The sequence below is a fragment of the Phallusia mammillata genome, chromosome 8, assembly GCF_965637545.1.
Source record: "Phallusia mammillata chromosome 8, kaPhaMamm4.hap1.1, whole genome shotgun sequence".
Taxonomy (NCBI): domain Eukaryota; kingdom Metazoa; phylum Chordata; class Ascidiacea; order Phlebobranchia; family Ascidiidae; genus Phallusia; species Phallusia mammillata.
In genome coordinates this window covers 10,458,628-10,746,125 of record NC_137259.1, presented here as the reverse complement: position 1 = coordinate 10,746,125, position 287,498 = coordinate 10,458,628, and the positions used below count along the sequence as shown (strand labels likewise).

At 36.7% G+C, this 287,498-nt stretch overlaps 18 protein-coding genes, 4 long non-coding RNA genes, 1 other non-coding gene and 3 pseudogenes across 36 annotated transcripts in view; 12 read left to right on the top strand and 14 right to left on the bottom strand.

The window, feature by feature from the left end:
* The window catches only part of LOC145205013 (outer dynein arm-docking complex subunit 3-like), a 6,213-nt gene extending 1,968 nt beyond the window's left edge, over nt 1-4,245 (bottom strand). The window contains exons 1-11 of the mRNA XM_080077635.1: nt 3,989-4,245; nt 3,716-3,837; nt 2,883-2,987; nt 1,729-1,881; nt 1,455-1,559; nt 1,228-1,385; nt 1,071-1,158; nt 608-754; nt 351-511; nt 121-277; nt 1-41 (exon numbers count right to left, since the gene is read on the bottom strand). The exon at nt 1-41 is cut by the window's left edge and continues 115 nt beyond it. Coding sequence (XP_079933761.1) covers nt 1-41; nt 121-277; nt 351-511; nt 608-754; nt 1,071-1,158; nt 1,228-1,385; nt 1,455-1,559; nt 1,729-1,881; nt 2,883-2,987; nt 3,716-3,837; nt 3,989-4,067 — 1,316 coding nt within the window. The 5' untranslated portion in view covers nt 4,068-4,245. The remainder of the gene's footprint in view (nt 42-120; nt 278-350; nt 512-607; nt 755-1,070; nt 1,159-1,227; nt 1,386-1,454; nt 1,560-1,728; nt 1,882-2,882; nt 2,988-3,715; nt 3,838-3,988) is intronic.
* A 4,950-nt stretch (nt 4,246-9,195) lies between these two features.
* On the bottom strand, nt 9,196-10,498 carry LOC145204778 (uncharacterized). Its single transcript, XM_080077371.1, has 2 exons — nt 9,758-10,498; nt 9,196-9,385 (listed from the first exon to the last, which is right to left on the bottom strand). The coding sequence occupies exons 1-2, from the start codon at nt 9,965-9,967 to the stop codon at nt 9,218-9,220; spliced, it is 378 nt and encodes a 125-aa protein (XP_079933497.1). The 5' UTR covers nt 9,968-10,498; the 3' UTR covers nt 9,196-9,217.
* Nucleotides 10,499-11,287: 789 nt separating this feature from the next.
* Nucleotides 11,288-19,888, top strand: LOC145204491 (nmrA-like family domain-containing protein 1). Of its 3 annotated transcripts, XM_080077062.1 has the most exons (7): nt 11,288-13,147; nt 13,659-17,165; nt 17,228-17,385; nt 17,439-17,700; nt 17,840-17,976; nt 18,125-18,181; nt 18,255-19,888. In XM_080077062.1, the coding sequence occupies exons 2-7, from the start codon at nt 16,994-16,996 to the stop codon at nt 18,447-18,449; spliced, it is 981 nt and encodes a 326-aa protein (XP_079933188.1). In that variant the 5' UTR covers nt 11,288-13,147; nt 13,659-16,993; the 3' UTR covers nt 18,450-19,888. The 3 variants fall into 3 exon arrangements, with proteins under 3 accessions (XP_079933188.1, XP_079933189.1, XP_079933191.1); XM_080077063.1 differs by lacking the exon at nt 18,125-18,181; XM_080077065.1 differs by lacking the exon at nt 13,659-17,165 and having other exon boundaries at nt 11,290-13,147.
* A 749-nt stretch (nt 19,889-20,637) lies between these two features.
* LOC145204487 (endoplasmic reticulum chaperone BiP-like) lies at nt 20,638-23,845 on the top strand. Its single transcript, XM_080077056.1, has 10 exons — nt 20,638-20,911; nt 20,989-21,151; nt 21,256-21,544; nt 21,716-21,906; nt 21,969-22,123; nt 22,197-22,432; nt 22,499-22,736; nt 22,796-22,963; nt 23,043-23,302; nt 23,375-23,845. The coding sequence occupies exons 2-10, from the start codon at nt 21,039-21,041 to the stop codon at nt 23,684-23,686; spliced, it is 1,962 nt and encodes a 653-aa protein (XP_079933182.1). The 5' UTR covers nt 20,638-20,911; nt 20,989-21,038; the 3' UTR covers nt 23,687-23,845.
* Nucleotides 23,846-24,443: 598 nt separating this feature from the next.
* On the bottom strand, nt 24,444-30,864 carry LOC145204488 (UDP-N-acetylhexosamine pyrophosphorylase-like). 3 transcript variants are annotated; one of them, XM_080077057.1, is made up of 12 exons: nt 30,158-30,864; nt 29,715-29,849; nt 28,998-29,202; nt 28,764-28,939; nt 27,639-27,811; nt 27,311-27,376; nt 27,122-27,249; nt 26,916-27,053; nt 25,989-26,108; nt 25,865-25,930; nt 25,585-25,651; nt 24,444-25,519 (listed from the first exon to the last, which is right to left on the bottom strand). In XM_080077057.1, exons 1-12 carry the CDS (start codon nt 30,297-30,299, stop codon nt 25,418-25,420), a joined length of 1,518 nt encoding a protein of 505 aa, XP_079933183.1. In that variant the 5' UTR covers nt 30,300-30,864; the 3' UTR covers nt 24,444-25,417. The 3 variants fall into 3 exon arrangements, with proteins under 3 accessions (XP_079933183.1, XP_079933185.1, XP_079933184.1); XM_080077058.1 differs by lacking the exon at nt 24,444-25,519 and having other exon boundaries at nt 25,586-25,651; nt 25,842-25,930; XM_080077059.1 differs by lacking the exons at nt 28,764-28,939; nt 28,998-29,202.
* Nucleotides 30,865-36,410: 5,546 nt separating this feature from the next.
* Nucleotides 36,411-43,121, bottom strand: LOC145204490 (palmitoyltransferase ZDHHC12-B-like). 2 transcript variants are annotated; one of them, XM_080077060.1, is made up of 6 exons: nt 42,317-43,121; nt 41,785-41,927; nt 41,432-41,641; nt 37,554-37,720; nt 36,996-37,163; nt 36,411-36,937 (listed from the first exon to the last, which is right to left on the bottom strand). In XM_080077060.1, the coding sequence occupies exons 1-6, from the start codon at nt 42,417-42,419 to the stop codon at nt 36,736-36,738; spliced, it is 993 nt and encodes a 330-aa protein (XP_079933186.1). In that variant the 5' UTR covers nt 42,420-43,121; the 3' UTR covers nt 36,411-36,735. The 2 variants fall into 2 exon arrangements, with proteins under 2 accessions (XP_079933186.1, XP_079933187.1); XM_080077061.1 differs by lacking the exon at nt 41,785-41,927.
* Nucleotides 43,122-43,282: 161 nt separating this feature from the next.
* Nucleotides 43,283-60,814, bottom strand: LOC145204486 (kinesin-like protein KIF14). Its single transcript, XM_080077055.1, has 32 exons — nt 60,641-60,814; nt 59,772-60,254; nt 59,427-59,505; nt 58,296-58,362; nt 56,964-57,091; nt 56,765-56,888; nt 56,609-56,696; nt 56,335-56,445; nt 56,093-56,145; nt 55,082-55,220; nt 54,909-55,025; nt 54,714-54,844; nt 54,303-54,475; nt 53,901-54,109; nt 53,719-53,831; nt 53,498-53,666; nt 51,961-52,109; nt 51,751-51,898; nt 51,563-51,691; nt 51,391-51,502; nt 51,054-51,201; nt 49,932-50,123; nt 48,314-48,475; nt 48,092-48,219; nt 47,843-48,039; nt 47,633-47,779; nt 47,255-47,359; nt 45,931-46,005; nt 45,523-45,664; nt 45,256-45,445; nt 44,839-44,925; nt 43,283-43,948 (listed from the first exon to the last, which is right to left on the bottom strand). Exons 2-32 carry the CDS (start codon nt 60,234-60,236, stop codon nt 43,741-43,743), a joined length of 4,485 nt encoding a protein of 1,494 aa, XP_079933181.1. The 5' UTR covers nt 60,237-60,254; nt 60,641-60,814; the 3' UTR covers nt 43,283-43,740.
* A 6,992-nt stretch (nt 60,815-67,806) lies between these two features.
* LOC145204863 (paired box protein Pax-6-like) lies at nt 67,807-72,983 on the top strand. 2 transcript variants are annotated; one of them, XM_080077472.1, is made up of 11 exons: nt 67,807-67,894; nt 69,025-69,154; nt 69,732-69,897; nt 69,978-70,158; nt 70,220-70,403; nt 71,622-71,729; nt 71,789-71,871; nt 71,979-72,129; nt 72,201-72,293; nt 72,416-72,622; nt 72,702-72,983. In XM_080077472.1, the coding sequence occupies exons 1-11, from the start codon at nt 67,850-67,852 to the stop codon at nt 72,815-72,817; spliced, it is 1,464 nt and encodes a 487-aa protein (XP_079933598.1). In that variant the 5' UTR covers nt 67,807-67,849; the 3' UTR covers nt 72,818-72,983. The 2 variants fall into 2 exon arrangements, with proteins under 2 accessions (XP_079933598.1, XP_079933599.1); XM_080077473.1 differs by lacking the exon at nt 67,807-67,894 and adding an exon at nt 68,416-68,682.
* A 2,814-nt stretch (nt 72,984-75,797) lies between these two features.
* LOC145204777 (uncharacterized) lies at nt 75,798-78,235 on the bottom strand (annotated as a pseudogene).
* A 2,840-nt stretch (nt 78,236-81,075) lies between these two features.
* LOC145204996 (cytosolic phospholipase A2-like) lies at nt 81,076-92,678 on the bottom strand. Its single transcript, XM_080077619.1, has 20 exons — nt 92,149-92,678; nt 91,702-91,745; nt 91,551-91,632; nt 91,323-91,477; nt 91,153-91,266; nt 91,058-91,095; nt 90,867-90,996; nt 89,804-89,940; nt 89,468-89,599; nt 89,052-89,145; nt 88,878-88,995; nt 88,680-88,816; nt 88,465-88,582; nt 87,671-87,782; nt 86,486-86,645; nt 86,309-86,420; nt 86,020-86,201; nt 85,030-85,216; nt 81,889-82,040; nt 81,076-81,687 (listed from the first exon to the last, which is right to left on the bottom strand). Exons 1-20 carry the CDS (start codon nt 92,345-92,347, stop codon nt 81,523-81,525), a joined length of 2,568 nt encoding a protein of 855 aa, XP_079933745.1. The 5' UTR covers nt 92,348-92,678; the 3' UTR covers nt 81,076-81,522.
* Nucleotides 92,679-108,844: 16,166 nt separating this feature from the next.
* On the bottom strand, nt 108,845-113,297 carry LOC145204069 (uncharacterized). The gene is made up of 2 exons (XR_013853447.1): nt 109,684-113,297; nt 108,845-109,298 (listed from the first exon to the last, which is right to left on the bottom strand). It is a non-coding gene; the product is annotated as an uncharacterized LOC145204069 (long non-coding RNA).
* A 696-nt stretch (nt 113,298-113,993) lies between these two features.
* Nucleotides 113,994-119,161, top strand: LOC145204068 (SREBP regulating gene protein-like). Its single transcript, XM_080076490.1, has 5 exons — nt 113,994-114,354; nt 115,201-115,332; nt 118,307-118,404; nt 118,481-118,613; nt 118,774-119,161. The coding sequence occupies exons 1-5, from the start codon at nt 114,229-114,231 to the stop codon at nt 118,921-118,923; spliced, it is 639 nt and encodes a 212-aa protein (XP_079932616.1). The 5' UTR covers nt 113,994-114,228; the 3' UTR covers nt 118,924-119,161.
* An 837-nt stretch (nt 119,162-119,998) lies between these two features.
* On the bottom strand, nt 119,999-169,174 carry LOC145203802 (dnaJ homolog subfamily C member 13-like). The gene is made up of 53 exons (XM_080076111.1): nt 169,025-169,174; nt 166,921-166,996; nt 166,290-166,439; nt 160,733-160,831; nt 160,309-160,398; nt 159,953-160,003; nt 159,691-159,894; nt 156,669-156,764; nt 156,362-156,520; nt 155,940-156,091; nt 155,776-155,870; nt 155,511-155,616; nt 155,314-155,413; nt 155,145-155,252; nt 154,014-154,169; nt 150,355-150,462; nt 149,951-150,097; nt 148,241-148,333; nt 148,055-148,108; nt 147,798-147,958; nt 147,652-147,697; nt 144,304-144,411; nt 141,056-141,156; nt 140,748-140,907; nt 140,508-140,570; nt 140,227-140,436; nt 135,465-135,667; nt 135,317-135,401; nt 134,271-134,370; nt 134,095-134,195; nt 132,536-132,687; nt 131,102-131,419; nt 130,836-130,914; nt 130,637-130,772; nt 130,323-130,507; nt 130,025-130,216; nt 129,714-129,893; nt 129,279-129,437; nt 129,080-129,190; nt 128,866-128,982; nt 128,742-128,795; nt 127,836-127,989; nt 124,044-124,135; nt 123,344-123,518; nt 123,169-123,281; nt 122,935-123,104; nt 122,581-122,677; nt 122,353-122,475; nt 121,272-121,451; nt 120,862-121,005; nt 120,583-120,726; nt 120,418-120,517; nt 119,999-120,279 (listed from the first exon to the last, which is right to left on the bottom strand). Exons 1-53 carry the CDS (start codon nt 169,090-169,092, stop codon nt 120,206-120,208), a joined length of 6,699 nt encoding a protein of 2,232 aa, XP_079932237.1. The 5' UTR covers nt 169,093-169,174; the 3' UTR covers nt 119,999-120,205.
* On the top strand, nt 128,490-128,563 carry Trnas-gga (transfer RNA serine (anticodon GGA)). The gene has a single exon. It is a non-coding gene; the product is annotated as a tRNA-Ser (tRNA).
* A 573-nt stretch (nt 169,175-169,747) lies between the features above and the next one.
* LOC145204472 (uncharacterized) lies at nt 169,748-175,165 on the bottom strand (annotated as a pseudogene).
* A 13,983-nt stretch (nt 175,166-189,148) lies between these two features.
* LOC145204385 (TBC1 domain family member 13-like) lies at nt 189,149-199,576 on the top strand. Of its 3 annotated transcripts, XM_080076900.1 has the most exons (12): nt 189,149-189,451; nt 190,032-190,128; nt 191,213-191,286; nt 191,685-191,751; nt 191,829-191,952; nt 192,870-192,983; nt 193,053-193,181; nt 196,148-196,349; nt 196,447-196,545; nt 196,639-196,741; nt 196,817-196,939; nt 198,862-199,576. In XM_080076900.1, the coding sequence occupies exons 2-12, from the start codon at nt 190,058-190,060 to the stop codon at nt 198,998-199,000; spliced, it is 1,245 nt and encodes a 414-aa protein (XP_079933026.1). In that variant the 5' UTR covers nt 189,149-189,451; nt 190,032-190,057; the 3' UTR covers nt 199,001-199,576. The 3 variants fall into 3 exon arrangements, with proteins under 3 accessions (XP_079933026.1, XP_079933027.1, XP_079933028.1); XM_080076901.1 differs by lacking the exon at nt 190,032-190,128 and having other exon boundaries at nt 189,154-189,451; XM_080076902.1 differs by lacking the exons at nt 189,149-189,451; nt 190,032-190,128 and having other exon boundaries at nt 191,219-191,286; nt 191,685-191,762.
* A 1,449-nt stretch (nt 199,577-201,025) lies between these two features.
* LOC145204774 (uncharacterized) lies at nt 201,026-202,803 on the top strand (annotated as a pseudogene). The gene is made up of 8 exons (XR_013853527.1): nt 201,026-201,144; nt 201,225-201,678; nt 201,745-201,827; nt 201,914-202,102; nt 202,175-202,291; nt 202,367-202,402; nt 202,461-202,583; nt 202,666-202,803. The product of XR_013853527.1 is annotated as an uncharacterized LOC145204774 (transcript).
* A 3,207-nt stretch (nt 202,804-206,010) lies between these two features.
* On the top strand, nt 206,011-213,586 carry LOC145203808 (uncharacterized). Its single transcript, XM_080076120.1, has 13 exons — nt 206,011-206,262; nt 206,552-206,725; nt 208,170-208,291; nt 208,464-208,608; nt 208,677-208,820; nt 209,693-209,854; nt 209,918-210,079; nt 210,147-210,236; nt 210,317-210,396; nt 210,654-210,750; nt 210,835-211,040; nt 211,651-211,801; nt 213,191-213,586. The coding sequence occupies exons 1-13, from the start codon at nt 206,248-206,250 to the stop codon at nt 213,293-213,295; spliced, it is 1,653 nt and encodes a 550-aa protein (XP_079932246.1). The 5' UTR covers nt 206,011-206,247; the 3' UTR covers nt 213,296-213,586.
* Nucleotides 213,587-216,199: 2,613 nt separating this feature from the next.
* Nucleotides 216,200-218,282, top strand: LOC145203809 (uncharacterized). Its single transcript, XM_080076121.1, has one exon. The coding sequence runs from the start codon at nt 216,806-216,808 to the stop codon at nt 218,243-218,245; it is 1,440 nt and encodes a 479-aa protein (XP_079932247.1). The 5' UTR covers nt 216,200-216,805; the 3' UTR covers nt 218,246-218,282.
* A 4,020-nt stretch (nt 218,283-222,302) lies between these two features.
* On the top strand, nt 222,303-224,169 carry LOC145203812 (uncharacterized). Its single transcript, XR_013853402.1, has 2 exons — nt 222,303-223,698; nt 224,092-224,169. It is a non-coding gene; the product is annotated as an uncharacterized LOC145203812 (long non-coding RNA).
* Nucleotides 224,004-232,861, bottom strand: LOC145203811 (peptidyl-prolyl cis-trans isomerase NIMA-interacting 1-like). Of its 2 annotated transcripts, XR_013853401.1 has the most exons (8): nt 232,460-232,861; nt 231,674-231,768; nt 228,509-228,594; nt 228,331-228,442; nt 228,146-228,256; nt 227,729-227,781; nt 224,620-227,424; nt 224,004-224,557 (listed from the first exon to the last, which is right to left on the bottom strand). XR_013853401.1 is itself a non-coding variant. In XM_080076123.1 (6 exons), the coding sequence occupies exons 2-6, from the start codon at nt 231,738-231,740 to the stop codon at nt 227,672-227,674; spliced, it is 486 nt and encodes a 161-aa protein (XP_079932249.1). In that variant the 5' UTR covers nt 231,741-231,768; nt 232,460-232,856; the 3' UTR covers nt 227,468-227,671. The 2 variants fall into 2 exon arrangements, 1 of the variants encoding a protein (XP_079932249.1); XM_080076123.1 differs by lacking the exons at nt 224,004-224,557; nt 224,620-227,424 and having other exon boundaries at nt 227,468-227,781; nt 232,460-232,856.
* Nucleotides 225,787-227,543, top strand: LOC145203810 (SH3 domain-binding protein 5-like). The gene is made up of 6 exons (XM_080076122.1): nt 225,787-225,882; nt 225,940-226,068; nt 226,146-226,307; nt 226,688-226,861; nt 226,924-227,122; nt 227,184-227,543. The coding sequence occupies exons 1-6, from the start codon at nt 225,787-225,789 to the stop codon at nt 227,384-227,386; spliced, it is 963 nt and encodes a 320-aa protein (XP_079932248.1). The 3' UTR covers nt 227,387-227,543.
* A 6,702-nt stretch (nt 232,862-239,563) lies between the features above and the next one.
* On the bottom strand, nt 239,564-241,311 carry LOC145205274 (uncharacterized). The gene is made up of 2 exons (XR_013853624.1): nt 240,972-241,311; nt 239,564-240,889 (listed from the first exon to the last, which is right to left on the bottom strand). It is a non-coding gene; the product is annotated as an uncharacterized LOC145205274 (long non-coding RNA).
* A 7,373-nt stretch (nt 241,312-248,684) lies between these two features.
* On the bottom strand, nt 248,685-249,814 carry LOC145204939 (uncharacterized). The gene is made up of 3 exons (XR_013853558.1): nt 249,103-249,814; nt 248,962-249,012; nt 248,685-248,894 (listed from the first exon to the last, which is right to left on the bottom strand). It is a non-coding gene; the product is annotated as an uncharacterized LOC145204939 (long non-coding RNA).
* Nucleotides 249,815-252,921: 3,107 nt separating this feature from the next.
* On the top strand, nt 252,922-254,513 carry LOC145205681 (uncharacterized). Its single transcript, XM_080078418.1, has one exon. The coding sequence runs from the start codon at nt 253,797-253,799 to the stop codon at nt 254,511-254,513; it is 717 nt and encodes a 238-aa protein (XP_079934544.1). The 5' UTR covers nt 252,922-253,796.
* A 4,770-nt stretch (nt 254,514-259,283) lies between these two features.
* LOC145205680 (uncharacterized) lies at nt 259,284-283,164 on the bottom strand. 4 transcript variants are annotated; one of them, XM_080078416.1, is made up of 23 exons: nt 282,993-283,164; nt 281,958-282,082; nt 281,697-281,778; nt 276,739-276,821; nt 273,473-273,567; nt 271,305-271,479; nt 271,121-271,219; nt 270,727-270,869; nt 270,215-270,385; nt 269,390-269,636; nt 269,181-269,322; nt 268,964-269,111; nt 268,573-268,809; nt 268,130-268,331; nt 267,897-268,069; nt 267,652-267,841; nt 266,966-267,173; nt 266,170-266,871; nt 265,809-265,948; nt 265,514-265,741; nt 265,057-265,173; nt 264,905-264,987; nt 259,284-260,434 (listed from the first exon to the last, which is right to left on the bottom strand). In XM_080078416.1, the coding sequence occupies exons 1-23, from the start codon at nt 283,021-283,023 to the stop codon at nt 260,083-260,085; spliced, it is 4,173 nt and encodes a 1,390-aa protein (XP_079934542.1). In that variant the 5' UTR covers nt 283,024-283,164; the 3' UTR covers nt 259,284-260,082. The 4 variants fall into 4 exon arrangements, with proteins under 4 accessions (XP_079934542.1, XP_079934541.1, XP_079934543.1 ...); XM_080078415.1 differs by lacking the exons at nt 281,697-281,778; nt 281,958-282,082; nt 282,993-283,164 and adding an exon at nt 277,052-277,958; XM_080078417.1 differs by lacking the exons at nt 276,739-276,821; nt 281,697-281,778; nt 281,958-282,082; nt 282,993-283,164 and adding exons at nt 275,437-275,600; nt 275,679-275,897.
* Between the last annotated feature and the right edge of the window lie 4,334 nt (nt 283,165-287,498).

Sequence of the window (287,498 nt, the reverse complement as noted above, 5' to 3'; positions counted from 1 at the left end):
GAGGATGGTGACAAATGGGCTGTCGGAACATGGCTTTTAGTCTAAAAGAATTGTTTAAAATAAATAATTGATAAATTATTACTTTCATGTAAATTGGCCGTTTCAGTAAAAAAAACTTACAACTTTAAGATGCTGAAGTTTATCAGCAAGATGTTCCACTCCCGCTTTTACACTGACAAGAACATGACTTGCCCGTTCCAATTTTTCAGAAGCTTCATCTCTTCTCACTTCTTGTTCTTTTAAGTGCTGCTCAAACTCTTCAAGCATTTTTTGACCACTGTGTAGTAAATCCACAATGATACAACAGAAAGAAGCTATGACATGAAGAGAAATAGTCTGTCAGACAATACCTGGATAGCTTTGCCTCCCCAGAATATTTCATTTCCTCATATTCCTGTTGCAACTTAAATTTGTCTTCCTGCAATCTTTCAAGTTGCTTATTGTTTTCTTTCTTTAAATCATCAAGATGGTGTTGGGTATCACCTTGTGATTTAAACCTAGCAACAACTTCCTGAAAATAATATTTCGTTTTAAATGCATGTTTCAGTAATGTTAAATGAAGATTTTACTTTACACCCATTTTGTGGTGATTTTTATTTTTACTTACCTGTGTCCCTGAAACACCGGTAGCTTCTTTGATGCGAAGGAAGGCCTCTTCATAGCTAGTAATTTTTCTTTCCTGCTCTTCCTCTGTCAGCATTGGCCTACTTCCATCCTGACCCAAGTCTTGATCTTGCAAAGCAGCTCGTTGCAGCTGCCATATTGCCATGTTATTAATTTGAGCATTTTTCTTGTTTACTTTTTAAACTGAGTCATATTATAGTGTCAATTTGTTTTATCTCGGAGAACTTTTGAAGGTAGCATTAATTTAATGTCACCATTTCCAAATGGAATTAATCTAAGTTATGCTTCGGGCCATAGTTTCAAACATACCCCTGCTTCATTTCAAGGAAATGGCAAGATTACATGCATATCTTAGGATTTGACACCCCAAGTGAAATGAACATTAGGGTCATGTTGGATCCACTGCTATGTATGACATGTAATAGTGAAGCACAGAGCAAAGTTACCCTTCTTTCCACCCTCTCAGCATGAGCTTTCTTTTCTTCTGCCTGAGTTTTTAGTTCCGCAAGTGCCAATTCCCGTTCCTTTCTTTCTCTAAATTTATTAGCAATGTACAAAAACTACACCAATCATTTTGTTAAAACAATCATGACAATTTGTTACCTATACACAATGTCTTCATGTCTTGCCAATTCTTCCTTTGCATCATCTCTGGCCACTTGTGCATCAGCATACATTGATTTTACCTCAACTAATTCTTGTCTGGTTTTAAGTATCTCCACTTCTTGTAGATCAAGTTGATTGTGAAAAGTGAGGCTCTCCTAGTAGAAGTAAAAGGCAAATCAAACATATTTTAACCTTAATTTATATAATCTATAAGTTTTATGTACTTGTTGCAAATGTGATTTGATTTTTTCATACACTTTGCTGATGTGTTCTGCTTCTTGACACTTCAACCTAGCCTTATCCAGTCTGTTTTCCAGCTGGCGTAAGTGCTTGAAAAATAACAATTTAAAAAGTAATTTTATGATGTTCAGAAAGCACTTGAATAACAAGTAACCAGCAGTTAATAATAATTGATAAATTTATTTTTTTGCTTTGTTAAACATGAGTTGGAGTCCTTTTTTAATAAATTTACTTTTAATATGAAACAAAACAACAAACTTGTGCTGAATCACTCTCTCCCTTATCCATCTCCACAGCAGCTGAGGCATCTTTTAGCATTTGATCATGTTGAGTTTGAAGTTCATGGAGCTTCTTTCGTTTAGCTTCTGTTGTAGACTTCAGTGCATTTAAACGCTTCTTGTTATCACAAACCTTAACAAAAATGGAATTTCAAAGATAAAGTAACAAAAAATATTATAAATACTAAAAGGGTGGCTTAGCACATTTAGTCATTGCACATACACTATGACCTATTTTGAAACGCTAATATATTCCCCACACTTGTTTTATATTGGGTCCCACATTTTCCACTGTTTTTTATAACCTTACTTTATTTCTGCAAGCAGAAACTCATGGGTCCCCACACATGCAAATTTGTAAATAACGCATTTAAAGTGGTAACCAAAACATTTGGTGCTGTAAGTCAAAGACAGTGATTGGCACTATGCTCAATTAACCATACTATGTAAATTTTTGTAGGTACAAGGTGAAACACAACAATTGCCCCCTATGATTGGCAAACTCTAGAAGCTGTCCGAATTCCATTGCTAAAAAATTCACCCATCTAGGTGGCTAGTGGGGTAACGGATGGAGGGTTCTACACCCAAACTAATAAAATACCAAACCACAATGACCAAACTGCCATTCCTGAAAAACTTTTTCACAATTTGCCAATATTTAAATTTATGACTACTAGCGGTGTTTTGAGCGGCAACCGTTAATTCTTTGGAAGTCATAAGGATGTTAACATCCCATCTGTACAAACAGCAACCATGTTATCGAAGTAGATCACAAACAGAAGTAACATAATCATGTTCAGTTTCCTTTTTTAGACTATTACACAACAGGATCTTTTCGTTGTGGTACCCAGCACCAAATAAAATGTATGAAAAAGGTGTAGCTTTTGGGGGTTGGTGGGGTGAATACTAGTGTTATCAAGCCAAACATAATATACAGCAAATCTACATGACTATATCTACCACCTGTAAAAGTTTCACCCCAACTCATCAAACATATCATGGCAAAAGAGTGTGGACAAAAGGAAGGGAAGAAAAAAAAGTAAAAAAAACAAACAAAAGAAGTAAACTCAAAATGTGTTCCCTTCAGGATAGGATACCCATAATTAGCTTTAGAAAACAGTGTTATTATTGTACCTTTTGGTCTACAATAGACAAGGCCATTTTCCCAGTTTTGTTTCGAAGAGCAGCTCTCTCCACATGACGTCCTTGAAAGGCTTGATCAATAACTTTATCATCTCCCTAACAGAAATAACAGGTTGAGTTTGAGAAGAAAGATATGTTGTATTCTCTATACAGGTACAGGTAATATATATGTAAAAATATCTTTCCAAACAGATACATACAAATATCGAGAGCATCATATGTCATAAAACATAAAAAAAACACAATGTACCAACAAATCAGGTTAATCAGGAATCCTGTTCTTCTAGAACAGAACTGTAAATTCCAAACCAGGGGTCGGCAACCTTTCAGTCGACGCATGCCAATTTACTTGTTGTTTCCGTGTGTTAATGACCTCAAATGCCAACGTTTGGCAGGCGTGCCAGGGGTTGCTGACCCCTGTTCCAAACCTTGTCCATTATTTGTTTGAAAAAAATCTAGTTACTTGCAATCCACCTAATCAGAAATTTTGGACAAACGAAATGAGTTTAAACAAATATTTTGAAGTACCAAACTTTTATGGAAAAGTTTTTTTTTTCTGGACTACCAAAGAGAACTATGCATATTTCCACAGAATAATGTCATAGCAATATTGCATCAGCTAAGGAAGTGTAAATTTGCAACTATGTCAAAAATGTGTACTGTCAATACAGTATCTAAATGATTAACAGTTTCAGCTAATGAGAGCAAAAGTAATTTACAGGATTTGTCTTTTTCAAAACTGAAGTCTGCTTTACAAAAACTATAACAGTTTGCACATATGTTTAGCTTCATAACTTGTTGAAGTACTTTTATTTTGCACTTACAGCTAAAACATCAGCCAAACTCTTGTGCAAACTTTTGTTTTCCTGCCTCATTTGAGAAATGATGTCACGGTTCTTTTTGATTGACCATTGTGAACTCTCATAATATGCTTTGCGATCACCCTCTGTAGAATTTTTGATTTATATTTTAAAGTTTTTTATAAAAAGCAGCTTAGACATTATCGACATAATAATAACCTCAAAATACTACGTCCTTAGTTACACATTAGTTTAAAATTTATTGATCAAAATATTCAATCAATATAAACCACTCACCTAAAAGCTGTATCTTTTTAGCTATTTCTGATATCTGCTCTTGAATAGGAGGTTTATGCATTTCACTTAATACAGGCATTTTGCCACGTTAGCTTCCCTAAAAAAATGCTCTTTATGTAGTTTTACTTGCTGTATCCGAGAAAATAGCAGCGGCAAAAGAGTAAACAAAATCTTTTACAAATAAACAAAACGACTTGGCCCGGTTGTTCTCCAGGAATCAACCAGTTTTTTGTCAACAGTCAACACTACGAACACGACTAGACTGTTGCTAGGCAACACAGCGCGAGCAAAGATACGACCCATAGACATCATAGACATTTTTTATTTTCGGTGTCAATGCAACAAACGGTTATTGTCGGTCAAACTGAACATTTTTGATAGTCGGCCATATTGAAGAATGAATTAGTACATTCAAATGCGACTATTCAGTGAGATTCGATATAAAGTGTGTGTGAAGCGCCTTAATTAGCTCTTATAATAAGCGGTTCGTATGTGTCGTATAATTTCACAACAATCGGTCCGCTTGAACTTTCAAAATCGACCTCTATACAAATATTCCGAGTTTACACATCTTTACGGCTTATAATAAAAATATATGTTTTCACATTACGTTCTTATTCTAAGGCAGGGGTGGGGAACCTGCGGCCCGCTTGCCTTTTGAAAGTGGCCCGCGTCACAATTTTGTGAAAGTACAGCATAAAACGTAGCATAAAAAAACAATAATAAAATGTTTATGTACAAATATTTACTTGAAAAGACTTCGACGTTTCTTCATTTGACGCCAAACTTATTAAAATTGCCACACGTTCAACCACTTGCTGTATTTGTGACGTAACAGTCACTCGATTGTCTTTTCTTCCAGTAACCATTTGCCACGTGGTGTTAGTTTTAAATGGAGCTAGGGTGTTCCAGAAAGAATAGACAAATTTTAGTCGAATTAGGTGATAAAGCCTTGTTTGTTGCAAACAAGTAACAGCAAAGAAAAAATCAAATCTGGAGCGATGAAATTTTAAATCACTTGTGTGCTTAGGGTATTATTACACGGAATTTGAACATTACACGGAATTTGAACATAAAAAATTATTGGCCCGCCCGAAAATGTTGTGCAATTCATGCGGCCCGCAGTACTAAGTAGGTTCCCCACCCCTGTTCTAAGGCATAGGTGGGCAACCTTTTTGCATGCGCGGGCCAAAAAGTAGCGATATATTGCGGCGGCGGGCCGCAACGATGATCATGCAACAACATAGTAGTGCTAGGCAAAGTCAAACACACAATGATTTGGTCTTTGTACGTAACAATTCCTATTCTTAGTAATAAACTAATAACTATGAACGTGTAATGTAACAACACTTTGGCATAAAAATGGGCTTTGACACATACATTCCGTCCTGCCGATCAAAATAAAATACGTGTCGCGGGCCGCTCCAAAGTTGCTCGCGGGCCGTAGGTTGCCCACCCCTGTTCTAAGGGATTCATCTATGTCTTATTTTTAATGGGCTACAGCAGTGGTCGGCAACCGCCGGTCAGCGGCCCGGTACCGGTCCGCGAGATGTTTCTTGTACCGGGCCGTATACGTTTTTAGACCAGATACTTTAAAACATTTTGCCCATGTACTCCGGGGATGATGAACTAATTTAGTCGTTTTCATTGCTGAATATTTGTAGTTTTTTGAAGGCCAGTCCGCGATAAAATTTCAGTTTCAAAACGGTCCGCAGTGCAAAAAGGGTTACCGACCCCTGGGCTACAGTATTCTTATTTTAAAGTTCCTTAGGGTGCGTCAAAGGTTAAATAATACGTTTCTGTCTATTTTTCAGCGCCTGATACAGTCTGTAATTTCAACATCCTAAAAATGTATTTTGACATACAAAGCCGCACAAGTTACAAGTCAAATATTTACGTTTTAAATCTATAAACACTGACACCTTGCGGATATTTGTCACTTAGCTCCAGGGGCGGCTCGTGCTAGGGTGCTGCGGAGCTGCAGCACCCCCTAGATATTTTCACCTAATATTCCTACCACAATAATACAGATAACTTTCATGATACTTATTTTTTTATTCCTAAGTATAATTTTTATAAGTATAATTTCCGCCTTGATCGGCATTTTTTTCATTTAAAAAAAAAATTTGTGGCATTAATATGTTATCTATGGTGGAACTGCAGCTCCAGTTTCATGACGAATCGTGACGTTTCATGACGTTTTGCACTTGTGCGCATGCGCACTTGGAAAAGCTACATGCCGGGCGAAATAGGCGACTGGGTGCTGCGGTTCGTGCAGCTCCACCAATCACGCAGCGTGTGAACCGGCCGCTGTAGTTGTGTTGTCTGTTCCGGGTCTATATTGTGCTCCAAAACCAAACCCGTTTGCTATATTCTAAGTTCGACAGTGAGTACAGTGAAACGATTTTTTTGACATGTTTTAATTTATTTGTTTGAAGGTTAGTCGTGAATTTTTAAGATGACTGTAAGTGGGCTTCGGTTTTTGCAGTTATCATTGAATTAGAAAGTGTATCTACCACCTTGAAAAAGAAAAAGGTCATCTAACACTTGCAGGAATAAGCAACCACAAGAACTACTCACACTGTGAAGTTAAATGCCTCACTGAAATTCAGGTAATATTAAATGCAGAACAAACAACTGCACAAGCAACAGGAATTTTGAAATACCTTAGTGATGACAACACAAGCAACAGGAATTTTGAAATACCTTAGTGATGACAATTTCAAGTTTTGGTTTCTTAACACACCATGTGGACAGTATTTGTAACCAAGTGCAATCTTGTGTATTGATATAATGGAAATGTTATGTTTCTTTAAACAGTAGCTCCTAAATTGCTTCACAGGAAATGTTTCTTAAGAATGAACATTCTACAGGGGAGATAGTAGTGACCACCAAACATATCTTGTTGTTAGAAAAGTTACTGAAAAAAGGAAAAGCCAGTTAGCCAGCAATTTCCATGAGTCTCTCAAAGGCAAAACGGTTCTTGAAAAGGATGTCAACACTGAAAAGGATGCAAACTTTTCTAAGGAACACCATTATTTCCAAAAAGACTTGCAGTGATAGCACTAAATAGAAGAAAAAAAACAGTTTCTTGGTTGTCATTTGGAAATCAAGGAAGAAGCTATCTATTATTTTGCTTAAACTATACCTTTATGATTCATTTTGGTTGTAAAATAGAAGTACAAGGTTTAATAATATGTTTTAAATTTAAGTGAGAGTGTTGTAATTTTCAGAGCTTGCAGAGTTTTGTACTTCAAAAAAGGAATTATAAGCTATTTGCCACCAAATAATGCAGCAAGTTTAGCAGTTAAGAAACTTACAAACAATTACTAGTTGTACACAAAAATTAAGAAAAGATGTTGAATAAACAAGTTCTGACACAAATGTAATGTGGTTGTTGAATTTGTCAGTTATGATACAAATTAAAAGCTTTATGGCTATTTTTTTGTGTGGCAATTATAATCTGTGACGTGTAATAGAATATGTTGAAAATGCTGATTGTGGGTATAAGGTACTTAAATGATACATGACCATATTAATGACTGAATAGCAAGTGTGTTAGTTAGTAGTCATTGTTATAACCAGTTTTACTTAAATATTGTCCACTTGAAATACTTCGACCTTTTTCGACTCATTTATTAATAATTTTTTTCTTTATACTGTTGTTGTGTTTTACCGTATTTACAACCGCTTTGTTTCGAGTCTGTGTCACGTGTGTTTTTGTGCCACATTATTACTGCATGTTATTGAGTTTGGCCCGTCGCTGTGCAAGTAAACAAAATTCCCCAATGATACCGTCTGCTGTTTACACCCGTGTACATTATTGCGTAACAACCATTACGTCACAATGGAGTTGCTAATTAAGATTTGTATTACTTGTTTTTCTACACAAAACAATGACTAGAAAACTAGAAATGTGGCTTTTCTATATTTTGTCAACTTATATTTGTTCGATAAAGGCTAAAAATTGGAGCAGCGCCCCCAGAAATTTTAGGCACGAGCCGCCACTGCTTAGCTCAAAAGTCATGTGACGTCACCTCGTACCAACATTGTTTGGAACTTTGGAGCGTGTTTGTAGTCGGTGGTTGTATAACATTTTGCGACGCCAATTACGTTAGTCAGTTTAGGTTAGGGTTGCCATACGTCAGGATTTTTCCTGACATGTCAGGGAATTTAGTGTTTAAATCTGCGTCAGGGAGAAATGTTAAAATGTACTTAAAAGTCAGAACTTTAAGAGAACAAAATATATGCTATAAAATTAATGTACCAACCGAAAAAGTTTCTAGTAGTTAGCTGCAATCGCGTCTATACCATGAAGCGTAAAAGAGGTAAACTGGCGGCGCGCATGTTAACGCACAAGCTAACTGTTTCGTTTTGCAGTGTTTGTGCGCGCGTAACAATACCTGTTTGTTACTAGTTGTCTAACTATACGCGTTAAATACACAAATAAAAATTCACGGCTCAAGAAAACAAAGCATTCGATGATACGTGTGAACGTGTGAAGTTTCATTTGCTTTAACTGTGTATCTAATATGCAAGGAACTAACTAACAACATAAAGTCGAATGCCGTAGGACAGAAAAGCGTTTTCACAGTGGCATTTTATTCCAAATTTAAAAAGGTGACTCCCAGTGTTTTGTTTTTTTCTATGTGAAATTGGCCCGAACGGTTTTTAGAGTGGTAAAGGTTTGCGACTCCTAATACATGTGCTTATTGTTTTAAGGATAGTAAGAGTACTGAGCTTAGCCTAATAAACTTAACAAAACAGAAGCCTCAAAGAAAGTTAATTGGCAAGGATCAGAGTATCGTATCTAACGTTTTCTCGTGTCGCCGTCCGTGTGACTTTCGAATATTCAAAATTTATTCCGTAATAGAAGTGTTTGGATCGCAAAATTATTAACGCATCGGTTCTCAAACTAGGGTCCGGGGTCCTTTGAGGCAGCGGTCGGCAACCGCCGGTCCGCGGTCCGGTACCGGTCCGCGAGGAGTTCGTTACCGGGCCGTATACTTTTTCAGTTTAAATGCTATAAAACATTTTCCATGTATGCTGGGGATGATAAACTAATTTTGGCGTTTTTGTTGCTAAATATTTGTAGTTTTTTGAAGACCGGTCCGCGATAAAATTTCACTTTCAAAACCGGTCCGCAGTGCAAAAAAGGTTGCCGACCCCTGCTTATATTTAAACATGTACATCAAATAACATCAAATATTTTAAACATGTTTTGAAATGCTACCTTCTTGGCTGAACAAAAGGAGAAATAAACTCCAAAATATTAAATATTGGCCAAACTGCTGTATGTGATGCTGCTGCACCACTTTTAAAACTTTCTTCCAACTTCCTTTTCTCTCTCACATATTTGTCTCTAATCGATTTCCATCTAGACCAGTGGTGGCCAACCTATGGCGCATGCGCCAAACGTGGCGCATTGCATGATTAGAAAGGGCGCATTGCCTTCTTTTGATAATCATGAAAATCAAATTAATAAACTAATAAATAAATAAAGTAAGCCAGCCCTATTAATTATATATATATATAGTTTATCAGAGTTATTTTTTTACTTAATAGTTCTTATTACTATCCTTCTCATGCAAAAGTTGTTTCTTTCTCTTTCTCTTTCTCTCTATATACAAGAAGTAGTCATAGAAGGTGGGGTTACGAGACATTTATGGCGCATCCAACACAGTATGTTAAAAAGTTGGCGAATGGTATGTAGAAGGTTAGCCACCCCTGATCTAGACATACATTGCTTTACTCTGTCAGAGTCTAGAAAATAAATTTTATCTGTATTTTTCCAAAAGTTTGCGGCTCAGTGAACCTACAAATGAGTTTTATCATACCCTGAATATTAAAAGCCTTTGCAATCTCCTCCCAACTTTTCTCCCGTTTTTTTCTATCACGATATGAATGAAGTGTAATATTATATAAATTTGGGTATTTTTCAACTTCCAAAATAAACTGTTCGTCTTGAACTAAATCCATATTACCTGTATATCAAAAGATGATCAGTAGTTACATTAAAGACACTTGACACAAACCAATCGACAGTACACAAAGCTGGCAGTCATCAGGCGCACAAGGCGACAGGCGCAAATTTTTGGGCTACTCTAAAATACGCAATCTACGCAATCTACGCAATCTACGCAAACTATACGCAATCTACTAAAAAAATTTAACTAAGATGTTGACGGTTAGGGCTATTAGGGTCAGGGTGAGGGTTTGTGATACAAATAACTTTATAATTTAATTTCAGATGCCTTTCAGGTCTAATTTTCTCACAAGTGTTAACATGCGGTACCATACAGTGTTTAGTACCACTCTCAACACATATTAAGCCCAAACTGGACATCTAAAACTAAATTATAGTGTTATTTTTATTATAAACCCTCACCCAGACCCTAAAAGCCCTAACCGTCAACATTTTTAAAAGTTGCATACGTTTTATAAGTAGATTGCGTACAGATTGCGTAGATTGCGTAGATTGCGTAGATTGCGTATTTTAGAGGAGCCCCAAATTTTTCGCTCATCACGCGTAGGAAGATTACGACGCGACACGCTTTTCAGGCGTTAGTCGCGTATCGCGCAGTATAATAAAAGAAACACCTAATTTGCGAGTAACGCGTGTCGTGTAAACCGGCCTTTAGGGGTCCGTGAGGCAATTTTGCGGGGACCGCGAAAAGGTGGAGGTAATACTATATTCTTATTTGGCGTCAGTTTGTCCAACTGAATAAGTTTAAATCAAAATGAAAGTGAGAATCGACCGTCTCCATTGCTAAACAATAGGCTTTATTGCATGACAACTAACAAAAATGCAATTGTTCGCGCACAATTGTAATGTTTTTTGTCTTGTCTGTGATGTCAGATTTGGATCACTGTTATGCGCAATTTTGCATAACTAGCTAAAAACCTGCAATCAAAAAAAAATAATGAAAAAGTTTGGGAACCACTGGGTTAACGCAACTGAGATAAATTTTGTCAGGGATTGTGTATCATCAAATATGGCAACCCTAGTTTAGGTATTTTGGTGTTCAATTGTTTTCCATTTTAGACTCAAGTGTGCAAAAATGCCTGCAGTGTGTTCTGTGTATGGTTGCAATTCCAGAGGAAATCAAAAGGCCAGCAATATGACACATTTTCGCTTTCCAAGTACAAAGCGATTGCGGTCAGCTTGGATTAAAACGTGTTAACGTGAAGAGAAAATGGAAGGGACCAACGAAATGCAGTGTTCTTTGTAGCCTATATTTCACAGATGAATGTTTCACAAATAAATTGCAGTATGACAGGGGTATGGCAAAAGCTCTGGTGTTAAAGCCAAATGACATACTGTGGGATTATGATCTGTACAAACGTGTTTGTCAAGTAAAGCAATCAACACCTCAAGCATTTAATTCCACACAGCTGTATACCATATGTTGTCACCTTTTGTTGACTGTTTGTCGTTGACAATTGTACGTATATATACATGTTGTTTCGAACGATGCTATATCACTTTAATATCATCATCACTGTAACTCAACTTAACTTTCGTACCAATACAAAGTCATTACGGATATAATTGTGCACAAAAAGGACTTCAATTAAGGATTAGATCTAGCAAGTGATCAGTCGCTACATAATTGGTGATACCCCGACGTGATCAGAACCCGCAACACCTTCTGATACTTTAACCAACCAAGCAGCGACGTGACCTGAAGTAGCAAAAATCGTCATGGAAGTGGAAAACAAGCACAAAGAAGCGGACAACGCAGAATGGACCACAATGTCGATGACGATGTTGTTCGTTAAAAACGATCGAAGTTAAGTTTGCATTTTGATGAATTTTGTATTACCAAACTACGCCTAACTTTGTGTTATGTTGCATTTATTTACACTTTTAAGATTTAACGCCTAGCCCAAACTTGGGATATGTCAAAGTTTAATATATTGCGTAATTGTCTCAAGTTTTGATAACTTTTTAGTGTATGGTAGTTGTAAGATGTCAACTAAACTATAACTTCTACGAAGAAATATGTAACGTATGTGTTTGATACGGTGGAATAACAATCTACTTAATGTGCTGTTTATGAGCAAAACGCACACACCGAGCGATCAATGAAACTCGCCGGCATGTCATCTTTAGAAACCCTCGACTCACTGAGGTTGCGATTATGTGGGAAATCGTATTGAGCAGGTCGCAAGGCTGCCTTATTGTATTGCATTCATTCATTTTTACTGTCTGATCCCACGGTCTGTAAATCCTTGCATTAGGGAACGTCATCTCCTCGCTAAGCAAATCCGTGATGTCTCAAAGCTAGCGAGTTGAGCTTAGTATTAGGGTGTAGAGAACTTTGCAAACCGTTATCAACGTACACACGCATAATTTCTTGTTTGGCCCGATAACTATTTTTTTGACATACCTCTTCACCTACACTCAATAGTTATCACAATACGTTTGCCGCAATTTTGCTGTTTATATTTTATTTTTTGAAGTTTTTCATCCGGACAAGACCGAGTAACATTCACCAATACACAAGCAAGCACCGCTGAAAAAATGACCGCGCTGAAAAAAACAAACCATCAAGTCGACCTCTGTACACAATGAAGACACTGATCAAGCATGTACAAGTCGTGGAACAATTTGAAAGACTATGCTGTCCGAATAACGAATAGCGCGCAATGGTCATTGGAAAAAACTGTTTGGTGGCGGTCGCTTATGTGTTTGGTGATGTGAAAAGTCGAACTTTTAACAAATTTACCCAAATCGTAATTTGTACCATTATACAGAAAACACTTGTCAGGGTGGATACCTATGTGGGATTATGATCTGTACAAACGTGTTTGTCAAGTAAAGCAATCAACACCTCAAGCATTTAATTCCACACAGCTGTATACCATATGTTGTCACCTTTTGTTGACTGTTTGTCGTTGACAATTGTACGTATATATACATGTTGTTTCGAACGATGCTATATCACTTTAATATCATCATCACTGTAACTCAACTTAACTTTCGTACCAATACAAAGTCATTACGGATATAATTGTGCACAAAAAGGACTTCAATTAAGGATTAGATCTAGCAAGTGATCAGTCGCTACAATACCATGTATTCATGAGAACAGTCTTCTTCAGCAAGAAATGCCAATGAGAGCAGCTGCAAGAAAAGTAGCCACACAGCGTATGGTATGCTTTAGTTAATTGTTTTCTGACATAATCTCATTTAACATTATAGTCTTTAATATTACCATTATGTCATACTAGTTTAGTTTATTGTCATAACATTTACTTGGTGATAACCAAAAAAATGAAAAAAAGTGTGATAATATCAATGCATTTTCATGTAGGGAACCAGCACCCAATCTAAGCTATGAACAAAAATACATTGTGTGTAAAAGAAAACTTCTTTACCTCTTTAAAATTTGCCCAAAATGTCAAGGTGCCACAGTGCCCACCATAAAAAAAATGGTTCACTTGTGACTGTGGCTTAAGATTGTACTGCTCTCTGCTGCAAATATAAAAGAAAGTGGAAAAGGCAGGAATTCGTAAATGATGTACCATAAGTAAATTAACTGCAGATTTCTCTGGACACTCAGCTAAATTTGGTACATACACAATGATGGATCTTTGCAACAATAAAATTGTTGCTATTAACCTTGTTTAAGTATTCAGATGGCAATTTCACAATATTTTCTAGAGCAATGTAGTGGCAAACAGCAATGCTATGGAAAAAGAAGGATTCTTGGGATGCATTGAAAACATCACAAGCAAAGGATTGTTTATTAAAGCCTTTGTGACTGACAGGCATCCACAAATCATTAAATACATCAGAAACAGAAAACAAAACATTATTTTAATGTTTGGCATGTAGCTACAAGTATATTAGAAATAAAAGATGAGTGTTACATCGCCATTGTACATATTATTATGTTTTCTATGTTTCCCGCCAGTAGCCTTAACTAACTCAAAGTATACTTTGAACTCACTTGTATGGCTCAATGTTGTGCAACCTGGTGACATTGTCTATCACACAATCGGTGCTTATGATGTCACAACCTTAGCATTGTTTTACTGAAGTCACGACTTGTAAGCGTGGCTGCCTCGTGTTTATTAGCGGTTATGTTTGTTTTTTCGGTAACGGATGGGAAATTTGTGCTAACTGAACTTTTCTTGGTCGTCCAATGAACATATTTGCAGAAACAGCTTTTGCCTTTGTGCTCGTCTGGCTGCTGAACCCTCGAGCGCCACCTCTGTCCTTATTGCCTTAATAAAAGAATTCGTTATTTTGGCTCTTGGTGCCTTGGAGTTGTTGAGCGCGAGGAAAGGTTCAATACTGTGAAGATTCTGTTGCTGACAAGCTCGAAATCTACAGCAAGGATACAGTCTCTGGTTATTCAAAGGCGCGTTCCCGACTGTATTATGATTACGGTCAACCACATATTGTTGCCAATGCTTGCGAACGTCGGTTGAAGCTTTTTCCGCTTGGTGGACAGGGTCGACCAAATGAACTAAAGGAGTTTTCCGATCTGCTTGAAAAATGACGTAGCTCTCTGGAAGACATCCAAGAGTACGCGAGTTTGAATTCACTGGATACGTTGAAGCAATTGATCGGGAAACTTTCATTTGATCTTCAAAAGGAATGGGTGGAACGATATTTTCAAGTGCTTGAGGAGACCGGGAGACAAGCTGGATACCTTGCGTTTACAAGTTTCGTTGTGCTGTGCGCTCGTGTGGCCAATTCGTTGTTTGGAAGAGAAGTGGTCTACGAGGCTGTGCACGATAAACCGCGAATTGAACAAAGGAAAGGTTCAAGGGCCGCGGCGTACAGCATCTCATTGTCAAAGTTCGACAGGGCACGTTCTAAGAATTCGTCAATTTCCGTTTCGTGTGTCTGTTGCAAACGGTCACATGAATTGTCCGCGTGCCCGGAATTCGACAAAATGACACTGCTCAAGCGTCGTGAGTTTGTGCGCTCAAATAGCCTTTGTTTCAAATGTCTTTGGGACCTTTTGTTAACAACAAAACATCTACCTTTTCAAGCAAACAGTTGTTATTTGTTGCTTAAGTGTCTACGTTAATTTTATCAGTTGTAAACAGTAAAAAAATGTACCCATCAAAGGTTAAACAAGCAACAAAAACAGCAGCTGACCAACGCCATTGTTAGAAGTTGGTACGAGGTGACGTAACAAGGTAGAGCTACTAACACCATAACGCAAATGACAACCAAAGTCGATTAGGGGGCGTAAAGAGCTGGATTTTTTATTTAGCGGCTATAAATGGGTTGGGTTGGGAAATAAGTTTTTAAAATGTTTACATTAGTAACTAATTTTTTGGGTTAGTTTTATTGAATTCTAAGTGCTAATACCTTACTCCGACCCTAATAGCCCTATCCGTGAGCATTTTTGGAGATTTAACCAAATCGACTTTGGTTGTCATTTGCGTTATGGTGTTAGTAGCTCTACCACGTAACAATCGCTGCTACATATCAAACCAAGGTGTCGCTCGAGAGCTCATTGTTTGATTGAATATCTCGAAAACGACAAATCATAGGACAAAAAAAATTAGTGATTCAGAATCGCTGAAGTATGGCAATTCTAAATGGCTAAAATGTAGAAAAAGTCACATCGCCGCTGCCGGGGCCCTTTAAAAGACGTTTCTGCAAAACGGTAGGGCTGTTGACTCGGGGTCATGGATTGTAATAAAAAAACTAAATTGGAAAAAAGTTTCATCAAAATCAGGAAATTTACCCCTTCATAAATCATTTTCTACGGTGGCCATAAGGGCAACATGCGTAAAAATTTAAATTACAAATAATAATAATTTGAAATCGACATACTCCGATCGGGACTTCAATATTCACCAATCAGGTTTTCAAAATTCACCGATCTGGATTTTAATATTTGCCGATCGGAATTTCAATATTTGGTCGTTAGGCAAATGTATGTCCAATTTTTGATCGGGCTAATGCTTATTTGTGAATTATGCTTACTTGTGGTTTTGCAATATGCTTTCGTGGCACGCAAGTTACGTGCATTGTTATTTAGATACCTCTTATTGAATCGGAAAACTTTTTCTTTTGAGTACGGGATCGCCAGTCTTTCTGGGATATTCTTGAATTCCATATTGTTTCTGTGATCATCATGTACCGTAATCAAAGGTGCAATTTACACGAATCTTCTTAATCGACATACCAAACAATGCTCGTGTTTGTTTTATAAAAAAAACAATATGAAGCGATTGTTCGCACACAATCTTTTTACCTTTGGTATGTTATGCAACAAACTGCCATGTACCGAATCGCCTTAATTTGGGTTCGGCCGAAAACGAATCATTTATGACGTCACGCAAAGTCGTAAGCTGCGCGTTTGACATGAAAACATCAGTGTTTCTACCAGGCAAACAGTGGTGCTACACAACAGAATAGCTGTGTTTCATTATCGTTGGTCTTGTGAGGTTTAAGCTGGTCTCGGTCATAGTTGCCAGCCTGTCAATAAATTACTGACTTTTTGCCCAGAGAAGGAAAAGCAATAATGTTTCAAAAATCATAATCATTGTTTCGATTTTAGTTATGGCATAGCTTGAAAGATTGTGTCATATCTTATGAAGCAAAAAACACACGTTGACGCTTTGAATTTGTGTTCGCAAAAGATTTAGTTTCGGCCGAATCGCAACCAATTAATCGACCGAAACCGAATCTTTTCAAAAATGGCCGATTCTGCCGAATAAATTCGACAAACCGAACATTCGGTACATATATAATGAGAATCACAGGCAAAACATACATTCAGGGGTTATAGAAAAGAAAAGACGGCATAATATGTTTATTTCATCACAATGCTAATCATAACTTCCAAAACACCGCCCCCTTGCCGCTGAGGTAAACCATATCTGTTTACCGACGTACGCAAAGACAAAACAACGAGCAATAAACAGGACAATGGGCAACAAGGAATAGGAAGGTCGTGTATTGTTTACGTTGTGACAACTGGCAGTCAAAGAATTGTGTCACTTGTTAAGTGTAGAATAGGTTGTATGTACATAAAACTTCAGTTGTGGAGAAATATGACGAGAATCTGCGTTATTGCGTCGATTTATGAATGCGATGGTTTTTGGAATAAAGCAGCTATTGATCAATGCCTAAGTGCCACATCATCGTTGCATAAAGCAAACTTCCGTGTTAAGGTGGTAACTTCATCAAAACCAGGTTCAAAAGAGAAATTATTTTTGTATAGATCATTGTTTTTTGCATTTTTTATTTATTTGCAGGGTCACAATTTATTCAAATCTTAAGACGGATGGAGGTCGAAACTGTAGAACCTTCTTTTTCCTTGGGTGATACCACCGCTGTTACTTCTGTCCTTGCAGGCTGCAATGGGGTCTTGCTAATTACTGATACAAACTACAACTCTGAAAATCCTACAAAGGTTAAATATGACTTTTTGTGACTCTTGTAAACCTTACCATGATATTTTGACAGGATGAAGTACAAATTGGTCGTGCTATTGGGGATGCATGCAAAAATTCAGGTATTGAACAAATTGTATTCTGCAGTAAAATGCATGTTTTTGCAAGATTTGGCTTGAGATGCGACGGGTGCGATGGAAAAGCATTTATTGCCGACTATTTGAATGAACTCGAGCTGCCTTTAACTTTACTCGTGGTTCCATTTTTGTATGAAGACTTTTTGGAAGGTATATTTCGACCTCAAAAAGGCAGCAAAAACAATGTGTACGAGACAGGTATGTTTTCAACAATTGATTTGACATAAAATTTGTGTCAACAGTTTACTAAAAACATCGTAACAAACACTTTAAAAACATTTACTTGACACTTTTGTGCAATAACAATGGGGAATAATCGTCTGCTCGTTGTTTTTAGTCGCACCCACTGGAGACATTCCAATCGACCTAATTGGCCAAAAAGATTTCGGCGATTGCGTAAAAAATATTTTTGAGAAATTTTACTTGTGGAAAGGGAAAACAATTAACTTGTCTGGAACAAAATTGTCCATTGCCGTAAGTAAAAACGTATTTTTTCCACATCATCATTGTCAAAATTCTCGGTTTACTGCTACCAATGTGTTTAGGCAATAAATATTCCTTTATTAATTGTGACGAAACATTTTTTGAAAAATAATGTTAAGTGCATTTATTATAATTGTAGGAATATGCACATATTTTGACGGATATACTCTATCCTCTGCAGGTTCGAGTTCGTCACGTGAGTAATTTTGATTCGCGCAAGATATTAAAGTTTTACATTAACATGTTCTTGGTCATTTTTGCTTTGGTAGGTCACCCCAGACGAGTATATTTCCCATATACAAAGTAAGGACTCGGAGGATTTGGCAAACTACTTTGATTTTCTTACGCATGAAGTTCACCGTAACAATATTTGCACGACAGAAAAAATGTGCCCGGGATTAGAATCTTTCTTCTGTTGGGCACACAAGAACGATGAAAATATTAAAAATCACTTTGATATTTAATGGCGAAAACAATTGGAGTTTTCTAAAATTCATTTTAACAACTTAAATTGTATATACCCAGAAGCTACATTAATAGCCTTATATGAGTGTGCAAGTTATGTGTTCTTCCATATCCCGGCCATATAAATAATAACTTATTCAATTTTTTATCTGGATTGTTTGAATCTCAGTTAAAAATATAACTATGTCTATTATATGGCCAACAGTCATGCAATACTATGTTTTTTATTGCGTGTGGCGATGCTTGAAACATATTACCTTTATTCAACCTTAAAAGGTTTTAGTAGTTCGAAACTGTAATGATCACCTAAAATCAATATGTTAAATTTTATCATGATCGCCGAATTTGCGTGAGAGACGCGTTAATATAGCGTGATGACTTTTTCCGACACAATAAGGAATCAACACACAAATTTGAGCTTTTACATTCCTATTTTCTCCTAAATTTATCTTTTTCGGTCTTTGATTTTATTGTAGGCCTACTGAATAATCTTACAATTGAAAGACGAATCCATAAGGTTTAATGAAAAGTTGCATGACGTAATCGAAATTACTCCATGATGAAACCAAATGGGGTTTTGCAGAATATTTAAAACTGTGTCGAAAAAAATATATGGATAAAAGCTCGACACCAAAAGACATCTGGGGCAAACAACAGACGAGATAAGGATTAAGAATTGATGTTGCAATCTAGTTTTTCCGGGACAGCTGTAAAAAAGCTTAATGCTGCAACTGTAGCAATCAACATATAAAAACATAAAATTAATAGTCAGTCGCAAATTATAACTTGTGTCTAAGATTGTGTGTGTTTGCCTTGTAACGTTAGCGTCTGTGTTTTAGATTTATTTGTTGCGCGTTTGTTTGTGTGTTGAGGATTAGCTAGTCGCTGTTTCCTTTCGTAACTTGTGTGCAGACATTTGTGTATCCTGCTGTGCGCCTGTTTGTGTTATTTAGTGTCTCGTCATTTTTTCTCGTAAGAATTTCATACCACGTGTTTGTGTGCTTTATAAGTCCTTGTATGTTTCGCTTCTGTCTCTTACTCTTAATATCTCTCTTACGTTTAATATCTCTCACTCTCTTACGCTGACTCGTAGTACGTCATACCGTGAATAACGTCAGATCGACGATTTTACAAGTTCTGCACGAGTCTAAGGAAACAGTTAGCGACGACAGGCAGTTATCCGTACCAGCAATCGAAGTAACGAGCTGCCACCTCCGTTGGATTACGTGACGTCAGAAAGTCGCAGCAACCACAACTATTAGCCCCCCCCCCCCAAACACAGCAATAATTCTTTGATTGTATTGTATTGTATTGCTTTACGTACATGTGGTTGAATTATTTATCAACACGTCGATGTGTCCTAAAACAGGTAACATCAAAAACAACTGTTGCAGAAATAGAAGTAACAACATGCATTTACACTTGGGGAACGAAAAAGTATACGCATTTTAAAGCATTGCTTATCGTTGCTCTGGTTAAAATAAAACGAATGATCCTTTGCAATAAATAGCAAATGTCGGTTAAGATTCCGCTTGATAAAATTGTCACACTAAATTTACACACTAGGCTAAATGTTTGTTTTGGCCTTGTTTGGAATTGGATCGTGCTATAAAAATTGTTACAGGTTTCAAAACAACACAAACATTTTAAGTAGCCTGTCTAAAACTACAAGGCTGGTTTTTAATGTAATTTAGGCGACATTTGAATGAATAGCTTCTAAATGGATTTGTTACACAAAGGTGTAAAAAACGCACAAAATTGTATGCGGTTAAATAATCCACAGGTTCTGTTGAAAAACATTCATTAACCTAAACATTTATTTTGAAACAAGCAATGTAACACAGATGATTTGAAACGGTGATTTAAAAGAACGGATGTAAGTGAACGTATTTTTTTATGTTGAAAGGCAATTATACGGAGTCTAACTGAACTAGAATAGTGGCTTTTCTATATGTGCATACTATACTATGACCTACGACGGATGTGGTATGATTTGTTCTAATTTTTTTGAAAATCTTTGTTTGATCTAACACAGTTCTCCTTGCTTTTCGCGACACAAAGATCACACTTAATTACGGCTTATTGGGTGATTTGGAAATAGACATTTTATTTTTTGAAACGTTGTTAAGAAATTACACCAGTTTAGGAGATAACTAGCTTAACGAAATGATATGCAATTGTAGGTAATAATCAGCTGATGTGTCCTAATGATGTAACAGCTTGATAACTGTACCGGTGTGCTGAGTCAGCAATCGCTTTTGTGACGAGTCATACTACGATTTCGCACAACCAATAGCGTTTCACCAACGTGGCTTCTTCAGCCAATCACGCTTTTCCACACCAAGTTACGCGTTTTCCTGATGAGCTACAAAAGGGCGACCAAGAGGATACGTTACATGGCGTGTCCTAAAATCGAGTTGTTTAGTTGCCGTTAGCTTCGTACGGATTTTTATTAGGTTCGGTAAGTCAAACTGTTTGGTTACATTATAAGGATTTCGTTTAACGAGGTACATTGGTAAATGCCGTTTCTGTATGCAGGTTGAAATTGTAGACCATACATATTGTAGTTCAAATTTTTACTCTTCAACATGAAATATACTTTATCGTTGTTACTACTAATAACTGTGGCAGTATTTGCCGAAGAGGATTCTAAAGATGTTGGTACAGTGATTGGAATTGATTTGGGAACTACATATTCTTGGTAAGACTTTTGTTATCATCCAAAAAATGGCTATTTTAGCTATTTTTTATGTCTTTGTTGATTTTGTGTGTCATTTAATTGTGTATATGTTACCTATATTGCAGTGTTGGTGTGTTTAAAAACGGACGGGTGGAAATTATTGCCAATGACCAGGGAAATAGAATCACACCTTCCTATGTTGCATTTACTGAAGATGGAGACAGACTTATTGGTGATGCAGCAAAAAATCAGCTGACTTCAAATCCAGAGAACACTGTATTTGATGCAAAGAGATTAATTGGGAGAACTTGGAATGATCCAGGTGTCCAAAGTGATATCAAATATTTTCCATTTGGTGTTATTGAAAAAAATAGCAAGCCCTATGTTCAAGTAACTGTGAAAGGAAACAGGAAGGTAAGTTAAAGTCACTAACATGAATGTTCTGGTATCAACTGAATGTCTAAACTTTACACGAAACAGTTAATTTTTGTGGGATAGTGTAAAATCAATAACAGATTGTAACCAAAATAGCAGATTTTGATTGAAATTTTCATACACATGCTTTAACACACAAATTACTTCTAGACCTTTGCTGCGGAAGAGATTAGTGCAATGGTTCTTAATAAAATGAGAGAAATTGCTGAAGAGTATTTGGGTAAAACTGTTACTCATGCTGTTGTTACTGTGCCTGCATATTTCAATGATGCACAGCGTCAAGCTACAAAAGATGCTGGAATTATCGCTGGTTTAAATGTTATGAGAATTATCAACGAACCGTAAGTTTGTTGCAGTTATTTATTCGAAAATGAAATGAATTACACATGTTTGTTTACAACAGTACTGCTGCTGCCATTGCCTATGGCCTTGACAAAAAGGAAGGTGAAAAAAATATCCTAGTGTTTGATTTGGGTGGTGGTACTTTTGATGTATCTATGCTGACCATTGATAATGGTGTCTTTGAAGTTATTGCAACAAATGGTGATACCCATTTGGGTAAGTTTTGAGTTCATTTTACTAAACACCTATTGAAGTAATTTATTACATACAACATATTTTATGGTTATAGGTGGTGAAGATTTCGATCAAAATGTCATGGATTATTTCATGAAAGTGTACAAAAAAAAGACTGGAAAGGATGTGCGCAGAGATAATAGAGCTGTGCAAAAACTTCGCAGAGAAGTTGAAAAAGCTAAACGAGCTCTTTCTTCTCAACAAACAACTAGGGTTGAAATTGAAAGTTTTTTTGAGGGAAATGATTTCTCGGAAACTTTGACTAGAGCCAAGTTTGAAGAACTAAACCTGGTTTGTAATGACATCATTTGAACTGTTTATCTACTTGGCATTTGTCTTATTTTTACTTTTTGTCAGAAATTGTTTCGATCTACTCTTAAACCTGTAAAGAAAGTGTTGGAAGATTCTGATTTGACAATTAAAGATGTTGATGAGGTTGTGTTGGTTGGAGGTTCCACAAGAATCCCTAAAATCCAACAGCTTGTGAAAGACCACTTCAACAAAAAAGAACCCAATCGAGGAATTAACCCAGATGAAGCTGTTGCATTTGGTGCAGCTGTGCAAGCTGGTGTTCTTGGTGGAGAATCAGATACAGGTTTGTTTAAACAAATACATATTTTTTGCAACTGTTTTTCATTGTACCTTTTACACTAGGAGATCTTGTGCTGTTGGATGTGTGTCCTCTCACACTTGGTATTGAAACTGTTGGAGGTGTCATGACTAAACTGATTGCTAGAAACACTGTGGTCCCTACAAAGAAGTCTCAGATTTTCTCCACAGCCAGTGACAACCAACCCACTGTTACAATTAATGTATTAGAAGGTATATAAATATATCTGATCTAACTTTAATTTGCTGGTTGTGGTTGTATTGTAAAGGTTCTCAAACATTCTTTTTCTAGGTGAAAGAGCCATGGTGAAAGATAATCACCACTTGGGCAAATTTGATTTGACCGGTATCCCACCTGCTCCACGTGGTGTGCCACAAATTGAGGTAACATTTGAAATTGATGTCAACGGCATTCTTCGTGTGTCTGCTGAAGATAAGGGTACTGGAAAGAAAGAAAAAATTACTATTAAAAATGATGACAACCGTTTGTCGAAAGATGACATTGAGCGCATGGTGCAAGATGCAGAAAAGTTTGCAGCTGATGATCAAAAGGTATGCTTGTGTGAAAGTTATTTAGCTTGTGATCTATCTCTACATTTGCTTTATTTCTACATTAATTTGTAGATGAAAGAACGTGTTGATGCAAAGAATGAACTTGAAAGTTATGCTTACTCCCTTAAAAACCAAGTGAATGACAAGGAAAAACTTGGTGGAAAACTTTCTGATGAAGACAAGGAAACTATTACCAAAGCTGTAGAGGAAACTATTTCATGGCTGGACGAACATCAGGAGGGCACAGAAAAAGATGAGTATGAAGCGCAAAAGAAAAAGATGGAAGAAGTTGTTCAGCCGATCGTATCAAAAATATATCAAGGAAGTGAAGGTGGTGCTGGTGCAGGAGAATCTGAAGGCACTGAAGACAAGGACGAATTATAATATTTGTTGTTTCATAATTTTTCAAATTTTATTCTTGCATTGCGTGAGCAGCCTGTAGTTCCGTGCCCCGGGAATGGTTCTGTATTGGTCGCAGCAGTATCTTCGTAACATGTTTAGATGAATTTGTCAAATTGTGCTAAATTAAAACTTTGACTTCAATGTGTCTCTAAGTTTGGGTACCCTGATCACAGAATATAAACAGGTTTAAACAAAGCAATAGTTTTATGTTGGTAGCCCTTGTTGAACATTTACAAGTCAGAACGATAAAGAAATAATGGTCCTTTTTATTTTTCAACCAGTTTTTTTGGGGGTAAATCTGTTCCGAATATTGAACATTTATCCAACAATTCTTATTTTTCCCTTAATTTCGGAAATAAATAATTTATGGTAATATTTTTAGTATTGAGTGAGTCTTGCTGGGAAAGATAAATGTCTAGACAAGATATCAGCTGATGCAAAATAGGGAAAAAGAAAGTTGATTTCACATAAGCATTTTGATCGTGGAGCTTATCTGTATATATATATATTTTAAAACAAAAAATCTTTCCTGCTTTTTCCTAGAAAGGGTAGATTTAGATGAGTTTCAGGTGCCAAACAACCAGCAAAAAACATTTCTTCACTTTGCAGAAAATATACTTTTTTTGATAACAAACATTTAATTTTATTGGCAACTTATGTTTTGCCTCAAAAAAGCCCCAATATGAACCCAAGCTTGATAAGCTGTTTTTTATAAATTTCATGCATTTAATTGGCACACTTGATTGTCAGTTTTTATTTCAGCAGAATAAGTAACAGCTATGGTTTATAAGCAAAGCGAAAAAGAACCATGCTATCCACCTGCACTGGTAAATGCCACTTGATCTATTAAAATTAAAAAAGCTGAAGACATGCAGTTGCAAACACATCACAAGTTATACATTTAATAAACACCAAAATAAGTCATTAGTGCAGCTAAGAAATGTCTGTGTGATACAAAAAAGATATTATTGTTTAGACTTGTTGTTCTATGGTGATCATAGACATCATATTTTTATTGTGAAACCTTTAACATTAAACCAAAGATTTCCAAACTTATTTTACTCTAGGGCAACATGTTGGTATGTCATGATTTATATTTAAAATGAGGATTTTTTGGCATGTTTGACATAAGAGGTTAACGGGCCAGACAAAAACATCATGTGTTAAGTCATATAAAAGAATCACACCACAGTAAGCACATGCACAACTATGCCGGATAAACTTTTTTATTTTGACAGTGTTTTTCACAAATCATTTTTACCTGTGGCCAATGACAAATTTGCTTTAAGATGGCAATGATAGCTACGGTGTAAAGACATACAATTGTCTGCTACATGGAATCTTATGAAGAATAAGCAATACTACTAATTGCACAAATATTTACTAGTGAATTACAAAATACTAGCCTTCGTCAAGGAAAAAAATAAACATATAAAAAGTAGAAATAATATAACTTGGAAGGCACCTAAAAATAAAAGTTTGCACATTTTTACAGCACATATGCTGTTGTGCATAAATTAACTATAAAATATTTGCGACATAAAATCTAAGCCTACACAAAAAGCAAGACATGACAAGCAAAATTAATTCAACAGGAATAAAACTAGCTTCACTAACAAAGCAAACATGACAATGAATCAAACACAGAAGTTTACTCTGTCTTAATTTTGCAAATTATTTGCACTTTGTATCAAAGAACAAATATAGCCAAGTTTAGTTGGTAATTGTTGTACTGCCATTGACAGGTGTATGACTCGATTCATCTAAGTACACTGGTGACTTCAGAATTTTTCCCTCCACAAGAGCAGCTAACCCCTGAAAACAGAAAATGAGACTTTGAATTAGTAACTTTTTTTACCTCTAAATGTTTTTTTTCTCACCTCTCCATCATATGATAGCAGTGGTGAAATTTCACATGATATTGGATACTCTTTTGATTTGTCAGCACTGTCAAACGAAAGTTGGTTTTATTTTTTATTTTTAAGCACTATGATAGACAATATTACAAACATTTTTTTAGTGTCCACCATTAACATGAAAAGGTTAAAGAATTGGGTTTGCATTATTTGGTCTGATTGTAACAGCGCAAACTATGATGTACATAACAACGTTAATAACGAACTAAATCTAAAATTACCCAATCAAAACAAAAGGATTTACCAATCCTGGGGATCCACTATACATCCACTGGAATCTTCAACTCTCCCACCTGCAGCAACTATTCGTCTAAAGCATAAAATCAATTGTGAACATTTAAAAATGCTCGTTAGTCTTTTGAGATTACCTATGATGAAGTGATGTCAAGGCCCATCTAGCCTGGGTTGGACTTGAGGATGCTGCACCTTCGGCATTTTTTAAAGGTGAAAATTCATCCTCACGCGGAACATCAAACACAACAAATTTTCTACAAGCAGTATTAATTTTTAGTTACCATTGTCAGTACTATAGCCAATTTTGACATACAAATATATACTTTTTAGTAAAGTTTAATGAAATGTACAATTACAGTTGCCATATACTCAGTCAACCACTATGATCCCCAATGAAACTATAGAACAGAAATTTGCAAACTTCGTGCTACCAAATAGTTGTGCATCATAAAGCACAACAGTTTATTGATATTTCTTGGAAACATAAAATTAACCAAGCTTGATACATACCAAATAAGTAAATAACAAACTTTAAACCACTTGCCCATGTCATTATAACATAAAGTGATACATTACATTGTAAAAAGAACAGAAAACAAATACTCTATATTAGTTACTACTTTTCCCCAAAAAAATTTCGTGATTACAAAAAATTGACAAATTAACAAGATATGTTGGAGCAAAGGTACAACAAATCGCCATATAGGTCGAAACTTGATGCTTATTATTAAGTTTGTTTCATAATATGTACATTTGACGTGAAGCAACCTCTCAAGCTAATTGACTGTTTAATGATCATTTGATAACGTTTTTAATAACACATAGTTTGACCACTTTGTACAATTAAACAAACCTAAGAGTCATTTGACAAGTTTGTTTCATGACAAATATAGGTAGCCTTGCATCATACTAAAAATGGACAAGCTAACTTTCTAAAATCTACTCATCGTAAAAACTGACCAATAACACTTCCATTTATAAAGCAGAGATATTTTTACTACCTGCTCTGAGCTACCATTATCATTAACCAGTGATTCACTTCCATGCTACTTCTAACTTACTTGGAATATTTGAAAACATCAAAAACAAATTTTTCCATTTTTATTCCGTTGACTTTGTCAGGCTTTATGATTGCTCCATTTTCATTGACATGGGGAATTTTTTTCTTGGCAACATGATGAGGGAGATCTTCAGCAGATCTACAACATATAAATATTTGTGTTGTGTTCTGAAACAAACTATGTTTACAACTTTGCATGTTACCTACCCACAAACTTTTTTCAAAAAATCTGTGGTAAAGTAATGGTTGCATATATTGCCAGCATTGAAAACCAGTCGGCCTGATTTGTCTTTTTTGCAAGCAGTATCCTCAGAAACCTCGCTGTACTCAACCACCTGGCCAAAATACAGAAATGATTAATAAATTTGTTGATTGAAAAAACTATATTTGACAAACCTGATAAACACCATCCACTTTGCAGACTACACCCACAGCTTCATGGGGAGCTGATTTCTCAACAACCTTTTATTTTCAAAATATACTTCATTAATAAATGTCACATTTTTAGAACTGAGAAAGAAGTGATTTCTGTATTCCTAGTTTTGTTAATATACTATGCCCTGGATATAAGCGTTAGCACAGCACTCAAATTATTATTTAAAGATGTTCTTTTTAGTTTTATCTCAAACCACACTTTTCTCAGCAAAAAGTTAAATTCAGATCGGCACTTTGAAAACAGTCTAAAGGACACTTTTTTATCATAGTGTAACCAAAATAAGCTTACCTTGGCTCCACAATCTGCTTGCATTTTTCTGCAAAATCCAATAAAGCGTGGATCTGCTATGCGAATCAAAATATTATCAACACAGTGAACATGTGTACATTCAATGCCACGCCTTTCCATGTCATCCAGAATTTTCCAGTGGGTCAAGGCTTTGTATAAACCTCCATTGCCATCTACAACGGAAAAACACAAGATTTAAACTACAAAATGTAAATATTTGGAAGAGCTTTATGAATTAATGATGTCCCAAATATACCCTTTTGGAGTTCAGTTTCAGCCAAAACTAAATTTCAACAAAACAAACTTTTTTATCACCTAAAAAACAAGATTTCCATGACTGATCAATTAACACAGTCGCCATGAAACAAGCCACCATAATGCGAATTGTTTTGAGTTTTGTGCAATTGGTACACCCAAAAGAGGTTTACATTGACAACAGTTATTTTCAAAAGAATGTCAATTGAGTGGTAACAAGGACTTTTGCCGCTTTGTGACAATATGAACGGGTTGATTTTTTTAATCATATTTGAGTGTCAAAACATAAAGTCGATTAGAACAGCAAATTCAGTTCTTCAATACAAAAGAGTTTCTCCTTTTGTGGCCCACCAAGTACTTTCTAAATTCAATGTGACCCTTGATCCTCCAAGTCTTTGACCACCCTGAATCTTAGTATTGTAAGAATTCAGACCCCTTTTAAAAGAGTGGTTCTCAACCGGGACCTCTAGGGGGGCGCAAAACATTTTTCAAACCAAAATACATTGTGACATTTTAATCCCATTGTGATGCAACGAATGTAAATTGTCAGTGCCAAACAACGTCACATCACAATGCAATTGGTCTGCCTTGTTGACTATGTCCCAACCCAAACAAAGGGATTGAAATTTTGATCCTGAACGTGGTCGGTATTTTATGTGCCAAGTATTGGTTGCTTGTCAATAAAAAAGTACAAAAATACCTAAACCTTCGAAGGGGTCCACAATTAGCTTACAGGATTGAAAAGGGTAAAAACAAAGGCAAAAAAGTTGAGAACCACTATTCTAAAACCTGCAACTCCCTACAACCCTGGTTTGGCGAATTAGTAACAACCTCCAAGCACAATCTTGTCAATGAGATATTTTAGATTACCTGGAGCAACAGCTAGTTTATGCGGATTTGCAAGAAGCACCTTTCCTTGAAAATCCAGACAAGGTAATGTGAATTGTTCAAAAAATTTAACTTGGTTCTCCTTCAGCCCAAAATATTCATGTTTTTCAAAAAAATCTTGAGTTTGCTTCCTTGTTGCATCACTTGTCATAATATACCTTGGAATGGTAGATTTATTTAAACAATGCAAAAGAAGTTTTACAACGAGGATTATACCATGGAATTATCCCATGTTTTCCGAATCTTTCGAATGCCAATTCTTGGAGTTTCCTTATTCGTTCGGCTTTGATTTGATACAAGGTTTTGGAAGATGGCAAGCCAATATTATACATCCCCTTTGGATAATTAACGCCCAGCCTTGTTCCTTGCCCACCAGCCAAAAGAAGCACAGCTACCTTACCATCTGCAATGCTTCTTAAACCTATGTGCAATGAAACTGATTACTGTGTGCAGCAAATGCACAAAATCAAATAAATGCGTAACAAAAAAGAAATGCATGATAACTTTGTACCCAACATAAAAATAACTTATTTTTCAAAAGACACATAATAAATTGACTCTTCTTTTAAATTAGGTACAAAGAGCACCAAGCATTACATTTTGATTAAGTTGACCATTTAAACTTATCTTTAACTAAAGTTCTACCAAAAAAATAAGATTCATGTAGTGAAAATCATACAACACGCTTTGTTGAAACTTTAGTTTCCAAAGATCAAGTTTGATTATATTTTGGTTAGTGGCCACACCTACATTTATATTTTCCTTAAAAACTTTCACATTTTACAGCCAGTAATATTTACACAATGTTTTGTTAGTATAGTGGAGGTCACAAATCACAATAGTTTTCAGCTAACCTGCAGCAATATTAGGAATATTATGGTATCAAATGAAATATGCATTAATCTACAATTATTTTCTAATCAATGTAATAACCTTCGGCCTCCCACATGGCTTTGTCATCGGCATTGGATTTGGAAACACTTCCAAACAATTCAATAGGTACTGGCTCCATTAGTGCATCAATGTTTCCATTTTGATTCGATTGATGTAGAGACTGGTTATGCAACTCTAAAGTGTAAAAATAATCTCAGTTTCCGGTAAACTTTTAACAGTTTCGTTATTTATGTGGCATGCAAATAACAAACCTTCAAGCTACTTACTTTCTGTAATGGTAAAAATAACGGCCAAAATATAGATGAAAAGCGACATGCTTTATTTTTAAAACGTTTCGGCAACGTTGATATTACTTCTGATGGCACAACCATTTGCCGAAACATTTAAAAATTAAAGCATGTCAGATTTCATGTCTATTTGAGCTGTTATTTTCAACATGAAACTGATGAACAGATGCGTATGTACTGTTCCTAAATACTTACTTTCTATTTGGCCAAAATCAAAAGAATTTATTTCTGTCAGCAGTTGGTTTTGATCAAACTCACTCAAGTTGGAAAAATGTGCTAGTAAATGTTCTTGATTAAAACATTTCAACTTTTCAAAGGTTTCATTAAAAGTAGCCATCGTGTTTGATAATTATAACTCCTACAACTGAACAGAAATAATAAGGAGCTGTACACAAAATATTTACACTTGTCAAAGGAAAGCATGAACGAAATTATTCAGACCCTGACAGACAGTAAATCAACAAATTAAAAAAAGTTTCATGTGCTGAATAGTTCTGGTTCTTCACTAATGGGTTTACCTGGAACTAGGGGCACCTTGCATGGCAAAAATTAGTAAATATGTAACATTAAATACACAAACTAAATAACACATTACCACATACAAAACTTTTACACAACAATACATTAATGAGTTTATATGTCCCTTTGAGGTAGTAAATTTACCAATGGAGCTTATATTGGCATGCATAAACAAGCATTTCTGTTTTTACCTGAACACTTGGATTGGTTAACTACATTTTGTATTCCAAATAAATGTTTTGTGTAAACAGGAAATTGGTCTTAAAGCAATTGCATAATTTTTACTTGTAAATTTGCATTACATTTCATTAAACAAATCTTGCAAATAATCACATCTACTATAATCTACAGGTTACAGAATTCAGAACACTTTTATAGTCTAAGCGTTGTTAACAAGTGTATGCATACCAACAGTATGAAAGCATACAAAATGTGAAATTAAATTCTTCAAGTGGTTACTCCCCTTCGTTACATAAAATAGTTTGCGTTGGTCGTTGACGAGTCCAACTCGAGTGTTTGCTCTCATCAAACAAATACATTTGTTTAGTCCTTATCACTTGAAAGAAACATTCCTGGGGCCGTGAAAAGGTCACAAAAAACGTCGAATAAACCGGTTTATCAAAATTTAGTGATCAAATACAACACCCAATACGCGGCACAAAACACTCCCAAGAATAAACTTATTACTTGTCAGTTGTCACTGGCAAAAGCAAACGACTGCAAGTTTACGTTCATGTCACGCTCTAGTGAAATAGCCGTCATGCGGAATATTGCGGTGAAAAGCGCCGACAGGTTTCTGTGATACGTGGCAAAGGAATCCGTCTTGTCATGATACTGCACTTTATGTACCTGGTAAGAGTCTTGGTTGGTTAAATATATTTTTTTTGTAGGTATTTTTTTGTACAATAGCGTTTTTGGTTCAACTTTAAAAAAATAAATAAAGATCTACACGTGCGCCAAGCCGGCAATAGATGCGATTCGTTGAAAAGCAGTAGGCTAGGCCTAGCCTACACTCGCTTGACTAATTTGTTTATAGTTATCTGTTAATTGCAAACGTCTAATCTAGCTTTTATATTTTATTTAGCCTATACTTGCGAGTTCCTTACCAAGGTCCAAAGATGTGACGAGGAATTATTAGTTTTCGTTGACGACAATCAGCAACTGCTTAGCTTAAAATTCATAACCACGTGTGGTTCCAGCTGATCCTTTTTTGTTGCAACGCATTTATTTGTTCTGTTCATTGTGAAAAAATTGTAACGTTTATTCTGTGCGTTGAAAACAAAATAAATTGAAATTGAATTGAATTGAATTGAATTGCTTAGGGCAGGGGTGCTTCATAGGCTACGTCGATCGCGATCTGCCAGTCGATCGGTAAGGTAAGATTGGTGGATCTCATGACATTAGAAGTGAATGCTGGTCAAAGACGAGGAGACGACGGAAAGGACTCCAAGGAGAAGGAGTCTACTAAAAGGCATTGCGTTTCTACGATTTAAATGCAAAAATACAACGATAAATTGTGCTGGCTGTGTCCAACACCTAAAAATGTTAGGGAGACCTGGGTTTTGTCCTAATTATTTTCTCTGATTTTTGCCTGTTGTATATTTTTTGCTTTGTTTTTTTTAAGGTCGCAACATTTTCATCACGGTTTTTGCATGCCATTCGCTGACAATTAAAACTTTGTTTATGACCAAGTACGGTTCATAAATGGTCCACCACATTTTCTTACAAATTGCCATCAAACATCATGTACTTGCAATTAATACGTAAGTTTAAAATTATGCATTTTTCACAGTGTTAATAATTATAGTGTTGTTACACTTTTCCTGCCAAAGGTTATTATCAACATAATGCAATGCAACAAAGGCGCTAATTCGAACCGATTTCTTTGGTAGTCCAGAATAAAGTAAGGCTATCGTTTGCAGGAAGCGAAAAATGACAAGAAGGCTGTGTTGTTAACACGGAGGAGAATGAGTGAAAGAAGCAAATTAATATTGTTGTTGTTACATTCACCTGTGACACTATACCATTAAAGTATTAGTTAACAACGCCTATAATAACGGTGTAGCTGCAGCGCGTTTCTCATATCTCCACCAACTGTGCCCTCTACTTTGTCGCGCTTTTTAACGTCTCAACGTTGCGCAGCTATCTCCGGCAAGGTGAATATTTTAGTGCAATTGTGTTACTACGATTTTTTCACCGAGCGAAATAAACTCAACTCAACTCAACAACGTCTATACTTACTTTATGTTTCGAATTGCTCGACTTTCAGACGAAATCAACAGTCCAGTATCAAATTAATCGCTTTAATTTATTTCGTCCGAAACCCTACCAATTAACCAGTTTTGCATTTAACCGAAACGTTTTTCAAGAAATGATAGCTAGTCAAACGGTTTGGAATTTGCCCGATTTAACGGTTTCGTCTTAAATTGTGCAATGATATCAGGGGCGGCTCGTGCTAGGGTGCTGCGGAGCTGCAGCACCCCCTAGATATTTTTACTTAATACACCTACCATAATATTACAAATAACTTTCATTATTTTTATTTTTTTATTCCTTAGCAATATATAATAAGCATAATTTCCGCCCTAATCACCTTTTTTTTTCATTAAAAAAATTTTTTTTTGGAAACACTAATGTATATCTATGCTGGAACTGCAGCTCCAGTTTTCTGACGTTTCATGACGTTTTGCGGTTCTGCGCATGCGCACTTTGAAAAGCTACATGCTGGGCGAAATAGGAGCCAGCAAAATCCATAGAAGTGTTTGATAGATAGACTTTGGGAGCCAGGGAGCTGCGGCTCGCGCAGCTCCACCAATCACGTAGCGTGTGACCTGGGCACCCGGAAGTAGTTGTCTGTTCCGCGTTTATTGTGTGCCAAAGCAAATCACGTGTACCATCCATCAGGTTCGACAATGAGTACAGTACGACAGTTATTCTTTTTTAATCATTTTTACAGTTTTTGATTGAAAGGTTAATCATGGCTTTTCAAGATTCTAAGTCGGTGACTGTAAGTGAGCTTCAGCAACTTAAGATTTCGCAGTTATCAAGTGCTGAAAAGGTAAGTATAAAGAAAAAAGGGCGTCCAACGCCTGATATTCAACTTTGTCAGCCAGGAATGAGCCACAACAAGAAATATATACGCAGTTTTAATTCTGAATGGTATCAAAAGAAAAAATGGCTTTGTGGTTGTGAAGTTAAAAATGCACTGTTCTGTTTTCCATGTTTGCTGTTTGGAGGTGATGAAAAATGCTGGACAAAAGATGGTTTTACAAATGTAGCCAAAATAGGTGAGAAAGCAGAAAAACATGAGAAGTCAAAGAAGCATGTGGACAATGATGTTTCACTTTCACTTTTGGGAACTGTAAATGTTAAGGAAAAACTTAGTGAGGCGTATATAGACTTTCAATTATTGAACACAACAAAAAAGTGGAAAAAAATCGTGAAATTTTGTCCAAAATAATAGACTGCATTTTGTTCTGTGCAAACTTTGAAACTCCCTTACGTGGACATGATGAAAAAGATGAGTATTGATATAATGGACATGTACTGTTTGTCTAAACAGTAGCTGCTAAATTGCTTCACAGGAACTGTTTCTTAAGAATGAACATTCTACAGACAAGATAGTAGTGACCACCAAGCACATCCTATTGTTGACAAAGAAATACTAGTTACTGAAATGAAAATGTTTCTGTAGATCTGATGTTCATGATTACTTTGAAAATAATCTAGATGATGTTTTGACAAGTGAAATTACTAGGATGAAAAATCCTTTTTGCTGTTTCCATGAGTCCTTCAAAGGCAAAACAGTTTGGATGCAAACCTTTGTTAGGAACACCATTATTTCCAAAAGACTTGCACTTGCAGTGCTTGTACTACTAAATAGAAAAACAGTTTCTCAGTTGTCATTTGGAATCAAGGAAGAAGCTATCAATTATCATGCCCAAACTACAACTTTATGATTCATTTTGGTTGTAAAAAGGAAGCACAAGGTTTAATAATATGGTTTAAATTTAAGTGAGAGTGTTGTAAATTTTAAAGCTTGAAGGAGTTTTGCACTTAAAAAGCAATTATAAGCTATTTGCCAGCAAATAAAGCAGTTAAAAATCTGAAAGACAAATAATAGTCTGTACACAAAAATTCAAAAAAAGATGTTAAAATAAACAAGTTCTGACACAAATGTAAAGTGGTTGTTAAATTTGTCAGTTATGATACCAATAAACAGCTGTATGGCTAGTTTTTTGTGTGACAATTATAATCTGTGAAGTGTCATATAATATGTTGAAAACGCTGACTGTGACCATAAGGTTACTTAAATGAAACATGACCATTTTTTTAAATGTTGTCGAACTGAAATACTTCGAACTTTTTCGAATCATTACTTTTTTTTCTATATTCTTGTTGTGTTTTACCGTATTTACAACCGCTTAGTCTGTGTCACGTGTGTTTTTGTTCCACATTATTACTGCATGTTATGGTGTTTAGGCTAAACAGTTTAGCCGTCGCTGTGCAAGTAAACAAAATACACAAATGATATCGTCTGCTATTTACACTCGTGTACATTATTGCGTAACAAAAATTACGTCACAATGGAGTTTCTAATTAAGATTTGTATTACTTGTTTTTCTACACAAAACAATGGCTAGAAAACTATAAATGTAGGTTTTCTATATATTGCCAACTTATATATGTTCAATAAAGGCTAAAATTTTGAGCAGCACCCCCACAAATTTTAGGCACGAGCCGCCACTGAATGATATTGACAACCTTTTTACAGATTTAAGGAACGTGGTTGTGAAAATGCTATTGATAAAGCATCTTAGCCAAAACTAAAACATATTTTCACCAATAGCTATGTACAGACCCTTGACTTTGACACACTATCTCGTACCCCCCGTTGGATTAAAAAACGCCACCAAAGTTTCAACAATAAAAAGAAGATTCGTTGCACCACACAACCGTAATGCCCTTTTGGGATTGTGATCCTAACAAACGCATTTGACAAGTAAATCAATCAACACCTCAAGCATGTAATTCCACACAGCTGTATACCATATGTTGTCACCTTTTGTTGACTGTTTGTCGTTGACAGTCGAACGTATATATTAGGCCTACCATATTTCCATTCCAGAAAAGGAGGACACATTGTTAAAAAGAATATATACTTCAAGCGGCTCCCCAAAAATGAAAGCGTCAGAAACTAGACGGTATACCATAGTTTGGATAAAGTTTAACGTTTATCACATCACAACACTAAAATAAGCATGTATTTTCAAAAAATGTAAACCACACCTGTATTCTTTAAAAAATAAGCTGAAGATGTATATTCGGCAGTTTTCAAAGGCGAAATTGTCACATATGTATTTGGTAAATCAGAAATTCTTTATAAAGGAGGACATTTGGGCACTTTTTCTTGTCCTCGGAGGACAATTTAGTTTTTGTTAAAAAGGAGGACATGTCCTCCAAAAAGAGGACGTATGGTAGGCCTAGTATATATACATGTTGTTTCGAACGATGCTATATCACTTTAATATCATCAATATCACTCAACTTAACTTTTGTACCAACACAAAGTCTCAACGGATACAACAGTACACCGACGGACCTCAATGAAGAATTAGACCTAGGAAGCGTCGGGGTCGCTACACCCTGACCACGTGGTTTCCTCTTCCTTGTTTAATTTAGCCCAGCTGTTAACACACCATGGTCATACTCACTTCTCACTTTTTCGTGAGCTGCCGTCATTTTTGCTGCACCGTCTTTAGCCAACATCCCACAAATATGCCCACCACTTTAGGTTGAGTTTATTTTGCTTGATGAAACCCAAACGAAAATAGCTGCATAACCTTAAAATGTCATACTTTTTTGCGCTTCATAACGTTTTAACTGGGCGCAGCTATGACCGGCATAGCGATTGTTGTAACCACCTGTGTCACAATGTTATCCTTTTATTAATTTTTTCAACCAAAATACGGCAAAAACGGAAAAATCTTAAGAACACAACATGCAACCCATTTTCAGGGGAGAGGTCCTGATGATATTGTTTTTTAACTAAGAAATTAGTAAGACTGCCTCTCAAGTGTGGAAGCTGCTTATAAAACACACTTTTTAATGAAAAAGAAAACATTCAATGAATAAAAATCAAGTCAAAGTCACAGTCTTAAAATCTCTGGAACACTAAATGTTGCATTGAATGCATGTGAATGTGTCTCAAAATTTGACATCACAGTTATTTTTAAAAGAAAGAAAAAACAATTTTATGTTTCACTGGTGTAATGAATTTCTGATAAGGATTCACTAATTTGAAGCTGGACATTTGTATCTGACGAATCGTTTGACTTTTTATACACCACATTCCAATCATAGGGTTTAAAGTAACAAAAAAATGTTGCAATATTGTGACAAATTCCCAAATCAAATGGATTCCTAGAGGAGTCAATTCCTTTAAGGTATGAAATTCTGCAAAACAGTTAAGGAAATAAGTGTTTTAACTGTAATGTCTCATATAAACCCTTACCTGTGCCTGCTAATTGTCTCCCAAGTTGTATGATTGTTTACAAGCATATATGTATGAATACAGAATAGGGAAACCACTACCAGTAGTAAAATTCCCATCACAATATCAGCAAGTACCAAGAAGATATTTTGAGACACCCAGTCTGTTTTACTGGATTCATAACCAGTTCTGAAATATGATTTTTTTTATATAACAGTATATGTCCCTTTCAGGAAAGGGAACCGATAACTAGCAGGGTTGCTTGAATCATATATCCTTTTACTCCAAATACATGTATTCCTAAAAATTGCCATTTACAAATTTATTTGTTGATAATAAGCATACGGTTTACCATGAATACAATAAATACATATGTATCTGTCATTACACTTTCATTGGATTTGTACATAATTTTAGTCCTACTACAACTAAACACCAAACCTCTCAGTCTCACATTAATTTGCAACCCTGTTAAAAGTCTATAGGCCATTTTTCCAAGTTATGGTAGTATAACAACATGCAAAAAACATACAGCAAGCTATTTTCTCTACGAAATATAAAAAATTCTTTTACACATACATGGATATGTAAATGCTCCAAGATATTAACATTGTTTCATAGAACAAAAACGTCCAAAACCATCGATGATTCCTCTCCCCTACACAGTTGGTTATCCATGGACAGTGGTGATCAAATTTGCGAACACAATGATTGCAATCCCTACAATGTCGAGCTCTTATTGGTCTCTGTTTAATATTAAAAGATGCTTTTAACAAAAAAAAATATGCTAAAAAGTTACAACTGCAAAGAATTAATGTACTTTACTTATACAACTACTGATTTTAAAAAACCGGCTTTGTTGAAAAAAATTAACCACCGGCGACATTTGGAGTGACAAGTGTTAATGATTCTGATGTCATCAAGCTGTTACCGCTCTCCTAACTGCAATCTACAAAGTTAGCCACCTATTGGAGTAAGTCAACAACGACCAAAAGTGACAAATGTTTTGCTGCACAAAAAACTTACACAGACATGTTTTGTTTATGCTGACTTACAGCATGCAAAACATATTAACAACGTTTTACACTTGGGGCTAATGGGTAAACACTTGGGCTATGGACTCATACAAAACAGATGCCACTTCTACACAACAATATCTATCACATGTAAATATTTAAATCCTACAAAGGTTTCATGCCAAATGTGCATGGCCAAACTACACTGGAGACAAAAGATAAAAACAGACTAGAAGGGTGGCTTAGCACATTTTGCTATTGCATATATATACACTATAACCTATTTTGAAACATTAATATATTCCCTACACTTATTTTATATGGGTCCAATATTATCCATCGTCTTTTAAAATCTTAGTTGTTTCTGCAGGCAGAAACTCATGGGCCCCCACACATGCAATGTTAAAAACAACAGGTCAAGAGACAATCATCAGTAATTTCGGTGTTGTAAAAAACACAGTGATCAGTACTGGGCTTAAATAATCATGTTATTATGGGTCCCCTTCCCTGAAGGGGACACATATTGTTTTTGTCCGTATTTTTTTTTCTTTTTTCTTTTTTTCTTTTTTCTGTCTAACGCTGGTTTGTGAGACGCGTTTGGTCAAGAAAGAGTGCTTTAAATTTATTCAAATTTACAGAGATGTTAGTTAATAATCCAAATTTGATCCTCCTGAAGTTTGACCCCGATTGACCCAGCGGTTCACACACAGGCCCCCAAAACGTATTTTTTTAAAAACGGCTATACTTATTAAAGTACAGCATCTCTGAGTGATATGCTTTGTTGTTTAGTGCAAAATAAGGTATTTCAAAGAATTTTGTAGCTTTTTTTTTCGATTCACCCATTTTCACCCCTCAAACCCCCAAATATTCATTTCTGTCTAACGCTGGTTTGTTAAATGCATTTGGTCAAGAAAGAGTGCTTTAAATTTATTCAAATTGGGACAGATGTTAGTTATTAATCCAAATTTGATCCTCCTGAAGTTTGACCCCAAACAACCCAGCGGTTCACCCACAGGCCCCCAAAACGAAAAAAAAATTTTTTTTTTAAATTACAATGGCCGTACTGACTGAAGTACATAATCTGAGAGTTTCATGCTTTTTTGGTTGGTGCAATGTAAGGTATTCTAAAGAATTTTGTAACCTTTTATTGGATTCACCCATTTTACCCCTTAAACCCCAAAATAATAAGATTTAGGCCAAAAATACAAGCCCTAATGTGCTGAAATCGTTTGCAGTAGGTTATTCGTTCAGTATTTAAAATTTTGCCTTAATCGGTCAAATAGTTATTTTTACAGCCCATAATATGTGTACACTGTCAGTCAGATAGAAGTCTGAACTCTCAAGGGAGTAATTCACTTGTTTACGATTAAGGCGGGTGAATGCAGCGGGAGTGCTCAGCTTGACATCCGGACGGACGTCTTACGAGACAGTCATGTCGGTGATTAGAAATCAGCTGTTTTTGCGCAGCTATGCTATGTCGTTTTATTAAGTTGTCAAGCACATTTTCAGTTGTGGAAAATTGTGTTTAAAAACTGACCTTAAACGACAATATCAAGGTCAAAGCATGAGATTAAATTAAAAGTATTTTTTCCGTTCTTTTTTACTGTTTTTGTAATTATATGACAATAATGATGCAAAAAAATACGGACAAAACTTTTAAAGTTGGGTTATTGCTAAAGTTGGTTAAGTTTTTTCTTAAGAATCTTAAAATAACCAGGACGTTTGTTTACCGTAAAACTGAACAAACGCGTGTGTGGGGACCCATTAGTTTTTGCTTGCAAAAACAATCATATGTGTAGATAAAATGATGTGTATAGTAAATTTGTAAATATCATATAGAATATACAAAATGGAAGTATATCAGAAAGCCACCTTTCTAGTTAAAATTACAAACTATGCAAATCTGATTCAATTTAAACATTGTTTGAAGTTTGTCCTATTCAATGTTTATTTTTATAGGAAAAAGGGGGTAAATAGTGGAAAAATAAAGTAAACACAGCAATCGACAAATTCTATAAATAGCAAATTCCACAAGCTGTTCAAATTTCATTCAATTCCAACACTGATTAAAAATTCACCCATTATAGGGGGCTAGTGGGGTAAATGTTGGAATTATAGGGTGAAACTTAAAAATCAACACCTAAAAATGGCATAATCTAACTGTCCAAATTTCATTCCAATTTCTACATTGTTTACAATTTTCGTCCATTTTAGGGTTTATGTTAATGGGTTAAATAGTGGGGCTACAGGGTAAAACACAACAATCAACAACAATAAATGGCTCATTCTACAAGCTATACAAGTTTAAGCCAATTCTGACAGTTGTTTAACAAAAACTCACCCATTTTAGGGGGCCAGAGGGGTAAATACTGAAGCTACAGGGTTAAACACAACAAACAGCTCTTTTAAATGGGCTCCTCTAAAATACGCAATCTACGCAATCTACGCAATCTACTTATAAAACATGTGCAACTTTTTTAAATGTTGACGGTTAGGGCTTTTAGGGTCTGGGTGAAGGTTTATAATAAAATTAACAGTATAATTTAGTTTTAGATGTCCAGTTTGGTCGTAATATTCTCATATATGTTGAGAGTGGTACTAAACACTGTATGGTACCGCATGTTAACACTTGTAGAGAAAATTAGACCTGAAAGGCATCTAAAATTAACTTATAAAGTTATTACTTATTAGTATCACAAACCCTCACCCTGACCCTAATAGCCCTAACCGTCAACATCTTAGTTAGTTTTTGTTAGTAGATTGCGTATTTTAGAGTAGCCCCTTTTAAATGACAAATTGTACAAGCTGTCCAAATTTCATTTTATTCCGATACTGTTTAAAAAACTAACCCATTTAAGGGGTTAGTGGGGTAACTGATAGGGTTCTACACCCAAAAGTAAAAAATATGAAATCACAATGACCCCACCAACAGTCATGTAAAATTTTATCCAAATCGGCCAATGTATAAAATTTTGACCACTAGAGGTGTTTTAAACAGCATCCGTTACACTTCTGATGTGCCAAGGCTCTTAACATTCCCTTAACTTCCACCAAGCAATGCACAAACACAAGTATCATATGTTCTGTTACCTTTTATTACACTATTAAACTACAGAAATCTTTCGTTAGTGGTGCGCAGCAACATATAAAAACGTTTTACTTTTGGGGGGCTAACAGGGTAAATACTGGGGTTATTAAGTCAAACGAAGTATATGGCACATCTGCACAACTATATCTACCATCTGTGAAAGTTACATCCTAATTCACCAAACATTTCATGCCAAAAGTGCATGGACAAACTTCACCGGAGAAAAAAGAAAATCACATCCAGAAACCAATCACATCATCCCTACTTTTTACCCTTTGTCAGGTAACTGAAGGGAATTAAGTACATCCATAAAAATAAAATCACATGACATTTTTGTAAAAATTAACACAAACCTGCAAGCCACAGAGTCCACATCTCTGATGAGGTTCCAAATTAAAACACCTTGTAGGCACATTTTTAGAATTCAACATTTTAGTTTTTTCACCAACAGTTTCCTCAACATTGTTTTGCAATTCAACATCATATCCATTTGTCAATGAGTGCCTGCTATCATATAGAGAGATATCATCACTTTCATCATCTTCATCAACAATTAGCTTAATCTAAAAAATATGAGAATAACTTGTCTTTTACATTGAGTGTAGGTTGCAGTAAACAAAGGTAGGTTGCAGTAAACAAAAAAAGGAGATTTTATTTTTTTAAACAATCACCACTGCACAACATTATGGAATAAACCCATATATACCTCTATAACATCAGTATCTCCCTTTTTCACAAAACCAGGATCCATGCAAGCAACAAAAAAGTACAACACAATGGACGAAACTGTTACCAAAATGTAAGTAATTGGAAGAATGACCAACCCCATGTTTAGTTGTTGTCTCAATACTGCAAACAAGTATTGAAGTTTTAATAATTTTTTTCATGTTTTTGTGTATTTGTTATGTATCACTTGGTACAGCCTTATATTGCTTGGTGCACCTTTATGCCACTTGGCACACCTTTTTATTGCTTGGTTCACATTTATATCACTTAGTGCATCATAATGTAGCTGGTGCACAATTATATCACTTGGTAGATTGCATATTTCTTTTGCCATTTAAATTTTAAAGTATAAGTCTAATACTCAACCTTTGTTAATCCAGGACATGCATTGCATGATCATACATAAGGGAGCATATCATATATTTTGTCTGTAAATGGTTGCCATTGTTTGTTACTTATCATACTGTTTAACTGTAAATGTATTGTATTATTAGTTTCAAAATTTTACAAACCTGTGTTGTTAATAAGAAGCACGAGGCAGATTCCAATTGTAATTGAAACATGTACAAGACGGGTGCACCAAACAGACAGATTAATAGATCGCATTGATGCCATTTGTTATTCTTTGTTTCCAAAGGTACAAACCTGTCTCGTTGTCCTTGCAACGAAGTCTCAGGAAAAAAAGCTAAACAGACCCACTATGTTCAACAACAAGCAATCTTCACAGTTTTTATGCGTACTTTGCACACACAAAAAAAACACCATCATTTCGCCGAAATGGTAAGTGCGAAAATAGTTAATAAGCGTTACGCACCACTGCGTACAGTTTCCAAAAAAAAAATATTTTAGTTTTTTTTAAACCGTAAAGAGTGGTCAAGGTACGTACAAATCGACATTTTGAGGTATGGGAGAAAATGTTTCAGCTTGTAAAGTCACATTTCAGGTTTCAAACAGTATTTGCCAACGAAATGACTTTAACCGATACTTGTTTACGTAGGTCGCCCATATACAAATGCATACACAGCATATAGTCCAATGTTACGAAACAAATAAAAAGACATTCCGAGCCTAATATTTTTCTATAAATTGTGAGACTCGAAGCTCATTGAATTGAAACTCGAAACCTTTTGGGGCGTTCTGCTGGCCTAAACTGGCGCCAATTATTGTAGATGCATTTAACTACAAATGAAACTGATACAACATAACCATAATTAGCAATTAAAAATTGAACTAACTTCGACGAATTTCTGATTTCGATTATACATTGCAGAAGTCAATAATCAAATAAAAGCGACTGCTTTATGGTGTAACGTTGTTGCTTATATAACTATTTGATTGCCGAAGTCTAATTTGGTTTAACTGCATAACGACAAAACAACGTGGAATTTATGCCAACGAGATTTATCAAGTATAATCTGCATGCCCACAGACAGACGTTGTCAAACTAATGGCACAAATGTAAAGAAAACACTCAAACATGTTTTGCTTTAAATATATTTTTTAATGAGATGCAGGAACACAACTGTTATAGGTGATTTGTGTGGTAGTTAGGAGCCAGTAGTTTATTTCAGCCACAATCCAAAATGTGATGTGCCATATTTTCTGTAGCCTACATTATACAATGCCCTGCTTTCAGCTCAGCAGCATAAATAAAGGTTTTACATTCTAGGTTATGGCGAAAAGCAGATTTGTTATTATAGCCTACCATTGTCACGACGAGACTTATTTATCTGTCAGTGTCTCTAATATTATTTCGGCTTCCTGGACGAATTTTTAAGTGTTTCAAATAGGGTTTGGTCAAGAAAACGGCTCATGCTTAAGATCGATTTTTGGAAAATGAGGATGATTGGACATATGATACCCTTTTAACATCTTGTAGCAGCCAAAACAAGAAACTTCAATAGTGCACTTAAAATATAAAAAAATGTCTTACATGTTACACATACACTGAATCATTACTAATTGATTGATTTGATTCGGTTCTTGTATAATCTGCCAGTATAAGCCATTTGGCCACAGTGTGTTTTATGGCAAAGGATGATGAAAAACTCTTGTTTTCCAGCAAGTCAGGACTAGTAGGCAAGACACGTGCTTCGTGAGGAGAACGTTTCACCTTATTGCAGTTTTCATCCTCCTTCTCTCCTCTATAAAACAAGAGTAAAACTTCGGTTTGCCTAATTTATTTGACCGAAACGCAGATAACGTATATAGCAGGGTTGCCTCTTTTGGCGATTTCCGGGAATAAACCTAATTTTTTTAAGTTCTTGGCCGAAAAAAAATCTGGTTTGGCTGATTGACCCAAAATGTTGGAATTTGTTGGTTTTTGACATAGAGCGAAAATCAATGCAAACAAGCTAGTGAGCGGGTTTTGCGCCTAAAGGGTAGCAACTTCCAAGTACTCTTCGCCGACGAGACAGTATAATTTCTACGATAGTGGAGCAACGTATGGCGTTTCTCGAAAATAACTACATGGCTAGTGAAGAGTACTGAGTCTGCCATCATCATTATTGTGAGTAAAATCATAATAAAACGTAAAGCAAACATAATAAGGTAGGAGGTACACTACATATTAGCGAAACGTTCCGTTATGAGCATTGCATAGACTCTTCAGGACTGATCCTAGTTTATGTAGTTATGTTAATCTTAACTGATACTAATCAATCTGGTGATCCCCTACTTGGTAGGGCCTACTACAAAGCTGACATGGGCAGCATACGATGCAGGCAACGGTGCTTGTGGTAGAGCGCGAGCCCCGGAAATACTCCTGTCGTGGGCTCGAAATCCCACCGCAGGCTAGATTTTTCTACCATACACCTGGCCATATGGTGGTGAATGCTTGGGGTACGGCTGATTCGGTGTGGCGCCTGTTATGATTTTTACAGCTGGTGAAAAGCCACGTTTTGCAAACCACTTTGCGAAATTTCGTAATTTTATCCAGAAACCCTGGAGTACGAGTTCTCTTGGATCAGAAGTGATATTCGTCCGAATTACTCGGTAATCCTGAAAAAACCTATGAAACTGTTTATTGACTTACTCGTGTTGTGGAGCATTTGTAAACACAATAATGCTCCGTACAGCTTCATGTGCTTGTCTGGCCCCCAAATTTATTTCACACACCAATCTGAAAAAAAAAAACAGTTTTTTGTCAACATTTCATCAAGTTTCAAAACATTATCACCAATACACTGCTAAAAACAGCAAAATTTTGCAAAAAAATAAAATACAAGAAGGTATCTTTCCCCATATTACCATTTCATAAACACTACTTTTCCTTTGCAAGCTGAGCAAAAGTTTTGCTTGGTAGTTCCATAAAATCTGCTAAACATTTTATAACCAAGACCAAAAATGTGTGATTTGTAAAGACATGGTATTTTGGGAAATTGAATGCTTTCTTAGCCAGGTGTATATTAAACTGTTTCAAGTCCTTCATAATCACAAGCAAAATAAGTACCTGTTAGCTGTTTCACAATCTGAAATGTTTGCTTCAGAATTGTTATTGTTGGAGTTGTAACTATACTCTACATTGCCTCTGACATTGGCTTTAAAATGTTTCTCAAAAATGTCTGCTATTCGTGAAATAGGTCGCCAAAGCATCTCAGCACGGTATCGAAGATCTAATTGATCAGAAGACTCATGGAAGTCTAAATGTTTTATCGAGAGAAACAAATGAAACGTTGTGGGTTATAATAAAATTGCAATCAAAAGATTCTTTAATTACCTCCAGTATCAAGTAGTGAAACACCACTAACCAATGTTCCAACTTCTTCAATCACAGTTCTTATTTGTCGCAAATACTCACTGTAATATGGTGGAGGCACATCTTGCTCTTGTAAAACCAGAGAAGATTCATAAATCTCATTCTGTGAGACAAACACAGTTTAGAAATCATGTAACGAACTAGTTTGTAATAAACCTCACCCTTTCCACAGTCATTGCCTGATTTAAAACTTCCTGAATCAATCTTACTCTCATCTCATCCTTACAAAGCAAAAAAAACATGATTCACCTTTGCACTAAAACATGTTTTCGACTCCGGTTCTTTTCAAACACTGTTCTCGTAAACCTCACTGGTTCCACTATCATAGGTACTTTACTGTCAAACACTAATGCGGTACATTTTACTTACTTGAAGTTTAGCACACTTTTGTAGCAAATTTATGACCGTCATTCTCAGTTTCTGCAACAAAGTGGGCATGGATCCCTGATAAAAACACAGTTTTAAGAGGGGGAAGAGTGCAACATTTTAAGATTACAATTATAATTAATGATATGTGCACATTAAAATTCCATCTTCTCGTTAAGGTAGTGTATACTTCAAGTGTATACCACAACAAACTTTCAAATTGGGATTCAGTTTAGATTATAGTAGAAGGGTGGAATAGCACATGTCACCATTACAAGATGGTTATTATAGATAGATTTTACTGAGTAATCTAAAAGTTAGGTGCATTGAGGTCAATCTAGGGCAAGTATAAATTGCATAAAAAATCAAGCTGAGATAAAAATATATTCATTACTAAATGATGAAGCTGACATGAGCAGTAAATGAGGCAGCCAACAGTGTTTGTGACTTTTGGTGGGCTTATCACTAAGCCAGCGCAGCTCATTTGATAGAGCACCAGCCCTGTAAAGCACCAGTCAGGAATTTGAATCCAACCACGGGCTACATTTTCCAGCTTGATTTGGTAAAATTCCTATAATAGGCCTGACATACTATGATTTATCTAATATAGTGCTGTGAGGGTCTGTATACAACTTCAGGGCTGATGCAGTAACAAACATAATGTTCTTGTAGTAGAGATAGTATGATTTTGACCAATTCTAGGGGATAAGAGTAACCAGTTGTGCTTCAGTGTAAACACTGGTGGGGGACCTTTTTGATTTATAAAGCCCCCCACCCCCAACATATCATAAACACGCACAGAGACCACATCGACTATTTTTCAGGTCTAGAGCAGTGGTTTTCAAACATTTTGTTTTATGTAATAATTGTTTTGTATTATTTCCGAATAGCACAGTCTAAGCTGAATTCAATGTTAAACCTAATACATTTCCACTACAACAATCAGGATGCAATTTGCCTACAGATTCTGTTATTCACACATACCAATGATACAAGGGGAGTTTTTTAATCACAGTCAAATCTAAAATATTACATTAAGCGCAAACAATTGCTAAATTTGTCACACACACAAGATTGTTAAGCCATGAGCTCTTGGCAGTTGAACAAAATAAAAACTAGTGTGGAAACAGCTGATCTGGAACCAATTAAATGTTAATCTAATAAGAATAGAGGTGAATAAAAATTGAAAAAAAGGCCATTTGCACATATTTTTCTCCGATTGATGCAGCGTGCGAAGACAAGGCCTTTAAACATATTTTGACATCCAAGGATAGTTTCACAATGTTACCATATCTGTACAAAAAACCTTGTGGAAGAAGATACTCACTTTTTCAATGTTGTTCTGGTGTAGTTTATCAACAGCACCACTAACAATTTTTTTCATAAAAGTGTCACCACCTTGAAGAAAAGCATGCTTTATCCTGTGTCCGAGCTGCATGTAAAAATATACATTCATAAATACACAGTTACTTTTTACATTTTTGAAACATTAATGACATCAAAATTGAACTTGTTCTTGGAAAGGCAACACTTGTTTCTTGGTAAGAAACATGTTAACTTCATATTAGCAAGACATGCAGCTACTTCAGGTAAGGTAAGGAAGAAAACAGCATGCTTTTTTCTTTTGTGCCATTTACTGGTACATGACAGGTTTTATTGTGAAATGTTACTTGAGTTTTTTATTCAATTACAGACTTATACCAACCTTGTGTTGATTCTCTTCATTAAATATTGACACCCTCATATCAGTAGCAATAGCCAAAGCTCCCAGATATTTTGATATATTCGGAGTAAGATTATTTATTTTTGAGGCAGAATCATGCACTAATGATTCCACATCTGATTGGCAACCCTGCAAATCACAACCCCAAAGTAAGGCAACCAACTATCACATAATTAAAATACAAAAACTCACATGTAACATCTTGGTAATATAAACAGAAAGTTTTTTCATTGCTTTGTCTAACTGCCGCAAAAGTCTCGCAACAGAGGATGAAGTACTGTCCATTGCCAAGCAGTGATGTTTAAGACACCCAACACAAAACACAATCATTTCCATTTGAATAGCAAGTGTGATTGTATTTTCATGGAACAAAGGCTTGCGGAAAAAATCTATAACACCCATGTTAGCACACAATATAAGTTTTTTTGGTATAATACCCACCATCATTTTCATCAAAGTTTGTTTCAATCATTTGAGCATGATTACGAAGTACCTCTAGTGCCAAAAGTAACTTGTCAACTTCCGATTCAAAGCTTGACTCAAGAGACTTTGTACTTGCCTCTATTCGCCTGATAAAAGATTTTTTTCACTTGACCAGTAATACTTTATTGTCAAGAAAAATAATTCATAGAAATTTTATCAACAATAAAAAAAATTTCCAACCTTTTACAAATGCTGGTGATGAAAGAGCTATCAATAGTTCCTTGTTTTTGACCCAAGCTAGAACTTTCTTCGTTTAAGCGTGTAAGGGATTTCTGCAGAGCAGGTGAAGCCCGAGCAAGCACAAGAGAAGAAAGTCGTCTTGTAAGTCTCCGTGAAGTGGAGCTAAATAAAAACTAGAAGGGTGGCTCAGCACATATTTCAATTGCACATACACTATAACCTGTTTTGAAACGTTAATATATTCCCTACACTTTTTTATATTGGGTCCCATACCACCCACTGTCTTTTATAACCTTAGTTGTTTCTGCAGGCAGAAACTCATGGGTCCCCCACACATGCAAAGTTAAAAACTATGCATTTCAAAAGACAACCATCAGAAAGTTTGGTATTTTAAGGAAAACTGTGGTCAGATCTTCGCTTAAATAATCATGCTATTAAAAGTACTAACAATGCAAATCTGATTCAATTCACACATTGTTTGAAGTTTGTCCTATTTAGTGCTCTATTTATAGAAAAGAAGGGATAAATAGTGGCAAAATAAAGTGAAACACAAAAATCGACACTTATAAATAGCAAATTCTACAAGCTGTCCAAATTTCATTCAATTCCGACACAGTTTTAAAAAATCGTCCATTTTAGGGGGCTGGTTAGGTAGATGTTGAAGCTATAGGGTGAAACATAACAATTGACACCTAAAAATGACATAATCTACTAACCATCCAAATGTCATTCATTTCAGACATTGTTAAAAACATGGACCCATTTTGGGGGGCTGGTGGGGTGAATGTTGGGAAGACAGGGTTGAACACAACAATCAACAATTATAAATGGCACACTCTATAAGCTGTCCAAATTTCATCCAATTCAGACATTGTTTAAAAAATTCACCCATTTTAGGGGGCAAGAGGGGTAAATATTGGAACTTCAGGGTTAAACACAACAATCGACACCTATAAATGACAAACTCTGCAAACTGTCCAAATTTCATTTAATTCCAACACTGTTAAAAATTTCAACCTTTTTAGGGGGTTAGTGGGGTAACTGATGGGGTTTTACACCCAAAAGTATAAAATATGAAACCACAATGACCCAAGCAACAGTCCTGTAAAATTTTATCCAAATCGGTCAATGTTTAAAATTTTGACCACTAGAGGCGTCATTATCAACATTCGTTAACACGTCATAAGGCTGTTCACACCCCCTCTGACTGACATCTGCAAAACCGTCCACCAATATTGCACAAACACAAGTACCATATGTTCTGTTGCCTATATTATACTATTACACCAAAGAAATTTTCTGTTTGTGGTGCGCAGCAACCTACAAAAACGTTTTACATTTCGGGGTCTAGCGGGGTAAATACTGGGGTTATCAAGTCAAACGAAGTAGATGGCACATCTGCATAACCATATCTATCATCTCTGAAAGTTTCATCGAAATCCATCAAACATTTCATGGCAAAGTGGGGTGGACAAACTTCAGGGAAGAAAAACAAACAAAGAAAAACAAACAAACAAATCGAGTAAAATCAACATGTGTCCCCTTCAGGGAAGGGGACCCATAAAAATACTGTCTGTGTGATGCTTCACATATACACAAGCAATGCGATTTAAAGTACCTTGAAGTTGGTGTTTCATGTGGTGATAAACAGAACGTTTCCTGCCAGTCACTGTTGGGATCATGGAAAACCCCAGCTATATCATCATCATCAACGTTACCTCTGTTGTACATGTCACGCATACTCTCAAGCTTCTCCTCAAACTTGTTTAATGACCATAAAGTCCAAATATTAAGTTTTGTGTTTTGCACTCTATAACACAAATATAGGCTAAACTATCCAACCTCTACAGCAGGGGTCTCAAACTCAAATTGCTTTGAGGGTCAAAAACAAACTTTTAAGTAAGTCGAGGGCCGCACTATCGAAACATTGGTTACAGTGTAACATGACAACAAAAATTTGGATGATTGAAAAGGGAAATGTTTATTAGTGCCATTTAGCTTTATTAAAAAAACAATATTGTAATAAATAACAAACAAAAAGCAAAGTGAAAGAGCCAACTTTGCTTTATTGCTTTGTGTGGAAACAATGACATACAACAATTGCAATTGCTGAAATACAATTGCAAATTGCTGAAAAGCAAACAATTGCAAATTGCTGAAAAGCTGATTTTAAAGATGAGCTATTTCGATTATGCAACATTGCATACCGTATTTACTCGTTTATAAGCCGCATGTTGAGGTGTTAAAAAAAATAATGTAAGTCGTCCTAGATTGTAAGCCGCACACTAGAATTTTAGATACTATTATTTCATAATACACTTTTCTGTTGTTACATAATGTAACTATGAGCCCATATCTGTTAGTCACTTTGATAATTGTACCCAATAGAACGTATATCGACATATAATCTGTACATGCACACAAGTTTTGAAACCCAAATAAATTAAAATGATGGAGTGTAGAAATGATATCGGTATAAAATTATAATATAAGCCGCCCCCGATTATAAGTGGCACCAATGGCAGATAAAAACAATGTAAGCCACGGTTTACAATCGAGTGAATACGGTATACCACTACTCGAAAATGATTGTATTGTGTGAACTCACTAGTTTGACAGGGTATTCCGCCTGAGTAAAACACATAACTTTCAAAAGTTACTTCGCGGGCTGCACAAAAACCCTTGAAGGGCCGCATCTTTGAGACCCCTGCTCTAGAGCAAATGAAATAAGGCAACAAACCTAATATGTGTGCCTGTGTGCACATTTCCAACATCATGATGTGAGAAAACAGTGTTTTGATTAAGAGTTGTACTAATATTATTTGCCTCTTTTAGCAAAAGTGACAGTCTTAGTGGACTTTCTTCAGTTTTTAAGCTTCTTTTTGCTCCTTTGGAAACAAAATTTAAGTTTTTTATAGCCACTATTTGTATGAGTTTCATTTTATTAGTTAAAATAAAAAAGGTATCATAAACAATATAATACCTACTTAAAGCTGTAAAATAGACACATGACAAATTTATGGGCTTTCTACCAACACAAAAAAGTCTTTAAAAGCAACCAAAATAAAAATTTCTACCCAAAGTTTTAGATTTCTGTTGCATTCGTTCCACCTCTTTTGACAACTTTTGACGTTCTGCCTCTAAATCTGCCAGCACTTGTGTCTTTAATTGCTCCGATTTTAAGTTGTTCTAAAGAAACGTTACATTTTATCCTATCATGTTAGTATGTGTAACATGCAAACTAAACACCTTGTCATGATTTGCAAAAATTTTAGCCTCTTTTTCACGATTTTTTCTTGTTACAATCACTTCTTTTTCCAAAACTTGTTTTTCCTCTCTGATTACTTCAAGTTCTTTTTTTGCTTTTTCATCCAACACCTTTAAAATGGTGTTTGTAATGAAAACAACATAAATACTTTTTCAATAAAAGGTCATACTAGTTGAGTTTGTAAATGGTTAAGTTGAGCTTCATACTGATTTTTTTGTGACAAAATTTGTTGCTCAGCTTCTCTTTTGGCAGCTTCAATTTCATTGAGCATTTCTTGTTTGACCCGAAGTTGAGCTGCTTCAATTTCTTGTGCCATTCTGAAAACAATACAAACCATCACAAATAGTAGTTATGTTAAATTACATTGCACACAAAATACCTTTCATTTTGTCTTTCTATAAATTCATGTTTCGCGAATTCAAAATCTTTTGGACCGTCAGCAGAAATTCGTTTACTGCCATGTGATTTAAGCTCAATAGGATTGTTAAATCGAAAGAAGTGATCTCCTCCAATAATAACTCTATCACCCTACATTTTTTGCAACAGCACTTTCTTTTACTTTGTAAGCAACTACATTATTTTTTATATTAGGTTGTATTTTTTAAACTAATGAAGGTAAACACACTGCTTTATACAACCAAACAAACAATTTTAATTTTTTATAAACATTATTGGATAGTTATACAGTGAAAACTTTCATGAAAGACAAAATATATGTGTTGTAACACAAACTAGAAGGGTTGGCTTAGCAGATATTGCCCTTGCATATACACTATAACCTATTTTAAAACATTAAAATATTACCTATGCTTATTTTATATTGGGTCTCATATTGGCCACCGGCTTTTTTAACCTTAGTTGTTTCTGCAAGCAGAAACTCATGGGTCCCCACACATGCAAAGTTGTAAATAATGCATTTTAAGAGATAACTATGAGAAAGTTTGGTATTATAACGTCAAACCCAGTGATCGGGACTGTGCATCAATAAATATGCTATATAGAGTACAAACTATTCAAATTCATTCCATTCATACATTTTTGAAAGTTTTTCTATTATATGGTCTATCTGAGAAAAAACATAACAATTGACACCTATAAATGGCAAATTGTACAAGATCCAAATTCCAGTCAATTCTGACACTTTTCATAAATTCACCCATTTTAGGGGACTAGCGGGGTAAATGCTGGGGCAACAGGGTTAAAAATAACAATCAACAATTATAAAAAGAACACTCTATAAACTGTCGAAATTTAATCCAATTCGGACATTGTTTAAAAAATTCACCCTTTTTAGGGAGCTAGAGGGGTAAATATTGGGGACTACAGGGTTAAACACACCAATTGACACCTATAAATGACAAAATCTACAAGTTGACCAAAATTCATTTAATTTTAACACCGTTAAAAAAACTCACCCATTCAACACCCAAAAGTATAAAATATAAAACCACATGGACCCAATAAACAGTCATGTTAAATTTTATCCAAATCGGACAATGTTTAAAATTTAGACCCCTAGAGGTGTTATTAGCAACATTTGTTAACCCTTCTGACGTCATAAGGCTGTTAATACACCTCTGACTGACATGTGCAAAAACGTCCTCAAGTAATGCAACAACACAACTACCAAGTAGTCTGTTGCCTTTATTATACTATTCCACCAAAGAAATCTTTTGTTGTGGTGTGCAGCAACTTACAAAAACGTTTTACAGTTTGGGGGCTAGCGGGGTAAATACTGGGGTTATCAAGTCAAACGAAGCAGATGGCACATCTACATAACTATATTCACCATCTGTGAAAATTTCATTTCATGCCAAAAGTGCATGGACAAACTTTGGCAGAAAAAAGAAAAAAAAAGAGTGAAATCAAGATGCGTCCCCTTCAGGGAAGGGCACCCATAATAATCATTTTCTTACATGATGAAGAATAACAGTTGAATCGATCAATTCCCCATTTACATAAACTGTAGCATCAACATTAGGACTGACTGAAACAACTTCATTTTTGTTTAAAATAGTGCAGTGGAAATCAGCAACCAAAGCTCCGTTTAGTTGTATGTCACATTTCGAACCTTTTTTACCAACCCTGTAAAAGAGGTGTAAGCACACAATCTAAAAAATTCAAAATCGAGACACACCTGGTTGACCCATGTTTTATCATGTAAAGCAAAAGTTCAGAGAGTTGGGGATCCTCATTTAAGTTAACCAAGTTCGGTAGCTGATTGTCAACCTTGAATGACACACCTGCACGCTGTTAAAAAAACTAATGCTTCATGCTGTGACTACATGAAATAAACTGTTTGTAGCAAATATCATTTACTTTCAGTTCATTGATTTCTTCAGTTTTATGTTTTTCACTAAGTTCCAGTTTTTTCTTCCACTGTTTCTGCACTTCTTCTTTTTCTTCTTCTGCAGTAGAAAGTTGTTGTCTTAAGAATGCCACTTCTTGTAATGATGCTTTTAACTTCTCAGGATTAATTTCATGCTGCTTGCTGGCTTCCTTTAACTTTGCAACTTCAGCTTTCAGCTCTGTGCAAAATGGTAGTTCATTCAAATTTTTATTCATAAACACTTATGGCTATATAGATTACAAACGTAGCATGAACTAGTATAGATGTTGATACTAGCATTATTTTAAACCCATTGGCATTTAATTATTCAATAGCACAAAACAAATACCAGACAACTTGTTGTTACTTATTATCAATATTTAAATACCAACCTCTAATCAACCTTGCATTGGGGTCTTCATTAATTTTCACAAGGTTTACAATATTTCCTGCTTGTTTTGCATATCTTAATGTACTTAAAGTTTCCTCAAGGTGACAGTCTGCTGGACTGACCGTGGCAATCATGGCTGTACGAGAATTTCCACCCAAACTTTCTTTTAATATCCTAAACATGAATACAAAAAAAGGATATAAGCTCATATGTTCTGTTTAAAGGGCATCAAACAACAGGTAAACATATTTTGTGGACTTGCTAAACAAAACATTTTCAAACTTGGCACACAACTATGTTCAAATTTACAAACAAAATAATTCATAACAAACTAAAGTCAGAAATATTCTTTAAATAAATTGATGGATTTGTGAAGAAAGGTTTAATTATGTTCAAACAAATATAATTATACCAAGTTAATGTGGAGTCCCGATATGGAACAAAAGCTCGTTTTCTTCGTCGTGTAACCATCTCAGATCTTTCTGATAGTGCAGATATTACTTTACCCAGGGTCAGCAAAGATTTGTTTATGCTGGCTCCTTCCTGCAATTTTTTTTATTTTGCATTACTGAAATCGTACATTTCACGGCCTTTAACAACAATTTACCTTAAGTCGTTGGCCACTAGTTGCAGCTGTTGATGATCTTTCAGACCCAGCAAGGTCAACCAGATTAATTTTACTGGATGTACTGCTTTCATGAATTTCACCTTCCAATTCTTCAGTCTAAAACATTTTTCATAAACTTTCCAAATGAGTTAATATTATGTAACAATTATTACCATAGTTTGAACCAGCGTTAATGTAAACACAGAATGAGATCTGCTGCTTTTATCATTCATTCCAGTAGCTGCTGTTGCTCTTTGGCGATTTCCAACTTCTAACCAAGCCAAAACATCTTTATAAGACTTGACTGAAAATCTGCAAACATTATTGACAAATATTATAGTAAAGAAAAAAGAGGATTTTGTGCTATCTTTTAACAATATGTGACTCTTTATTTATAGTTTTTTATATACACTCTTTGTCTACAAGATTTTCAGTCAAGTCTTATAAAGACTCTTTGTCTACAAGTTTTGTTTGAAAAAACCACTTTGCTAAGTTTGCAGATTTAGTGTAATATTCGCAAAGGAAAAATCTTGATTAATTTTGTAGAAACCTTTAGATCATGTTGTAATGAAGAAAAATGGACTACCGTATTTGCTCGATTGTAAGCCGCGGCTTATATTGTTTTTTAGCTGCCGTTTGTGCCGCTTATAATCGAGGGAGGCTTACAATTGAGGGCGGCTTATATTTTAATTTTATACCGAAATCATTTCTACATTCCAACTATTTAAATTATTTGGGGTTCAAAACATGTATGCGTGTACAGATTATACGTCGATATACGTTCTGTCGGGTACAGTTATCAACGTAACTAACATATATGGGCAAATAGTCATACCATATAACTACAGAAAGATGTATTAGGAAACAATCGTATCTAAAATTCCAGCGTGCGGCTTACAATCGAGGGCGGCTTACATTATTTTTTTAACTCCTCAACATGCGGATTACAATCGAGGGCGGCTTATAAACGAGGGCGGCTTACAATCGAGCAAATACGGTATTAATTATCTTTATGTTTAATTTTTTTATAATTTGTTCACCCAAAATTTAATTTTTCTTTCATACGTTCAGCCCCAGCAAACCAAACTGTATGTTCTATGACTGTTTCAAGGACAAAAGTAAAGTGGAAACTGAGAACATTAGGCTAAAAAGTAATGTCACAATTGTTTTCTTTTAGCCATTACCGTGACAGTCCTTCCACATATGGTCCAGCTTCTGGATGTTCCCGTACTTTCAACTAAAAAACAAATACTTTAAGAACATGCAGAACATACATTTTTTGAAATTATCTATAAAATTTGTACATAATACATCATAACATATAAAACGCTGTGAAATTAGGCCAAAACACATAATAGTTCACCAAAACATCTTTTTGCTCTGTGTAAACTCATTTATACGTTTTTATCCAATCACTGAGACTTACAACTTGTTTTTTAACATCCTCCCCAGCATCACAATTTGCACCAGACACCAACAGATCGTGGATTTTTTCGTTGTATATTTCAAAGTAACTTACTTGAATGTGAAAATTGACCTGCAACAAAATTTTGTAATTATTTAGTCTTTGGCAATATCTCTGACCTTTTTAAACACCACAGCAATTTTGATAAATACCTATGCATCTAGATTATTGCAATTGCAGATAAAACACCAAGCGTGTGGTGTAACCAGACTACTTCTTTGTGCTCACAACATACCTTTAATGCACTTTTGTCTTCGAGTTTATGAAACAAATCATCACAAAACCTTGGTATAATTCCTGTATCTTCATGCAAGCCCATTATTCTGGTTGCAAAAGATTAAAATATTACTTTAAAGCTAAAATGAGTAGAAACTGTATGTATAAATCCCACGTGTATGATTTTCCAGATCCTGTTTGGCCATAGGCAAATAAACAAGTATTGTAACCATCAACACTTGCATTAAGCAAAGGCAGTGCTAGTTTGGTGTAGACATCTTTTTGGGAGGCAAAATTGCCTGAAAAATAAAAGATTTGCATCAATCATGCATTGCAATTGGACATGTACTACTTCTTTCCATGTCAGAAATTACCATGAATATTATCCACAGACCAAAACGAATAGTTGTACAGAAATGTGTGTCCAATTCCTGCACTGTCTTTTACTAGAACTTGGTTTCCATTCACTGTTAAGGCCAGTTTTGCATCCAAATCTTTTTCCCTTACATGAAAAACAGAGACTTATTGTTAAAAAACATATCAATTACTGTTTATTTAGTAAATTTGGATGTTAAAATGTATATTTTTAAATCAGCATTTGAGAGGAAAACAGTTTTTTTTACCTAAAACAGGGGTGCACAACCTTTTCACTATGATGGTCGCATCGCAGATACTTATTTCATCAACGGTCGCTACGCACTTGCTCATTTTTATACTATAATATCAATACTTGTTCCAGCACCACAAAATCTTTTTAGGGCTGCTTCGAAATTTAATTAATTGGCAAAACAGTTTTATTTGTGTCACAACCGCCAGTACATGTACTTTTAATATATATACATGTTAAACTCGTCGACCGCATAAACTCGTCTCTGCAGCCGCAGGTTTTGCACCCCTGACCTAAACAATGAATGTTAATTTTAATGACAGTGGTAGATGTATGCATTGTGTTTTTAAGTGGCACCCAAAATTACAGGTTGATTAATTGTTCATAAAAGTCATGTTACAAATAAACTTCGTTTTTAAGAAAATTAGAATGTTGCAGCAATAGGTAACCACAAAGCAAAAATTTAACAAAATATGTTATAAACTGGAATGTTAATCAAACAGTCCACTACACTTTCATAGATTTGTGACATTGTCATTGCACATAGATTGAGTGAAAAAAGAAGGTAAACAATATAGTTTTATTCTTGTATTTGTACAGAAATCACAGTTTCTTTGAACACTTTTAGTGACATGAAGCAGATGATTTCAGAAGCTTATCACAAAAATATATTTAGGGATTGCTATTCCAATTTAAATCAATATCATGAAATTTAGCAATACAATATTGTTTGTTTAAATTAGGGTTTGGAATTCAGGAGTAAAATAAGAAAATCTTGAATTTCAATCACCGAATCCTGGGATTAAGATACTCAGCTTAGAAGTATGATAAAATTGTTTTGTGTATGTGCTTGCGGTCATAATTGTGCACTATGTGTTGTATTAAACTATTGTGTTAAGGTTGTTACATGGCGTTAAGGTTGTTACATGTTTGATAATGAATGAATTGTTTTTTACCTCACCAAAACAATGAAAGAGTTTATCGACGTTGGCATAAATCAATTGTTGATGAAATGATAAAGTTTCATCAACATTTTAATTCAATGTCAGTATGAAAATTGTTGAAAACTTGAATCTAGGTTTTGTAATATTTCACAAACCTTTGATTAAAAGGCCGTATTCTTACTGCTACAGAAACAGTAAAATCTTCAGGTGAGGAGCTTTGAACTGTAAAAATACATTAGACTTTACAAAACACATTTTTTATGTAAAAATATAATTATACCGTGCTATTTTTAGTCTTAAGTCAGGTTGGGACTGATTTATAGGTAACTTGAAAAGCAAAAGGTAGGTAATCAAATACCTAGGATAGGGTTGAAAAGTCAGGCAACAAGAAAAAAACATGTTTTTTTAACATTTGAGGAAGAATTTTGTCTACTATTTATCCAACAAGTGGCAAAGGTACACAATTCACAATTTTAAAAGTTCTGACTATAAACAGACAAGCCAATATATATATTTGTTAAAATATGCTGTTTTGGCAATCATTTCAAACAGAGTGTAAAACCATCAAAATGGCGAGAGAAAAGCATGAATAACATGCGAGTATGCACCAACAAAGCGTCAAGTTTTTATCCACATTTAGGTTGGGATTTTGTACATCTATACCAGTGGTTCTCAACCTTATTGTCGTAGCCAAAAGCTAGCTTTTCAAATGTGTAAGGAGCCGCAAAAACAAGGAGTTAAAAAAGAATGCAGGATAACAGCTAACAACAAGAATCTAAACAACTACTTTCTGTTAATAACTACACTTCTCTGCAGATATAGCTCACTGATTCTGACTTATGAGACACAATACAATAACAATTATATACTTTGCACGTAATTAGTTAATAGATTGATTGGGTCAAGAGTATAGATATAGTATTAATAGTCTATTGGGTGGATTGCGTAGAATAATGATATTGTGCGAATATGCGGCATTGTAAACTTTTTCAAACAGTAAATTTCGAAACATCGTTTTTTGCTATTGTAGCAAATAATTGGTGCTAATAATCTTTAGTGATTTTCTGAGGTGTGGTGAGGGCCGCAAAACAAGTAGTTGGGAGTAGCATGTGGCCCTGACAGCTGCAGTTAAGAATCACTGATGTATACGTTTGGTTGTGCACATTTATTCTCATTGTTCATTTAAATTTTAAAGGATTGTTAAAACGTCAACATTTATTGGCTTGTCTGTTTTCTTGTCAAGTTGTAAAATTTATAAGTTCTTGCTCTAGCATAACATTACACACCATGTTTCAGAGGAACAGGAACACCAGGCACGTTTTTGACATTCTTAGTTGTTCCCACAGCTTTACCTGTTTCTATTACCTTGGATTGAAAAACAAAAATGTTTATAAGACTGTTTCACATACATAACTGCAATGTGGTAAGTCAACTAAAACCAAAACACGCCTGCTTCAAACAGGGACACAACACCAAATGCTTCACACAGAAATACTTATTTTCATGTTATTTTTTAACTAGTTACAATTTTGACTAATATCCCAATCTTGACTAAAATTCCAAAAGCAAACTGGGGATTAATGCATGACTTAAATTAACAGTTATTTGTTATGATTTTAGCAGTGACTTACCTGCAATTTATTCACCATATGTTGGACAGTGTTACTGGGTATACTGGACAAACTTGGACTACTTATAATTTGTTTTGTTGCTGAAACACTGAATAATTTTTTGCATGGAATGTTGCTCCCACATTTCTGTCGCCCTTTTGGACTATCAGCTGTTCTTTGAGATGTTCGTTTTGCTGGACTGAACTTCGCACTGTTTTGAAGTGATTGGGAGTGGTTTTCAAATGGACCCAACTTTTTTGGTGAAGAACCTATGCCATCAGCAGATTTTCCCAAAAATGTTGCTGCAGTCGAACTTCTTGCAACCTTTTTAGGAATGGTGGTATTTCTGACATTTGACTTCACAGCAACATTAGAAGCTGAGTTATTTAAAGTTGTTTTTAACTTATTTGAATCCTCTTTTGCAATTTGGTGATTTTCTTTACCAACTGGCTTACGTTTAGCAATGCCCAGTTTTTGCTTCTGCATTTTTTGTCACAATATTGACTGCAAACATAACAACAACACTATAAATCTAACATGTTTTTAAAGTTTAGAGCCAAAGCAAGAATAACTCAACAAAAAATCAAAGACATTTGCGATTTGGACCTTACAGTTTTTTTCGCAGTCTAAATGTTTATCTACAGACCTTTGATTTCACTTTTTTATGGAACATAAAAAGTCTTTTTTGTTCGCTACTACATTTTTACTAATATTAGAAGTATTAATCACTGGGCTTTTCGCTTTTCACAAATGCAATCACTAGTTTACTTATAAATTTTGTTAGTTTTTTACAAACACATACCATTACAATCTTTTAGATGCCAGACTAAGCAATTTTTTTTCTTTTAGTCACTGTACAACTATCATAAAAGTCAAAAAGTTTACTCAACCTTTTGTATTCGTATAGTAGCGTTGTCGTTGTTTAAATGTTTACCAATCAAATAAATTTAGGTTATATGGTCTGCTCTGCTGTACTGTAGTACTGTGCCACCATCCATAGCACTAAACATAATTCAGAACTAACATTTTCTCTTTCTGTTGTAAAAATACAAATGTAGACTAAGAGGATCTACTCTTTTGATAAAAGTCAGGCATCCAAAATTTTAAACGTTGTTGTTTTCCGCGCGTCCCCTGAGTTTCGGTGTTTTCGGATGGTTGGCAATATTTACGCTTCAGTAAGCAGAATATTTTGAACGACGGCGACATTTTAAACCAGGGGTGTACAATCTGGGGTCCGCGGGCCAAATGCTGCCCATTGAATGAAGGATGAGCGGCCTGCAGAGACGCTAGGATTTCAAATGCTTGGAAACGAGTTTTTCGATCAGATTAATGCGCCCTGTGCCATTTTTCTGCTTCCTGACAATATGCGGCTGGAATCAAATGGGAATTTTACTTGCAGTTGTTAACTCAAAAGAGACATATTTGCTACGCAACAAAGTAATTCACCTAGTGTTTTATAAAGGTGCGGCCCGCGATCTAATCATGGTAATTGTATTTGGCTCCACAGTGACAAAGGTTGCACACCCCCTTTTTAAACAAATTTTAGAGAGAAAATACAATATTAAATGTTTATTATTATTGCTTTACTGTAACATTTATTTCCACTGTATTAAGCTGTAACGTAAAATCTGTTGACATTTTGTTGACACTGTTTGTTAGTTAAAAGAAAATGATATTCACAAATGGTAGTAATATGCATAAAGGGTTGCCTGAAAGTTGACTGACAAGTAGGGCTGTTTTTTGATCGGACAGGATTTGGTATTATAGCTTTCTTGCTCGAGAGTACATCAGTAGGCCTACATATCAACAAAATTTACTTTACAAAAAAATGCTATTTATTTCTACTAATGTGCGCACATTTATTCACACGTTGTCAAACAAACGTCACCACCCTTGTTGATAATAGGCTAATATATGCATTCCAACCGGCATCCATCGAACAGAGCGAAAACGATACAAACACAGACAAAATTTGGATTCTTGTATTAAGTCTTTTGTCTGATGCTCCGCCATATGTATTTGGGATCTTCATCTGTATTGGATGAAATGGGGTTTGATTTTAAAACGTAGCATATTAGTCCAAATTTTTAGGTTTAAGGTCAAACGAGTGTCTTTAAAATGCCGGACAGGTAACTTAAGAGAACGGGTTGGGGTAAGCTCGGGAAAAGTCTCTGTAAAGCCCCCAACCTTTATTAGGCCTACATTAAAATGAAATGTGAAAACATTTAATTATTGGTAACAGCAAGCTGTGCGTTAGACCTTAAAGCACCAACAAATTTGTGGTTTCCGTCGTAAAAACTGCCCCAGGTTTGAGTACGTGAAGATCATATGCAATTAATCTCCCATTTGTTGCTTGTGTAAGCATATGACAGAAATAGCTTTAAAAGATGAAAAGACTATCAAGAGAAAGCTGCATACGCAATATAGGCATTCTCAGGTATATCTAAAATGTATACCTTTTAGTAGTTTAGCGGTTTTCAGTAGGAAAAACACCAACTTGACAGTAAAGCTATACGTAAGCTAATTTTCGATTTATGGCGCAAAGAGCTGAATTATTAATTTTGCAGCCAAAGTGGGGTAGAATTGGGAAGTAAGTTTTTGAAAATTGTAAGATACATTGGGATCTACGTTTCAAAGTAATTTTTTGAAATAATGGTACCAGGGGCGGCTCGTGCTAGGGTGCTGCGGAGCTGCAGCACCCCTAGATATTTTTACCTAATATTCCTACCACAACAATACAGATAACTTTCATGATACTTATTTTTTTTTTTTTTTTTTTTTAAGTATAATTTTTATAAGTATAATTTCCGCCTTGATCGGCATTTTTGTTATTAACAAAAAAAATTGTGGCATTAATATGTTATCTATGGTGGAACTGCAGCTCCAGTTTCATGACGAATCGTGACGTTTCATGACGTTTTGCACTTGTGCGCATGCGCACTTGGAAAAGCTACATGCCGGGCGAAATAGGCGACTGGGTGCTGCGGCTCGCGCAGCTCCACCAATCATGCAGCGTGTGAACCGGCCGCTGTAGTTGTGTTGTCTGTTCCGGGTCTATATTGTGCTCCAAAACCAAACCCGTTTGCTATATTCTAAGTTCGACAGTGAGTACAGTGAAACGATTTTTTTGCCATGTTTTAATTTATTTGTTTGAAAGTTAGTCGTGAATGTTTAAGATGAGTGTAAGTGGGCTTCGGGTTTTGCAGTTATCATTAAATTAGAAAGTGTATCTACCACCTTGAAAAAGGTCATCTAACACTTTGAAAAGTCACGATTAACCTTTATAATAAAAACCTGAATAAAAAGTTAAGAAAACTGGGATAAAACATCTTCTATTCCAAATATGTCATGCAGGAATAAGCAACCACAAGAACTACTCACACTGTGAAGTTAAATGCCTCACTGAAATTCAGGCAATATTAAATGCAGAACAAACAATTGCACAAGCAACAGGAATTTTGAAATACTTTAGTGATGACAACACAAGCAACAGGAATTTTGAAATACCTTAGTGGTGACAATTTCAAGTTTTGGTTTCTTAACACACCATGTGGACAGTATTTGCAACCAAGTGCAATCTTGTGTATTGATATAATGGACATGTTATGTTTCTTTAAACAGTAGCTGCTAAATTGCTTCACAGGAAATGTTTCTTAAGAATGAACATTCTACAGGGGAGATAGTAGTGACCACCAAACATATCTTGTTGTTAGAAAAGTTGCTGAAACTTTTAAAGGAAAAGCCAGTTAGCCAGCAATTTCCATGAGTCTCTCAAAGGCAAAACGGTTCTTGAAAAGGATGTCAACACTGAAAAGGATGCAAAGTTTTCTAAGGAACACCAATATGTCCAAAAAGACTTGCACTTGCAGTGATAGCACTAAATAGAAAAAAACAGTTTCTTGGTTGTCATTTGGAAATCAAGGAAGAAGCTATCAATTATTTTGCTTAAACTATAGCTTTATGATTCATTTTGGTTGTAAAATAGAAGCACAAGGTTTAATAATGTGTTTTAAATTTAAGTGAGAGTGTTGTAATTTTTAAAGCTTGCAGAGTTTTGTCTTTCAAAAAAGGAATTATAAGCTATTTGCCACCAAATAATGCAGCAAGTTTAGCAGTTAAGAAACTTACAAACAATTAATAGTTGTACACAAAAATTAAGAAAAGATGTTGAATAAACAAGTTCTGACACAAATGTAATGTGGTTGTTGAATTTGTCAGTTATGATACAAATAAAAAGCTTTATGGCTATTTTTTTGTGTGGCAATTATAATCTGTGACGTGTAATGGAATATGTTGAAAATGCTGACTGTGGCTATAAGGTACTTAAATGATACATGACCATATTAATGACTGAATAGCAAGTGTGTTAGTTAGTAGTCATTGTTATAACCAGTTTTACTTAAATGTTGTCCAATTGAAATACTTCGACCTTTTTCGACTCATTTATTAACAATTTTTTTCTATATACTGTTGTTGTGTTTTACCGTATTTACAACCGCTTCGTTTCGAGTCTGTGTCACGTGTGTTTTTGTGCTACATTATTACTGCATGTTATTGAGTTTGGCCTGTCGCTGTGCAAGTAAACAAAATTCCCTAATGATACCGTCTGCTGTTTACACCCGTGTGCATTATTGCGTAACAACCATTACGTCACAATGGAGTAGCTAATTAAGATTTGTATTACTTGTTTTTCTACAATCTACACAAAACAATGACTAGAAAACCAGAAATGTGGCTTTTCTATATATTGCCAACTTATATTTACCCAATAAAGGCTAAAAATTAGAGCAGCGCCCCCAGAAATTTTAGGCACGAGCCGCCACTGAATGGTACCTAACTCCAACGCTAATAGTCCTAAACATTAGCGTTTTTGGATACATACCGTTTTAGGTATCAGGTTTGGTGCTCTTTGCGCCACTTATCGGAAATTAGGCAAATATGCTGCTGGCGTGGTTAGATTAGATGCCAACTTGACTGGTTCCACCAACGTTTCCCCCCAGCCTCGACGTCCTAATGCGCCAACCTCGCCCTCCGATGTGAGTCCCCGTCACATAACGCTTATAATAACGATGTAGCTGCAGTGCTTATAACCAGACATGGGGCAATTCGTCATTCGTATTCGAATACAGGTTTTGCCACCTTCGTGCTGTATTCGAATGATTTTGGCTTTCGTTCGATAGTGCATGAATACAATTCGAATAGTTGATGTTATCTTTTGAACCAACAATTCATGAATACAAAAACTTAAGTAAATTTATTCGAATACAATTCGAATTGTTCTAGGTTTTTGCCAACCTAAGAATTTGCAAATTCGAATACACTAAATTTTTACGAATATAATTCGAATTGTTGTCGGCCTTTGGCAACGTAACAATTCGTAAAATCGAATACATGACTACATTTGTTCGAATTGTCGATTACCTCCAGACTAGGACTAGTCGAGAATATTTTGTTATATATTGTTACCAAATAGATTCGAATACAATTCAAATTGGCAGTGAATGTGACCTGATTTGACAAGTTTTTGATTATGTTACGAAACAATGACACATAGAAGTTTAATTGTGACGTTACATAAATGGAATTGTGTTACAAAGCTTGCAACATTGGATTGTTCTCAGCACATGACAGGTGTAGCGTGTTCATGAAGCAAACATCTCATGTAAATTTGGTGAAATTTATATAACGGAGACTTAAATCAGTCAAGCTGAGGTGGCAAACAAAGCTCGTTGGTTTACATTTTTACCAATAAGTTTGCAATTCATAAACTCATGTTACTTTTTGATCGAATACCTTTTAAGTTTCGGGGCGCTTTTATTTCTTTTATTTTCCGCGACTGCAAATATCCGAATCGGTGCATTCGAATGCTATTCGAATTGTTTGCTTCTTACTACAACTGAACAATTCGTGAATACAAATAACTAGAACTATTAATTCGAATACAATTCGAATTGCTACTTCTTAAAAAGTACGAAGTATTTATAAATACGAATACACGCTTGGGGTTATTCGAATAGTATTCGAATTACACGTTGTTGATTTTTGGTCAACTATTCATGAATACTAATACTTGACACGTTTTATTCGAATACAATTCGAATTGCTGCCACCTTAACATTACGAAACAATTCGTGAATACGAATACTTGACTCGCATTATTCGAATACAATTCGAATTGTCGAACTTTAAAAAGTGCGTAGAATTCATGAATACGAATACATGTCTTGGTTTATTCGAACAGTATTCGAATTACTTGTCGTTGTAGTTTGGTCAACAATTCATGAATACAAATACTTGACTCGTTTTATTCGAATACCATTCGAATTGCTGTCACTCAAAAATTACCAAATTATTCATGAATTCGAATACAGTCATGCAGGTATTCGTAAAGTATTCGAATACAGGACGCATGTATTAGACCCCATATCTGCTTATAACGTCTCAAGTCAACGTTGCGCAGCTATCCCCGGTAAGGTGAATATTTTAGTGCAATTGTGTTACTACAATCTTTTTCACCGAGCGAAATAAACCCACCTCAACTCAACTCAAGACGTGAGTGATGTGGATTTACTCAAGGACAGTTTTAAGGTGGTTGGTTGATGTTGATTACAAACTGCAAGTATGAAAACTCATGGCATTTTTTAAGAGAAAGTAATCAACAAACATACAACCTAAATTTTGAATTTAAATTACTTTAATGATTTAAATGGCAAGCAACCACCAACGTTTGAACACGCTGCCGTTTTATAACAACAACAAAATGTAGCTCGAAACTAGTCTCCATGGAAAGTGTCACAAAATAGAAAGTAACAAATGTTAATTGTGACGTCACTACGTGTGGCTTGTGTCGCAATAAACAGTATTACAAGAGACAACTTTCTTACAGATGCCTATGAACCAACGTTGTTACAGCGAGTAAATAGAACGGTGATAATTCTCTGTGCAACTAAGTTATGTGTTTTTAAATAATCAATCGTTAACACTTTGTTATAACATTTGGGTGATTTAATATTTTTTCTGAAAGGTTGCTACAACAAAACAGAGAAAATCAACGGTTACCATCATCGTGCTTAAAAACCTTAAAACGCTATAACCTGTCCCGCTGAACTCGGCGCATATGTCACCCAACGTTTGGGGAAGAAACTGATGTTTCACATGAGTAGCCTATATACTATAACTATGGTAACGCACCATACCGATTAATAAAAACCTGCCCACAGTTTCAAGCGCTGAAAGGGGAAAAAAACTTTTTTATTTAACATTGACAGTGCATTTTTTGAACTACTAGGCAATTATCGGCATTTTTACAATTGTCAAGAGCACTTAATGCTTTGAAAAACATTTCCTGAGGATAAGGTTTTGTGTGGGCTTAGTTGATGAATAATAATTTGATGTTTAACCATCTATGATGACTTTACGTTTAGGTGATCGTGCTCTAAGTATCGTTATTGTGTGGTTTATTTGCATGGCTTAATTCATAGCCTGATAAGTTATAACAAATGGAGGTCTAAACAGCCAATGTTATTAAAAAGCCAGAATAATAATTTACAAACCCAAGTATTACACAGTTGCGCTTTTTTGGAAAATACAGTTCATTGTGAATGTAACTGTTGTGGAACTAAAACATTTTACAGGCCATTTAAAAGTAACGTCATGCTTCAATAGGTTATCCTCGACGTAGACAATTTTTGAACTTTTCGCTAAAGCTGCATTTTAACATATTTTGAAAGTTACGACAAAAAAACGGCACTATAAAATTCAGCATTATGGCTGATTTAGTGGGAATGATGTTTGATTTTTATAACGTCACTTGCATGACAACAAAATCCTCACACAGTACGCCGCTGAGGCTTTGTTTTTTCATTCCAATCCACGGCCATACTAATTGTCTCTAATAGGCATTGTTTCTCAGCGCCGTCATTAACGTTGCCTTCGTTTGAAAGGCACACTCGGGCGCTTGATCCAGTACATCGTCTCTCGACGTTTTTCAACCTCTTTCCCACGCGCCCTGGCGTTCTTTTATTATGGCCGATTTAAAGAGTCGAGAAGAGAAGAACGAAAATATCGAACAGTGAAAGTAAGATCGAACGACACTTTTTATGATCATATCGTCAGAGGTGTTGGCATTGCAGCACACAGAAAAGGTTGTAGTATTATTTGTTGTTATAGTGCAAGTACATGAATGTCAAAGTGTTGCCCTAAAAACAATAATTGTGTAACAAGCATTGCGTAGAAAAATGGCTACAGACATCGTCAAAATACTTTTTGTTGTTGTTAACAAAAACAAACGATTCGGACGCCGAACATTTATTTTGAAGATTTTAGGTTAAAATGCGCCATTCGCGCACAAAATAACGGTCTTTGCGCATAGACGTTCATATTTCCAAGCCAGTCAAAATGGCGGCAAGTTTGTTCTGCATAGACTCTCTGCAACAGCAGTTCATTCAAATCAGTTTGTTGCTACAGTGTTGTAAAAATCAAACTATTTTTTGGGAATAATTACCTAATCTTTGGTGAATTTTTATTATACATCTTGGGATTGTATAAAAAGAATTGTGCCACACTCTGTCTTGAGTAGCGAGATTCGACGACCACGGTCCAAAACCGTTCAAAATCAGCTCCTGTTGCGTTAATCTTTAGGATTTAGTTATAAATCGGAAAGCGCTTTCGTTTGGGCATTGTTGAAAAACGAATCAAGACATGCGGATTAGGGTACACACAAGCCGGGCATGTTGTTCGAATTTTTAACTCGGTTGTGTTTCGAATCGGACAGCATTTGGTAGATTTTGAAGAGGGTTGTATACCAAAGATAAGTAATCAGTTGCAGGCTGCACACTGTAACGTAAAAATGTAAAATGGGTTTTACGAGTCAATTTTGCGTAAAATATTGGATAAAAACGATGGCCTTCAATCTGTTCGTCTGAAGTGTTAGGTAAACAAATCCATGGCATGGAGGTGTTGATGACGGTGTTTTCTGTCTTATCTGGATTGTATTTGATTTTCTGTCCGCGATAGGTTCTGTTTATGCGATATGTGGGTGTCAAAATATTGACTATTTTAAACCGACGTGTGTAGCTTGTAAATAAAGGTTCGAAAGCCATACGACATAATTTCCATGTCTGGGTCATTTGTTATGATAAGACAAAGAGCGTTTGGCAGGCGAGGTCTGTTGCATTTTAACAACCAATTTTTTTTTTTTTTTGGAACTCTAAAATAAGAAACATGTCGAATTAAATCGCATTTTTAATATTACGTTTCTGTTTTTAAACTACAGCACGGTTCTCGTAATAATTTTGACATGGAAACTCAAGAAAAACGTATTTCAAACCACATTGGACCTGCTGTTAACTATCATCCGACAACTGTTGCTCTTTGTTTTAATGGCGATACTTTACCCCATAAAGGTAAGGAAAATTTCTTTGTATTTAATCAATGTTTAAAAAGGTGTAGGCCTAATTATGGCTGTGTTTGCTCTTTGCTATTTATGTAATAAATTTTCAAAACGAGACAAATTTGATGTTTATTGTTTGAAAAGTGTTAGAATCGAAATTTCAAGTTATGGTTAATTTTTGCGTCAGTCCAAAAATATATCAAAAATTCTGTGGTTTTTATGTGAGAAATAAACTATTTGTAAAACAGCGTCGCTAGCTTTGCCGCACAATGACACAGCGGGAGTCAATTTGTTTCAATGTAACTAATTGTTTGGAATAATGCACGAGGCTATAAATCAATTGCAACTTGAACGTTATGGTAAAATGGCGGGAAATGCTCCTGATTTTTTTTTTAAATATACGATCAGCGCGCCATATGATATAGATTTTAGTTCCCAGTTCTAAACCAACTGATGTGTATTGCTAATTCCCAAGTGATGAATGTATTGTGGCAAAAACAAACACCGCCTAATATCCCCTATTGGCAACACCACAGCCTACATGGCACTGCGAGCACAATTGTTTAAAGTCGCTTCTATTTTTTTTTCAGGGCATAGCGGAGTAAACCAACTTGGTGGAATGTTTGTAAATGGACGCCCGTTACCTGACAGCATCCGCCAAAAAATTGTAGAATTCGCTCATAACGGAGCTCGACCTTGCGACATTTCAAGAATTCTTCAAGTTTCCAACGGCTGCGTCAGCAAAATTTTGGCTAGGTATTTTATTATTTTGTAACGCTACCTGCCAACAATTATGTAAAGTAGCATTTTAGTAGTAATATTCGCAACACTTTCAGATATTATGAAACTGGTACGATTCGACCAAGAGCAATTGGTGGAAGCAAACCTCGTGTAGCAACACCGCAAGTGGTCAACAAAATTGCGATGTACAAACGGGAATGTCCAAGTATATTTGCTTGGGAAATAAGAGACAGATTGTTAAACGAGGCTGTATGTAATGCAGAAAATATACCAAGCGTAAGTTTCCATAATATTTGCGTAAATTTAAAATGTACATTTTATAATAAGCCCTTTTCAGGTTTCTTCGATCAACCGGGTACTGCGCAATTTAAATGGCGAAAACGGTCGCGTGTTTTCGGAAGGAAATTCACCAAATAAAAACCACTTGCCAGATGATTGGTCAAGCTCAAACTGGTATGATTTAAACAAACAAAATCATCGACATGAAAGCTCCAGTGAAGAAGTTAGCGTATGCAATAAAGGTATGGTATTTTTGCAATAAAGATATATTGATCAACTAATGTTATGTTTTGTATTTGCAACATATAATTGGAAGGTGTGCTGGTACACGACTGGTTTGTGTCGTTTTAGTTGTAATTTATTTAAAAAAATAAGTTATTCTCTCCTGCAAACATTGTCATCGATTGATTTACTTGTCGATCGATTTTGGGTTTCGGACTTAAAAGACTTTGTCTCGGTTTGCGGATATGCCACGCCGTCAAACTGTCTGCTTAGAATGTCGGCCGCAAATACGATAAGCTAATATCGAACGTCTCACAAGCATGATAATAGCCTTGCTTCGTCAACTCCGCGCTGCAAATCATCGCATGGACATAAAAAATCGTTGATATTGAATACGTGCTCAAATCAGTTACTAACGCTTGACATGGCGACAAATCAGAAAAAGCATAGTTCTTATAATCCCAGCTTTGAAATACTGCCTGCTCATATGCTTTGACTGGGACAATTTTTATGGTGCAAATTGTGAATAAAGTTCGGAACAAAAACCCACATGAAAATTTGTAATTCCGACAATGAAATTTTTTTTAAACCACTTCTTTTAGGTATGCTCCTGGCATTCGTTTAGCATCAATGCACTCAGCTTTCCCCCATTAACAACCTACTCGAACAAATCCTTTGCCTCGATAGCCTTCGCAGTTTGTAAGCCAAAGTAAAAGACCGTGTCACCTGGTATGATTACCTTTAAAACTAACACTTTCATACCCGCTTGCACACGAGCTTGTTAGAAAACCAGAGGCCCAACAACGGATTTACAACAAAGAGATGCGTCAAGACTTTGCGTAAGAGTTTTGTAGATGGTCAAAATAGACATTTAACAGACTTGTTTTGTTTGCTTGAATAAATGCGAAGTTAATATCTTAAGACGTTTGGACGTTAGTCGCTATTGCCATAATAATTTGTCGCATTGTTGTTGAAATGCTGATAGTTTTTTCCCACATCAAACACGCCTGAACGAACATTGCGTTGACTTTCTGTCACAAAGCTAATTTAACTAGGATAATTATGGAAATGCGGATTGACCCCGACCCATAGACGGTCGATCTCATTCCCTTAATCCAGTCGCAAAAAGGAGGATTAGTTTATCTCCATGCAACTAATTCTCAATGCGGTCCAGTAATGTTATGCACACTTTACTTTGAATGATTTAGAGTTTTCTAATCAAATTCTATCAAATTTAGATGACCAGCAAATGACTAAGGATACAAATGCAAGGTTGCAACTAAAGCGAAAGTTGCAACGGAATCGAACTTCTTTTTCGCAAGAACAAGTTGAGGCTTTGGAAAAAGGTTACATTCAATAAGTAAGAAAATTGAAACATAGAAATTAAAGTCAAATTTATCTTTAGAATTTGAAAGAACCCATTATCCCGACGTTTTTGCCAGAGAACGACTTGCCTCCAAAATTGATTTACCTGAAGCGAGGATACAGGTACAGTTTTTTTCGAACGAAAATATAACTAAAAACGCCTAAAAATTAGAAAGAAGTAGTGTAGATAAATTTTATTTGCAATGTAATTATTTTATCCTGTGTTTTAGGTTTGGTTTTCGAATCGTCGAGCAAAATGGAGACGGGAAGAAAAAATGCGGCATCAGCGCGGAAGCAACAGTTTAAACGAAAATCTGCAGCAGTCAAACATTTGCATTTCAGCGCATTGCTCCACTTTTCAACATGGGGCTCACCATAATAGTATGTATAACGCGATTTTCAGTTTTTACCAAACAGCCTAATACATGTACGCGATATATTTTTTGTTTTAGATTCACAAATACTGCCATATGGTGCGGTCCCAATCGCTGAAAGTTACAATGATATTACCAACTGCTCCATACCAACAGCTCAATGGCCTCAAAGTAATCATTACGAATTTTTTATAGATTAACCTGTACAGATTTGAAGTTTAGAGAATTCTGCCACTTATCTAGAATTTCAACAATTGTTTTGTGAAAAAGTAAATGCATCACATTAATTGCAGATTTGACAAAATCCAGCGAGTATAAGTATGGGATACCAAATACAAGTTTAAGTAACATGTACGATGACATATCATCATATCCACTACCGTCCGCTATTTCCACTCCAAACCAACCACACTCAGTATCTGTGTCGCATTGTTCTCCACCTGCTGCAGTTGATGACAGAACCAGTTTATTAAGTGGATCAATCACAGCATTCCAAACAGGTAAGTTACTTTTTAAAGGTTCAATAAATTTATAGTTGATATGACACAGTTGGTTATGTTTTCACGTAACTTTTTTTAGTTGCTCACGATCCCCGCAACGCAACTCATGCTTCGTTGGAGCAGACCATAGGGCATTTCCAAACACCGACAATTCCCCCCGAACATTTTCGTTACTGGACACAAAGCACCCAGTGAACAGAGGGTTGCGTGTTTGATTTTAGGTCTTTCCAGGGTTTCTGTTTGTGTCTGCATGGATGTTTATGATGATTCTATTGTTAAGTTTTTTAAACTCACAAAATCAACTTCAACATTTTAATCGTTCTTTGGATATCGGAAATAAAATAACTTTCCATTGTCGTAAGCATTTGGATCGAATGCAGTGTCAAAATAGTTTGTTGTACACCTTATTAAACACAATTGACCAAAAACTAAAATGTGGTACTTGTTTAAAGTGTCTCTTTTTAAAATAACCGACATGTAGATGAAATGTTTTACGCGAAGTCTGAAGTGAAATTGCATTTTGTTGCTTCATTGTGTGTCTTTACTTTCAAAGAAAGAAATAGTCCAGCTGGTAGTAAATGGTATGGATACAACGCATAGATTTCATTTTGTTGCTGACAACTATAGGACTCGAGCTATATTCAAGTTTATTTTTGGCCCTTGTAGGAGTTAGTGTTCAAATCCCCCGGTAAAGAGCAGTGGTTCCATAAATTTTCTTGACCTAAATTTTTGTAAAAATCAAGTTTGGTGATCCCATGAATCTAGTTGTAGATTTATGTGTTAAGCACCGACCTTCCAGTGCTCCATTGTTGTGTCTAATTACTACAAAGGTTGAATTTTTAGGTTCAAAACGACTTTATGTTGCAAAAAAATGTTTTGTGAACATTGTCATGTCAACTTAATATTTGTCTTTGGGACTAAAAATCTCATTTGGCCCCGAATCTGACTAAAATCTTGTCTACCTTTCTTAGGTCAGTACAAAAGTGCCCCAACTCTAAATTTGTATTTTTTCAATAGTTTAATGACGTTACAACTAGCAAAATGACTTCCTTTTTTGCCATTTATGAGCTTTTATTAGCAAGGAAGAAAAACATACACAATGGGAAGGGTAAACAAGCGACAAAATAAATAGCACTGAAGCGTAAGACCTGCCCATTTTGCTTTATACATCGGAAGGCTCATGCTATTTGAAGCCGCAATGTATTCAGATTTCTTGACTGATTTCACAGTGTGGTGGAACAACGAGAGTCTAGAAAGAGTTTTCGCGTACTTACAACGGTAAATTACAAAGCGTGCACACAATAATAAACAGTTCAATAATTTAGATTCGTTAAATATACCATTTGCAAATAAAGCGTATACAGCAGGGTTGGGCAACCTGCGGCCCTTCTTTAAAGGTTGTGCGGCCCGCAGAAACGCTTGGATTTCAAAAGTACTGGCAAACGAGTCGAATTATTACATATTTTTGAGCTGAGAAATGCGCCTGATGCTAGTTTTCTGCGACCTGGCAAAATGTGGCTAGAATCAAATACGAATTATACTTGTAATTTAGCATATTTGGTAAGCAACAAAGCAAAAACACTTTGTGTTATGTACATAGGTGCGGCCCGCAAACCAACTTTGACATTTGTGATTGGCCCCACAGTAACAAAGGTTGCCCACCCCTGGTATACAGGATTAACTTTCAGGGGAATTAAAAATTTCGCCGAGATCCATGCAAAGACCTCTTCCCAATAACACTGCACATGATTACACATAAAGAATATATATGGCTCATCGTTTCGGTTTCACTTTCACAGAAAACACATTGGTCTGTATCTGTAACACCAAATGAATATAAAACATCGTTGGTCACAACGGCACGGAAATTCAGTTTTATCTGAAGGGAGCGCAATTTGGTTTCCATTATCGAGTTGTAGCTGAGTTGGTACAGTTTTTCCCAATGGGTTGTATTTGACGCAATACCCAAATCCCGTTCCCAGCTGCGTTTTTGTTTTTCGGGGAGAATCGACGCGTAGTTTTTAATTTTACTAAAATTCTAAACCGCTTTAGGAGAGTCAAATATTTGAAAGAATTCGTTGCACAAATTTACCATTCTATTTTTTTCGCCGGAGTTATCATTTGTTCGATCCCAGTTCGGTGGTAGAGCTGCTATCATTTTTTTTTTAAAGTCGTGATTGTTCGGGGTGAAATTGAATTGTATCGCCAGTTCATCATATGATAGATATTCTGCGGCATTATCTAATAAGTTTGAGTGCTCCAGAATTCTGGCGTTAATGAGTGATTTTACATAAAACGTTGATTTGACAGCAACGGTTTTGCTGGCCCACAGCTGACCAGCGGGTCACAAAGTGCCCCACCACGTGAATTCCAGTGACCCACTTGTAGTTTCACAAATTTATACTGATTACTATAGGTAGGGTTACCAGACTTCCAAGATTAAAAAGCAACACAACGGTTAACTTTAACCCCTTTGCCAGATTGCCTAATGTCTTAAAATACAGATAGTTGAGTCAATTGTGCATGAGGCAACAGAAATGTTTATTTAAACCAGTGGTTCTCAAACTTTTTTATTGTCGGGGCCAAATGGTATTTTTTTAAGTGTGTAGGGAGCCGCAAAACAACGAAACCTTGAGAAAATCACTAAAGATTATTACTTTGGTAGCTAAAATAGCAATGTTTGATGGTTTTCTGAGGTCTGGTGCGAGCCGCAAAATAAGTAGTTGGGAGCCGCATGCGGCCCCGAAAACCGAGTTTGAGAACCACTGATTTAAACGTACAACTTGAAACGATTTGTTGCACCTTTGTTAATGCTGTTCGGTTCCACATATTTATGCGAATCTTTGTTTTCACACATCTCAGCTCAGATATGACTGCTGCACGTAATAAACTGAAAACTACCTAGGATTGCAAGACTTGCAACAAGTATCTTAGCATTGACATGTAATAAAATATGTGACCCACTTTGTTTTCTTTCCGAAATTTAATATCATGTTTGACCCATTCAACTAAAAAGGTTCGCCATCCCTGGTATAGGGTTTGGTCGATTCCATTATTTGCATTAGCTTTCTGCAATCAGTAATGGTTTTCTTAACTGTTCGAAGAGGAATATAATCTGCGAGCATTATTTTGATGCTATTGGCAGATTGCCTCGAAACCAACATTCTAACTCCGTTTTAGATATGACACTTGTTTCCAAGGGGCGATATAATTTTCGTCGAAATATTTTGACGCCCAGGTTTAAGCTTAGAATGTCAGTAAGTAGGATTTTAATATCCGGCCAGAATGTCTGATAAAATTCGACCGGCAAACTATTCAGGCCTGGCTAAGAATAGTTTGAGTCGCGTTTTTCGTATAGGTCCTCGTAAAATTTGGCTAACTCCTCTAATATGGAATGTTGATCGGTGTGCATTCGGTCACCGGTCTTTAGCCTGTAAATCGAATTTTTATCAACGTGCCGCTTTTCTAAATTAAGAAAATACTTTGTATTAGCCCCCGTAACCATGGTTAATAACGATTTTGAAGTTAAAAAGAAGTCAACACGGGTCGCCCCCATTGGATTGGTTTGAATCCTCGAGTACTTTCTCGCGTCGCCGTGCCGATGCCTAAATACATCATATAACTCAAGTGTACTCATATATGCCTGCACAGTGGTTCGCGAATTTTTGTTTGCATGCGGGGGCCCACGATTTTTATCCAAAGCTGCATTTAAGATGATGTTAAAGTCCCTTCCTACAAACATGTCGCCGTCAGCAGCTGATATTAGGTGGGTAAAAAGTCTATTAAAAAAGTCCGGATTGTCGTTGTTCGGTCTGTAAATATTTGCCATGGTTAATTTTCTATTTCCGATTTTGACCCATGTAATCAAAAACCTCCCGTTCGGATCAGCTGCCTGTTCAGTCACTGAATTTGTTAGGTTTTTGGAAAATAATATGGCCACACCCTTGCTACGATTTGTACCGTGTGCCCAAACGATTTCTCCACACCATTCCATCTGCTAAAGTTTTTCATCTTTATGAGAACAATGAGTTTCCTGTATTAAGGTAATATGATATTTTTTATCTCTAATGTACTTTAGGATTGATTTTCGTTTAGGTGGGTCACGGATTTCAGCAACATTAAAAGCATCGACAGTGATAGACATTAGAAAAAAAATCACAAATTAACTACACAAACAGTCCAGCTCTTACATCCGTTCCACCCCTAGGTCCATGTCCCATACATACTCGAACCCGCATGAGCATCTACATGGTTTGCTCAGTTCGATGCATTCAGCCGCTTTTTTCCCACAACTACAGTGAATCAATTTATATTTACAAAGATAATTAGAGCACTCTTTGCTCATTGTAAGATGTGGGACGGGATTGATTGTTTTACATACACATGCAATCGAATACCTTTCGCATTGTACACATTCAAATTGATTTCCTTCCGTCCTAAACTCCGGTTGAAACTGTTGGCAGCAGGGCATCAATCGTATGATCGCTTGGCACTTTGGACAGTTAATTGTTTTTTTCTTTGATGGGAACCAGTGCAAAGGTTTCTTCGTCGCAACAGACCTTTACGATACAGAAATCATTCTTGCATTTCTAGCAAAAGAAGTGCAATGAATCTGGGGCCAAGAAACTCTCGGTGTGGCATTCAGGGCATACGAGTGGAATCGGGTTTTTGCATAAACTTTGTGACTTGCTGTTGGGCAATATTTCAGGGCTTGTTCTACCTCGCTTTTTAAGATTGGTTCTTTGAACGTTCGGGTTGTTATCTTCAGCCCTCAGGGATCCCGAGAGATGCCTTGTGGTAGTTTCAGCTTCGTTGTTGGTGTAGTTTTCATGCTTGTTTTGTATTTCTTTATCTTTCCCCACCTGTAATCCCTCGGTTGGGAAGTTCTTATCAGGAGCGGGCTCCACGCGCTCGAGTGGCGCAGGTGAACTGGTCCTGATAAGGATTGAACCAGTTTCATTCGTCCCCCTTCCGTGATTTCTCTTCTGTGCATTATAGTTTTGTTTGTAACAACGCTTTAAATTGTTCCGTTTATTGTAAATTTCTATGTATACTTGTGGGCGCTGTAAACAAAATAAAATTGAATTGAATTGAATTTGTAGTTCTGGATAATCGTTTTTTTTGTCGTTTGGGGCAATTGACTTGTTTGTGTCCAGCCTCCCCACAATATTTACACGTAAATTGTTGTACATGTTAGGTTACGTAAAACTCGTATCCATGAATTGTGATATAGCTCGGGATCGGGTTTACTTACATATCTGATTTATTCATGGATGCCATTCGCATACCTGATAATAGTCCTTCTTTGTCCTTCGTGTGGGTCATTTTTTTAACTTCCCCATAACGTTGGCTCAGTGACTCAGCAATTACTTCATTATGGAACGGAATATGAACCCATCCAATCCCAATGTTGATAACATCACTTTCGTAAAGTCGAACACTTTTTTGTACTCTACTTCAGCGAGCTTGTTCAGCAGTTCTGAGACGTTCTGTCTAGTTGTGCAGGTCACATCGACCTGCGTCCCTTTCATCTGCAAATCCCAAAACTTTATTGATATGAAAATCTATCTCCTTCACAATCGCTTGTGCATAGCTCGCACTCGCCTTCTCCATTTAGATGTGCACTCTACGAGTGTCTGACTTACAATCGCAAAATGACTTCATAACCAAGTAAAAGTATTCAATGTTCCGCTGCGCTGCCTACCGAAAATTTCCAAACCGGCGTGTTGTGAGTTCCTGTGTAAGTAGCTCTACCATCATATACGCGGCGCGGGTGTTCGGTGATTCTTGGACCACGTTTATTGCATGTATGTATGTCCTGTTATAGATCTCATATAGTGCTCGACTGGGCATTGTGCGGGGTTAGGACATGGTTGTTGTTGCAAACGTGATAATGTAATGTTGTAGACGCAGTTGTGCCAATTTTTGCATTCCTTGTAAATGAACATAGGAAAATTGTTTCAGCGATTTCAAACATTTCATTTGGTCATTGTAGGGTTACCTATAGTCAGGGTTGCCATACCGTCCTTATTTCTAAGATTTGTCCTTATTTTGAAGGGCCACGTCTTAGAAAAGTTCATTGTCCTTATTTCTAAGAAATGTCCTTATTTTTTACTGTCGTCCTTATTTTGTCTTATTTTCAACAATTACTATAGTCAAATTCCTGCTACAAGTAAAAGTAAACCTGGACCCGACCTGTTGTGAGATGCACTTAGTATTTTCTACGAACAACGAGTTGCTGCAACTGATTGTTTCTTTCCAAAATATATTGCAATATTATGTCATGGATCGTATAAATGCCAAGATTTGTTCAAAAACATTTGTTTCGTTTCGCATAAAAAATATTTTTTCGGTTGTCCTTATTTTTGGTTTCAAGTCGATGGCAACCCTGCCTATAGTATATCCCAAATTAAGGGCGGTGGTCCCATTTAAGTTGTGAATATGGAATCTTTTTGGCTTCAACGTTTCAACGAGAGCAGTGACGACTCAATACCTAAAACAAGTTAAGACTACCACCCAGGGTTGGGTAACGAGTCCTTTTAGTCGAGTCTCAAGTCAAGTCAAGTCAGTAGGGGTTCGAGTCCCAAGTCAAGTCAAGTCAGAAGGGGTTCGAGTCTCAAGTCGAGTCAAATCAAATGAGGTTCGAGTCTCAAGTCAAGTCAAGTCATTAGTGGTTCGAGTCAAGGCAAGTCCCCAAAAGTTTTTGCAAGGAAAGGTTAAAGGTTTGGATAATTATTTGAATGGTTCATCGCGACTTTTTTACGGACCCCACTTTATTACAGTGAACAAATCCCATCAACGTCCCCTTCTTAGAGTATAGCATCACCTGCAGGGCTACTCAAATGGCGGACCGCGGTCCATATCCGGACCTTTGAGGGGTTCGATGTGGACCTCGACGGTCTTTTGATTACGGCAACATTTGTGTGTTAATTAACTAAACAATGCTATGTAGAGGCACTTTTTAAACTGGGGTCGGCATAACGATTGATCGGCAGTCTGCGAGGAGCCTAAAGTCCTGCCAAAATCTTATGTGAGTTCAGATTGTCCAACTATGACGAAAAATGGTCGATTATTTCACTATACATTTAACAAAGCGGCGGTTGTTTGCGCATAATTGTATCTGTGATTTAATAAACTGAATTTTAAATCATTACCTCACGAAGCAATCCTGTAAAACCAGATAAAATGTATTCTGTATGACGTTGTACCAATACACTCTCGCAAGGAATAAAATCACGTTTGGTGCATATCAGTTCAAGATTTCAATTTTGACCGCGATTGTCCACATTAGCTATAACCAAATCGGCTAAGACACGTTACATTTGCATTTCTGACAGAAGTGTCCGGACCTTTGGTAATTTTTACCTTTTCTATCTGGACTTTTGACGAAACTAATTGAGTAGTCCTGGAGTATAGGGTCAACTTTAATGAAACACGTTAATTGACACTCATTAAACAGCTTGGACAAGAACGTCAATTTTGAAAACCCAAAAATATTTTTACTGCGTGCGCTAGCTAGAGCGTTTGTACAGTAATATAAGCGCTTAAAAGCGAATACTTGGCCTTGGCGTGTACTACATTCGCATACCTTAAAACAAGCAATAAGTAGGCTACAATGCTTAATGCCAGCGTTAAAAAGTTTGTGCATGTAGCAGCGACTTTGTTACGTTAAAATTAAGCAAAAATAGCTTCGCATCGCACATAAAGTGCTGTTGTTGTTTGGTTGAAGCCGACTGAACAGGTTATCCATTATAAGAAATTTCCGTTTTGTTGGTGAAATAACGAGTCCGAGTCCGAGTCGAGTCTCTACTAAGACGAGTCCAAGTCAAGTCGAGTCTTTTCACAGCTGAGACTCAAGTCAAGTCTTTGAAAAAGGTGACTCGAGTCGGACTCGAGTCGAGTCACTGACTGGAGTCTTCCCAACACTGCAGTACCACCCAGCGGTTAAAGCTAATGGTGCCGTTTAATTTTGCAGTCCAGTACACATTTTCATAGGTAATTTATTGATTATTGAATTTTTTTAATGGTGAAAATAACGGCCCAAATAGACGTAAAAAGCGACATGCTTCATTACAATACCGTAATGGTTGCCTATGTACTTTGGAACACTATATACGGATCTGTTCATAAGTTTAATGGATGTCGCTTTTTACGTCTATTTGGGCCGTTATTTTCACCATTAAACTTATGAACAGATCCGTATATAGTGTTCTGAATTTTTTTATCTTGTGGTTGCTAAGCGTATAGTGTATTGGCTTAATATGTTTCCTTGTGGGCAGCAACCACTTCTTTGACGATTTAGACTTTTGGTCTCGAAATTTTCTCGTAGCATCTAAGTGTAGCCTACGACATCATATCAAACTGCTCGTTCTTCACCCGCCGTTGTTTATAAAATAGTATAAATTACAATAATTTTCCTATTTTGTCTCTCCTTAAGACTAGTATCGAAAAAATAATTGTGCAACAAATATTTTTAATAAAATGATTAAATATGCAGGTATACAATTGTTAGCAAAAGCAAGAAAAAAGCATATTTCGTACATAATCGATAAATGAACACGACGCTATCCGTTCAAGCTTCAATTTGCGCAAGGCCCTCAGCACCTAAGGTGCTAGTGTTTGTGCCACCCCTTGTTATATAAAATGCGTATTCTATCGTTTCTTTTTTATACAACACCATTTCGTAAATTTATGCGCACAATTCAGTATTTACATTCATTAGCACGTAAAGCATGTAATATTTAGTCACACATAATTTTTACTAAACAGCACAACATTACACCCATAATAAATCACACCCTCTAAAAACACACAAACTGGCCACTGGCGAATTACATGATAGTCTTGCTTTTTACATTTATATATATTTTTTTTTTGCAACGCTGGCTACTCGGCACACACTAATCAAGGGGAATATTTCCAGACGTCATAATAGCCTTTTCCAACGATTGTTTGTTTTTCACGCTCATGTGAAAAGAATTCCTGATGTCATTCAATGTAATGGAACACCGAGTTTGAGAATGTCGACGTAATGATATGCAGCTTTGAATTTCTTCAAGAATTGTCTGAAGTGTTTGGTTACGGTTTAAAACGTGATAACAAGTCGATGTTTAGGCTAAAATGTTATGGTTTAGGTGTCAACTAAAGTTTTATAGGTGGCTTGTTAAACTGCATCACAATCAGTATGTAGGGGAAATTAATTGAAGAGTTCGAGTCAAAAAAGCTAAGCAAAATTTAAACATGATACATTACTTAGCTCAACCTACCTCTTTGTGTAAAAGTGTGTTGAACTCCATCAATTTGTTAAGGCGGTCAAAAGCTTCGTTTGAATACTGGAAGTTGAATGTCGAATATGGAGTTTTGGGCTGATCGAAAATGCTAAAATCAGCTCTGTTGTCACCTGGCTTCCTTGGAACTCCTGTGAAAATCATACGATTAACTTAGAAAAATATTTGCCTACAAACCTGTCCTGTTAAGCAAATACTTGCACCGCTACTTTTATTTAGGCTATTGTTTTATGTCAGAACGGAACGGAACGAAATAACGTTTTTCGTTTTGTGCAGCAAGTTTAATTTGTTTTGTTTTTGCTTCGGTTTCGACATTTTTGTTTTGTTCCAGCCTTATATATATAAATTTATGACGGCGTTTTCAGGATTTTGGTCGCAACAAAACAATATCTTGTTGTTTGAAACTCTTAAACGAACAACGAAGTTGCCGCAGGCAGAAACTCATGGGTCCCCACATATGTAAAAGTGAAAATAATGCATTTCAAGAGATAACCAGTGGTGGGACTCAGCAGGTTCGCACCGGTTCCATGGAACCGTCTCACGAAGTTTTATGAAATCAGCAAACCAGTTAGCATTACTGGTTACTGTTAAACTTTTCGTAACAGAACCGGCTAAATAATTTGACTTTTGTGATAGAACGAGAAAGTCGGGTGTTGTAAGGCAAAACTCAGTGAGCGGCACTGGGCTTAAATAATAATACTATGTAGTGCACAAACTATACAAATCAGAATCACCCCAGATATTGTTTGAAGTATGTCCTATTTAACGCTCTTTTTCAAAGAAAGGAGTAAATAGTGGCAAAACGGGGTAAAAAAATAGACACCGATGAATAGCAAATTCTACAAGCTGTCCAATTTTCATTCAACTTGAACATTGTTAAAAGAGTCACCCATTTGAGGGGTCAGTTGGTTAAATTGTGGTGCTACAGGGCAAAACACAACAATTGAGGTCTTAAAATAGTATGTTCAATAAACTTTGCAAATTTCATTTAATTCTGACGTTTTTAAAAAAATTCACTTATTTAGTGGACTGGTGGGGTAAATGTTGGAGCTATAGGATAAAACATAACAATCAACATTTATAAATGGCAAACCCTACAAGCTATTCAAATTTCATTCAATTTAAACGTTGTTTAGAAAATTAACCCATTTTAGGGGGCTAGTGGAGTAAAAGTTGGGGCTACAAGGTAAAACACATCAATCAAAACCTACAAATAGCATATTCTACATGCTACCCAAATTTCAGCCAATTCCGACACTGTTTAAAAAACTCACTTATTTTAGGGGGCTAGTAGGGCAACTAATCCGGTTTGACACACAAACTAAAAAAATATGAAACCACAAAGACTTAATCAATAGTACTGCAAAATTTGAGTTCTATCCGACAATGTTTAAAATTTTGACCACTAAAGGTGTTTTAAGCAACAACAGCACAAAAACATCCACCAAGCAACCCACACACACGAGTAACATAGGTCTGGTTTCCTCTATAACACCATTACAACACATAAACCTTTCATTGTGGTGCCTAGCAAATTAGAGGTCTAGAGGGGTAAATGTTGAGTCTACAGGGTTGAACACAGCAATCGACACATACTAGCATATTCTACAAGATATCCAAATTTCAGCCAATTTCGACACTGTTTAAAAACTCTTTTTAGGGGGCTAGCGGAGTAAATACTGGGGTTATCAAGACAAACAAAGTGGGATGCACATCTACATAACTATATCTACCATTTGTGTAAATTTCATCCAAATCCACCAAACATTTGATGGAAAAATGAGTCGGACAAACTCTGGGAAGAAAAAAAGAAAAAAACAAGAAAAACAAAACAATTCGAGTAAAATCAATACGTGTCCCCTTCAGGGAAGGAGACCCATAATTAGCAGCGTTTTATATCAAAACGGAACGTTACACCGGAAAGGAATAAGTAAAATTTTGCCCAAATACCGAAACAAAAACATTCAAAACAATGCAACGGTTATTATGGGTCCCCAAGGGGATACATATTGATTTTTGTCGATTTTTTTTCGTTTTTTTGCCCAACATTTACCCCACTAGCCCCCAAAGTATAAAACGTATTTGTATGTTACTGGGCACCACAAACGAAAGATTTCTGCGTTACAAGGACGACCAGTCGTATGTTGCTCTTTTGTGACTTTGTGGGTTGCTTGGTGGATGTTTTTGTGCCATGGCAGTTGTTAACAGTCAGAAGCATTACCGGCTGTTGCTCAAAACACCTCTAGTGGTCAAAACTTTACACATTGGCGGATTGGGCTCAAATTTAGCAGTTCATTGTGGTTCCATATTTTTTAGTTTCTGTGTCGAACCCCATTGGTTACCCTACTAGCCCCTTAAAATGGGTGAGTTTTTTAAACAGTGTCGGAATTGGCTGAAGTTTGGACACCTTGTATAATTTATCATTTATAGGAGCTGATTGTTGTGTTTCACTTTGTAGCCCCCATTTCACCCCACTGGCCCCCTAAAATGGGCGAGTTTATTAAATAGTGTTTGGGTAGCAAGTGGAATAAGCTATTTGTAGGTTTTGATTGATGTGTTTTACCTTGTAGCCTCAACATTTACTCAACTGGCCCATAAAATGGATTGATTTTCTAAACCATGTTTAAATTGAATGAAATTTGGATCGCTTGTAGAATTTGCTTTTCATAGGTGTCTATTTTTTACTTTTACCCCATTGTACCACTATTTACTTCTTTTCTTTAAAAAAGAACGTTAAATAGGACATACTTCAAACAATATCTGGGGTGAATCTGATTTGTATAGTTTGTACTCTTCATAGTATTATTATTTAAGCCCAGTGCCGATCACTGTGTTTTACCTTACAACACCCGATTTTTTCATTGGTATTTCTTGCAATGCAATATTTTCAACTTTGCATTTGTGGGGACCCATGAGTTTCTGACTGCAGAAACAACTAATATTATAAAAGACGGTGGCTAATATGGGACCCAATACAAAAAAGGCATAGGAAATATATTAATGTTTTAAAATAGGTTATAGTGTATGTGCAACGACAAAATGTCACCCTTCGCGTATTTCTCAGGAGTTCGTTGGCCATACGCAAAAATCAAAATAGTCTAATTCAAATAAACAATTTACCTGGTGCACTAAATTTCTTGAACTGCTCATTACAAAGTACAAAATGAATGATTGTTGGTGCGCGGTCATCGGATTCGTCTTTGAACACGTAACATTCTTTCATTCCATTTTCTTCAAAAATAGATCGATCAATTTTTGGAAACGGCAGATGATGCATGTGAGCCCATTTTTCAGCGAGAAGAATTTCCTACAGTAAATATAATACGTAAAACCCGTATGAAATACCCGGATTCAGCGGTGCACAATGGCGGCACGTTGCCGCGAATACAAATTTATTAAAATGCAACTTCACCTACCTAGATGTATGTTAAAAAGTATAATGGTATTGTAGAGCATAACTAAAACATCTACAGTAACTAATAGACCAACGGTTCGCAAACTGTGCCCCGACACGTGGCAAAAAATGTACTTCACTTCATGATTTTTGTAATATCTTAAATTATCCTTGAAACATTTTCGCGCGAATTTATCTGATGAAAGAAGATAAAATTTATTACACTCTCCAGGCTGAAAACACATATCTGTAATGAATGAAACTGCTTTTGGTGACAAACATCAAAGTGAGAGGTTCTAAAGTTAAACGAATCCCGATTATTTTTTTAAATATTTGTCAACCGGATTTCGGTCAAGTTCCTGCCCTCGATTGTATATAGCTTATAAGTCAGTGGTTCTCAACCTTTCTGGATCCAGGCCCACTTTAATCCTCAGGACCCATGGCATGCTTAAGTAACTCCTTAGGACCCCCTGCTCACCAAAAATATAGACAAACTCACCCAAATTCTCAAAACTATCAAACGGTATAAATTTTAAATACGCATTTCAAAATGTCTTGTTTGGTGGATGTTTCCAGTGATCCTACGCACTCGTGACTCCTTGGTGGCCATTGGCCCCGGTTAAGACAATCTGGGATAGACTTTTTCTCCGCGCCAAATTTGAAAGTCACTGTTACAAAGTATATGCACTAAATATATATTAATTGTCCAATCATACTTTGAATGGTTCGTGGTTGTCCGTTGGCCTTCCACTGAAATCAAACGAGAGAATCAGATCAACAGCTCTTTGGGGGCGTAATATTGCGGGATAAGGAGAATTAAACGTAAGACCGGAATCAACTAAATGCACTTTTTTTCGTCGTACTTCCATAGGTTCATGAATTTTTACAAACTCTCCATCTAAACAGTTCAATATGGGTAAAACCAGTTTTGTCAAGACATGTTGGCGAACAGAGGCAAAATTATATGTAACGGCTTCATAGTAACTGTTTTACGCACCAACTTACCTTCGGCTATTGTTGACTTTACCAGAGGCGTAAAAGGAGATAGGGGATATGTGCGATTCAACGATAAGCCCCTCATGTAATTGAGAATTTTTCCAGCGCGGTTGTCACGAGACTAAATACCCAAAGTCCAAATTAATTAATTATATTATCTTATTATCTGGTTTTGTTTGTATAAACCTCCATAAAGTGAGATCCAAACATATTAGAAACGAGAGAACCAAAAAACCCTTTCTGTTTTTTTTCTTCTGCTTCTTCTTCTGGTGGATCCGAAGAAGCAGATGCACCGCCCCCCACTCCAAACCAGCTTCCAATAATACTTGGTCTTTTTTCGGTTTGCCTTTGTGTACAGATAAAAGTTCATTAAAAGTGCCCATACTCCTTGGGTGATATTATTGAAAGAATAAATTTGTTATTTTACGCCTATTAACAGAAGCAATATATGAATCAATAGGATTAATCTGTAGCATTTAACATTCTAATATAACCAATTCGTTGCAAATATGTGCATCGTAAAATATTTAAAGTTTTCGTTTAACAGTTTTGCAGATTTCAAAGCGCAAAAATAGATTAATAAACAAATTATTCATCCAACAATTGCTTTTAAATAATCTATTGTTGCCAGGCATAATGTATAAACGAGTATTGCTCTTCCTGCAGTTATAAATAATCGACGTTTCGACGTCCCATACAAGACACCTTCGCACACAAGATGAAGGCATCTTTCTATGGGACGTCGAATTATTTATACTACTGAAAGAGCAATACACGTTTCTAAATACTTGTAATGTTGTTCAATACTGATAAAAATAATTTTCGTCAAAACAATTCTTCGGAAACAAACAATACTATGTTAGAGGTTATATCACAAGTGTTACAATTATTCTATAATTAATTTGTGAGTTTTCTTTTAGCTAACGATCCTCAATACTGACATTTAGCTGTAGCCTAAATACAGAATTAAAACAGCATTTACATAAATGCTACGCAAGTCAACAAATCTAGTCCAAAACACCAATTCAACATCACAGCACATCTAAATAATTTGTGCTTTGAGTTAGTGCAAACGAAACAAACCAAAATACTTTGCACATTATTGACACCACGTTACCTTCGAGAAGGACCTGGGCCTTCGGCCTTTAATCCAAACCATGTGTTTCTGCTAACGCTCCTGTCACAATGATTGCGGATCATGTGAACGAACATTTTATTTTAGCGTATTCGCAAAAATACCACAACATGCAGATTAATAGAACAACATGCTTTTTAATTTCAACATGCTTGTATGTCAACGTGCAACGATCCGCATTAGGAGTAAGACGTGCATCTTTTTTATTAAACACCAGGCAATTAAAAGTCACTTACTTGGCTTCGTTTGGCAACTCTTGGGCAGCATCGGAGTATTCTTCGTCATCTTCGCTGTATTCTTCTTCACTATCTTCTTCTGGCATATTTAGTTGATTCTTTAACGTTTCGTCTAAATATATACATTCAAAATTGCGAATAGATTATGAAAAAACAACAACATTGCAGTGTGTGTCATTTAAATCAACAAACCAATATAATGTGCATTTGTACACTTTGCGGCATCGGCGGCGAACACATTGTTAGCATAACGCATCTACCCAAGAGGATAAAAATGAAACAAACGAGAAAATATGGCTTTGTTAGTTCGGAAGCAATCGGAAAAGTTGATAAATGTTATGCTGAATCGATTAAGCTTGTGGTTTCACTTGATGTAATGGTCAAAATAAACGACTTGTTATTATTTTTCACATGTATCAAAATCCTTTCTGGGTAGTTTATTGGTTTAAGCGGTGTGGAAACGCCCACCAATAAGTATTTGTAAACTGAGGTGGGCGATTCGAACGTAGTGATACATTATACTAGAAAATGTTTGTAAACGAACAACAGTAACGTGTATAGGTGGGTGAGCAAAACAGTCGAGAAAGCCTGGTTTAACCGAAACCATGCGACAAAATGATATTGTTAGCAATCCTGAACAAAACAGTGGCTCGTCGACAGAAACTTTTTAGGCAAACGCAATAAGGACAGAAACAAGGTGCAGAAAAACAACCGTTCGTCAGCCAAAAACATAGACTTATATATATTGACACTGACAGGTCGTGGAGTAAACGCAAGATAGAAAAATGCTTTACCGAGCTCTTTTTCGAGTTCCTGGCGGAAGTCTTCGTTTTTGTTGTCGGCTTTACCCAATCCCTTGCTCTTTTCAACCAAGCGATTGAAAAGTATAGAGAATGCACTGCCCCATATTCCCTGAAAAAAATTAGAAAATTTACGAATTTTGTTTAGGGGTGTATAAAACTTCAATGCCTGTAAAATACCCGTGCCATCCAATTAGAATTAGCCTCACCATGAGAAAATGCAGCGGACTTTCTTCAAACTCTCTTGCCACCACACCCATATAAAACTTGCTTCCAAAATACTTTGTTTTCATAAATGCTCCATATTTTGCCATTCCAATTTCATAAGGGCTAAATTCGATCCAGTCTGCAAAATTTATTTTTCAACAAATTGTGCACAAACATGAAATACATTACAAGAATATTACCGTGAAATGTCATAGCTGAGACATTCGGTCGAACGTGAAGACAGGTCATCAACGGCATTGGCAATTTGCCATTCTTTATTTTATCGCCGAACTGAGACAATGTTGCAGTTTCCATTTTCTGTATAAACAAGAAATATCAGCTGCAACCCAACATAAAGTAAACTGACTACTTACATCAGACCCAAGCAGGGTTTGGCCAATTAAAAGTCCGAAAAAATCCGTAAAGGTAACAGGTTGACCTGACTTCATCTTTGCCCGAAGACGGTGGCTAAAATTAATGATTTAAGTGGTGGCGGTTGTACTAGCAAAACATTTCACTTTAGCTCCAAGCCACGTGTTTTTAAAAAAGGTGTTACCGACATTTTTGTCAGCAAAACACGAATTAATACTGTTACTATTGGACCTTTACAGTCACTCGGGACTGTAACAGGAAATTGATTACATTTACAAAACATTTTACGCAATAAACATTGTTACTAATTTTGGACGATCAAAAAAGTTGCCTTTGTTGCACAAAGCGTCGTCTTAGGTTTAAAGGACACAGTTCTCACAAAAGTTTGAGCTAAATTACCTTTTTAACCTAAAATTACCTGTATCTCATTAAACACTCCGGTCTGAGTAACCAGAATGGACTCGATTGTATGTTTTTGCGAATTTCCTCATTAATAATTTCTGGACCCACTTTGGGATATTGGTCATGGGCGTATAAGGTTGCCAGGTACCTAAAAATACAAGTTTTTGTTAAGTCGTCACATTAACATTGTTGTACAAATGCACCAAGTGCTAAGGTTCAAATAGTAATGCGATTATACATCCATTGACTGGTGGTAAGGAATGCTTAAGTTACGAGTGTTTCGGAGAAACAAATGTTTTTCAAACAAATTTCAAACAAAAACGTTTTAATGCCACGTATGAGATTATTTTACCAAGATGATCCTGAAAGTCCGGCAACGTATGTTGCGCAATCAAAAATGCCCATATCGTGCAGTGCTTTGATGGCCCCTGAGTATCCTGTAACTGCTCGAAACCCTCCACCTGATCCAACTATCGCAATCGTTGGTGTCTGGAAAATAGAAATGCCATAAGAGTCGAAAGGTTAGTTGTAGCTTAAACCGATGTAAACTGGAACTAACATCACACTGAAATGTTTTACATTTTTTAACAAACTACCCTCTGCAATGGACACAGTCCAGTAAATAAAGACAGCTCTGCTAAATACCAAGTGTGCGTAATCAAAACACTCATTTGAAATCAAAGCGACATGGGTTAATGCCAACCGGCTTTGCTTGTGGCAAGTAATGCTTTTTGAACTACATTTTGTTTAGCTTTTATTTGAAAACAAAATGGAAAATCCGAAACTTCCTTTTGATGTGGCGTTTGTTTGTTTGTTTTGTTTCGTTTGCGCCACATTTAACCACTTAATAATCGCACCGTTTGTGCTGGTGAACACCGTGACGGCTTGTGAGGTTGAAGTAGCGAAAAGCCGAAAAGTGTTTTTAAATTATGCCCAGGCAGGTTTTAAAAAATTAGCTGAAACCAGTTTTGTTTTGTTTGATGCACCTGGCCCTGTGACTGGTAACATGCGGGTTGGCGCAGTTTGGAAATGATTTTTTGTGTTTCCAACCTAAACCATGTCGCACATAAATATACACTTGGTGCATGGTGGTATCTCTGTGTGTTAGCTTAAGAATCTTATTTTATTTGGTCTTTTAATCTAAACGTAATCTTCACGCGCAGATAATTGCGAATGATCGATCCAAACTGCTCGTCGCCGACTAACAAATTTCTGTATATTAGCCATCGATCAATTGGTCAGAAAACAAAGGAGCATATAACTGTGAACAACATTATACTTACGGACACTGGACACAGGCAAAACTTGTGAGTAAACGAATAATGGTACACTTTTCACAGTCCCACAAATGGCATTTAAAATAACCCTTTAATACTCTTACAATAACACGTGACGGCAAAGTTAGACCTAAATACCTCTCGAACGGTGCGGGGGCCAGCAACCATCACTCGTCGCAAAGCTTCGCACACGCTGCGCTTTCGAGCAGAACGAAACTCTTTCTCTTCAGGGCAAAGTGCTAGACTGTATCGGATATCTGATTCGTATCTAAAGAAAATGTTTCACATGACGTTTTTACTACAATTTTGAGGTTTTAACAAACACCTACTTAGATTCCTTCCTGAATTCAATGTCAACTTCTGAAGTCTACAAAATTATTGTGTTAAAAAAATGCCAACTACAACGAACACAACGATTTTTTACCTCATTAAAACTAAAGGTTTTTGAAACAGTTTGTTCTAATGGAATGGGGCCAACATCGAATTCAACCGACCCCATTTGTTCGTCAATCGAGTAGTTTGCATCCATTAATCGGATCTAAACATATTTGCCAATAGTTTCAATTCACTAAATTTCAGACACATGATATTTACATCGGCAACAATATGTTTGTCTAAACATGGTGGCAGAAAATAGGTAAGTTGCTCGTCCCATTTTGGGTTGGGTTCGTTGTCGATGTGCTTTGTTCGTTTTCTTCCGTCAGGAGCTTCTCGAATATGGATCAAAACGTAGGGGTCTGGCGTGTCCACTTAAAATGTTAATCAAAAGTTGTAGAGAAAAATATGGCGTTGTATTTGTATTAAAACGAAGTTGCAACTTACGGATATCGCCAAACCTTCCTTTGGAAATGTTTCTTCCGCACAAAACGCGCACTTTTAATACATGACATGGTGCATGTTCTACCTGTTGACAAAATCGTAGTGCTGTGCATGATTTGCCAAACTTATCAAATGCATTGATTGTTTATCATACCTCAAAAAACTGAAACGGGTCTGGTTTGTCTCCAGCGTTTTTTACTGAAACAAACACAACAGAAAAGATAAACGAAAGCTAAGCAAAGACTTGTTCATGATTATTACAAAAATAACACTAATAAATATTGTATGTATCGGCAAATTAAACGTAAAATTGTTGCTGCCTCATCGATGATTTTCCGCGAAAATATTGCCATCTAGAATGCGGCGTTATTTTGGACAGCAAAAATATTCTACGTTTTAAAAGTCGTTTAGCCAACATTTAAGCTGTTTGTCATGCTTCGGTGGAGTTGAATCAAGATCTGGCCTACAGCACAACTGGTCTGTATGCTGTTGTTATATACACTGCGGAAGCACGGCGCACGTTTTTCAATTACCATTTTTCGCAAACAAACTTTCATACGTATGTTAGGATTTCGTTCATTTCAGCTTCGGGTTAACTTACACACTCCGCGTTGTTCAGCCTCAATCCTTAAACTTCCAAGTTTTGTACCAGTGTCGGCGATGCCGACTGCAGGGGCTTCGCTTGGTTGGGCAGATGTGCCTCGTTTCACAATGGCATTGTGGCGACTCAACTGTCTGGTTTCAGCATGTTCTAATTCTTCACCTTCTGCTTGTGGGAATTTGAACACCCGCACAGACATTCTAGTCTAATACTTTCCTGTTGTCAAAAAGTCTTAGGTTGAAAACACAAAATAGCTCGAGGCTCTATTGCTTCAGTCAGTGGTTTGGATCGTAAAGCTGTCGATAAACGCTTGTACATTTTGCGCTGCCTAATAACGTTCATGGCATCGATTCATCACCTCAGAAAATGCAACGGAACTCAATCGAAAGCGTTCATCGACTGGTCATAACGCCTATCGCTTTGTCTACATTGCAGGTACCAAGGCACACTAAAGAACGCTGCGTGGTATACACTGTTTCAGCACTTATTTCCGATACGCAGTGACTCCCGTCTCATGTAATGTTACTCGGCTGTTGGAACACGTGCAATGAATTTTCCTCTTACTTCCTCGGAAGGCATTTGTCGCGCCAGTTCAGATCCTTTTTTCGCTAACACCTGTACAAAAACACAGCAGCCTCAAGTCGTCATAACCAAAACTCGACTAACGTCGCGGCTATCAATTGAATAATCTACATTAACATACAGTCCCAGACTTGCCAACTATGTGGCTGATTTTCTTTTAAACTCGATCTGAAACGAGATTATTAATACACTTGTAAAGAAATGCGCATGAATAGCTTTGACGATTTGTTAAGCTGTAAGATGACCACATAAACATCAAGCAGGAATAACAACATCACAATCACAACATGGAACCAGGCTAAACTGAAGGAAACTGTGACGTGCAGTGGTACATGACTGCCACGCGCACAATGAATTGCAAACTTAATTACTGCCCGTTTTTGCACATCGTGATGAAAAACGGAAAAATGTTGAAATACAATGTTTACTGTCACGTCTGGTTACTTGGTATTATTTTGCACTGGCGCACTGGCGTACTTATAGCGTTAACGTAATATAACACATGCATTTGAAGTTTTGTTGTTGTTATTGTTGTAAATAGGTTACTTGTTTTTTCGGTATCTTGTGTTTTCAGTGTTGAATGAAACCAAAATCACTTAGATTTCATTTGTAATCCACGCACGTACAGCAATTTACGAATTTATTCTAGTGCGTCTGAAAAAAACCCTAGTTATTTTAAACAATGTAAGTATCTACTATACTTACGTTTTCTTATTTTAAAGTTGAAACCGGATCGGGGATATAGTTGTCCTCTACTCATTCCTTCTTTTGCCATATAGTAATTGCTTTGACCTTTTGAATTCAACCTTTTTGCCGTTATTGGTTAATCATCTAGTTTTAGCAAGCAAAAATATTTTTAAAATGATATCTTAGCAAAGTAGTGAGGAAACAATGTGGACGCTCTAACATCGAATTTTAAAACCAATCAAAAGTGCCACAATTTTAATCACACGAACCAATAAAACTAAGCGACATATTGCAAATTTCCTCTACAACGGCTTTGCTTTTTATGTGCTTGCGAGTCTGTTACATGTAAACCATACCAAAAACATCGCAGTTTCCCATATCACATCCGGGAAGTTCTGTGAAAGAACATAATTTATTTTGAACAATTACGCGTTAACAGGTGATAACTATAAACAATTGGTTTTAGTCATTGTGTTAAGGTGACAGTAAAGTGATATTGATTGACTATGGTCGTGGTCCTTACATTGATTTGTATTTGTTACATTCATTTCTGTATTTAAGCAAACTAAAAATAAGCTGTTCAGTGTTCAACCACAATACCACTTAATAAGATTTCTGTGATGAAGAAAACATCGCTTTACATTTCAAGGTCGCCTTTGTTGAAGGCTGGATTTTTAGTATTCTACCTATTTGTGAAACCTCATCGAGATTTTAAGTTGTTTTTCGAAACCGTTAATGTGGTAAATGCTAACGTTTTCGTAGACCTACGTATCAATTAAATCGCATATTACTAGAATAATTCTTGTTTTTTTTTTTGAATACCTAAAATTTATAAAAAACATTATAACATCACTAACAGGTTTTTCCTGTTTTAATAAAACGCATTTTTCTTAAACCAGCGATAATAATTATAAGGGCGAATTTAAAAAGGCGTTTGGCTTGAGCGGCATTTTAATCACTTGCGCACACTTGTAAACTGTTTATTTTGCGGTATACGTCTTGCAAAAACTGCTATACGTTATTTTGCAACACTGTTTTGTAACTGGTAAGGCAGTGGTTCTTAAACGGGGTTTGATCGAACCCCAGGAGTTCGGCAACGCCAAATCAGGGGTTCGACGAAGGTCTTTTTGAAGTACAAATACTCGTTTTTGTCAAACTTTAGGGTCGAAAGTCGCTAAAACGGCAATTTGTAAGTTATTTGCCAAATATCAAAACACTGGAAGGTTAAACTTATGCAGGGCTGTTTTAAACATCTCTAAACAGTTTTTGTGGTACTAAAAAGAGTATTACCAGCCTAATAACCATATGTGTCAGACTTTTTGTACGCCTATTGTGTGCCAACAATGCGAACTAAACAGGTACCACAAGCATCTCAATATAGATAGATTATCACATCATAAACACTTAAGACTGATCTCCTCGCTGTGCAGCTCCATCTGTGCACCGAGGCCGAGCTAGAAATTAATCTAGGCTTTTTGGGCGGTATTAGATGGTAAATATACATAATATAAACCAAGTATTTTAAAACAAAAATATGCAGGTAAATGGCGGCCGTTGGTAAAATAAGAATCTGCGATGCGGCCGTCCTAGCAAAATGGTTGTGCACCCATTCACTAAGGTTTTATTTTCTTTTTTTGACTTAACAAGAGCATTGTTCGCGTCGTTCGTAAGCAGAAACACAACGAAATTTTGTTGGCAGCAAAAACTTATTTTTTTATCTTTTTCATGTTTGTGTACAGATGCTAAAAATACAATGCTTTATTTTGGTAAAAACTAAATATTGCCGGAATTAAAGCAATCATGAAACAAGTTGCTTGTATTATTATGTCAGAATTTAACAAAATGGCAATGAGTAACTGTTGCCACTACGTTTGAACAAAAACTAACTATGACCCACCAAACAAAATGGGTCAAAAACCTAGGATGTAACTTTGGGGTTCGACCAAAGGCTGAAGATATCGTAGGGGTTCGGCCGTTATAAAAAGGTTAAAAAGCACTGTGGTAAGGTGTTGTTATGTTATTACAATCTACAATGTGGTCGTCTCATAAGATAAAAATGGGTTTCTATAGCTTTGTCATGGATCTCTTGATCATCACGGACTGATGCACAATAAATACTTCACGTTGAATTTGCTCTTGTTTTGCCATTTTAGTTGGTTGGAATGGTCATTCACGAATTGTCTAAATCAGTGGTTCTCAAACTTTTTCATTATTTTTTCAAAACGGTCCCTTGTGCCATTATTTTGAGGGCTCACGGTCCTTAAGCCTGGATGCGTATTTCAGAAAAACGAAAGTGATTGCAGGATTTTAGCTAGTTATGCAAAATTGCGCTTAACAATGATCCAAAGACAACATGTGACATCACAGACAAGACAAAAAAAAGCATTACGATTGTGCGCGAACAATTGCATTTTTGATAGTTGTCATTCAATACAGGCTATTGTTTAGCAATTGATTTAAACTTATAGGCTAAGTAAGATTGTAGAATTACTTTAACCGCTTCGCGGTCCACAAAAAATTGCCTCACGGACCCCTAAAGGACCCCAGCTTGAGAACCGCTGGTCTAAATAGAAGCAGGTGATATACAATGAATACTAAACTAACAAACAATGATTTTGAGGTAAGACATGCATTTTTTAAAGATAATTAAGCTTTTTTCCTTTAGCACCTCAAGTCTGGTTTGCATATATCAAAAACTCCGGTTCGTGGTCCTTGTGGAGTCCAATTTTACGGGGACCGCCTCATTGCTGAACATACCTTTTATTCTGTCACAATTAAGCAACGAAAAAGTGCAAATGTTTAAGAGCAATCCTAAAGGGTTTTTTGTCTTGTTTGTAATGTCACAAACTGTCTTTGTTCAGTTATTAAAAACTTTGAAAAACTAGCTAAAAACAAAAATAAATTTTGTTTCTTGGTGTCGGAAATGGAGATTAGCTATTGTTTATTAGCTAGTTTATCTTTTCCGCGAAATAAGTTACATTTAGCTTTATGGACCGCGATTACTGCAGATAATAGCAAAGGGGCCGTACTAAAAATATACTTGAAAAAGTTTGAGAACCACTGCTCTACCACAACCACTTTTGGGTGAATACCTAACAATAACACCTTATACCAGGGGTCACCAACCCTATGCCCGCGGGCACCCTGTCGCCCGTTGGCCACTTTTAAGTCGCCCGTTGGACTAGTTCCAAACTAGCAAGATGCATTTGTGGTTTGCAAAAACATGCTGCGTCTTATGTTGATTCTGTTGAAAGTAATGCAACATTTTTATTTAATGTTCTAAACTTCTAACCACAGCCACTTACTACAAAGTTGGGCGACCATCATGTCAATTGACTTTTATTAGTAAATGAGAAAATGTTGTATCATAGGGATCACATAAAACCCTGGTTTTGTGAGCAGGCCAATGATTAGGCTATACACGCTACAAATCATAAAATATAGGCTAGGCACTTGTTTACAAATACTTAGTTTTTGTGTATACTTCATAATTTTTTAAATATGGTAGCCCTCGAGCTATTTGGTGATGCTAAGCCTTAGCATAGCAGCTAAGGTATAGCCCTCGGCATTAAAAAGGTTGGTGACCCCTGCCTTATACTTTTTAAAGACAACGTTCAAAACGCAATTCGTCTGTACCTAATTGTCCTGTAAGTTTATCCATGCACCTGTCCTATTTGTATCCGATATATTTTTCTGTAGCCTATATTATAAGAAAGTCAGTTACAAATCATAATGCTTACACAACACAAAATCGTTTTTGTGGGCGTACTCCCACTGTAAAAGTTAATGTGTGTGTAGAAAGGCTTCGAAATAAATATTAACTGCCAATTTCAGTTTTACGCCGAATAAAGTTAGACAGATGTAGCCTCACAAAACTTAATATTTATTGTCTTGGTTATGTGTTTCGGCTTTTTATTTTTATCTTTCTATAATCTACATCAGATACCAACCAGTAAAACTACATTCTGCAATTAGGCCTGCAGCAGGAATAGGAACTCGGGCCGCAGACTACAACAGATACGTGTAACAGGCGTACGTCTTTATTCACCACAAAAAAGCAGCACTAATGCAACTGTTTATGATGGCAAGTAATTTCTTCCTAAAGTTTGTTATGCAAAGCATCCAAAACAGGCCATTTAGTCACAACAAAATGTAATTTTTCAAATTTATGTAATTAACTGGTTTGTGTATGAAAGGTTATTTATCGGGAATTTCAAACAATATATAGACTGAGTAAAATATTGACCCCAAAAAGGTATACAATGGGCAAAATTTGTAAAATAACGTTTTTATATCTTGGGCCGTGTTGAACAATTGATACCAACAGTCATTATAAAGCGAATCCAGCATCACCAGGCCAACAACAACTATATGCGGTGGACTTACATGGCTCAAAACGCGGATACTTGGGACATCAAAAGTGACTCATGCTTCATGAGTCAATTTCTATTCAGAAACACAAGCCAGATTTGAATGTTAATTTAAAGTCGCCCCTTCGTTTTGTTTGAGACCCAAACTAAACGAATTAACGCTCTACCTGACGTTACGTCTGGTACCTTTTCCTTTTGTCAAACGTTTTACTCGATCTATCAAGTTTCAATCCGGGTGTGACTGTTTTTGGTATGTTGTTTTAAGTCTCTTTTTTCCATGCTACTTATTAGAGTGGGGCCGATATAAATTTCTATTTGTGGGGGTGGTTTTATTAAATCATATGTTTTTAAAATTTAAATGTTTCAACCGCAACATGTTTCTTTTTGTTGTAAGTTATGTTTCTTTTGTATTCTCCAAATGATCCTTAATACGCTTTTCCATGGTTTTAAGCCATTTCTAATCATCATGTAAACAACGGTTGTTTGCATTACTTGGTTAATGAGTTAGACCTATAGCCAGGGTTGCCATACCGTCTGTTACATCGCCATTGTACATACTATTATGTTTTCCGCTGGTAGCCTTAACTCTATTGTACAGCGCAATGTTGTGCAACCTGGTGACATTATCTATCACACAATCGGTGATTATGATGTCACAACCTTGGCATTGTTTTACTGAAGTCACCTCTTGAGTTTTACTGAACCTAGACCAGGGGTCGCCAACCTTTACGACTCAAAGAGCCACTCGGACCAGTTTCACGTGGTAAAAAAACACTGGGAGCCACAAAGCCGTTTTAAAATTTAAAATAAAATGCAAAACGTTTTTAGTTTTATGACATTCGACTTTTTGTTGTTAGCTAGTGTTTCATTGCATATTAGACACACTGGTATAATAGTGTCGTCAGCAGAGAAAGCAACTTTACGTAGCATTGCATATTCTGTTTTTGCAGATTTGTATTCCTTTGTTAACGCGTTTGTTGCATAACAATTGACAAACAGCTATTGTTACGCGCGCACACACACTGCAAACAAAAACAGTATTGTCTCATATTGCGTATTAACCTGCGCTTGCCTCTTTCAGGTCTGGTTTGATGGTATAGAGATGGGTTGCAGGTGACTACAACAAGCGAGTACAGTTATGCTACTGCACTTCAATTTTCGTGTTCGGCATAATCGACACATAATTTTTGTTCAAATGTACAACATTTGGTAAATTCAAAAACTGAGCCGCATCAGAGGGATCGAAGAGCCGCATGCGGCTCCGGAGCCGCGGGTTGGCGACCCCTGACCTAGACCTGAGCTGTTGTGGGATGCACAAAGTATTTTCTACGAACAAGAAGTGACTGAAACAGATTGTTTCTGCCAAAATATTGCATATGATATGTCATGGCGCGTATAACTGCAAAAGATTTGTCCTAAACGTTTGTTTTGTTTCGTATGAAAATTTCATTTTTTGATTGTCCTTATTTTTGGTTTCAAGTCGATGGCAACCCTGCCTATAACCCAGGGGTTCCCAACCTTTTTAGGATCTCGTACCACTTGGTCGCTCTGTACTGCCATGCGTACCACTTCTTGCAGAACGTCTAACTTAAACGAATCATATTTTATTCAGAAAAAGAATGTTAGCCTACTAAAAGAATAGTAAAGCACCACCACCAAATTTAATGAGATTTTTGTTTACTGTCCACCAATTGGTCGATGCGCGGTGTAAACTTGGTAACAGCGCATCGAAAGTTGAGATGAAACCATATTTTACGTATGCAGTATCATACTTTCGCTTGGACATGATGATACAAGGTTGAGTAAAAAATGTAACAAAAGTAAATACAAAATAGCCAAATCTACAAATGTGACAGTCTAAAGTTGTTCACAAAATGGTAGTTACAACTTTTTTAAATTTAGTTTCTTGCATTATTGCTGCTCACGTTCCTGCATTGTCACTTTACCACCAGTATCGGTACTTTCATAAAACTAGCCTACGAGGAAGCATAAACCACCTCTTCAAATGTAATTGTTATTAAACATTTTTTCGATCTATTTTTAGCTTACAACTAGCAATATTCGGAGCTATTTGTAGTTTAAGCTAGAAAACAGTAGATCATATCTTATCAAGAGCAATCATTTGACATAATTAACGCCCACTATCCTACAGCGTTGCCTTTCGAAGCAACTGTACTTCTTGTTGACAATTGACATTACAGGTATTTTGAAGATCGTAATAATACGAAACAACAGGAATAGTTACGTAACAATAACAATAGGCTTGGAGAATTTTTTTTGTAAACAAAACCAGACAATCATAATATAAAGCTATAAATCGAGGTTTTTCTGAAAAAGAAACGGAATCCACTCGCGTACCACCTGGAAGACCTTCGCGTACCACTAGTGGTACGCGTACCACCGGTTGGAACCCCTGCTATAACCTATAGTTCCAATTGATTGTAAGCACTATATGTAGCCGGTTCTATCACAAAAGTCATATTTTTCAGCCGGTTCTGTTACAAAAAGTCCATTGACGGAAAATGCCAGAAAATCATAAGAAGGCATATAAGCAGTGGTGGGATTCAGCCGGTTCGCGCCGGTTCTATAGAACCGTCTTACGAAATTTTATGAGATCAGCGAACCGGTTAGCATTACAGGTTACTGTCAATGGACTTCTTGTAACAGAACCGGCTGAACAGTATAACTCTTGTGATAAAACCGGCTGACAAAAATTTTGAATTCCACCACTGCATATAAGTATTCTCAAGTCAGCAAAAATGTGGCTGATATCTTTCTTAAAAGTCTGATATCATTTTAGCATACGTGTAAGGGTTTACATAACTTCGCTAAACCTCAAGGTAATGTGCATAGCTTTAAAAGGTCAAGCCAAATCGCTTGTTGAAGTTTGATATATAGTATCCATTGTATTTAAGAAATTATTAAGTTTTGTCAAGGGGTTTACTTCCCTTTTTCTTTCAATTATCCTTAGTCATATTAAGACCAGACATGGGGTCGAATACACGCGTCCTGTATTCGAATACTATACGAATACCTACATAACTGTCTTAGAAGACATGAATACTTTGGTAGTTTTTGAGGGACAGCAATTCGAATTGTATTCGAATAATGCGAGTCAAATATTCGTATTCACGAATTGTTTCGTAATGTTAAGGTGGCAGCTATTCGAATAAAACGTGTCAAGTATTAGTATTCGTGAATAGTTGACCAATAAACAACAACGTGTAATTCGAATACTATTCGAATAAACCCCAAGCGTGTATTCGTATTCATGAATACTTCGTACTTTTTGAGATCTGGCAATTCGAATTGTATTCGAATTAATAGTTCTAGTTATTTGTATTCACGAATTGTTTAGGCGGATTTTACTGAATATCTTGCACATACATTGTCACAAATATTCTAGAACGCCCCATGATAATATCCCACGACCCAATTACCACGCGTCACGGGTAATTTCTGTTTGTCTCTAATCTACCGTTGCAGACGCTTTTGTTGTCTCATTGTTCTAATGTGTTAGTTTAATCGCGTCGCCGTTACCCGTTGCAGTGTCCATTGTTTTATCTAAAGGAAATCGTCACGGCATGTTAGCGCCTTTTACCCTTTTTATTGTTGCATCAGCGTTATAAAATCGCCCATCTAACGATAGAACATAACATAACAGAGAAGAAGATAGAGATAACTGCGAAGTAGTGCTGGATTGTTGTTTTTGTTGTTTTGGTTGTGGTTGGACGTGAATAAATGTAAAGGAAAAGGTTTGCTGCCGATCAGAGTACACGAGCGTTAGCTGTTAAGGAACTCCTGATAGTCAGTCCCAAACTTTTGCGTACCCGTGAAAACGGGAACGTGACATACATCAGACAAAAACTTGTTGCTTGTTGCAACACACAAGACTCCCAAAGGAAGACTAAGCTTGCTCTGTTTGGAAACACATTCAGCGCAACCAATTACTAGTCAACCAAATACCTAACGACGACCAACGGCAGTTCCACGCATCGACAGAAGCAACGAGGCTTGAACTTGGTAATGGTACAGGAGAGGGCGAAAAATAACTTTTTCTCTAGGTTGCACTTTTTTTTGCATTGTTTGAGCTTAACATAGTCTGACGCATATGTCTACTTGGCCTGTAAAAGACCTTTGCAGCCCCCACAAAAATTTTCCATGACTCTTTTAGCAGAACAAAGTTCATCGACAATACGAACAAAATTATAATTTATTAGCGTGAAAGATTGTGTAAAACAGTGGTTCTCAAACTTGTATGGATCGCGTACCACCGGAGAACTTTTTCTATCGCTGCGTACCACTAAACCCTGTTTGAATGGATAGACCAAGAAACAGGGCCCTTTTCTCGACCTGGCTAGCATATTTAGCAATTTCATAGAATGTTCAAAACAAGAGTTTCGCCCAAACCAGGGCTGATCAGTTGGATCAGTTGAGTTGCAATTTTAGATTGGACTTAAATTAGGTATAGCAGAAAACTACTCGCGTACCACCTAAAAAGTTCTGGCGTACCACTAGTGGTACGCGTACCAGACTTTGAGAACCAGTGGTGTAAAATGATAGTGTGTAGATGAGGTAATCGAGAGGTGCATAATAATCGATGAAACGTGAAAGTATATGTAGCTAAATTTCGCCTCGGTCCTTATTATAAGCTCTTGCATGTTTAGTGACTTGATGTCTCTTGACGTGTATTTTTTGCATTCGTAACAGGTTAATTGTATATCAGGCAAGTATGTGTGTTCGCTAGAGGTTTCTTTCCCGGGATCCCGGGAATCCCGGGAATCCCGGACAATTTCAGCAAAAAATTCTATCAAAAACAAAAATTGATTGGTTTACCAGAGGTGCGACACCTACAGCGTTTCCGTGAATTAAAGGGCTCCCCGAGGTTTCTTGTAACAATTCATACAGAAACGATATATAACTTAGTTCTGTTGTTGCGAAGTTGCGAACAGTACAACAGTGTCAGAACCCACGTCATAGCTCTCCAATTCGTCAAATTCGCGTTATAGCTCCAGTTTGTAAAAATCTGGCAATTTATGTGTTTTATCCGCTCTATTATTTTGAGCGGCAATGCCCCAACCCAGTGGAACATGATGGGTTGAACTAAATTAAACTCACCAACCACCTAAATCGAAAACTGATTTCAAACAAAATATTTTCGATTTAAAAATCTTCTTCGGAGAAAACTTGAGGTGCAAATGATTTGTTTTGTTTTTTTCTCAACAAAACCTTTCGGTTAAACCGGATTGTCGCCTGGCCCAGGGAAAAATAATTACGCACATTACAAAATTTGTTTACCAAACCAAGTTGCACGTGTTTATTAGTAAGAACTGCGGCTACTTGCTTCAGTGGCTACAACATTATAATGTATCGCTGTGTAGACAATCTGTTAACTGTTCCCGCCTTTTACCACACGTAAGACGTATAAGAATTGTTTGTCACCCAATACTTTTTATATCGATCCTAGCACCCTTAAATTATTTTTTTGTTCGCTGCACACTTACAGTAGGGGTTCTTAAACTTTTGCGGTTGTGCCCCACTTGGCACTATTTGTTTAATCTCACGTTCCCCTTAATAAATATTAGCACTGATGATGCTTGTCTCTTTTTTCGGAAACAACATGCATCGTAGGTCCGCTTTAAGCTACTGTCAAGTTAGTTCCGAACGTTGGGAAAAGTCACTTCAACACTGATAAGTTGCGAAAAAGAAGGCTTTTGCGCGCACAGAGCCACGTTGCCAGTATTCTTGTAAACTACGCATATGTCGCCCAGAAATTGTTGATGCACTAAAAGTCAAGGCAATCTCTGATGCGAAATTAAGAACAAATAAACAATGTACCGCCGACTACATAGTACAGGGGTTACCAAACTATGGCCCGCAAGGTCATTTCCTCGCGCTCGCGACCCAATTTTTGGTTTGCCAAATCGTATTGATAACTTTGTTCCATTCAAAAATTAATCTACTCCTTACGAAAGTTTACTGTCACGACATGTAGAATTAATATTACCGTACCTACTTTCATGGGATTGCAACGCCCAGGATTGATCCAAAGGCAGTATTGTCACGTCACAGACAAGGCACAAAGTGTCAATTGTGCGCAAACCATTGCCTTATTTTGTTACTTGTGACGTTATATACATGCATTGCTAGAACGACCATATCTTGGCGCCCATATAAAAATCGCCTCGTGGACTGGACATTCATTTCACAGTAATGAAGAGTTTACTTTAATTTCCAACCAATAAGTTCGAAATCAGCGCCGACATAATTCATATGCATTCATTTACAATTGTTTGCAAGTGAAAACTTTGCAGTCAGATTGTGCTGCGCCCCCCTTGCGAACCCCTCACGCCCCCCAGTTTCAGAACCCCTGCTTTACAGGCATAAAGGCATTGGTACAGCGAGTTTTAACTTTTATTTTACATTTTCACCGGTTAAAGATTTTTGCGACAATTTTTCGTTATGTGGAAAATTGGAACGCATTTTAATTTTATGCATGACATGACAGTATTTTTACACTTGTTTGTGACATAATTAATGCCACAACGTGTAGCCCAAGGGTGGGGAACCTGCGGCCTTCGATGTCAGAATACAATTTAGGATGTTGATAATACACACTGCACCAGGCGCTAAAACTAGACACAAACGTATTTTTTTTACCTTTATTCCACATTTACTATTTGATTGGTTCTAGGCAGTGGCGGCTCGTGCCTAAAATTTCTGGGGGTGCTGCTTCAAATTTTAGCCTTTACTGAACATATATAAGTTGGCAAGTCATTGTTTTGTGCAGAAAAACAAGTAATACAAATCTTAATTGGTAACTCCATTGTGACGTAATTTTCGTCACGCATTAACGTGCACGAGTGTACACAGCAGACGGTATCATTGGGGAATTTCGTTTACTTGCACAGCGACGGACCATACTCAATAACATGCAGTAATAATGTGGCACAAACACACACGTGACATAGACTCGAAACGAAGCGGTGGTAAATAGTATACGGTAAAACACAACAACAGTACATAGAAAACAATATGAGTCGAAAAAGGTTGAAGTATTTCAGTTGGACAACATTTAAGTAAAACTGGTTATAACAATGACTACTAACTAACACACTTGTCATTCACTCATTAATATAGTCATGTTTTATTTAAGTTACTTAAGCCACAGTCAGCATTTTCAACGTATTCTATGACACTTCACAGATTATAATTGCCACACAAAAAAACTAGCCATAAAGCTTTTTGTTTGTATCATAACTGACAAATTTAACAACCACATTACATTTGTGTCAGAACTTGTTTATTTTATTCAACATCTTTTCTTAATTTTTGTGTACAGTTATTAATTGTATTTAAGTTTCTTAACTGCTATACTTGCTGCTTTATTTGGTGGCAAATAGCTTATAATTCCTTTTTTTGAAGTGCAAAACTCTCCAAGCTGTGAAAATTACAACATTCTCACTTTAATTTAAAACATATTAATAAACTTTGTGCTTCTATTTTACAACCAAAATGAATCATAAAGTTATAGTTTGAGCAAAATAATCGATAGCTTCTTCCTTGATTTCCAAATGACAACTAAGAAACTTTTTTTTTCTATTTAGTGCTATCACTGCAAGTGCAAGTCTTTTTGGAAATAATGGTGTTCCTTAGAAAAGTTTGCATCCTGCATTTCAGTGTTGACAAGAACCGTTTTGCCTTTGAGAGACTCATGGAAATTGCTGGCTAACTGGCTTTTCTTTTTAAAAGTATCAGTAACTTTTCTAACAAAAGGATATGCTTGGTGGTCACTACTATCTCTCCTGTAGAATGTCCATTCTCAAGAAACATTTCGTGTAAAGCAATTTAGCAGCTACTGTTTAGAGAAACAGTACATGTCCATTATACCAATACACATGATTGCACTTGGTTGCAAATACTGTCCACATGGTGTGTTAAGAAACCAAAACTTGAAATTGTCATCACTGAGGTATTTCAGAACTCCTGTTGCTTCTGCAATTGTTTGTTCTGCATTTAATATTACCTGAATTTCAGTGAGGTATTTAACTTCACAGTCACAAAGCTATTTTTTCTTTGTCAGCATTCAAAACTAAAACTGAGTAGTTCTTGTGGTTGCTTATTCCTGCATGACATATTTGGAATAGCAGATGTTTTATTCCAGTTTTCGTAACTTTTATTCAGGTTTTTATTATAAAGGTTAATTGTGACTTTTCAAAATGTTAGATGACCTTTTTCTTTTTCAAGGTGGTAGATACACTTTATAATTCCATGATAACTGCAAAAACTGAAGTCATCTTAAAAATTCACGACTAATCCTTCACGACTAATACTTACAGTCATCTTAAAAATTCACGACTAACCTTCAAACAAATAAATTAAAAGATGGCAAAATAATTATTTAACTTTACTCACTGTCGAACTTAAGAATATAGTACACGGGTTTGGTTTTGGAGCACAATAAACCCGGAACAGACAACACTGAACTACAGGCCGGTTCACACGCTACGTGATTGGTGGAGCTGCGCGAGACGCAGCACCCAGTCGCCTATTTCGCCCGGCATGTAGCTTTTCCAAGTGCGCATGCGCACAAGTGCAAAACGTCATGAAACGTCACGATTCGTCATGAAACTGGAGCTGCAGTTCCACCATAGATAACATATTAATGCCATAATTTATTTAATGAAATGAAAAAATGCCGATCAAGGCGGAAATTATACTCATAAAAATTATACTTAAGAATAAAAAATAATTATCATGAAAGTTATTTGTAATGTTGTGGTAGGAATATTAAGTAAAAATATCTAGGGGGTGCTGCAGCTCCGCAGCACCCTAGCACCCTAGAACCAGGGCAGCGGTTTTGAAACTAGAGCCAAATATTTGAGTACTGGTACACAAAGCGATATCCGCAGAACTGCCAAGAGACCAAGGTTCTACAATCTTACTTGTGTTGCAAAACAACAATTGTTTGCGCATAATCGAATGTCTTAAACTCGTCTGTGATGTGTCACAAGCTGCTCTTAGATTGATATTCATAAAGATGCGAGTTTCTGTGTTAATAAAATCCTGAATGTTGTAGTGAGGGTGGAAAAGGAGTGACGAATTTTATTTAGCTTGGACCGTAAGTCCAATAGCAAATCAGCCATTCTGTAAGTCCAAAAGTTTGAACGCCACTGTCCTTGGCCTGAAAAATGGTCGGTGCGGCCTGAACGAGTATCGATAAACCGTTTGGCGACCTTCACAAAAAAACAGGTTCCCGACCCCTGGTGTAGCCTATGCTCATAACAGTAAGCAACACTATTTACATTGGCTAAACCAGGGGTCACCAAACTTTTTTCACAGCGGGTCGGATAAGTTTAAAAATGATTCGGGCGGGCCACATAGTTTACATGCCCTAGCACCATCTTTCCAAACTTAGCACGCGAAGCGATTTTTATAGGGGCGCCAAGATATGGTCCTTCTGCAATCTCATTTAAAGTGACTTAAATTGTATAGTTAGTTTCATCTTACGAGCAATGGTTGTATATTACACGTTACAAGTAGGCAATTGTTTGCGCACAATTAACATTCGTGGTCTTGTCTGTGACGTAACAAACTAGGTTTTGATCAATCCTGGGCGTTGAAATCCTATGAAACTAGGTAACATTATTTCTACATATCGCGACAGGAAAACTCTCGTAAGAAGTAGATTAATTCTTGAATGTTACAAAGTCATCAATACGATTTGGCAAACCAAAAACGTGGTCGCGGGCCGGACGAAATGACCTCGAGGGCCGGATCCTGTAGGCCTAGCCCTAATATTTACCCCTCTAGCCCCCTAAAATGGATGAGTTGTTTACAACAGTGTCGGAATTGGCTGAAACTTGTACAGCTTGTACAATGTGCCATTTATTGTTGTTGATTGTTGTGTTTTACCCTGAAGCCTCACCATTTACCATTAAAATGGATGAAATTTGTCAACAATGTCGAAATTGGATGAAATTTGGACACTTAATATAGTTTATTATGCCATTTTTAGGTGTCGATTGTTAAGTTTCACCCTATAGCTTCAAGCCTTCAACATCTACCCCACTAGGTCTAAAAAAATGGGCGAGTTTTAAAACGGTGTCGGAATTGAATGAAATTTGGACATCTTGTAGAATTTGCTATTTAGATATCGATTGCTGTTTTACTTTATTTTGCACTGAATCAGATTTGCACACTTTTAATAGCATGATTATTTAAGCCAGTACTGATCACTGTGTTTTACTTACTGCACCAGAATTACTGATGAATTTCTATTGAAACGCACTGTTTTTAACTTTGCATGTGGGAGGGACCCTTGAGTTTGCTGTAATAAAACAAGGATTGTTAAAGGGCCCCGGCAGCGACGATGTGACTTTTTCTACATTTAAGATATTTAGAATTGCCAAAAATCAGGGATTCCGAATCACTAATTTGTTTTGGCCTATGATTTCTCGTTTTCGAGATATTCAATCAAACAATGAGCTCTCGAGCGACACCTTGGTTTGATATGTAGCAGCGATTGTTACGTCACCTCGTACCAACTTTTAACAATGGCGTTGGTCAGCTGTTGTTTTTATTGCTTGTTTTAGCTTTGATGCGTACATTTTTTTATTGTTTACAACGGATAAAATTAACGTATAGTATACGTAGTTGATAGTTAAGCAATAAATAACAACTGTTTGCTTAAAAAGGTAGGTGTTTTGTTGTTGACAAAAGGTATTTTCCACGTAACAGAATTATTGCAGGTGTTTATGCACTAACTATGTGATAATAGAGGAGAGAAAATCATGTGTTTGCTGCCATGAAATTAGTAAGTGCAACAGCAGTTAGCCAAGTTCAACGAATATTCTGAGTCGAATCTGCTTTGTATGAAAGCATATCCTGGATTTGAATCTATATGTCTCAACGTGTATGTATTAGAATCAGCACGTTATCGATTTAAACGTCAATTGGGAAATCATGATGAGGGTAATTAACACCCGTCACGAGTAAGTTTTACTGTACTAACTACTAACATGCTATATGCAACCAGCAACCTCTATGCGTTACAGATATACTGCCTACAGAAAATTTGTTGAATGGTGCTGGGGAAGACTTCAGAGTTACGTTGCCAGACTGACAGCCACTTGTCAACTATAAGTTGTGAATTCCCTTGTGACGTTGCTGAACAACAATACATGTGGTTGCATATGCTTTTCACCCAAGGTCCCAACTCTTTGCAATAGGCTTTGTTAGAAAGTGCTGTCAGTTTCTTTTGGATTTCTGAATTCAAAACCATAAACACAAATATACTGGTGTATGCTCATCTTTTATTTCTATCATAATTGTAGCTACATGCCAAACATAATGTTTTGTTTCTGACGATTCTTCACTAATGTATTTAATGATTTGTGGATGCCTGTCAGTCACAAAGGCTTTAATAAACAATTCTTTGCTTGTGAAGTTTTTAATGCATCCGAAGAATCCTTCTTTTTCCATATCATTGCTGTTTGCCACTTCATTGCTCTAGAAAATATTATGAAATTACCATCTGAATACATGAACAAGGTTAATAGCAACAATTTTATTGTTGCAAAGATCCATCATCCATCATTGTGTATGTACCAAATTTAGCTAAGTGTCCAGGGAAATCTGCAGTTAATTGACTTCTGGTACACCATTTAAGAGGTAAAGAAGTTTTCCTTTACACACAATGTATTTTAGTTCATAGCTTAGAATGGGTGGTTCCCAAATGAAAATGTATTGATATTATCACACCTTTTTTTCATAACCACACTTTTTTGTTATTACCAAGTAAATGGCATGAACTAAATTAGTATGACATAATGGTAATATTAAAGACTATAATGTTAAATGAGATTATGTCAGAAAACAATTAACTAAAGCATACCATATGCTACTTTTCTTGCAGCTGCTCTCAATGCCATTTCTTGCTGAAGAAGACTGTTCTAATGACTACATGGAATGGCATTTGGCTTTAACACCAGAACTTTTGCCATACCCCTGTCTGCTCCATTTTATTTGTGAAACATTCATCTGTGAAATGTAGGCTACAAAGAACACTGTATTTCGTTGGTCCCTTTTTTCATTGCAACCATACAAAGAACACACTGCAGGCATTTTTGCACACTTGAGTATAAAACTGAAAACATTTAAACACCAAAATACCTAAACTGACTAACGTAATTGGCGTCGCAGATCGTTAACAACCACCGACTACAAACAAGCTCCAAACCAAGTTGGTACGAGGACACGTCACATGGCGTTTGAGCTAAGTGACAAAATATCCACAAGGTGTCAGTGTTTTTAGATTTAAAACGTAAATATTTGACTAGTAATTTCGATTTTTGTGGTTTTATACCTGAAATCGTGTTTATAAAAATACGACAAACAACATATTAAAAAATAATTTTCCGGTGCCGGGGCTCTTTAAGCGCAATGCTGCTGTGCAACGTTAGATAAAAAAGGAAAATGCGCGATCTGACTCCAAAATAAAGAACTCTAAACGACACCTGACTATTACAACTAGAACGTAAAACAAGGTTTATTAATGTATTAAACTACAACAAACGTAAAGTATAACGTTGGCGATAACTTCGTTTAGTCTAAAGTAAGAAAGTAAATGACTCCTTTATTGAATTAGTAAACGCAATTATATAGTCAAGCGACAACGTGCTGGTATTATAACTCGAGGCAAAGGTATTGTCGCTCCGAAACAAAGGAAATGATTAGCGTACACGGAAGGCGGCTATAAGTAACGTTTTTACGATTGCGTAAGTGCTAGGCTAGGGCGTGTAGTTTTAGAAAACGCGACATCTAAGGCCGCTAGACTTTAAAGTAAATACAAAATTTCCTTGACGTGTCAGATGTGCCGCTAAAATAAAAATACACAAAAATATAATATACACACTGCTACAAGTTTCTGCCTGCAAAAACAACTAAGGTTTTAATAGACGATAGATACTATGGGACCTATAAACATAAATATAGCGAATATATTAACGTTTCAAAATAGGTTATAGTGTAGAGTAGGGTTGCCATTCGTCAGGATTTTCCCTGACATGTCAGGGAATTTAGTGTTTAAATCTGCGTCAGGGAGAAATGTAAAAATGTACCTACAAGTCCGGAATTCAAGAAAAAATATTTGTATATTTTATGAAATTAATGTACCAACGGAGAAAGTTTCTAGTAGATAGCTACAACCGCGTCTATACCATGAAACGTAAAGAGGTAAACTGGCGGCGCGCTGGTTAATGTACATGTTACTGTTTGACGCGAGTGCGCGCGTAACAATACCTGTTTGTTACTAGATGTTTAACAATATGCGTTAAATACACAAATAAAAATCCGCGTCTCAAGAAAACACAGCATTCGATGCTACATGAGAACGTGGGAAATTTCATTTCCTTAACTGTGTACCTATTATGCAGGGAACTAACTAACAACTAAAAGTCGAATGCGTGAGACATAAGAACATTTTTACAGTGGCATTTTTCTTCAAATTTAAAAAGGTTCTTGTGACTCCCATCGTTTAATTTTTTTGGTTAAAAACTTAACTAAACAGAAGCCTGCGCAGAAAGTTAATTGACAAGGATCAGAGTATCGTATGTAACGTTTTCTCGTGTCGCCGTCCGTGTGACTTCCCAATATTCTAATTTATTCCGGAATAGAAGTGTTTGGATCGCAAAAATGGTCAACGCAGCGGTTCTCAAACTGGGGTCCGCGGTCCTTTAGGGCATTTTGCGGGGACGTCGAAAAGGTGGAAATAATTCTATATCCTTATTTGGCGTCAGTTTGTGCAACTGGATAAGTTGAAATCAAAGTGAAAGTGAGAATCGACCGTCTCCATTGTTAAACAATAGGCTTTATTGCATGACAACTAACAAAAATGCAATTGTTCGCGCACAATTGTAATGTTTTTGTCCTGTCTGTGATGTCAGATTTGGATGATTGTTATGCGCAATTTTGCATAACTAGCTAAAATCCTGCAATCAACTTTCGTTTTTCTGAAATACACATTCAGACTTACGTCAACACATTTAGACTTAAAGTTTGAAAAGTTTATGAAACACAATCCCTGACAAAATTTATCTCGGTTGCGTGAACCCAGTTTTTCTCAAACAAGGTGGCTGTACACAGACTGCGTATTCCGTCAACGTGCGTAAACGCATGCGAAAAACGGTCCGTAATCTGACGTGCGTAAACGGACCGAATTTACGTTCCGAATGTGACTGCACAGGATCCGAACGATGCGATGTTTCGCTTGAATGCGTCCTACTCCAAATCAGTTGTTTGGCTGTTCGAAGCAGGAACACCGCTAATTTCTTGCATTTGGGTTATCACCGTGGTGGTGGGATTTTAATATTGCTGAACTCGAACACACCGACCAAAAAATGCAATTTTAAATGTTTACAATCGACATTATCCAACCTAACCTTCGCATAAACTCAACTCATTTGCTAGTGACAAGCCTTGCTCAAATAAGATAGCAGTACAATAACATCGCTAGTGGAAAACAAATGTCACAAAATATTTGTATTTTTTTTCTTAAATACACTTTTGAAGCAGACAAAATAAAAAAGTACAAACACACAGTGCACATGAGCAATATGTTTAAATGGTAAAACCAGGGATGAACAAACACTGAAAGGATTTTTTTGTGTATTTAAAAATTTCATTTGCTTTTAAAAACCCTCCTGGTACCCTCTTTCGATTGCCTCAAGCGTTTTCTTATTTTGGAAAGATAAAAGGCAATCCTAGCATCAGTAGGTGGCTTCTTATAATTTGGCAATGTGCTGGATGTTGCCTGCAGATCTCCTACAAATAACATGAACATTTCATGATAACTTAAAGTGCATAATTCACAGATTGTTGCAGAAACATCAACCAGTACTTAAGTGTATGTAAACAACAACTATGGACTTATGATTTCATAAGCAACATCCTAAATATCAATACAACATAGTTCCGAATTTCTAAACCCTGATGGCATATTTGCAGCTTCCTTTTTCTGAAACTTTGTGATAAATGACATTAACTGCCAGAACTTAGTTATGAACTGACTCTTTCCTGAACCCTTTGTTTCCCGGAAAGCTATTGTTTTTGTATCCCGCTGTTGTTCTGCATTCCAGTCGAGTTCGAAGCCTGTCTTTTTGCCGATTTAATAATAAAACCTTGCATATTACTTCACTTCTATTTATTATTAGAAACAAGATGGCTTTAAGTCTTGTGATTTGATCAAAATAATTGATACTAATCAACCAATCTAGAAATATCTCTCAGTTTTGCACTATCACTACACCGAAAATCGCATGCGTATCGTCCGAAAAAATAGAACATGTTCTATTTGTTCGGATGGCCTTGCGTTAACGTCCGTTTCGGACAAAACGCATGGTTCGCATTCTGTGTATACACGTCGACGGAAGGCGACGGACCGAAATTTACGCGCGTATACGCATGACGGACGAAAACGGACCGAAACGGATCCTGTGTACAGCCACCTTAAATGTGTTGACGTAAGTCTGAATGTGTATTTCAGAAAAACGAAAGATGATTACAGGATTTTAGCTAGTTATGCAAAATTGCGCATAACAATCATCCAAATCTGACATCACAGAACAATTTCATTTTTGGTAGTTGTCATGCAATAAAGCCTATTGTTTAACAATGGATACGGTCGATTGCCACTTTCACTTTGATTTCAACTTATCCAGTTGCACAAACTGACGCCAAATAAGAATATAGAATTACTTCCACCTTTTCGAGGAAATTTCCCACATTCTCAACTTCTCATGTAGCATCGAATGCTGTGTTTTCTTGAGACGCGGATTTTTATTTGTGTATTTAACGCATATTGTAACATCTAGTAACAACTAACAAACAGCAACATGTACGTTAACCTGCGCGCCGCCAGTTTACCTCTTTACGTTTTATGGTATAAACGCGGTTGTAGCTAACTACTAGAAACTTTCTCCGTTGGTACATTAATTTCATAAAACATACAAATATTTTTTCTTGAATTCCGGACTTTTAGGTACATTTCAACATTTCTCCCTGACGCAGATTTAAACACTAAATTCCCTGACATGTCAGGGAAAATCCTGACGAATGGCAACCCTATTAGTGTAGTGTTTTCGTATTCCTATGTACCATTTTCATGCACGGTTTCAAAATTAATACAATACAATACAAATTATAGTGTATAATGCAATGGCAAAATGTACTAAACCACCCTTCTAGTTTGTTATTAAATATTTTTCATGAGGCGAACTGTGCTCGTGCAGTCATGCGTAAAGCCATTAATTGTTTGCACAACACATGATATCTGCATGATAATATTTTGACTTTTGAGTAACCCAGCACATTTTCAGAATGACTTTAGAGAGCCTCATTTTTACACACTTTTGATTAGCTGATTTTTAGCAATCATTTTCAAATGTTAAGAAGTCTCAGAAAACGCTGGGTGTTATTTGCAATATTTTTTACATCGTTACTGTACTTTGCATATAATGTACTGCAACCGGTTCCCGACATTGTGAACAAGGACCAGAATCATTTACAGGTAAAAATTGCTTGTTGCACTATACCTACAACATATAATGTAAGACAAGAATGAATGTCAGATGCTCATATCATGCCATTCGTTGTAAAGCATTGTGGAAGGGTGAAATGTTGTAACTGTAAACGTCGGGAACTGCCATGTTCTGCAGACTGGGCAAAGATTCCAACTTCTTCTGAAAAAAAAAACTGACACAAATAAGACAGGCAAAGTAAAGCTGCACCAAGTATATGCATGTTTTCCAAAAAACACAGTTCTGTTCAGTTTTTGCAACACCCCAGTACTAATACAAATTAACTGTGAATAAGCATGTCCGGTCTTAGTAGGTCAGTGGTTCTTAACCTGGGGTTCGTGGACCCCCAAGGGGTCCGTGAGATGGTTTCAGGGGGTCCATGGAGGGAAATATGTTAAGTATCATTAACCAACAGAAGAATATTTTTAAGTTTCTCAACCACTTTTTCAATCCTGCATACGAGTGCACGCTGTTTATTACACCTTAATTATGCCAAGAACAATTACTTTTTGTGATTGTGTTCCCTATTGTGACATCATAACACACATGGACAATAGACTTTATAGGACAAGTGATTTGTGAAGTTATATATACCAGAAATATTATCAATTCGATGTGTTGGCCACTACAATATAGAAACGTCATTGATTTTAAAGGACTGTGAAGGTGGATTTAAATGCTTCAAAAGCATGACAGGGTATAATGCAACAAACGTGAAACATATAAAGACTTATGGTAAATTGCGTTGGGGGTCCGCACACTTACAAAATTCTTAAAAGGGGTCCGTGACTACAAAAAGGTTAAGAACCACTGAAGTAGGTGAATGTGTTTTTCAGGTTGCTGATTATCAAATTAAAGTAGAGAGTGTTTTGCATGCTTTGAAATGGCATGTATCTGAGGAAATCTCCGAAAATAATGGTTCAAAAGTGGTGTTAGGAAAACCACCACGGTGTCGAAATTCCCTTCAGGTTTGAATATGCTTATTTATTTAAACTATGTACACTAAATTGGTTCACAACTTTTTAATTTACTTGAATAGATAGGAAATGTTCAAAGTAGAATTCCTGGGTATTCCAAAATAATTGTATTGAATCCAGAATATTGAATTAGAAGCTGACACTATTTTTTTACTGTGTGATGTTAAAAAAAATTGTATAAAATACAAATGTTTAGTAACATTATCATTGCATTTGACTGATTTCTAAATCAACTGACATTTTAAATATAGTGTGAATTTATGTTGAGACAAATCAGCCAATGTACTGAATGCAAGATCAGCACACGCCTAAGTGAAACATTACCCTTAGAATGAGTTTACATTTTCACAAATGGTCAGGGCACAAATTTATACCGGATCCAATTATGTGATATGAACAACGAAATTGGGTTTGAATCTGACTTGATTCACATCGAAGGAATTGAATATTCTACATTGAACATCCCTAATATCGCAATGTTGTTTCAACTTCCTGTATTTTTTTGATAGCAACATGGAGGCAGATTGTGATGAAGCCATAATTGCTTCAATTACCATCAAATACTATTAATTGAGCTGAATGTTAATAATTGCTCATTTTGGTGTACATCTAAATGTAAATGTTTTTTGTGACATGTAAATGTTTTTGTAACACAAAGGTGGGCAACCTTTTTGCATGCGTGGGCCAAAAAGTCGCGATATATTGCGGTGGCGGGCCGCAATGATGGTCATGCAATAACATAGCAGTGTAAGCAAAGTCAAATACACAATGATTTTGTCTTTGTAAGTAACAAGGCCTATTCTTAGTAATAAACTAATAACTACCAAGTTTAATGTAATAAAATAATGGGCTGTAGGTTGCCCACCCCTGTTGTAACATATCAATACATTTGACATTTCATTTTGGAGATTAATTATGGATTCCTCCCTGAAGGGAACGCATTTTTATTTCACTTATTTTGCCTTAAAATGTTTGATGGATTTGGATGAAATCTTGACGACTGATAGATATAGTCATACAGATGTGCCATCTCTATTGTTTGACTTAATATACCCAGTAGCTAGAAATTTGGACAGCTTGTATTATGTGGGTGTTTATTGTTGTGTGTTTACCCTAAGACCCTATCAGCCACCTATTATGGTTAATTTTGTAAACAATGTATGTTTTCTTTAAAGTTTACCCAGTCTGTAGAATGTGACACTGTAGTGCAGAGCTACTCAAATAGTTTTTTAAAGGTTCAGATACAAAAGATGCACCAGTTTTGTCATCACACCCCCCCCCCCCCCAAAAAAAAATTGACAAAAATCGAAATGATTTTATTTCATGCACAATATTAATGTGATAATTGAGAGCCTAGTCTTTAAGAACATATGTCTTAGCACTTAAATCATAGTTATGCTAATGGTTATAATTCATCATGATACGAGTAACTGCAAACAGTGCACATTGCTTTTACTTGGTACCCACTGTGTGTTGAAAAAATATTACACCACCAGACAAAATACCAAGCATAATGTAACTACTACCTGCAAATTTTGATCTTAAAGCACAGACAAACCCCAACAAATGATACATTGGGACTTTTTGAAAAATGCCTTGTGACATGATCATAAAAAATAGGTAGCAAAAACAAAGTGCCCAATAGTGATAACTGATAACCTTTGCCAAATTTACAATTAACCTTGGTCAACTTATATGTATTGAATGGCTAGTAAGTATACATACTGGGGGATTGGGAGTTTTTTTTTCGTTTTTTTACTTATTGTATAACATTAAAATGTAAAAAGAATACAAAGGTTTAATTTGTCCTTAAAATATAAAAATAATTGCAACATTTCGATATCCAATTCACAGAAACACAAATGTTGGGACCCATTTGTTTTTGCATCATGTTATACCTTCCTAGTGAAGATATATTGACAAATGTAGTGATGGGACGATACCCGGTTTTGAAGCGAGTACCGATACCGAGTATGAGTACCACATGTATATACCTTCGATAGTGAGTAGCGAGTACGATTACCGAGTACTTAAGTGTAGTGTTGTACTTAGTTGTATATCACTGACTAATTTATCTGCCATGGTCGGGGTACAGGCGTGCACACACACATGACGAAAAATGTAATCTCCACGTGATAGCGAAAAAGATATACGTAAACTGGCGGAACTTTTTTCCAATTTTGTGCTATCCGAAGCAAATATTAGCATAAAGTTGCCTGTATTCTTATGGTGCAAATCAGCCTTCAGTACTCGCACGTTGGTATCGAAAACTGGGACAAAATATATCGATACCGTGTACCGGGTACTTGTCCCATCACTAGACAAATGTGAATGAATATTACAGATATTTCACTAGTTTGCAGTTGTATGCACCAATTATAATGTGATGGAAGGCAATGTACCTGCATTAAATTCAAATGCAAAATTGGCCAAAAATACTAGTGCTGGGACGATACCAGGTTTTGAAGCGAGTACCGATACAAAGTACGAGTACCGCATGTATATACCTTCGATACCAAGTACGAGTACTGAGTGCTTAAATATAGTGTTATACTTAGTTGTATATCACAAGCTAATTTATCTGCCATGGCCAATGTACATGCACTCACACTCACATGTAGAAAAATGTGATTTCCACATGATACCGAAAAAGATATACGTAAACTGGCGGAACTTTTTTCCAATTTTGTGCTGTCTGAAGCAAATATTGGCAAAAAGTTGTCAGTACTATTATAGTGTAAACTGGCCTTTGGTGTCGAACGTTGGTATCGAAAACTGAGGCATAATATTTCGATAACGAGTACGAGTATCGATACCACTGAAATCGTTTGATACCGAGTACCGGGTACTCGTCCCATCACTAAAAAATACATTTATTGATTTAATGATATGAATTGTCTGTTTCGAAATATGAATTTTAAATCAGATACCAAATGTGTTTTTCTGATCATTGACCCTTTCATAGGGAAAATCACTGATTGCTGATGAAAAGGGATATGTGTGCAAGCGCATTGATGTTTCTAACTCTGGTTGCTGTGATTTTGTGAGTAATTCAACTTTTAGGTAAGTTTTTACTTTGGATACCATTCATTTGCCCCCCTATACACAGGAGCTAACTATAAAGTGTGTGCCTTTTTAGATACCAGTGTTCTTCTTGTATGTCATCAAACTGCTGTTTTATTTATGAACATTGTGTATCCTGCTGTATGCACCCAAACAAAAAATCATTGTTGGAAAAAGTTGTCAGAGAATCCGGAAGCACACTACATAAGGTATAAAGTGCTAAGGATAAACCAAAAATAGAAATGTACTGTTTAAAGATGCTTGACAAAACATGTTCTATCTATTGTAGCATCACACATATTACCTCAAAACATAATTATCATTTTTTATCTTTTTTAGAACAAATTTTTAGTTGTTTCTTTTATACAGACCATGTTTCTATCAATTCATGACCAATTTGAGTTGTGCTTGTCCAAGTGCCGCACATCTTCCTCTAGTGTCCAGCATGAAAATATGTACAGAAACACAAAACTAAAATATTGTTTTGGAGTCAAGATTCCAGATTTAAAAATATCTTGAAACCAATTTGCTTTTCTGTACATGTATCAGCATTAAAATGATGGAATTGCAACTGTGTGAAAGGTGGTAAAAAACGAATTCTCATGTGCGATGAAATCCAGGACTTTCGATGAGTGTTTTTTAAAAGTGAAGAGATGCATTGAAAACATTTTGAATGAGTAAAAAGTTAACTTGCCAGAATTTTGGATGTTTTTTATTTTGGAGTGCTGAATGAGTTGTAATAAACAAAATTACTGTGTTTGTCAGTTTGTTCCTACAAGTGATTTTTACAAGGTACTGGTTATGTGACATGTTACCACTCCACATTGTTTTGTGCATTTGTTTCTGTTACTGTTCAGCACTGGTTTGTTCCTCTCAATTGGTCAAAACAGATTCATTATAGCTTTATTTAAATTATGTAGTTTATGAGGTTTAGTGCTGCCTTCTTCTGGTATTATGCCAAAAAACAGTCATATTCTATTTTTTCAGCAACTTCATACAACAGGCTAGAAAAAAAGCTTCCAATGTCACAGAATATACACACCCCTCTCATGCAATATGCACTAATTTCATTTTGAATGCATAATGTCGCCAGTAACACCAAACTTATGGCAGTTTTCCAAATTAAGTCAAGTTTGGAAATAAAAATGGATAATGTTCATGTGTGGTACATACAGGGGCGAAAATAATGACAATGGGGCAACAAATGGTGAATTTACTTCTGTACTTTGTTAAATAGTTTCCACTAAAAAAGGGATTTCTAACTAACCTGGTTATTTCATTGTGCTAATGTTGGTGATCTACACAATATTACATAAATATGGACGGTTTGTCGAACAAGGCAGTGCAGTGTATTGAATGCTGTTTTTCATCCTGTAGTCCCACCAGTAGAGTGACAGTCAAATGTAAAAATTGCATAAAATTTAGATCCCCACAATTTCAACAGTCGAAGACATAGGGGCTTGAGTGGTTTATATAAAAGTGTTTAGGATGGGATTTCCAAACACACTATTGATGGTCTCCAATAAAACTAAACTGTTTTTTTTAAATTGCCTTTCTTTGCTTAAAAACTACACTTTACTACATTTTACATGGATTGTGAAAACATGCACGTTTATTGATTGCACAAGTATGAATTTAATGAAGTACACAAAAAGCTTGATACAGTTCACGCTTCATGTCACAAAAATACAATAGCAGTAGGTTGTCAGTTTTCCGACAAGTAAATTGTCTGATCAAACTTTTACACAATAAAATTGCATATGAAATCAGGCAGAAGGAACAAATCAAAAATAATCATATTTCATGACAAATCAGGAGCAACTGGAGCTGATGAATCCGATGCAGCTGTCAAGTATCCAGCAACATTTGGGCCAGCTTGAAAACAAAAACATTAATTTATGCAAAACACATGGACAACACAAAATTTTCTTCATACAAATATATGGAGTGGTGCAGTGCATATAAGATAAAACCAGAAATAATCGGGATTTTCTGAAAAACCTAATTTTTTACCTGTAAGGTACCCTGCAACAGAAGATGAACTGATAAACAAGTCATGTCGCTGGTCCTTGTAAATAGACCAAACACGAGAATTGTCTAGGAGACCTTGAATCTGCATCACAATAAATGTAATATATTTTATCTGATACTGGTAGTCGTTTTCACAACAGTACACACCATTTCACCAAAATCCACATTGTTTAACATTGCTTTGAGAGTTTTAACGATCTGTGCTTTTGTGGATGAAATATTTTCAGACCCTTTAATGCCTACTCCATCCAATAACTCCAAAAGGTATTGAACAAGTTTGCACTGCACAACCTATAAGAATGAACAAAATTAAAAAGTTTACCTTTTTTTGTGACACAATGTGTGTTTGTCTAACAATGTTGTTTGATTTAAATGTTATTTTTAATTCTTATTTCTCAATTCTTGATACCAAATGGAAAAACAAACCTGCTGCATTAACTGCGAACTAGCGGGGACAGAGAACAGCCTGTGCAGTGTTTCACAAGCATATCCCAACATGTCAGGTCGACTCTTCATTGCATACATCAGTGGCTTAATGCAATCAAAGTTTCCATAGGTTTGCACACAACTCTAAAACATAACCAACAGATTTCAGGTTTATTTACTTTTCCCTAAAAAATGATAAGAGACAGTCCAATCAAACATATGTTATTAATTTAGTGCCATCTTTTTTGGCATAAAACTATCCTAGAAATACTTTAAACATTTTGCATTGCACCAACTGAATATGTGTGATATAGCTCTTCAAAAATTTAAGGTTGCAGGGGACCATGAGTGGACCCCTTGTATAGCTTCTTTTAAATATTACACTAGGTCTCATGGGGACCTAAACATACCTCATTACTTGACAGAACATGAATGACTAAAATACAGCTTTTGTGGATTGCATCATTTTGGCACAACATCTTTTTAAAAACAGATGGTAGGTGGCCAAGAACAGGAATATGTTCTGCCAATAAAGGTTGGGATGAGAACAAACAACATATTGATTGTGTCACTGTCTCCAAGTTTTCCACCTGTAAGAATGCATTAATAAAAAAGTTTTAATTTACAACAAAACCAGATAAACTATTACATAACTATATTCCATTCCCAAAACATTAAATTCTTCTCCATTAATTAAAAACAAAAGCAATAATTTTTTGTTGTTTCTTATCAGTTATCTCACACGAATGCATCGAACAACTGTTACCGTTCACAGTGAAAAATGTCTAAAACGTAAAAACTTAAAGCACACAGAGAGAACAAGGTATTTTGCCACAGAACAGGCCTTAATGGCATTTAGACACATATCAATGGTTCTAACAGTAATCCCTGGGCTGATAGGTTCAAAGGTTTTTGATGTCATAAAAGAAGAACCAAGTTTAAACCTATCAATTTCAACACATTAGGTATTTTTGACCGAAAGACTATGAACATAAAATCAAAAACGGGCAAAAACTAGAAAGGTGGCTTTTAAATATACTTCCATGTTTTATATTCTAGATACTATTTACCAATTTACAATAAACATCATTTGATCTACACATATGATTGTTTTTGTAAACAAAAACGAATGGGTCCCCACATGCATGTGTGTGCAGATTTATGGTAAAAAATGTTGCAGTTATTTTTAGACTCTTAAGGGCAAATTATTAGAAAGTATTAACCCCACATTAAAAAAGTTTTATGTTTTGGGGGCCTGTGGGTGAACCGCTGGGTTATTCGGGGATAAATTTTAGGAGGATCAAATTTGGTTTAATAAATAACATCTGTCCAAATTTGAAGCACTCTTTCTTGACCAAGCGCGTATAACAAACCAGCGTTAGACAGAAAAAAGGAAAAAAATATGGCAAAAACAATATGTGACCCCTTCATGGAAGGGGACCCATAAATACAACATCTTTTTTGGAAATACTTAAACGTTGGTAAACCTACATTTGGGCGTTCTTCTGAAACCAATGCCAAAAATTTGTCCATTATTGCCACAGTAAAATCTTTTGGGTTTCTTAAAACCCAACCAGGTTGAGCAACAAAGAGACGAAGAAACACTCCTCCAACCTACAAATTTCCACTGATTAGTTTTAGTCTGGATAATTTTGCTAAATAAGTCTGGATAAAATTTAAAACTTAGTAAGGGTACATAGAAAATATTCTTTCTCTTACCATAATTTCTGTGGAATCTTGTGAAGAAAATAAGGGTTCCAAATCTGGTGGGAGACTCCATGGTTCATCTTTACCCATTCTGTGCTTTGTTGAGAGCCTAATTAACAAACAAAGTGAAAAGAATTTGTTTCTGTCGTGGTGTTCTCTTTACATGTTATTTTTGTTGCTATCACTTTGTATGCAAAACTGATATGTAATGGTTGCTGCAATGTTTTGTCGTGTTTCCAAAGTCATAAAATTTCAGACACCTGCTACAAAGCTGTTTCTTACACAGGATTGAAGGATATGTTAGTGATAACCGAAAATGCACAATATTCCCACAAAAGATATATTCCCCAAAGTAACACAACTTACTCCAAAGCAAAATCATTTAGTCCTTTCTTAACTATTTCTCTACTAGATTCATTCCAAATAAGTTCAGGATTTTCATGATTTCTATCAAACATATGAACTGATGCTTCAGGGGAGTCTTTCATGGCATCCATAAAAATGCTTGGCAAGAACTTGTACAAGACTCGACAAACCTGCATGGATAAACTGCTTTTGTATGTGCAAATAATTTACAATGCAATACACCACTTTGCACACCTTGGGGCCATACAATTTGTCAGAGGACATTTTTGCAAACAATTCTGCAGCTTGCACTCGAAGTTCAGATTCTGATTCATTGCAAAACAAATTTAACACATATAATGTTCCACCTAAAAGCAAACAAAAACATACATATAATTTCCATTTTGGTGCATTACAATAGCATACTAGCCTTTCTCAAAAATCTGTTTGACAATTTTGGTATTTGAAGTCATTGCATAAAAAATGTGCAAGGTTGTCATTGATGCTTCTTGTGATGATTGTAATGCCAACAGCAGAGGAATCACAACTTGGGAATCAGCAATATTTTCAACACAAAGTTGGTTGCTTGTGACTTGTAACATAACCTGGAAAGTTTTTAATTCATTATAGTTGGACCCATATAGTGAGCATGTTTCAATATTTCCAGGATGTATGTTAAAAATTGGAAGTTTATAGTATTAAAATTTTGCAACAGAATGGAATTTTTTTTGATGTAAGATGCATTAAAGCATGGGTTGACAAAACTTTAGTTTCAGCCTAGCCCAATTTCAATGGTGTTTGTAAACATTTTGTATTTTAGGTACTTTATTAAGTTTGTTTAAAAGTGATCTTCTCAAAAACATGTAGACAATTTACTTTCATTACAGCTACTATTTCTGTAACTGGTGACTACTGGGGGTTTAGTGTCAAAAAATAAAAGTTTGTCACAAATCACGCTGACATTGTCATGGCAATATCAAGGTTGATCATGTTGCACCATACCCAACTTATTTTTTGTTCAAATAAACGTTTTGTGGAAAAAATGGTCCAAGAAGTTGCAGAAAAAAACAAGAGTAATTTTATTTCCGAAAGGCTTTAATATATTAGACTCAATGAAAATGGTTTCTTACATCCAGCACTTGTGAATGTATTTTTGGAGTATCTTCAAGTCTTAAGAAGGATGTTAACATTTTGAAATGTCCAATGCAAATGACTTCAATGCCTAAAAAGTACAACTTGTAAACAAAAAATTAAAAAGTCCACAATCTACACCTACAATCACACATTCTAGAAACTGCAAGTCCAATTTCATCCAATTAGGACTATTACAACACTGAACCACAATAGTTCAAACAACAGTCCTCCAAATTCTCAATTAGCCACTGTTTAAAATTTTGACCACCAGTCAGTGACTGTTATAACGTCATCAGGCTATTGTTGTATTCTTACTACAATATGCAAAAGTACAACTCAACTAAGTGGATCAAAACCACATTTAAAAACACATATAATCTTAGGGGCTAGGGCAGTGTTTCTCAACCAGGGCCCAGGGCCCCCAGGGGGGGGACAGGTGTAGATTTACCAAAAACACCCATTAAAAGCCATTTTTCTTAATGCGCATAATTAAGTGTGTGTTGCAAATAACTTTATTTCCTAATTTAATCGACTATTTCACACAATATTTGTCTATACTGAGGTTATTACGATTACAGATTCTTGTTCACTCTATTCGACCTGTTTAAAGCTGAAATTAGTACTAAATTCCAACATGAGTTTGCCATTTTAATTTTTTAAGGGGGCCACAGGTCTTACAGGATTACTTGAAGGGGGGCAAAAGTTACTTTTAGGGGGGCACGGTCCACGAAAGGTTGAGAACCACTGGACTAGGGGGTTAAACACAATGGTTCTATGGAGTTAAACTAGATACAAGTCTACATAATTACATCTAGCACAAGAAAAAGTTTCATCCCAATTCATTCAATATTTCATAGCAAAATGTGTGGATAAACTCTTAAGAAAACTAGAAGGGTGGCTTTCTGATATACTTCCATTTTATATATTCTATACAATATTTACCAATTTACTATACACATCATTTGATCTACACATATGATTGTTTTTGTAAACAAAAACTAATGGGTCCCCACACGTCTGTTTGTGCGGATTTACGGTAAACAAATGTTGCGGTGATTTTTAGATTCTTAAGGACAAATTTTTAAAAAGCATTAACCCAACAATAAAAAAAAAATTTCGTATTCTTTTTGCACTATTATTGTCATATAATTACAAACACATTAAAAAAGAACGAAACAAATATTTTAATTTAATCTCTTGCTTTGGCCTAGATATTGTGGTTCAAGGTCAGGTTTTAAACACAACTTTTTTCTAGAAAGCTGTAACAGTTGTGTTACAGACACTTTGAATTAAAAAGCAATTTGCTACAAGTGTACATTGACCTGTAGTAACCTCTCAGGGTGCACACACCAAAGGACTGTTTGACCTATTGACACCATTTTCAATAGTACGCCGTCCTTACTGTTCAACAACAAAGTTTAACCTAATTTATACATGCCTTGAGTATTGATTCCTAAATTGATTGCGAAAAAACGCTACGTTATGACGAAAGAAAGTTCTGAACTGTGTTAGTAATACCTACTAGTTGACCTTAAGTAACCCGTGGTCATGCGGCGGCCGACCTGACAACAAGCATTTAAAAAAACATTTATCTTGCAAAAATGTCAAGTTTATTTTTTCATCTTTATTTTGATTAACAAGTTTTGCTTGACATATACGAAACCGAAGCACGCTTATTAGGTTTAAATCATGTCATAGGTGTGAAAAGCCAAAACTGAAAATGTGAGTGATAACTTTATAAAATGAAATAGCATTGCTGTGCAAAACAGCTGATTTCTGATCACCAAAACGACGTCTCGTAAAACGTCTGTCCGACGTCAAGCTGAGCCCTCCTGCTATCGTAAACCATTGAGTTACTCTCTTGGGACTTCTGCCTACAGTGTCTTTCCTGACCAAACAAGCGTTAGACACATTTACGTTTCGGGGGCCTGTGGGTGAACCGTTGGATCAAACAGGGTTAAAACTAAAAGGGTGGCTTAGCACATATTGCCCTTGCATATACAGTACACTATAACCTATTTTAAAACATAAATATATTTCCTATGCTTATTTTGTATTGGGTCCCATATTAGCCATCTTTTTTTATAACTTTAGTCGTTTCTGCAGGCAAAAACTCATGGGTCCCCACACACGTAAAGTTGAAAATAATGCAATTCAAGAGATAACCATGAGAAAGTCGGGTGTTGTAAGGTAAAACACAGTGATCGGCACTGGGCTTAAATAATAATACTATGTAGAATACAAGCTATAAAATTAGATTCACCCCAGATATTGTTTGAAGTATGTCCTATTTAACGTTTTAAAAAACTGACCCATTTTAGGGGGCTAGTAGGGTAACTAATTGGGTTTGACACACAAACTAAAAAATATATAAAACCACAATGACTTAATCAATAGTACTGCAAAATTTCAGCCAAATCCGCCAATGTTTAAAATTTCGACGACTAGAGGTATTTTGAGCAACAACCGTTAATGTTTCTGACGTCATAGGGCTGTTAACAAGCCCCTAACTGCCATGGCGCAAAAACGACCACCAAGCAACCCACCAACGAGCAACATACAACTGGTTGCCCTTGTAACACTATTGCTCCAAAGAAATCTTTCGTTTGTAGTGACCAGTAACATACAAATACGTTTTATACTTTAGGGGCTTGTGGGGTAAATGTTAGGACTACAGGGTTGAACGCAACAATCAACACCTATAAATGGCATACTATACAAGAAATCTAAATTTCAGCCAATTCTGACACTGTTTAAAAACTCACCCATTTTAGGGGGCTAGCGGGGTAAATACTGGGGTTATCAACAAAACAAATTGGGATGCACATCTACATAACTATATCTACCATCTGTGTAAATTTCAGCTGAATCCATCAAACATTTGATGGTAAAACGAGTCGGACAAACTTCGGGGTAAAAACACCCATTTTAGGGGGCGAGCGGGGTAAATACTGGGGTTATCAACAAAAACAAAGTGGGATGCACATCTACATAACTACATCTACCATTTGTGTAAATTTCAGCTAAATCCATCAAACATTTGATGGAAAAACGAGTCGGACAAACTTCGGGGGAAAAATACCCATTTTAGGGGGATAGCGGGGTAAATACTGGGGTTATCAACAAAAACAAAGTGGGATGCACATCTACATAACTATATCTACCATCTGTGTAAATTTCAGCTGAATCCATCAAACATTTGATGGTAAAACGAGTCGGACAAACTTCGGGGGAAAAATACCCATTTTAGGGGGCGAGCGGGGTAAATACTGGGGTTATCAACAAAAACAAAGTGGGATGCACATCTACATAACTAAATCTACCATCTGTGTAAATTTCATCCAAATCCATCAAACATTTCACGGAAAAACGAGTCGGACAAACTTTGGGGAGAAAAAAAAATGAAATAAAAAAAAAGAAATAAAAAAAAAACAATTTGAGTAAAATCAATATGTGTCCCCTTTAGGAAAGGGGACCCATAATTAACATGGACCATCTTTAGACCAATATCTATAATGTGTGTAAATTTAAAAAAGTTTGAACCATTCTTTCTTGACCAAAACTTGGGAACAAAGCGGCGTTAGAAAGAAAAAAAATACGGACAAAAACAATATGTCCCTTTCAGGGAAGGGGACCCATAAAAAATAGTAAAAACACAATGTGTTTCAGGAAAGCATACCCATAAAATTAACATTCAGATCTTAAATTCCCAACTTTCAGGTAATAAAATTTTATGTATTTATTAAAGGACCTGTGAAGTAAATAACATTTGGAACAAACATTGTCACCTGGATTGTTTCGAATTATGTTTGACAAAGCAAGCAAGGAGTCATGACAATTTTGCAAAGTTTTCTCTTGCATACTTGAGGAGTTCTGTTCATCTGGTTTTGTGTCAATTCCATTTTTTTGATGCTTTAGGAGAGCAAGGCGACTGAACAATTTCTATAATACAAGGCATATTGTATCAAGCCTGAAGGGTACATTGCACTGTATTTGAGTTAAACTACACTACAATTGTCACACAAAAAAGTTACAATGGTAGACTAGAAAGTAGATAATATGAACAAATAAACTGGCAGGCTGTTGGATTAAAGAAACATGCAACCAAGCAATATTTCTCCACTGATCCTGTGTAGCTCAGTTGGTAGAGTGCGAGTCCCAGAAAGACTAGATTATTCTAGCCTGTGCCTTGCCATGTGGGAATGATTGGAAGACCAGCTGATTCGGTACATGCCTTTAATAGGGCTGGCGTACTATCATTTATCGATATGTATGCTGTGATCGCTGGTCTGCATCGACGCTTCAGGGCTGATCCCAGTATGAATATGTTTATCTTAGCTGATACGGTCAAACTGGTGACCCCCTACTACGAAGCTGACATGTGCAGCATACAAGGCAGGCAATGGTGCTTGTGATTCGACCTTCGGCGGTTTCTCCACTGAGCCTGTGTAGCTCAGTTGGTATAGCGCGAGTCCCGGAAAGACTCCTGTCGTGGGTTCAAATCCCACCACAGGCTAGATATTTCTAGCCTGTGTCTTGCCATGTGGGAATGCTTGGAAGACCAGCTGATTCGGTACACACCTTTAATAGGCCTGGCGTACTATGATTTAATCAAGCAATAGATAGAAAAAGGTAAAAGAAACCCGATTAAAAAAAATTGAAATTAATGTAAGGCACAAATTGAAGCAACATACCTCTGCCAGTGATCTTAAAAAAGTTATAAGCTTCATTCCAAACTCTTTGGGTTCCTGTTTAAAAAACAATTACGTAAACAACTTTCACTAAAGCAACATAAAAACTGCAGGCCTGAATGTGGACCTCGATTGCAAATAAAGGTTGTTCATTGTATATGTTCACAAAAATGTCTCCCACGACAAGTTCATCTCTGTGAGCAGCAAACACAAAATCAATTCCAACAAATGGATCAAAATCCTCCTATATTAAAATTAAATAAACAGTTAAAATTACAGTGCTCCATCTGGACTTGCTTTGCAAAAATGATAACACATGAGTGTTTATAAAATTATCTCACATTTTTTCCTTTTTGTTGTTGTTTTACAAGGAAATCTCGAATTTCAATCCTGGTTTCATTGTTCCATAGCAGGTATGGATTTCTTGCATTGCTGTTCAGCAACTTTAAGGTCTAATACACACAAGATAGTCAAAGTGAATGGGCTATGTCTTATAATTGTGTGCTAATGACTGTTAAGTTTGTTGAATCAACTTCTTACCTCAGAATATTTTCCAAGAAGCACTTGCTTTGCCAAATAAGGAGTAATGAGAGAGCAGAATGTTTTGTGAACTAATGGATTAACACTGTCTGGCTTCACATAACCAGCTAACGATGCCAACGAAGTAATGCTAAGTCGTGCCAATTTGTTAAGGAGCTCCTACAAAACATTTGATTGATTTGGAAAGCATTTTAATCAATGCAATAAAACTAAAAAGGTTTTAATAAGTCATTTACCACACAAGGGATGTTGCGATTTTTTTCACACATAGTGATACACAGTTTAAATTGTGAATTAAAAATTCAGTAATGTGGCATTCAATAAAACAAGCATTTTAAGTAGGAAAATTCACAACTTCATGTTTCAGACAAAAACAGTTAATTGCATTTTTTATCTTCTTTTATAATTGCACTTTTAAAAAATATGTGTACAGACCTGCTGGTTTGTGTCACCACTTTTTTGAATTCCACTTTCTTCCAAAGTGAAATCGTACTCAAACAAAAAATTTGTCAAACTCCAAACCACACCGGCCTTGTAAAGTTGGGTTTGTAAGGCCTCATCTACAGCAAAGGCACTCACACAATCAGTTGCAACACAACACAGTTGAGGAAGGTTCTGCAAAATGATTGATATCAAAAGGTTTTGAATTCAAATAAACTATTAGGCAACAGGTATGCAAATCATACTAATATCAATTTAAAACTCAAGTGGTGTTTGCTTGAGAATCAGTCTACTAAACCACTCACTTTATAATGGAGTATTTGAGAAATACCATCAATAATTGAGTGACTGTTCATGAACTTTTCTCGGCACTCCTCAAATTCAGCAGATACAGAAAATATTTTAATGGCATTTATACACACTCTTGAGGGCATTTCATCAATGCTTATAGTTGAAGACAAAAGAGCGACACATCTTGAAAAAGATTCTTGCAAAATCTAGAAACAACAGGATTAGATCGGGGACCACAGTTGAATATGTTTTAGTCCTTGTCAAAAACATTTCGGGAACAAAATAAAACACATAAGCTTAACAATAATTTACCTCAATCCCACTTTCACGCCTAAGTTCCTGAGCATTTAAGGCAGAACAATTAACAACATGAAAGGCAAGTTCTGTTGCTTCTGCCAGGACTGGTTCTGTTTTGCTAAACAACTGGGCATCTGCTGTTTCCATCTGGATTGTTTTAATCAGAGCAGGAAAGCCAGCATATTTGTATGGTGCTAACTCTATTGTTAAAAGGTAAAAAACATAAATACAGTAAAAGTAAACACACACACACACATACACACACATACACACACATGCCTAGTAATCATAAATCACAAAAATGAAGAGATATGATTTTAAAAACCAACCTTCTTTGTAGCGCTTAAACAAAATACTCTGGGTCTTTAGCACTAGAAGAATGTTACAAGGATCTGGTCCATCAAGATTTTTTTGTTTTTTGGAACAAAGAAATTCATATGCTTTATTTACAGTTTCAAATATGTCCTGCACAAGATTAAGTATTTTAAGAATTAGTTATCTAAATGTCTGAAAAAATCTTGTGCTTACCCTTCCTTCTGGATTCTTGTCAGGATGATATTTCTGTGCCATGCGGAAGTAGGCCTTACGAATCTGCCCTTCATTAAACCTAAATATCAGTTAATGACTTTTCAAACAATGACTGTTTTATTCGATTACTGACAAATATCTGCACACACATTGGCAGTTATAACCAAAACCATAAAATCCAATTCTCAAATCTTTGCTTGTGTGTCATTTGAATAGATGGTTAGTTTTTTTATCACACAAAGTATACAACTTCTTGATAAACTTACGGTGCCTTATCAGGAGATAAGTGTAGAACAGAACATGCATCCTCATATGACATGTTTGAAGGTTTTTTTTCAACTTCAGCTTTCCACAATTGCAAAACATCTTTTAACAGCTCAATCGGATTCATGATAGGCCATTCAGGAAACTTGCTTTCATCACATAAGTGCCGCAGATAAAAAATGTTGCAAAATAGTTCTTCTTCAAGTTGGGGATAACTGATTTTTGGTATTGGAACATATTGGTACACAGCTCTCACATTGCCATACATACGAGGAGTGAAGTCAGCAATATGGACTGCAATTTTTTCAATCATGTATCGCCTAAAAAGACAATGCCTTTTTATCAAATACTGTGGAAAACTAGAAGCGTGGCTCAGCACATTTTGCCATGCACATACACTATGACCTATTTTGAAACATTAATACATTTCCCATACTAATTTTATATTGGCTTCAATATTAATCATTGACTTTTATAATCTTAGTTTGTTTTTGCAGGCAGAAACTCAAGGGTCTTGCAAAATTGTTAACAATGCATTTCAAGAGATAACCATGAGAAAGTTAGGTGTTGGTAGGTCAAAGACCGTGATCAGTACTGTGCCCAAAAATCATGCTCAAAACAGCAAGTTTTATAAATTTCCTGAAAATTCATTTAATTCGGACAATGTTTTCACTCAATATAGGGGGCTTTCAGAAAAAATCGGAAAAAAATTCACTCAATATAGGGGGCTGATGGGGTAAAGATTAGAGCTAAAGGGTGAAACACAACAATCAACATCTATAAATAGCATGTTCTACAAGCTATCCACATTTTGTTTAATTGTTAAAAAAGACTTGCTGATTTTATGGGGTGGGGTCTACATGCAAACAATAAAACATCAAACCACAATCACCAAATCAACAGTCCAGCAATATTTTACGCCAAGCGGCCATTGTTTAAACATTTGACCATCAGAGATGTTTTGAACAACAATCATAGATTTTTATGACGTCTTAGGGCTGTTAACTGCTAAACGACTGGCGTAAACATTTTATGTATGCAAGTAAATCACATGCAACACATGTTCAGTTGCTTTTTTATCACTATAACAGCCACAGAAACTTTTCGTTTGTGGTGCATCGCATTATAAAATCATATCTACACTTTGGGGGCTAGATGGGTAAATACTGGGGCTCATGAGTCAAACAAAACAAATGGCACATCTACATTGCCGTATCTACTGTGAAAGTTTCATCCAAATCCACCAAATATTTCATGGCATTGGAGCTAGACATAGATCAGGGAAGAAAAGAAAAAAAAATGTGTAAAATTAAAATGTGTTCCTTCAGGAAAAGGGACCCATAATTATAATTTTCTATATATCAACACAACAAGAAGTATAGTGTTAGAGAAAAAAATAATGTTTTACTCTAATGATATTTTTCAGGATGTGTTACCTCATTTCTCCATTCCAAATTGCTTCAGGTGTATCAAACTCACCCAAAAATATTTCAGAAAACCTTTCTGGACCATGATTTTCTAAATAGTGAATCATGGCTTCTGGGAATAATGCACCAAGAATACTCGCTGACAACATGTGTGATTTGTTCTAGAGGAAATTTAGTTTTTAGCAACACTTACCAAGCAGCGAATTTTAGCAAACAGTCCTGTATTGAACACAAGCTTTTGTGCATTGCCATTAATTAAAAGTGTAATAGGTATATTAGTAAAAACTAGAGGGGTGGCTTAGCACATATTGCCCTTCAATATACATTATAACCTATTTTAAAACATAAATATATTTCCTATTCTTATTGTGTATTGGGTCCCATATTAGTCACCATCTTTTATAACCTTAGTCGTTTCTGCAGGCAAAAACTCATGGGTCCCACGCTTGCAAAGTTGAAAATAATGCAATTCAAGAGATAACCATAAAAATCTGGTGTTGTAAGGTAAAACACAGTAATCAGCACTGGGCTTAAATAATAATACTATGTAGAATACAAACTATAAAATTAGATTCACCCAAGATATTGTTTGAAGTATGACCTATTTAACGTTTTAAAAAACTGACCCATTTTCGGGGGCTAGTAGGGTAACTAATTGGGTTCGACACACAAACTAAAAAATATATAAAACCACAATGACTCAATCAATAGTACTGCAAAATTTCAGCCCAATCCGCCAATGTTTAAAATTTCGACCACTAGAGGTGTTTTGAGCAACAACTGTTAATGTTTCTGACATCGTAGGGTTGTTAACAAGCCCCTAGCTGCCATGGCGCAAAAACGACCACCAAGCAACCCACCAACAAGCAACATACAACTGGTTGCCCTTGTAACACTATTGCGCCAAAGAAATCTTTCGTTCGTGGTGCCCAGTAACATACAAATACGTTTTACACTTTAGGGGCTTGTGGGGTAAATGTTAGGACTACAGGGTTGAACACAACAATCGACACCTATAAATGGCATACTATACAAGAAATCCAAATTTCAGACAATTCTGACACTGTTTAAAAACTCACCCATTTTAGGGGGCTAGCGGGGTAAATACTGGGGTTATCAACAAAAACAAAGTGGGATGCACATCTACATGAATATATCTACCATCTGTGTAAATTTCAGCCAAATCCATCAAACATTTGATGGAAAAACGAGTCGGACAAACTTTGGGTAAAAACACCCATTTAAAGGGACGAGCTAGGTAAATACTGGGGTTATCAACAAAAACAAAGTGGGATGCACATCTACATAACTATATCTACCATCTGTGTAAATTTCAGCCAAATCCATCAAACATTTGATGGAAAAACGAGTCGGACAAACTTTTGGGAAAAAATACCCATTTTAGGGGGCTAGCGGGGTAAATACTGGGGTTATCAACAAAAACAGAGTCGGACAAACTTTGGGAGGAAAAAAAAGTAGAAAAAAACAAGAAAAAAAACAATTTGAGGAAAATCAATATGTGTCCCCTTCAGGGAAGGGGACCCATAATATATTAACACAAACCCTACCTCTTCTGATCTAAAGGCTTGTTTCATATGCAAATATTTTAGAAACTTTGCAATTGGCAAAATGTTTGATCCAGTGTACATCAAAACAAAGAAAAATACACCTGAAAAACTCTTATTAATGCAAATTTTGCAACAAAATCAATGACATGCCACGACCGAGTCTAAGCATTGCAAACCTGTTAGATATATCTTGGTAAACACAGGATTGTTGTCCATAGAATGCAAAAGAAGGACAGAAGTTTTTTCAACAAGAACAGGATCAAATGTGAGTAAAATCTAAATAAACACCAGGTTGTTGACATCAACTTGTTGCTATTCTACACACTACAAAATATACAATTAAAATTAAAGTTTATGTTGCAATATTGATCAAAGTCACCCCATACAAAGTTTAAGGTTTAAACCAGTGTTCTTCAATGGGGGCAATTTCGTTCACCAAGGAGGGGAGGAAGTTGTGACAATTTTTTGAGTTGGGGGGGAGGCAATTTTACAATTAGTGATAAAAAAAATTAGAATAAATATATGCAAGATTGTTTGCCGTGATTTAGGCTATGTGAGTGGTGATGAGCCATACCTTTCAAATGCAATGGTAAGCTTTCCCTCAAACTTATTTAGCTTTTACATTTTCTATAAGCCTGCTGGTGCTTCTCAAACTGCGATATATTAATATCATTAATTTGGTAAATCTAGTGTAAGTTGATCAAGAACGTATAGAATTCTCCTCTATCAAGTAATGTCTCATTGTTTTCAAACAAATTAACAAAATAAGGCGATTATTTGTGCATCATCAAAACATTATCTTGTCTGTGATGTAACAAACGTTTCTCAGACGCATTAGGACTTCCTGAAAGGGACCCCAAGTGTTGTAGTAGTCTTAAATGGGGTTTTACCCATTAACTAAAGCTTTCGTGTTGCTGCATGAGTTAAATTGCTGAAATTTGCTGAAGAGCAAAGATCTTCTACACAAAATAACAATCTCATAGGGGGCGATTTTGATTCAATGCCCTAGAAAGGGGGAGATTTTTATACAAAGGTTGAAGACCGCTGGTTTGAACCAATGTTTCTTAACACTTATACAATCAATTCCGTCTTACCATAAATTTTTGTTAATCATTCACAGACAAAATAAATATAAGTAATGCAAACATACTAAGTTAAAAATTAGACCCATGGATAAAGTTTTATATTTACTGACATTTTGAAGAAAATCACTCAATAGTACCTGTATGCAGTGAGGAAGACAAACAGCTTCACTAAGAATTCGCTTCACCTTGGGCATTGGGCGAACAACAGCATCAAAAGAATCACTGTGGATAGAAACAGATCATATATGTAGCATGTTTAAGGTTAAATCCCTCTAGAATACTCACCGACTAGGATAGTTTTGGCACAGTAGTATAAGTATGTTTAAAATTGTAGTAGCCATCTCAGTTTCATTGAGTATTGCTGAACCAGAAGCCATCAAGGACCATTTCAACTGTGTCACTGAGTGAAGTGGACGCCAACCATCCATTCCCTGTGCCCAACATCTGCTTTTTGCATTTAAAATGCCGTCTTGCCAAAAATCCTTCATCTGAGAAAAGTAAAATTTTCATAGATGGCATTCCTAACATTGCCATTTAACACAACAAAATAAAGGTGTACGAAACAAATATATAGTCATCTATTACTGTCAGTTTAGGATACTGTAAATTTTTGAACAGTATTTATCATTTTTAGTGGATCATATTATGGAGGCTTATTGCAGGTTAAAACTAGAATAGTGGTTTTCCTATATACTGCCAGTTTATATATACTACAACATCCCCACACATGTGCATGTGATTTGGTAACAGTAAAAATAGGGCACAATCATTGTTAAACTGGAATGGTGTTGCGCTTTGTTTTCACGAGGTGGAAAATGGAAGAGTCCAACTATTTAAATTTTAACAAAGTTTCAACATTTTTTTTCCTTACTAGCCCTTTGTTTGTTGAATTATGATTTTTAATCTGTACATAGCGTTCCCTGGCACCGTTAAGTTTCTACATACCAACAATACGATTGCTTAGCTGGGCTTTTTATGTCCAAAACCTGTTCTGAAACAGTTTTATTAACGCTTTCAGGTTGAGAAGTCACGTTACACAGGTGTAACAAATCGTGCTGCGTTGTCGCACTGCGTTTCGAAACACACAATATAACCATTTACAGCGCAATATAACCAACATCGTAACATCTAAATTCCAACCAGTGAGAAAATGGTCAAGTGGCGACTGCGTTTCTGCGTGAAGCACAGGCATTTTTTCCATGTGCCACTATCGTCAATTACTCCCATTGCGTCAGCTGTGCACTGAGTGAGCATAAATTTGACAAAAGACAGCATGTAAAAACATATTTGAGGCTGTAAGAGTAATTACAGAGCCGATTGCACTAAAATTTTCAACAGCCAACAGTTAGCACCCTATCCACAACTGTTTAAAATTTCAGCAGGTTAAGTCTTGTATTTCTCATTAACATGTGAACAAACAAACAAATATTTGGGGGTAAAGGGGTGAAAATTGATATATACAACTTCAAGTTACAAATACAAAAAATGAAACTCCAGAATCATCTGATTTAGCAAGTATAGCTTTTTTTAAAAAAATCCGTTTTGGGGGGCTGTGGGTAAACCAAGGGATCAAACAGGGTCAAAATTCATATGGACCATCTTTAGACCAATATCTATAATGTGTGTAAATTTGAAAAAGTTTAAACCTTTCTTTTTTGACCAAAACATGGGAACAAATACGCATTACAAATTTCACGTTTTGGGGTGCTGTGGGTGAACCGATGGAACAAACGGAGTCAAAATTCACATGGACCATCTTTAGACCAATATCTATAATGTGTGTAAATTTGAAAAAGTTTGAACCATTCTTTCTTGACCAAAACATGGGAACAAATCCGCGTTAGACGGAAAAAAAAAAAAAAAAATAGACAAAAAGAAAAAAAATAGACAAAAACAATATCCCCGATATTTGCTCTTTATATTTATTATTTCTAAATCTATTGCTGTAGTTAGAACAGATAAATATTTATCAACAAAATTCAATAGACATTTTGCAATGTAAGGTGGGTCTCCACATAAACGTATATTTAGTGTGGCCCTCCTCAACACACTAATTCAGAGAAGAAAAAAACTTATTTTTCCACTAGTTTTTTGTAAATCTCATAAGTTGCTCTACTATACGAAACAAGTATGATATAAACCAGCGTTTTCCAACTGGTGGGGCCATACAGCTGTTTACAAGCACTTCCAAATGTGACATAATATTTCCCTTTTGGTAAATTTTTTTTGGTGTATGCCAAGTTGTGGCATCGCACAGACTAGGTGAGGCATTTACCCTGATACTCTGAACAAACCAGAGTGCCATTGGATGGCTACACTATCGTCACAAGCTGCACTGATGAGACCTTATAGCAGTGATTTTCAACCGGTGTTCCGTGAAAGATCATCAGGTGTTCCGTGAGAAACTTACTGGTTTGAATATAGGATTCTAATGTTTTAGACTTCTATGGTTTTTCATGTCGAACACCGGTCGAAAATCACTGGTTTAACACAGTTGGCGGAAATGGCTTTTATTTTATGAAAGTGTTTATCCACCAACAACAGTTTGAGTGCTGTAGTATATAGTGATTGGCTTCATTTATTGTTGTGTAATAATAAGACTCGTTCTCTAATTATAACATAGCTAAATTGCGGCTAAACTACCGATGGTTAGTGCAATTTAGCTGGGTAAGCTTTAAGAATAAACCCTGTCTCAGCCTAAACGAGTTTCAACCAGTTTTTTGACGCTCAGCAAAATTGTTTGTGCGGAAAACGATGAATCAAGAAACAGCCAGTGCGAGGCGTGTATTGTATTTAAGTACAATACTAGTTTTACTTTCGTTTTTATATAACCTTTCTCAACTTCAATAGCTTTATATGAGCGTTTTCATCCGTTTTCGTGATTACGTGATTTGCGATTTAGCGGTTCCCGCGATTTAGCGTTTTAGTGTCAGAGCCTGGTTGTTTTACTGCATCAAAAATTCGTTTGGTGTTCCGCAAAATTATTTTAATGCATAAAGTGTTCCATGGCTCAAAAAACGTTGAAAAACACTGCCTTATAGGTTAAAACAGTGTGCACTGTCTGCAGCTCAACAATTATTTTGTTGTGAAAGCCAGTGTTGCAGCGAAACTCTGTATGTTTTAGAAAATAAATGTATTGATTGTTTGGAATAATTTCACATTCATTGTGTAAAAAATTGTATGGCCCTCGCTTGATGTCCAAAACTGGTTACATGGCCCCACTGACGAAAAATGTGGCACACCCCTGTACTAAAGGATAACAGTATTAACAGGGAACAATTATTTGTGTATTGGAAAAGACAAATTGGTGAAAAACTAGAAAGGTGGCTTTCTGATATACTTCCATTTTATATATTCTATACGATATTTACCAATTTACTATACACATCATTTGATCTACATATATGATTGTTTTGCAAGCAAAAACAGATTGGTCCCCACACGCGCGCTTGTGCGGATTTAACGTCCTGGTTATTTTTAGATTCTTAAGAAAAAACTTAACCAACTTTAGCAATAACCCAGCTTTAAAAGTTTTGTCCGTATTCTTTTTGCATTATTATTGTCGTATAGTTACAAAAAAACAGTACATAAGAACGGGAAAGATACTTTTAATTTAATCCCATGCTTTGACCTTGATATTGTCGTTCAAGGTCAGTTTTTAACACAATTTTTCACAACTGAAAATGTGCTTGATACTTAATAAAACGACATAGCATAGCTGCGCAAAAACAGCTGATTTCTAATCACCGACACGACTGTCTCGTAAAACGCCTGTCCGGACGTCAAGCTGAGCAATCCCGCTGCATTCACCCGCCTTAATCGTAAACAAGTGAATTACTCCCTTGAGAGTTGAGACTTCTATCTGACTGACAGTGTACACATATTATGGGCTGTAAAAGTAACTATTTGGCCGATTAAGGCAAAATTTTAAGTACCGGTACTGAACGAATAACCTACTGCAAACAATTGTTTAACATTTCAGCACATTACGGCTTGTATTTTTGGCCTAAAACTTATTATTTGGGGGTAAAATGGGTAAAATGGGTGAATCCAATAAAAAGTTACAAAATTCTTTAGAATACCTTACATTGCACCAACCAACAAAGCATGAAACTCTCAGATTATGTACTTTAGTCAGTACAGCCGTTTTAATTTTTTTGGGGGGGGGGCTGTGGGTGAACCACTGGGTCGTTTGGGGTCAAACTTCAGGAGGATCAAATTTGGAACAATAACTAACATCTGTGCAAATTTGAATAAATTTAAAGCACTCTTTCTTGACCAAACGCATTTAACAAACCAGCGTTAGACAGAAATGAATATTTGGGGGTTTAAGGGGTGAAAATGGGTGAATCAAAAAAAAGCTACAAAATTCTTTGAAATATCTTATATTGTACCAAACAACACAGCATATCACTCAGAGATGCTGTACTTTAGTCAGTACAGCCGTTTTAAAAAAAATACGTTTTGGGGGCCTGCGGGTGAACCGCTGGGTCATTTGGGGTCAAACTTCAGGAGGATCAAATTTGGATTAATAACTAACATATGTGTAAATTTTATTAAATTTGGAGCACTCTTTCTTGACCAAATGCGTTTAACAAACCAGCGTTAGACAGAAAAAAGAAAAAAAAATACGGACAAAAACAATGTGTATAATATAGAACATTTTTTTTAATTCGACATTTTGTCCATGCCATTTAAACATCATAAGTTTGGAAAACAGAAATTACAATAAAAATGGATTTTATTCAGTTTTATTGAGTAGCGTTTTCTTGTCTATTTGCACACAAATGTAGTAGATTAGGTCAGGGTGGAGTCAAGGGCTTAAACCAGTGGTTCTTAACCAGGGGCCACAAGCTGTATTCTGAAGGGCCACCGGTGAAGGCTAACTAGAAACTTTTTTGGGGGAAATTATTGCCTATCCCAGCAGATCCTGAGCTTTTGTGCTTTAGTGAGTTTTCATGTACATTTTTTGATGAGCAGGGGGCCATTATCTTTAAAAATTTAAGAATCACTGGATTTACTCAAAAGCCTTCTTCTGCATGCTTACCTCTTGAAAGCTGTATGGACCAAGTCTTTCTTTTTCCTTGTTACCAAAATACCATTCCTTTTCCCCTTCTCTAGACAACATTTCAGCTGATGCCTCAATAACATTTCTTTGTGTGGGGACATGAGCACGAGTTGTATGTAAATGGGCCAAGCTCAACAGTTCAACAAATGCTTTGATTCCATTTGCATCAATAATGTCTTTCATGTTACGCTGTAAAATGTAAAACAAAAAATATATAAATTATCCGTTAAAAATCCTAAAAAAAGTTCTAATTTACACACCTTGTGCTTGATAATTTTCTCAAAGAAGAGGATCAACCGATCTCGTTCAGTTCTATCAAGGCACTGAAAGTAAATAACTATTTGACCAAATATGCAATTTCACCCCAAAACTCTTATATTGGATGCATTACATCACCCTCTATCAAATGTCATCAATTTTGTTTTTACAGTTTTTTTCTTTGGTGATTATATTGAACAATCACAACGAACAAAAACACAGTGGTTTGTTAAGTCACTTACTCGCTCCAACATTCCAACCACATATTTGGTGTCATTGAAAGGTCCGATGTCCTCCCAGTATCGTCCATACACAATTGCCATTGCTTGAAGGCACATGCATTTCATGCTGGTTTTTGGCGAAAGTAAAAAACGGTGATATAAATCATTGAAAAGTTCATACCTAGAAAACAATGCATAATTTTTATTGTCCTATGCAATGAATAAAAGTGAAGACTTCAAAACCTTTAAACCACAACACAAACAACAACTGAAAACAATATGAAATTAGTTTGTTAAGATTAAACATAATTTTCCAGCTTAAATCTTACGGTCGCCTGATAGCGAGACTTGGTTCAAACTCTTCCTCCAACAATAATCTCAGATAATAATCCCCGATTTTAATTTCATCAGAAAGACAGTCATAGGGTACCTAAACAATTTATAATTTCTTGGATAAACTTTGTTAACCTTAGATTTATAACTTAGATCAGTGGTTCCCAACCGGGGTGCCGCGGCACCCTGGGGTGCCAATTGCAATGCTCAAGGTGCCGCGAGATGCATTACCGCGGCCCATTCTTTATTTTAACTTTAACCCGTGCGGAATTCATTTATTTTTAGCCGGGTTTCAGTAATAAATGTTTAGCACTCATTTATTTCATTAAACCAGGGTTCCCAACCTTTTTACGATCCCGTACCACCTGGACGCTCTGCACTGCCACGCGTACCACCCAGTGGCGTATCCAAGGGGGGGGGGTTTGGGGGTCCGGACCCCCCTTTTCAAAAAGTCGTGCGTAAATTAAATAGGCCAAAGACGTTCCGTTTACCACTGCGTGATAACAGGGAGTCGTTATCTCAAAGACGCGAGCCTTCAATGTATTCGCTTGTTATCTAATCGCCAATTGTGACGTAACAAGGGTTTAATAAGGAGGTTTATGCGCTAACAATCGGAAAGTTACGTTCCGGCTAGGACGCTGGTAGCAGTTTCTTGCTAAGTGGTATCTGCACCAAGTGCAACATATCAAACTGTTTTTGCATTTGAACAATGTAAAAGTGTTAAAAACGTGTAATGTTGTGTTGCTTTGATCCGCCAAACACGTAATAGTTTGTCAAAAACATTAGATCGTTGTAAATCGAGTTATGTTATTAGGGTAATTTGTTACTTGCCAGGCACAATTTATGCCTTCTGCAGTTACCACCTTTGGTGCATTCGTGACATTGCGCAACTTAACAGTAGGATTACCGCTTCAGCAAGAGATTTAGTTCTTTAGAAATTGGACCCTGTTTTTTTAAGCACTGATTTTGATTACCTGACAGTCACGCTTATTTTGCAGCTGCAGTTTGGCTGAGTAAGCTAGATAGCAGCGGCGAAATCAGAAAACTACAAAGCTTTCGCTAAAATTACCTGTTCTTCCTGTCAATTAGATGGGTAGAGAAACCGCCAATTTTGGAAAAAGTGCTTTGCCGCATAACGCGTCGTTTTGAACGACGTATGACGTCATTTGGGATTTCCCCCAAAAAAATTGTTGGACCCCCCCCTTTAAAAATTTCTGGATACGCCCCTGGTACCACCATAGAGCATTAATGTGCTCTACAGTGCTCTATGGCAGTGCTCCGCAACCTTTTTTCACGCACGTCACACCATACAAGCTTTAAATGTTCGGCGGCACACCCGAACCCAAAAAATGCGATTTGAATATTTGAAAGCCTAAAAAAGCATTAAGTCAGGGGTCTTAAGCTTCTTTGAGGGCCAAAAACATTTTTTACGTTAGTAAAGCGCCGTAATATTTAAACTTTTTTGTAAAAGTAACATGAACAAAAATATTATGTGCTTAAAATGTTGTGCGTTTTTGCCATTTCATGTACACATTTGTAATGCAATCAACAAAAAACGAATATACAGTGTAGCAAACTAAAAAAAGCAAGTACAATAAACTACTATGTGTGAAAACAATGGCATACAATGACGAAACAATTAAAAACTATGACTCAACAACTGGAATGAATTGCTGATTTTCAACAGGAGGGACTCTTTCCACCATACGATTAAAACGTTGCATTTATTTTCAACCAATACTTATAAAGAATGATTGTTTCTTAAAATCGGTGGCCTGACAGGGTATTCCACCTGAGCTAAACACCTAAAATTTAAAAGTTAGTTCGCGGGCCGCACAAAAACCCTCTTAGAGCCACACCGGGCCGCGTGTTTTGAGACCCCTGCATTAAGCCAGTATAAAGTATATTATGACGTAATAAAACATGAATGCGTAGTGAGTAGTGTAGCTTTAGTTTGGTGGTGTTGTGAACTGTATCATTTGCTATGAATAAAATAAAAACAAATTTAACACAAAAAGTTATACGTTTTGCGGCGGCACACCCCGCATCGTCTTGCGGCACACCGGTTGCGGAGCACTGCTCTATGGTACCACTTCTTGCAGAACAACTAATTTGTTTGAATCATATTTCATTCAACGCTATCTTAAGCACCAAAACAGTAGATATATCTATCAAGAGCAATCATTAGACATAATTAACGCCCACTGTGCCGCAGCGTTGTTCGGCTTTTCATAGCAAGTAGCAACTATGCTTTTTGTTGAGAATTGACATGACCTGTATTTTGAAGATCGTAATGATACGAAACAACAGGAATAGTTACGTAACAATGACAATAGGCCTGGGGACTGTTTTTTTGTAAACAAAACCAGACAAACAAAATATAAAGTTGCAAATTGAGGTTTTTGTGAACAAAACAGAAGCTACTCGCGTACCACCTGAAAACCCTTCCGGTTGGGAACCCCTGCATTAAACCCTTGACGGCGTTTTGCTTGGTTCAACATGATAACATTGTTGGCAACTTTTATATGGGAAAACGATACATAGCTAATCGATCGATAAACGATACATAGCTAAATAGACCTACATAGGTAATCAAGATAAGGCTAAGTTATGAACCCTTTAACTGCGGCGGGCCCATAAATGGACTGGAAGACATGGTCTATTGTAAATCGCGATAGAATACAAACTGGTACGAATTGTGTTTGCCAAATAAGGTGTGTTTGAAAGCATATGTACAAATGGCTTCTATGTGTGACGGGATTTTTCGTATTAACGAACATAAAAAATAAAAAAGGGAGAACGGCAACTTATAGTCGAGTAAGAAATGCGGGTGTCTTTATCGAATGCTCCCCCAGATAGGCTATTAAGGGACTTTGTGCAAGAAGCCAAGCCCAAATTTCACACTGACTTTTAAACTCATTCTGTGTTTTCTCATACAGTTATTTGAAATACAGAAACCTCATAAAATTGATCCCATTTTGCCAGGGTGTCGCAAGCTATTTATCTCTTTGATAGGGTGCCGCAAGGTCAAAAAGGTTGGGAACCACTGACTTAGATTCAAGTTGTAAGATTTTGAGGCAAAGCTATAGCTGTAAAATTACAACTTAAAAAATGTATGAAAATTTTGATTGAAAACAACTTTTACAGTTCACTAAACTAATTAATTAAAAAAGAAAAAATCAAAACATATCAAAATGTCATCTTCATCAAAGAGCACTCTTTATGTTTGACAAACCCCTCTCACCTCAAATTCACTATGATTCCACGACATATTCATATGTTGAGCAAGTTCCACATCCATATGGAAACCACGAATTTCACTTTCAAGAGAACTTCGAAGTTCCTCTCTGGTCTAAAATTTTATGGGAAAATTAATGTTTGTTTTATTACTTTGCAACTAAAGCTGCAATTTCTGTGATAGTAAGGTGGGCAGAAAGTATGTTCATGCACAGACCAACGTGGAGGAAATATCATGAACTCCAGGACGTGTGGACTGAGCTGTGAGAACAGTAAATATAGAAGGGTCGGGGTGATCATATTGGATGGTGTTGATAACCATAAACTTATCAAGATCATATTTATAAGGGGCATAGTTGCAAACATCTTTCCTTGAAAATTGGAGACAATTGTAAATTCAACGAGTACTTTTTCAAAACAAGCCACTGGAGTTAGGAAGTCACCAGCAAGATACTGTTATAAAGTTACACTGTTATGAGTAATAATACTATGTAGAGTACAAACTATATAAATTGGATTCAACCCATACATTAAAAATCAACACCGTTGAATAGCAAATTCAACAAGCTGTCCAATTTTCATTCAATTTGACCATTGTTAAAAAAGTCACCCATTTTAGGGACCAGTTGGTTAAATTGTGGTGCTACAGGGCAAAACACAACAACCGAGAACTTAAAATAATATGTTCAAAAAACTTTGCAAATTTCATTTAATTCCGACGCCTTTAAAAAATTAACTTATTTTAGGGGGTTGGAGGGGTAAATGTTGGAGCTATAGGGTAAAACACATCAATCAACCTTTATAAATGACAAATCCTACAAGCTACCAAAATTTCATTCAATTTAAACATATTTTAGGGAGCTAATGGGGTAAAAACTAGGGTTATCATAACAAACTAAGCAGCATGCACATCTACCTAACTATATCTACCATCTGTGTAAGTTTCATCCAAATCCATCAAACATTTGATGGCAAAGCGAGTCGGGCAAACTTTGGGAGGAAGAAAACAAAAAAATAAAAAATAACACAAAAAAACAAACAAATTGAGTAAAATCAATCTGTGCCCCTTTCAAGGAAAGGGACCCATAGTGAAACTGTATTGAGCATGTATGCATGTGAAAGATTTAGGCTTTATAACACATTTAGCCAATTTGTAAAAAAGTGTAATAAGAGTTGGCCGAGACATTAGCAAGTTATTTGTTCTTCTCAGTAAGCAGTTGTTTTACAAATGGAACAATCTGTTAATGTAAGTTCCTGGCTATAAGGTACTGAACTACTTAAAACAAATGTATACACAACAATCATTTAGTTCAGTGTTTCTCAACCTGGGGGTCGCGACCCCCAAAGGGGTCGCCAAGCACCTTTGAGGGGGTCGGGAAGACGCAACCCAATTCGGAATGATTTTATCCGTATCAAAGAAACTTTCCCTGTGACTTCTGTTTAGCATAGTAACTCACACGACCGTTTGATTTAGAACGGGCGCAACAAATTTTTTTGCGATTGTATACTTGTATAATTGCCGTTTTTGGCTTTGCTTAACATAAAAAAACACAAAATAGTGAAATGGTTAGTGAAATGAGCCACAAACACAATTTTAAGGGTTTTCTGAAGTACAGCAAAACGTCGAACCATTGCAGTTACGTTAGATTGAAAATGTGTGATGAACACAATCAACACATTCTGATAGTTAAACTTCTTGTGTGCGCGTGTAAAGGGGTCGCGTGGTGTTAGAAAATCTCTAAAGGGGGTCGCATAGTAAAAAAGGTTGAGAACCACTGATTTAGTTGATAACATTCCTTAGGATAGTTGTCATAAATTAGGCATTTGCCTTCATTTCAAGAATAACTTCAGTTTTGGGGGAATAATAACTTTTCTTAATTAAATATTTAACATGTGCAAATTTGACAAAATCTTGCACTCTTCCTGATCAAAAGGGGACAGTCAAAAAACAAAACAAAAACTAGAAGGGTGGCTTAGCACATATTGCCCTTGCATATACACTATAACCTATTTTAAAACAATGTTATATTTACTTTGCTTGTTTTATATTGGGTCCCATACCATCTACTGTCTTTTATAACCTTAGTTGTTTCCGCAAGCAGAAACTCATGGGTAACCACACATGCAAAGTTGTAGATAATGCATTTCAAGAGATAACCATGTGAATGTTTAGTGTTGTAAGGTAAAACACAGTGATCGGCACTGGGCTTACATAATAATACTATGTAGAGTACAAACTATATAAATTTAGATTCACCCCAGGTATTGTTTGAAGTATGTCCTATTTAACGTTCCTTTTCAAAGAAACGAAGGAGTAAGTAGTGGCATAATGGGGTAAAACAAAAAAATAAAAAGCAAATTCTACAAGCTGTCCGGTTTTCATTCAATTCGAACATTGTGAAAATGGTCACCTATTTTAGGAATTAGTTGGTTAAGTTGTGGTGCTACAGGGCAAAACATAACATTTGAGGACTTAGTATGTTTAATAAACTTTGCAAAATTTCATATAATTAGGACGTTTTTCAAAAGTTCATTTATTTTAGGGGGCTAGTTGAGTAAATGTTGGGGCTACAAGGTAAAACACATCAATTGAAACCTACAAATAGCATAGTCCACATACTACCCAAATTTTATCCAATCCTGACACTGTTTAAAAAACTGACCCATTTTAGGGGGCTAGTAGGTTAACTAATGGGGTCCGACACACAAACTAAAAAAATAGGAAACCTCAATGACTCAATCAATAGTACTGCAAAATTTCAGCCAAATCCGCCAATGTTTAAAATTTCGACCACTAGAGGTGTTTTGAGCAACAACTGTTAATGTTTCTGACGTCATAGGGCAACAACCCCCTAACTGCCATGGCACAAAAACGTTCACCAAGCAATCCACAAAGTCACAAACGAGTAACATACATCTGGTTGCCCTTCTAAGACTATTGAGCAACATAAATCTTTCGTTTGTGGTGTCCAGTAACATACAAATATGTTTTACACTTTGGGGGCTTGTTGGGTAAATGTTAGAGCTACAGGGTTGAACACAACAATCGACAACTATAAATGGCATACTCTACAAGCTATCCAAATTTCAGCCAATTCTGACACTGTTTACAAACTCACCCATTTTAGGGGGCTAGCAGGGTAAATACTAGGGTTATTTGGACAAACAAAGTGGGATGCACATCTACATAACTTTATCTACCATCTGTGTAAATTTCATCCAAATCCATCAAACATTTGATAGAAAAACAAGTCGGACAAACAAGGGAAGGGGACCCATAACTAGTAACACATATTTGCTTTAGGAATTGCTACCTGTAATTGGAATATTATTGTAAATGAAACAAAACATTTACCTTGTGGTTCCATATCAAGTTGGATTTTGCATGGTCTTTGCTAAAGCTAACAAAACAAAACAATAACTCAGATGTTTACAATATGTGCTTGAATTGGCTTCATTAACATGTTCAAGAATCTGATAAAAAAACTGTGTAAGAATCACCTGTGATAAAACAAAGGCCAGTTTGCTTCAATTTTAATCCTTTGCCTGCGCTTTCTTAAAACTATTGGTTTTTGTTGGTTTTCTTCCTGTGCTTTTACGCCCATCGTGTCTCTCCAATGTGTCAACAAAATTTGAGCTTTCTTCGTTACAATTCGTTCCACCTAAATAAAATAAACGAAATGAGCTACAAAGATCGTCGACAACAAAGAAACACACTAAAGTGTTTTACAGATGTATATTGTTCATAAAAAACACACCTGTTTGAGTTGTTTGTCCAGTTGTTTTAATCTAGAATTTGATTGGCTCTGATTCTAAAAGTAAAAAGGTACGATGCAATGTTTATGACGACACAAATAGAAAATGTTTACTACATAACTACATAAGTATCCAAAAATCAACCAATAAAGAAGAAAAGGAACATATAATTTGAAACTTAGGCTCACAATGGCAGACTTGAGGTTGTCTCGAACATGAAGCAAATCTCCTTCATCAGGAACATCATCTTCTGAATCTAGGAAGGTTAGCAATCCAGCTGGCTACAAAATTGTATTACTGTTGTTAAAATAAAGTCACCTTTATCAGCATTCATTACCATCCTTGGCTATTATTACTATGCCACAAAACGAAATGTTTTACAACAAAAAAAGTTTACAAGAAGAATTACTATATGAAAATAGAAAGGTGGCCTTTTTTAAATATTTCCATATTATATGGTTTTTATCCGGTTTACCAATTACCTATACACACCATTTGACCTACACACATGGTTCTTTTTGCAAGCAAAAACAAATTGGTCCCCATACAAGTATTGGTGCAACTTGTTTATGGTATAAAATGGTGCAATTATTTTTATTCTTAATGACAAATTAGTACATAGCATCAACCCAAACTTAAAAAAGGTTTTGTCCTTATTCTCATCATATCATTATACTGTCATATATTTACAAAATTAGTATAAAAAGGTACAAAAATCCTTCCAATTCTTTAAGAATTTTATCCCTAGCTTTGGCCATGGTATTGCTGTCACGGCCAATATTAAAACACCTAAAATATTTCCCAGAAAACCTAAACAGTATAACAGACACTAACATATACTATGGATCTACTGTAGCCTATAGCCGGACATTACCCTAACAACATCTAATGACCTTTTGTTTAATAAAAAATAAAAAATCTATGTTGACAAAAAAATCTATTAGAACTCTGTTTCGCAAAACCTACAAGTTGACCTTCAGTGATCCCTTGTCATGTGGCGGGCCAAGCTGATAATGACCGCCTAACATGTTTCACAGACATCTATCTTATTTTTTGATCTTTATAATAATCAAATATGTTTTGTCTGACATATTATAAACCGATGTACCGTTTATGGAGTTTAAATCACATTGAACGCTCTATAAAAAACTGTTTGAAATTTCAGCACATTAGGTCTTGTATTTCTCGCATGTGCGTGTGCGCTCATGAAACTGTCTCGCATTGGTATGTGCGTGCACGAGCGCATGCACCCGTATTTGATAGAACCACAGTGGCAACAGCACATTTCCACTATAATTCGCGTCTATAGCGCCAACCCTTAATTTTTTTATAGAAAATTAGTATAAAATTTTGCGCATTATACTCGAATAAATACGTTATATCTGTTCAATAAGCCGACCCCAGAAAATTAGGTCGAAAATGTAAGGTCCTGAAAATCGGCTTATTAGCCAGAAAATACGGTACTTGCAATAGCCGAAAACTTTCAAATTTGTTCCGACTTGGTGGCAATTTGCACTTATGTCGAGCGGATTGGTTGCACCTATATTTTTTTTTTAAATATATAAGGAAAAAGTTGCGACCTATCTGCGAGTATATACGGTACAATATCAAACTCTTCAATCATGTACTTCAGTATGTATAGCCATTTTTTAAATTTGATGTTTTTGGGGACTGTGAGTGAACTGCTGGATCATCTGGGGTCAATCTTTGGGAGAATCAAATTTGGATAAGTAACGTTTTGCCCAAACGCTTTTTTAATGATTGGTTTCTATTGGCAATGATCAAAACAAAATTACTGGTTTCACAAGTAGGTAACTACTAAATTGTTACTTTAAACTGTGCTACTAAAATATTAGTAATTTGAAAATGATTTTTTATTAAAAAACACAGTAACCTACAAATGCTCGTTTTAGAAGTTCCATAGCTGGCGGATTGCTGGCTGTCCATAGACCAATCAAATGTCGGCTCAGTTGCTGGTTTGTGGCCATTCTCAAATCAACAGACTTCGTAAATAAGGCAGTATGCAAATGATGTGGCATGGCACCCTGCATATGATAAGTTCCTAATTTTTTTTTTTGAAAAGCAATATTTGTACTCATCAACCATCATTTATTCCTTTAGGCAGGGGTCACCAAACTGTGGCCAGCGGGCCAGGTCCAACCCTTGAGGTCATTTCATCCGGCCCGTGACCACATTTTTAAACTTATCCGGCCCGCCGTGAAAAAAATTTGGTAACCCCTGCCTTTAGGAAAGAATGCCAATAATAAAACACAGTTAAGTTATCTTCCTATTTTAAAATTACCTCACTTAAGGCAAGTTGTTGCATGTAAGCTGCAGTTTCTGAATCAGCTTCCTCGATAATTGCTTTCATAACCATCCCCGCACCTTTCACAATGGCAGTTGAGGGGTGCTGCAAAAATAGCGTCAAGCCGAGTCTATGCTACTGTTCCAAAAACTCAAATGAAACTAGAAGGGTGGCTTAGCACATATTGCCCTTGCATATACACTATAACCTATTTTAAAACATTGATATATTTCCTATGCTTATTATGGGTCCCCTTCCCTGAAGGGGACACATATTGATTTTACTCAAAATGTTTTTTGTTTTTTTGTTTTTTTTCTTTTTTTTTGTTTTTTTTTCTTATTTTTTCTTCTACCCAAAGTTTGTCCGACTCGTTTTTCCATCAAATCCTTGAAGGATTTGGATGAAATTTACACAGATGGCAGATGTAGTTATGTAGATGTGCATCCCACTTTGTTTTTGTTGATAACCCCAGTATTTACCCCGCTAGCCCCCTAAAATGGGTATTTTTTCCCCGAAGTTTGTCCGACTCGTTTTTCCATCAAATGTTGGATGAATTTGGCTGAAATTTACACAGATGGTAAATGTAGTTATGCAGATGTGCATCCCACTTTGTTTTTGTTGATAACCCCAGTATTTATCTCGCTAGCCCCCTAAAATAGGTATTTTCCCCCAAAGTTTGTCCGACTCGTTTTTCTATCAAATGTTTGATGGATTTGGCTGAAATTTACACAGATGGTAGATGTAGTTATGTAGATGTGCATCCCACTTTGTTTTTGTTGATAACCCCAGTATTTACCCCGCTAGCCCCCTAAAATGTTTTTTTTCCCCGAAGTTTGTCTGACTCGTTTTGCCATCAAATGGTTGATGGATGTGGCTGAAACTTATACAGATGGTAGATGTAGTTATGTAGATGTGCATTCCACTTTGTTTTTGTTGATAACCCCAGTATTTACCCCGCTAGCCCCCTAAAATGGGTATTTTCCCCCGAAGTTTGTCCGACTCGTTTTTCTATCAAATGCTTGATGGATGTGGCTGAAACTCATACAGATGGTAGATATAGTTATGTAGATGTGCATCCCACTTTGTTTGTCCGGATAACCCTACTATTTACCCCGCTAGCCCCCTAAAAGGGGTGAGTTTGTAAACAATGTCAGAATTGGCTAAAATTTGGTTAGCTTGTAAAGTATGCCAATTATCGTTATTGCGCCATTGCAGTTCGGGGGTTGTTAACAGCACTTTGACGTCAGAAACATTAACGGTTGTTGCTCAAAACACCTCTAGTGGTTGAAATTTTAAACGTTGGCAGATTGGACTGAAATTTTGCAGTTACTGAAATTTTGTATAGTACTGTACTATTGATTGAGTCATTGTGGTCTCCTACTTTTAAGTTTGTGTGTGTTGAACCTCAATTAGTTATCCTACTAGCCCCTTAAAATGAGTTTTTTAATTTAAATAGTTTTTACTCCATATAGCATATTTAGATATGCACAGTACCAATCACTGTGTTTGTCTTCACAATACCAAACTTACTCATTGTTATCTATTGAATTGCATTATTTTCAACTTTGCATGTGTGGGGACCCATGAGTTTTTGCCTGCAGAAACAACCAAGGTTATAAAAGACGATGGCTAATATGGGACCCAATACAAAATAAGCATAGGAAATATATTTATGTTTTAAAATAGATCATAGTGTATGTGCAAGGGCAATATGTGCTAAGCCACCCTTCTAGTTTTATATTGGGTCCCATACCATCCACTGTCTTTTATAACCTTAGTTGTTTCTGCAAGCAGAAACTCATGGGTCCCCACACATGCAAAGTTGTAGATAATGCATTCAAGCGATAACCATGTGAAAGTTTAGTGTTGTAAGGTAAAACGCAGTGATCGGGACTGGGCTTAAATATTAATACTATGTAGAGAACAAACTATATAAATTTAGATTTACCCCAGGTATTGTTTGAAGTATGTCCTATTTAACGCTCCTTTTCAAAGAAACGAAGGAGTAAGTAGTGGCATAATGGGGTAAAACAAAAAATGAATAGCAAATGCTACAAGCTGTCCGGTTTTCATTCAATTCGAACATTGTGAAAAGGGTCACCTATTTTAGAGATTAGTTGGTTAAGTTGTGTTGCTACAGGGCAAAACATAACATTTGAGGACTTAGTATGTTTAATAAACTTTGCGAATTTCATATAATTAGGACGTTTTTTAAAAGTTTATTTATTTTAGGGGGCTAGTTAACTAAATGTTGGGGCTACAAGGTAAAACACATCAATTGAAACCTACAAATAGCATAGTCCACATACTACCCAAATTTTATCCAATCCTGACACTGTTTAAAAAACTGACCCATTTTAGGGGGCTAGTATGGTAACTAATGGGGTCCAACACACAAACTAAAAAAATATAAAACCTCAATGACTTAATCAATAGCACTGCAAAATTTCAGCCCAATACGCCAATGTTTAAAATTTCGACCACGAGAGGTGTTTTGAGCAACAACCGTTAATGTTTCTTACATCATAGGGCTGTTAACAACCCCCTAACTGCCATGGCACAAAAATGTTCACCAAGCAATCGACAAAGTCACAAACGAGTAACATACAACTGCTTGCCCTTGCAACACTATTGAGCAACAGAAATCTTTCGTTTGTGCTGCCAAGTAACATACAAATACGTTTTACACTTTGGGGGCTTGTGGGGTAAATGTTGGGGCTACAGGGTTGAACACACCAATCGACATCTATAAATGGCATACTCTATAACAGGGGTTCCCAACCTGTGGTACGCGAAGGTTTTGGTGGTATGCGAGTAGCTTCCGTTTTGTTCACATAAACCTGGATTTACAACTTTATATTTTGTTTATCTGGTTTTGTTTACAAAAAAAACATTCCCCAGGCCTATTGTCATTGTTGCGTAACTAATTCTGTTGTTTCGTTACATTACGATCTTCAAAATACAGGTCATGTCAATTGCCAACAAAAAGCATAGTTACTATGAAAAGCCGTACAACACGGTGGGCGTTAATTATATCAAATGATTTCTCTTGATAGATATCATCTACTGTTTTGTAGCGTTGAAAGAAATATGATTCGAACAAATTAGTTGTTCTGCAAGAAGTGGTACCACAGATCACATTGATGTGCTCTATGGTGGTACGCGTGGCAGTGCAAAGCGGCCAAGTGGTACAAGATCGTAAAAAGGTTGGGAACCCCTGCTCTATAAGCTATCCAAATTTCAGCCAATTCTGACACTGTTTACAAACTCACCCTTTTTAGGGGTAGCGGGGTAAATACTGGGGTTATCTGGACAAACAAAGTGGGATGCACATCTACATAACTACATCTACCATCTGTATAAGTTTCAGCAACATCCATTAAACATTTGATGGAAAAACGAGTCGGACAAACTTTGGGGAGAAGAAAAATGAAAGAAAAAAAAAAGAAAAAAACACACAAAAACACACACAATTTGAGTAAAATCAATATGTGTCCCCTTCAGGGATGGGGACCCATAATAATAAAACTTCGCAAACTAAATTCTGTGACAAATTGACAATTAGACTAAGAGTTCTCAACAAACTTGGTATATTTAAACATTCAACAATAATAGTGTAGCCAAGATTGTGTTTAAGTTTAAGAATCCTGTTTTACCTGAAATAATCGAAATAAACATTTTCCTTTTTCAGCTACCAATTGAAGCAACTCATCAAAACATTTTCCTTCTGTTGTTTCACTGTGAGGAGCACACAGAGCAAAATTGAAGAAGTCCAAAAGTGAACTGATAACGAGTGCACCTTGGCCTTTCGTCTAAAACATCATTCAATAAAGTAAACAGTTTGTTAGGGTCTTGCAAATGCCTTAGCAAAATTAAAAGTTTTAGTATCCAGAGTAACTCTTGTTTAAAAAAAATAATCAGCTGATTTGATATAATCGGTCAATTCCTACAAAATGAACAAGTGCACAGCCATGAAATACTTTGTGTGGCAGAAATCATTCAACTCCAACAAAAAATGAAAACAACCGTTATCCTTCATAGCTTGATACAACTCAAAAGGTGACAAAAAACACATTGCCTGGCTGCAGAAGTGTTTTTTGCATAAAGCAAAGCTAAGCACAATGTTGGTGATTTGACACATGTTTTAAGCAATCATACAGACCAGCGATCATAATACACTTATATATAAATCATAGAATGCCAGGTCTACTGAAGGTGTTATACCAAATCATCCTAAACTGCAGTGGGATTCGAATCCCTTTTCAGCGTCTCACGCTTTACCAACTGAGCTACACACACTCAGCAGTGAGCCTGTCGAAAGTTGAATCAATAGAACCGTTATACTGTACATGTCAGCCAAGGGGATTTTATAGTAGGAGACCATTGATCAGCTGAGATGAACATACATTCATAACTGAAATCAAAACGCCTTTAATAGGCCTTGCTACAATTTAGGGTGTGAAAGGGTAAAAATAGAGTTATCCAACCTTAAGTTGTAATATACTTTAAAATCCACCCACAAAAATATAAACATAACATTTTTACAAATTTGATGCGTTTGGGTCTGGTTGGTAAACTGCTGGGTCAACCAAAGCCAAAAACGTTTTAAAAATATCTGCGTCACATGTGTCTTTTTTGATTAAACAGTTCACAAACCTGAGGAAAAACAATCTGTGTTTTCTCTTTAGTTGTATGCAATCACATTTTTAAGATAGGCAACACCCCAAACCAAATCAATACTGACAAATCAATTTTTACAAACTTCCTGTACTACAACAGAAACTTACTGATTTCTTTTCAAAGTGATCAAGTAGCGACTGCAAAAATTGTTTTGATGATAATAATGAAGCTTTGTTTAACTGCTCCTGGCGAAGGTCGTAGTTATCATGCATAGGCTGTAAAACATGAACTATTACATATACTACATGGAATGTAACCAGCATGTTTACAACTTACACAAAGTAATGAAACAAGGGTATCAATTGCAGCATGTGAAACACCATCATTTCCAAGTTGAAGAGCCTTGATAACTTTTACACCAAGGTGTTCTCGAAACCTTTACATAAAAAAGTAATGGTGGTTTAAACATAGGTAAATTCCAGTTCAGCTGGTACTATAAAACATGTAAAGTTTTGCTTTTGTCATTATTTTACCTTGGTAAAGCCGTAAACGCAGCAAAACCAACTTTTGATGCAACAAGTCTTCTCAGCAGGTGAAATTGAGCTTCAATATCTTCATCACTGGAGTCTTGAGAGTTACCTAAAATTGCAGTGGTAACTAGGAATAATGATTTATCTTTAACTAGGTAAACATATTAAAGGTATTGTAGGGAAACAAAATTTACAGTTAATAAATATATCTTAAGATATCTTAAAATAAATAACTATTCTGTTTTATCCCTATGCTTTTAATACTTACCATCCTTATCCAGAACTGACCCCAGTGAACTAATTATCATCTTTTCTTTGTTCTCAGTAAAAAAACCATCCTGTTTCACAGACCATTGCAAACCACTAAAACAATTGGAAAATCTTCAATCTTCGAAATATTCAGTACATATTTTGTATTTTAGTCACACATACCTGTATGGAATTGAACTATTAAATCTATTTATAATGTCCATGAAGTTTGCAACTGGAGGTTGAGTTAAGTATTTCATGTGTAAACTTTCAACTTCCTCCTCCACATAATTTGCCAATGGCCCAAAGTGTAATCCTGTATCTGTTGGCAGCATCTGTTAATGATAAACATACAGTCTATGGGTTAGCATGGCAAGCTATGAAACACAACTTTACACTAATCCCAACAATAGAGAAAAGTGGTAAACGGTAAAAAGTTTGTTCAGCAATTTAGGATGTGTTGCCCAACAAGTGAATCAAAACCCAAATAAAGTTACTTCATCACTAGGAGAAATTTCTATAGGGTTAAGGTGACCTTTGCTTTAAATATTGTCCACATTAGCCAATCATGGTTTTTAACTCAGAGATATGAAGTCCGCACATACTTTGACACAAATGTCCCTGTTGCCTGAGCTTCTTGAACCATCCATTATCGTGGCAAGCAGAGCATCTCGGTCAGTTGATACATATGTGCGACTTTGACCACTTTTAAACTCCATAGTAAAAATTTGAGGATTTTGAGGATCGCGAACGAGAGCATAAATCTAAACAGGTATATAATTGTTTTGCCTAATTTAATTGCTTGTTTAAGGGTCTGAAGCATACCACTGTCACAGCATGCACAATTTAGAGTGCATACAAAATTTCAAATTTAACATGAATACTACACTATTTTTTTGTGTAAACAGCTACCTCTATGAGTGGCTTCAATGTAATGATGCTGTAGGAGCCTGGATCTCTTTCCAGAATACAAGTTTCACTAAGACATAGGAGACGCTGAGGTGGTACCTAATGATGTATACAAGGCATTATGCTACAAAACTGACAATATTTTTTTCCACCTCATAAAAATGTGTTACAGCTATGCTACATTCAAAATAGGATTAGCTTCAGCCCAGGGGTGGGCAAACTACGGCCCATGATGGAGTTTATGCGGCCCGCCAATGGAGTTCATGCGGCCGGCCAAATGTTTGCAAATTTAAAAGAGGAAGCAAACACTAAATAGTAGGCATAGAATTTTCAAAAATACCAGAGTGGGACTTGCCCATACCTATACCGTGTTGAGTGTCTGTACCCATGCCATACATTGGGACTAAACACAGATACCTTTTACATGCCTATAGGTTCTGCCAAAGTATTTTGCAAATAGTCACTTCACACCATTTCTTTGTTCTGTTTCAAGAACAAATGTACGTATACTGAATAGACGATTTGCCGAAACAGCAATTTTAACGATGATTTAGTTTTGGGTAATTTGTTACGGCAGGAATAAAAGCAAAAACGATTTACGTTTTCAAATACAGCCTACTTTGCACTGTTGACACCAAAACTTTGGTCACCTTGGATCAAGTTTAGGCCGTGGCAGTACTTTGCAAATGGACATTACCCGCACAACACCTAAAGATGGATACAAAAGAAACTTTTATTGTTTAATGTGTTTCAACCAATGTCTGTACAACCAATGAAGTGGCAACAAACGCATTTGTATTTAGCTGTTTATAGTTTGATACTATGTTCATATTTTGGGTTAAATATACTATGCGGCCCCATAAAATTGAGAACTTTTGAATGCGGCCCTTGTACTGAAAAGTTTGCCCACGTCTGGTTTAGCCTATAATAAAGGGAGATCAACATGTTTTGGCCAAAACCAAATATCAGTAATTAAGGCCGACAACCCATAAAGCCAATACTCAATTGCTGTATGAGAGACATTTTCAAATCTTATAACAGTGCTTTCTGCAATTATTATATATTCATTTTAATACTAATTCATGGTACACTGGGTTATTACTTTTGTTTCACCAAGTGTGAATACATGGGTCCTAACAACTCAATTTAAGTGTCCTGTGCGATTATGGAAAGAATGAATGGGGGGATAAATGCGCCCAATACATGCCTCACTGTACAGAGTGATAAAAACGTAATGCGAATATTTTTTTTCCAACTTGGCTCCGAAACTTGAAACCACAGAGAAAGTAAAAACTCTGTTTTGGTTAGGGATGTTCAAAGTAGAATAGCGGGGTATTCTGGAATAATTGTTTCAAATCTAGAATATCGAATCCAATCCTTATATTATTTTTGACTGTGCAAACATTAATCTTGACAACAACTAAAGTAGACTAGTTTAATACATTATAAAACACATTCTTCATTTATAATGTAAAAAAGAACCAACCAAAACAAAGAAAAACACTGGGAAAATACTTTGCACTACTGCATTGAAACTAAATGCCCCCAAATCCACAAAGCCAGAAAAATTTGCATAAGGTTAAAAAATAATTATAACAATTTATTTAGTGATTTTTATTGCCTTCAGTAGAAGTAACTATGTTGTAAGCATGCTGTGGTACTTTGATTTGTCTGGTGGCAGAGGACTGACATAGACTCCCTAGTGTACAAATATATAACGTTTGGTAACCTAAAACAACTGCAAAAACAGGCACCCTAGCAAACAAAGTTGGGACATTGGGTGATTAATTATTTCTGCGATTTTGCAACACAAAACGTGAACTTTGCAGCGTTTACTCCCTACATTGTTACGTTTGACCAAATCGTCATATGTTTGGGGTTCCTTCACTGTTATTGTGGTATTAACAGACAATCCCATGCTTCAAATCGCTGCCTAACGCCATGACCGTTAAACGTTTTTTGTTGTCAAAGTCGGAAAACAATTAGATGCTGGTAAGACATGGCAAAAAGTCGCCGTACATCGTTTAATGGCATAAACGTAATGACGTGATCAGCTGCGTAGCAAGTGCGCTAATCGTTAATTATGCTTCCAATGCACAACCGTCGTTAGGCCGTTGTTATAGCGACTCGTGACTTGGCGTTAAGGCGTTGTATAGCGCTCCCTGATTTGATGGCGACGAGTCACTTGCCGTCTTTTGCAACTGGTACAATGACCGGGCGTCGACGTAAAAACGTAACGCATGTGTTTACATTTTTACCAACGGCGAGGGCACAAATTTATATCGGTTCCAATTACCCGATATAAACGGCAAAAATGGATTCGAATCTAACTGGATTCGAATCCAAAGGATTCGATATTCTACTTTGAACATCACTAGTTTTAGTTTCTGTGTAAATTTTTCTCCCATTTTTTCTTAGTTAAATACTGCTGTAAAAGTCAGTTTAGCTTTACTATCTGTAATGACAGCAGTTATTTATCAAGCAAACAACTGCTGTAGAAGCACTTTTGATGTACAAAGTTCATGCTTGTTCGCCTATATTTTTATTGAAGCGGCTCTCAAATGCATTTACATTTGACAAATAATAAGGGTATTTGACCAAACCACCACATTTAATACAAAAGCAATGCACACACTTCACAATATGCCACAAATACTACAGATACATTTGTAATAGCACACTCCCGTCAGTCTTTGTTTCCTATGTTTTGAGAAAAACATTAGACTGTGCGACATTTACATCAATACCGTAGTCCAGTATATTGCATGTATAATTTTAAAATATAAGCCATGCAACTGCACAGAACTGACAAATGAAAGATCTATGTTTTTTGCACATTGTGTAAATGGTAATTTGTAAAAAAAACATAGTTAACATGAAGCTGTTACTTTAAGTTTCTTAAACATCTGCTAACCATAAATAGCCACCAACGTGCAACAAGACAGCTAGTTTTTTCTTTTGTTCGTATTTTTAGGAGTATACTTTGTAGCTGTACAAAATAGTTGTCAATGATCATGCAGCTCACCTGGTGTCTTGGAGATTGCTTTAATACTGTAAATTCAGCAATAGATGTGATATGCTCATCATCAGAGTATTTTCCAAATTTATAATTTTCAAATTGGAACAACGAAATTGGGTCTTTCCTCAATTTTAATGAGCGCCCAAGAAGTTGGGCAGCATCAATGCTTGCCTTAATGATATCCTTTACTCCATCACATGCAAACATATGCTAAATAAAAAACACTTTTTGTTAGGAATTGTTGATTACACAAATAAATTTTACATACCAATCTTTGAAATTTATGTATGACCACAAAAGCATTTGGAGCATCTGAAATCTGTTTAAACACAAAGTTTGTCATTACAAAATAGATGCTTATAATTTTGCACATAGGTTCCTTGCAAAACAAACTTTAAAGATTTTATAAATTTGGATAAAAAAAATTGTAAAAAAATAAAAAAAATGTGTAAATTTGAATATGTTTGAAGCACTCTTTCTTGACCAAATGCGTGGAACAAACAGAAAAAAACAAAAATGAAAAAAATATGGCCAAAACAATATGTGTTCCCTTTTACTTTCAGAATGTTTGGATCGAGAGCAAAAAACAAAACAGGTTTTAAATACAACACTATAAGTACATACCAACGCAAACCCCTCAATATCAATGTAGTCATAAAAAGTGAGAACTTTTAGTGAATTCCTATCCAGTTGGTTTAATGAGGCACCAGCAACCTTAAGCAAATAAACAAAATCAAATCAGCAAACCGGATGGTTATATAGTCATTGTTAACATTTTTAGTGCACAAAAAAATAGACATTGAATTATACACAACACTCCAATAAATACCCAACCGAAACAGTAAAAACTAGAAAGGTGGTCTTCCTATATATTTCCAATTTATGTATGCTATATATATCCTATTTACCTATTACTATTTGACCTACTAACATGACTGTTTTCGCAAGCAAAAACGATTGTATTCCCACACATGTGCATAAGTGATTTTAAAACGGTACAAAAACAACACAATAACGGTATAAATATGGATGAAAACAATACAATTACCTCCAAAATCACTGGTACATTGCGACTTGACCATTGATATTTCATTGCAGTATATTTCAAGGGTTTTTGACCAGAATCATATGTAGCAGGGCAAAATCTCTACAGAAAAAATACAGAAGCATAAGGTTGAAAAATTTGGATACAGCAGGTTTCGACAACATACGTTTTATAAGCATAAACATATGGGTCTAAACAAAAATTATTTGTCAATTTGTCATAAGGTTTAGCCTTGGCTCAATAAAAGAATCTATAAACTATTATACAACCAAAACATACAGTACATGCTAAATTTATATTTCTAAGTTTAACCTTTTTACAAGTCAACATTTAGTTTTTTTTTTACAAGATCTTTCCTGTGAATAGTAGGTATCCTATATCAACCATCACTGATGATACGTATAATTTTCTGCAAGAAAAATAATGAAGCAACAGTGCTTCTGGATCAGAATCAGTCAACAAATCATGTTCAAATGGTTTTATATATTTCACTCATGCGGGCATCATCAGTCCCTCTGCAAAACCAATGAGTGTGGAAGTAAAACAAAACCAAGATGACACTAGAAAGTGGCTTTCTGATATACTTCCATTTTATATATTCTATACGATATTTACCAATTTACTATACACATCATTTGATCTACATGTATGATTGTTGGGTCCCCATACGCGGGCTTGTGCGGATTTAACGTCCTGGTTATTTTTTGATTCTAAAGAAAAAACTTTAGCAATAACCCAGCTTTAAAAGTTTTGACCGTATTCTTTTTGCATCATTATTGTCATATAATTACAACAAACAGTAAATAAGAATGGGAAAAATACTTTTAATTTAATCTCATGCTTTGACCTTGATATTGTCGTTCAAGGTCAGTTTTAAACACAATTTTTCACAACTGAAAATGTGCTTGATACTTAACAAAATGACATAGCATAGCTGCGCAAAAACAGCTGATTTCTAGTCACCGACACGACTGTCTCGTAAAATGTCCAGCCGGACGTCAAGCTGAGCACTCCTGCTGCATTTACCCGCCTTAATTGTAAACAAGTGAATTACTCCCTTGAGAGTTGAGACTTCTGTCTGACTGACAGTGTTATGGGCTGTAAAAGTAACTATTTGGCCGATTACGGCAAAATTTTAAATACTGAACGAATAACCTACTGCAAACAATTGTTTAACATTTCAGCACATTAGGACTTGTATTTTTGGCCTAAAACTTATTATTTTGGGGTTTAGGGGGTAAAATGGGTGAATCCAATAAAAAGTTTAAAAATTCTTTAGAATACCTTACATTGCACCAACCAACAAAGCATGAAACTCTCAGATTATGTACTTTAGTCAGTACAGCCGTTTTAATTTTTTTCTTTTTGGGGGCCTGTGGGTGAACCACTGGGTCGTTTGGGGTCAAACTTCAGGAGGATCAAATTTGGATTAATAACTAACATTTGTCCAAATTTGAATAAATTTAAAGCACTCTTTCTTGACCAAACGCGTATAACAAACCAGCGTTAGACAGAAAAAAGAAAAAAAGAAAAACAAAATACGGACAAAAACAATATGTGTCCCCTTCAAGGAAGGGGACCCATAATGAATGAAATGCATATGGTTTTATTACTATTTGTTGACCGATTCTGATTCAGAAGCACTGTTGCTTCGTCAGTTATCTTTACAAATCAAGTATCAAAATGGTGTATTTTTAAAACAGATTTCAATGCTACCACAATACCAACCACAAACTAAAACCCCTAGCTAACTTACTCAAGCAAATATAGGTGCATTTAAAACAGCAAGTTCCATGGATTAACCATTGTCTGAAGTAATTACGTCCTTTAATTGGACTTGTAAAAAGATTTTTTTAAAAATATATAATCTAGAAAGGTGGCTTAGCACATATATATTGCCATTGCACATACACTATGTCCTATTTTGAAACAATAAAATATATATTCCCCAAACTTTTTTAAAGTGGGTCCTATAGTAGCTAAGTTGTAAATAATGCAAATTCTTATACAAACGTCATCTAGTTTGGAGCTATAAGTTGAAACATTGCAATAAATGTTCTACTTAAACTAGAAAGGTAGCTTTCGTATATATTGCCAATTCATATATTCTCAGTCCGGTTTAACAATTTACTCTATACACCATCTGATCTACTAACATGATTGCTTTGGCCTTGCAATAACAAATGAGTCCCGACGGACATGTATATGCAAATAAGTAACAGTATTAATAAGATGTGAATATTTCTAAACTCCATCAAAAAATTAATTTAGTCCAGTCATAAAATCCTGATAGTATTAAAGCATTAACAATTGGTCATGCACAAAGCAGTGCCCATATCCATCCAACTGTAAACTAACCAAACTCTCCCATGGGATTAAAATGTATTGAAAGTACACATATTAAGGGCTGTAAAGATAACCATTTGGCCGATTGAGTCAAATTTTCAAATACTAAACAAGTAACCCACTGCAAACAATTGTTTAAAATTTCAGCCATTAGGGCTTGTATTTCTGACCTAAAGGACTGGAACATCTAAAACCAAACATTTAGTGGTTTAAAGGGTGAAAAATGGGTGAATCAAAAAAAGTTACAAAATTCATTAGAATACCTTGCATTGCACCAACCAAAAAAGCATGGAACTCCTAGATTATGTATTTTAGTCAGTACAGCCATTTTAAACATTTTATGTTTTTGGGACCTGTGGGTAAACCACAAGGTTATTTGGGGTCAAACTTCACAAGGAACAAACATGGATCAACAACTAAGATCTGTGTAAATTTGAATATTTTTGAAGCATTCGTTCTTGACCAAATACATATAACAAACTAGAATGGTGGCTTTCTGATATACTTCCATTTTATATATTCTATGTGATATTTACCAATTTACTATACACATCATTTGATCTACACATGTGATTGTTTTTGTAAACAAAAACGAATGGGTCCCCACACGCGTGTTTGTGCGGATTTACGGTAAACAAACGTTGCGGTGATTTTTAGATTTTAAGGACAAATTTTTAGAAAGCATTAACCCAACAATAACAAATTTTTGTTCGTATTCTTTTTGCACTATTATTGTCATATAATTACAAAAACATTAAAAAACTAGAAGGGTGGCTTTCTGATATACTTCCATTTTATATATTCTATACGATATTTACCAATTTACTATACACATCATTTGATCCACACATATGATTGTTTTTGTAAACAAAAACTAATGGGTCCCCACACGCGTGTTTGTGCGGATTTACGGTAAACAAATGTTGCGGTGACTTTTAGATTTTTAAAAACAAATTTTTAGAAAGCATTAACCCAACAATAAAAAAATTTTTCGTATTCTTTTTGCACTATTATTGTCATATAATTACAAAAACATTAAAAAAGAACGAAACAAATACTTTAATTTAATCTCTTGCTTTGACCCAGATATTGTCGTACCATTGACCTGCAGTAACCTCTCAGGGTGCACACGCCAAACGACTGTTTGACCTATTGACACCGTTTTCAATAGACGCCGTCCTTACTGTTCAACAAAACCGTTTAACCTAATTTATACATGCCTTGAGTGTTGATTCCTAAATTGATAGCAAAAAAACACTACATTATGATGAAAGAAAGTTCTGAACTGTGTTTGTAATACCTACTAGTTGACCTTAAGTAACCCATGGTCATGCGGCGGCCAACCTGACAACGAGCATTTAAAAAAAAACATTTATCTTGCAAAAATGTCAAGTTTGATTTTTCAACTTTATTTTGATTAACAAGTTTTGCTTGACATATACGAAACCGAAGCACGCTTATTAGGTTTAAATCACGTCATAGGTGTGAAACCTTCGCCAAAACTGAAAATGTGAGTGACAACTTAATAAAACGAAATAGCATTGCTGTGCAAAACAGCTGATTTCTAATCACCGAAACGACGTCTCGTAAAACGTCTGTCCGACGTCAAGCTGAGCCCTCCTGCTATCGTAAACCAGTGAGTTACTCTCTTGGGACTTCTGCCTACAGTGTCTTTCTTGACCAAACGAGCGTTAGACACATTTACGTTTCGGGGGCCTGTGGGTAAACCGCTGGGTAATTCGGGGTCAAACTTCTGGAGGATCAAGTTTGGATTAATAACTAACATATGTCCAAATTTGAATAAATTTGAAGCACTCTTTCTTTACCAAACCAGCGTTAAAAATTTTACGTTTTCGGGGCCTGTGGGTGAACCGCAGGGTCATTCAGGGTCAAACTTCAGGAGGATCAAATTTTGGTTAATAACTAACATCTGACAAAATTTAAACAAATTTGAAGCACTCTTTCTTGACCAAACGCATATAACAAACCATGTTTTAAAAAATTTGCATTTTGGGGGCCTGTGGGTGAACCACTGGGTAATTCGGGGTCAAACTTCAGGAGGATCAAATTTAGATTAATAACTAACATCTGTCCAAATTTGAATAAATTTGAAGCACTCTTTCTTGACCAAATGCGTTTAACAAACCAGCGTTAGACAGAAAAAAGAAAAAAAGAAAAAAAGAAAAAAAGAAAAAAAGAAAAAAGAAAAAAAAAATACGGACAAAAACAATATGTGTGCCCTTCAGGGAAGGGGACCCATAATAATGAAAAAAATAATTTCAATTGATTCTCTTGCTTTGACCCAGATATTGTTGTCCAAGGTCAAAACCAGCGTTAAAAATTGTACGTTTCGGGGGCCTGTGGGTGAACCGCTGGGTAATTCGGGGTCAAACTTCTGGAGGATCAAGTTTGAATTTATAACTAACATATGTCCAAATTTGAAGCACTCTTTCTTTACCAAACCAGCGTTAGACAGAAAAAAGAAAAAAAAATACGGACAAAAACAATATGTGTCCCCTTCAGGGAAGGGGATCCATAACTAGCATTAGACAGATAAAGAAAAAAAGAAAAACAGAAATGAATATGGACAAAAACAATTTGTGTCCCCTTCAGGGAAGGGGAGCCATAATAATCATTCTATAGGAGGAAGGTTACGAAATTTCGAAATCTCATTCAGTCTGGCCATTGTTTATTAAATTCAACCAATTTGGGGGTTAGTGGGGTAGATAGTGGGGCTACCGGGTAAAACTTAAGAATAAACTTAACACCTAAAAATAGCATATTCTACGAAATGTCCAAATTTCATATTGTTTATAAATTCCACCCATTTTAGGGGTTAATGGGGTGTCGCACCCGAACTAATAAATCACTAAACCACAATGACCCAAACTACAGCCCAGTATAATTTTATCCAATTTGACTAATGTTTAAAATATTAACACTAGAGGTGTTTTGAGCAACATTCGGTAATGCTTCTCCTTCCACAAGGTGGTTAACACTCCCATAACTGTCACGTGCAAAAACGTCCACCAACACAAGTTTCATATGACCTGTTGCCTTTATAACCCTATTGTATCACAGAATCCTTTTGTTTGTGGTGCCCAGCAGTATACAAAAACGTTTTACAGTATGGGGGCTAGACTTTATTGGAAAAAAAGTGACAAAAAAGTTGGGTAAAAAAATGTCACAGTTACTAAATGTGACAGATAATCACCTTTGTAACAGTCATCAAATGTTCCCGGTAATCACAAGAAAACTTCATTGACTCATTCTTCTTACCAGATTTCCGTAGCAGAATTAGAAAATCATTGTTATTCTTCGATTTGTGATCCAAAATAATTCCACAAAATTCACTGTACGACCACTGCATTTAACAAATTGTTGGTTATATATTTAACAAAAAAAATGCTTCTCTATCCACAACACCTACAAATGTTTACACTAGTTTTTTTGACTTGGTGTATGCTGCACATACATTAGGAACACTGTCTTCAAAGTAGTAACAATGTCTGTTACGATCAATATTGTTTTAGAAAAAGCATTGGACAGTGCGACTTTCATACACAAATCAACAATCCAGTTAATTAAAATAATAGATAAAATTTGTCCCATTTATCTGGAAATATTTTCTCTACAAATAAAACATGACAATTTAAAAAATGTCCTGATTAACTGAATTTCCCACTTAAGCAGATTACATTTAACAAGATTATTTTCTCAACAAATGATAGGCCATGTCTTGAAATCCACAAAATCACCCCAAATAACTAGTTTGCGATTAACCGGTTTCTGATGTACATAAATTCACAAAAAAACATGTTTGTTGCCTAGCCTTGAGCACAAACCTGATTAGTAACTTGCAAACTACTTGGGTTGTAGGTTGTTATGCCTCTTGTACCAACAGCAAACAAACGTTTATATCTAAAATAACAAAAGCAGTCACCAGTTTATATGAAGTAAAACTGCCATTAAATTTTAAAAATAAAATCAAGCAAAATTCATGATTTACCAGTTTAACGCTAGAAGGTATTTTTTCTGTTTATTGCTACTTTTACAATGTGGTCATTTCAACAATATTGCACATTTACCATTTACTGCAATTACAACTGGTATTTTTTACCCATACTAAAACTCTGTTTCAGAGAGCATCCTCACACACATATGTTATTCAGATTTGTAGCAGCATCAATAGCACATTAGTACTCATAAGGTTGAGTTTAAAATTATTACAAAAAGTACATTTATCAAACCATGAACTTGTTTTAACACCATGAGCAAAATCGAATGGGTGTACAACAGGCGAATTCAAAACAGGATCAATCTTACTTCCAAACAAGAAAATTGTGTCAAAAACCCAAAGATTTTCAAACACTAAAAAATTAGAAAGCCATGTTGTGGCAATGTTATATCCAACTATTTTTAAATGTGTTTGCCAACACCTGCATTTTGACCTGCAGTAGACTGTGCAGTATACATGCCAAAAGTCAGTATTTTGTTTAATGAAACATATGATAAGATAATTTCATTTAAATTGTGATGCAAGAGTGTAGTACAGATGTAACAAATAATTATGTTGTGCAAATTGTAAGATGTTTATGTTGACCTAGTAAAACATTCTAAAATATGATAAGCCAAGCGGAAAACCCTTTACCGACATCTCATGTCAGTTTTGGTTACATGTTTTATGATTGCATTTGACACAAAGTTTTACCTGACAAAAGTGGTTAAGTATGCAACCTTGTACAGAAACTGAAAACACATGGGCTTACTATTTTTAAAAACATATGGCTGAAGCTTTTCTAGTTAACAGTTACTTGTTTGACGTTTTATTCATATATTTTTAAAATTAGTTTTGTTTATCTAATTTTTCATTTCTAAATAGTTGGTGACGAAAGGAATAATTCAGAGCTGGGTTTCAGTTATTTTTACAATTTTATAAACAATGTTACATTAGAAGTTTTGTGTGTCAATGTTAATAATGATTTTTCCAACCCCAAATCTTTGTTACGTCACTGCGCACTGCATGGTTACAACAAGTGTGATACTTCGTGGCCTGCAGTATTTTGGGTGGTTAGTATGTGTGTGTTGCAAGGTAAAGTTGTTTTTAGGACCGAAAATACCCCAACTAAGTGTTGAACAAGTGAGAATAGAGTGTCTAGGTACTAAGGGGTTTTAACAAACGTTTGTGGCTGCAAAGGTAATCACTAATCAATCTAAAATTTCAAACATCAAACAAGAAAGACACTGCCAATACCTGTAAAACATGGGCTACTCTAAAATACGCAATCTACGCAATCTACGCAATCTACGCAATCTACGCAATCTACGCAATCTATACGCAATCTACTAACAAAAACTAACTAAGATGTTGACGGTTAGGGCTATTAGGGTCAGGGTGACTGTTTGTGATACATATAACTTTATAATTTAATTTCAGATGCCTTTCAGGTCTAATTTTCTCTATAAGTGTTAACATGCGGTACAATACAGTGTTCAGTACCACTCTCAACACATATGAGAATATTAAGCCCAAACTGGACATCTAAAACTAAATTATAGTGTTAATTTTATTATAAACCTTTACCCAGACCCTAAAAGCCCTAACCGTCAACATTTTTAAAAGTTGCATACGTTTTATAAGTAGATTGCCACAGATTGCGTAGATTGCGTATTTTAGAGGAGCCCGTAAAACATTGCGATCTGAGAGTGAAACGGTACAAAATGGGTAAATATTAAGTATTTTGCAATGCACCAACCAACAAAGTATGAAACTTCTGGATCATGTTATTGTGTATTTTTGCTTTTTTGGCAATTTTCTGTTTCAGAAATTTGGGGGTTAACCACTTGGTCATTCAGGGTCAAGCTTAGGAACGATCAAGTTTAGATAACCACCAATCATTTGTGTGTTAAACATGCAAAAACAAAAATTAGTTTGTTACAGTCTGGTACCTGCCCCTCCAGGAATGCTTTGTTGTATAGTAACAGGCAACATTTTTGTTGTCTGAAAGGTTGGCCATTTCACAGATTTTGACCAGTATCCCTGGCCAATCCTTTTTTTACAAATATTACAGGTGTTCACAAAATCTATTGTCCATACCTGAAAATAAACATATGGTATTTGGCTAAAACAGACACCTGAAATATTCGATTGCAAGCTTACAAAGCTTTACAATCAAGTTAATATATGGCATGCACTAAATCTATTTCCTTCATTCCGGTTTCTTTGCGAGTAAGTTGAGTATTTTTCCATGCAACATAATTTTGATATACCTTCCATTCATGTCAAACTGAACTGAATTGACATAAATCGCCAAAATCGGACTTGTCTAAAATACGGGAATACGGGACGACGGAAATACGGGAATCGAGGTCTAAAAGACGGGAAAGGCGGGGTTACGGGAGAGACGGGAAAAGTGCCAAACTAAAAGACGGGAGAGGCGGGACTACGGAAAAGCGCATATTCAACATGACATGACTAAAAGACGGGACTGGGTGAAAGTTCACAGGCTATGCTTACAACGTTAGACGGGAGTACGGAAATGCGTTTGCTCGACATCACTAAATACCGTGACTGGGTGAAAGTTCACACGCAGTTCTAATTGCGTTGGACGGGACTGTCGAAAAGCGTTTGTTCGACATCACCAAAAGACGGGACTAGGTGACAGTTCAAAGGCAGTTGAGTTGAGTTTATTTCGCTCGGTGAAAGAAAACATAGCGACACAATAGCACTAAAACAATCACCATGCCGGAAATATCTGCGTGTAGCGAGGTGTTTATTCGAGGTACATCGTAATAGAATGACACAATGAGCGAATACGACGCATAAGACGAGAGTCAGAGAAAGAAGGCAATCTGTCCGGTTCGCTGTAGTATGAAGGCACACGATAACGGTAGTGAGAGAGGCCGCTACATGACCCCCCCTCCAGAAACGGACATAATAAAATTGACATATAAAACGAGACGGAGTACGAATTTGACGCGTGCGCGTGTGTTGGCCCGAAGGTAAAGTTTCTGGCAGGTGACCTGGTGGATCAGCCAGGGCAGGAACGGGTTCGGGTGGAACCGGATCGGGCGGTGCTGAAGTATGCGATTCCTTCACGGATGGCACCGGTTGTGTCGGCGTTGGTTGGTGCGCGGGATTGGGAGGGCGACCACGGCGTGGGGGTTGGGCCCAGGGCCGGATTAACACCATTAGAGGCCCTAAGCACTAAAACAATTTGGTGCCCCACACCATTTTTAATTCAAAATATAAACGTAATTTTTAAACGTAAAACAAAATTATTCTTTAAGATTTCGATTTTAACATAATATACAGCAAGGGTAATAGACTATAAGTTTAGCTGATATTAAACTTGCAGATTTGTTTCAGAATGTCAGAAATACTCCAAAACTCAATTAAAAACGCCTAATTTTGCTGCTGCCACTGTTGCCCAATTGTATAAACATACTAGTATTAGCGTCGTGTTTAATGTACGTTTGCCACATACGCGAATATGTTTTCAAACAGCATGCTATTAACTATTAAGCATTGCCTTACTGTCTTGACCAGGGGTGCCCAATCTTTTTTGACTCAAGATCGACGTTTGAGGTAGTCCAACTCTCGGGATCTACCATTCCAATACAAACTAACAAGATAATGCAAGACTATGTGTGTATTACCAAAGGAAAACTAGCATTTTCCGAGCCCTGTTTTACGTTTTTGTCGTGGTTTGGGTGTGACTTTTTACACTGCATTGAACTTAATTTTTTATAATTCATCCGATGCTAACCTTGATAATAGAAAAAGTACCGGCACAAAGTAACCATTACTACTGTAACTATTATTTTTGTGACGTAACTACTACTTTTGCGACGTAAAGCGTCGACTGAGTATTTGTGGTGTAAACATATCAACAAATCCTAATGAATAACTTTCACAATAAAGTCATCTATGTAGGGCAACATTCCCTAAAAACGCATTACAAAACAAGCATTTTAAATAATTTTCTGAATCCCTCGCGATCGACTTGATATCAGTCCGAGATCGACCAGTCGATCGCGATCGACGGGTTAGGCACCCATGAGTCTTGACTGTTTTAGGTTTTAACAAACAGAACAACGCAACGTTGTTACGTCATATAGCACGCAATCAATCCCTTTTGTCAGTTATTTTATTTTCTCGCTTTATAACTTATTCATTTTCATTACATTTTGAATATAGTTGTGTTTTTTTGTTAGATTTAATAATTTACCTAGAAACCATTTCTGTGGTGCCCCTCCTTTACTTGATGCCCTAAGCACGTGCTTATATTGCTTATAGGTTAATCCAGCACTGGTTGGGCCACTTGTACCGGCTGCGTAAGGTCGACATGCGCCGGCTTAAGACGGTCGATGGAAACGAGCCGGTTGCTTTCGCCGATGGCAAGCGTGAAACCCTTGCTGCCTCGAGCAATGACGCGAAAAGGGCCATCGTAAGGTGGCGTAAGCGGGGGTCTGTGGCCTTCTTTCCGTACGAAAACGTACGGAGTGGAGGCCAATGCTGCGGGGACCGTTGTGCGGACAGGACCGTGGCGTGACATTGGAGTCGGTACAAGTTGACGCACCGTAGCCTTTAACGATGGAAGAACCGTTTGGGGTGAAGGCTCGTGATGTTCTTGGCGAAAAAAATCGCCTGGAACGGTGATGGCAGAGCCGTAAACAAGTTCGGCCGATGAAGCCTGCAGGTCTTCCTTTGGAGCTGTGCGGATTCCAAGCATAACCCATGGTAGTTCGTCGACCCAATTGGGGCCCGTTAGACGTGCCATGAGTGCACTTTTCATGTGGCGATGAAATCGTTCCACCAGGCCATTAGCTTGAGGATGGAACGAGGTTGTGCGATGCAGTTGAACACCAAGAAGCGGGGTGAAAACCGTCCATAGATCGGAGGTAAACTGGGGGCCGCGATCTGATGATATGTCAGCAGGAACCCCAAAACGGGATACCCAATGGAAAGCAAATGCGCGTGCACACGTTATGGTGGTAGAATCACGCATAGGAATTGCTTCTGGGCAACGAGTAAAACGGTCGACCAAGGTAAGGAGGTATCTGTTACCCTGCGAAGGTGCAAGCGGTCCAACAATGTCGACGTTGAGATGCTGAAAGAGTGCATAGCAGGGCGGGTAGCTTGCTAGAGGCGCACGGACGTGGCGTTGGACTTTTGCCTTCTGACAGCGGACACACTGTTTTGCCCAAAGGCCAACTTGGCGTTTTAAGCCGTGCCAAACAAACTTTGAAGCAACAAGTTTGCGTGTTGACCGTATGGATGGGTGCGAAAGACCGTGTATAATGTCAAAAACTTTGCGTTGCCATGATGTTGGGACAATTGGACGAGGCGATCCAGAGGAAACGTCACAAAGGATTGTAGTTCCAGATGGATCAATCTGTATGTCCTCCAGCTTAAGGTTAGTGACAGCGGTACGATATGCTTGAACCTCCGGAGCGACCTGCGCAGCTGCCAGTGCCGAATAATCCAAGTCAAGTGGGAGTCGAACAGCATCAATGGAACCGCGGGAGAGCGCGTCGGCCACGTGGTTTTGTTTGCCTTCGATGTGGCGCACATCTGTGGTAAACTCAGAAATGGCGGTTAAATGACGTTGTTGGCGTGCTGACCACGGAGCGGACACTTTGGTGAAAGCAAAGGTCAGAGGCTTGTGATCAGTATAGGCGGTAAACACGCGACCTTCCAAAAAATAGCGAAAATGACGAATGGCGAGATGCAAAGCGAGCAGTTCCCTGTCAAAAGCGCTGTATTTGAGCTCCGGTGGTCGCAGGCGTTTGCTAAAAAATGCCAGGCATTATTGATAAATTGCTGGAGAACAGCCCCGATGGAATGCTGTGATGCATCGCTAGTCACAGCAGTCGGTGCATCAGGCAAGGGATGGTGCAACAGCGTGGCGTTCGCTAGGGCGGTTTTTGCCTCCGAGAAAGCCAAATCTAAGCTGTCACTCCAAAGCAACGTTGTAGGATTGCCCTTGAGTGCCTCGTAAATAGGAGTCATAATGCGTGCAGCGCCAGGAATAAAACGGTGGTAAAAGTTTACCATACCTGCAAACTCCTGAAGGCCTTTGACAGTAGTGGGGCGCGGAAAAGTTTGAATAGCCTCGACTTTGGTGGGAAGGGGCCGGGCGCCGGTACGGTCAACGCGATGCCCCAGAAAATCGATTTGGGAAACTCCAAACTTGCACTTTCCCAGGTTGATGACAAGGCCATGGTCGGAAAGCTGTTTGAAAAGACGCTTTAAATGGTCGTAGTGCTCGGAAAGAGACTTGCTTGCGACGAGGATATCATCAAGATAGACGAACACAAAGTCCAAAGATTGACATACCGTGTCCATCAGTCGCTGAAAGGACTGTGCCGCATTTTAAGGCCGAAGGGCATGCGAAGAAATTCAAAAAGGCCAAAAGGGGTAATGACCGCGGTTTTCGCGATGTCATCAGGTGCCACAGGAACCTGGTGGTAGCCGCGAACAAGGTCAATTTTGGAAAAAACGCTAGAACCTGCCAACCGAGCCGAAAAGTCTTGAATGTGAGGAATGGCGTAACGATCAGGCCGGGTAGCTGCGTCAAGACGGCGGTAATCGCCACAGGGGCGCCACCCACCGGACGACTTTGGAACCATGTGCAGTGGCGAGGTCCATGGACTGGAAGAGCGTCGAATAATGCCCAGTTGCAGCATGTTGTGAAATTCCTTTTTAGCGATGCTGAGTTTCTCGGGAGGGAGACGAGCGCGAGAGTGCACTGGTGGGCCGTTAGTGGGAATGAAATGCTGAACTCCATGCTTGGGAAGCGACTGTGAAAAGTGGGGAGTTGTTATTCCTGGGTCGAGCATAGACAGACGTGCCCGAGGAAACAGCCTTAAGGTTCGGCGCTGATTGGGAGGCCTTGCCAAGTGCGACGCTGGAGAAAGTTTCGGCATTGATGAGGCGTCGGTGCTTGAGGTCAACTAAAAGGGAATGTGCCCTCAGAAAGTCGGCGCCGAGCAGCGGTCGAGAAACTTCGGCAAGTACGAATTTCCATTGAAATTTGCCGGAAGGTAAATGCATGGATACCAGACGTGAACCGTACGTCGGGATATGGGTGCCATTAGCAGCAACGAGGGTTTTGCCGGGAGGATTGGTGCGGCGCTCTAATCCCGTGGGAGGTATGACGCTTATCTCTGCGCCAGTATCAACAAGAAAATTCCGACCTGCTGAGCTATCCCAGACAAAGAAAAGGTTCCCAATTGCGCCGGCCATCGTGGCAGTTAGGGATAACCGGCTTCCTCGTTTCCCTGCTGTGCGAGTGCACAAGGGTGACGACACTTAATCGCATCTCTGCCAAAACGACGATGATAAAAGCAGAGGGACTTTGAGTCAGGCATCGCCTGTGGTGAAGCTGATCGAGACTTCCTACCTCGTTTTTTATGCTGGTCGGGAGAAAACCCATTGCGCCGAACGTTGGACAGTGCGGATTCCGTAGGCGTCTGATTACCGGACCATATCGCATCAGCTTTGCGGGCCAAGAGCCGTGATTCGCTAATTTCCTCTCCGCACAGCCGTGTGCGGATATACTCAGGCAATCGCTCCAAAAACAGTTGTTGGAAAACAAAACATTCCTTTGCATCGCCAAGTAATGCAAGCATGTCATCCATTAAAGCGGATGGCATTCTGTCGCCCAAAGGAGGCATGTGAAGTAACCGCATGGCCCTCTGCGGGCGCGAAAGACAAAAGGTTTCTACCAAACGTGCCTTGATAGTCTCGTATTTGTCTGCGTCTGGGGGTTTTCTAGCAGGTCGATAAGACGGTTTGCTGTGTCCTGATCCAGAGCCGAAACGACATAATAGTACTTCGTTACATCTCCTGTAATGCTTTTTAGAGCGAACTGTGCCTCCGCTTGCTGAAACCAAACTCGTGGCTGAGCTGTCCAAAACGTGGGTAACTTTACTGCTACAGCGTTCTCTGAGTTTGTGGCTTCTGTCATAATGCAAAAATAACGTTTTTGCACGCTTGGGGTCACCAAATGTAGCGAGGTGTTTATTCGAGGTACATCGTAATAGAATAACACAATGAGCGAATACGACGCATAAGACGCATAAGACGCGAGTCAGAGAAAGAAGGCAATCTGTCCGGTTCGCTGTAGTATGAAGGCACACGATAACGGTACTGAGAGAGGCCGCTACATGCGCAACATTAAAACGCCTTACGAGCCACGTTGTCTTCAAAACCTAAGTCAAGTAAAGCTTCCGCATTGTAAAAGTGACTTTGGTTTGTCATAATTGACTTCTCTTGCATCAACAACACAAAGTTAAATACATCCATAGAAACGGGGATTTTAGGTTCGGTCTGATTCGAATATTCGGTTTCGGCCCGAACCTTTTTAGGCGGGTTTGGTAATTCACTACTTTGAAAAGGTCCGAAAAGCATTCATTCGAGTGCGGAAATATTGGGCAATTAGAACTTTTCCACTTTCTCAACTGCACATAAAAGTTAATTTTAAGACTTTTTTCATGGCGTTTTCAACTGCCATTTACGAGCTTTTTGGTACACCACAGTTTTGGCAAGGGGAATGTTGTATAGCATAGAAAAAAAAATTAGGAAACACTCTTCACGTGCAGTCGAGCTATTTATTTTTGCGTAAGACGGTACTGCTCATGTTTTTACTCTAGCTCTGCAAACTTCAGTTAAACTTTTGGATTTATTTAATAGTTGAACTTGTTATGTCGTCAATCATATTTTCAAGCGTATGAAGGGGAGGCAAATTTATTTTCTGACTTAAACCTTCGCTGGCATTCGTTGTTGTCGCTGTCCGGCCATCAATTTGCAGCTGTATTTTATCCAATCTTCTTTTAGGGACCGGTCAAAGTAACGACGAAAAGATAAGGAACATGTGCTGCTAAGAGTTTAATAGCAATCCTCTTAATCTCCCATTCCCGTTTTTTAGTAATGTTTAACAAACGCTTTTCGATAGTGCCGTCTGGCGCTATAAGCTTAGTCTGTGAACTTTTACCTAGTCCCGTCTTTTAGTCATGTCGAACAAACGCTTTTCGATAGTCCCGTCTAACGCTATAAAAACTGCCTTTGAACTTTCACCCAGTCCCGTCTTTTAGTCATGTCGAACAAACGCTTTTCCGTACTCCCGTCTAACGCAATAAGAACTGCGTGTGAACTTTCACCCAGTCCCGTCTTTTAGTTATGTCGAACTACAGGCCCCACAAGAGGGGGGTGCAGACGGTGCGCCGCACCGGGACCTATGTGAGTCTAGGGGGGCATAAATTATTTGGTTGAAAATTACAGGGTGAAATGTGTACTTTTAAAACTGAAAAAGGTTGATGCTGATAGCCGCATGTGGATTTTGACATGCTAGTAGTGCAGCCTCATGCAACAAGTTTTATGATTGTTACGTCGGTGCATGCGCGAATTGTAGCGAGATCTCTTTTTGATGTAGCCTACCTATTTTTTGTGCCACAGTTGTGTCCGTTGTTTGGTAAGGATTAGCACATAGGACATGGTGTTAAGTGCACATTTGTGCTGACTAAATAGAGCTGGTGAGTTTTCTGGACTTGATAATAGCATTTGTTACAGTAGTTACACGTATTTGATTTGGTCACAGCTTTGGTGATAAGCGAGTTATTGTTATTGTTTTAACGTTTAGACAGATTAGCAGTGATGGGGTCTCGAGTCCGATTTGAGTCACTTGAGTTTCAAAGACTTGAATTGAGTCTTAGTTGTGAAAAGACTTGACTTGAGTCGGTATACCAACAAAAACAGGAATTTTTCACCAGATAAGCTGTTCAGTTGGCTTCACCCTAACAACAGCAGAACTTTGCTGTGCGATTCGTAGTTATTTTTGCTTGATTTTCGCGTAACGAGGTCGCTGCTATATGCAAAAACTTTCTTCCGCCGGCATTAAGTGTTATAGTTGCCGCTTGGTTTAAGCCAGGGGTCACCTTTCACTCAGTCCCGTATTTTAGTTATGTCGAACAAACGCTTTTCCGTACTCCCGTCATTATACCTCAATTTCCGTATTTTCGTCGTCCCGTATTCCCGTATTTTAGACATGTCCCCAAAATAGGATACCCATAATAAACGTAACATGCATGACTAAAATTGGCCTTCGGTCAATTTCTTAATTACCCAATTTGCACATATACATTTATGTGCAATACCTATCCATCTAGTCTAGGTGATTATTTTTGAAGTTTGTCATTAAACATCATGCCACATTTACATTATTCATGTTTTGAAACTTCCATAAAGTTCAGCTGTAAGCCCGGTTTGCACCAAGCGCGAACGCGAAACGGCTCCTTTTTTCCTCGGGCGAATGACGCGAAAATTAAGGTTTACACCAGGCGCAAACGTTGCGAACAAGACTGTTTCTTTTGCTCATCTGGCAGAGGTGCACTACCAATATATGAAAATACTTGCAATTAATTTCATGGAATTGTGTGTAAAATAAATTGTTTATGGGCCAAACGCACCTTTAGCTGTTGAATGTGAAGGTTTAATCCAGTGGTTCTAAACTAGGGCCCATAGCCCCCCAGAGGGACCACGAGCTGTGTTCCGGGGGGTCACGGGTGTAGATTCACCAGAAACACCCACTAAAATCCATTTCCTTTTTAACTTTATTCTTCCCTTATTATTTCACATACTCGACTATTTCACATACTATTTGTCTATATTAAGGTCTGTATAAGGTTTTACGATTACGGACAGGTCCTACATGGTTACGTAAAAGGGGCCACGAGGTCCAAAAGTTACTTTTAGGGGGGCACGGTCCACGAGAGGTTAAGAACCACTGGTTTAATCAAACACTAGTACACAATCCAATGCCATGACCATCAAAGATGTTTTTTTGGCAACTGATAAAGTTAAAATTGCTTCTAAACTAAAACCGCTGTTATGTAATACAAAACTGCTCTAGCCTACTTTGCAGAGCTAATTTAGGAAATGTGCACTTAAAAGCAGTTGGATCTTGTTTAGCAGTGTATTTATGAAACAAAGTTTTCCCCTGGGGTTGCAGCATGTTTCTCGTACCCTGTTGTTGAAGTACTGTAAAGTGTAGCCTACTTCCAATAATTTGACATTGTAGGCTAGTGTCCATACTTCTGTTAAGACTGGATTGTTAGGTACCGTATGTCAGAAAAAGATAACTGTCCAACAAAATACTCACTTTAAGGAGTTTTATTGAGAGGGCTTAAAGCTTTCAAACATATGATAAATTACATTTAAGATGACTACCCGTCACTTTTATGTGTGATATATTTTACTATTAGCATCAAATGACATTGTGGAATAAAGTTGCAGCCCCTAGACTTCTATGTACAAACCAAATATCCGACATAATTGGCTAAAACTGATCATTCTTACATATTCGTGACAAAATTCTTGCGCGAAAGGCCTTTTCTGTTGCTCACGGAACAACCCAGCCCAGACGCGAAGCGCGCAAACGAGAGAAGTGCGAAATGGGACTCCCCACGCGTTGCTTTTTCTCAACCTTTCGTGGGCCGTGCCTTCCTAAAAGTAACTTTTTGGCCTCGTGACTCCCTTTAAAAAATAAAATGGCAACCCGTGTTGGAATTCCGTATTCATTTGGGCGTTAAACAGGTCGAATAGAGTAAACAAGGCCCCCTGGAGGGCCAAGGGCCCTGGTTGAGAACCACTGCTTTATACAGAGGAAGAAATTTCGCGTTGTGTGCTTCGCACGCGCTTGGTGCAAACCGGCCTATGAAATATACTATGAAATTGTACCAACAGAGAACCTTCCTAGTAGTTAGCTACAACGGCGTCTATACCATGAAACGAAAAGAGGTAAACTGGCGGCGCGCAGGTTAACTTACAAGGTTACTGTCTTGTTTTGCGGTAGAGCTACTAAGTACTAGCACGATATGTTTCAGGAGATTCAAAAGTGCTAAATTTTCGATAGGTGGCGTAAAGAGCTGAATTATTTATTTAGCGGCTAAAGAGGGGTTGGTTTGGGATAAAAGCTTTTGAAAATGTTACAATAGTAACTAGTTTTTTTTGCTAGTTTTATTGAATTTTAAATGCTAATACCTTACCCCGACCCTAATAGCCCTAACCGTTAGCATTTTTTGAGATATACCGTTTTAAATGAAAAAAGTGCTGTTTGCGCCACCTGTCGAAAATTAAGCACTTTTGGATCTCCTGAAACACCCGATCCGTCAGCAAGTCCTCGATTAGTTGCGCTTGTGGTACGCAAAAATCCCCGTTTCTTATCGGGCGGTGTTAGAATTTTAGAACATGTGTTATTTATAACACAGCCCGATTTTATCGGCGATGGTCATGAAGGGTTAAATTTATTTTTTATTGAAAAATATTATATTATCTGTGGAAATAATCGCAGGTGAAATGGGTTTTACATGAAATTGGCAGTTATAATTATATATATTTAGAAATATGAAATGTTAAGACAAAAGCAAACGCATTTTAGGCAGTGAAATAGCAGCAGTACCAGATTCTCCTCGATTGTAAACTGTAAAATACAACATGGGCCAAGGTTGTTGTATCTATTAGGCATCAATGTTCGGATAACAAATGAGGTAATGAAAAGTGACAGTTCAGGGTGGGGGAAGCATTATTAGCGCTTCATGAAGCAAACTAAAGCCCAGCACACTATCAAATGAAGGACTTGGAACATTGGATTTGAAAAGCAATGATACACAGTAAGTGCACTTACAACCATGGTTGTCTATTGTCATGTTATGATTGTCATTCTCAACTGTTTCTATTATTTTAGCAGATGGTAATTTGTTATTTTTTTGAGGATGTTTAAAAATATGGTAGCTCATCTCTAGTGTGATCATGGTTTTGCAATACATTGGCTTTCATTTCTACTGGCCTAACTCAAGCATGTTTTGTGTAAACTCCAACTTGTCAAATTAAATATTGCATTCACTTTATCTTTTATTTTTTGTTGTAGTTCAACATCTGGAAAACTGAATAGAAGCATAAAAAAATCAACAGAATAATTCCATAGCTAATTCAAGATTGCCTGGGATAACATGGAAGAAAGTAATTGATTGTGGAAGAATCCTGTGGATGAAATGAGCTCACTGAAGTATCAGCTAAATCATTGATGCATACAAAATGCTTCATGCCTCAATTGCAGGGTAGCATTTTATTTTAAGATATTCATCACACACTTCAGTGTTACATGAATCAACTCGAAATATGTGTGTTTTTTGCCGCTGTACTACCCGAAGGCAGGTTTATTTGACAATTCTTGTACCCAATTAAACTTGTTATGTTAGATGTGTTCAATGATTTGTTGGTGTTATTTAAATCTTGTACCCAAATTAAGGCAAACTTGTTTTGTTGGTTAGATGTGTTCAAACATTTGTTGGTATTAATGCTATTTTACCTACATAACACAATCATAGCCCAGTTAAAAAAGCATCTCTTGGGTAAATATTTAGAACATTTTAACTATTATGTACACTTCTTCAGTAAAAGTGATTCATCACACAGTAATGAAAAACCTTTATTTTTTACCAGTAATCTCAACGATAGCTTGTTTGCAAGGATTGTTTAATACAACCTCATCTTTCACTTGATAGCTGGTTTAATTTTATTTCAGTAACCAGCAAAACATTGCATTTTTAGCTGTATAATGTTGTTTCACCTTTTTTTGTTTCTCAGTCTGTTTACCTGATGACCCGTTTTTAGTGTACTCATTGTAAATGCAGGTTTTTGCTTGATAAATCAATGTTGTAACTATTTATCCTCTTTACATTTATTTCTTCTTACATATAACTGTGGCACCCAAAATGAGTATGTTATTGTGTGGAAATTGGGTTTATGAGCTGCATCATTTTTTCATAAAATGTTGCTCTTTACTGTACATTTGTTATTTCTTCATTTTAAGTACTAGCCTTAACCGGTTTAAAATCACAAAGGGCTTGATGAAAACAAAAACGGTTTTCACATGTAAATCTAAAATACGTCTAGCAAACGCATACCAAATATCTTTAAAATCTAACCACCACATCATAAAGGAGAGGCGTACATCATTAACGAACGAAGGGCATGACCGCTTTAAAATGATTTTTTTGCGCTGACGACAGGAATAGCATATACAGGCTCCAGATCACAAACGGTTTAAGGTAAATGAAAACGGTTTTCACAGGTCAACTCTAAAATACATCTAGTAAACGCATACCAAATATCTTTAGAATCTAACCACCACATCATAAATGAGAGGCTTACATCATAAGCGAACGAATGGCATGACCGCTATAAAATAATTTTATACTTTGTCGACCCATGTGGCATATACAGGCTTCAGATCACAAACGGTTTGATGTAAATAAAAACGGTTTTCACAGGTCAACTCTAAAATACATCTAGTAAATACATACGAAATATCTATAGCAGGGGTTCTTAAACTGGGAGGCGCGCCCCCCAAGGGGGGCGTGAAGGGTTCGCAAGGGGGGCGCAGCACAATCTGGCAGCAAAGTTTTCACTTGCAAACAATTGTAAATTAATGCATTGGAATTATGTCGGCGCTGATTTCGAACTTATTGTTTAAAGTATAAACGCTTCAATACTCTGAAATGGATGTCCAATTGTATTAACCAAACTTTTCCCACTGCGGGCCGCCGCATAGTTTACATGCCCTAGTGCCGTCTTCTCAAACTTAGCCCATGAGGCGATTTTTATATGGGCGCCAAGATATGGTCTTTTTAAAACCCCATTTAAAATCTCTTAAATTGTATAGTTAGTCTCATCTTACAAGGAATGCTTGTATATTATGTCATAAGTGACACAATAAGGCAATTGTTTGCGCACAATTAACACTTTTTGTTTTGTCTGTGACATAATAAACTGGGTTTGGATCAATCCTGGGCGTTGCAATCCTTTGAGAGTCGGTAATATTAATTTTACATGTCGTAACAGTAAACTTTCGTAAGGAGTAGATTAAGTTTTGACAGTAACAAAGCTATCAATACGATTTGGCAAACCAAAAATTGGGTCGCGAGCCGGATGAAATGACCTCGCGGGCCGTAGTTTGGTGACCCCTGTACTATATAGTCGGCTGTACATTCTTTATTTGTGCGCAATTTCGCATTAGAGATTGCCCTGACTTTGAGTGAATCAACGATTTCTGGGCAACATATGCGTAGTTTAAAAGAATACTGGCAACGTGTCTCTGTGTTCGCAAAAGCCTACTTTTTCGCAACTTATCAGTGTTGAAGTGACTTTTTCCAACGTTCGGAACTAACTTGACAGTAGCTTAAAGGGGACCTACCATGTATGTTGTTTCCGCAAGACAAGCATCATTAGTGCTAATTTTTTTAGGGGGGGCGTGAGAATAAATAATTAGTGTAAAGTGGGGCGCGACCGAAAAAGTTTAAGAACCCCTGATCTATAGAATCTAACCACCACATCATAAATGAGAGGCGTACATCATAAGCGAACGAGGGGCACGACCGCTTTAAAATAATTTTATTCGCTGTCGACCCATGTAGCATGTACAGGCTCTAGAACACAAACGAGAAACGACAATAAGTATAGAAAACGGTTTTCACAGGTCAACTTTAATTGTAATGATGTAACTTGACGTTCATTTCGCATTTTTTAGTCCCTAAAGTTGCAAACTGTGTTGACTGCTAGTCTGGTTACGCTGAAACATAGGCTATAAAGTTACATTTATCTTAATGCTTATACTTTATATTCCACGTGATACAGAAACCAAGATTAATTTTACAAACTAAAACCTTCCCTTTTCTTAACCAAAACGAACAACACACACTGGCGCCAAGTTGTGACAGTTGTATTGTGACGTCATAAATCGCCTTTTTTCATTCACGGTTGTTAATGCCCTACTGACTGTAAAAAAGTGCTTACCGCATCTAGTGAATTAAGTTATCTGTGATTAAATTGATATTTAGCATGTGCATTCAACCGTGACCCATCAGCATCTTCATGAAACAAAACAAGAATAATGTAATCATGTAAACACCACCGTCATTCTGGCAGAATTTTAGCTAGACCATACCAAAATAGTTTTAAAAGTGGCAGGTACGATACCCAAATAAATTAAACATTTTGTTTTTAAAGTACACCAAATGTTACAAAAATGTGTACACTTACACAGAAAAGAAACAAATAAATTGAAAAATCAATCATAGTATAACTATAATTAACATTAGAAAAACCAAATAAAATACACAAAAAAACATCAATCAGTGAAAAACAAAAACAAAAAAAACATCAACCTTTAACAGCCACTTTGACCGTTTACGTCATTTGCGTAAAAGTCAAAATTCGAAGTATTTTGCTTTCATTTTGCTAAATTTCTCCCAACGGAGATTGATATCACTGGATAGGGAATTTTATTCTCTACAAGAATCTGTTAATCTTTAAACAATATCATCTGCGGAGGTTGACCAATTCGACGCTTGAACATGGCCCGAATTTGACCGTTTAATACGTCATTTGCGTAAATGCCAAAATTCCAAGTATTTTGCTATCATTTTATTAAAATTTCTCCCAACGGAGAGTGATATCACTGGATAGAGAATTTTATTCTCTAAAATAATTTGTTAATCTTTAAACAATATCATCTGCGGAGGTTGACCAAATCGACCCTTGAACATGGCCCGAATTTGACCGTTTACGTCATTTGCGTAAATGCCAAAATTCATAGTATTTTGCTTTCATTTTGCTAAATTACTCCCAACGGAGATTGATATCACTGGATAGGGAATTTTATTCTTTACAAGAATCCATTGCCATTTAAACAATATCGTCTGCGGAGGTTGACCAATTCGACGCATGAACATGGACCGAATTTGACCGTTTAAAAAAAATATATATATATTTCGAACTCATATGAAAATTAGATGGAACCACTACCATTTTCAAAATAACATAAACCAAACAAACCATAATTGTATTTATATGCTTTTTGTGCTTAGTGGGGATGAAGGCGGACGTCACTAGATGTCGTCATTTTAGAGGTATTGATAAATTTGAGTACGCGCCAACCCTTATCAACACGCACGCCATTTTTACACCTGCTAGTTTTTTGTTTGCTACCGGCGTTGCCACCTTATTTGCAACCAGTCAGTTTTGGCTTTTATTACAGCCGTTCTCCATAGTTTTTTCGCCATTGTCTGGTTTCGCAGCTGTTAGTTGTTTTAGTATTTTAACGTTTTTAACTTTTATGTGTTTTTATCGTTTCTTTTCTTTTTTTAGACAGAAACTGACGATGCCTTTACAGGCGAAATTAATATTTCTGTTGCAAATAAAACTTTACACTGACGCTGATCGTCTGCCACTCTTTATGAGTATATTTTGTATACTTGACAAGCGAAGACAGATCTGTCGGTCACCACCCTGTTACAGAGGCTGATTCTTGTAGTCTGTTATGACATCACACTTGATAGCAAAATACTTTGAATTTTGGCTTTTACGCAAATGACGTAAACGTTCAAATTCGGGCCATGTTCAAGCGTCGATTTGGTCAACCTCCGCAGATGATATTGTTTAAAGATTAACAGATTCTTGTAGAGAATAAAATTCACTATCCAGTGATATCAATCTCCGCTGGGAGAAATTTAGCAAAATACTTCGAATTTTGACTTTTACGCAAATGACGCAAACGGTCAAATTCGGGCCATGTTCAAGCGTCGATTTGGTCAACCTCCGCAGATGATATGGCTTAAAGATTAACAGATTCCCTATGCAGTGATATCAATCTCCGTTGGGAGAAATTTAGCAAAATGATAGCAAAATACTTTGAATCTTGGCTTTTACGCAAATGACGTAAACGGTCAAAGTGGTTGTTAAAAGTTGATGTTTTTTTTGGTTTGGTTTTTCACTGATTGATGTTTTTTTGTGTATTTTATTTGGTTTTTCTAATGTTAATTATAGTTATACTATGATTGATTTTTCAATTTATTTGTTTCTTTTCTGTGTAAGTGTACACATTTTTGTAACATTTGGTGTACTTTAAAAACAAAATGTTTAATTTATTTGGGTATCGTACCTGCCACTTTTAAAACTATTTTGGTATGGTCTAGCTAAAATTCTGCCAGAATGACGGTGGCATGTAAACGCACAACCACAATAATTATTGGGCAACTTTCTGGGTGTTGATGCTCATTTTTTTGTCATGTAATGTCTGTTTTTAGACGAATTCTGTCCGAATCCAGTCGACATTACCTGGCAACCGTGACCTGTGCGACCCTCCCAGTCCTCATTAGCTTTTTACAGAACGTAACGTAACGTACACAATACACATGCCAGATTGGAAAGTTTTATTTTTGCGCGGAGGATATTTTTTTCGTCAAAAAAATTGCGCGGATTTTTGCGCGGAATTACAACTTTCTGCGCGGATCGATAGACTTTTGATTGACAGGTGGATTTAAGGGTTAACGCAATTTGTATGTAACGCCTGCAAGACTATCCAGCGGACAAAAAAAAACAACTAAATAAAGCAATAAACACGACGAATCTTCAGTTTTGCTCTACTGTTCTGCTAGATTCTACAATTTTTCATTTTCATAACGATTCAAACATTTTGCTGATTTGTTTTGTGGGGATCTTTTTGATTGCCAAACTGCTCTTAACTGTTTTTAATTATTTGTTACACAGAAAACATTATTTTATGTAACTTGCCCAGCCGACAGTCGCTTTAATAGTCAAACTACGTCCTAAAAATACAGATAAATGTACTTTTAACGACTACGTTAGCGAAATAGAAATGTTATTTCAATCGTGACGATCGGTAAGTTTCGATTTCGATGTGCTTGACTGATTTACGTGGATTGTTCGCGAAATAAGGCTTGTGACGACATAGAACTTCATTGTAAAACGAAAATATAAAATTTTAAAGAAAGTTTATTATAGTTACCTACGAAAGACCATCATCATTTCGCCGAAATGAAACGTGCGAGAATTGTTAATAAGCGTTACGCACCACTGCGTGTAGTTTCCAAATTTTTTTTTAAAAAAGCATAAAACGTGGTCAAAGTACGTACAAATCGACATTTTCAGGTCTGGGAGAAAAAGTATCAGCTTGTAAAATCACATTTCAGGTTTCAAACAGTATTTGCCAACGAAATGACTTTTACCGATGTATGCTCGCAAATGTCGCTCACACATAAACGCACATACAATATAGTGTCCAATGTTCAGAACAAAATAAAAATACATTCCGCGCCTAATATTTTTCTATAAATTGGCACAGAGGTGTGTTGGAGCAAGTAGTTTCAACTCGTAAAGTGCAATTTATGGTCTCATTTCGTATTTGCCAACGAAATGACTTTTACCGACGTATGCTCGCAAATGTCGCTCACACATAAACGCATGTAAAGTATAGTGTCCAATGTTCAGAACAAAATAAAAATACATTCCGCGCCTAATATTTTTCTATAAATTGGCACAGATGTGTGTTAGAGCAAGTAGTTTCAAGTCGTAAAGTCCAATTTATGGTCTCATTTCGTATTTGCCAACGAAGTGACTTTTACCGATGTATGCTCGCAAATGTCGCTCACACATAAACGCACATAAAGTATAGTGTCCAATGTTCAGAACAAAATAAAAATACATTCCGCGCCTAATATTTTTCTATAAATTGGCACAGATGTGTGTTAAAGCAAGTAGTTCCGTTTTACAGGCTGTGATGTCCCTGTTTGTTGATGCGCCTACTTTTTTAAATTCAAGCGATACATTAAATAAAAATATTGCGGAGTGTATTTGCGGGCTAGTTGAAAAAAGGGATAACGTAACATTGTACTTGCAACTGGTGCGTGACATTTGTATACATTTAAATTGGACGCTTGGGCAACACCAGGATGCAAGCGAATTTGTTATGCTGTGTGATTTTACCGCTATTTTTAAAGATTTTGGTTTAAGTTCGTTTTTTCTGCTGCAAGCAACAAAACAGTGTACGACTTGCAGCAATGTCGTGAAATCCGCACATGAGCAGTCTGTCTTGACATTGCCGATGTTTGAAAGCATTTCAGACAACTGCAATCTTAAAGAATATTGTGATGCCGAGTTTTTAAATGTTATTTCTGGTCATTGTTCAATTTGTAAAGAGGACGCAAAACAGAAAATTAGTTCACATATTGCAACCGCTTCCGACATTTTATGTATTGTGTTGCACAGAAACTTAGGTGGTTCGAAGAGTTGCAAGCGTGTAATACCTGATCGATTGTTGTCATTTTGCTCTGACACGCAAAAGGTCACGTATGCTTTAGCGTCAGTTGTGGTTCATGTTGGTTTGGATGTTGATTCTGGTCATTACGTTGCCTACAAATTTAATGAATGCGGTGCAATGGAGTTTGATGACGATACAGTGAGACAAAGGACGTGGACGGATATAAAGAATAGCGTTTTAACTGGAAGTTGTATGTTTTACTACAAAAAAACTAAAACCGATGTTATTAGGCCTACCACCTCTGTTGCTAAACACCAACCAGTGAAGGTAATTCGCAGAAAGCGCAGCCGAATTGACCAAAACGCCATTATATCTTCTGAACGAATTATTTACAAGGACACTGATTTGGAGCTAAACGGTGTTCAAATTTCTGGTCTTCACAGTTTTTCCGGGCAACAAAAAGTAGTTTATGAATATATTACCAACAATATATCAGATCTAATTTCCACAACACCCGAAAAGGCCCGAAGCAGACCTGATTGTTATCGTTTGTGTTTATTTAGTAAGGGATACAGGCAGCGTTTGAGAAGTTACAATGCACATATAACAATAGATAAAACCAGTTTGACTCCAAATTGCATGACAGATCTATTACGATTTATTGACTATTACTTTTGCGACCTTCGTCTGCGACAACAACTAATTGGAGATCAAGTAATTCGGCAAACGTTCCAGGGAAGACGCATAAGACCTCAGTTTGTTGTTAAGCAATCCGTACTTGACAAGTTATTGTACACTAAAACCTTAGATATTAATTTTTTCTTCACCCATGTGTTAAACATGGAAGCAATCACATATTTTGTGATGAAAACTGACACTTTGACATACCACGATGCAAGCAGTAAAATTGGATGATATACCCAACCTACAATTTTAAAAATCCAGGAAAGGTTAAAACTGATGGTACAAAAGTCATTTACATCACTAACAAACGAGTAATGTTCAATTATTGTGTCTGGGTTTCTTTTGTTTGTAATAACAGTTTTTTTGCCTCGTTTTCTTTTGGCCAAAATCAGGATTTTATCTGTAAAATAAAACCACTACAATTGCCGGAACCTTGACGTGGTGTAGTGGCTTACAACGAATACCGGCTAATTAAATATAGCAGATAAAGAACTCTAGAACTGAAGGTACTCTTCTCTGGTACAATTCTGGCGAGCAGGATCGTCACTCAGAATTTTACAACATTTGGTCTTTACGAGTGTGAGCGACATTTGCGAGCATACATCGGTAAAAGTCATTTCGTTGGCAAATACGAAATGAGACCATAAATTGGACTTTACGAGTTGAAACTACTTGCTCTAACACACATCTGTGCCAATTTATAGAAAAATATTAGGCGCGGAATGTATTTTTATTTTGTTCTGAACATTGGACACTATACTTTATATGCGTTTATGTGTGAGCGACATTTGCGAGCATACATCGGTAAAAGTCATTTCGTTGGCAAATACGAAATGAGACCATAAATTGGACTTTACGAGTTGAAACTACTTGCTCTAACACACGTCTGTGCCAATTTATAGAAAAATATTAGGCGCGGAATGTATTTTTATTTTGTTCTGAACATTGGACACTATATTGTATGAGCGTTTATGTGTGAGCGACATTTGCGAGCATACATCGGTAAAAGTCATTTCGTTGGCAAATACTGTTTGAAACCTGAAATGTGATTTTACAAGCTGATACTTTTTCTCCCAGACCTGAAAATGTCGTTTGTACGTACTTTGACCACGTTTTATGCTTTTTAAAAAAATTTTTTTGGAAACTACACGCAGTGGTGCGTAACGCTTATTAACAATTCTCGCACTTTTCATTTCGGCGAAATGATGATGGTTACGAAAGCTGTGCTAAGTTGCCCGGACAACATTTTTTTTTGCGCGGATAACACGTAAAAAGCCTAAATTTGCGCGGATTATAAGGGGAAATCCAAAATATTTCCAATCTGGTACACATGTGCATTTCAGATTTTCAGACTGCGCATTTGTGTATTACAAATCCGCAATTGTTATGAAGTTCTATATACTTATAGAAAGCCCAGTGATATAGCAGTCGATAAGTGAAAAATTAGATTTAATGTTAATGTGCGCCTGTCTTAAGACCGTTGAAATCTCTTAATTTAGACCGACTTCGGATACACAGTATAGTGTAAGTTGTACACTATTGTGATGACAAGCTCCAAGCAGAATACCAGGTGAGTAAACCTTATAAGGTTTGTATACATACAACAAATAAGAATTTGTGACTGGCCTTGAAGTTGAACGTAAAAGTTTATGAGATAATTGCTTGTCAATAAAATAATCCCATTCCAACGATTTAAAATTAAATGTAGGCAGGCCCATTTGTCCACCCTTTTTGATAAAACTACCAGACACATGCATGTGGTTGTGGTATACAGCAGTGTTTCCCAACCTATGGGTCGCGACCCAAAGTTGGGTCGCCTGAAAATTTTCTTGGGTTGCCTGTTTTTGTGACAATAAGAACATCTACTTTTCACTTCGTTTCATAGCGTTATTTTTTATTTCGAAGACTTAAATTGTTGCCAAAATATTTAATTTGGTGATAACGTGGCTTAAAAATGGGTAATTCTGTTTGTGACGTCATAAGGTATGTGTTAGCTCACTGTTGAGCGTTGTCTGGCTGATAATGCTTTGAAAAATCTTTAAGTCCGGCCTAAATAAAAATGTCTGGTCGATTAACGAATAACATTTGTTTGATAATGTGATTTTCGAAACTGGCGTAGCATGTAAAAAAAAAACTTTTCTGATTTACAGACAAAAATACAACCAAAATAGTAAGAATGCATGTCCATGGGTCGCGAGAAACTACAAAACAAAATTTTGGGAAGTATTTGGGTCGCATCAAAAAAAGGTTGGGAACCACTGGTATACAGCATACCCTGTTTATGCCATATTAGACTGAACAAACCACTATGTTATGAAACATAAAACTTCCACTATGTTAAAAAACGTAAATCAAGATAAACCTTATTGTTATCTGTTTCATCCATCTGCACTGTGCATCTGCCATGTTTCTTGCACCATAGATACAAATGTCGATACAGCCTTTAGTTTTTTGCATAAAAATACATTTACCACCATTTGGTTTGACTACAGCAGTGTTTCTCAATCTTATATGGATCGCATACCACCTGACAACTTTTTCTATCCTGCGTACCACCTAAACCTTTTTCTAGTCACTGACCCCTTTTATAAGTCTGCGGACCCCCAACGTAATATACTGTAAGTCTTGCATGTTTCATTAAACATTATTTCGCTTTTGGAGTGTTTTAGTTCACCTTCACATTCCTTTAATTTCAATGAAGTTTCTATATTGTATCCATCAACGCAACAAAGCGATAAATTTTTGATATTTGTAGCTTAACACAACGGTTGTCCCATAAAGTTTATTGTCCATGTGTGTTATTACATCACAATAGGGAAAACAATCACAAAAATAATTGTTATTGGGCCAATTAAGATGTGATGAACAGTTTGCACTTGTATGCAGGATTGTAAAAACGATTAAGAAACTTAAAAATATTTTTCTGTTGGTTAATGATATGAAACATATTTGCCTCCATGGACCGCCTAAAACCATCTCACTCCTTGGGGCTCCGCGAATCTCAGGTTAAGAACCACTGACCTACATGTTGAATGGATAGACCAATTAATAAATAGGCCCACTTTCGCAATTTCAGTTTCGCCCAAACCAGGGCTGATCAGTTGGGTCAGTTGAGTTGCAATTTTAAATTGGACTTAAATTGGGTATAGCAGAAAGCTTTTTTTGCTCCGGCGTACCACTAGTGGTACATGTACCACAGTTTGAGAACCACTGGACTGCAGTTTACCACCTAACACAAGAAAATATGCAATAGAAATTGACAATCATAAACCCACTCAAATCCATAATGATTGTGCAGGTGCATATTTACCGAAAGCTTTTAATTTCGCAGGGAAACAGTGTTTCTTGAAACGATTGGTTCAGAAAGAATATATTACAAACAACTGCAAAGTTTATGTTCAACAGGTAAGTTTCTTATTTGAGTTTTTAATTGGAATAGTGGGAAATATATGTGTGTTTATCTTCCTTCAAACTAACTTGACAGGCTGTGCCATACTGGGTGGCAGATCAAAGAGGACAAAATGGTCCGGTCCTGACTCTTTAATATTTCACACAGAATAACTAGGTTTAAAATGTATCTTTTACCACTGCATGAAAACATGGAGTTGTTATCACAAAAAATTATATTAGTATGTCAAATGGTGAATACAATAAAACGTTTAAAGATACATTGGATTTACAAATGGACAACATATAGAAACCACCTAATGAGTAGCTGGTTGTTTTTGTTAATTAAGTTTGTTATAAACTGTATGTAAACCTCTATCGTAAAGCTTGTATTTTTTGTTAAACTTACATTTCAGGTATTGTGGAAACTTGTGGAATACGTTCGTTATGTTGGAAAATTTTGCTAAATTATCTTCCCAACAAGTCAGTGCCTGGTGATACAGTCAACATATTGTAAACAAAATTTGTTTTCTCTTTGTGAAAAGAAAGTGTTTTTGTAGTCGATCTAGTTGGGTCAGAGTTTTGGAAAAACAGCGACAGGAATATAACAATTTTCTTGAAGAAGTTATTGTTCAACCAGGTCTTAACAGAACAAATGGTCCCATAGCCAATGCCGAAGACCATGTTAGTATATTTTGCTACTTGCTACTTATAGTCATACCCCCATATAGATACAAGCTGACCTAAATGTTGATGAAATACATTTATTCAGACAAAAAAACATAAAGTACTCTATCACAATGCTTCACATAAGGAGTGATCTTTTGTGTTTATTTCCCAACTATGAAACATGCAAACCTTCCCCAAAGGGTCTGTATTTTTTTCTGTCTAATGCGGGTTTGTTCCATGCGTTTGGTCAAGAACGAATGTGTCAACTAATTCAATTTGGACACATGTTAGTTAGTTGTCCAAAGTTGATCTCCCAATGTTTGACCCAAATGACCCAGTGGTTCATCCACAGCCACCCAAAACATGAAAATTTAATTTAAATACACTTATATTTGTATTAAGTACAAGATCCTGGAGTTCCATGCTTTGTTGGTTGATGCATTGTAAAGTATTTCAATGATTTTGTAACTTTGAGTTTGATTCACTAATTTTTCACCCTGAAACAATCAGTTTTAGGTTTACCAGTCCTTTAGGTCATAAGTACTAGCCAATAGCCATACTGTACTGAAATTTTCTTTGTAATGGGTTCCGTATTTGAACTGTTTGGTCTTTAGACTTTTGGCTCGCCCTGGTTACCTTTATAACCCTGAATAAGTGAATATGTGTTAAACATTGGCTATGCTTAAGCACAGAAGTCTAAAGGTATAGATTCACTGTACTGCTGCATGACCAGAGGAGGTCACTGAACATCAACTTATAAGATCAAACTTATATCAACTTATAAGAACAAACTCATCAACTTATAAGAACAAACTTTCTGTCTGGGAATATATTAACGCCTCAAAATATGTTACAGTGTATGTGCAATGACAGAAAGTGCTAAGCCACCCTTCTAGTTTTTTATTAATTTCAAAATTTATGTTTGACTTTAGCCTTTGAATACCAATCCTAGCAGTGAATGGAACACTTATTTCAAGGAAAATAGTATCTTGTTGCAAATTGACAAGGATGTTCGCCGGTTATGCCCTGATATTTCTTTTTTTCAAGTAAGTGCAGATTAATGAACTGGTAGCAAAACACAGTTAAAACTATTTTTTGTCTGTTGTTTCTGACAGAACGCTACTGCGTATCCATGCAAGATGCTTCATTTGGAATCTAGTAAGGTGGAAAGTCTGCGAAAAAGGATAGAAAGAACTGGCTTAAATTCCCAAAGTCTGACAAGAAAAAAGATGGGAATAAGCAATGTAAATATATTTCATAACTTTTATTTTAAATGCACACTATCGCAACTCTCAAGGAAATAGAATACATTTTGTCTGAGTTGTTGATGTTTTAAACCAGGGGTTCCCAACCTTTTTACAATCTCAGACCACTTGGACGCTCTGTACTGCTACGCGCACCACTTCTTGCAGAACAACTAATTTGCTCGAATAATATTGGCCTACTAAAATGACACTAAAGCACCATAACTAAATTTAATGAGATTTCTGTTTTTGTTTACGGGTGCATCTAAAGTATACAGGATCGCTAGGATCACTTGGATCGCTTGGTGCATTATTATCACCGCTTGGTGCACCTTTTTATCGCTACAGTAAAGGTGCACTAATTATTATACAGGAGCACCAAGCAAAATGAAGTTGCGCCGAGCGATATAAAGGTGCACCAAGCGAAATATAGGTGCAACAAGCAATGTAAAGGTGCACCAAGCAATATTAAACTGATCCAAGCGATCCTGTATATTTATGGGTCCCCTTCCCTGAAGGGGACACATATTGATTTTACTCGATTTGTTTCTTTTTCTTTTTCTTCCCAAAGTTTGTCCACCTCGTTTTGCCTTGAAATGTTTGATGGATTTGGATGAAATTTTCACAGATGGAAGATATAGTTATGTAGATGTGCCATTTGTTTTGTTTGACTCAATAGCCCCAGTATTTACCCCACTAGCCCCCTAAAATGGGTAAATTGTAAACAATGTCTGATTTGGATGAAATTTAGACAGTTTGTTCATTGTTCAACTTTAGGGCGTCGATTGTTGTGTTTCACCCTGTAGCCCCAATATTTACTCCACTAACCCCCTAAAATGGGTAAAATTTTAAACAATGTCCGATTTGGATGAAATTTGGACAGTTTGTTTATTATTCCATTTTAGGGCATCGATTGTTGTGTTTCACCCTGTAGCCCCAATATTTACTCCATTAGCCCCCTAAAATGGGTGAAATTTTTAAACCATGTCCGATTTGGATGATTTTTTGACAGTTTGTAGAATTTGGCATTTATAGCTGTCGATTATTGTGTTTCACCCTGCTGCCCTAACATTTACCCTACTATCCCCTCAAAATGGGTGAATTTTTTAACAATATTTGAGTGAAATGACATTTTGACAGTTTGTATAATATGCCATTTAAGATGTCAGTGCTTCACGCTATTTAGGCAAACAAACTTATAAAAATATCTGAATTGCATGAGATTAGGACAGTTTGTACTTTACATAACATGTTTATTTAGGGAACACTACCAATCACTGTGTTTGACTTTACAACACCCTTTCTTAGGGTTATCTGTTTACAACTTTGCGGTATCGGGGACCCATGAGTTTCTGCCTGCAGAAACAATCAAGGCTGTAAAAGATGTTGGATGATATGGGACCCAGTATATAATAAGCATAGGGAATATATTACAGTTGCAAAATAGGTTGTAGTGTATATGCTGTAGTAAAATGTGCTAAGCCACCCTTCTAGTTTTTTTTTCTTTTTCTTTTCTAACGCTGGTTTGTTCCCACGTTTTGGTCAAGAATGAATGGTTCAAACTTTTTCAAATTTACACACATTATAGATATTGTTCTAAAAATGGTCCATGTGAATTTTGACCCCGTTTGATCCCTCGGTTTACCCACAGCCCCCCAAAACGTGAAATTTTTAAAACGGCTATACTTGCTAAAGTACTTCATTTTGGAGTTAAATGCTTTGTTGTTTGGTGCAATATAGGGTATTTCAAAGAATTTTGTACCTTAAAAAAAGATGTACCCATTTTCACCCCTTAACCCCAAAAATATTCGTTTCTGTCTTACGCTGGTTTGTTAAGTGCGTTTGGTCAAAAAAGAGTGCTTTAAATGTATTCAAATTTGCACAGATGTTAGTTATTGCTCCGAATTTGATCCTCCTGAAGTTTGACCCCAAACGACCCAGCGGTTCACCCACAGGCCCCCAAAACGAAAAAAATTAAAAACGGCTGTACTGACCCAAGTACATAATCTGAGGGTTTCATGCTTTGTTGGTTGGTGCAATGTAAGCTATTCTAAAGAATTTTGTAACTTTTTATTGGATTCACCCATGTCTACCCCTTAAACCCCAAAATAGTAAGTAAGGCCAGAAATACAAGCCCCAATGTGCTAAAATGTTAAAAAATTATCTGCTGTAGGTTATTCATTTAGTATTAAAAATTTTGCCTTAATCGGCCAAATAGTTACTTTTACAGTCCATAATATGTGTACACTGTCAGTCGGATAGAAGTCTCAAATATCAAGGGAGTGATTTAGTGGTTTACGAATACGAAGGCGGGCGAATGCAGAGCGGGAGGGCTCAGCTTGACGTTTGGACGGGCGTTTTACGAGACAGTCGTTTTGGTGATTGGAAATCAGCTGTTTTTTGCGCAGCTATGCTATGTCGTTTTATTAAGTTATCACGCACATTTTTAGTTTTGAAAATTGTTTTCGATAACTGACCTTGAACGACAATATCTGGGTCAAAGCATGAGATTAAATTGAAAGTATTTTTCCCGTTCTTATTTACTGTTTTTTTGCAATTATATGACAATAATGATGCAAAAAGACTTTGGACAAAACTTAAAGTTGGGTTAATGCCTTTTGAAAGTTTTTCCTTTAAAATCTTAAAATAACCGGAACATTTGTTTACCGTAAATCTGCACAAACGCGCGTGTGGGGACCCATTTGTTTATGCTTGCAAAAGCAATCATATGTGTAGATCAAATGATGTGTATAGTAAATTGGTAAATCGGGCATAGAACATATAAAATGGAAGTATATTAGAAAGCCACCTTTCTAGTTTTTTTCCCTTTTGTTTCAACTTAAACATATATATTTGGTGAAATACATATATGTAGACATATATTGTTGAATGGTTAACCACCTGAGTAGTTGACCTTTGTGTTTGTATCCACACATTTTCACTGTTGTAGTTTTGTTTAAATGCAGCTAATTAACACCAGAAAACAAGCAATTGAGGAGTATGAAACTTTAATGACACAAGGACAAGAGGCACATTGGGAAGTTGTTGAACGAATGTTGTTTGTTTATGCAAAGCTCAACCCAGGGACAGGTTATGTCCAGGGAATGAACGAAATTATTGGCCCACTATACTACACATTTGCATCTGACCCCAATCCCAAATGGAGAGGTAATTGCTGGTGTCTAAATGATAAAGACTGAGGTCAACACACTCATTTTGGGAGATAAATTTAGTTATGTTTACAAATGTGTCTACCAAATTACAGAGTATGCTGAAGCTGATACATTTTTTTGCTTTACCTTGTTGATGGGGGACATTCGGGACAACTTTATTACGTCATTGGACAGATCAACAACAGGCATCGGTATGTTTTTATTTAGGTACTTTTCTGTTACCATACTGCAGGCTAAGTTAAGTAACTAAATTTGTGTACTTTTTTATCAACTCTGTTTTAAAGATGCATCCATGAGACGTACCATGAACTTATTACAACGATCTGATCCTGAAGTTCGATCAAAATTGGATAAAATTAAAATCAAACCAGAATATTTTTTATTCCGGTACTATTTTGAATCATTCTATAAAACAGTGTTCTGATTGTTATTAAAACTGTCATTTTGCTTTTGTTCAATAAGGTGGATAACCCTGCTCCTGTCCCAGGAATTCCCGTTGCCTGATGTCATTCATATTTGGGATGTGCTTTTTGCAGATGAAAACAGATTTGACTTGTTGATTGCTGTGTGCGTTGGCATGATAATGTATGTGAAAAACTAGTACAAACAGCAGTATTATGTTCAATTATTGGTCCCCTTTCATAATGGAACACATCTTTTCTTTGTGGGGTCCCAGTACATTGATGACGTCACATCCTTAATATTTGATGTTCTAAACCAGGCGTGGGCAACCTTTGTTACTGTGGGGCCAAAAACAAAAGCCAAAATTAGATCGCGGGCCGCACCTGTGTATAACACAAGGTGATTTTACTTCGTTGCTTACCAAATATGCTTAACTACAAGTAAAATTCGCATTTGATTCTAGCCACATATTGCCAGGTCGCAAAAATAGCATCGGCGCATTAATCTGCTCAAAAATATATAATAGTTTGACTCGTTTGTCAGTACATTTCAAATTCATTAAAACTATTAGAGCATAATTTCGCAGAACATTGGAAGTTCTTACTGTTCTTTATTCTACTTTTGTACATATTTGACAATATAATGTTTGGTTTGATGCTTTCTATTAATTTGTCCTGAAGAATCTAAAATTAACCGAAACATTTTTATAGGGTAATCAATTCCCGTAAACACGTGTGTGGGACAGTGTGTAGATCAAATGGTGATTATTGTAAATGGGTAAATAGGATATAGAAGCAGCATAAATGGGTAAACAATGTCCAAACTTAATAAGATTTTAACATTATGTACATGGTATTTTGGGCTTATGCTTGTTTTTTTACCCTACAAGTTACTAAGCCCTATAAATGTGTCTAATTTTAAACAATGTTGGAATTTGCCTAAATTTAAACTGTTTGTAAAATATATTATTTTGGATCATGAATTGTAATGTTTTATCCTGTAGCTTTAACACTTCAAATGTTTAAACAATGCCTGAATTGGATGACATTTTAAAATCTTAAGATAAATTTTAGGAAGTTCGTTGTTGGATTGCTGTGTTTACTTCACATTCCCATCAGTTCCAGTAGTGCAGGTGTGGCCAACATGTCGATCGCGATCGACTGGTCGATAGTCTGCTTATGACTGGCCGATCGCCACCAAATTCTCCATTACTCATCAAAAGATTATTCATTTGGAAACAATTTTAAAATTAAATAATGCCACACAGCACTTCTTACATCATGACACAGCGCACAAACTTGCAATGGCACAATAATAATGTAAATATCACTTCTTTGTTATGTAACAGTTGTGATTTTGGCATCAAATTAAGTCGTAACAAGTACAATGTTTGTCGTAACAAACAGAGTGTTTGTGTTAATAAAGCAGTTGCAAATGATTGGGGAAATGCAAAAGTTAAAGCATTTTACAGTTAAGGCTGTCTTTGACGGGATACATGTCTGATTATGAAAAGTTGGTAAACTATGTGATGACTTAAAACATCCCACTGACTACTTTGATAAAAAAAGCCCACACATGCGACTTTTTATTGTCACAAGAACTAAATGATGCTTGACAATAAACCTCATGAATATCAATATGTGGTAATAGTCAATCAAATCTCGTGCAGAAATTTGCGTTATTGTTTTGTGTTAGTTGCAGTCTAAATTATTACTGGTCAGTCGATCGTTTATGATTAAGAAAATTTTCGTCGATCTTTACGACTATCAAGTTGGCCACACCTGCATTAGTGCATAATATAGGTCAAACTTTACAAATTGTATGAAGTCTAAATTGCTTGTATCTCAGATTCATATCAATCACTGTGTTACACTCACAAGTTTTCTTGTTATCGCCCAACTTTTCCAAAGTTAATGAGGGCCCATGAGTTTCCACAGAAACAAACAAGGTCACAAAAAAATACTGTCAAATGTGGAATCACTGTAAAATTAACTAGTGTACATATTTTCCTGTTTAAAATATGCTACATTGTATGTACAATGTGCTAAACTATGCTTTTAATTATGTTTTAAATTTGTATGTTAAAATTTAAAACATTTTTTCAGGTTAATACGCAAAGAATTGCTCGAAAAAGATTTCAGCGGATGTGTCAAACTTTTACAAAATTATCCTGAGCACATTGAAATTATCAGAGTGATACAAGAAGCTAAAAATGTTTACAAAACTATACACCCTGGTTCATGATAAAATGCTGTTTTATTTAGTCCAATTCTATTGCATTTTTATTTAAAAAATACAGCAAACACTGTATTTTTGTCATTGTAAAAAATCATGCAATTGTTCTTCATGTGATTTGCCCTAGGTGGTGTTTGACCTTATAATGCAATCTAATAAATAAATTTGTTGTTTGATTTTAGTTAAAACACATGTAAACAATCTTAATAGGTTTGTGTTCAAGTTGCAGTTGTTTTGAAATGTTACTGTGTTTTGATTGTCTCATGGTGCAATATTTTGTTCATTTAAAGTGATTTTCAGTACTGAAGTGTTTCTCTCAATAATTTTGGAGTCAAACCTTTAAAACATTTTTTCAAGTATTGTTTTTTTTGACAGCCTTTTTATTAACCTACAAATGCCTTTAATCTGTTAATATATTTTGATAGATGGAGATCTGTATACTACTGGTTAAAGCATAGACCTAAATCAAGTTTTGTTGATTAAACATCAATTTATTTGCAGTTTTTCGCACATATTTTGCTATTTAGCACTTGTTTTTATCTTTTGTTTCACAGTTGGTCGTTTCATTAAACACATTTGCAAGTATAGGCCGACAGTTGTCTAAAGTTTTCTTTATTTCTGCTAACTCAAGTTTTTTATGAAGTAAAAGTGCAAATTTTACTTTTCAGTAGTAGTTTGAAATGTTGATGCATTGTTTCCTTTTTTTTCACACGAACTTTCTAAAATACGGGGGGTTCGCCACATTTATTGTCGAGAAGTGGTGTTGTAATACCTCATAAACAAGATAGTGTAGCAACTTTGTGGAGTAAATGCACAATTTTAAACACAGCACGTCACAACACATAATTGACTTAAGAATTCGCAAATACATTTGAAAATTAAAAACAGTCGCGGGTGCGTTTTTGAACGATTGAAAACATTGTTGTTTAAATAGTAGGCCTATAGCACACCGTATCACCAAAGGTTCCCCAGCCGCATGGTTGCAGGCAGTCGGATAAAAGTGCCGATTTTTAAAACGGTCATAACATTACCAAAACAAGATGGAAAGATCTGAAATGTGCAGAAGTACTAGATATAACATCAAATTAGGAAGCCATACCCAAAAAATTGCAAAAAATAAAATATATTGGTTCGAAAATCTCAGAGAAGGCAGAAAAATATGAACAATTGACCTGTTTAAAATGTTAAATAAAACACTGTTACGGCCAATCGATTTTTATGAAATTTACAGCATTTATTAATGAGGTATACAACTATGTTTGTGCAAAATTTCATTACCTACCTATTTGTACAACAAAAGTTATGGAAGTTCAAACTTCACACCTTATCGACGGCTATCTCCAAAGCCACGAGCCGCTGCCCGTCATAACGACCTATCAACACCTTTCCAAAATAAAACACTGTTACGGCCAATCGATTTTTATGAAATTTACAGCATTTATTAATAAGGTATACAACTATGTTTGTCCAAAATTTCATTACCTACCTATTTGTACAACAAAAGTTATGGAAGTTCAAACTTCACACCTTATCGACGGCTATCTCCAAAGCCACGAGCCGCTGCCCGTCATAACGGCCTATCAACACCTTTCCTAAATAAAACACTGTTACGGCTAATCGATTTTTATGAAATTTACAGCATTTATTAATGAGTAATACAACTATGTTTGTGCAAAATTTCATTACCTACCTATTTGTACAACAAAAGTTATGGAAGTTCAAACTTCACACCTTATCGACGGCTATCTCCAAAGCCACGAGCCGCTGCCCGTCATAACGACCTATCAACACCTTTCCAAAATAAAACACTGTTACGGCCAATCGATTTTTATGAAATTTACAGCATTTATTAATGAGGTATACAACTATGTTTGTGCAAAATTTCATTACCTACCTATTTGTACAACAAAAGTTATAGAAGTTCAAACTTCACACCTTATCGACGGCTATCTCCAAAGCCACGAGCCGCTGCCCGTCTTAACGACCTATCAACACCTTTCCAAAATAAAACACTGTTACGGCCAATCGATTTTTATGAAATTTACAGCATTTATCGCTACGGGGAAACATGAAGAAACCTTTGCTGATCAACCATTTCTTCATCTTTGTGCAAGTCACATAATGAAGAATGCTAAACGAATGACAAAACAAAAGTAAGTGAATGTTGTAAAAAATCCTTTTTAAGTTATAGTAAATGTTGCAAAACTAACCCTTTTTTCATTTCTTTTTTCAGCTTTCCCCGGCATTACAAATTCGGGATGCACACCTTTGGTATGATGGTCTTATCAACCTCGCTGGCTGATCTTTCCTTTGTAGTTCACCATCTGGCCGTGGTGTGCACAACAAAGTGTAAAGAAATAGCTGAAGCAAGCTTCGCGGAACTTAAAGACCTAATAGAATCAAATCCAAGCTGCATGCAAGTGGAGACAAGAGGCATCGAATTTTTCATCGTAACAATATCGTGATATTTGTTTATTTAGCAGGATTCGGGGGAGTTTCTATCAAACACCGACGGCCACCAATCAGAAAAAACAAACAGTACTTTGCGGAGATAATTTCAAAAGCAAAAGACAGCGGACACTCGCACCAAAAAACTAACAACAACCCTTATCATGCACCAAAGTTCATAGATGCCATTCAAACTCATGTTCTGCCATGGTTTTTGCTGTGGTCAGGCATTATGCTAGGTAAGCTTTCATAAATCTTGTAACGTAATGACAAAATACAACAACATTTTTTGTATATTTATTTAGGAGACTTGGGTCGCCATGGAACCTTGCCCAGCTACAAAGAATACTCGAAATTTTATAAAAATCTGTCTTCCAAAACAACTCAGGTATTTAACATATAGTACATTGTTAACTGTGATTACTGTTGATTATTGATTTTTTGCTGCTATTAGCTGATCTAATATTTTCCTAGACAATCGCCAAAAACAACCGGACGCAGGGAATAATGGAAAAATCGCAACAAGAGTTGAAGAGGACGCGACTTCGCGGGCGCAAATTTAAAAATTTAGCGGAGTTCGTACAGGTTTACGACGAAACTAACCTGCCGGTTCTTAGGGAGTTTCATGACGGCTACAGGACCAAACCAGTAAAACGGAAAAAGGTATTATTAAATAAGGCAATTTAGGGGTCTTTAAAATAACCATTCTCTAAATTTTATCTGTTCTTTTTCAAGCTTAATGTATGCCATGATCTCGCGGAGGAAACTTGGGCAAAAAAATCAAAGACAGGTCCAACAAACCAGGGAGTATATTTTCAACCTCCCAAAAAACTTCTTCAGTTTGAATCAAAAGTAAGTCAAGTGTTTGATTTGCCATTATTTTTTATTTAACACTTTTGTTATTAACACTTTTTCCCATGTTGACAGAAAACTGGTGAGGTGAAAGTTACAGGATCCCAGGAGGTAAGTTTTGGTAATGTCAGTACTGTAATTGATGAAATTTAACAAACTGTTTTTTTAGGTTCGAGATCTATGGCAGTCAAAGGATTAGAATGTTGTGGTGGCGTCCCTTCAAAATGGACAACATTTGCTTCGTTTATGTTCGTTTAAAACGTTGCAAGGCAACACCTGGTTGGACAGCGAGGTAACTTTCATTTTTGTGCAGTGATAAATGTTTATGTTGCAAGAAAATTACTGCAAAAATTATAATTGATGATTATTTTCAGGTTCTTGAGTTCGCTTTACGAATGTTTATTCAAAACGACAGCAATGTTTTCGTGTTGGATACATTCGTTGTCGGGTGTATTTTAAACAAGGATGGTCCTCTACTCAAAAGAAATCTTTATTCCAAGGTACATGTTTAGTGGTATACTTTTAAACTAAACTAACTTTTTGAAAAACAAAACAATACGAAAACTAAAATTTTGCGTTTTTATAGACTGACTTTGCAAAGTTTAATTCGATCATTGGGTTTTATAATCTACACCGAAATCACTGGAACTTGTTGGTAAGTTGGTTTGTGCGTTTAAATTTTGTTTTGTCTTTCTTCTGTTTTTATTAACATAACTTGTTTTAGCACATAGACATGCTTTCAACAAGTGTCTCACTAATCGACCCCATGCGAAGCACCGCAAGGATGCAAACTAAAGCTGTGGAATGTTGGAAGTAAGTAGTTTCATTTCTTTTTGCTTGTAGACAAAATATTGTAACACGAATTGTTTAGAAACTACTTGAATTTACGAAATGACATACGTAACAAGGAGAAGCCATGGCGACCGTTGTTGGTGAAGCATTCGCGCCAGAGTGATGGGTACAACTGCGGCGTGTTCGCATTAAAGGTAAAAAGTTTGTTTAGCAAAGTACGACTGGAACACTGTTTAATTCCACATTTAATTTCAGTTTGCAGAAGAAATCTGCAGTGCCAAAAACGCAAACCTAATGTTTAAAGCGACTCAGCAAAAACTGCAGAATTTAAGGGAAGAATACGGCGTTCAAATCCTCAATGCAACAGGTTTGAAAAATAGTTTTTAAGCATATTTAACCGAGCAAATTAAAATACCCGTTGCATTTTGTTAAATTAGAAAATCGCCAGAATATTTGTTGCGAGTGTGGGAAAACGGAAGATCCCGAAATTGGATTCTGGGTATGTATGTTTCTGAAATAACTGTTTTTATTATATTTTAAATTATAACTTACGTTAACATTTTCAACAGATTGGATGCGACGATTGCAACAGATGGTTTCACACCAACTGTCTAGGAATGACAGAAAAAGTTTATTATGATGCTGTCAATGACAAACAATGGAAGTGTATAGCGTGTTAACTAAAGCAGTGTTTAATAAATTTAAAAACTTATACAAGCTTCTTTTTTCGCACTTAGCTTTGGAGATAGCCGTCGATAAGGTGTGAAGTTTGAACTTCTATAACTTTTGTTGTACAAATAGGTAGGTAATGAAATTTTGCACAAACATAGTTGTATACCTCATTAATAAATTCTGTAAATTTCATAAAAATCGATTGGCCGTAACAGTGTTTTATTTTGGAAAGGTGTTGATAGGTCGTTATGACGGGCAGCGGCTCGTGGCTTTGGAAATAGCCGTCGATAAGGTGTGAAGTTTGAACTTCCATAACTTTTGTTGTACAAATAGGTAGGTAATGAAATTTTGCACAAACATAGTTGTATACCTGAGTAACAAATGCTGTAAATTTCATAAGAATCGATTGGCCGTAACAGTGTTTTATTTAACATTTTAAACAGGTCAATTGTTCATATTTTTCTGCCTTCTCTGAGATTTTCGAACCAATATATTTTATTTTTTGCAATTTTTTGGGTATGGCTTCCTAATTTGATGTTAGATCTAGTACTTCTGCACATTTCAGATCTTTCCATCTTGTTTTGGTAATGTTATGACCGTTTTAAAAATCGGCACTTTTGTCCGACTGCCTGCAACCATGCGACTGGCGAAAGTGCGGCTGGGGAACCTTTGGTCACCGTATCGACTTGACAAAAGCACGTCTAAAGACCTGTTTTTCTAATCGATGTTTTTTCACGTCGCGTTGGGCCGATTTTCAGTCCGAATAAGTTTGAAACATTGACCAACATACGTAGAAATACATTCTGTTTCATTTAAGTAAGTCAAAATTTTATTATCTTTGTATATAACTAGTGCTGGTGTGTAGAAACCAAAGGACTTCAAAATACGTAATTTTAGCAATTTACGGAATCTACTAAAGTAGTCACGAAAAAAGGATCGTTTCCCGTGACGTCGAATGAAAAAATAATGATTAAGCAGTATTGGCGGAAACAAACCCGCCCTTAAAATCTACGTTGGTGTAAAACAGTGGTTCTCAACCTTTCGTGGACCATGGCCCCCTTAAAGTACCTTTTTGGCCTTGTGGCCCCCTTCAAGTTACCTTGCAGAACCTGTGGCCCCCTTAAAATGTAGATAGCAATTACGTGTTGGAATGGGGTGTTAATTTTGGCCCTAAACAGGTCTAATAGAGTAAATGAGAGTAAATGAAAAAAAAAATCAATAAAATAAACATCGTGGACCAGTCGATTGTTAATTTAGGATAAGCATCCACAAAAAGGATGTTGGCTTGAAATATATTCTTTCAATACATAATTCAATTTTATAGACAGATAACAACAAATGTCCAATAACTTGGATAAGCTTTTTTTGTACTGAATATTCACTGAATTATATGCAACTCGCCTATTTTCAATGTAACAAAAATATATTTAACGTCCTGTGGATCACACAAAAAGTCACCATGCACCACCAGTTGAGAACCACTGGTTTGTCGCCTCTTTTTCTCTTGTCTCGCTTGGATGATTGAATTCGCCGAACTAATGCTTTACATGCCCACAATGGCACCGAGTCAGCTTTTCTCATTCATTTCATTGGTTCTCAGGTTTAAAAACTTGCCTCCAATATATTTGATTGGTAAAACACAAATTCTAAACGATTCTCGAAACGATAACTAATAATCCTGACCGATATCACTATTTTCGAATAATAGGCTGCTACTGCGATGCTAGTGCTAAGGTAGCCAAATGCGGCGGGTAAAAGACAAGTCAAATTAAACAAAAGTATCATCAAAATTGCTTCTCAACCATTTTTACCGTTTTTAACAAGTAACAGGATTCAAAACAAGTTTTCCGTGGGTAGAAACTTTTTGGACAGGCATGTACCCAATGTTAAAAAAGTCGATTTCTGCTACTATGTTGTCTTTCACCAACCGCAATAAACTCAAATCATATATTCAACAAAGGAAGCACATTACAGTTTTGTAGGAAATAAGAAAGCGAATAAATGAACACAGTTCTGGTGTTATAACGATCTTATACATTTAGACATAATGATAAAGTAGTCAATGCTTTAGTTAGTATGGCAACTCTTTAAATGTGGACAGGAAGTTCAATAAAACCGAAATTGTACCAAAGGACATATGGCCACAAATAACGAATAGTTTTTGCAACAGCAGGCGCTGTGAAGTCGCGCATGATTTCAAGCGGAAATTTCTTTTTTTCTGGTTTGTACCGCGCGAGTAAACGAGATACGCATTGAGTGTCGCCCGGCTCACGTCACGACAGTTTTGCTGTTACGCAGAAGTGTTATACCCAACACTTATTCGTGACAGCAAATCAATCTTCGGTCTGCTTAAACTGCCGAAATAAGTGTATTTTATCGGTTACAGTTACAGCGATTCTCTGTGCAAAATAACTAAAGGGCTACTTGTTTATGTAAACGTAATTTGTGATCAAGTTGTGTGATTCGTGAAAAAAAGAGGCGGAATTGAAAATATGTTGTTGATGTTGGTAAGTAAATGTAGTTATATTGTAAGGGTTAAACGTTGTAAAACAGCTGTAATTTTGTATCAATCTTAAGTTTTATATCAGTCTTGATTCATGTTATAGACTCTCAAAAGAAAACATAAAAAGTAAACTAGACAAACCACAACGTGAAGACTATTTTTTTTTACTTCCTTTCGAGCTAATTAAAGCCTGATTTCTATAAACAATCATAAACGTGCGCATGTTTGCGAAAGTTTTCGTTGCAAATGGTTTACTGCAGTTAGAGCTTAACATGTCATATTTGCGTTTGCAGATATCAGGCGTGCTGGAATGGATTGTTTATGCTCTGCTACTGATTGTATATTTGCCGATATACATTCTTGGTTATGCCACTATTCAAAAGAACCTACTGGTTTTGAAGTTTAGACGGTATTGTGGAATCAAGATCTCTACATCCAAACTTGGGTTGGTTAGCAGGAGAAGTAGGGTAAGGTCGAATATAACTGTATTCACTAAAAAATTGGGCTAAATTTGTCTGTAAAATGAGCAGATGCAATTGCGATGAAACGAAGAGCTCATTTTTCTCTGTTGTATTAAATTGCAACCCCATTTGAGCTATCACAAAATTTGTGGTAACACCAAACCGTTGTTCACCTTCACCAATTTCGTATACAACTAAATGAGTCCACACAAAGATTCGTGGTCGCGTTTAGTGAACGCTTCAGTAGGTACCTTAGTGGGAAGGTTATCCCTAAAACCAACAGGTTGGAACTTCTTTCAAAGCGCGCATGCCCGAAATGCTCGAATAAAGGCCCGTAAAACACATCGTAATACCATGATGCGCTACAAAGGCCAACAATATTCAATAACATGATTACAAACAAGTAAAAAGGAAGTTATAATATGATATTTAACCAACTATATGATATGTGCGGTTACATCGTGTGTCCGATGTATTTGACTAAACTCTTTTATTGCGTTCACTTCACGTTCTTTTTGACGACGGAAGTGACTGAACTAGTATCACCACGCTTTAACCTCCAGGTGCTTCCTGTTGTGATACACACACATGATTTGGTGGTAATGTTATAGCAGGCAACATATGCCTTCACCAAAGTTACCAACATATAATTGTTTTCCCCAAATTGAACGAAATAAGTTATATTTATTTTAATTAAACATAATCATTATTTCCCCTGGGGTACGCAATTTCTCAGCAGGATTACTTTCGACGTAATTTTGTTTTCAAAGAATATAAAATAATAAAAAAATAAAAGTGGTAATAAAGTGACAAATCCGTTCCGCAGATTCCGCGTTGGAAATTGAAAGGAGAAGTCGCTGCAGTTCGGCTTATTGTTTTCCATTTCTACATCCCCATGTCTATACCCTAACTTTGAAGCGTTTTGCGTTTAATCAACTTAACCTTTTCGTTGTTCATCCTGTAATCCACCCAATTTAACATGCAACACTTTGACGGCACAATGTAGCTGCCAAACGAAAAAGTGACGAACTATACGAAAAATAATGACAAACGCGAAGGCAAATATTTCTTGTCATTAATATTATCTTCAATTACATTTGATGTATTAGTTTTGCGCGTGGAAAGCAAAAAAAGCCAACTTATTTGAATGTTATACTTTTCTAAATTTGTACATCGCTGCCCCCAGAACTACCCCCGCGCAGTGGCGTATCCAGGCCATTTTTTGCGGAGAGGGATGTCTCATTACCAGGGTCGCGATTTCCAGTTTGGAAAGCTCTCGTCTCTGAGGATTAGGCCACTAGGGACGGAAAAATAGATACTGGGCAGAACGGCACCGATCGTTACACAACCGCCTTTGCGTTTGAGTTGATGTTCTTGTCAACTTGTTTAATATTGCGAAATGTGACAAATAATGACAATTTACTTTTTAACAACATCTACACAACTATAGGTGACTGATGTGTTGCAAGTGTCAACGGATGAAGAAATCGACTTTCAGGCTAACAGAAGTTTAGCTTACGTACACAGAATGGCCCTCTGGACGCCAAGAGAACTTGTGCGGACCCTGTTCAGGTTTGTGCAAAATACAGAGAGGGGTAATTTTTTGCACTGCACTGTGATTTAAAACGAATTTTACAAGTAAATCGTCCTAATATGTAATATATGCTAATGAAGACATTCGAGCCACCGCAATTATCAATCCACCATATTTATGTTTCTGAATTGCTCAAGCAAATATTTGCAGACAACAGACAATTGAGTTAATTTCCAACGAGCAGCTGGCTTATGTCATTCTATCTACGGTATTTGCTCACTCGGTTGTCTGGGATGAAGAAAGAGAAATGTTTCGTTTAAAAATGGAAGGATTTGAAGATTTGTTCTTATTTGAAGTTCGTAAAATCCTAAAACCTTATACTCTCATTTTGTATCAAACGATTTTAAAGACATATTATTGCAGGGTTTTTACTGGGATGCTCGACATGTTTTAGTCAGTGCAGACGGCAAAAGAATTGTTATCCAAATGGAAAGTGGGGAGGAATTTCATTCGGACTGCTCACAAAACAACATACATGATTACAACTTAGCAAAACTGCACGTGCAAGTAAGTTCTGAAAATTAGTGTTGGAAAATGTTGGTATAAGTAACAATCCCACTTATGTGAAGAGGCTAATAATAAAACACATAATTCCTCAGTGTCAGGTCTGCCGATACACTGTCAGTAATATGTCAATGAAAATGTATTTTTCCATTCACATCGTGAAACATCATTTGACCTAATGCAAGCATACAAAAGCCAAAGTCTTTTTGCGTTGTGTAAGCTACTGTGCCCCAGAGTTGTACAGGATGTGGTACTTTTTCCCATATTTTACATATATCATCCAAACATTTGTCGGCAAACACCAAAAGTGAACCTTACGTTTAAAAGCATAAATCAGTTCTTGTTGCGCAAGTTGCAACTTGGTATCATGTTCAAGTGCGGTTTAACGTTTCAAATATGGCGAATGTAATTTTAAAATGCGCATTTTTAGAACGTAGCATACTTTGTCACGCCACGAAATGTTGATGTAAAAGGGCATCCATGCCGCTTAAATGCTAAACGTTGTTCGATATTTCAGTACACCCTATATCAACGAAGTGTTATTTATGAAATTGAAGCAAACCAAACTTCACATAAACACCCAGTTTCGAAGTTTGAGAAGTTGTCATTTGATTAAATGCGTGCAACGATTAATGAACTACCGTCACCAGTTGAAATAATATGTTGTTATGCGGAGGGAACTTGGATACGGTCGCACGCAAACAATAATTATAACTGACATAACAACCACATCAACAAACAATATACAACAAGATTAAGTATTTGTTTAATCTTTCGCTTTGCAAAGTTGTTCTTTACATTTAAATGTTTCGTATATTGCTCTTATTTTTGCAATAGAACCATAAACAGGTAACTGAAGATGCATGTTTTTACAGGTCTGTCTATCATACTTTGCCCCGGGTTTGTCGCACAACCACGTCCACTTTGTTTTTCCAAGCGCAATTTGTCTTCTCAGCAAAAAGGTTCTAAACCGTGATGGAACATTATACAAGCTGCTTTCACCCCACTTCCGATTTACTGAGCGGATAAACTACCAAGTAAAATCCCTTATCTTTAATTCACTTGCACGCTTACCAGCTTGTTTACACTTTATTTGAAAGGCCCTTCGCGTTGGAAAAGCCACAAACAACAAAAGATCCATGCTGGATAGACTGTTTTTCTTGTGGCAACCGTTTCCCGTTACCAAGGAGCAGTTTCTCGAAGGAGTGGCACGGAAATGCAAAAGACACTATTTTGACCAGGGAGCCCTCAATTGTGACAAGGTTAACACAAAGATTTTTATCGAAACATTAAATCTACAATAAATATTACGCTGACCACTTCCAACAGGATGAAACTGGTGATGACAGCCCCGAATGCAGTCGGCGCCTACACAACTTGTTTCCTCCGGATTACGTTACAGATCCTGAACTACAAAAGGTAGGCGTATACGCTGTATACAGCATAAATGTTTAATGTACACAAACAAAACTTCATGTTGAAACTTCTTTTTTATTTAGATTCCGTACCTAAACTTTTTACGACAGTACTACTTAGTAGTTCGAAAGTTTGTGAAATCCATCCAACCGTGCATTGACAAGTAAGCATATTTGCGAGTGTTTTTAGGGTGGAATGAAATTTTAACGTAGGCTAATGCAAAGTAAAATTTGGAATCAATGACCCATTGTATTTTAAACAAATTATTCTTATGCTTCCCTTCAAAGGAAAATAATTGGTACTCTGTATGATAGCCTATATGGGTTAAATCCGACTTTGCAGCTGGTCTTATTGTGAAGGATACAGCGCCACATTTTTTTCAAAATATTAAAAGCCTGGCTATATCTGTGTGTTTGTTAGAGATGAGTGGAAACTACTTGCAGAAGCTGTGGCCGTGCATGTTCCAAGATTCGACAAAGTCAACATGGTTGATGCAATTGCAACATTTATTCATCAGGTAACCAATTTGAGTTTATTCGTTTGGAAATATTCCGACTTAATTTGACCAGCAATGTCGATGCACAATTTTTGCATTTATTAGGTTGGAGTTGTACATTTTTGTGACCATAACAGCTACACACGCTATTTTGCCTACGATTATGGATCAATGGCGATTCGTACACCTTTTGAAACATTTAACAACGAAGAACACTGGGCAGACATAGGAGAGCAATTGTCCTTAAACCAAGATGAGATCAAAAAGAATCCACTGTTACTTATTCGGCAAAGAGATGTAATGAGAACCAGGTGATTATATTGTACCGCAACAACTTTGGAAAATCCTGTCGTCAAATGTGGTGTATTTTGTGTAAAGTTTTTGTTTCAATAGTTTTCTGTTTCAAACCGAACTTTCGCGGCTAATAGTTTGTCTGATCACAGTCCAATGTTATAGACAGCCACCAAGGCTATGATGCATATTAAGAGGAAATTGTAGCGAAAGGAGCTATTTACTGACACTTTTGTTTTGTGATGAGTAATGGTTTCCATCCTGAGCACAAAACGGTGATGTCATTGAAACTTTTACCTATGATACATCTTCCTAATTTAAACGTCTATAGAGCGCGTACATTAAGCACAGTAAGTAGTCTTATCGCCACATCATTTGCAAATCATAACTAATTTGTTGTTTAGGGTGCGTTAAAAACTAATGGGTAATTTTGATCGTAAATTTTATAAATCAAGCGTTTCCTTCGTGTCCATAAAGCATACAAAACTTATTTCAATTTATTTTTCTGCACATCCGTATTTTAATGGAATTCACACATGCCAGAAATGGAACAGTTCCGTGGCCCCAACACATATAGATTCCTAGATATATGTTTGTTTAAAAATGTATTCATACTGTGTCTGTTCGCAGATGCTTTTTGAACATTTTTGTGGATTATATTCCAAATTCACAGTGCAACCTTCAGTTAGGTGAAACAGAATACAACTTTCATGATACTTGTGCAAGTACGGCCGCAAATGATTTTATTTTGCAGTTGCGAAATCTGGATGAAAACCTAAAGGTAAGCGAAATTTAACAGTTTTCTATATGTTAAGGATTTATATTGTTGTGTTGTCATTTCTAACATTGTGTTTTAATTTGTAGCTAATTTCGAGCCTTGTGTCCTATGGCGCAGTAACATTCCTGGCATTTGAATTAAACTCCACAAGCATAGTAATCCCTCATCTGGCGTAGTTTTCGTGAAATTTTAATGGCTTCTCGTTGCCTATAAATGCTGCGCATGTTAAGTTGATTCATTCTATTTCACTAGTGTTCCTTAATCAACAACTTGAAGAATACAAAAATATATCAAAAAAATATTATTTTCTTGACTACCTACGTTTAAGACGTATTTAGAAGCAAATGACAATTTAATAACCTTGAGACTTGTTGTACATGTAACTTCTGTAATATAGGCTAAGTTTAGGGTTGCCATATTTGATAATACACAATCCCTGACAAATTTATCTCAGTTGCGTTAACCTTTTTGGTGCACAGATTGAGCTGCACAGTATGAAGATCAGTCTTGAGTGTTTATGATGTCATATCCTGTAATGCTTGTGGTACCTGTATTTGTACGCATTGTTTGCACACAATAGGCGTAAAAAAAGTCTGAAGCATATGGTACTAGGCTTGTAATACTCTTTTTAGTACCACAAAAACTGTTTACAAAAATCAGAGCAGTATAAAAATCAAAATACTTTGCAAAAGAGATTTATTTAGTTCACGGCCGCCTGTGCATACATTTTAATAAACCTGTTCACGGCCGCAGGTTGTGCACCTCTGATTTACAATATTTGAGTCACACGGAATGCGATACGAGAAAACGTTAGATACGATAGTCTCTGATCCGTGTCAATTAAGTTTTTGCGTAGGCTTATGTTACACTTGGCCAACCATTTTCGTCTGCAGTGAAAGCAGATGAACCACGTGGCATTGAATGCTGTGTTTTCTTCAGACACGGATTTTATTTCTGTATTTAACGAGTATTTTTAGACAACTAGTAACAAACAGGTATTGCACACTGCAAAACGAAAGGGCCGCCAGTTTACCTCTTTACGTTTCATGGTATAGTAGACGCGGTTGTAGCTACTAGAAACTTTCTCCGTTTGTACAATAATTTCATAAATTATACATAAATATATGGTTTCCTAAATTCCGGACTTTAAAGTACATTTTAACATTTCTCCCCGACGCAGATTTAAACACTAAATTCCCTGGCATGTCAGGGAAAATCCTGACGTATGGCAACCCTAGCTAAGTTGGAATAAGAAAATATTTGGTTGTACGTACAACTTTAGCCTATAAGCCTAACTACCAAGCTTAACGGTATGAGATTGAAACACAAAAATGCAATAGCATTATGTAAAATGCGTTGGTGTTTACTTGATTTGTTGTTCTGTGTGTGTAGATTCAGAAGCATTTATTAAATGACTCTGCCAGCAATCGCGAGGTGCGAGGTGTTGGAATGCAAATTGTTCCACTCAAAGACATTGTGAGGTCCGTCTGCTACTGATCCGCTCATTCCTTACTCCACTTAAATATAGCACCTGTATATCAAACTTGTGTTTGCAGTATAATTTGCACTGTTCAACTTTTTTGACGAAGAAATGTGAGACAAACGGAAGAGTAAGTGTTCAAATGCGTAACATTCATAATTGTACATTTTTGATTTTTAAAAGTATCGTATTGTATCCTATATGTAGGAAAAAAACTTGTACCGTATGCTTTGTAGCTATTTGTGTGTTTAAGTTTTGTACATATACAGTTTGTCTGCCGTGAATAAAAAAACATTTTTACGAATCAATACTAGCCTATCGGAATCTTTCAAACATCACGAGTGGCCTACTTCAAAGAACATCTTAGATTTGCAACAGTGTCATTTTGGCTGTGATTTTCCTTTGAAATACGGCGTAGCGCCACTTCATCAGAACGTTTGCCAAATACTACTAGCCTACCGATAGGAGGCGTAAAGAGCACAGCGATTCAAAACTTTTTTTATTTTTTATATCTGTGATTCTGTGTTAACACTCGCCAGTGCTCTTTACGCTACATATCGGCATTGAGAAAACGTAGTTTATTAGACTTTACCACAATATGTAAGGTACCATCACAAACTGCATATTATTTTGAAACGATTTTGGACCACAAAGACGACAAACTACTTCGCTTAATACCACGTCGACACCAACTTTGATGTCCCTGGTACTCTCAGACCAGGGGCCCGTCCTTACCTTTTGACCTCTCCCAAATGTAGCCTGCATAGTTCAGTAATTATGGGTCCCATTCCCTGAAGGGGACACATATTGATTTTACTCAAATTGTTTGTTTTTTGTTTGTTTGTTTTTTTTTCTTCTTTTTTTTTCTTCCCAAAGTTTGTCCGACTCGTTTTTCCATCAAATGTTTGATGGATTTGGCTGAAATTTACACAGATGGTAGATATATTCATGTAGATGTGCATCCCACTTTGTTTTGTTGATAACCCCAGTATTTACCCCACTAGCCCCCTAAAATGGGTGAGTTTTTAAACAGTGTCAGAATTGTCTGAAATTTGGATTTCTTGTAGTATGCCATTTATAGGTGTCGATTGTTGTGTTCAACCCTGTAGTCCTAACATTTACCCCACAAGCCCCTAAAGCAGTGGTTCTTAACCAGGGGGGCGCCAGACATTTCCAAGGGGGGCGTGAGCCAAAAGTTGAATAAACAAATTTATTTAACTTTGGACTCACTTCCCCCTAAAATTAACTTTGCAAGTGTGTATTGTTTGCGAGCACATGCTATAATTGCTTCACAGGAAGTGTTTCTTAAGAATGAACATTCTACAGACAAGATAGTAGTGACACCAAGCACATCCTATTGTTGACAAAGAAAAGCTAGTTACTCAAATGAAAATGTTTCTGTAGATCTGATGTTCATGATTACTTTGAAAATAATTAATCCAGAGATGATGTTTTGACAAGTTAAATTACTAGGATGAAAAATCCTTTTTGCTGTTTCCATGATTCCTTCTAAGGCAAAACAGTTATTTTTAACACTGAAAAAGATGCCAATTTTTTCTGAGGAACACCAATATTTCCAAAAGACTTGCACTTGCAGTGCTAGTACTAAATAGAAAAACAGTTTCTTAGTTATCATTTGGGATTAAGGAAGAAGCTATCAATTATCATGTCCCAACTATAACTTCATGATTCATTTTGGTTGGAAAAAGGAAGCACAAGATTTAATAATATGGTTTAAATTTAAGTGAGAGTGTTGTAAATTTTAAAGCTTGAAGGCGTTTTGCACTTAAAAAAGAAATTATAAGCTATTTTCCAGCAAGCAGCAATTATAGCAGTTAAGAAACTAAAATACAATTAATAGTCTGTACACAAAAAGTCAAGAAAGATGTTTAAATGAACAAGTTCTGAAACCAATGTAATGTGGTTGTTAAATTTGTTAGTTATGATACCAATAAAAAGCTGTATGTATAGTTTTTTTGTGTGACAATAATCTGTAAAGTGTCATAGAATATGTTGAAAACGCTGACTGTGACTAAATTTACTTAAATGAAACATGACAATTTTTGTTGTCGAACTGAAATACTTCGACCTTTTCGACTCATTTATATGTATTTTTTCTATTACTTTTTTTTCTATTGTTCTGTTGTGTTTTACCGTATTTACAACCGCTTCGTTTCGAGGCTGTGCCACGTGTGTTTTTCACATTATTACTGAACGTTATTGTGTTTGGCCCGTCGCTGTGCGAGTAAACAAAATACACAAATGATGCCGTCTGCTGTTTACACTCGTGTACATTATTGCGTAACAAAAATTACGTCACAATGGAGTTGCTAATTAAGATTTGTATTACTTGTTTTTATACACTAAACCAGGGGTGCACAACCTTTTTGGAAAGACGGCCGCATCGCAGATCTTTATTTCACCAACGGCCGCCAATTACCTGCTTGTTTTTTTTTTTAAATGTATTATGTGAAAATAGGGCTTGTCCCACATACATAAACCATCTAATGGCGTCCAAAAAGCCCTGAACTTGATCCACAAATTGAGCTAAACAGTCTGACGACCAGTCTGAGCTGTTTATGACGTCATAATCTATATTGTGACGCAAGAGGTGACCTGTTTATTTGCATTGTTTGCATACAATAGGCGTATATAAAGTGTGATGCACGGGGTTTCTAGGCTGGTAATGTCTTTTTTTTTTGTTCAGTTTTACTTGTTGTTGTACAGTCTAGCGAGAAGCAGCCAAACTTTTTGGTGCACATGCACCCCCTAGTGTTTTGTGTTTCCTTTGCACGCTCTTGATCTTTAACGCCCTCTTTCGTCACCTCCCACCCGTTTCCTGTTGAAACGGTTCGGAGGAAAAAACGAAAGAGCGCTCTTCACCTTCTCGGAAAAGCTCTTGGCTACCTCTCCGGCGCGGTAGAGCTACTAACACCATACGTTTCTCCTGATCCAAAAGTGCTTAATTTTCGATAGGTGGCGTAAAGAGCTGAATTATTTATTTAGCGGCTATAAATGGGTTGGGCTGGGAAATATTTACATAAAATTTTTACATTAGTAACTAATTTTTTGGGTTAGTTTTATTGAATTTTAAGTGCTAACACCTTACCCCAACCCTAATAGCCCTAACCGTTAGCATTTTTTGAGATATACCGTTTTAAATGAAAAAAGTGCTCTTTGCGCCACCTGTCGAAAATTAAGCACTTTTGGATCAGGAGAAACGTATGGTGTTAGTAGCTCTACCCTCCGGCGCAGTGCCTGCGAGAGATCCCTCGCGTTTTTCCCTTCCTACGTCACTAATTGGTCAACCTACGCCTTGGGCGTAAAGTAACCAATTAGTCTTCCCTTCTTACGTCACTAATTGGCCAACCTACGCCGTGGGCGTAAAGTAACCAATTAGTACCTTCCCAAACCTGTAACTCGCCACAATCCTGCGCACAAAACCAACAAACTGAAAAATTTTTGCCAAACCGTGTACCAAAATTTCAAAAATTTTGAATCAGCTTGAGCCCTTATTGTTGTAAACTATGGATATCCGTAAAAGTATTGACGTGAACAAATTCTATGACCAATACAGATCGCTATATATTTTGATTTCGGCAGAAAGAAACTTTCAAATCGGGGATTTTGTTCAACTTTTTTCAAAGGGATCAATTTTGCAAGATTACAAACCAGCTTTACAGGGAGTCAGAATCATCAATCGAAAAAAACAGATCTTTAAAATTACGTTCGCGGAAAATCATAAAAATGAAGTCGAGTCTCTTTACAATCGCTACAAAACAGCTCAGTCCTGCAGTTATATGAACGGAACAATCACCATTACAGCAGAAAAAACACCTAGACCTCTGACCAAATTAACCCTCCATCCTGTCCCACTCGAACTAACTGAAGAACACTGGACAGAAGCTTGTAAACAACTAGAATGGGGCAAATACTACAAACATGAATATCTTACTTATAAAGACTTCCCCAATCTCCAAAACGGTTATATGCATCTTTTTCTTGAAGATGCCTTGGTTGAAAACATGTGGCACACTCATCAAATTTTTGGCCATCAAATGCAAGTAATAAAACCAGGAGAGTCATTCGGTCCCAAATGTGCACACTGTCTTGGTCTTGGGCACTGGGCTAACCGTTGCCCAATCAGACATCTGTGCAAAATTTGCAAAGAAAATCATCACGTTTCGGATTGTCCGTTCGGGTCTCCTATAGAAAGGACACCTGAACCTGAAATCAAAAAAGCCAAGAAACAACAACAACCCGACAAATCTACTCCTAAGTGGAAAACTTTCTCTAACGTCAAACCAGATAATTTCACTGCCCTCCTTGCACAAATAGAAAAACAAAACACGAAAAAGAAGTTAAACGATCAAATCAACCCTGACAATCCGTTGCAAAAAGAAGCTCTTCAGGCTATTGCAGAAGAACAAACAACAGAACACTTTTCCACAAACCAAAATGATAAATCTTCTGATCCTCAATCTTCAGGAACGAAAGACCTTTTGATTATACCTTCCAGCTCTCCTCATCCCGTTGATGAATCCTTATCCCCCAAACTTTCATCTCAAACAAGTAATGTTAAATTTCTTTTCACCAATGCGAAGAAACGTATAGAATTTCCCGTGGAAAGTGGGTCTTCTCTTTATGGCACCCCTCAAACGCAACAGGACACTCCGCTTCACCCACCACTTACTTCCCATAATGACAAAACTAAATCTGCTCCCATCATTTCTCAACAACCGGAAAAAAGCCCCCAACTTGACACCCTTTTCCAACCTGAACAATCAGAGGAAAACAAGGTCAACAACGAAGACAAAGGCAAAGAAGAAGACAAAGGCAAAGAAGAAGACAAAGACAAAGGCAAACAAGAAGACCAAACATCAAGAACCAAAAGAAACCGTAGTTCCAGTGGGAAACAAAAAAAACCTAAGAAAAAACAAAATAAAAACAGATCTAAATCCTCATAAATTTTTGTTTTAAATGGCAGCAAATATTTTAAGTTTATCTTCTTTATTTTTTTTCAACATTAACGGTTTAGACCACAATTTATCAAATATTTCACACTTTATTGCTCAAGCTGATTCAAATATCTTTTTGATATAGGAGGTACACAAAGTAAATCAAACAAACTTTATAAATTGGACAAACAAACAAAACCTACTATTCTTTTTTAACGCACACTGGAGAAACCGGTCCGATCGGAAAGCGAAACACGACGGCACCCTCATACTAATAAAAAAACGCTTCGGACAAGACCTTCAAATTAATCACGAAATTATAACCGAATACCGAATACAAAAAATCGATTTTGACTTTAACGAAATACCCATCACAATTCTAAACCTTTACATGCCATACGGACAAAAATCTGGTACGGTGAATAAACGTTTAGAACTCTTTCGTGAAATGGAAAACCTTTTAATACGAAATCTACACCGCTATATAATCCTAGCCGGTGACTTTAACTTAATACAAGACCAAATTGACACGATTGGAAACTTACGAAAAACAAGTGATCAACTGTACTGGCAGAACACAATAAAAACCCATAAACTAACAGACGCATTTCGGTTTTTTCATCCTACCAAAAAATTCTACACGCGTGTAACACATAATGCTGCGACAAGAATAGATAGAATCTACTGTAGCACTAACTTACTCAGTAAACTCGCTAAATTTAAACACAAATTTATACACTTCTCGGACCACAACTACGCTCCCACTGTAACCTTTAACTTTAAATTAAATAAAAGATGGGGGAAAAACCTATGGAAACTTAACATTACACATTTAGACAACCCTGAGTACGTTTCTGGTATCAAAAGAATAATAATAGATTACCAAGATAACAAAGACCATTTTGACAATCCCATTTGCTGGTGGGAAGCTCTTAAACGCAAAATTAAAAAACATTCCATCTCTTTTTCGATCCAAAAAAAGAAATCCGACATACAGGAGACACAAAACGCCCAAATAGAATTACAAAGGTTAATGCTACAAATGAATCCAGATAATCTAGAAGCAAACCTTAAGTACGTAGAACTCAAAAACAAAATTAAAACACAAGAACAAAACGCGATGAAAGGAGCCCAAATCAGAGCAAGAATAAAAGATATCACGGCCGAAGAAAAACCAGATAAAATATTCTTTAGAATCGAAAATGTTAGACAAGAAACAACAAGCATTCGAACATTAAACATTGACGATAAATCGGAAACAGACCAAACAAAAATTATGAACGAAGTATATAAATTCTATACTACACTCTGGCAAACCAAAAGTCCAATATCCACTAACGCGCAAAACCACTTTTTATCAAAAATCGCAGTGAACCCAGCACATAACGAACCAGACATACTCCCAATCACTCCTGAAGAACTAGATATTACAATAAATTCAATGAATAAAAATTCCTCCCCGGGGGAAGACGGTTTATCCATTGAATTCTATCTAAAATTTTGGCAATTACTCAAACACGATTTCATAGAAATAGTCCATAACATATACCTTCGCGAAGAATTACCCGACACATTTAAAAACGCAATAATAAAACTCATTCCAAAGAAAAAGGACAAGACATTAATAAAAAATTGGCGACCCATATCATTGTTAAATGTAGACTATAAAATTATAAGTACCACAATCGCAAATCGGCTAAAAAACGAATTAAATAGGAAAATCTCCAACGAGCAAAAATGTGGCCTCTCCAAACGATACCTATACCACATACATTATAACATAAAAGCGATCATTGAATTTTCCAAACAGAAAACATCTTCTTTAGCACTTGTACTTGTAGACATGGCTAAAGCCTTCGACTCGGTAAATCACGACTTCATGCTTAAAATTCTTGCGAAATTACAAATAAATGAATATATTATAAATTGGACAAAAATACTGTACAAAAATATCTCTAGTCAGGTCAATGTGAACGGAAAATTAACTAATAAAATACAAATCAACCGTGGGGTACGCCAGGGATGCGGTCTATCGATGCTTCTCTACGTTGCCGTCACGGAATCACTAATAACTATCACAAACAGTAACCCTAAAATTAATGGGGTAAAATTTGGACAAATAGAAGTTAAACTACAACAATACGCCGATGACACGACGTTTATCATAACTGATCAACCTTCACTAAATGAAATATTTAAACAAATGAACCTTTACGAACTAGCAAGCGGCCAAAAAATTAATAAAGATAAAACAGAGATAATCGCTTTTTCAAACAGTTTACGATCCGAAATTAATTACAACTATGGAAACTACCTAAAGCATGACGTCAAAGTTCTAGGAATAATATGCACGACTCAAAACTGGTTTATGCATAAAAACTGGAACACATACATAAGCTACGTAAAATCAACTATTTCCAAATTCGCTTGCAGAAACTTAACTCTGCAAGGGAAAATAGTTATTATAAACACAATAGTTATGCCCAAAATCCTTTTTCTAGCTCGCGTTTTTCCTCCACAAAAAGATCACATCAAACAATTAAACCACATCCTGTACCAATTCCTTTGGTCACCAAATAAAATCGAACAACTGAGTCGCAATAAACTGATCGCTAATTTTAAAAAAGGCGGTTTAAGAATGCCCGACGTCGAAACAAAAATTAACGCTACACAACTAGAAATTATAAGGGACCTCATAAATGCTGACAAAATCAACGAATTTTGGCAGCAATGGGCCATTTATAATTTAGGCTTTAAATTAAAGAAGATAAAACCCTCACTTTTTAACTATAATAAACCAAACGCATGGAAAATGACAAAAGACTGGCAGAATACATACAAACTCTACAACACCCTAATTGAAATTGACGCTGAATTTAATTGGAAAAAAGCCAAGCTTAGACATTTTTACTACGAACTTATTAAACAAAAAGAAATAATTGCAGTACCAACTTCATCCACGGAATTCAAATGGAAAAATGCGTTATAACTTACTGTCAAAAAGGTATTAAAAAATACTTTAATAACCTAGAGCGACAGTATGCATATATGTCAATTCATCAGGCATATAAATGGGGCGACTTTCACAGGAAAAAACAAATGCACATACTTAACACTGGTAGAATTCGACTTACCTTTTGTAAATTCTGCAGAACAGATCAAGATAATATAGAACACTTACTAACAAAATGTGAAATATCGAAACAAATTATGACTACGTTAAAGGAAATTATTCTCGAGAAACACAACGTAGATCTTAATCCGACACCATCCTTACAATTATATAACATTTTCGGCCACGAAACTCCCCTCATAATTGTTAAAACAATAGCAATCTGGCGCTCCACTATTATAGCGCAGAAACTTAAACTAGACTGTAGAAACGAATATTTACCTTTTTCCGACACCTTTATGAAACGACAGGCTGCAAAAATTTATGAAACACTCGTAAATCAATTAAAGAGATTTGCGCAAATCTATGGGGAACCAATCATTGAAACTCAATTTAATTTAGACCCTAACACATTACATTTTAACGCGTAATTTACCAAACAATACGATATATTACATACTTATATGTTATATATCGTTTCATTAAAGATTAACAAATAAATAACTTCTAACGGTAATGCGTCAAGCCAAATAAAGCCGTTCGCTCTTTTCTCCATTTACTTAACGTAATTTTATTTCCGCAACCGAGTATTTGTCAATGTTATTTTGCTCCGTTGTGACTTTTATGTTTCGTTTTTAAGACGATGATGATTTTTGGGGAAGGTCCCTACCACTATCGGTGTTGTGGCCGAGCCAATCTGAGTCAAAAAAAAAAAAAAAAAAAGACTTTTTTGCGCCATGGCAGTGAGGGGCTTGTTAACAGCCCTATGACGTCAGAAACATTAGCGGTTGTTGCTCAAAACACCTCTAGTGGTCGAAAGTTTTAACATTGGCGGATTGGGAAAATTTTGCAGTACTATTGATTGAGTCATTGTGGTTTTTATATATTTTTTAGTTTGTGTGTCGAACCCAATTAGTTACCCTATACTAGCCCCCTAAAATGGGTCAGTTTTTTAAAACGTTAAATAGGACATACTTCAAACAATATCTTGGGTGAATCTAATTTTATAGTTTGTATTCTACATAGTATTATTATTTAAGCCCAGTGCCGATCACTGTGTTTTACCTTACAACACCCGACTTTCTCATGGTTATCTCTTGGATTGCATTATTTTTAACTTTGCATGTGTGGGGACCCATGAGTTTTGCCTGCAGAAACGACTAAGGTTATAAAAGACGATGGCTAATATGGGACCCAATACAAAATAAGCATAGGAAATATATTAATGTTTTAAAATAGGTTATAGTGTAAATGCAACAACAAAATGTGGTAAGCCACCCTTCTAGTTTCCGTTTTTTGAACAATCCGTTAATGTATGATGTAGCTTGATTGTATCGTATCTTGATTCTCGTTTTGTTTCGATGCGGAGATGTTCTTTAGCATGGAAGGAAATTGGAAGGGATGACACAACATAATCAAACTTACATAAAGCTCTACTTCAACATAAGACTGCAAATCTACCCCTTCTAGTTCGACGTTATTGCAGCAAAACTAGTAAATTCGAATTTGTTGTAGCAAAACCCGAATCGAACCTGAACCAATATGATTAGCGGTTCGACTCCCTAGTTTCAAACATAAAGCAAATAAAATATTTTAAGCTTGTCCAATAAAAACGTACAAATCGTAGTTTGGCATCTAAGTTACGCGTGATGCTACCCTACATATTGTGGCAATGTTTTCTTCGCCGCGAAAACTGTTTTACGGGAAAAGAACTTCTTTCTAAAAGAGCCCCGGCACCGGAAAATTATTTTTTAATATGTTGTTTGTCGTATTTTTATAAACACGATTTCAGGTTTAAAACCACAAAAATCAAAGTTACTAGTCAAATATTTACGTTTTAAATCTAAAAACACTGACACCTAGCGGATATTTTGTCACTTAGCTCAAACGTCATGTGACGTCACCTCGTACCAACTTGGTTTGGAGCTTGTTTGTAGTCGGTGGTTGTTAACGTTCTGCGACGCCAAATACGTTAGTCAGTTTAGGTATTTTGGTGTTTAAATGTTTTCATTTTTATACTCAAGTGTGCAAAAATGCCTGCAGTGTGTTCTTTGTATGGTTGCAATTCGAGAGGGAATCAAAAGGCCAGCAAAATGACACGTTTTCGCTTTCCAAATATAAAGCAATTGCGGTCAGCTTGGATTAAATTTGTTAACGTGAAAAAAATGGAAGGGACCAACGGAATACAGTGTTCTTTGTACATTTCACAAATAAAATGCAGTATGACAGGGGTATGGCAAAAGTTCTGGTGTTAAAGCCAAATGCTATTCCATGTATTTACAAGAACAGTCTTCTTCAGCAAGAAATGCCATTGAGAGCAGCTGCAAGAAAAGTAGCCGCACAGCGTATGGTATGCTTTAGTTAATTGTTTTATGACATAATCTCATTTAACATTATAGTCTTTAATATTACCATTATGTTATACTAATTTAGTTTATTGTCATGCCATTTACTTGGAAATAACAAAAAAGTGTGGTTATGAAAAAAAAGGTGTAATAATATCAATACATTTTCATGTAGGGAACCACCCAAACTAAGCTATGAACCAAAATACATTGTGTGTAAAAAAAAACTTCTTCACCTCTTAAATGGTGTACCAGAAGTCAATTAACTGCAGATTTCCCTGGACACTCAGCTAAATTTGGTACATACACAATGATGGATGATGGATCTTTGAAACAATAAAATTGTTGCTATTAACCTTGTTCAGGTATTCAGATGGTAATTTCATAATATTTTCTAGAGCAATGAAGTGGCAAACAGCAATGATATGGAAAAAGAAGGATTCTTGAGATGCATTGAAAACATCGCAAGCAAATGATTGTTTATTAAAGCCTTTGTGACTGACAGGCATCCACAAATCATTAAATACATTAGTGAAGAATTGTCACAAACAAAACATTATTTTGATGTTTGGCATGTATCTACAATTATGTTAGAAATAAAAGATGAGCATACACCAGTATATTTGTTTTTATGGTTTTAATTTTAGGAATCCAAAAGAAACTGACAGCACTTTCTAACAAAGCATGTTGCAAAGAGTTGGGACCTTGGGTGAAAAGCTTATGCAACCACATGTATTGTTGTGCAGCAACGTCACAAGGGAATTCACAACTTATAGTTAAGTGGCTGTCAGTCTGGCAACGTAACTCTGAAGTCTTCCTCAGCACCATTCAACAAATTTTCTGTAGGCAGTATATCTGTAACGCCTGAATACATAGAGGTTGCTGGTGGCATATTGCATGTTAGTAGTTGGTACAGTAAAACTTACTCGTGATAGGTGTTACCCTCATCCTGATTTCCGAATTGACGTTTAAATCGATAACATGCTGCTTCTAATACATACACGTTGAGGCATATAGATTCAAATCCAGGATATGCTTTTATACAAGGCAGATTCGACTCAGAATATTCGTTGAACTTGGCTAACTGCTGTTGCACTTACTAATTTCATGGCAGTAAACGCATAATTTTCTCTCCTCCATTATCACACAGTTAGTGCATAAACACCTCCAATAATTCTGTTACGTGGAAAGTAGCTTTTGTCACCAACAAAACACCTACCTTTTTAAGCAAACAGTTGTTATTTATTGCTTAACTGTCAACTAAGTATCTACGTTAATTTTATCAGTTGTAAACAATAAAAAAATGTACGCATCAAAGGTAAAACAACAGCTGATCAACGCCATTGTTAGAAGTTGGTACGAGGTGACGTAACAATCGCTGCTACATTTTGAACCAAGGTGTCGCTCGAGGGCTCATTGTTTGATTGAATATCTCGAAAACGACAAATCATAGGACCAAAAAAATTAGTGATTCGGAATCCCTGAATTATGGCAATTCTAAATATCTAAAATGTAGAAAAAGTCACATCGCCGCTGCTGGGGCCCTTTAAAGTGGCAGTGCTGCAGTGGTGTTGAATGTTAATATAATCACATCGCTTTTTCGATGTGATTTAGTTTTGATGCATGAGCTTGTGTGGTTGTTTGTATCTGGCTAAGTGATTAATAGCTGACGGTCTGATACAGCTATTGTGATTTCGTCAAAAATTACAACCAGTAATATATCCAGGCTTCCAGGCCCCAAAAATGTGGCTTTAAGCCAGATGGCATCGCCCTCTTATGCTTTGTCCAACAACTAGGCATTTCTTCACGAAGTCCGATGAGTTTGTAGTAATTTTTATAGTTGTGTCAAAGATCCACCCACTATCAACAAGTGCTCAACTCAATGCATTAAAAGATCTGTGCACAGATATCCCTGGATAAATCTAAAAAAAACTTTTATACAGCAGGGCCTGCAGGCCTAATTAGTGCATAAAAGTAAAACAGAAAGATTAGGAACCATAATTTTCTCTGGTACGATTCTAAAAATAAGATATATTTTTCCACACTTTTTTTTATTGTTTTGCCCAGTGGCTAATTAGCTTGTATTTTTAATAATGGAAACTTTGGAAATCAATGTTACAATCAAAGCAAAACTAGAATGTCTCAATTCTGCAAGTGAAAGGATAAATGTCCTCGAAAATACGCTGACAGTGAGTTTCACAATGTATTTTTCTATTTTTAACCTTTTAACAACTGTTTATTGTTAGGAAAAGCGAAACCTGTATCGGACAACATTAACAGAATCGACACAACATTTAAATGCAATAGCAAAACGTGTGGGTGACTCCATTACAAAAGCACGTCCCTATTTTGATGCCAAAAATGTTGCTAAACAGGTCTGATGCAAACTAGATGATTAAAAGTTTGTCTTTTATAAGAATTGTAACAAAATTACCAAATTTTATATTTCTAGGCATTACAAGAAGCCCAAAAAGCTGCAATTAAGTATGAAAGGGCTGTAAGCATGCACAATGCAGCTCGTGAAATGGTTTTTGTTGCTGAACAAGGCATGATAAAAGATAGTTTTGACACTAATACTGCCTGGCCAGATATGCTGAACCATGCTACAAACAAGGTATTCATCACAGTCCACACCAGGAACATCTTTTGATTTCATTTATGTCTTTTCAGCAGCTAATCCATAAATTTTGGCATTCAATTTTTGATGCGTTTTAATTGCTTGTTAGAACTTTCTCAGTTGATAGACATAGTTGTGTATGTTTAGTATTACTCCTTCTTGGTTACTTTATCTGTTCTGTAAGAGCCAAAATTTTTCTTGTGATTACCTATCAGTGGAAATGATCTACTCATTTTTGGTAAGAGGTTGGTGATACTGTACTCTGAGTGGGGATCCACTGTAAAACAATAAATACGAATAAAGCTATATTGAAATGGCCTGCTAGTGTACCTGTGATTATTCTTTTCATACAAATAGTGACCTGGTTCTGTTTAAAGGTAAATGAAGCAGAGATTGAGCGCATGAAAAGTGAGGAAGAGCACCTTCAACGGGCCAAGCTTTTCAAAGATGCTGAACAACATGTGAAAAAATTAGAAAAAAATCTGAAATCTCACGTTAATAAATCACAGCGTTATTTTGAGGAAAAAGAAAAAACCCAAAGACGTATACAAGTATAAACCTTTCAAAACTTAAATTAAAAAAAAAAAATTGGGGGATTTTATATTTTTTGAAGGCACTTACAGAAGCTGTAAACAAAATTGATGAAACCCTTTCCAGAGAGAAATGCTCATACTCCCAGGCCTTGCAGGAGTTGGAATCAATCAGTGAATGTATTCATGCTGCCCGTCAAACATGTCCCAAAACCACTGAAAGAGAGCCTGGTGTTGGTGCTGAAAGTGTTAGTTGTAACACCGAAGTTGTTCAATCTTTGGGTTAGTAAAGATTTTGTTCTGTTAGTATTGTGCTACAGTTCTTCTGTTTATTTCTACATAGTTTGCGAAGATTTTCAGCCAGTTGTTGATGCATCTCCAAGTGTTGGGCAACATTTGCCAAAAGCTGAATTTCCAGAAATTGAGGTGACTTCCTCCACCAGTAAAACAACAACTGTGGCAAGCTTGCATGAAAAAGTCAACAATACACACTACAATGATGAAATACTACTGAATGTTGCCAATCTTACTGTAGCTCCTAGTTAGTATTGATGTGTTGTTTCGCTTACCATCTCAGTGTTACTCTGCACAAATAGCACTATTATTTTTGTTATCTTTATTATTGACAAAGCAGAACAACAGCCTGGAGAAGAAACAAATTTTTTGTGTTATTTATCAAAATAAATGTTTTTACACAACACTACTTTTCTGACTGAAAATTATGTAAGTTTTTTTACAACATGCGCTTGGGCAAAGGTCCACTTGCAACCGCATCAAATTTCTGTCACAAGTCTTTTGGTGTTCAAAATTCAAGTAGGTTTTGTCCATTTTTCAAGCAATTCGTAGAATGATGTGAATTCCAGAATCAGTATACACAGGGCCACTTACTTCCCCAGAATGCAGGGCAAATGATGCATCTTCAAATGGCTTCTGCATTTTTCCTGCAGAAAACTTGATTGTGAAACAACTACAATCAGGACAAATTGAGATCAAATAGTACACAATAAAGGGGTTTGAAAAATAAGCCAGTGCCACAAATATTGCTTTCAGTAGGCCCTACCTTTGGTTAATTATAACGCTGTAAACAAAATATAACTGAGCAGTTTTAAAGTTTGGGTTAATGCCTTCTGCTAACTTTTTAGAAATGCAAACATTAGGAAAGCAAGTTGACATGTGGACCACTCTGTTTCTGCATGCTCAAAATAATCATTTGGTAAAAAACTCAAATATAGGACCGTGTTAAAAATTTCAGACAATTAGTACAAAATAAAACCCAACATGAAATATGATAACATACATACATACCTTTTGTAAATGTCCCAAGGTCACCACCACGTTTGTATGAACTGCAATCACTGTATTTTTGTGCCAAATCTTGAAAATTGTATTTTCCCGAAATGATTTGTTGATGGTAATCTATAAAAATCACAGTAAAATCACCATAGCCTGAAATAAAAGTATAGACAGGGAATGTTCATGTGGTGTGTTACCTTGAATTAGTTGTAATGCTTCTTCCTTACTTCTTGTTATTGTTTCCTGGCGCCAAGATGAAGGACGTCTAACATCTTTGTGTTTAACTAACAGATGAAAACAGTGCACTTGCTACATAAAAAAATATTCCTTAGGTCATGCTCCATGTTAGACAAAACTGGTTTTCACATCGCTTACCTCTGGCTTATCAGGCCGTTTTGCTGATTCTGTAGGCCTTGTCCATTGACTTTCATGAGTGTACTTGTTCATGTAATATTGTCTGCCTAATATGTGAAAGTCTAAACTTTTAATGGTTATCCACAAATACCAATTGCCATACATTTGTTACCTAACTTACATGAGTCTCTATCTTAACAGTGTTAAGTTTCCACAGCATTTAAGAACCAAATTGTTTCTTTAAGCAGAAATAAACTTGGCAAACAATATTATGCTGAGGCACAAATCTAATTTAGACATTGTTTAAAAAGTTAACCTATTTTATAGGGCTAATGGTAACTCATGAGGCTACAGGGCAAAACTTAACAACTTACACCTAAAAACTAGAATAGTGGTTTTCCTATATATTGCCAGTTTATATATAGTAACATATTTAACAATGTATCACATATACCTTTTACTATATCTATAATGGATATATATTTGGCACCTACATTTCATTGGGTCCCTATCTTTTTCCTGGCACTTTATAACATAATTGTTTCTGCAAGCATAATCTAATGGGTCCCCACACATGTGCATATGCGATTTGGTAACAGTAAAAATAGGGCACAATCATTGTTAAACTGGAATAGTGGTTTTCCTATATATTCGATTTTACAGAAACTGTGCCATATTTACGCACCATTCATTATATTTGTAAGGGATATATATTTGATGGATACAGACAGTATGGTACCAATATTTTTGTGGCCTGTTATCACATATTAGTTTTTGCAAGCAAAAACCAATGGGTCCCCACACACACATATATTTTGAATTGGTAACAGGATGAATGGAGCAATAAACTACTCAAGTAAACTTGTGTAGGAGATTTTTATAAATCAACGACAACTAATTTCATCAAATGTTATATAGGGTCAACATTTTTTCCCGTGACTGGGGTCAATGCAAAGCTCCAGACAACAGAGGTTAGCGTCGATTTTTCACGGTTTCATTTCCGTCAGCGATCATTGTCTCGTGGCCTGCGAATGTTGTTAGATAAAGATATGGCGCCGGTTGCAGCAGGAGGGGCCTGTCGTTAACCGCCATAAGACGCAAAACTGCGTGATACAACAATTGCATAAGTAACGTTTTTAAATGATCTACAAACATATCTTAATTGCACAGTGCAAGAAGACTGCCTGATAGCGCGTCCAGTTAGGTGCGAGGCCTGACATATTCGCTTTTCAGTGGGCAGGTTTGCGCTTTTCGCGCCCAATTGGGCTTTTTTCGACATGGAATTGCGTGTTGTTTTCACGAGGTGGAAAATGGATGAGTCCAACTATTCAAACTTTTAACCAAATTTTTTTTCCTTAATAGCCCTTTGTTTGTTGAATTATGATTTTTAATCCGCACATTGCGTTCCCTAGCGCCGTTAAGTTTCTACATACCAACAATACGATTGCTTAGCTGGGCTTTTTATGTCCAAGACCTGTTCTGAAACAGTTTTATTAACACTTTCAGTTTGAGAAGTCACGTTACACAGGTGTAACAAATCATGCTGCGTTGTCGCTCTGCATTTCGAAACACGAATAAGTTGACCTACATTAACGTTTACAGCGCAATAACTAACATAGTAACATCTTAATTCCAACCACTGAGAAAATGGTCAAGTGACGACTGTGTTCATGCAGGAAGCAGAGGCATTTTTCCATGCGCCACTATCGTCAATCACTCCCATTGCGTCAGCTGTGCACTGAGCGAGCACAAATTTGACAAAAGACAACATGTATAAACATATTTGGGGCTGTAAGAGTAATGATTTTTAATCCGCACATAGCGTTCCCTGGCGGCGTTAAGTTTCTACATACCAACAATACGATTGCTTAGCTGGGCTTTTTATGTCCAAAACCTGTTCTGAAACAGTTTTATTAACGCTTTCAGTTTGAGAAGTCATGTTACACAGGTGTACGAAATCGTGCTGCGAGCGAGCACAAATTTGACAAAAGACAGCATGTAAAACATATTTGGGGCTGTAAGAGCAATTACTGAGCCGATTGCACTGAAATTGTTAACAGCCAACAGGGGGCACCCTATCCACAGCTGTTTAAAATTTCAGCAGGTTAAGTCTTGTATTTCTGACCTCATTAACATGTGAAGAAACAAACAAATATTTGGGGGTAAAGGGGTGAAAATGGATATATACAACTTCAAGTTACAAAATACTTTAAAATACGATGCAATGCACCAATCAAAAAAGTATGAAACTCCAGAATCATCTGCTTTAGCAAGTATATATAGCCGTTTCAAAAATTTAATAGTTTCGGGGGGCTGTGGGTGAGCCGAGAGATCAAACGGGGTCAAAATTCGCATGGACCATCTTTAGACCAATATCTATAATGTGTGTAAATTTGAAAAAGTTTGAACCATTCTTTCTTGACCAAAATGTGGGAACAAATGCGCGTTAGACGCAAAAAAAGAAAAAAATATGGACAAAAACATTATGGGTCCCCTTATTATTCCATTAAAAATCCATGGCTAATTTTGAGTATGGCTAATCTGTGCACTGTTTTAGTATTTGTTGAAATGTCAGCTGTGATTATAACTTACTCAAATGAAACATGACCATATTAATGGGTGAAAAGAAAGTGTGTTAGTCAGTGGACATTGTTATAACCTTGCTCTTTTTTCTCTTTCCGACCTTCTCTTTTGATCAATGTTTTTTTCATTATTTTTGTTTCGCGTATTTACAATTGACACATTTCGAGCCTGTGCATGTGTGTTTTCGTGCAACATTATCACTTTGTGTTGGTAAATTTGGTCCGTCGCCATGCACAAAATACACAAATCATACCGTCTGTCTGTTGTTTATACTCATATTGATTAATGCGTAACGAAAATAATGTCACAAAAAGGATCGAGTTGCTAGTTCATATTTGTATTCTTTGTTTTTCTGAATAACAATTGCTACCTAGAAAGGTGGCTTTTGTATATACTGGCAGTTTTTATGTTCTATAAAGGTTGAAAAGTAGGAGCAGCACCCCTAGTAATTTTAGGCACGAGCCGCCACTGATTATAGGGCACTTCAAAGCCTTAATTTGCCTACACCACACAATTGAATGATGACAATGAAGCGCAAAACTTGTTTATGATTAAAAAATATTGTATTTTAGTACCAGGAAACAAATACAAATGCTCATATACCTGAAGAGCGACTTTCTTTCTTAATCCATCCATCAGGTAGTGGGCTTAAAGATTCTGATTCAGACATGACAAATATGAATTTAAAGATGTATATTCTGCAAAACAACAAATGCTTTTTGAAAGTGACTGTAAGATGCCCATCAGAAGGTAAAGCAGTGTTTTTTTTTTTCAAAAGATAACCATCAGAAAGTTTGGTGTTATAAGGTAAAACAGAGTACAAACCATGCAAATTTGATTCAATTCCGAAATTGTAAAGAAGGGGTAAATATGGGAAAATAGGGTATTGAAACCCAATCAACTTTGCATTAAAGTCTACCAGTTTGTCAAGATCAGACAATTTATGTGTTTTTTTTTCTATTAGCAGCTGTTTCAGTTTGGACATCAAGTCTCCATAGGCTTTATTGCATAACAATGGGTTGGACAAGTGTTTTATGTATACTTTGTTAACACCCACCTAACTTCCAATGTCCACCAAGCAGATAAATTAGCTAGTAATATACAACTAAGTACAACACTACATTAAAGTACTCGGTGCGGTATAGAAGGTATATACACATGGTACTGGTACTCAGTATCGGTACTCGTTTCAAAATGTGGTATCGTCCCATCACTATTGTCTACAGAGTGAGTTAGTTTCGGTATCAATAAATTTTACTAGCAAAAATTTTTTATTTTGGCTATTTGTTGAACCAGATATTATAACCTATAATTGTGGAACAACTAACTGTTCTTAATTGTCATGAAGAGTGTATTACAGCACCATTTAACTACCTAAATTTTGCCTACCTTCATTTTGCGCTAAAACAGTGATCGTTAATCAAAATTTCGATCCAGCTGTCAATAGCGAAAAAATGTGTTTTAGATTTTTAGACAGTTTTAGACTTTTTTTTAGACAGAAAATACATTGCAATACCATGAATTGTCAATAACCCCAACTCTCTGTGTCATATCAACATGCCCAGCGTTATTGCGATAAATAAAATTAGTTTTTATTCGCTAAAAGACCACAGCTATATGATGATCATTATAATATTTGCTGTCCTTTAAGCTAACAAAGTCGGCTTAATTCGAAGGTGCTGTGGCGCTGCCAAAATGGATTGTTGTGCCTTCCCCGGGCTGCCACTTTTGTTTGAATGAAATAATCTAGTTTGACCTCAAAAAATATCTAGAAACATCTAGATTGAAAAATAAAAAATATATCTAAACATAAAGTAATCCAATTTAATATAATGTATTACCAAACAATAACACATATGAAGGTTTTTAACACAAAATTTTGCAAAGGTTGAAGAAACTATCTACATTTTATAGCCAATAGCCATTATCAAGGTCCCACTCCAAAACTTTATAATTTACATCTAAGCTTATCCAAAACTAGAAGGGTGGCTTAGCACATATTGCCCTTGCATATACACTATAACCTATTTTAAAACATAAATATATTTCCTATTCTTATTTTGTATTGGGTCCCATATTAGTCACCGTCTTTTATAACCTTAGTCGTTTCTGCAGGCAAAAACTCATGGGTCCCCACACATGCAAAGTTGAAAATAATGCAATTCAAGAGATAACCATGAGAAAGTCGGGTGTTGTGAGGTAAAACACAGTGATCGGCACTGGGCTTAAATAATAATACTATGTAGAATACAAACTATAAAATTAGATTCACCCCAGATATTGTTTGAAGTATGTCCTATTTAACGTTTTAAAAAACTGACCCATTTTAGGGGGCTAGTAGGGTAACTAATTGGGTTCGACACACAAACTAAAAAATATGTAAAACCACAATGACTCAATCAATAGTACTGCAAAATTTTAGCCCAATCCGCCAATGTTAAAAATTTCGACCACTAGAGGTGTTTTGAGCAACAACCGTTAATGTTTCTGACGTCATAGGGCTAGGGCTGTTAACAAGCCCCTAGCTGCTATGGCGCAAAAACGACCACCAAGCAACCCACCAACGAGCAACATACAACTGGTTGCCCTTGTAACACTATTGCACCAAAGAAATCTTTCGTTTGTGGTGCCCAGTAACATACAAATACGTTTTACACTTTAGGGGCTTGTGGGGTAAATGATAGGACTACAGGGTTGAACACAACAATCGACACCTATAAATGGCATACTATACAAGAAATCCAAATTTCAGCCAATTCTGACACTGTTTAAAAACTCACCCATTTTAGGGGGCTAGCGGGGTAAATAGTGGGGTTATCAATAATAACAAAGTGGTATGCACATCTAAATGAATACATCTACCATCTGTGTAAATTCCAGCCAAATCCATCAAACATTTGATGGAAAAACGAGTCGGACAAACTTCAGGGGAAAATACCCATTTTAGGGGGCGAGCGGGGTAAATACTGGGGTTATCAACAAAAACAAAGTGGGATGCACATTTACATAAATATATCTACCATCTGTGTAAATTTCAGCCAAATCCATCAAACATTTGATGGAAAAACGAGTCGGACAAACTTCGGGGAAAAAATACCTATTTTAGGGGGCTAGCGGGGTAAATACTGGGGTTATCAACAAAAACAAAGTGGGATGCACATCTACATAACTACATCTACCATCTGTGTAAATTTCAGCCAAATCCATCAAGGATTTGATGGAAAAACGAGTCGGACAAACTTTGGATAGAAGAAAAAACAACAAAAAAAACAAAAACATTTTGAGTAAAATCAATATGTGTCCCCTTCAGGGAAGGGGACCCATAATTATCTATCTGACCATAAAATATGTATCTGACTATAAAATATGTAGAGTGGCAGCACTGGCGTTTACATTAATCTCAACTCAGGTTCTATTTTATGAAGATACTGATTGGTCACGGTTGAATGCACATGCTAAAAAAATATTCACGGTACTGCTACTGCTGTTGAAGGATGGCAGTATGGTACGGTACGCAGCAAATTTCATCAAAAAGTACGGTACGTAGGTACGGTACGCAAAGATAGCTGAGGTACGGGTACGGTACGGTCCTTTACTAGAGCGTACCACCGTACCAAAAGCGTACCGTACCACCGTACTGGTACGCATATTAAATGTTGATTAAACGGTCATTTTTGAATCGTTACCATTTGCAGATAATATCAAAATTGTCTGAAACTTGAATTTAAGTTGTTTAAAACATGATTTCATCACAGTGTCCCTGTTCCAAATTAGTGCTCAAAAAAGTTTATGACGTCACTGCTTAATAATGCGTGCTTACCATGCAAAAGGAGGGTTACGCGCATAGGCGCCGAGTGGGCAGTGGCGGGGTGGGTTTGTAAAGCACGGTGGCGGCCACCGTGGATATTTTGATTTGTTTGTAGCGGTATAGTACGAAACATCGTAAAATCTGAAAAAATTTGGGAACAATTTTGCTCTTAAACAAGCATGCTGGCATAAAAGCAACAAAACGCGTGGAAACTGCAACGTGTTTGGTTAGAGCAGGGGTGTCCAACACGTGTCACGCAATTAAATTTGTTTCTATAGATTCTTCTTGGCCTTTATTCTAACTTCTGTAAAGATTACCAGTGGTAAAGTTACACAACCCACTAATTGAATTGTTCGTTTTTGACAAAATTTAAAGCCTGCCATAGGCGTAGAGCTTCAAAAAATACCAGGGGTGCGACTTTTGAGCATTAGCGCCGATACCTATACCACATGGGAAGTATATGTACCTGTACGATACTTCGGCGGTATGCGACTATATACCAAAACCTTTTCTGTGTTTTAGCCTGTAGTTTCTGTCACATTATATTGTCAATAGTCACTTGACACATTTCTTTGTGTGGTTGGGGTGTTTGCTGTGCGTCTAATAACCAATGCACATACCGAAAAGACGATTTGCCGAATCAGTCATTTTAACAACGTTTTAGTTTTTAAAGAACTTGTTACGCAGGAAATAAAAGTAAAACCAATTCACGTTTCAAATATAGCTGACTGTGTATTGTTGACGCCTAAACTTAGGTCATCTTGGATCAAGTTTGGGCCGTTGCAGTGCTTTGCAAACGGACAATAAACTTAGGAATCGGTAATGTAAACCTACATAACAACATCTAAAAGCGGCTATAAACCCATTGCATTGTTTAATGTTGGCCCATGGAATTTATTAACAAAAAAATACAATTATTTTTATTTCAGAAAGTTATTCCGCCACATAATCCCAAAACGTTAGTGAACGTCCCGTGTTTATGTCGCAATAAAATTCCCGTTTATTTTGAAACAATTGTAATTTGTTGCGTTTCAACCGATGTCTGCAATTAATTACGTGACTATAAACGCATTTGTGTTTAGTTGGAAAAACATTTTAAACCGACGTAACTTGAACAAAGATAAGTTTTTGACGCACACAACGTACTCCAGTGCCTCATTTTTTTTCTAACCGTTTAGAAGGGTTCTACATATTGGGCAAATATTCGGATTGAGCCCGTGCCGTTAAGACGTTTAAGAGATGGTTTGGAAAAAGTACCAAAGGCTGGCACGCGAGTATATTTTGAAACCAAAATTGGCACGGCGGTGTGTTCGAGTTGGACACCCCTGGGTTAGAGCTTTGTTTATGACGCCAAACAAATTATTGGCAGTGAATGTATGGCCATTATTATGTACAATGTGATTGTACTGTAATGAATAGAGTTTAGACTTTGGGTGATACAAGAGCAACAATTTGATGAAACTTTTTCTAAACGTTGCTAAACCAATAAAACGTTAAAGCAAACTGTTTTAACTGAATATTATTTAAAAAAATGTTTTTTTTTAAAGAATCTAACGAATGTTACATTCCATTGAAAGTTTCTTGGGCTTTGAGGTGGGTTCGTGTGGTTGCACGCATTAGTGACATCACAAAAAGTGACGTCATAATTTACGTCCGCCACCTTGCATTTTTATAAAACTCGGCGCCTATGGTTACACGTACCGTAGGCGTATTATTAAAACGCGCACGTGACAAGAACAGAGATTAACTCGGCATTTGTAAATGATTCTCCAGTTAGTTGAAAAAGCTAGCTAGTGCTGTTGTTTCTTAAGAAACATGCTGTTGAAAATTACCCACTGTCACTGCACGAGCCCATCGTAGTTGTTGAGTTGAATTGAGTTTATTTCGCCGGTGATACTAATCGTAGCAGCACAATTGCGCTAAAATATTCACCAAGCCGGAAATAGCTGCGCAACGTTGGGACGTTTTAAAGCGCGACAAAGGTAGGGGCACAATTGGTGGAAAGATGATAAACGCGCTGCAGCTACACCGTTACTTAAAGCGTTATGTGGCAGGGACTCACATCAGAGGGTGAGGTTGGCGCATTGGGACATCAAGACTGGGGGGGAAACGTTGGTGGAACCAGTCAGGTTGGGACCTAAAAGCTAACCACCCGTGTTAGGGAAAGAGGGTGGGGTTCAACAGGAAAAGAAACCACCAAAAGAAACCCTGTTGGATAGTTTCCGGCGCCAGAAGAAAGGGTGCAGCACAAATATAGTGACGATAGAACATGATAGCTGTCAGTGGCGGCTCGTGGCTAAAATTTGTGGGGGTGCTGCCCCCACAAATTTTAGCCTCTACTGAACATATATAAGTTGGCAATATATTGAAAAGCTACATTTCTAGTTTTCTAGCCATTTGTTTTGTGCAGAAAAACAAGTAATACAAATCTTAATTAGCAACTCCATTGTGACGAAATTTTTGTTACGCAATAATGTACACGAGTGTAAACAGCAGACGGCATCATTTGTGTATTTTGTTTACTTGCACAGCGACGGGCCAAACACAATAACGTTCAGTAATAATGTGAAAAAAAGCACACGTGGCACAGCTTTGAAACGAAGCGGTTGTAAATACGGTAAAACACAACAGGAATATAGAAAGAAAAGTAATAGAAAAAATTGATATAAATGAGTCGAAAAAGGTCGAAGTATTTCAGTTCGACAACAAAAATTGTCATGTTTTATTTAAGTAAATTTAGTCACAGTCAGCGTTTTCAACATATTTTATGACACTTCACAGATTATTGTGACACAAAAAAACTAGCCATACAGCTTTTTATTGGTATCATAACTAACAAATTTAACAACCACATTACATTGGTTTCAGAACTTGTTCATTTAAACATCTTTCTTGAATTTTTGTGAACAGACTATTAATTGTATTTTAGTTTCTTGACTGCTATAATTGCTGCTTGCTGGAAAATAGCTTATAATTTCTTTTTTAAGTGCAAAACGCCTTCAAGCTTTAAAATTTACAACACTCTCACTTAAATTTAAACCATATTATTAAATCTTGTGCTTCCTTTTTCCAACCAAAATGAATCATGAAGTTATAGTTTGGGCATGATAATTGATAGCTTCTTCCTTAATCCCAAATGATAACTAAGAAACTGTTTTTCTATTTAGTATTCTAGTTCTAGCACTGCAAGTGCAAGTCTTTTGGAAATATTGGTGTTCCCCAGAAAAATTGGCATCTTTTTCAGTGTTAAAAAGAACTGTTTTGCCTTAGAAGGAATCATGGAAACAGCAAAAAGGATTTTTCATCCTAGTAATTTAACTTGTCAAAACATCAACTCTAGATTAATTATTTTCAAAGTAATCATGGACATCAGATCTACAGAAACATTTTCATTTGAGTAACTAGCTTTTCTTTGTCAACAATAGGATGTGCTTGGTGTCACTACTATCTTGTCTGTAGAATGTTCATTCTTAAGAAACACTTCCTGTGAAGCAATTTAGCAGCTACTGTTTAGACTTTAGACAAACAGTACATGTCCATTATATCAATACACATGATTGCACTTGGTTGCAAATACTGTCCACATGGTGTGTTAAGAAATCCACACTTTAAATTGTCTTCACTCTTTTTTTGTCTTCATTTCAAAATTCCTGTTGCTTGCAGTTGTTTGTTCTGCATTTGATATTTCCTGAATTTCAGTGAGGCATTTAACTTCACAGTCACAAATTTAATTTTTCTTTGGTAGCATTAGGAACTAAAACTGAGTATTTCTTGTTGTTGCTTATTCCTGCATGACATTTGAGTAGCAGATTTTTTGTCCCATACTTTCATAAATCTTTTTAATTCAGTTATTTATTATAAAGGTTAATTGTGACTTTAAAAGGTGTTAGATGACCTTTTTTCTTTTTCAAGGTGTTAGATACACTTATTCAATTCAATGATAACTGTAAAAACTGAAACCCACTTACAGTCATCTTAAAAAGTCACGACTAACAGTCAAACAATAAATTTAATGATAGCAAAATAATTATTTAACTGCACTCACTGTCGAACTTAAAAACACAGTACACGGGTTTGGCTTTGGAGCTCACTGACGCGAAGCAGACAACACAACTAGCGCTACGTCACGGGAGGGGCTGCGCGAGCCACATCCGCCTGTCGCCTATTTCGCCCGGCATGTAGCTTTTCCAAGTGCGCATGCGCACAACTGAAAACGTCACGAAACTGGAGCTGCAGCTCCGCCATAGATAACTTATTATTATTATTATGGTAAGCACTTTTTTCCAAGGAATGCAGCCTGACTACCATGAATAAAAATGTACGCATTATGACGTCACATACCGTTGTAAACAAACTGGCGCCAGTTTGTGTTCTTGGTTTTAGGTAGGTAAGTTATATTGTGTACGCTCTCAAAAGGAGTTTGAGGTACTTATTAAACATTAAATGCGTATAAACACTCCCATATAAAAGATTCAATGTTAGGGTTGATTCTGATGAAGTTTTGCTCCTACTCGTGAACTTCACTGTCCTGTTTTTTTAATATATGTACTCGAACTATTTTATTCAACATCGAATTTTTAACACAGTTGGGAGACCCAGCCATATTGCGACTTAAATGACTAACAAAACGGAACTGTTCTCCCTTTTTAAATGGAAACTTTTTCTGAGAAACGAAGACCACAAAGCTGTGCAAATGCCTTTTTATTTTTGGTATAAACTCCACCCAGAACCTACTACACCATACACAATGTTTTGATCACGCATTAATATCCTAACAACACAGTTTACTGGCTAGTTTGAAGCAAACATGTTTGCGATTTTCTTAAAAAAGCATTTAATCATACAATTGTAATTACAGAAGCCATATTTTTGTTTTAAACAAAAAAATCCATGTTTCACATTCTCTTTCACATTTCTGTTTTGTAACATTTTACTGTTTGTGCCAGTGCATTGCAAAAGGCTGTTTTATTCATAAATTAAACACACATAAAATATGAGTCCTTTAGTTATATGGAGTACAAGCCTGTGACTGTCATTAAAAAGGCAAATTAGGTAATCATATTGATTTTGAAATTGTATTGTAAATGAATCAATAAACAAACATCAGTTTTTCAAAAACTTCAGAAAGAAAATAAGGAATATTTATTTTTATTACAATATTAAACTGAAAGTATACAATTTGATTGAAATAGGTACAGTAAAATTTGACCGTAGTGAGAAGGTTTTTACCAACAAAAATACCAAAAACACATTTGCTGAAAGATGTGGCAGGTTTGTCAATTAGAACAAAAACCTCAAGTTATTGGTATATTTAGCTCCTGATGTTAATTAAACCTTAACTGAGTCTTCCTCACAAAATGTAAAAATAACCCAATAGTACCAAGAAAAAAATCTGCACTCAGCATGCATAAAAACAGCTTCCATTATATAAACTATCTTCAAATGTCATTTGTGGTAAATATCATACAAGAAAAAAAAATGTTTGTACTACTGTATTCGACAACCAAGTTCTAATTGGTTGGAGAAATGATTAATTTATCAATGGGTAATAACCAACACCCAGACAATATGTAATCTTTATTCTGACTGCCTGTAGAATGTAGACCAGTGGTTCTTAACCTTTTTTTCTTTTTTTTGCACCCCCCTGGGTTTCTTAATTATATAGAATAGATCTAACCAACCTTAATGATTCAGCATCCCCGCACCCCCTAGGAACAGTTCTCACACCCCTTGGGGGTACGAGAACCCTTGGTTAAGAACCCCTGATGTAGACATTGCTAAAGAAATACTAAACCTTTTCAACAAAAATAAAACTACCATGGCAACAGATTTACATATTGTATGAGCAATAAATTTTGTACATTGGAAGAAAATTTAGTATAGCCATATACACTGCAAAAATACCTGCGCACAATTATCAGCCCGATAACACAGGCGTGCATGCTGGAGATTTTATGTGAGAGTGGGTTGCACAGAAAGAAAGTGTACTGCAAGTCTGCAACCAACAAAATCTGTATTAGAAAATAGAAAAAAAATGTTTTTAAGTATTTCTAGAAGTTGCACTTTTTTCAGTCATAAACACCATGCACTCACTGGATGACAATAGTAACTGACCAAATTTTTTGTTGATGCTATCATCTTGTGTAAACATCACCTCATTGCAAGAAGCATCTTTTACTGGTTTATGAGATCTGTTTATAAATTCAGAATCAATATTGATGTAAAAACCTGAACTTTCTAAAATAGTAACTAAAAAGTAAGTTTCTTCGAGGAACACAGTATGTACTATTTTTAGTGATTATTCATTTTTTAAGGCAAGGGTCTTTGGTTAACTGACATTTTTAATGAAGCAATTCCTTTTTAAAATAGGGTTTTTTTCTGTTAACTTGTGAAGTTTCTGTGACACAAAAAAAATGTTTGTGTTCTGCCATCTGATACCAATAAACAAGTATCGGTTAAAGTCATTTCGTTGGCAAATACTGTTTGAGACCAGAAATGTGACTCTACGAGGTGAAATTTCTTGCTCTAACGTACATCTGTACCAATTTATAGAAAAATATTAGGCTCGGATAGTCTTTTTATTTGTTTCGTAACATTGGCATAGCGATGTGTGCATTTGTATATGGGCGACCTACGTAAACAAGTATCGGTTAAAGTCATTTCGTTGGCAAATACTGTTTGAGACCAGAAATGTGACTCTACGAGGTGAAACTTCTTGCTCTAACGTACATCTGTACCAATTTATAGAAAAATATTAGGCTCGGATAGTCTTTTTATTTGTTTCGTAACATTGGCTTAGCGATGTATGCATTTGTATATGGGCGACCTACGTAAACAAGTATCGGTTAAAGTCATTTCGTTGGCAAATACTGTTTGAGACCAGAAATGTGACTCTACGAGGTGAAATTTCTTGCTCTAATGTACATCTGTACCAATTTATAGAAAAATATTAGGCTCGGAATGTCTTTTTATTTGATCGTAACATTGGCTTACCGATGTATGCATTTGTATATGGGCGACCTACGTAAACAAGTATCGGTTAAAGTCATTTCGTTGGCAAATACTGTTTGAGACCAGAAATGTGACTCTACGAGGTGAAACTTCTTGCTCTAACGTACATCTGTACCAATTTATAGAAAAATATTAGGCTCGGATAGTCTTTTTATTTGTTTCGTAACATTGGCTTAGCGATGTATGCATTTGTATATGGGCGACCTACGTAAACAAGTACCGATTAAAGTCATTTCGTTGGCAAATACTGTTTGAGACCAGAAATGTGACTCTACAAACTGAAACTTCTTGCTCTAATGTACATCTGTACCAATTTATAGAAAAATATTAGGCTCGGAATGTCTTTTTATTTGATCGTAACATTGGCTTACCGATGTATGCATTTGTATATGGGCGACCTACGTAAACAAGTATCGGTTAAAGTCATTTCGTTGGCAAATACTGTTTGAGACCAGAAATGTGACTCTACGAGGTGAAACTTCTTGCTCTAACGTACATCTGTACCAATTTATAGAAAACTATTAGGCTCGGATAGTCTTTTTATTTGATCGTAACATTGGCTTAGCGATGTATGCATTTGTATATGGGCGACCTATGTAAACAATTATTGGTTAAAGTCATTTCGTTGGCAAATACTGTTTGAGACCAGAAATGTGACTCTACGAGGTGAAACTTCTTGCTCTAACGTACATCTGTACCAATTTATAGAAAAATATTAGGCTCGGAATGTCTTTTTATTTGATCGTAACATTGGCTTAGCGATGTATCCATTTGTATATGGGCGACACGTAAACAAGTATCGGTTAAAGTCATTTCGTTGGCAAATACTGTTTGAGACCAGAAATGTGACTCTACGAGGTGAAATTTCTTGCTCTAACGTACATCTGTACCAATTTATAGAAAAATATTAGGCTCGGATAGTCTTTTTATTTGTTTCGTAACATTGGCTTAGCGATGTATGCATTTGTATATGGGCGACCTACGTAAACAAGTATCGGTTAAAGTCATTTCGTTGGCAAATACTGTTTGAGACCAGAAATGTGACTCTACGAGGTGAAATTTCTTGCTCTAACGTACATCTGTACCAATTTATAGAAAAATATTAGGCTCGGATAGTCTTTTTATTTGTTTCGTAACATTGGCTTAGCGATGTATGCATTTGTATATGGGCGACCTACGTAAACAAGTACCGATTAAAGTCATTTCGTTGGCAAATACTGTTTGAGACCAGAAATGTGACTCTACAAACTGAAACTTCTTGCTCTAATGTACATCTGTACCAATTTATAGAAAAATATTAGGCTCGGAATGTCTTTTTATTTGATCGTAACATTGGCTTACCGATGTATGCATTTGTATATGGGCGACCTACGTAAACAAGTATCGGTTAAAGTCATTTCGTTGGCAAATACTGTTTGAGACCAGAAATGTGACTCTACGAGGTGAAACTTCTTGCTCTAACGTACATCTGTACCAATTTATAGAAAAATATTAGGCTCGGATAGTCTTTTTATTTGTTTCGTAACATTGGCTTAGCGATGTATGCATTTGTATATGGGCGACCTACGTAAACAAGTACCGGTTAAAGTCATTTCGTTGGCAAATACTGTTTGAGACCAGAAATGTGACTCTACGAGGTGAAACTTCTTGCTCTAACGTACATCTGTACCAATTTATAGAAAAATATTAGGCTCGGAATGTCTTTTTATTTGTTTCGTAACATTGGCTTAGCGATGTATGCATTTGTATATGGGCGACCTACGTAAACAAGTATCGGTTAAAGTCATTTCGTTGGCAAATACTGTTTGAGACCAGAAATGTGACTCTACGAGGTGAAACTTCTTGCTCTAACGTACATCTGTACCAATTTACAGAAAAATATTAGGCTCGGATAGTCTTTTTATTTGTTGCGTAACATTGGCTTAGCGATGTATGCATTTGTATACGGGCGACACGTAAACAAGTATCGGTTAAAGTCATTTCGTTGGCAAATACTGTTTGAGACCAGAAATGTGACTCTACGAGGTGAAACTTCTTGCTCTAACGTACATCTGTACCAATTTATAGAAAAATATTGGGCTCGGATAGTCTTTTTATTTGTTTCGTAACATTGGCTTAGCGATGTATGCATTTGTGTATGGGCGACCTACGTAAACAAGTACCGGTTAAAGTCATTTCGTTGGCAAATAGGCTACTGTTTGAGACCAGAAATGTGACTCTACGAGGTGAAACTTCTTTCTCTAACGTACATCTGTGCCAATTTATAGAAAAATATTAGGCTCGGAATGTCTTTTTATTTGATCGTAACATTGGATTATGTACTGTGTAGGCATTTGTATATAGGCGACTGATGTAAACGAGTATCGGTTAAAGTCATTTCATTGGCAAATACTGTTTGAGACCATAAATGTGACTTTACAAGCTCAAACGTTTTCTCCCATACCTCAAAATGTCGATTTGTACGTACCTTGACCACTCTCTATGGTTTAAAAAAAATAAAAATGAAAAAAAATTTTTGGAAACTGTACGCTGTGGTGCGTAACGCTTATTAACAATTTTCGTACTTACCATTTCGGCGAAATGATGATGGTGAAAAAGCAGTTAAATAAAAATAAACAGATAAGTGCGTCCATGGGTTCGTGGGATATAGGAGTAGGAGGGCACCATCAGCTCAGCTATTTCCGTTTCATGACACTTTGTATATTTGAATGGTGGTGAACTGGCAATGTTGCAACTGAAAAAGAAAAACTCCGAGCAGCAGCGATTGTTTTTGATACAACACATGGACTTTATTTTAATAGGTGCATACACAACAAATCACCGCAAACGACAGTGGTTTTAAGTGAGCATGTAATAATAGCAGTGTAATATATATGCAGTGTAATAATAATGTGCTTGGTCATGTAAAAAACAATGACCAGTAAAAACACGAAAAAATGCTGATGAATGAAATGTTTAACTACCAAAACAAGTTAGATCACTTGCCTAACAAACATAATGGTAATAGTAAAAACATGTGCAAAACCAGTGTGGCAATATTTTGCCTAGTTTTTTGACAAATGTATAATAGTGGCGAGACATGCAGTTTAGTGAATGTGCACAGCAAGAAAAAAAACGTGGTCTCAGATGGTTGCTTGACAGTGTCCACCAAAAAACTCATTACAGCAAACAGAGGAAAAATAATACCCCGGGGACATCTGAAAAAGCAATAGTTTAATAGTGATATGTGGGTTGACAAACTAAGATAATAAGTCCAGGTGCTGTCCGGCTGCTATTATTCCAGGAGTGTCTTTTTTACTTGTTTTGTAAATATTTTTTTCGAAGTGGGGACAAAATCAAATTTAAGGTCTGTCCAGCATTTAGGACCTGAATGCTTGATGGATTGTTGTGTAACACTGCTGCTGCAAAAAGGTATGGAAAAACCACTTTCGGTTTGTCGAGTACTTACACCATTAGTTACCATTTTTCTTTGAAAGAAATGCTCAAATGCTTGAGGTAATCTACCATTTTGGTAATTGTATAAGTACATAGCACACTCAAGTTTAAACTGTTGCTCGATTGTTAATATTTTATGATGTTTCAATGTTTCTTCCAGGTTTTTGGATTTCATAGAAAACGCATCAACCTTTCATTTCGAATGAGCTGGTTGTAATGGGACAGCTTGTTGTTTAGACACCTCTCCTTGCATGTTATATTGTCGTAAAATGTACCCAACTTAATCCCGATTGGTTTATTTGAAGGTACGGTACGCAAATTTTCGTACCGTACTCAAGGTGGTACGGTACGCTTTGATTTTTGACATTTGGTACGGTACGCTCTACGTAACGAGGTACAGTCAATACAATACGTACCGTACCGTACTGCCATCCTTGGCTGTTGCACAATTTTTCAGGGACCGGTTGACACTCCAGAAATCTGCGATTTATTTTGAAGAACAATGTCTTAGAAAAAAATATTTTCGTTTTTTCTAAAAATGACCTTGTTTTTGTCTTGGGTCCTTATTTAGTCCTATTTTTAACAATTACAAAACTTCTGTCTTTTTCCTCGGGCATCCTAGTGTTGTGCAAAAACGTCGGTTTTATTTCGTATGAAAATTTATTTTTTCAGTTGTCCTTATTTTGGGGTCCATGTCGACAGCAACCCTGGTTATAGGCTAACCCTCATCCCAACCCCGATAGCTCCAACTGTGTGCATTTTCGAAAAGTCCGAAAAATCATAATTAGGGTCATTTATCCACTTGATCTTGTGGTAGTTTTCCTGCTGCTTTCGTTTGCAACAGACCACATAGGGCCAGAGTGTACATCTGAATGGAGAAGGCAAACACGAGCTATGCACAATGAAACTAGATTGGACGTAATCAGGGCTAGTTCAACTGCGACAGTCGAGCGCGCAGACAGCTTCTGATATGAACTTGTCACCCTATGTAATAGAGGTGGGGAAAAAAGATCAACCGTCCTAAAAACGGTGACCACGTACATGCAGACCAAAAATCGATATTAAATGAGCTATCACGTTTTTAAACCAAACGCGACCCCGCTTGTTTCGCACCCTTTTATCATTCCTTCACGTAACTCAAGTGTAGGCTATATAAACAAGTGTAACTGATGTGGCCTTCATATCACTGATAATGGCATGAGCATTTGCCAAAACGTTTGAAATATAAAGCATGTGCATTTTTAATTAATGCATTTGAATCGGTTGTCGTCAGCCCAGCTTACTCGAGACGCATGGCGAAAGGACGCGTTGATCTTGTAATTTCCCTGCAACAATAAAACAACACACGGCAGCAATTTACCAGTTCCTGGTTGTACAGCCTATGCCAGTGTTTCCCAACCATCTACTTTTAAAGCATCTACTTTTCGGTTTTTGTTTCGTAGCTTTAAATTGTTGCCCATTAATAGTTTCCTGACGACTTCGTGTGATAATGGTTAATTTTGTTTGTGACGTCATAACTCATGTGTTAGCTCATTGTTGTGCGTTTTCTGGCTGATAATGCAACCAGCTTTAAAGTTTGGCAGATACGGAAATGTTTGGTCGAAAAAACGAATAAGATCTATTTGATTTTTTAATCTGGCGGGGTAATTTTCTTTCCTGATTTACTTACTTGAAGAAAGTACGACCCCCCAAAAAAGTATGAATGTATGTCCATGGGTCGCGTGAAACCATAAAACAAAATTTTTGGATGGAATTGGGTCGCGTCAAAAAAAGATTGGGAACCACTGGCAATATTAATCAGCACATACACAAGAATAACTTGTTACTTAAAGATTTGCTGTAATTGTCTAAAACAGTGGTTCTCAACCTTTTTGCCTTTGCGGGCCCCTTTGGTACTGTCAAGCTAATCGCGGACCCCTTTAAAGGTTTTGGTATTTTTTGTCCTTTTTATTAACAAGCAACCCAAAAAGGTGCAGAATATACCAACCACGTTTCATCCAGGACCAAAATTTCAATCATTTTGACTGGGCTGCGACATGGGAACTCAATAATAAAGAGCCATTACATTGTGATGTGACGTTGTTTGCCACTGAAAATCTACCTCTGTTGCATCACAGTGGGGTTAAAATGTCACAATGCATTTTGATTTGTCGCCTTTGAAGAACGATTTTAAACAAGTTTCATGCTATTTCAAAACGCCGAGACATATTTTTTAAATAGTGCTTTATAATATCGTTGTCTGCAAAATTAGAAAGTTGTCGCGGACCCCCTGAAAACGCTTTGCGGACCCCCGGTTGAGAACCACTGGTCTAAAACTTATGTAACGGACAGTAACGCTCCCTTACAACAAACACCTTTCCCGCCGTTTCAACCATTGCACAATACGTGCATTGTTACGTCACAACTGGCAACCTTGTATGTGTCCCACTTTAACAGTTTACTTTAATATCCCGTTTCCATGGCCGTTGGTCCGATCGGACTTTTAAAAGTCCCATCGGACCTCCGCGCGAGGAGGTCCGCGAAAACGCTGAAAAAATTGCCGAGTCATTCCTTATTGCGTCCGATCGTACCAGCGGCCATGGAAACGGGATATTTGAGTTAGTTATGAGTGTATTAAGTTGTGTTATGGTGCATACTTTTATATGCTGTAAGTAAGATTGTTTGGACTGTTTTGTAGTTATGACGTTCTTTATTGTATTTGGTTAAGGTCAGGGGTGGGCAACCTGCGGCCCTTTGATTAAAGTTGTGCGACCCGCAGAGACACTTGGATTTCAAATGTACTGGCAAATAAGTCCCAACTATTATATTTTTTTGAGCAGATTAGTGCGCCTGATGCTGTTTTTCTGCGACCTGACAATATGCTGTTAGAATCAAATGCGAATGTTTCTTGTAGTAAGGCATTTTGGGTATGCAACGAAGTAAAATCACCTTGTGTTATATAAAGGTGCGACCCGCGATCCAATCATAGCAATTATATTTGGCCCCACAGTGACAAAGGTTGCCCACTCCTGGTTAGGTGGTAGAAAATCGTTTTAAATCACTCTTCATTTCAATGAAGTGCATGTGAAACTGACCACTCTTATTCTGCCAGTCGAGAGACTGAAAGGTAGAATTAGCAACAATGCACCAAAAATAACCATTTGTTACAGAACAATAGCATTGTACACGATAATGTCTAAGCAAATTCGTTGCTGATTTTCTTTAGATTTTACGATATTTTAAACCATACCCCAACAAACAAAACAAAACATCCACGGTGGCCGCCACCGTGCTTGTCAAACCCAAGGTGGCGGCACCACCTCGCCACCGCCTGCTCGGCGCCTATGCTTAGCTGTTAATAATTGTATCTCACTGTTGCGCTGTCTTTTGTTATCGGAAGGCGTGACTCCATGCGCCTCCAGACAGCACAGCAGGGGCGATCGCTTGGTTCCTAAAACTGTCTTTAACGCGCCTTTCCTTGCGCTCAAACTCCAAGACGCCAAGAGCTATATAACGAACTCTTTTATTCTACAATATGGCCGATAGATGGCGCTCGAGAGTACGGCGAGTACAAGGGTCAAAAGGCGGTTTCTACAAAAAAAATGTTCAAATTAAGACAAGGCAACACAAGGAGAAATTCAATGACATTTACGCTTACCAAACTATTAAAGGACTGGAGTCGTTTAAATGCAAGCGATCAGTAGAAGGTCTGTAAACACAGCATCTAATAACATCACATATAAACATCACTTAATCACACTAGTGACGGACGGCAAACTTTGGGCAACAATAATCTTACCGGAATAACACAGTTCGGTTCAGAATAACACGGGGTTGGACGACGGCGGAATTCACGTCTGAATACAGGTTTCACATAAATTCAAATCCAAAAGGTTAACAACAAGGTTTAAACATATGCTTACCGATCACTAAATATACAAGTCACACATTGGACGATTCAGTTTCTAAACAGCATAATTTTCCTGTTCGTTACACAAAACACAAACATAATTGACCAGTTAAAAAACGCATGCAGACGCTGTAAGTTCCAGTCACTAATAAACACGAGGCGGTCTCGCTTACAAGACGTGATACCAATAAACAATGCCAAAGTTGTGACATCACAATCACCGATAGTGTGCCAGACAATGTATCAGGTTGCACAACACTGCGTCATACACAGGAATCAAGGCTACTGGCGGGAAACACAGAAAACATAAACATATGTACAAGGCGATGTAACACTCACTTTTTGAAAATAGGTTTTATAGGGTTATGTTTTAAGCCCAAGTGGTTGTTTCGTATGCATACTTCAATCTTGCTCCAAACAGAAGTGCTCCACGATATTATTTTTACTGGGCCGGTGGTCCATGGCCCGAAACGAGTTGAGAACCACTGTTTTAGAATCAAACGAGGCGTCGGATAGGGTGATCCATTATCACCAACTTTATTTTTACTGTAGGCTACATTGATAGCTGGCTGAGGGCTTGTGCCAATATACGCTTGAAGGAATAAAACTGAAAAAAACCAAGGAATAAAAGTGTATCGCTGTTGATAGATTAATTTTCCTTACTGATTTCGATCGAGTATTTCGTGTACTCAAGGTGTTCACGGAAATGTTCGGATGTAAGGGTAATATGGACCCCTTGCATTTGTGGGTCCAAAGGGGATCCATATATTTGTGGGTCCCCTTGCTTTGTGGGTCCAAAGGGGATCCATATATTTGTGGGTCCAAAGCGATTGTCTGAACAAAAACCTTACGCTGACAAAGAATTAACATGGCCAAACAAGTCATTTTACTATCTGAGTATCGAAACCCCAATTCAAGATAGGAAACTCCCGTTTTCTCTAAACTTTAGGAATATGATTAGTAAGCGCGATCTTAAACGTGTGGTCGTCTTGCGGTTTAACTATCTTGAGACGCGTATGCGTTTTTAAAAAGCCTAGTAATCCCAACGCAAATTTACAACGCTTCACAACGTCCAAAAAACAATAGAATTACTTTAAATGTGTAAAACACCAGCCGATATTCTACAGCAAAATAAAACAAGGTATCGGTTCGAAATGCAACAAAAAGTGGGAACCGGACCCGGGCTTCGCACCAAACTACCGCCCCTTTCAATACCGAGCAGTTTAGATGCGGGCCTAGAGAGAACCTCGTCAATGGTTGGAGTTTAACTTGTAGCGGCAACATACCAATACCCGCCATTTTGTATAGCTTTTCCCACAAAGAGAGCAGTCGCGTACAGCAGGCTAGAAAACTAACTTTCCGTATGTCATAGAATATACACCGCTCTCGTACATGCGCCAAGTTCATCCTGACCAATCATTCCACCCTTGACCGCCACATGGGTGGAAATTCCTCTCGCACATTTATATGTATACTTATATATATATAAGGCGCGATTTTGGTGAAAATGCCATTTTTATGTTAACGTTTGGATAGATAGGAGCTAAAGAAAAGGCCAACCTGCGTCAGTTTAGATTAGGCTAGGAAAATGACCAAAGTGTTTTGACTTGAACTTAAAGCGCTGGGACTTTAATTAATTAGTTATAATTAACTAGCCAGCAAATATAAGTCGGACTTATTAGAGCTAAGACATAGAGTTGCAATTTAATACTTAACCGTGTTTGTGAAACATTACATATACCATTAAATATTTCAATTAAGTTTTGGATTCTTTTATACTTTTGCGTTAATTGCTAACTGCTGTTTTCTCTTTAATTACGATTCTATTTGAAAAAGAAATTAACTGATCTGTATCACTGTTCTGCCAACGATAAGAATTATCGAAAATGCTATTTCATACTCGGATTTACCAAATACATTCGACGACTATTAACCGTCTGGATCATTGGATATAGATCAGGGCTCTTCAACCGGGGTTCCGCGGAACCCTAGGGTTCCGTACTAACCTTACAGGGGTTCCGTGATCTTCAAGGGTTGCTCAGGGGTTCGCAGCGGTTTGTTGTACAAATATGAATCATAGCAATATCATTGTTGCGAACAGCAATGCTCGCCCGTACAATCTAGTACAGTGGTTCTTAACCTTTTTTCCTTGCTGCACCCCTTTCAAATCACCAACCAATTTTCGCTCCCCCTTCTGTAATTGCTTAAATAGAATAGACCTAACCAACCTTAATGATTCAGCATCCCCCGCACCTCCTAGGAACAGTTCTCGCACCCCTTGGGGGTGAGTGCACCCCTGGTTAAGAACCCCTGATCTAGTAACCTTGTTTGCACCATTGATCAATTGTGGCGTAATAAACACAGCCTTATACACTCTGGCAAAATTGCGAGATAAATGTAGAAACGACGGTTACAAGTAACATGGCAATGTGTTTCAGTGAATCGTTTAATTGAAGTCAACTTATATTTTGTGCTTGGGGTGTGTTAAGTAAAAATGCATGTTTTTCTTTGGTGTAGCCCAGTGGTTCTCAAACTTTTTGTTGTTGCGACGCCCCTGGAAAAGTTTTCTGGACTTGCGACGCACCAGCAAATAAAAGTTATTGAGGAAACTTGTTATTAAAGCTGTGTTTATTGATACAACAACAAAAAGCCACGAAACGAAACTATTCTGTGACGCCCTTGGAAGATTGAAACGACGCACCAGGGCGTCGCGACGCACAGTTTGAGAACTACTGGTGTAGCCTATTACATTGGTTGAAATTATTTTATGGGGTTCCATGCCACTAAAAAGGTTGAAGAGCACTGATATATATGCAATTTTAGCCAGTTCCGGAGAATTGTCTTCAGAAGACCAGATTACCTGAGACGAGTATTTAAAGCAGCCTGATGCCTTTATTGCGGTGTCAGCCAACGTCCCAAACGAAGGAGTTAGTTCGCAGGCCCGGGTTTATCGTGACCTGGACGACGCAATTTCGCCCGATCGCGGTTAGAGGAATATTATACAGTCCAAACCAAGTGTCTCAAACGGGTTTATCAGTATATTGGACATACCGGATATTGAGCGTCCGCAGCCGGCTGCAGTAAGCGACGAGTTTATTCAATCTCGAGCTGGACACCCCTTCTCGGGAGAGCTTGATTCGGCCCAGTACTTTTATTGGGATCAACCCGAAAAACGCTGGCAGCAAACTGGCGAGGCTTTTGGGAATATATTCGACGCCAGGTGGAAGGAATTCCAGCCAATCGGAGGCCGCGAGGTGGTCTCCACATCCATTTTCGCCTACGCCAATTGGGCCTGGCTCACGCCACCCGTGTTGTACAGACGCGATCGCGTGGAAATTGTAAATCGCCACAACCATTGCCCGAGCGCTATTTACCGCGCCAAACTCGAGTCGCTGGGACACAAAAATTCAGAAAGTGTGAAAGATTAACCAGAGATGCGCGCAGTCTGTCATATCACTGGAAGTGCCACCCACATCAAAGCGTTTTACTTTAAATAAAGGCGCGCGAACTTGATTATAACGGAATCTGTCGGCGGGTTAACGGGCACTGGTCTCAAAATGAGCAAGGTTCTTTGCGCGACCATTAGGTATACTGGGCCAGGTCTAAAACAATTAATAGTCGGCAACCTATAGGTCGGACTTAATTAGGACATAATGGTGCAAAGTTAATACTTGACTGTTTTCATAAAATATTACCCACCTAATACCTTTAGTAATTTCGATTTTGGATTTCTTTTATTCATTTAATTGGATTCTATTTGAAAAAAAGGCAACTTGAAATATTTCTGTCGCTGGCCAGTAAATCAACAACTTAGTAAACGGATTATTCAAGTGGTGTTTTTTAGATTATCTCCAAGGAATCTAAAGACAGCGGTTTGAACCATCAAGTTTAGTCAGGCTCATAGCGCAAACCCTTTTGTTGTTAATGGGGTGCAGAATTTATTTATTAAACATCGAATAAGAAGAGAGATCAAATTCTGCGCCGGTAGCTGTGGTCGTTTTTTGTTGAGATCCAAGATTTAAGTTGTAGGCCTAATATGTTTTAATCGTTAGTGCGTCCAAGTCTAACCAGAACTGCAGATATACGCATCGGAAGTTATTTTAAGGTGTTTACGAAAAAACTTTTATTTTTTTTTAATTATTTACTTAACCGGTTGTTTGGCCCTTGACCGCTTTTGATATTAAAAATGCTGTTGCAAACAATGTACTAGGATAGACGTATTAAAACTAAATCGGGGCCATTTTTTGCCAATTACTTACGGCTATGCACTTCGATAAAGGAACTGCGGTACAGCATTCAAATCAGAATTGCAAGTCGTGACGGGTTCGAGCTTATAAGTTTCGAAAAAATGGGCTTGATCGGGCCCCACTTTAAACATGACATTGTAGCGGCCTCTCTCACTTCAGTTATCGTGTGCCTTCATACTACAGCGAACCGGACAGATTGCCTTCTTTCTCTGACTCTCGTCTTATGCGTCTTATGCGTCGTATTCGCTCATTGTGTTATTCTATTACGATGTACCTCGAATAAACACCTCGCTACATTTGGTGACCCCAAGCGTGCAAAAACGTTATTTTTGCATTATGACAGAAGCCACAAACTCAGAGAACGCTGTAGCAGTAAAGTTACCCACGTTTTGGACAGCTCAGCCACGAGTTTGGTTTCAGCAAGCGGAGGCACAGATCGCTCTAAAAAGCATTGCAGGAGATGTAACGAAGTACTATTATGTCGTTTCGGCTCTGGATCAGGACACAGCAAACCGTCTTATCGACCTGCTAGAAAACCCGCCAGACGCAGACAAATACGAGACTATCAAGGCACGTTTGGTAGAAACCTTTTGTCTTTCGCGCCCGCAGAGGGCCATGCGGTTACTTCACATGCCTCCTTTGGGCGACAGAATGCCATCCGCTTTAATGGATGACATGCTTGCATTACTTGGCGATGCAAAGGAATGTTTTGTTTTGCAACAACTGTTTTTGGAGCGATTGCCTGAGTATATCCGCACACGGCTGAGCGGAGAGGAAATTAGCGAATCACGGCTCTTGGCCCGCAAAGCTGATGCGATACGGTCAGGTAATCAGACGCCTACGGAACCCGCACTGTCCAACGTTCGGCGTAATGGGTTTTCTCCCGACCAGCATAAAAAACGAGGTAGGAAGTCTCGATCAGCTTCACCGCAGGCGATGCCTGACTCGAAGTCCCTCTGCTTTTATCATCGTCGTTTTGGCAGAGATGCGATTAAGTGTCGTCACCCTTGTGCACTCGCACAGCAGGGAAACGAGGAAGCCGGTCATCCCTAACTGCCACGATGGCCGGCGCAATTGGCAACCTTTTCTTTGTCTGGGATAGCTCAGCAGGTCGGAATTTTCTTGTTGATACTGGCGCAGAGATAAGCGTCATACCTCCCACGGGATTAGAGCGCCGCACCAATTCTCCCGGCAAAACCCTCGTTGCTGCTAATGGCACCCATATCCCGACGTACGGTTCACGTCTGGTATCCATGCATTTACCTTCCGGCAAATTTCAATGGAAATTCGTACTTGCCGAAGTTTCTCGACCGCTGCTCGGCGCCGACTTTCTGAGGGCACATTCCCTTTTAGTTGACCTCAAGCACCGGCGCCTCATCAATGCCGAAACTTTCTCCAGCGTCGCACTTGGCAAGGCCTCCCAATCAGCGCCGAACCTTAATGCTGTTTCCTCGGGCACGTCTGTCTATGCTCGACTATTGGCCGAGTTCCCAGGAATAACAACTCCCCACTTTTCACAGTCGCTTCCCAAGCATGGAGTTCAGCATTTCATTCCCACTAACCAGTGCACTCTCGCGCTCGTCGTCTCCCTCCTGAGAAACTCAGCATCGCTAAAAAGGAATTTCACAACATGCTGCACCTGAGCATTATTCGACGCTCTTCCAGTCCATGGGCCTCGCCACTGCACATGGTTCCAAAGTCGTCCGGTGGGTGGCGCCCCTGTGGCGATTACCGCCGTCTTAACGCAGCTACCCAGCCTGATCGTTACGCCATTCCTCACATTCAAGACTTTTCGGCTCGGTTGGCAGGTTCTAGCGTTTTTTCCAAAATTGACCTTGTTCGCGGCTACCACCAGGTTCCTGTGGCACCTGATGACATCGCGAAAACCGCGGTCATTACCCCTTTTGGCCTTTTTGAATTCCTTCGCATGCCCTTCGGCCTTAAAAATGCGGCACAGGCCTTTCAGCGACTGATGGACACGGTATGCCAGTCTTTGGACTTTGTGTTCGTCTATCTTGATGATATCCTCGTCGCAAGCAAGTCTCTTTCCGAGCACTACGACCATTTAAAGCGTCTTTTCAAACAGCTTTCCGACCATGGCCTTGTCATCAACCTGGGAAAGTGCAAGTTTGGAGTTTCCCAAATCGATTTTCTGGGGCATCGCGTTGACCGTACCGGCGCCCGGCCCCTTCCCAACAAAGTCGAGGCTATTCAAACTTTTCCGCGCCCCACTACTGTCAAAGGCCTTCAGGAGTTTGCAGGTATGGTAAACTTTTACCACCGTTTTATTCCTGGCGCTGCACGCATTATGACTGCTATTTACGAGGCACTCAAGGGCAATCCTACAACGTTGCTTTGGAGTGACAGCTTAGATTTGGCTTTCTCGGAGGCAAAAACCGCCCTAGCGAACGCCACGCTGTTGCACCATCCTTTGCCTGATGCACCGACTGCTGTGACTAGCGATGCATCACAGCATTCCATCGGGGCTGTTCTCCAGCAATTTATCCATAATGCCTGGAGACCATTGGCATTTTTTAGCAAACGCCTGCGACCACCGGAGCTCAAATACAGCGCTTTTGACAGGGAACTGCTCGCTTTGCATCTCGCCATTCGTCATTTTCGCTATTTTTTGGAAGGTCGCGTGTTTACCGCCTATACCGATCACAAGCCTCTGACCTTTGCTTTCACCAAAGTGTCCGCTCCGTGGTCAGCACGCCAACAACGTCATTTAACCGCCATTTCTGAGTTTACCACAGATGTGCGCCACATCGAAGGCAAACAAAACCACGTGGCCGACGCGCTCTCCCGCGGTTCCATTGATGCTGTTCGACTCCCACTTGACTTGGATTATTCGGCACTGGCAGCTGCGCAGGTCGCTCCGGAGGTTCAAGCATATCGTACCGCTGTCACTAACCTTAAGCTGGAGGACATACAGATTGATCCATCTGGAACTACAATCCTTTGTGACGTTTCCTCTGGATCGCCTCGTCCAATTGTCCCAACATCATGGCAACGCAAAGTTTTTGACATTATACACGGTCTTTCGCACCCATCCATACGGTCAACACGCAAACTTGTTGCTTCAAAGTTTGTTTGGCACGGCTTAAAACGCCAAGTTGACCTTTGGGCAAAACAGTGTGTCCGCTGTCAGAAGGCAAAAGTCCAACGCCACGTCCGTGCGCCTCTAGCAAGCTACCCGCCCTGCTATGCACGCTTTCAGCATCTCAACGTCGACATTGTTGGACCGCTTGCACCTTCGCAGGGTAACAGATACCTCCTTACCTTGGTCGACCGTTTTACTCGTTGGCCAGAAGCAATTTCTATGCCTGATTCTACCACCATAACGTGTGCACGCGCATTTGTTTTCCATTATTGGGTATCCCGTTTTGGGGTTCCTGCTGACATATCATCAGATCGCGGCCCCCAGTTTACCTCCGATCTATGGACGGTTTTCACCCAGCTTCTTGGTGTTCAACTGCATCGCACAACCTCGTTCCATCCTCAAGCTAATGGCCTGGCGGAACGATTTCATCGCCACATGAAAAGTGCACTCATGGCACGTCTAACGGGCCCCAATTGGGTCGACGAACTACCATGGGTTATGCTTGGAATCCGCACAGCTCCAAAGGAAGACCTGCAGGCTTCTTCGGCCGAACTTGTTTACGGCTCTGCCATCACCGTTCCAGGCGATTTTTTTCGCCAAGAACATCACGAGCCTTCACCCCAAACGGTTCTTCCATCGTTAAAGGCTACGGTGCGTCAACTTGTACCGACTCCAATATCACGCCACGGTCCTGTCCGCACAACGGTCCCCGCAGCATTGGCCTCCACTCCGTACGTTTTCGTACGGAAAGAAGGCCACAGACCCCGCTTACGCCACCTTACGATGGCCCTTTTCGCGTCATTGCTCGAGGCAGCAAGGGTTTCACGCTTGCCATCGGCGAAAGCAACCAGCTCGTTTCCATCGACCGTCTTAAGCGCGCATGTCGACCTTACGCAGCCGGTACAAGTGGCCCAACCCCCACGCCGTGGTCGCCCTCCCAATTCCGCGCACCAACCAACGCCGACACAACCGGTGCCATCCGAGAAGAAATCGCATATTTCAGCACCGCCCGATCCGGTTCCACCCGAACCCGTTCCTGCCCTGGCGGATCCACCAGGTCACCTGCCAGAAACTTTACCTTCGGGCCAACACACACGCACGCGTCAAATTCGCACTCCGTCGCGTTTTATGTGTTAATTTTATTATGTCCGTTTCTGGAGGGGGGTCATGTAGCGGCCTCTCTCACTTCAGTTATCGTGTGCCTTCATACTACAGCGAACCGGACATATTGCCTTCTTTCTCTGACTCTCGTCTTATGCGTCGTATTCGCTCATTGTGTTATTCTATTACGATGTACCTCGAATAAACACCTCGCTACAACATCATGTTTGTCGCCTTTTAACCAACTTTTGCGCCTGGTATGGGTTTGGTTTCAGACCCACATACAAATTTGATTCAAATATTCATTTACGAGACAAACGAAGTAATTCGTGCTTTAAGGCCACTTTTAAGAATTCGTCCATAAGACTATTTTTCAAGTTTTTAATTCATTCAAAAGGATTTAGTATTTTTCCCTACTGCTTAGGCCTACCTCCCAACCATCAGCTGTAAACAAATGATTTGTTCGCCCAGTTTTCAAAGCAAAACCAAATATAAGAATCCTCCGTTCTTTAATCCTCATGTACGATTTTCAAAACATATTTTATCAGGGTCAAGGGTATTTTTTATAAAACTACATATTAGCAGATAAAAGATTTATCCATGTAACATGAGCTGTCCTTTTTCGCCCAACGCTTTCTGATAAGTGTTAATGCAGGGGTCTCCAACACGCGGCCTGCGGGCCACATCTGGCCCGCGAGGCAATTTTCCGTGGCCCGCGGCGCGTTATTAGCAAATAAAAAAATATTATTATTAGGACCAACTTTTTTGTTTTACTCATCCGTCGAGTGTTTAAGAAAGGAAAAGTAATGAAACTTTAACTGGACACATATATCACTATACGTTAAAAAATGAACCTTTGTGATACATAAATATGATGAAATAATGCGAACTTAGTCTGCTGGTCATCAAGTGTAAATTTAGAAAACCGTTTAGTTCTTGTTTACTGCGTAATTTTATTTTATGGATGAGGAACGTTTATGCCTTTGAAGACCAATCAACATTTTATTAACATTTGAGTAGGCCGCCTAGACTGTTTTAGGTGCTTAGGACGATTTTTATAAGAAACAAATTGAACTCGCGGTCAAAGAAAAATCCAATGCTAAACCCAATCAAACGCTTTAGCAAAACTAAATCTTAACCTGCTAAAAGTAATTTTCAGTTTTACCACTACAGCTTTTAGGATTCATTTCACCTAAATATTATTTGCTTGGTAACGCATATCAATGATCTAAGAGCGGTTTGTGACATCACAGACAAAACTATAAAATATGAATTATGCGCAAACAATTGCTTTCATTGTTAATTGTGGTGAAATAAAAAGCCTTGAACAAGCAAAAAAGATTTTAAAGACAAAACCTCATAAAGGTCAACGAAAAAAAGCGCCTTCAACCGTTAAAGAGCCCAAGACTTTGGTTTGGAAAGAGCCGGCCTAGAGTGTTAATAGAGTGGTGTTTAGCTTGCATAATTAAGGTCTTTGAAAGCGTTTTGACATATCAGGGCGCATGTGGCCCGCGGCTTCAAGGCAGCTCAAACATTGGCCCAGGACAAACTTTGAGTTGGAGACCCCTGTGTTAATGCAATTGCTTTAGCACTGTTTAGACTGAATATAAAACAGCAGATTTAAAAGAACAACTGCTGATTTAATGTTTTTTGTCAGATAATAAGCATGCAGTTTAACATAAAAAACAAGTAAAATCCTTTGCATGGTTTTGGTCCGCAGTAATCAGGGTTGTTAAATTTGACACGCAAAATATTGTAGCCCAGTCATGCTCAGTCACATTTTATATCAAACAAGACAGATGATGTTGACCGAAAGACACAATTGCCTAAATATTGTTGAATGTTATACATGGCACAAAAAACAAGTAGTCAACGAAAGAAATACCATGAATTAAATTGATGTTGACGATTCAGTTATAGGACTTAAAAATAGAAAATAATCAGTAATAAATATCATTGAGAAACGAAATTGTAACAATAAAAATGAAACTGTTTACTGCTATCAAGCGAAGTGGAAACACACCAGGTCATGATTGCCCAGGTACAATAATCTGAAATAATTTCGCGAGTTACACAAATATAATAGTTCACACAAGGTACGCAGAATATTTTTGTGTGTATAGAGGGTAGTTACAGAATGCAGTTTTCAGCTATGCGTTTGTGAATGCGTGCTTTCATATATTTACAAGCAATAAGGATTAAACTTAATTCAATTCAAATAAAAAAACACTTGTGTTTTATAAATAAAATAAATGCATGGCGAAGAGTGTGTGTTCAAAACTGGAACAATCCAAACTAGACAAACATCCAGTAAACGAGCAGGACACAGACGCAGGAGAAGCTCTTCCCTTCATCTGTTACGTGCAAACGAACGTTTCACAGTGAACAGACATATTTAAAGAATCCAAATTAAGATAATCAAGTTGAGGATGAGGAAGGTTTGTCCTTGCTTCCGTGTTGGACCTTCTCCGCAGTGACGCCGTTGTAAATTCCGCGATGTGACAATTGGGGTCTATTGTGCACTAAACTTACTTTTTCCTCTTTCAGAGCATCGTTCTGTGTTGGGTTGAAATGATGAAGCGGCCTGGTTTCACCTCGGTTGGTGGAAACCGAAACTTGAAGGTGAGCAACAGCTTCCATCAATCGATTATTCTCCTTCCTTAATTTATCCATCCTGACTCGGGTATCACTTAAGGCTTTGTCTTTTGACTCTAATAGGACCCTGTTATCTACCATTTCACTGCGTTGCTTGGTTTCATTGTCCCGTATTCTACAAAACAATAATTTTCAGTTGATAATCGAAAGACATTAAAACAAACAGGACTTTTATGACAAAAGTGCCTTTTTTATTTATTTGCAACTTTCATGTACTATTACACAATTATACTTACAGTCATAGGCGCCGAGTTTTACAAAAATGCAAGGTGGCTGACGAAAAATATGACGTCAAATAATGTGACGTCACTAATGCGTCCACAAAGAGCTCAAATTCAAAGCCCACCAAACTTCCCATACACTGGAAAGTTTGTCAAAATTTACAAAAAATCGAAATGTTTGAAGTATTGTTTATTTTTGAACACGTTGCTGTTTAATATTGGTTTAGCAACGTTTAAAAAAATTTTCGTCAGATTGTTGCTTTGTAGTTTGTATGACATGAAATACCATGTATTCCAACACATTCGCATTGTACATAATAATGACCAAACATCTATTAGCAAACAATTCTGTATTTGACGTCATAAACAAGGCACTTACAGGCTGCAGTTGTCGGGCACGTTTTGTTGCTATATCGCCAGTGCATTTATTTAAAAGCAAAATTTTACTAATTATTCTTCAGATTTTACTATGTTTCGTACTTTTCGTACTAAACCAAAATATCAACGGTGGCCGCCACCGTACTTTGCAAACCAAAGTTGGCGGCGCCACCATACATCAGATATACAGTAGTTACATAATTGTAATAGGTCCCCATATTTATCCGGCATTTAACAACATGATGGTTACGGCAAAAAGCAAAAACAAATGGGACCCTAAACACGTGTGCGTGCAAATTAGTAAAATATGTTCTTCATTGATAAAATTCACGGAATGAATTTGCTAAATTTGATCTTACATTTGTATAGTTTGTTGACCTGTAGTAGCCCCTAGTCATGTGGTGCACAGACGTAACGACCATTTAACTAGAAGGGTGGCTTTCTGATATACTTCCATTTTATATATTCTATACGATATTTACCAATTTACTATACACATCATTTGATCTACACATATGATTGTTTTTGTAAACAAAAACGAATGGGTCCCCACACGCGTGCTTGTGCGGATTTACGGTAAACAAATGTTGCGGTGACTTTTAGATTTTTAAGGACAAATTTTTAGAAAGCATTAACCCAGGGGTGTCCAACACGTGGCACGCGTGCCAAAAGTGGCACGCAGAGCGATTGAAAATGGCACGCGAGCTTTTACAATTTCAGATGGTAAACATTAGGATTTGTCACGCAATTAAATTTGTTTCTATAGATTCTTCTTGGCCTTTATTCTAACTTCTGTAAAGATTACCAGTGGTAAAGTTACACAACCCACTAATTGAATTGTTCGTTTTTGACAAAATTTAAAGCCTGCCATAGGCGTAGAGCTTCAAAAAATACCAGGGGTGCGACTTTTGAGCATTAGCGCCGATACCTATACCACACGTGCAGTATATGTACCTGTACGATACTTCGGCGGTATGCGACTATATACCAAAACCTTTTCTGTGTTTTAGCCTGTAGTTTCTGTCACATTATATTGTCAATAGTCACTTGACACATTTCTTTGTGTGGTTGGGGTGTTTGCTGTGCGTCTAATAACCAATGCACATACCGAAAAGACGATTTGCCGAATCAGTCATTTTAACAACGTTTTAGTTTTTAAAGAACTTGTTACGCAGGAAATAAAAGTAAAACCAATTCACGTTTCAAATATAGCTGACTGTGTATTGTTGACGCCTAAACTTAGGTCATCTTGGATCAAGTTTGGGCCGTTGCAGTGCTTTGCAAACGGACAATAAACTTAGGAATCGGTAATGTAAACCTACATAACAACATCTAAAAGCGGCTATAAACCCCTTGCATTGTTTAATGTTGGCCCATGGAATTTATTAACAAAAAATTACAATTATTTTTATTTCAGAAAGTTATTCCGCCACATAATACTAAAACGTTAGTGAACGTCCCGTGTTTATGTCGCAATAAAATGCCCGTTTATTTTGAAACAATTGTAATTTGTTGCGTTTCAACCGATGTCTGCAATTAATTACGTGACTATAAACGCATTTGTGTTTAGTTGGAAAAACATTTTAAACCGACGTAACTTGAACAAAGATAAGTTTTTGACGCACACAAAGTACTCCAGTGCCTCATTTTTTTTCTAACCGTTTAGAAGGGTTCTACATATTGGGCAAATATTCGGATTGAGCCCGTGCCGTTAAGACGTTTAAGAGATGGTTTGGAAAAAGTACCAAAGGCTGGCACGCGAGTATATTTTGAAACCAAAATTGGCACGGCGGTGTGTTCGAGTTGGACACCCCTGCATTAACCCAACAATAAAAAAATTTTGTTCGTATTCTTTTTGCACTATTATTGTCATATAATTACAAAAACATTAAAAAAGAACGAAACAGATACTTTAATTTAATCTCTTGCATTGACCCAGGTATTGTCGTCCTAAGTCGGGTTTTAAACACATTTTTTTCTAGAAAGCTGTAACAGTTGTGTTACAGACACTTTAAATTAAAAAGCAATTTGCTACAAGTGTACACATAACAAATTGTTTTTCATTTAACTTTGTTTCGCAAAACCATTGACCTGTAGTAACCTCTCAGGGTGCACACGCCAAACGACTGTTTGACCTATTGACACCGTTTTCAATAGCACGCCGTCCTTACTGTTCAACAACACCGTTTAACCTAATTTATACATGCCTTGAGTGTTGATTCCTAAATTTATTGCGAAAAAACGCTACGTTATGAAGAAAGAAAGTTCTGAACTGTGTTAGTAATACCTACTAGTTGACCTTAAGTAACCCGTGGTCATGCGGCGGCCGACCTGACAACGAGCATTTAAAAAAAACTTTTATCTTGCAAAAATGTCAAGTTTATTTTTTCAACTTTATTTTGATTAACAAGTTTTGCTTGACATATACGAAACCGAAGCACGCTTATTAGGTTTAAATCAGGTCATAGGTGTGAAACCTTTGCCAAAACTGAAAATGTCAGTGATAACTTAATAAAACGAAATAGCATCGCTGTGCAAAACAGCTGATTTCTGATCACCAAAACGACGTCTCGTAAAACGCCTGTCCGACGTCCAGCTGAGCCCTCCTGCTATCGTAAACCAGTGAGTTACTCTCTTGGGACTTCTGCCTACTTGGGACTTCTGTGTCTTTCTTGACCAAACGAGCGTTAGACACATTTACGTTTCGGGGGCCTGTGGGTGAACCGCTGGGTAATTCGGGGTCAAATTTCTGGAGGATCAAGTTTGGATTAATAACTAACATCTGACAAAATTTGAATAAATTTGAAGCACTCTTTCTTTACCAAACGAGCGTTACAAACCAGCGTTAAAAATTTTAAGTTTCGGGGGCCTGTGGGTGAACCCCTGGGTCATTCAGGGTCAAACTTCAGGAGGATCAAATTTTGGTTAATAACTAACATCTGACAAAATTTAAACAAATTTGAAGCACTCTTTCTTGACCAAACGCATATAACAAACCATGTTTTAAAAATTTTGCATTTTGGGGGCCTGTTGGTGAACCGCTGAGTAATTCGGGGTCAAACTTCAGGAGGATCAAATTTAGATTAATAACCAACATCTGTCCAAATTTGAATAAATTTGAAGCACTCTTTCTTGACCAAATGCGTTTATCAAACCAGCGTTAGACAGAAAAAAGAAAAAAAAATACGGACAAAAACAATATGTGTCCCCTTCAGGGAAAGGGACCCATAATAAGCTTTTAAAGGCGACTGTTAAAATGCAGTACCTGGGTTGACAAGTTTAATTCATGAAAAAACATACCATATACCGGAGCTGTAAATGCACGAGTTTATAGTTGGAAAACATACCACCACTAAATTACTGTACATTAGAGCAGAGAAGCAGGGTAACGAAGGGATTAGTTGTTTTTATGCGCAAGGCGTTGCCTGGTTGCAGGCACGTTCATGCGTAAGACAGCGATATTTTCCCAAAGCGGGGATCGAAAACTTATGGATCACTCCCACTAGAGCAATTTGGGCATTTGGGGACGGTAAGAGTAATGACTGCGTCGATTGAGCACAGATTCTAAATAACAGACAATGAGCACCACGTCTACTGATGCCAAAAATTTCAGCGCTTTAAAGGGGGCAGGGGCATTTCTGACGTAAAGAATCTGTAAACAAAAACAACTACGAAGGTCTGGGGTAAAAGGGTGAAAATGAGTAAGTTTAACTTGAAGTTAAAAAAATCTCAAATACTATGCGACGTAAGTCTGAAATTCCTGAGATTTTAGGAAGTATAAGTCGTTTTGAATTTCAATGTTATACGGGCCTGCCAGTGAACCGCTGGATCAAAATTCGCAATGCACAACCACACATATCTATTAGTTCAAACCACGATTTCTTAACAAAAACGTGGGATAACATCCGCGTTGGGAACAAAAAAAAAACGTTTGAAAACAATATGTATCCCCTTACAAAAAAAGGAAGCCTTAACAAACTGTATACCTCTGTGAAAGTTCCCGACATTTCTTTTCTTTCTGATCGTAGTCCTGTCGGATTTTATCTTCACTCTGCTGCAGCTTTTGAACCTGTAATTTATTCGAAAACATAAAATAATATTTCAATGACCAGCGTATTTCAATAAAACTGAAGTTAACTTTTTCGAGGAGAGCTGAATTCTTATGTTCCAAACTGCGATGCATTTCCATTTTATCCTTGATAACAGATCGCAACTGTTCTACTTCCGTCTCCAGTCGTATTATCCGATCCTCGTACTGTCAAAATTATGTGGCATTAGGTCAAGTTAGGTGCGGAGTTTTTTCCCCGTAAGTTCACCGATTTAAAACATTTCCGTTCATTGTGAAAAACAAAATCTAGGAATTTTAAACGATGTTTTACAATTGGCAGTTCAGTATGAAGCTGGGTCAACATAAATCACCGTTGGACCCAGACGTCATATGCGTCTAAAACATTACTGAACAATATGTACGTTATCAAATTTGACATGGCCAACAACGAGGGCTAATTTGATTAGTAGTAAGTACTGTTTTCCGAAAAAAAAACTACATTACTTTAACGAGTTCGACAAGCTAGTGTTAAGCCAAATTAACTCACATCTTTGGGTGTCAAAACTGTATGCATGTCTGCTACATCAGAGCGCTTGGAATCTTTGTTTGAATGCGGGACATTACTAAGTATCCATTGAGCTGTTCGTGCTTCGGGTGATATCGGATCTTCTGGGGTGGCTGGGGGCAACATTGATTTTTCCGCAGGTAAATCATCGGTCCGTTGGTACTTCTGCACAACAGCAGTCACCTTTTTCTGAGAATTCCGGCGAGTTTCCTGCAACAGATCTCCTGGTAAGCTGTGTAAAAGTTCTGACCTGGAGCCTGTGAAAAGCGCTACCAACCTGTGAAAAGGTTTGTATTTGCTGTTGTAAAGAGGATGTATGTTTTGAAGTTTTCATTCGCGTTGCGTTTGAAGTACGTACAACTGTTCGAGACTTCACAGCGGCAACAGGGGCTGTCACCAAACCTTCGCAATCCTCATCTGACGGTACAAACATATCGTTAAAAATCAAACGCCCAAATAATTTTTACAATCAAAAACCCAATTTTTAAAAAAATAAATAAAAATAATTACTTTTTAATTTGACTAAAGTTAGGAGTGGAGCACACTCTTTGTACACCTTATTGAACGGAATTTTCCGAAATTGATCCTATGTACAAAGTCTGTCCTGGCGTAACAACACAAATAGCTTTGTTACTCGCCTGGTCCAGCATTAAGCTCCAAAAAAGCTCCTGGCTCCTGCGTAAGTTGCAAACTAGCAGATTGATTTGATGGACCAGGTGAAGACACAACCACTGATTTATTTTGAAATTGCTCATCGACGTTGGGGTTTGAAACTGTGACCGAATGAGTCGCTTTTTTCGAATCGCCAAAAATCCCAACGCTCAAACGAGGCTTGGGTTGGGGTTGAATAGCTCGGGTTTGATTTCCAGGTTTGCGGCCCGACGGTTGGGATTGCAAACCGGTGCGTAAATTTGCATTAGAGACTGACATGGGCACGTTGCAGGCTGTGGTCATCAGCGAGTCTTCTTCTAATTCTGGAATAAATACTTTTTGTGCCGAAACTGGATATTCTTCCGGTTGGTCACGTGATGTGGTGATGTGATTTATATTTTGCGGCGCCGTAAAATCAATAGAGCTAACAGCGCTGTCGTCACCTGTCGTAGTGGACGATTGTCTAGATGACAAAGACGTAGAATGGCTGTCTTCATCGGACACACTTTCCTTTGACGAATCACTCCCAAAACTAGTTTGTGGATCAATTTTCGAGTGTCTTGGGTAATTTACTATGGGCAAATGGGACGGTGCAGAGTAAGTCACTGTTTCAGTGGTAAAAACGGTTTCCAATCGATGGCTTTTTGAGGAGGGAATAGTTTGCAATGGATTGGTAAATGCTAAAGGACCTGCCGACAAAAATGCATATTCTCCTTGCAACGAAATGCTTTTGTTAACTTTTTTTATCACAGGTCAAGAACAAAGTAAAACGTGCTCATCTACCTCTTGCACAATCACTTGATGACTTCCTTTTGCTTGTTAAAGGTGAAGCAGCAGATTGGCTTTTTACACGATAAGCAGGATTAGAAAACATGAGAGGTGATGAGTCTTGGCTTCGATTTCTTTTTTCCAGATTCTCCATTGATAACAAAGTTTGGCGAGTACGTGGATTGGATGTATTGTTATTGCTGTTGTTGAAACTGCTAGATAACTATGTGAAGAAGTAAGACATGTCAAATAGAAAAAAGATAACTTATTTTTGCTTAGGTTAAGAACTGTTAAATTTTCGAGAGTGTAAACAGTGTAATAAAAATAAATTCTAGTTTTGGCTCAACGTGCAGTTGTTTAAGCGTGTTTTTGTTTCCACGGGATTAGTATCTGACTAAAAAAACTTAAAAAGGTAAAAAGAGAAGGTTAATCAGGCCTGTCATTTGGTCAGTGTTTGCTATCAATAAGTTGTGAAAGCCGGAAGATAGCCAAAGCAGGATGAAGCGGCGGGGATTTACCACAATATAAGAGGAAAGGTTTATTCAGTTGCACGCATACAAAGTGTGATGGATTAGGGGGAAATGCCACGAAGGACAAAGTCTGTAAATAATGCTGTGTTTTGTTGTCCTGTGTTTGAATACTTTCAAAGTAATACATTTGCAATAAATATTTACACTTAGCAGTCAGCGGTTACAACTTACAGCTACAGATGAATGACTGCCATGGTGAGAAGGTGAAAATCCATTGGCCACTCCCAGATCATCACACGCACTGTCATCATGTACTGATACTAAATGACGCAAGTCAAGCAGCGAGGAGGCAGTTGGTGGCGAACGATTGCTGGCGCCCACAGATGACTGGCTACATTCAGCATGAATTGAAACAGAAGCTCTGAACAAAACACCAAAATAAGCAAAGCATAAAAAAAATAAAAAAATAAACGTACGTTGCTGGCTGAAAGTCTTCGTCAATTTGTGTTAAATCGCACGAAGGCTCAGTGGATACACAACGAAGACGAGACCCGGATGGTCTTAATGCTGGTGCAGTACACGGGCTTTCAAGCGATTTTGAAATTTTGCTTATTATTTCTGGTAACTCTCCCAAACTTTGAATGATGTTCTGCGGAAAAGATACCATCACAAAACCATTTCACCTGCAAACATGCACAGCAAGACCTACTTCGTTCAGACCAGGCAAAACTTCCACAAAAAATGCATGCAGCTTGGCAAATTCCTTTCCGAGGTCAATGTAGCCTTCAAACCCTCTTTTCAGGGCGGGATAAGCATGGTCTGAAACATTGCTTATAAACTCTCCCATGACATCCCATTTGTCCCTTATAAATGCGTCCATAAATTGCATATACTCCTCTTTGGTTCCAAACCTGAAAGAACAAAAATGTAATAGCAAGTTTTTAACAACAGAAAAAAAACAAAAATATCAGCCAAGTAAACACAGTTGCTTTCCAGATAAACTTTATATGAAAAGAAACATAAGTTAGAAATTTATGATTAAGGTTTTAACGGCTGTCAGTCACTTCTGGTGACAAACACTTAATGAGAAAAAAAACTTAATGAAGTATCAGCTTGTGTTTTTCAACTATGACTTTCTTAAAAAAGGCTAACCTGCTTCTATTGGCAAGATTTTGAATGACTTTTGCAATTAGTGTTAAAGTTCGTGATGTTTTGGGGTCAGGAACTTCATTTGCAAGACCAAATAAACTAGGATTAAGAATGGATGGACATAAAAGACGCAAGAACAGTGATGCAGTAACAAGTCGATTTGCAATACGAGGTCGACCAGCATCCTCACATCTCGTTCTCCATATTGACAAAACTTCACGCAACTCAGATGGAAAGTTTCTTGTGAAGATAAAGGCATATGTTAACATTATACTGTAGAATCCTGTCACAGTTAGAGATTAAACTGTACAAAATTAAATATTCTTACTAAAAGCATGTTTTGGTTGATTAAAGGTATTATCATGGAGCAAAAATAGATGACCAAAGAACTCACCCAATAGAAGATGTTATTTTGCAAAGGGCAATTTCACAACTCATCTGCAAATTTTTTTGATTGCTTTCTAAATGTGCATGTGGAGGTAATCTGCTCCCATCAACTTCACATTCTTCTTCCATGGTAAAAATTGCTTGAATAAAGTCGCCTACATGCAAACAGTATCAAAATAGACCAAACCCGGTAGTTTTTACAAAATGTGTTGGCAATATCCTACCCAGTGCATCATGTAAGTATTTCATGCCAACCAAACGAAGAAAAGCTTCAACAGATTTGGTACCAATTGTATTTTCACGAAATATCAAACTTTCTTCTTCAACCTTTTCAACTTCACCCATGACAATGTCACACATATAATCCTTTAAAAATGTGCAAAGTTAGAACAAAAATATAATAAAACACAGATACTTATGTTTGTCCACATACCTTGATTGATCCAGTGGCATACATAATGTTTACCAATATTCGAGCAATTTCATCTTTTTTTGACACTGCAAGTACATTACTAAGGGTGTTGCAAATTGATTTGTAGTTCATAGACATATGCTCTGCAAAGTCCTTATACTGTTCTGTTGGCAGAACATGGATGGATTGAAACCTCACTTTGATTCTCACAGCCAAAGATTCTCCTGCTTTGTTTTTGTTGTTTCCACTTGGTGTGGATAAAGTGTACCTGCGGTGGTAACAAATCATGAGGTGGTAAAAAATTAATCACAACGCAACCAAAAGTTTACCAAAGAAGTTGTTTTTTAATAGGACAATTAAAAAAATCAACCAAAACGATGGACATGTAAAACAAAAAGTATTTTACCTGTTTAAACAAATTTGTCAACTAGATTAGAGTGCTAAAAATGGTAAAGGCTTAAGTTGAGTTATCAGGTCTATCACAGAGTAATTTTGATCAAATCTGGCACAACATGAAGAAATTGTGCTCATTTAAATTTAGCCAAGTATTGAATGTTGCTAATTTGGGAAAGATGTCAAAGACAACATTTTACAACAGGAAAGCTTTTTAATGAAAAAATTGTACATAAACTATGTTGTCTGGGCATGACTTCATTTACCTTTTGGTTTAATATATTACAGAAGACATAACTGGACCATATTACAGTTGTTTGTAGGGCCAGGTTTGCCCTGCAGGTTAGATTTTGGGGGCGCCTGCATTAGACATTACTATATCTGTTATTTCATGAAAAGTTTTCAACAAGATGTTTTAAAACTGTTTGCAAAAAATACAACAATCAAATTTACCATTTTTCTAATAACTGTTGATTTACAAGAGATCGCACAGAAAGGTTTACAAGACCAATGTAGTCCTTGTCCTTCTTTTTTTTCTTGTCTGAATCCTTGTATAGATGTACAGTGATATCATCCATTTTGGGAATTGAAGAAAATTGGAATTGTTCCCCCCAAAACACAGTGCTGTAAGCAAAGAATGAGTTCTTCATAATATTGAGACACAACTTTGTGTAGCAGTAGATTTAGGTATCAATACAAAAATGCAAACGTAATTTACAATAAGGAAAGATACTTGGAAAATGTACAAACAAGATGTAAAATCAAGTTTATAGAGTTCTTCTGGCAATTTTTTAAACTTGATATTATGCCTGGCAGCAATAGCTTATACAAGATGTAAAATATCAATAAGATGTAAAAATATTTTTAATGAAATTCTTTCTTTCAATTTTGGTTTATTTTCCTAAATTTTGTTTTTATTTTCAAAACAGTTGTAACTGTGGTAAAAAACTAAATCAGTCAAAAACCTGTCATTTTTCCACTTAGATGTGGTTCTTGCACAAAGCTTTCTATCTAAACATATTTCACAAAAATATTTTTTTTTGGCTGGAAGTCCTTTTGCCTCTTGCACAAATAGGGTCAGCTGGTGTTCCATACGGTGACAGTTGTCCTGTAACAAATTGTTACGTCCTTTAAACAGCTTGAACTGGATTTATCTTAAGTGAAGAGCTAACAAATGCAACCTTTTTATTATTACTAGAAATAAAATATGCAGATAAAAACATAAATGAAAGCATCTATTGAGGTAACTAGGCAAAGTGGTTGTGTTTGTAAAGTTGTACAATTGAGATTAAACTATCCTGTTGTTACAACAACTTGTACCAAGCTGCTGGCAAACTATGCTAAACTGCCTTTACCTACCAAGTTTGGATTGATAGCCCTTCTAATCTTCTCAATCCAAGCCTCTCTCTCCCCAGAGGAATTACATCCAAAACATCTTGTTCCTTTGCTTGTTACTATCTAAAATTGTTAAATTTTTCATGTAAATACAAATAGCTGTCCAATAAACAACATTCCTTGAAAAAATACAAGCAATACAACTTACTTCAAAGCAGTAGTTTCTGCCAAGAATACTATGATGTAGAGCTCTAACAGCAGCATTTTCGAAATCACTTGATTCTTCAGTAAGGTCAATGACATCAGGTGACTCGATACTTGGCATAAAAAATGGCAATTCAACATCAACTGACCTTGATGGCCCACCCTGTGCCATGAGTGACCTGCCAATTATAAATAACAATACATTCTATCATTTTGTAACTAACCAAAAATCTAATCGACAAAGTGTTAACTCAACTTAACTAGGATCCCATCTTTAATCAGTATTAATAACATGATTGTTACAGCAAGTAAAAACAAAAAGGTCCCTTCACATGTATAAATGCAAATTGGTATCAGCATTAACATGTTGCAGTTATTTTTAGATTGGACAAAGTGATAAAAAGCATCAACACAAACTTTAAAAAATAACGAAGTGAACAATAACATGAAAAACAAATATCCCAAATCCTCTAAAATTTAATCTGAATCTTTAACCAAGATATTTTTTGGGCCTAAATCATGTTTCAAAACAGTTAAGGTCTCTCCTAGAAAAAATGGGTAATTGCAGGTCTATTATTAGGTGATGTAAGGGTATCACTGAGAGCCTACCCCCAACTGCTCAAAAACTTAAGCATTTTCATGTTCTGATCCTAGAAGGCCTGTAAACACAAAATTTTGGGGGGCAGAAGAAGCAAAAAAGGCAAAGCAAATGGACAGTTACAAAATGCTTTACAATACCAACCAACATTGTATGAAACTCATGTGTCATGTAATTTAGCAAGAATATTAATTTGACAATAAGAGAACTAAACAAATTGAACATGCAGAAGTAAGACAGAAGAAAAAAATGAATTGTAACCAATTCAGGAAAGGGGAAGAGATCAAAAGGAGACTGTTGAAAAAAACTATTATCGTATAATTTTGATTCAAACTAGAAAGGTATCTTTTCTGTATATTTCCACTTTATATATTGTGTAACCTGTTTATCGATCTACTATACACAGCATTTGTTCTAAACAAATGTTTGTTTTTGCCAGCAAAAGCGAATGGGTCCTCACACAAATGTTAATGCAATTTACGGTAAAAAGGTTTTTGAGTTCTTTATTTTTACATTCTTTTTAGGAGGGCAAATTTGTAGATCAACCTAAACTTCAAAGGTTTTGCCCATATCCTGTTTACATTTGTCACATATTTACAAAGTAGTAAAAAAGAACATAAAAAATACTCCCAATCTAAAGATATTTTGCAGCAAGGGTATATACAACAAATTGCTCTTCTACAGCTTATTTATGTGCAGTCGCCGAACACTAATGTCTAATCATCAAAAAGACTGTTTCGTAAAACGCCCGTTCATGCGTCAAGCTAAATTACCATAACTGTAAACCAGTGAATTACTCGCTCGGGCTTTCCATTTGGGGGCTGTAAAGGCCATTTGGCCGATTAAGCCAAAATTTACAAAAACTAAATGAGTAACCCACTACAAGAGTAGAATTGATTAAGGAAGTTAACAAGGGATAATTAATTAAGCTGGAACAACAATGTTTATGACTGGACTTAAGCACAATCAGGCAATACAACAATGGTAAGAAAAATGAATAAATAAATTTCAACACACATCAGGAAATTATTGACTGTAGCACCCAAAACACCTCTCTCCACTAAATGTAGCACAAATGCAATACTACATTTAACATAATGGACATGTCATGGTTTTCTATTACAATTCAGTTCGTGCTACTGTATTTTTACTTACTGATAGCAGGGTAAAGCTATGCAGCACATCATATTTCTCTCAAAATATCCTTGTACAGGCCACATATTTAATTCCAGCAGTCTTACATAAACTTTAAAGACAGATCAATAATGTCAGTTTAATAGCACTACCTGTTTGACCAATGGCAACGCTCATCCATTACATATTTCCTGATACGCAGCAAAACAATTCAGCATGAAACCAACACAAGCCAGGAAGTTATATAGAGCAAGGGTTGATGACTAAACATTTAACATAAACACAAACTAAACTACCAGTCTCAGGCTTTTTTTGTGCATGTGGTGAATCACAAGCAACTCAATGCTTTGGCACTGGTTGGAGGCACTGACCAAGCACAGATTTTTTTAATATGTTAGTGACATAACTACCAAACATGGAATTCAAAATTAATAACTTACATAACATCTACAACAGGATAGTTTTCTTTTCCACTTGTAAGTTTAGTGCTTTTGCTTCTTCTGACTGAAGGTTGTATCTTGCGCTGTAGGAAGTTCTGAAACGGCAAAAACATTGATAAACAACTATTGTCCATTTTAAAAAAGGTAAAGCTTTTCAACATGTTTTGGGACATTCATGTCATCATCACTAAAAACTAGAAGGGTGGCTTAGCACATTTTACTACAGCATATACACTACAACCTATTCTGCAAACTGTAATATATTCTCTATATTTATTTATATTGGGTCCCATATTAGCCAACATTTTTTATAATCTTGATTTGTTTCTGCAGGCAGAATCTCATGGGTCCCCAAAACCGCAAAGTTGTAAACAGACAACCATAAGAAACGTTGCTATAAAGTCAAACACAGTGATTGGTAGTGTTACTTAAAAAAAGAAGTTATGTAAAGTACAAACTGTCCAAATCTCATGCAATTGAGACATTGTCATAAGATTGTGTGCATAAATAGCATAAAACACTGACATCTCAAAATGGCATATTATACAAACTGTCAAAATGTATTGTTGATTAATTCGCCCATTTTGGGGGGTTGGTAGGGTAAATATTAGGGCTGCAGGGTGAAACACAATATTCGACAGCTACAAATGCCAAATTCACAAAACTATCAAAAATTCAGCCAAATTGGACGTTTTTTGAAAAATAGGTGGCTTAAGCAGTAAATATTGGGCTACATGGTGAAACACAATAATCGACGCCCTAATATGGCACAATGAACAAACTGTCCAAATTTCATCCGAATCGGACATTGTTTAAAAAAATCACCCATTTTAGGGGTCTAGTGGGGTAAATATTGGGGCTAAAGGGTAAAACACAACAATTGATGCCCTAACATGGCACAATGAACAAACTGTCCAAATTTCATCCAAATCGGACATTGTTTAAAAAAATCACCCAGTTTAGGGGTCTAGTGGAGTAAATATTGGGGCTACAGGGTAAAACACAACAAACGATGCCCTAAAATGGCACAATGAACAAACTGTCCAAATTTCATCCAAATCGGTCATTGTTTAAAAAATCACCCATTTTAGGGGGCTAGTGGGGTAAATATTGGGGCTATCGAGTCAAACAAAACAAATGGCACATCTGCATAACTATAACTACCATCTGTGAAAATTTCATCCAAATCCATCAAACATTTCAAGGCAAAACGAGGTGGACAAACTTTGGGCAGAAGAAAAAAAAAGAAAAAAACAAAACAAATCGAGTAAAATCAATATGTGTCCCCTTCAGGGAAGGGGACCCATAAAAATCGTTTTATACAATAACCAGATGAATGTATGTTTATTTACAACACTGTTAGGATTGGAAACCAAAACTTTACCTAAAATTAAATAAACACTAAAGATATGGTTTACACTGCATATCAGTATTGTCAATTTTTTCTTGTCTGAATAAATACGTAAAAAAATATTTGTTTCTAACCAACCATAAGAAATGCATAAGAATGCTATCCCTCTTTGTTTTTTGATCAAGTTATCTATTTGTGTCATTGTGCTGGTTAATTTGATAGTATGTGTAATAGGTTGTTTATCTCGATACAGCAACACAGTCATTGTGGAAATAACTGTTTGTTTTCACCAATTCTAACTGTATGTTATCAAAAAAAGCACATTATGGTTTTATGTGCTTCCCTTTAAAATAATGAATCTATTTAAATAACAAGCAAAAGATGTCGTTTAACTAAAGTTTGGAAAATACATTTATCTATATGGTTTAAGTTTGCAGTTAGCTAAAGAAAGCAAATCTTGCCTAACATGACATACATTATTTTTAAAAAAAGGTTTATTATTGTTACAACATACATGGCCGAATTGTTGAAAAAAGTTAAAAGCATGAGGTGATATACTGATTTGAAATATTAAATTTAACATGAAGTGTAAAAACTGCATTTGTAATTTTACCTTTAAGGAATGATTTCGTTTAACTTCAGAACTACTACGAGGAATTGGCATAGATCTTACACTAGAATCAGAAATGCATCTTGGCAAAGAATTGGATGCAGGTCTGATAAACATTCCTTGCACATCACTTTGGATCAGACTTGCTTCAGAATCAAATCTCATGCCTGTCAATGGTTCAGTGATCAATGGCAGTCCACCTGTGCTGTTGTAAATGGCTCGTTGTGGTATCTGTTTACTCATACCGTAAGGTAAAAACTGATCTTGTGGAGCTGACATGCTTCGAAGCACAGATGGACCATCTTCTGCCTCAAAACTTTTTCTTCTCCCTTCTGCATAAAGGAAATCAGGACTGAAAGAACGAGGTGGCATTGACCGTCGATTAGGAAACATAATTAAAATGATGGGACATAACCTAACTACTCATTGCTAATGTTTGTGCTTTTATACATCATAGTTTTGATCTGTTTGTAGCAATTAAAAAAAATGTCCCATATTTATTTTACAAGTAATACCAGGAAACAATTCTAAAGCTTTATTAAGAAAAAACACTTATCCCTATCTACTTGTGACTTGGCATACTTAACTTCTGTACAAAACAATTAACAAAAATATTGTTATAAATGCATCCAATCACAATCTACTCCAGAAATCCACAGGTATAACACCATGTGAAAATTCACTGAAATCTTAACCTACATAAAAACTCTCTGTTGTGCTTAAAACCGAGATATGCTGGCTTAGAGTGTGCAACTGACTGTCATCATCACTGCACTGGCTTGCTAAAAATATTTAATGGACCAACGTAGCTGGAGACGACCGACAGCGCTTCATAGCACGCTTAAACGTTTCACTGTACAATTGACGGATGTAGGAAGTGGTTCGGCCACGTGACTATTCAACTCTAGACACAGGCGCTTACCAAGCAGAAAAATGAAAGTCCGGAAGCGACCAACTTGAATGAATAAAATTAAGATATAGTGTATGCACGTGTGATTCATGAGCTTGCTAATGTGTATGTCAAGTAGCATGGAAACGCAATACTAAATAGAGGCAGACAAACGAAATCTTGTTTACAAGATGTTTTAAAGATCGTGACCGGCTGTACACCGCAAGGTCACGTGTTCTCAATGCTGCAGTTGAAAACAAGCAGCAAACCGCAACATTAAACAAAGGTTGATTAATTTTTGAAGATTTAATTCAGCTTTAAACCAAACACACAAAACATACCTTGTACCACGACTGAACTCGGGCTATTTGCCCAAAGCTACAGCGCTGTTTACAAAAAAAAATTCTACTACCTACCGAAGCTCCATCCTTCGTTGGACTTAATACGTTGTTGATCCCGTCGGATGTCTGCCGCTTTCGCCGTTGGTCAAACGCAGGTTCTAAACACAAAACAAAACTCAAATTTAGGCAAAGTCGTAACCTCGCAAAAAAGGTAAAACATATGTTTATGTACGTAACCCAAAACACAAATTCAACAAGGAAATCACCTACATTTTGCATCAATAAAGCTTGTTACCAGGGGCCACAATGTGAAAACTAAACTGTCCAAGTGAACAAACTTTTGGGCCTTACATCAGAAATGTTTGTTTTTATCTTTTAAGAAAGTTACCATGAACTTCAACACTGTATATGCCTGAAGTACGTTTGCTCAAACTACTTCGACGGCGGCTTGAGCTGCGATGTCTTCGTCGACTGCCCGACCGACGAATTCCAATGCGAGTTGAAACAAACGAAAATCGTTTGCTGGTCTTAGTCGTGCGTAAAGTGTTTCTCGCAGTTGGTTTGTTGGGCGCTTTGTAACCAACTATTTCATTTTTCGAGGGCAGGTCACAAACTGACCTGGAAGCTTCCTGACTCATGATTTCAGTTTGTATTGGGAAGCAACACCTAATATAAGTAGCATTTCGGTGTACAAAGTGGCAAAAACTACTGGCCTTAGGTACATGCAAGTTGTGCTCAGTTTACAAGAAAGAATTCAGCTTTGTTAATTGTGCGTGATTCAGTGAGACCGTCACGCTAGTAAAATCAATTTCCTGGCAGATATGTCGACGATGTCTGCACGTTAAATCGTTCCCTGGCAAGCACTGGAAACCTTTATTTGTCGATCGTGCTCCTAATTATCACACGCTGACTGTACTAAAAATGGCGAGCATAATGTGCGTGATACTGAGTTTATTCCAACCAACATTTCTTACACTTACTAAAAACAATAGATCTATGTCAAACCTTTAAAACCTTCGCCTACTTTACACAAACCAGCATATCTCACGACTCAAACAACCTTTACCAAGCCTCTTAAAGCCACTCATGTGAGTCGTTGTCACAGCCCAGTAACCCGCCATAAGCTTCAGCTGATACGCTAGAAGGTAAATGCTGGAAATCATACCAGGTGCTTTTGAGCAATAGTCTTCCTCACCAAGTACGTAACAACACGCACAACGAAGGTTTATCGTGGTGTGCAAATAAAACAAAGAATTTTTCATTAATGAGTAACGCTCCCCGTGAATAAAGTGTACTTAACTCGAGCTCTTACAGCAAATCAGTCAGCTATACTACTCGCAAAACTGTACCTCAGTCACCTAGAAAGAGAATTTCACTTCAGCAAACAGCGAATCATACTGTCTGTTGCTCGCGGGCAAGTTGTGTTTAAAGCAAGGTGGTTGCTTTCAGGCATGTAATTTATTCACTGACAGTCGAAAAGATTTCGCATAGCCAAACAGTTATCATTGTGCTAATAAGTATCACCAAACAGGATCCGATTTTATCACCGTTTTGATGACAACAATTTGTTTCTGTATTTGCTCCTGCTATAAAATGTTATATTCTTTAGAACTTGTAATATTATTTTGTTTCGAAAACAAACCTACCAGAATCTGTGTTACGTGTTTCAGCATAGTATTCCAGATCGCGAAAGTCAGCTACTGAAACAATGCGCTGAAAACGTCTCATTGCCCTGGATCCGATTGTGTCTCGGCGTCGCCGATTTTCCGGTGAGTTGTGTAGTTGTTTTTGATACATTTCCAATGACAGGTATACGAAACAGGCCAAAGTGGCGCAAACTCCTCTCTTTTGCAAAGCCACTTGCCAAACACCACATAAAAACTTTGTTCTAACGGACCTCAACTAACCCGATTGCAGACAAATAATATATTGCCGATTAGCTTCGGCCCACACTGTTGAACAACTAACTACGTGATGGGAAAGACGTCACAACACCATAGACGCCTACGAGTCACTCCATGCAAAATATAGAACAACAAACCGGCGTCAGCTTTTCATCTCTCATGAGTTTATAGAAACCTGACAATATCACAACAAAGTATTTTCCTGAAAGTATTTTTTGGAAATAAAATATCCACCTGATCGAATAAGTCTCGTAAGGATATCAAACTGCAGTGATCAGTGCAAACGAAGATACAATTTGAGACTATACTGCATTAGTATTCTACGTTTTTGCGGAAATGTGCACCTAATGACATCAAAAAAACAAACACGTTTACAAACAAAGCGCATCATTCACTTGCAACAATTCATCATTTCCTGGTGTGACGACTGTTGTAGTCAAGGAAGTCTTGTTACCAACGAACACTGCCAACATGGGTTGATGAATACGTTACCACTCCGTGCAAGCTAAGAATAGTAACTTGGTACGTCGCGCCAGTATTAAGTTAGTGCAGCTAAAGGAAACATACAGGTAACAAACTTCCTGCCAACAACGATCTTTCTGTTTTCCAAATCTACTCAAAGACAAATTCAACAAGACTAACACACAACAAAACGTTCCAAGTGTGTGCAATATATTTATCACGTCCGGTTTGACGTAAAATGTATTGCCAAACTGAATGCCATCGGCATAAAAAACAAACTTGGTTACCTACCTCTAACACAATAATCCATTCATGACTTCCAATGTAGACTAAAAAGAAACCTAGTCAACGACTAAACAAAGTTGACAACAAATTAAGACAAGTCAGATGTCTGCCGAAGCCAGAAAGACAACTAAAATACACTTGCTTCCTGTCACTGATTTGTCAAAAAACGTGCCGGGGTGAAAAATAACATCGCAGTTTTTGTAAATGTCCTTACGTACGAAGCATAAGCTCTCCAACTAATACAACATTATTGTCTATAATCGGTAAAAAATACTGTTAGCAATTTCCAACGCAAGAGTTATGGCAATTGGTTTCTTATTATTTTTATATTACCGGTCCACGAGTCATGTTATTAGGAAACCAACGTGAAATTAACTCCGAAAATTTATTTTTGAAAAGTATGAGTATCGTTTATTAATCTGTTACGATTCGAAAGTTTAGACAGTTCGGTTAATTAGTATGGTTTCTACTTTGTTTGTTGTTTGTTTTACCGCCACCTGACGGTTGATGGTTTCTTATTCAAATTTTATGTTTGGCAACAAATACTCATTTGCTTGTATTCATTACGGGTTATAGTTTTAACCAATTTATATTTTTTAACATTTTATAAAAGTGTCACATACAAAAGCTCAGTTAAAAATAAAACATAGGCTGGTTTTTCCTCTTTTTTGTTATTGATACCCCAGTGTATTATTATTTCTTTGTTCACAATCATCCACATTGGGTGGACAATGTCTAACTGCGTTGTGTTTAAATCTGACATTGAGCTGCTGTTTTATTGCAAGCGCATTGGATAATTGTTTGTTCGCTGATTTCGACAACTCTTTTTACCAGATTATCCAGATGCAGTATAAGTGAATTATTGAAAGACTTTTTACACTAATTTATACTTCCCCAGACGAAATAAATTGGCTGCAAGCATGTGACACTCATCCACAACACGAAAGATGCTTTCTGATAGCCCAGAAAAAGAAAGTCGCTCTTTCGAGGCGCACTCCAAAACATGGCACATACGCCAAACATAAATTGACGACACTGTCTTTAAGGTCATAGCTTCCTCTGTTTTGTTCAGTTTTTTAGTAGTCATGGTCATCTTGTTACTGTTCCTGGATTAAGCAAGTTTAGGAGAAGCGAATAAATCTCTATTATCACTGATCAAAGTAAAGTTTAAAATATCAACAGAAAAAATGGTCCAAGGGACAAGTTTACTACTGCAGGCACTATGAGGCGGACCTAATGTGAACACAATGATCTGGAGCGTTGTCCACTCATCCACAATAAAAATAAATAAACCAACCAACATCTCAAACATGCCGAATACAAATTTAGAAAAATAAATTCCAGTTTATTTAGGATTCAAAATTAGGTGGATTTGGTTCAACCAGACTCTTTTCTTGACAAATCATATTTTGTTGAATTTAACCAAATAAATATAGACTATAAATGACATGCAGTTTTGATAATTTTTAGCAGTATGTTGGTTTGTTTGTCAATCATATTAACAAGGTTAAGAGTTATCAATATGTTTAACGATAACAACCATGAGAAAAACAGGTGAAAATGTTGACTCTTGAATTGATAACAAACTGGCATTAAACACAAACTAGAAGGGTGGTCTAGCACATTTTACCATTCCACATACACGATAAGCTATTATAAAATGTCAAAATAACCCCACATTTTCCTTGTATTTAAAGGAAATATGGGGTAAATAGTTGGACTGTACTGGTGGGGCAAAACACAACAATCTACACCTATCAATAGTATATATATTGTACAAGCTATTCAAATTTCAGTCAATTCCGATACTGCAATTCCGATAAGTCTGTTTACAACCCCTTAACTGCCATGTACAAAAACACCCACCAAGCAATGCACAAACGCAAGTAACATATGTCTGGATGCCTTATCACACTATAACACCACAGAAACCTTTCATTTGTGGTACTCATACAAAAACATTTTACATTTTGGGGGCTAGCGGAGTACATACTGCGGCTATGAAGACAAATGAGGAAGATGACACATCTACATAACTCTATCTACCATCTGTGAAAATTTCACTTTTGCCACTGGCAATAAAAAGAATAAATCTCTGTAAATCATCATGCATATATTACAAAAAATAGTCCAACTTTACACATCCTATTCAATTTTAGCACATGATGAGATAGCATAATGCTGTTTTTCATTGGTATTTTGCTTTTTTGTCAATAAAACATAAAGCCATGTACTTTTTAAATACATTTTAATCTGCCCCAAAATTAAAAGGATAAGCTCCAGTCTGCATTTTATACTAAACATTTAAAAAAACAGTCCTATTTTGTATTTAATACCAGGACAGGAATTGTTTTAATATTTATTCCACATGTATTTACTCACGTAATCGAGAAACATCTTCTTCAACTGGAGAATCAAAATCTTCATCAAATGCTGGTTTTGTTATGTTTCCTGGTCCACAATACTGGAATACCAAAGACAAAATAAAAAGTCCGGAAAATAATACTGTTGTTGTCAACAGTATAGTTTCATTACCACAGTTGGACTTGTTTTAATTAACACTGGTATAAAACCACCACCAAGTACAAATTCAGAGTCTAAGTAAACTGCATCAGGAAAGTAAATTGCATCACAAAACCTTACTGTTGATGTAACTTGCACATCATAAATCCACAATTTTTGATCAGTCAGAACACAGTATTTTAACATCCACACACCACAACTTGTTTGACCACATGACATTTGATGACTGGGTAAGCCTTGAATATCTGAAAAAAGATTAATAAATCCTCAGTCTGCTGCAAAGGTATTACTGAGCATCATAAATCAGAAAAAAAAACTAACTTTTCTGAGGGCATCTTTTGTAAGGGCATTATGAATATCTGCTTTAAAATAGCAATTCATTTTAATAACTTCCTATGTGTTTCCTGGTCATTCAGTTCACTACTTAAATTGACATTAGTGTGACACCAAAGTACTACATTGGCGATCGCAGTACTAGAGAGATTTTTTTGGTACACATTTACACCGAAAAAGAAAAAAGTAATTGATTGCATCTTGTTAGTCTAAAAAATAATACTGTTTGCTATTGAGTTGTCACACACACATTTCTTCATGTACAATTCAATTTTTTGAACTTTTTAAATCTTTTTATGCACAATTCCAACATACATACAGTAAATGTGTGTGAATACAGTGTATTAATGCCAAGGTAGGCCTATTTAGTATGTATTACAATCCGTTATCCACCTAAAGCAATCTATATCCGTTATCCACCTGAAGTTATTCGTTCCACATACAAACACATGTTCAGTTATTTGTCTGGTGGTGTTGCTTTGCCAATTACTATTAGTTAAGTAATATACTTTGATTGACAGGATGTTTTGTTAGGCTGATCAGTTTTTCATCATATATTACAGTCATGGTTTTTGTTTACACTGTCGTATACATTTTAGTTTATTGTCATAAACATGCGCATGGTAGCAATTATGTAAATAGGCCTATACTTATATGACAAATTAATGAGACATTGAACATGTATAATTTAACAATTCATTATCAATAATACATATATATACATATATATTGGCACATGTAAACAACTGTAGCTGTAAATATGGTTGTGTTTTATAGAGCTTTACTTATATTTAAGATTTGCCCAACAAATAAATAATTTACCGTATGTGTGAAGTACTCCCTCCTTTTCCATGTCCACTTCAAGCTAGGAATGTGGCAACACTTTGCAATTAATTACCTTTTGTCACTGGTTTACTGCATTGTGGCACATTTGCTTCACAAATGAAGTGAAACAACTAATATGCATTGTTTAATAAAAATGTATGTGATCTTAGCAAAAAGAAATATTTTTATTTTTAGTACAAATCTGCGGTGTCTCTTCTATGATATTTTGTATAAAACACTTTATTTTGCACAACGAATATTTGTATTCCATCAACCTAAACAGCTGCACTTTTTTATGAAAAAAAAAATCTTACACACAAGACTTCAGACCTTGTGCCTGGCAGTGAACTCTAGAACGGCAGAAAAACATTTACATTATCATTTAAAAATTATGTTGCATAAATCAGATTACACAAGCAAATATTGTGGTGGACAGTGCAGTGGATACAACATACAACAATCTACAGTGCATATTTAGTTTAATCAGTCCACAGAATCACCATGACAGACAGGGTTGCCAGGTTAAAATGATAAAACTCGACCATGTAACTAGCCAGAACAAAAATTTGGTCCAACTTTAAAAATTGAAATTCAATAACTGCTTTGCTTGTTGGTGTCAAGTGTCAACCGACAACATGCAATCAGCATCAAAGGGAAGCGTAAGCTTAACTAATTCACTAAATACAGAAATATTTCGTCCGTCTTTCTGGTAATTGAGGGAACAGTTGAATTTGATAATTTATTGACAGATATATAATTCAATCAGTGCATGAAAGTGCAAAAACTTAAAACTCACTCAGTTGAACACTTCGTGCGGTACACGGAATGATAGGTTTGCTAACGTGAGAACTGAGAATCCAAACCACAAGTTTGCTACATTCCGTAAAACAGCGCAAGAGCACAGTTATTTCAGGGTTGGGGACTAATTTAAACGTAAGTTTTGAAGTATGTTTTCAATTGTACTGCCATCCTTGGTTTCTATTTTATTTTAACCTCATCCTGAACCGTTATAGCCCTTTAAACTCAGACCAGGACACTTAAAATTTAAGTCTTAAAGTCATTCAGAAAATCTACTAACACCACTTCTCAGTTCTCACGTCAACAGTCAACACCACATTTGGCAAATTTTCGATAAGTGGGACAAAGAGCACTATTTGAAACGGTGTATCTCCAAAATAGCTGACGGTTAGGGCTATAGGGTAAGGCATTATTATTAACAGTTTAATAAACAAACATTAGATTCCAATGTAAAGTTCTCAAAGACTGGCCTTCAAACCCTTCACCTCTTTGGCTGCTAAATAAATAATTCAGCTCTTTGCGCTACCTATCGAAATTTAGCTAAACGTTGGGCTGACGAGTGACGAGTCTACCTTTTTTATTATTTTTTGTTACGGGGTTCGGTAGAACTACTAACACTGGAATTTGGCTGGCGCCTGGTTTGGTAGGTGGCGCAACGGAGCATAGGCGTTTATGGTGCTCACTCAGGAATCATTCTTACCATAGACCCAAATTGCTGAGTCAGCACCATAAACGCATATGCTCCGTTGCGCCACCTATCGAAAAATTTTCAACCAGGTGCCAGCCAAATTCCAGTATTAGCAGCTCTACCACGGGGCAGGGCTGCCACTCCTTGGGATTTTTCCCAAGATCTTGGGATTTCAGTGCTGAGCTTGGGATCTTGGGAAAACTTTTTAAACCTTGGGATTTTTTGAAATTGTTTGTTTAATACGATTACGATACAATTAATACTATTGTTGCGAACAAAAATTATCCTTTTGCAAAAATAATCTTTTCATGTAACGATTTGCGTAACAGTGCTTCATCATTTTTGTGTTCCAGGCAATTCCCTGTCAAAACGAGTGAGTCAGGCCAGTACTACAGGCTTTTCGATGTATCATGGGCCAGTAAAAAAAATGTACAAAAAAATATCTTTTCTTTTGTATTTTTCAGGTATTTCTTATTTCAAAGGTAGGCTACGTGATGGCTCGGACCTGGGGTAACTATAATAAAGATTATGTTGCCTGCGCCAGCTAGGATTTAAACTGTGTATTTGCCATTTTTTGGTTAACTTGGGATTTTTGGACAAATCTTAGGATTTTTGGTGAAGGAACCTTGGAATATCTTAAAATTCTCAGTGGCAGCCCTGCCACGGGGTTCTACCTAAACATTCGTTGATGCCCTTTAAAACTTTACGCCATCTATCAGCATATTTAACAAATTTGTCGTTCAACTGGTGTAATGCTAAACAAAATACTGGTTGTTTTTGTCAAGAACTTGTATAGTATTTTGTTTAGCATTACACCAGTTGAACGACAAATTTGTTAAATATGCAACTTGATGGACGAAACGCCTGTTGAGTATTATCTATCAGCATTTCGCCAACTTTTGTGATTTGAGTTCCCACGTTAGTAACTGCACTGAACATTTTGAATCAACCAATCTTTCGATTGGAAACAATTGGATCTTATGTATAGTTTTGATTTAATCAAAAATTCTTGAAATTTTACATTATCAGCTTACTGAATTTTTTGCATGTTAGGCATGTTATAGGGCAAACCTTCCCTTTGTTCCTAACATTTGTTTTTTGACACCACTCGTAGATATTGGCCCTGAGAAGCATTGAAGGTTTATTGTAAGAAAGTAGACTGTGTGGTGGTGGCTGCGTCGCTTACCTCATAAATCTGCCTAAATGGCTGGAAACGCAGTGTGGAGATAAAGAACGCACTGCCAGTTTGTTAGCCTACTGCCCTACTCCAAAGCATTTTTTCGCAAATCTTGGAAAGCTTCCGCGTACTAGCGTACAACAGGTTGAAAAACATTCAGCTGGACAGCAGAACTCCAAAGATGCAGCAATTTTTTTAATTTGAGTTTGCGAAAACAAAAATTTCTTTAAAAAAATAAAGGTGCGCTTTCGATGTCGCATCGCAAGGCAAATCAATAGAAAAAACTGCGGGGCAGTTAAGCGTAACCGAAAAGGAAGGTCGAATTTATTTTTACGAGTAGATGGTGTAGTGCAGGGGTCTCAAACACGCGGCCCTCCAACGGTTTTTGTGCGGCCCGCGAAGTAACGTTTAGAAGTGATGTGTTTTACTCAGGCACAATACACTTTCAAACCAGTGAGTTTACATAATAAAATCATTCTCTCGACTCTCGTAGTGGTTTATGCAACGTTTTAATGGCATGACCGAAAAAGTCCATCTTTGGAATGAGCCATTGCAATTGTTGCGTCATATTTTCTCCATTGTTGTGTCATTGTTTCCATACAAACCAATAAAGCACAGTTGGCTTTTTCACTCTGCTACACTGTAAATTTGTTTGTTATTTATTAAAATATTGTTTTTTAATAAAGTTACTACCATTATTAAACATTTCACGTTTTTAGCACGCAATATGTTTGTTGTCATGTTACGCTGTAACAAATGTTTCGATAGTGCGGCCCTCGGCTTACTTAAAAGTTTGTTTTGGACCTCAAAGCAGTTTGAGTTTGTGACCCCTGGTGTAGTGATTATGTAACACCCACACACAAATATTAAGCATTTTTCTACTACATAGTTTATGCGTCCTACTTCGCAAAACGTCTTTACTACGTCACACCACAGATGTTGTATTGTCGAGTGAAGCGCTTAAAGTCGAAAGAGAGAACCGTGATTTATTGGATTCCAAGGAGTAAGAAAGACAAAAGCCCAAAGTTAAACACTATGCGCATGCCCCATGGTACTAATAGTGCAATGACCAATGCCAATGAGTGCATTAAAACAGCAATACTGATTGAGTTCATTCGACACTATTACTCAATAAAGTTACATAAGATCAAAACGCGAGGCCATATAAAAGTGTTAGTATTATTGTGGGAATTGGATGAGTTTCATTACCTTTTCACAGTAAACTAATAGTGAATACAAAAAATTCGGCAGAGCATCACGAAACCCTAAAAAAATAAAAGGTTTGTGCGATCACCGAACACTTTATGCATATTGTCATCGAGTGGATTGCAGGTTCACAACCTGAGGCCGTAAACGTGTATGTTGGACTGGAGGCCGTGGCGTTATAAAAACTATTTTTCCAAATAGATTTCGTGGGGCTGGAAAGAGAGTTACCAGCCAAGTGTCAGACTTGATTTTCACGGGGTTCGAACCCAGGACGCTCCCGAAACGAATCCCACATTTTTTACATGTCAGTGTCTGGTTCAGGCGCGCCGGCCCCTTCGACCAATTTTCTGCGCGGTTAGACGTTTTGAGTAGTGCGATGGGGTGCAGTAGCGAAAAAGTTGTGCACTCCTGGCATAGCTCTAAAACGACAAGAGAATAGCCACAATTCATGAAGTCGGATTAAAAAAATATCCTTAGTCACGGCATAACTCTACCCAAATTTGGAGAAAAAGAAAAAATAATATTAGCAAAAAAGAACTTTCGCAATAAAACAAACTTCAATGTTGCGGAAAATTGATGGCAAAGTGCAATTGGATAATTCGATAAAGGTTCAAACGAGAGTTGTAATGATAAG

What these genes read in the sequence shown, in the direction of transcription:
- LOC145204778 (XM_080077371.1), bottom strand. Translation starts at nt 9,967, where the DNA reads ATGGATTTAGTTCAAGACGAACAGTTTATTTTGGAAGTTGAAAAATAC. An exon ending in AAATACAGATAAAATTTATT is followed by an intron (nt 9,386 to 9,757) that starts TTCTAGACTCTG and finishes CATGCGCCATAG; the next exon opens with GTTGGCCACCACTGGTCTAG.
- LOC145204491 (XM_080077062.1), top strand. Translation starts at nt 16,994, where the DNA reads ATGTACATAAAACTTCAGTTGTGGAGAAATATGACGAGAATCTGCGTT. An exon ending in GGTAACTTCATCAAAACCAG is followed by an intron (nt 17,166 to 17,227) that starts GTTCAAAAGAGA and finishes ATTTATTTGCAG; the next exon opens with GGTCACAATTTATTCAAATC. An exon ending in AAACAATGTGTACGAGACAG is followed by an intron (nt 17,701 to 17,839) that starts GTATGTTTTCAA and finishes CGTTGTTTTTAG; the next exon opens with TCGCACCCACTGGAGACATT.
- LOC145204487 (XM_080077056.1), top strand. Translation starts at nt 21,039, where the DNA reads ATGAAATATACTTTATCGTTGTTACTACTAATAACTGTGGCAGTATTT. An exon ending in ATGAGAATTATCAACGAACC is followed by an intron (nt 21,907 to 21,968) that starts GTAAGTTTGTTG and finishes TGTTTACAACAG; the next exon opens with TACTGCTGCTGCCATTGCCT. An exon ending in AAATGGTGATACCCATTTGG is followed by an intron (nt 22,124 to 22,196) that starts GTAAGTTTTGAG and finishes TTATGGTTATAG; the next exon opens with GTGGTGAAGATTTCGATCAA.
- LOC145204488 (XM_080077057.1), bottom strand. Translation starts at nt 30,299, where the DNA reads ATGGCTACTTTTAATGAAACCTTTGAAAAGTTGAAATGTTTTAATCAA. An exon ending in AAGTGGATGGTGTTTATCAG is followed by an intron (nt 27,250 to 27,310) that starts GTTTGTCAAATA and finishes TATTTTGGCCAG; the next exon opens with GTGGTTGAGTACAGCGAGGT. An exon ending in TGCTATCATATGATGGAGAG is followed by an intron (nt 25,520 to 25,584) that starts GTGAGAAAAAAA and finishes TTCTGTTTTCAG; the next exon opens with GGGTTAGCTGCTCTTGTGGA.
- LOC145204490 (XM_080077060.1), bottom strand. Translation starts at nt 42,419, where the DNA reads ATGGCATCAATGCGATCTATTAATCTGTCTGTTTGGTGCACCCGTCTT. An exon ending in GCTTCTTATTAACAACACAG is followed by an intron (nt 41,928 to 42,316) that starts GTTTGTAAAATT and finishes ACTTGTTTGCAG; the next exon opens with TATTGAGACAACAACTAAAC. An exon ending in GTGGACTCTGTGGCTTGCAG is followed by an intron (nt 37,721 to 41,431) that starts GTTTGTGTTAAT and finishes AATATTAAACAG; the next exon opens with AGACCAATAAGAGCTCGACA.
- LOC145204486 (XM_080077055.1), bottom strand. Translation starts at nt 60,236, where the DNA reads ATGCAGAAGCAAAAACTGGGCATTGCTAAACGTAAGCCAGTTGGTAAA. An exon ending in AAGACAAAAGTGCATTAAAG is followed by an intron (nt 56,446 to 56,608) that starts GTATGTTGTGAG and finishes ATTTTGTTGCAG; the next exon opens with GTCAATTTTCACATTCAAGT. An exon ending in ACAAATGCTCCACAACACGA is followed by an intron (nt 43,949 to 44,838) that starts GTAAGTCAATAA and finishes CTTGTTTTATAG; the next exon opens with AGGAGAGAAGGAGGATGAAA.
- LOC145204863 (XM_080077472.1), top strand. Translation starts at nt 67,850, where the DNA reads ATGATCATATCGTCAGAGGTGTTGGCATTGCAGCACACAGAAAAG. An exon ending in CATTGCAGCACACAGAAAAG is followed by an intron (nt 67,895 to 69,024) that starts GTTGTAGTATTA and finishes TTTAAACTACAG; the next exon opens with CACGGTTCTCGTAATAATTT. An exon ending in AGTTAGCGTATGCAATAAAG is followed by an intron (nt 70,404 to 71,621) that starts GTATGGTATTTT and finishes TATCAAATTTAG; the next exon opens with ATGACCAGCAAATGACTAAG.
- LOC145204996 (XM_080077619.1), bottom strand. Translation starts at nt 92,347, where the DNA reads ATGTCTGTGCGGGTGTTCAAATTCCCACAAGCAGAAGGTGAAGAATTA. An exon ending in GAGTGTTTAATGAGATACAG is followed by an intron (nt 89,146 to 89,467) that starts GTAATTTTAGGT and finishes CATTAATTTTAG; the next exon opens with CCACCGTCTTCGGGCAAAGA. An exon ending in CAAGAAATTTAGTGCACCAG is followed by an intron (nt 82,041 to 85,029) that starts GTAAATTGTTTA and finishes TGATTTTCACAG; the next exon opens with GAGTTCCAAGGAAGCCAGGT.
- LOC145204068 (XM_080076490.1), top strand. Translation starts at nt 114,229, where the DNA reads ATGTTAAGAAGTCTCAGAAAACGCTGGGTGTTATTTGCAATATTTTTT. An exon ending in AGGACCAGAATCATTTACAG is followed by an intron (nt 114,355 to 115,200) that starts GTAAAAATTGCT and finishes TGTGTTTTTCAG; the next exon opens with GTTGCTGATTATCAAATTAA. An exon ending in CCGGAAGCACACTACATAAG is followed by an intron (nt 118,614 to 118,773) that starts GTATAAAGTGCT and finishes TCTTTTATACAG; the next exon opens with ACCATGTTTCTATCAATTCA.
- LOC145203802 (XM_080076111.1), bottom strand. Translation starts at nt 169,092, where the DNA reads ATGGCCAACCTTTCAGACAACAAAAATGTTGCCTGTTACTATACAACA. An exon ending in TGCCAAAACTATCCTAGTCG is followed by an intron (nt 135,402 to 135,464) that starts GTGAGTATTCTA and finishes TTCTATCCACAG; the next exon opens with TGATTCTTTTGATGCTGTTG. An exon ending in CTAAATGATTTTGCTTTGGA is followed by an intron (nt 122,678 to 122,934) that starts GTAAGTTGTGTT and finishes TTTGTTAATTAG; the next exon opens with GCTCTCAACAAAGCACAGAA.
- LOC145204385 (XM_080076900.1), top strand. Translation starts at nt 190,058, where the DNA reads ATGCATGTCCATGGGTCGCGAGAAACTACAAAACAAAATTTTGGGAAG. An exon ending in CTGATATTTCTTTTTTTCAA is followed by an intron (nt 192,984 to 193,052) that starts GTAAGTGCAGAT and finishes TGTTTCTGACAG; the next exon opens with AACGCTACTGCGTATCCATG. An exon ending in CAGATCAACAACAGGCATCG is followed by an intron (nt 196,546 to 196,638) that starts GTATGTTTTTAT and finishes TCTGTTTTAAAG; the next exon opens with ATGCATCCATGAGACGTACC.
- LOC145203808 (XM_080076120.1), top strand. An exon ending in GAGCCCTCAATTGTGACAAG is followed by an intron (nt 210,080 to 210,146) that starts GTTAACACAAAG and finishes CACTTCCAACAG; the next exon opens with GATGAAACTGGTGATGACAG. An exon ending in CAGATCCTGAACTACAAAAG is followed by an intron (nt 210,237 to 210,316) that starts GTAGGCGTATAC and finishes TTTTTTATTTAG; the next exon opens with ATTCCGTACCTAAACTTTTT.
- LOC145203809 (XM_080076121.1), top strand. Translation starts at nt 216,806, where the DNA reads ATGGATATCCGTAAAAGTATTGACGTGAACAAATTCTATGACCAATAC.
- LOC145203810 (XM_080076122.1), top strand. Translation starts at nt 225,787, where the DNA reads ATGGAAACTTTGGAAATCAATGTTACAATCAAAGCAAAACTAGAATGT. An exon ending in AAACCCAAAGACGTATACAA is followed by an intron (nt 226,862 to 226,923) that starts GTATAAACCTTT and finishes TATTTTTTGAAG; the next exon opens with GCACTTACAGAAGCTGTAAA. An exon ending in CGAAGTTGTTCAATCTTTGG is followed by an intron (nt 227,123 to 227,183) that starts GTTAGTAAAGAT and finishes ATTTCTACATAG; the next exon opens with TTTGCGAAGATTTTCAGCCA.
- LOC145203811 (XM_080076123.1), bottom strand. Translation starts at nt 231,740, where the DNA reads ATGTCTGAATCAGAATCTTTAAGCCCACTACCTGATGGATGGATTAAG. An exon ending in GAAAGAAAGTCGCTCTTCAG is followed by an intron (nt 228,595 to 231,673) that starts GTATATGAGCAT and finishes TTCACATATTAG; the next exon opens with GCAGACAATATTACATGAAC. An exon ending in CCTTGGGACATTTACAAAAG is followed by an intron (nt 227,782 to 228,145) that starts GTATGTATGTAT and finishes AGTTTTCTGCAG; the next exon opens with GAAAAATGCAGAAGCCATTT.
- LOC145205681 (XM_080078418.1), top strand. Translation starts at nt 253,797, where the DNA reads ATGACAGAAGCCACAAACTCAGAGAACGCTGTAGCAGTAAAGTTACCC.
- LOC145205680 (XM_080078414.1), bottom strand. Translation starts at nt 275,826, where the DNA reads ATGTTTCCTAATCGACGGTCAATGCCACCTCGTTCTTTCAGTCCTGAT. An exon ending in CAACAGTTATTAGAAAAATG is followed by an intron (nt 269,637 to 270,214) that starts GTAAATTTGATT and finishes TTACCACCGCAG; the next exon opens with GTACACTTTATCCACACCAA. An exon ending in AAAATAACATCTTCTATTGG is followed by an intron (nt 268,810 to 268,963) that starts GTGAGTTCTTTG and finishes TATCTTCACAAG; the next exon opens with AAACTTTCCATCTGAGTTGC.